This window comes from Accipiter gentilis, chromosome 10 (assembly GCF_929443795.1).
Source record: "Accipiter gentilis chromosome 10, bAccGen1.1, whole genome shotgun sequence".
Taxonomy (NCBI): domain Eukaryota; kingdom Metazoa; phylum Chordata; class Aves; order Accipitriformes; family Accipitridae; genus Astur; species Astur gentilis.
The window spans coordinates 27,888,843-28,119,690 of NC_064889.1; the positions used below are offsets into that span (position 1 = coordinate 27,888,843).

At 45.7% G+C, this 230,848-nt stretch overlaps 2 protein-coding genes across 3 annotated transcripts; both read left to right on the forward strand.

The window, feature by feature from the left end:
• Positions 1-1,054: 1,054 nt before the first annotated feature.
• On the forward strand, positions 1,055-17,928 carry ELAC2 (elaC ribonuclease Z 2). Its single transcript, XM_049812116.1, has 24 exons — positions 1,055-1,383; positions 1,471-1,521; positions 1,606-1,676; positions 2,423-2,487; positions 3,151-3,208; positions 3,735-3,803; positions 4,332-4,487; positions 4,991-5,049; positions 5,845-5,903; positions 5,988-6,060; positions 7,142-7,254; positions 7,881-7,979; positions 8,193-8,331; positions 8,408-8,493; positions 10,457-10,566; positions 11,370-11,466; positions 11,907-12,045; positions 12,624-12,662; positions 12,825-12,934; positions 13,382-13,481; positions 13,563-13,683; positions 13,883-13,961; positions 15,598-15,742; positions 17,052-17,928. The coding sequence occupies exons 1-24, from the start codon at positions 1,055-1,057 to the stop codon at positions 17,292-17,294; spliced, it is 2,610 nt and encodes an 869-aa protein (XP_049668073.1). The 3' UTR covers positions 17,295-17,928.
• Positions 17,929-19,142: 1,214 nt separating this feature from the next.
• On the forward strand, positions 19,143-228,172 carry DNAH9 (dynein axonemal heavy chain 9). Of its 2 annotated transcripts, XM_049812524.1 has the most exons (69): positions 19,143-19,626; positions 22,363-22,559; positions 25,163-25,321; positions 26,101-26,231; positions 28,631-28,842; positions 29,639-29,872; positions 32,677-32,844; positions 35,068-35,184; positions 36,129-36,279; positions 37,661-37,775; positions 39,515-39,583; positions 40,244-40,370; positions 42,905-43,160; positions 44,417-44,658; positions 47,634-47,769; positions 48,853-49,049; positions 49,142-49,566; positions 51,237-51,459; positions 53,788-53,954; positions 54,321-55,191; positions 57,148-57,278; positions 58,414-58,540; positions 61,474-61,626; positions 62,623-62,748; positions 63,424-63,663; positions 64,767-64,927; positions 66,040-66,196; positions 67,037-67,141; positions 70,252-70,409; positions 70,727-70,865; positions 72,113-72,400; positions 72,873-73,083; positions 75,363-75,490; positions 75,984-76,092; positions 76,777-76,924; positions 78,550-78,724; positions 83,028-83,201; positions 83,934-84,141; positions 88,529-88,694; positions 89,573-89,675; positions 90,237-90,476; positions 99,412-99,573; positions 100,385-100,581; positions 103,180-103,342; positions 105,526-105,649; positions 107,689-107,831; positions 110,681-110,842; positions 111,819-112,052; positions 120,008-120,268; positions 126,151-126,576; positions 129,538-129,657; positions 139,473-139,661; positions 140,989-141,224; positions 143,422-143,544; positions 145,610-145,814; positions 150,916-151,080; positions 153,472-153,612; positions 157,483-157,653; positions 160,675-160,797; positions 176,440-176,633; positions 180,828-180,976; positions 184,561-184,688; positions 204,020-204,247; positions 208,018-208,209; positions 208,706-208,897; positions 209,671-209,841; positions 212,381-212,563; positions 220,637-221,026; positions 227,332-228,172. In XM_049812524.1, exons 1-69 carry the CDS (start codon positions 19,267-19,269, stop codon positions 227,557-227,559), a joined length of 13,404 nt encoding a protein of 4,467 aa, XP_049668481.1. In that variant the 5' UTR covers positions 19,143-19,266; the 3' UTR covers positions 227,560-228,172. The 2 variants fall into 2 exon arrangements, with proteins under 2 accessions (XP_049668481.1, XP_049668480.1); XM_049812523.1 differs by lacking the exons at positions 19,143-19,626; positions 22,363-22,559; positions 25,163-25,321; ... (16 more) ...; positions 54,321-55,191; positions 63,424-63,663 and having other exon boundaries at positions 57,237-57,278.
• The last annotated feature ends 2,676 nt before the right edge of the window (positions 228,173-230,848 follow it).

Consider the following 230,848-nt stretch of genomic DNA (forward strand, 5'->3'; position numbering starts at 1 on the left):
AGAGACGGTAAGTGAAGCATAGATTTGAAGGAAGACTGACAGAACAGATGTAAACAGCCACAGCAAGATCTGGAGGTTTGGACAGGTCCCCACTCAAAGCGCTTGCTTGGATCACTGGAAAAGAAAGGGAAGAGCATTGGCACTTAGAATAAAGGGAGACAGTGTTTGGAAAGCAAAGCACTGAGAAAGATAAGGTTTGCCTTTGGAAGTAAGGAAGAAAAGGGATATTGATGATTAGGATTGTTTATGTTGGGGTACTCTGGTTACAGTAAAATATAGTGGTTCTTTTTGAAACAAACAGAAAGCCCGAGAAAACTCAAGAGTGGGTTTAGAGAGCTCAAAAATAAACAGAGCTGTGGCCTGGATTGTCTAGTATTTATAAACAGGCCCTGAACAAGGCTCATATGGAAGAGAAGCTTCCATGTGAGCCATGGGGAAATGGAGGAGACTGGAGAATCGCAGGGTAGTCGGGGTTTGGAGGGACGTCGGTAGGTGCAGCCTCCTGCTCAAAGTTGGGTCAGCTCCGGCGTCGAACCAGGGCGATCAGGGCTTTATCCAGCCTGGTCCTGACAACCTCCGGGAAGAGGGACGGTGCAGCCCTGCCGGGTACCTGACCCGGCGCCTCACCGTCCTCACAGGGAAGACGCTTTCCTTCCACCCGGCTGGCACCTCCCGACACGCTGTGAGGAGCTCGGGCTCCTTGATGGCAAAGCCGACAGGCCCAGGCCCAGGCCCAGGCCCCGGCCCCGCAGGCCCACGGCACGGCACGGCACGGCACGGCACGGCAGCTCCCCGCGGCGGGTCGAGGCCGGGTCCGCCGCGGCCCCGGGGCGGCAGCGGCGGCGGAAGGGGAGGCCGCTGAAAAGGGCGGGGGTTGCTAGGCGCCCGCGTTGCTGGGCTCCGCCCCTCAGCGTGACTGCAGGCAGGGGAGTTCCGGTTGGGTTAAGCCCAGTCGCGTGACAGAGGACGGTGGCCGAGCCGGGCCCGCGAGCGGCGCCTCAGGGGCGGCCCGCTTGGAGAGGCCTCTGGCTTCTCATTGGCTCGCCCGCATCACATGGGGAGGGGAGCCGCCGAAGCCGCCGCGCGCCTATTGGCGGCGGGGAGGGCGAGGGGACGCGCGCGGATGTGGGCCCGAGCGCGGGCGCTGCCGCCGGTTTTCGGCCTTGCGCGGCGGCTGGTGCCGGGCAGGGCCATGGCCGAGGGCTCCTCGGCGGCGCGGCCGGCGCGGCGGCCCAAGGACGTGCCGCGGCACGTGTGGGCCCGCGAGCGGCGGCGGAGCGCGGGCACGGGCCTGGCGGGGCCCAACACCGTCTACGTGCAGGTGGTGGCGGCCGGGAGCCGCGACGCGGGCGCCGCCGTCTACGTCTTCTCCGAGTTCAACCGGTGAGTGTGAGGCCGCGGGGACGCCCCGCTGGGGGGCTGGGGCCGGGGCGCCCCGTCCAGGCCTGCCCTGACGTCCCTTCCCCTCAGGTATCTCTTCAACTGCGGCGAGGGCACGCAGCGGGCCATGCAGGAGCACAAGTAAGTGGGGGGCAACGCGGGGGGGGCCGCCCCGGGGCTGCACCGGTCCTTGCTCACCCCACCCGCCCCCATCTCGCCCCTCAGGCTGAAGATCTCCCACCTGGACAGCATCTTCCTCAGCCGGGTGGCCTGGGCCAACGTCGGTGGGCTGCCAGGTGAGGGGGGGGGGGGCCGGGGGGGCTGGCTGGGTGCCCCGGTGGCAGCCCAGCACGGGTTCCTCTCGCACGGTCCAGCCACAGGCAGCAGCCTGTCTAGGCTAGAGGTGGTTGCTTTGCAAGCTGCCTGATGGGTGGCGCGTGGGGTCTTTTACGGGGCGGTGGAGAGACGGAAAGCACTGTCAGAACGGCTGGATTGCACGTGGGGCTCTGCGGTGCTCTCAGATGCAGTGTGATCTCTGCGACAGTGGATGTCAGCACGTGGTGGAAGAGGCGCAGCCTCCCCAGCGTGCATGCCTTTATCTTCCCAAAATCTTTTAGAGTAGAAGGCGTTACCAGTGTTGCATTACCAGCAGGGAGCTGTTTGTGAGTCAGACTAATTTGAGTTCAAAGGGACCTGCAAAGGTTTCTGGCCCACTCCTGTCCTCAAAGCAGGGTGAGATTACAACAGATTGCGTAGGATCTTGTCCATTAAAATTCCAGAAATCTTCAAGAAAGGAGGAGATTAACAATCTGCCCGGGTAACTTACTCCAAATTGTGAATGTCAAGATTTGTAGATATTTTCTTTATCTGTGGAGATGAGTGACGTGTTGAAACTGCCACAAAGCTGAGGCAAAATTGAATTTGGATCCAAGTTAAGTCGTGGCCTTCATGGAAGAGTCCCAGCACTCCTGGGTGGTGAGAAGGATCTTTCTTGTGTGATCTAGTGGGGCTGTGATAAAGCTGTTTCTCTGCTTTCTTTCAGGTATGATTCTTACATTAAAGGCTATGGGGCTTCAAAGATGTGTTTTCCTAGGGCCACCAAAGCTGGTAAGTAGGGGAAGCTTGCAGAAGGGAGAGCGAACCCTTCAAATGTCAAAGCTTACCTTGGAATTGGGAGAGCTGGTATCAAAGGAGTGAATCATCGTACAGGTGTAAAATGCTGGCCAGAGTTAGTGCCAGCCTGAAGGTTCTTCCAGAAGGGCTGGCTTTAAAAAAACAGTCTCTTCAGATAGAACACACAGGACAGCATCCGACTTCTGCTCCTTAAAACTGTCTTGTCAGCTAATATTCTAGTGAATCATGTTTTGGAAAAAACGCGTCCTCTATTCTTCTGTCTGCTTCCTCCTCATTTTCTTTTAATAGAAACTTGGTCTCTGATCTCCTGCTTAATGTGATACTTGCCAGCCTAATGCCATATCTAGGCTGAAAATGTCCAATCCTCAGCATTGTTTTAGTTCCTTGCAATATCTGCTGACTAATTATATTGATGGAAGGGATCGGGAGAGTGGTTCTGTATTTTCCTTTCTCTCTCTAAATGAATAATGCTCACTGGAGGTGGGGCACCTTCCCAGTGTTTTCTGGCTGGCTGTGTGCTGCCCAGATTTTGCCTGACTTGGCATTGAGCCTCACTGAAAGTAACTGTAACTCCTGAAAGTGGCTTGTAATTGCACTGCCTGGGCGTGGCCTCCTGATACACTGTCTCTTTTCCAGCAAAACTACTTGAAAGCGATTCGACTCTTTCCTGGGCCCCTAAAAAGGATGGATTTAGGTATGTAGGTCAGTGATGTGTAGTGAATATGAACTTGTAATTTCTTTTTGTTTCAGCTGTAGTCAAGGTTTCATTGAACAGGAACGACTTTTGAATAAATGCCTCTGGTTTAGATCCACTCAAAGAAAGTTTTAAACATTTGTTTTGATCTGACACACTGTTCAAATCCATCACAAGAACTGCCTGGAAGAAAAACAGTGTTTCCAGCTCTGTTTCTGGTAGGCCACTGCCAGTCCATCTGATTAGTAAACAGCATTTGGTTTTAAAGCACTGTAAAGGCAGTTTGCTTCCAGACTCTGCCAGCGAACTTGCTTACTGTGGTATCATGGACTACTTTTTGTGGATGATGGGCTTTTAAGAATTTTAATTATTCATTGAGCTTTGCTGTTGGGCAGAGAAAGGGAAGGGGGAAATTCAGCAGGTTTTGTTTAAGAAAGAAAAAAAGATATCTTCCTGATTGAAATTCTTGTAGAGTAGGAATCTCTTCTTATGAGCTTGTTAATGCTGGTTTCTGATCTTTTTCCAGCTGTGCAATTGCACACAGAACCTGAATATAAGGACGAGACGATGACCGTCTACCAAGTACCTCTTACAGGTGAGCATGTGATGCTGTAGTCAGACAGGAGAAGCACTTGTTCAGTAACTATGCTTAAGGTGGTTAAAGGAGAGGCTTCTGTTTGCAAGCCTGAGTAAGGAGAGGTTTATTAATTTGCATGTTTTTTCTCAGGAGGAGGATCTCTTTCAAAGAAACAAGACCTGCTGAGTCAGGGCCTTGGTTTGTTCCTTTAGGTGTGGGTGTATAGAATGACATGTGAAACATCACTGGATTTGGCTTTCTTAGCCAACTGAGTTTTCTTACTGCTGGAAACTGTGATACTTAGAGTACAGGCACAGACTTGACAGAGTTTAGCAGTTTTGAGAGAATCTGAAGGACTTGGATGATGGATGGCAACTGAAATAAGTGACTAGAGTATGCACACGTAAGTCAGACTGGGGGGAAGAGCTCTGTATTCTGGTGCAATTTAAACATGACTGTCATGGAAAAGGGAATGCTACTCATGCTTTTTTTATCTGTCCCTTTTGATTGAGTGATCTTTGTCTGGTTTTATTGGATTTGGGACAGGAAAACCACTAGCTGCTGAAAGTACGTTGCCTCAGAGTCCTGGAGCATCAACCCAAGGTGGAAATAGCCCTAAAGGGGACATAGGGCCTGGATCCCCAAGAGCTGCACAGCAAAGCTTGGAGGAGGGCAAGGAAAAAGAAAGCCCAAAGAAAACAGGTGAAAAAAATGGAATGACCTTTTTAACTTTAACGAAATAACACCAAATTAAGGATTTGTCCTCTGAGCTGTTTGCTCTCTGGATGTGAGGTCTGTGGAGGAGCTTAGCTGAAGGATTACACAGAGCAGAATGAGTTCTGGTACTTTGGAAGCTGACGCAGAACTAATAAGGCCTAGAAACTGGATGTGATTCCTACTTGGGGTGAGATTAGTCCCTGTAGTAGTTTACCCCTGGCTGGAGTGGGTGGGTGCTCCAGCCTTTGTAATTTAATTATGAGTGGATGTTGAGGTTGATTGCTTTTCAGTCTTGGGCTTTATTTTGGTTTCTCATAGCTGAAACCATGGGCTCTCTGGCCTTAGGTGCTTGTAACATTTTGCTGCTGGGCTCCAAGTTGGCTGCATGATATTGTCCCTGTTAATACTTTAGTAAACATTGACATGTTTTGGCTTTAAGAAAAAGGATAGTCAGTGATGATTCTGAGTAGTTCTGCTTTCTTTTACAGATGATGAACAGAAGTGTGCAAGCAGGCATTCTGATCTGGTGATGGCTTTCCTTTGTAAAGTAAGCTTGGACACAAAGATCTCTAAATCAATGTAGAATAGAATACAGAATAGAATAGAGTATTTTAGTTGGAAGGGACCTACACCGATAATCTAGTCCAACTGCCTGTCCAATTTATGGCTGACCAAATGTTAAAGCATGTTATTAAGGGCATTGTCCAAATGCCTCTTAAACACTGACAGGCTTGGGGCATCAACCACCTCTCTAGGAAATCTGTTCCAGGGTTTGACCACCCTCTCTGGAAAGAAATGTTTCCTAATACCATTAGGGCATTTCATCCCTCTAAATAGATTTAATTTCAGATAGCATTTTCAAGCCAGACTTCGAAGCTATTTTGTGATTCTACTTTTCAAAGGTCAGTGTAACTGTAGCGTGAGTAGGAATGTGTGAAAACTAGAGACATTTTTTAGAAGTGTTCTTTATAGAGCAGCCATTTAAGAGTATACAGGTTCTGTTCTTGCTTAATGTTTATGGTAGGGAAGTCTGTCTTGCTTACTTGGCTAAATGTCCTGGTTTCAGCTGGGATAGAGTTAACTGTCTTCCTAGTAGCTGGTTTTGAGTTCAGTACGCAAACACTGACACTAAAGAAGGAACAAGAAGCAGCAGCGTGATCTTGGAAACCAGAAAGTTTAGTAAGAGCTTTTTGGGGGTAAATTAGACTAGTGGCTGTGGAACTGAAAAGGAAAAAAAAAATCCCTTGGCTTGCGGGGAAACACTTAAACTGGAAGTATGTGAATCTTGTTTCCTGGCCCTCTTTATGTGGCTGATAATTCTGTTTTATTTTACTCTGTTCAGATTCACCCAAAGAAGGGAAAATTCCTAGCAGCTAAAGCACAGCAGATGGGCCTGCCAGTGTGAGTACAAGATCCCAACCTGGCGGATGGGGTGGAGGTGTGTTGATGTTGGCAAGCTAAATACTTCTATGGTCTTGTTTTCAGGGGAACTCCAGCCATACTTCCCATAATTACAGCTCTCAAAAATGGGGAGAGCATCACTTTTGAGGGCAGAGAGGTAAGATGTATCTGTACTTTCTGCTGTGGCTTTGCCATCTTCCTTCCTTCCTTCCTTCACTGGGCTCCCAGGGTGACAATTTTTTTGTTTTGCTAGCAATAGGTATTGGGATATGTTGGATTTTTTTGTTTGTTTGTTGGGTTGCGGGTTTTTTTTGTTTTAGTTTTTTTTGTTGGGTTTGTTTTTTTTTTTTTTTTACACCCATCTTGAGGCAAGGGTGGATGATGGTTGTCTGCCTATTCCCTCTCATCCCTGCTAGGAGGTTGGTGTGGGTTTTGCTGTTTTTGAGCTTTGAGTGGCTACTTCTGGTTAGTAAGTGGTCTCTGTTTCAGCCCCAAGTTGTTGCTGAATGTGGCTCCTGTCGGGTGCATGTCTGGGGCTGTTGCAGGGGTATGATTAGGGAAGTATGCTCTGAAATTAATTTGTTTGTGAGTATGGCTGTGTGTCTGCTATTTGTCAGACCTTCTTCACGTCCCCTTCCCAAAGCTGATACAAGTCTAGGAATGAACTAGTGGAGTTAATCGCTGCATGTTTTAAATCTGGGGTTTGAATGCCTATGTAACTATCACTCCATTGTAACTCTGTTTGCACCTCTTGGACCAAAAGAAGTTCAATAGTTCCTGTGTGCAGGTCTTAATCTCTTAAACACTAGTTTGAAGTGAGAGGCAGAGCCAGCTCTGGCCATGTCCTAGATGATCTGTAAGTGAAGATCCTAACCTGGGAGATAGGATTGACATATCTTTGCATCATAAGAATTTCACAAAGCCTTTTTTTCTTAAGCATGCTTTTGCTACCATCTGAATCTGCTGTGGGAATCTAGACGCTGCTAAAATTCCCTTCCTTACATTAGGTTGTGGTTTGCTCTGAGACCAGGGTTGGGATTTGTTGTTACACAGCAAAATGCAAACTTGTGTAATGAGAGCAGAAAAGGAACAAGAACTGCAGTGGCTGGGTTTGCTGAGCATTGAGCCTGCTTGGAGCTGGCTAATACAGCACCTGCCGAAAGAGTCGGACATAATGATGCAAGAAGGGCTGTGTGTGTAGCTTGACTGTGGTGTGGTATTTGTGTATCTGCCTGCAGCTCTTTCCTGAAGAACTGTGTACCCCAGCTGACCCTGGCCCAGTGTTCATTGTGCTGGAGTGTCCTCATGAGGGCTTTGTGGATGCCATCTGTGAAAATGAGACCTTCCAAAGGTAGCAGAACTGGATGACCTGGAGTGTTTGGGGGAAGGCATCTGTGCTGAGCTCTGCCAAAGAGAAGTTCTTGTCCTATCCTAGATGTGTTGTCTCTTGTGACTGATGTCTGAGCTGTTTGGCACTGTTAAGGAGCTAGATACGCGAGAAAGGACTGGTGGTGCATTTTGAGCCTTTTAGGAAAGGCAGGCCTGTGCAGGACCTGTGGGGTTCTCTAGCTGTCACAGGCCTGTCTTCCCTCAAGAGCCTCTGGAGAAGGAAATGTGCACTGGTGTCTTGCTGGGGAGCAATGTAGAGACTACTGCTTCCCTGTGCGGTGGAAGCATGGACTGCATGTAACGGCATGTTAGGCTTCTGAAAGGCTCTGCAGGTGTTGGTGCTCTTGGAGGAGAGAAGCTGCCTTGGGGGTAGGCCTTGGAGCCTGCAAATGGCAGGCTTGACACTCATGGAGCCTTCTGCCTACTGTGATGCGGAGCCTAAAGCTCCTGGGCTGTGCTCTGAAGATCTGTGCTCTGCCTGCTTCAGGGGGGCAATCTCTGGTAGCACCAAGATGGAAGAGGGGAGGGGATGCCAAGGTGATGGAGGACTGAAGCACAAGTATTCTTTCTGTGTTTGAATGTGCCCAGGTACCAGGAGGGACTTCCTGGGAACCAGGTGGCCTTGGTTATTCACATGACTCCAGAGTCAGTGCTTCGAGACAGCCGCTACCAGCAATGGCTGGAAAGGTATGTGATCTTCTGATTACTTGGTTTACTGTCACTGTTGGGCAGCAGTGTGTTCTTACGGTGCAAATGTTTTTCCTGGAGTAGAAATAGCTGTTGGCTGGCAGCAGGGCTCTGCTGGCTCTGATGAGATTTTAGTTAATGGCTTAGGCGTGCATATATGCCCAGCTCTTACATGGGGCTGAAGCTGTTGTGCATTTTATTGTCCCCTTACAGATTTGGACCTGGAACTCAGCACTTGGTGCTCAATGAAAACTCCTCTGCAGTGCACAACCCACGCAGCTACAAGATCCAAACTCAGCTGAACCTCATCCACCCAGAGATCTTTCCTCTGCTCACAACCTACCAGAGCAAGGTAGGCCAGGCCCTGCTTGCCTGTGTACCTCATGCTCCTGAACAAAGAATGTGTTTAATGTCACTTCTCCCTGTAGGAGGAAGAGGCAGTGTGTAGTGTGCCCATTGTGCGAGGAGAGTGCCTCTTGAAATACCACTTCAGACCACAACAGGAGTGGCAGAGGTCAGTGGGAGTCTTCTTTTGACTTACCAGGTTTTGGGTGTTGGCTCAAAGCAGCTTTTCAGTGTGAGTCTGTGCTGAGGGAAGACTGTGCATCAGCATCCTTTGCAGATTCTTGCTGACTGGGGTAGCTGCCAAGCTATCAACTGTGTTTTGGGGGGGGTGTCCCTGTCCCTGAAAGTCTCACACAAGGTGTAGGACACGGATGAGTGAACCACTGAATACACCACCTGGCCAGTGGTTTGGGGTGTTGTTTCTGTCCCTCGCTCTTTTGTGGCCTCGTGCTCCTCTGTCCTTTGTTTTGATCTCGTATGTTGTGTACCCAACCGTAGCTGTGGCAGAGCAGATGGTGGCTGGGAGAGACTTTTTGGGGAGTCAGGTGAAAGTCTTATCAGGCTTTCTGGGTCTTCAAATGGTATCAGAGCCGAAAGCCCTGGGTGGTTAAACAGTTGCAGACTTCTCCACTGGTGCTTGCTTTGTGGGCAAGTGAAGCTGCTCAGTGAAGATCTTGAGGGCAGGGGACCACATGGTGCAAGGGGGTACCAGCTGCCATGGCTCAAATTTGTGGCTCTGTTGGGCAGAATAGGAGGACCCTGATGCCAAGAAGAGTTTAAGTTTCTCAGCTTAAGGCGTTTGAAGGCCTGTAGTACTGCACATGCTCTGATGCAGTACCAGGACACAGGTCCCTTATGCTTTGGAGTGGTGCCTGGAGCCTTTTTAGGTGGTTGTTCCTCTTCCAGCAGTCTCCATGCTGCCTTGCAGTGCCCTCTAGTGTCTGGCAGCTCTCTGGATCTGGACAGTGCAGGGCAGCATAGTGCTGTTCCAGGAGCCAGTTTAGTGGAATGATTATTTCTGTGGTGTGGCTCAGTCCAGCCGGGCCTTTTTGGTGCACACCATGCTTGTGGATGTATCTTCTCTCACCCCTCAAAATGGAACTTGGAAGGAACATTTGACTCTTTGTTGTAAGGCTGTTTTGGCATGGTAATTTGGCACTTTGCTGTAAGAAGTGCTGTCTTTTCAGTTCCTACCCTGCCCCATCTGTTGTGTCCCAATTTCTCAGGACGATGACTCAGGTTTGATGATTCCCAGGTCAGTATTAAGGTGAAGTGACACCAGGAATCCTTTAACTCAACAGAACTCAACTTTTATTAGCTCACAGCAAGAATTGGTATGCTCACCACAAAAATTGGTATGCTCACAACAAAAATTGGCAGGAAACTATGTCAGTAAACTGTGTAACATGTGCTAACCATGCATCACCAAACATATACTACAGGCCTTGCTTATCTGGGAATCAGTTCAGGGAAGACAGTAAGGAGAGCCCTCCAATTGATTCACGAGGTTCAGAGCGGACCCCCTTGCTTTCTAGACTGCTCAGAGAGGAGCCTAGGGGTGGCTGGATCCGCTCTTAGTCCCAGACGTGGTCAGCGGTTTATGTCTAAAGGAATGAGGTTTAAGGATTATGGAAAAGGGAAAGAGAGAGAGAAGAGAAAAATTTCACCGGTCCTGGGTCCAGCGTTGGTTCCGTCACCTGAGGGGTCCAGTCTGCTGAGGGGTCTGGTTCCAGTGGGCTTGTGCACGTGGGGCTTCAGTTTGTGTCCTTTTATCATTCCTGCCCCTCCTTTGGGCAGACATTAGGCTAATTAGGTGTCATGCACAGTTTATGAGCCTTTGGGCTTGGGGGTTGTTTGGGGAGTAACTTCCTCTTCCCTGCATGGTGAGTTGCCCTGTTCAGCATATCAGAATAGCACATCAGAACAGGGAGCTGTGCACCCTCCAGCACACCCTCCCCTTCCTGTTGCTGATGTGTGCTGATCCGCTTCTCTTCACCTGTGGTTCCTTGCTAGGCAGAGTTACTTGTTACGCACAGTTAGTCATTAAGCAGAACTTGTCCCACCACAGTGTTCGAGACATTTAACTCTTTCAGTCTCTCACACCCATACTGATACATGGCCTGTTCTTTCAGAGATGCTGTGACTGTCTGTGATCATGATGCATTTGTTAGTGAAGCCTTGGATCTCCCTGACTTCCAGACTCGTGTGAAGGAGTGCAAAGAGAGCCTCTCTGCTCTACCAGGTAAGGATCAGCAACTTGGATCAGTGTAATGAGAAGTAGGAGGTCTTGGTGACCCACTGCTTTAGAGCCCAGACAAAGCTGTGAACATGCAGTTTTCCTGCTGCCTGTGAGTTGCTCTTAAGTCCTGGAGCTGTGCAGAGGACAGGCTTAGTGCAAACTGAGTTAGCTCATTTCAGTTGGATTTACACAGTGTTGTGCTTCTGGTTTTCTGAAGCTGCTAGGTTTGGGAATTGAGTGTAGTTGGGGTCAATTAGAGACAAAGCAGCTGTGTGTTATTTCTCTGAGTTGATCAGAGCTCTGCTCATGTTGAATGCTGTCATAGCAGCTACAGTGTGAATCCCTATGTCTGGGAGAAGTCTTGGTCTTAGAACCAGCTCCTGGTGGGGCATTTGGCTCTGAATTTCAGTTGTCCTGTTGGCAGTGAGGCTTTCATGGCATGACACAGCACTGCTCACTTGCTGTCTGGATCCTGATTCTGGGGAGAGTCAGGGAACCATAGAGCAGGAGTGAGGTACCTCTTGAACTGCCAGCTCTGTCATAGGCAATGAACAAGAGTCCTTGTTTGCCTGCCTTTGCATATACAGTTATGCATTGCGATGTGTTTTCTTGGTGGTGCTTATTCTGTCTTCTGTCTTCCCTTGTAAACCTTGCTGCTGTAGGAAAGCCAGAGGCTGAGGGAGGCAAAAATGAACGTGCTGAACGTGTAGACTCTGGAGTTACTAGGCTGTTGAACTAAATGGTGTCTGACTGGGCAGTATGTGGATAACATTGACTTACAAATCCTTGTTGTCTGTTTTCTCCAGGTAATGTGGGTGCTTATCCTGAAATTGTGTTCTTGGGAACAGGATCTGCAATTCCAATGAAAATCCGAAATGTCAGTTCTACGCTGGTAAACACCAGGTAAATCCCAGTGTCATGCATTCTGCTTGGAGAGGCTGTGTCTCAAGAGGGTGTTGCCCAAGGGCTGTTTTGACTGGTATGTTGATGACACAGGGAGAGTGCCCCTATTGTGGAGTCTGTAGGACTTCAGTTTCAGGCACCTGTGTCTCCCGTAGGTGGGGAAGACTTGAGAGCCACCTGTAAAGACAAACATTTGATGTCTTCATTCATTTTACCATCTGCCCTAAGGGGGTGTGTTCAGCATCAACACAAGATCAGAATGAGCTATGCAGACAGAACAGTCTTTCTAAAGCCTTGGCCAGTAGGACTGGAGTAGCATTTAGAGATGTAGAGCACTAAGAACTCTCTGCCTTCCAACCCAAAAGATCCTCCTCCCTGAATAGACCCTGGTCAGAGCTCATACAGTGGCTGCTAAATGTCTTTGTCATTTGTCTTGCCAGCTCTACCCGATCCCTGCTCTTAGACTGTGGAGAAGGAACGTTTGGACAGCTCTGTCGCCACTATGGAGACCAAGTTGACCAAGTGCTGTGTAACATAGTAGCTGTGTTTGTGTCTCACATGCATACTGATCATCATTCGGTAGGTTGAGTGTGTTGGAAGAAGGGGTTCTGTGCAGGCATGCTCTGCTGTTTGGGATTCAGTGTAGCAGCAGCTGATGAATGTAGGCTTCCCTGCTGTTAGGGCTGCACTTCCCCTCTGCATCCCCCAGACACTGCTGAATCTGTGTTTCTACTCGCCTCCCTTACTGTTAGGGGTCCCCTGCAGACTTGCTGGGATCATCCAGAGTTGTATTTTTTTTAGTAGTGTCCAACCCAGGTCACAGAAGTACCAGTTCGTCTATTCTAGGACTTATCAGGGCAGGCTCTTTGCTGGTCTGCTGTCTTGTGTCTGGAAACCACTCTGGGCCTAAGATGTTGTGTAGAGACTTTCTGCTCTCTGCCCTTCTTTTGGAAGCAGACACAGCAGCACTGGGAAGGGCTGAAGGGCACGTGTTGTGGGCTGCTGGCCACCAGCTTGGGGCATAAGCAGTGACGGTGTTACAGCAGCTCAGCAAGTTTTCAAAAAATTGCAGCTTGCTGAGCTGCAGTAGCGCTGTTGCCACTTACGCCACAGATATTTCTGACTACAGCTTGCTGTCTTGTTTATTCCCTTTGCAGGGGTTGTTGAACATCCTGATGGAGAGGCGGAGGGCTTTTGTAAGTAGTACTGTTGTTTCACTGCTCCTGAACGTGTCATGGAGTGAGGGTAGGGGAACTTCTGAGTAGTGGAAAAGCACCATCGTTTCCCTAGGTATTTCTTCTCTCTGATTTGGCATATACCTAGTACTGATTTTTTCCCCCCTGCCTCTGCTTTTCCAGGCAGCACTTGGTCAGGCTTTCAGCCCTCTGTTTCTGGTAGCACCTGAACAGATCATGCCTTGGCTACATGAGTACCACAACCACTGTGAAGAGATTCTTGGAGACATCAGGTGAGTGTTCTGTGTGGTATGCAGAGAAATGTCCTTGCTGAGTCCTTATTCAAGGTGAAGTACTGTCATCCATTTCCCCCACCCCTTCGTTAAAGGCAACTCTGACTCCTTCCACTGCGTGTGGAATTAGGATGTGCAGTTTGCAAAAGAGAGGATAGGGTTTGTCACTAGTAGAGGCTTACATGCAGGCTTTCCTTTTCCTTAGGAAAGGGGATTTGGGCAAGTGAAAAAAGATTCCTGGAAGAGAGTATTTGACAGTGGGGAAGAAGTGGTTGGATGAGTTACTGCGGCACTGGATAGTGAAAGCAAAGGGGAAAAACAGATGGGTGCACAAAAATGTCTTGTTTGTAAGATGCTGAACTGAGAAGGAGAAATAGGCCGCTTAAAGATAAGATCAGGTTTTACTTTGTACCTGTCCTTAGTTCTCTCTTCTCCCTTCCCTCACAGAATGATTACTTCCCAGTCTCTTGTGAAAGGCTGTGAGAACATCAAACCTAAAGCCAAATGGTTTGTCAGTTCTCTGTTAGAGAACTACGGCTTGGCTGAGGTAAGCTCGTGAGCTGACAGGGTCAGTTTGCTAAGAGGGGCAAGAGGGGACCTGAGGTGTAACACTTGTATCCTTGTTCAGTTTCAGACTTGTGAAGTCCAGCACTGTAAAAATGCTTTTGCATGTTCAATGATCCACAAATCTGGCTGGAAAGTAGTCTATTCTGGTGACACAATGCCCTGCATGGCCTTAGTACAAATGGGTAGGTGACAAAACCCCCCTGCTTCAAGAATCTCGGGGAGAAATGTCTTGAATTGTTAGTATCCGAAGCAGGCATGCCTGAACCCTTGGTGCTATGCCTGCAACACAGTGAGGGGTTAAGGGGAGGAAATGAGAGTTCATGTAGGCTGTTGAACTAGTCTATATTCAACTGAAGAATGAATATATGATTATTTGCACAGGTAAAAATGCTACCCTGCTGATCCATGAAGCAACATTGGAAGATGGCATGGAAAGAGAAGCTATAGAGAAGACACACAGGTGGGGTGTGTTCTGCTGTCTATCACTATTAGGAAGGCAAAGATGCCGAGCTGGGTTTTGTCCTTGGAGCTGGCAGTGCAGGGCCCAAGTCCTGTAGATGGTTCTGGTGTGCGTAGAGCTTTACAACACTAAAAATGGTGTGTTACTCATTGCACCAGCTCTGTAACCCTCTGTCACGTCCCAATCTCTCAGGGCGACGACTCAGGTTTGCTGATGCCTAGGTCGGGATTAAGGTGAAATGACACCGGGATCCTTTAACTCACAAAACTCAACTTTTATTCGCTCACAATGAGAATTGGCATGCTTACAACAAGAATTGGCAGGAAACTACATCAGTAAATTGTGTAATGTGCTAACCGTACATCACCAAACAAATACTACAGGCCTTGCTTATTTGGGGATCAGTTCAGGGAAGACAATAAGGTGAGCCCTCGCATTGAGTCACGAGGTTCAGAGCAGACCCCCCTCGCTTTCTAGGCTCCTTCTCAGAGAGGAGCCCAGGGGTGGCTGGATCCACTCCTAGTCCCAGACGTGGTCAGCGGTTTATGTCTAAAGGGATGAGGTGTAGGGATTACAGAAAAAGAGAGAGAGACAGAGAAGAGAAGGATTTCACCAGTCCTGGGTCCAGCACTGGTCCAGTCCCCCAAGGGGCCCAGTTCCAGTGGGTGTGTGCACGTGGGGCTTCAGTTTGTGTCCTTTGTCACCTCCTTGCCCCTCCTTCGGGCGGGCACTCAAACTCATTAGGCTAATTGGGTGTCATGGGTGGTTTGTGCTTTGGGAAATGGGTCGGTGGGCTTGGGGGTCGTCTGGGGAGTCGCTTCTCCCTCCCTGCAGGGACGACCGCTCTTTGACCTCTGTGCCATATATGGTGAGCTGCCCCGCTCAGCCTATCAGAACCGCGCGCTCTCCGGCCTGCGGACTTGTGCAGTCGGTTGCTGGGCAGGGTTCGTTGTTCTGCAGAGCAGAACTTGCCCCACCACCGGGTTTGAGACATTAACTCCTTCAGCCTCTGACACCTTCACAGCTCCTCTGAACATCCCCCAAGAGGAATGGGGGAAGGTTTTAAGTATATGGTAGTAACTCTACAAATAGACTAGCCCAAAGGAAAGGCCCTCTGCTTGATCACATTTTAGGGCTAAGCTCAAGAAGTAGAAGAGTCACCTTACCCCTGCAGCCAGCCACGCAATTGAAACTGAGCGTTGCAGCCAGCGATACCGAGTGCTGCCGCTAGCAAAAGTGGGGAGACCCGAGAGGAGCTTCTTGGAATTACATGTGAGTTACAGTGCAAGAGAGTGCACTTGCTGGCACCCCTGGGATGAGTATTTGAATAAGCTCATGTTCCCAGATCGTGGAGCTCTTAAATGCAGAGCTCCAAGTAATTACAGCCATTTTCCTGTACTCAGAGTCATTTGGAAGTCAGCGACTTGCCACCAGTGCAGGTTGTCAGAGGAAGAGTGCCTGGTTGTGCCTGCAAAGAGCAGGGATAGCTTGTGCTCAGCAAGTGTTAGATGGTATCCACTGTTGGTGCTATCTGACCTTAGATGCAAAGCAGCCTGCCCTGCCCAGTTGGAGGGCAGTACTAGCCAGCTTGTGTGTGAGCAGGGTGTGCGGTGCCATGTTCCTCTTCGTTTTGCAGCACAACCTCCCAGGCGATTCAGACTGGGATGAAGATGAATGCAGAGTTCATCATGCTCAATCACTTCAGTCAGAGATATGCCAAGATCCCACTGTTCAGTGAAGACTTCAGTGAGAAGGTTGGAATTGCATTTGATCATATGAGGGTAAGTTGCGAGCTTTGAGCCAGACTGTGGGAAAGGTTTTGGTGTTACTTTGGGATAGCTGGTGTCGTGGTTTAACCCTAGCCAGCAACTAAGAACCATGCAGCCACTCGCTCACTCCCACCCCCACCCAGTGGGATGGCGGAGAGAATCAGGGGAAAAAAAAAAGTAAAACTCATGGGTTGAGATAAGAGCAGTTTAATAGGATGGAAAGAAACACACTAATAATGATAATAACAACAATAATAAAATGACAATAATAATAATAAAAGAATTGGAATATATAAAACAAGTGATGCACAATGCAATTGCTCACTACTTGCTGACTGATGCCCAGTTAATTCCTGAGCAGCGATCCACACCCCCCTAGCCAACTCCTCCCCAGTTTAGATACTAGGCATGATGTCACATGGTGTGGAATACCCTTTTGGCCAGTTGGGGTTAGCTGTCCTGGCTGTGTCCCCTCCCAGCTTCTTGTGCCCCTCCAGCCTTCTTGCTGGCTGGGCATGAGAAGCTGAAAAATCCTTGACTTGGTATAAACACTACTTAGCAACAACTGAAAACATCAGTGTCATCAACATTCTTCTCATACTGAACCCAAAACATAACACTATACCAGCTACTAGAAAGAAAATTAACTCTATCCCAGCTAAAACCAGGACAACTGCTTGTGAATTCTTCACTTGTAATGTATTAATACACCATCTCCTGAAGAGGAGTCTCCTCTGAAACAGCTCCTTTTACTGCTGTCAGCAGACATCACCAATGTGGGGAAAGAGTGGCATGGAGTGAGACAGGTGCTGATGGGTCTTGAGAACAGAAGTCTACTCTTAACATACTGGGTACTTGCCTCATGTCACCTCTATCCTGTGCATGCCACTCCCACCTGAAAACCTAATTTTGCTTCTATTCCCACTCCCTTCTCAATTGGTGTGCTGCTTTAATGGCTTTCTGCAAAAGACCTCCAGAAGCCAAAAGCTGCCGCGATTGGGTTGAACGCAGTCATAGCACTGAGAATAGCTCACTAATTGATCAAAACTTGTATAGTGTCCAGATCATTTCTTGTGAAGAAAAGGTAAATAACTTGGCATAGGGGATCTGTGGACTGACTGCTGTAGGGTCGAAAATAATGACCTGCCTGCTAGTGTCAATCCAGCTGAAAATTGTCAGTGATGTTAGGGCTCCTCAGTGCTGGGTGCTGCACAGAGGAACAGGCAGTGCCCTGCCATCTGAACAGGCAAAAGATGGGGCAGGAGGAAGGGAAACAAAAAGCAATTCTAATGCAGGTGCTCCTGTGCTTGATGTATTTCAGGTACGTTTTGGTGACTTTCTGACCATCCCAAAGCTGATCCCACCTCTGAAGGCTTTGTTTGCGGATGACATAGTAGAAATGGAGGAGCGGAAGGAAAAACGGGAGATGCGGCTTCTGAAGGAGACTGCTATAGTCTTGGACAAACTGACTGGTGGTGAGAACAAGGAAGCACCATGCCAGAAACGGAAACAAGCCAAGAACCATCAGAAACTACAAAACAAGAAGCTTAAAACAGTAAACTGAAAGAAACAAGGTTGAGAATGCTCTGCTCTGTAAGAGGTGCCCTGCTCTCTGCAGGCCTCGGGAGTGCGCAGTGCCGTGGGCACCAAGGAATAAGGGGCTGGCCTCAGCGTCTGGGTTTGCTTGGTCATCAGTGGATCTCCGTGGGCTGAAGCTACCGAGCATGCTGTTAGCAGTGCGAGTCCTTGCGGCAACAGTATCTGCCCATACAGTTCCTGTTCCTGGGTCTCACCAGTCCATGTGTCATTTTTCTTTTAGTCAAAAGTTCTTCTCTCTGAACTGTTTTAATTTTTGGTTTTATGCTACAAGCTATTATTGATAATGTAACAGCAGCAGTTGTGACCTTTGCAAGAGATCAGGTTTGAGAAGCCCTTGAGGAGCCATGGATTTGCCAGAGTAAAGTGGGCAGGCCTCTGGATTATGAGGAATGTAACTAGGTATTAGAACCCAGATCACAGGAGCAAATTTCATATTAAAATGGGACCCAATTAATTTTCAGGTTAAATTAGGGATGTGAATGCTACAGTGTTCCCATTTTATTTTGGTTTTCTCAGCTGATTTTTTTTTTTCCTCATAAGATCAGTTTTCCAAAACCTTTATTTGGAATCTGAATAAACCCCTTGACATTGTACAGGAACCTGTGTTTTGTCTAGATTGCTAATGAGGACTTAGTGAGGGAAAAGAAATACCTGAATTGCTCCAGAGAATTGCCTTGGTTGGCTGTTTCTGCATTACAGCATTGGTGTAAAGACCAAGATCTCACCCTAATGCTGGAGCTTTATGCCTGTTCTAGCTGTGTTCTGTGCCAGAAAAATCATATCTGTGTCTGTTACCCTACAGGCAGGAGCTTCACTTGTCACTTCAAGCTGGTACCAACTGGGGGTGGCTTTTGAATGGCTCCAGAACAGACAACTCCAAATTGCCTCAGGCAGATTCCAGTTGTGGATGCAGGGGATGGGAAAGCTCGCAAAGCAGGCAGGTAGGGGGAAGGTCTGTGCTTAAGAGGAGTGTTTTCCAGGCTTTCTGTGGGTCAGCTTTGCTTCTTCCCTTACCAGTGCTGTAACTGTGCACGCGTTAGGAAGCAGGAGGGGGAGCTTTGCACTGTTTCAATCAAGGAGTTCAGTTTCAGAGGCAACTCAAAGGCACTAGGCCCCCCCCGCACTGCTCAGCAAATGATACCAGCATATATTAAATATTTAAGACTTCATTTTAAGGTGATGGAAAATTAAGGCACAAACTGGCAGGAAAGCATCTTCTGTTCATTAGCTGTGCTTTCATATTATGCTTGTCTAAAGCAGAAACTGGGTAATTGACACAGCTGGGTACTACAGAAGAGGTCTGCTGGGCTTTTAAGAGTAGCAGAGGATGGGGAAGACTAAGCAGGTGCTTGTTATTGCGCAGGTGTAAATAGGATCACATTGGGGTGCCCAGGGGAGGGCACGGTTACTGCTGTGGTACAACAAGCAGCCCCTGCGCTACACCGGCTCCCCCTGCTTCTTTTCAGAGAAGTGAAGAAGGGTCTTCTATTTAGAAAATAATTAACCACTTCTCACATAGAGGTATTAATAAAATGCAAATAGAGCAGTGTTAGGAGACCAGAATGGACAAGACACAGCGCCAGGTGGCTGGTGCAAGTAGGGCGGTGTTGTGGAGCAACGTGATAGGGGCCTGTGCCTGCTGTAGAAAACCGAGGCGGGCCTGGGCTTGCCAGCTTCCCCTCGAGGGGGAGATTGCCTCTGGGGACCCCCAGCTGCGCCGGGGTGCGGAAACACCGGGCTGCGAGGAGGGAAGCCGGCGTGAAACCCCAGCCCGGAGAAGCTGCGTCTCCCGGGCGCGCTGGGGCGGGCGCTGGGGCCTGCCCTCGCCTTCCCGGCAGGAGGCCGGGGCCGGCCCCCGGGAGTGCCGCTCCTGCCCGGGGCCGCGTCCCCCGGGCAACGGCGGCTCCTCCTCGCAAACAGCCACCGGTGCCGGCCGGATGGAGGCGGCGGAGCCGGAGCCCGAGCCCGAACCGGAGCCCGAGCCCGGCGCCGGGCGGCTGGGGCGGTGCGCGGCGCGGGGGCTGGGGGTGCCGGCGGAGCGCTGGGAGCGCTGGGCGGGCGGCGGGGCGGCGGGGCCGCTGCTGCGGGGCTTCCTGAGGGGGGCGGCGGGGCCGGCGCTGCTGGCCTGGCGCGGCCCCGGCGGGGAGCTGGCGCTGGGGCCGCCGCCGCCGCCGCCCGCCGCCGCCCGCCACAAGGCGATCTTCTTCCTCCGGCCGCCCGGCGCCGGCGCTGGGGAGCTGCTCTGCGGGGACCTGCCCGCCGATGCCCTGGGGCACTTCGCCGCCCTCGTGGAGGAGGTAAGGCCCGGGCGGCCCCGCAGTGGCGGCCCCGGGCGCTGGGCGCCGGGGGAGCCCGGGCACCGACGGGTACCCCTGGGGCCGAGCGCCGGGGCCGGGCACTGCCCCTCGCAGGTGGCCGCGGGGAAGACGAAGGCTCCTGGGCCTCCCTCCTGTCTCTGCTGGTGCGTTCGTACCCTCGACTCTGCCCCCGGCAGCACCTCCTGGCCCGCGGGGGTCTTTAGAATTCATTCAAGCCTCCTAAACCCTGATCCGCGTCAGCTCCGGGCCTGTCTAACGGTGGAGTCCTGGTGGGACTGTTCCGCACCCCAGAATGACAGAGGGGCAGGTGCTGGAAGGGGCATCTCCAGGTCATCTGGTCCAACCCCCTGCTCAAGCAGGGCCACCCAGAGCCAGTCGGCCAGGACCGTGTCCAGGTGGCTTTTGAATATCTCCAAGGGGGGAGACTCCACAACCTTGCCGAGCAACCTGTGCCAGTGTTTGGTTACCCTCACAGTGAGAAAGTGTTTCCCGGTGTTCAGAATGAGCCTCCTGTAGCTCAGCGCCCGGTTACCTTGGGTGGGCTGATGTTTTGCCAAAGGTCCCAGTGCTTTCTCTTTTCCTGTGTTAGTAGCCTGAACCAGACAGCATTGTCTAGATTTATTCCTGATGGCCGCTGACCCAGAGAAGTCTCAGCAGTGAGGCTGTAATGAGAAAGTAGAGGAGCTGCTTGATTTGAGAAGCTCTGGTGATGCTGTTGGAATATTAAGATGGTGACCGATAGATTGGATTCCCAAGAGCAGGCTGCCAGACTGGTTATCTTGGTTTTGTGGGATAACACAGGAGCTTTTGTTTTGAGGTGTTTGATGGGCCCTGCGGTCTTGGTAAGTCTGCACAAACAGCGGTTTTTGCATCGTGGCTTTGTTTGTAAATGATGGCAGATACCATATGATAGGCATTGTAAACACCATCTGCTACAGGGAGACTTTGGGGTAGGAACACTTAAGCAGATCCTGTTAGATCTTCTTTTCTGGCTGCCTTCAGCAGCTGGGATTGCACAATCCTGACTGCTTGTTTGCAGGCTTTTTTCTCCCCTCCGCGCAGACAGATGCGGTATTTCTGTAGGGAGCAGATCGTGCCTAGGTTTGGTCCCACTTTCCTCTCAAACTTTACTTTAAGGAAAACAGAGTGGTGGTGCTGGGTCAGGAGGACGGGGTGGGTCTGCAGGAAGGCGAAAAAGGTCTTGGATTTTGTAAGGTTGGGGACATGCATTGTGCTGCCTGCTGCACAAGCACTTCTTGCAGAGTTTGTTATCAGAGGTGTTTAGGACAGTCTTAGAAGAATTTGTCCAGTGAAAGAAATAGTTTGTGTCAAACTTTCTATGGGTCATTTAGGATATCGGGAATAGACACACCAAAACTCTCTCTGTATTCAGTGAGGAAGTGCACAGCTGAGCTGTGGGTCACAGCTGGGGTGACCTTGTCTGCTTGGTACACTTCACTCTTGTGATGGCTGAAGGGAACACACCTCCGCTCTGCAGAGCTGGGGGTTCATTGTGAGTCCAGTTATCGTTTGAACAATCAAAACCAAAATGAACAGTTATCATTTGACTGGTTACAACATTACTAGCATTAGCAGTCCACATGATTTAAGTAATAGAGACAAATCTTGCTAATAATGCAGCTAAAACTGCTGAAGGTGAACTCGGCAGTACCTGCCTGTGTTCCCTGGGGTTGTGGTCCCCGTTCCCACGGCTCCCTGGGCATGAAGATTGCCAATGCCAGTCTTCCTCAGGTCTACAGTGCCAGTCATGGTTACGAAGAATCTGCAGCACCTTGGGACGGCACCATGGTGGTGCTGGGCTGCTTTATTCCTTTTCAATTTTGTGTCTATTTGTAGCTATTTTTATACCTTTAGTCTCCCCTGAGCCTGGTAACACAAAGGGCTGTTGTTTGTCACCAGGGACAACCAGCCAGGCTGTTGCCAAAGGCTGGTCCCAGAGCGGAGTAGGTGACAGACGCTGTGCTGCTGTCACAGCTCAAACAAGCCAAAAGCAGCTCAGGTCCAGGCAAACTCAGCCCAGCCATGAGACCCCACACTGTTGGGTCAGTACAAACCCTGGGAACTTTTACTGATAAAGACAGAAATCATATTTAGTGGGCTGCAACTTTTGAAAATAACCTAAAAAGCTGTGCTCAAGACCTGCAGTACAGTTTGGATGGGGACCTAGGGGACCCTCACCAACAGTAGATCCCAGGATGTACAAGAAGACCTTCCCTTTCAGCGCACTGGGGATTGCCATCAAGGGACAGCCTGTGGGTTCAGCCCAGTCCTGCTAGTCTTGAAAGGCTGCCCGAAGCCTGTGACCCTGCCTCCCTCCCCTGCCCACTGGCAGTGAAATGGGGAGAAAGCACCAGGAGGTGTTGTGAGGGCAAGGGGACAAGAGCCTGTGGAGCTGTCTCTAGTTGCAGGTTTGAGAGGCTGGGAGAGCCTGAGGACAGGGCTGCTTGCTTTGTCTGCTGGTTTCCACCCTTCTCAGCTGCTTGGATTTGGGGAAGAGGGTGTACTAGTATACAAAGTGGGCCTGTAGAGAGGCCCACTCATCATCTGCCCTTGTTTCACATAGGTAGGGAACTGCTTGAGACAGCAATAATATGGGTCTCCAGGCTTGGCGAAGCAAGAAGCTTGGAGCCTGGTGGCCTGTCCATCTCCTGCAGCACTTGTTTCTCCATTGCTGTTTCATGACTCCTGCTGTAGGTGATTGTGCCCATCCTGACGAACCAGAAGAACCATCAGGGCTGGCCACAAGTGGTGTCACAAGACATTATGCGTCATGTCCACAGCCTAAAAAGTACTGTTTTCATGGTTGTTGGCCAAGTAAAGGGCAAGACCTTGCTGCCTCTTCCAGCTGGCTTGGAGAGAATTGAGGACATTGATCTGGAAAACAAGAAATCGTGAGTACCACCCCTGGCTCTCCGCTGGGTTTTCTCCTGCTGATGCATGTGCTGTGTCTTCTAGAGATCCTCCTCCCCAGTCATGGGCACTCTTCTTGCTCCCTGTCATCTGCTGCTCATTCAGACTTCCAAGATGGGTGTATTTTGCTCTACCCGCTCTCTAGTTTATGGGCTCCGTCTTTGGGGACTGTGCAATAGTACAGGCAGGAAAAACTCAGAAAGTGCAAAGGCATGTGGGCACACAGAGAAGCAATGAACTGCTTGGATCAGTGAGAAAAAAACCAAAACAAACCCTGTTGGCAAAACCTCTCCTGTTTTCCTGATGCCACTGAACGGGAAGGCAGGATTCTCTTTCTCTGGCTTCTGTCTATTAAAGCATGCTCCCAAGGTGCACTGTTTAGAAGTTAAATTACTCGCTTGTGAGTGATTCATGCTGTGTGCTTGGTCAGGACTATTCTGCCTCCCTTTAAAACTGGATTTGTCATGCGAAGGTACAGGAAAAACCACCTACAACTTCCTGCAAGCTCCTAAACTGTTCGTGGTCCCATAAAGAGATTTGGAACCTGTTGCATCTGTCCTCCTGGAGAAGTAGGGTGACTTCCCAGACACCTGCTGCATTTCCTTGTGTTTCTCTCAAGAAATAAAGGGATGACTTTGATAATTTTGGTTTTCTCCATTCAGAGTTAGACCTCCCTGGTTGTTGTCATGATTCTGAAGTTCATTTACAGTCCTTGAGGGATAATCCCCAGGAAAGCCACCCCAGATTTTCTGGCTAGTTAGAATCATAGAATGGCATCATAGAATCATTTAGGTTGGAAAACACCCTTAAGATCATCACGTCCAACCGTAAACCTAACACTGCCAAGTCCACCACTAAACCATGTCCCTAAGCACCACATCAACACCTCTTTTAAATACCTCCAGGGATGGTGACTCAACCACTTCCCTGGGCAGCTTGTTCCAATACCTGACAACCCTTTCAGTGAAGAAATTTTTCCTGCTATCCAATCTAAACCTCCCCTGGAACAACCTGAGGCTGTTTCCTCTTGTCCTATCACTTCTTACCTGGGAGAATAGACTGACCCCCACCTTGCTACAACCTCCTTTCAAGTAGTTGTAGAGAGTGATAAGGCCTCCTGTCAGCCTCCTTTTCTCCAGGCTAAACGACCCCAGTTCCCTCAGCTGCTCCTCCTAAGACTTGTGCTCTAGACCCTTCACCAGCTTTCTTGCCCTTCTTTGGACACGCTCCAGCACCTCACTGTCTTTCTTGTAGTGAGGGGCCCCAAAACTTAACACAGTACTCAAGGTGTGGCCTCACCAGTGCCAAGTACAGGGGGATGATCCCTGCCCTAGTCCTGCTGGCCACACTATTTCTGATACAAGGCAGGATGCCGTTGGCCGCCTTGGCCACCTGGGCACACTGCTGGCTCATAGCTGGCTGTCGACCAACACCCCCGGGTCCTTTTCCACTGGGCAGCTTTCCAGCCACTCTTCCCCAAACCTGTAGCGTTGCATGGGGTTGTTGTGACTGAATTGCAGGACCTGGCACTTGGCCTTGTTGAACCTCATAGAATTGGCCTTGACCCATCAATCCAGCTGGTCCGGATCCCTCTATAGAGCCTTCCTACCCTCAAGCAAATCAATGCTCCTGCCCAACTTGGTGTGCCCAAGCACACTTACTGAGGGTGCACTCGATCCCCTTGACCAGATCGCTGGGCAGCCATGGGAGGCTGAGCCCCATGTGCAGCCACTCTTTATCCTGCCAGATGTCCAGCAGTTGAAGAATCCCCATCCTTTGCTAGCTGATACATCTGGCAGGGTGCTCACATTGCAGCTGGGGGGAGCTTCCACCTGGTCCTCCCAAGAAGCCAGGTTGGTGCCCAGAGCTGGGAGTGGAAGGAGTTTGACTGTTGCAGTGCTGTGAGCCTGGCCTAGTCCAAAATAACTGAGCCTGGAAGGTCCACAGAGGCATATGCATTCACCCATTGTGTCATTGTCATGTCTGGGCTGTATGCTTGCACCTGTGGAACCTCAGGAGATGTGTTAGTAAGTGCAGTGGAATCAATCACTCCTTAGACAGGATGTGGTGTGGGTGGGATTGTGTGAGAAGTTACTGCTTCCAAGGCAATGGGGTGACCTGTCCTCAACATGCCAGCCCACTTTGTGTAGTTTCTTTCTGAATTAAGCCAGTTAATGACTGTGGGGAGATAGAATAGATTCAGGGAGAACAGTACAGGGAGAGATAATCTTGCTGGAGGTATGGCTTTCCAGGTTAGACCCTGAACCCAAATGGATCTGATGCGACAGTGACTGGCTGTGCAGCGGTGGCAACTGGCTTTTCATTTCCACCATTCATTCTATGAACAATGTATTGTTGCCTGCACTACTGCAGAGCTTCATCCATTTTCTCTATAGTGTAATTCCTGTATTAAAACAATGGCAAAATCTTACGGGTTTTGATTGTTTTGTGGTTTTGAAACATGAAGCTAGACTGTAGTCTGTAAAAATCCAGCTGCCCACAGGGTCATTTGAAGTAGATCCAATTGGGCAATGCACATCAACAAGTGGAAAGCAATGTTAACCATGTGGTTTCTTTCTTGCAGCCTGGAGCTGATAGATAAATCTCTTGTACATGCCACTGAGACGGCCATCATAGATTGGAGCTACCAGATCCAGGGAGCACTGAAGAAAGAGTCTTCAGAGCCTCTCCTGCAAGGCAGCAACCCTAACCCGAAGGTGGAACTGGAGTTCTGGAAGAACAGGTACCCTGGGCAGCCTGGCCAGGGCATGGTGATTGCTGGCGTTGGTTTTGGGTGGAGGAAGAGTGCTGGTAACAGAGCTGCTACTTCTATGAGTTGAGAAGAGCAGGCTGCCTCGGGTTCATATAAAGATTTGAGCTAAGGAAAATTGCACCCACACATAAAATAATCATGATCTGCAAAGTGTCTGGGAGGTAACTGGGCAGCTGGCTGTCCAGTTTTAACTTAGCCCCAGCACAGGGGCTACACCTCAAGGGAATTTTTTTGGAAATGCTCTTTCTGTCACTGTTCACTAGGAACCAGCCACAAGAGTAAGAGCTGATGGACAACTTCTGTAGGGCCTTCTGGAAATGGTGCACCTCAGCTGCCTGCTGCTGTTCATCTGCTGATGCCAGAGGGGGTTTAGATGCTCAGGAGCCAGGGAGTGGAATTTCCTCCTGCCCTTTGAAAACCTTTGTGCCATGTTGGTTTGGGCTGACTCGGCAGAACCCTGCCTGCTGGAGAGCTGTTGCTAATGCCTGCAGAAACACCTGATGGCTTCTTTCAGCAGTGTCCTGCCAGTGACAGAGCTGCTGTCATGCTGAACCCCAGCAGCATCTCTCTGTCCTGTAGGGTTTGTCCGTGCCTCCTGCAGGAGCTTCCTCCCATTTCCTTTCACTGTTGGGACTCAGTCCGTGTGTAGCTGGAGGAAATCCTGAATCAGGCCCAGCAGAAATGGATGGTGTGGGCGGACAGCTGATGCTTTCCCAATGTGGGCTTGTAATGTGTCTTGGTTGCTGTAGGTGTGATGACCTGCAATGCATTTATGATCAGCTGAGAACAAGAAAGGTGAGGAACATGATACAGGTGCTGGAGAGAGTTGAGAGCAGCTACATCCCGGCCTTCAAAGCTATGCTCATGGATGTTGAAGCAGGTGAGATGCTGGGGCAACTTCACCCTAATGCTGACTTCTGGCCTTTGTTCATAGCCTGGTTTTACTGGTTTCAAGCCCAATGTGGCTGTAATGGCACTGGTCATATGGAGTTTGCTGTGACTGTGGGGACTGCCACCTTGTTTCTGGACCTCCTTCTGGTTCATGGAGTGAAACCGGGCTGCTTGTACTTGATCTGATGCTTTTGTTTCCAGGCTGGGACAAGCATGATCACTGGTCTGTTGAGCCAGACCCTTCCCAAAGGTCGGGGTGAGTGGATTTGGGAATTCACTCTACTGTAATAAAGCATTTGCATTATCCAGCAGGACTCACCCCAGCTTTCACCAGCTCCTCTGGTATCAGTCTGCAGGAATGAGGGTTCAGAATAACAGGACAGATCTGGTAGTTAACTGAAACAGCTTTGCTAGACTGCTATTTCCCAGGCTTTGGCCACTGCAACCCGAGCCTCCTTGCTAAAGGAACAGCAATTTGCACTTTAGGATGGGGACCTTTGAGCATGAGGATTTCAAGGCCTGTGATGAAAGCAGGCAGGTGTTGTCACCTGTGTCACACCACAGGAGAGCAGGGTCCCTGCAGTTGTGCAGAAATCCAGGCAGAGCTGGGCAGAGGCAGAGCTCTGCATCCTGCATTGTAGCAGTGTGGTGGGGAGGTCTGTTACCTGTGGAGGGGCTGCAGCGTGGGAGTGAGAGTGTTGCACAGGGAGCATGGCCTCCTGTCCCACAGTCTGTCCACATCCCCATCCAGTAATGTCCTCCCAGGGTTGCAAGGGCTGGCCAGCTCGCAGCTCTCCTGGCCACCTTGTCGGGGAGATTGTTGCAAGGATGCCAATGGGATGAGTGACCTGTAGGTGGTGGTGTGCAACAGCAGATCTGCCTTCTCCTCTCCCTGATTTTGCCAATCTGGCATAATGCAGTAAGACAACAGAGCTTTGAGCAGAAAAAATGACAAGTTTGCATTTCCCAGTTTAGGGAATTAAAGACTTTTTTTTCATTCATAAGAAGACGTATAAGAAAGGATTATTTTTTGCCTGTAGGTGAAGCAAAAGTCTACCTTAAGAAATGCAGCTCTCTTGAATCAAGCACCATCTTTTTTTCTGGTGAACTTTGCTTAGGGGAGTTCAGTCCAGCCAAAGGAAACACTGCAAATTCCCCTCCATAGTGAAAAACAGTGTAGTCCTGCTGTTCCTTCCCCCGTGGACCCATATAGCTGACCCTCCATGTCCATCTTCAACCCAGCTGCTCCCTGGCAAGACAAAACCATTCAGACTTTGCTAGCTATGTATATGCTGACAGATAATGCTGTTCTTCACCTCTTCACGTGGAAACATTTAATCTTTTAAGGAACTTTGTCACACTCTACACTGTGCAACTTATACGGGCTAGAGAAACATGCCTTATATAAAGAGTTCATTGACTAATTAATGCTTCAAAGGTCTAATAAAAATACAACAAATACTTGGTTTTTTAATCCAGTTACAGCAATACTAACCCTAACTGGATAATTTGGACTAAACCCTAACTGGATAATTTGGACTGTAATTGTTAATTTCTGTTACAACACAGTTCAGATTTGTATGCACCTGCTTTTAAGTCTCTGCCCCTTTCCCTGGTATTGTGTCCTCCCTGCTGATGTGGTGGTGTGGCTGTTGTCTGTCTTTGCTGGGAGGATAATGCTGGTAGTGGGAGTTTCTTCTTCCTTGGTCTTGGGCGTTCAACCACTTCCATCACTTCTCTTCTTGTTGGTCCACAGGTTTAACTGCACAACAATCACCTGGTTTTATTAATGCTTGCACTCTGGGATAATTCTTCAGAGTAAAACCACACAGCTGTACAAAGCTAAACTAAAGCTTTCAACTAGTCAGACGTTAGTTAACTTGCTATTGATAGGTTTGCTGTTACAGCCAGATCAAGTGGGACCATGATCATCTGCCCACTGGGCAAGGGGCTGCTGTAGCCAAACCTGAGCTAAAATGAGCTCAGGCCAAGACCTGTGATGCTATATAGCCTGTGATGCTATATAGCCTGCAATGCTATGTGGCAAGGCCTGTAGTGTGCTCACAGCAGTGGCAGTACTGTATTTTCAGTGCTGCTGGGCATGTTCCCTGCAGTTGTGGACTCAGCTTCTGCACAAAGCCCTGTCCCAGCTCCCTGTCCCTTGCCATCATGTCAGCTTATTTCCTGCTTTGGTTACTGCCGTAGCTGAGCAATGTTCAAGGGTGAGCAATCTTTAGCACACAGGTAGGTGAGTGTGCTTTGTGCTTGTCAGGACTGTTTGTTTTCCCAGGCACCTTTCCATCCGTTGAGGTGAGTCCAGCATCCAACTTGTAACCCAACGCACCACAGCTTGGTGGATCTTACCACGTCTCCCATCTCTTAACACAGCTTTGACTGAAGCTCAGGACATTCACCTGCACCTGACACCCCTCAAGCGCCACTTAGAAGACATAGAGACGGTTGAGTTCAGTGAGGTGAAGCCTTTCCTGGTCCCTCTGCTCCATGTGGTGTGTTTGGTCTGGGTCACCTCCAAGCACTACAATGTGCCTGTGCGGATAGTAGTGCTGCTCCAGGAAATCTGCAACCTACTCATTCAGCAGGTGTGTGGTCATGATGCCTGCGTTTGTCAAGGTGTTGTGGTTTAACCCCAGCCGGCAACTAAGCACCATGCAGCCACTCGCTAACCTCCCTCACAGTGGGATGAGGGAGAGAATCAGAAGGGTAAAAGTGAGAAAACTCATGGATTGAGATAAAGACAGTTTAATAGGTAAAGCAAAAGCCACACATGCAAGCAAAGCAAAACCAGGAATTCATTCAGTACTTCCCATTGGCAGGCAGGTGTTCAGCCATCTCCAGGAAAGCAGGGCTCCATCATGCTTAATGGTTACATGGGAAGACAAAACACTGTAACACTGAATGTCCTCTATTCCTTCTTCCCCCAGCTTTATATACTGAGCATGACGTCATAAGGTCTGGAATGTCCCTGTGGTCAGTTGGGGTCAGCTGTCCCAGCTGTGTCGCCTCCCAACTTCTTGTGCACCCCCAGCCTCCTCACTGGTGGGGTGGGGTGAGAAGCAGAAAAGGCCTTGACTCTGTGTAAGCACTGCTTAGCAGTAATGAAAACATCTTGGCATTATCATTGGATCTGTGTTTTCAGCACAGATCCAAAACATAGCCCCATACTAGCTACTATGAAGAAAATTAACTCTATCCCAGCCAAAACCAGCACACAAAGGAACTTTTTTTAATGAAAGTCCACTCTCTCCTCCTTTCCCCATCCTCCCCTGGCAAAGTGGTTCTCAAGTTGAGAAGTAGGTTCAAACATGTTCAGTGCAAGAAGTCACTGTTTTCTGTGATGGCAGAAGTAACCTCTCAGGTATGATTTTGCTCTTCCAGGCCCTGGTGTACCTGTCTCCAGAAGACCTTCTGAAAGGGGAGATGGAAGAGAGCCTGGGCAAGGTGCAAATGGTGCTTGGCATCCTGAATGCATTCAAAGGGGCATTTGAGGAGAGAAGGGAAAAACTGCACACATATTATGAACCAGGCCAAGAAGTCAGGGAGTGGGACTTCCACGCCATGATGGTGTTTGCGAGGCTGGACAGTTTCCTGAAGAGACTGGAGGTGGTGGAGGTGAGACTGTGGTCTTGAAAAATATTACAAGCCTTCAGGAGAGCTCTGTAGCCATGAACTCACTTGCTGGCATCTTCCCTTTCTATAGCTTCACCTGATGCCAGGGGGTGAGGCTGCTCTTCTTGCTGTTAGGTCTTCTGCTACAGCAAGGCTAGGACCTTTTTTTACCATGTCCTGCTTGGTGCACGAGTAAGATAGCCCGTCGTGTCCTTCTGGTCAGGTTGGTAGGTGTGTCATTGTTCCCAAGAGTCCCTTTGGACTCCTTGCTCCTGTTGGGGCAGGGGAATGGGAATTACTGGGGGCTGTGGTTTGCACAGCTGTAAATAAAGCAATACAATCTCCTAGTCCTCCTGCTGCCATCAGAGACACACCAGAGCTGGGTCCTGTCTGACTTGGAGAGGCCACATGCTCACCTTGTGGCTGGGCACCACATGGCTGTGCCACATGGGCCTGGGAAGGAGTGGGGACATGTTCCTCACCAGGTCATCCCTTCATGTCCCAATGATCTGTCCAAATGGGGTATTGTGGCTTAGGGGTGTCCCTGTTTGCCAAGGCTTGTCACTGTGAGATGGTCATCTGAGGCAGGGACATCTGGTGTCATGAGTCCCATTGTCCCTCAGCTCCCAGCATGGCCGAGGGCTCCTTGAGCCGGAGGGGATGTTATTGTGCAGAGAGCAGGTCTGAATGTGTGGGGACAGCCCTGTGCATATGAGCGGTCTCCTTGTCGGGTGGCTGCGTCTGGAGACCAGACATACAGACATTGTATATACCTCTTATCTCTCACGTGGTTAACAGCACACATTCATCTGTTATCCACACCCTTCTGAAATGAATCTCTGTTTATCATTGCCACGTTCCTGGTGTGTAGAATCAGATGTGCAGTGTACCAGCTGCTGGCAGTTGCCTATTCAAAGGAAGGTCTGCGTTGTTTTTCTCTTTCTCTTGTTTTCTCCAGTGCAACAGAAGGTTTTACTGGTTTAAACACACTGTATAACGTTATGCATTCTTTAATTAACTATGTTGAAAACCACTATGACTGATGTCTATTTCAAAACTATTCATAATGATGGTTTCCAATAGGATTCAGTGTGTAGTTAACCAAATCATGCTGGCTAGTGTAGAGAGGAATATAAGTAGACTTAGGAGTAACTGCAGGTTGTGAGAACAGTATGAGTGACAGTAATTACGCACTATCACTCTGCAAAGGCTCTGGTTACTGATTGCTCATTGCTTGGGTACTATGGATGTAGGCTACAGAAAAAAGCCAGAGGTTTTGAGCTACACATGCTTTTTGGCTGGTGCCTGTGACCTCCTTCCCTGTCTGTCCCACCCTCCCTGTGGTCAGAGGCCTGTGGAGTGAGCTGTAAAATAATAATTAAAAGCATAGTGCACAGCAGCCTGTTAATGAGGAAAGCTTCTGCCTCTCCCCATCCCACTCCCCCTCCCCCTTCTTTTCAAGCAACCTTGCAAGACAAAGCAAGGAGCAGCTGTTATTTCTATGTTATTTTTGCCTTACAAGGTATTTGTTGAAGTGAATGTGCTCTTACTAAATATTGTGTCAGCATTTGTTTTTGAAATTCATAAAAGCTGCAATTGTGCTGATTGCACGGGTAGCCCATGAACACATGGAGAGAGAAGTGGCTCTTTCCCCTGTTTCATCTCACTGTTTTGCATTGCATGTCTGTTGTAAAGCCTGCCACCTGGCTGGGGAGGCTCTCTGCTCGCACCCTCTTCCCTCAGAAATGTGGGAGGTTCTCAAAGCAGTGGTTGTTTAGCTGTCAGGGACCTGTGAGCAGTTGTTCCCGTGGCTGGAAGCTGTTCCTGATAAGCCTGACCATGGCAGGAACTGTAAGAGTGCGGCATCTCTCCATCTCTGCCTGGAGCATCATGGGGTGGCACCGAAGCCTGGTGATGCCTCAGCGCAGCATGGGATGCTATGGGCCACGGGCTGTGTCCTGGGCTGTGACCCATTTGGCAGCCCTTGACTGAGAGGCACTGGCACTGGCTAAGTGCCATCTGTTTGGGGGTGAAGCTCTGTACCTGCTTAGCTCTGCTTTCGGGGTTGTCCCCTGAGCTCAGTGAGAGCAGGACAGCTGCCAGCACATTCTTGTGCTTGAGGTCAGCACATTTCTCCTGGTCCTCTGGGACAACAGATGTTCAGCCACCCCTTGCTTAGCCCTACTGAAAGAGATGGATGAGGTGGGGTGGTGGCAGGGCTGCCCAGTACTGCTGCCATAGCTGGTTGAGAGGGGCATTTTCCTGAGAGGTGGCACCATGGGGGCAGGCCATGCCAGGCTGCAGAGAATGGGAAGGGAAGAACCCATATTCCCATCTCAGCAGAGCAGGCCAGCTGGGCAGGGCCAGTAAGATCCACTTGAATGCATGGAGGTTTGACTGAGCAGGAGCTTTGGACAGTTCAGGTACCTGTGAATATCAGAGGTCTCTTCTTGGTTAATACCTCTGAAATTGGGATTCTTAGGTATGCTGGATGACATATCAGGGTCTCCTATGTTGCTTTGGATCTGTCCTCTAAATACCCTTAAAAGCAATTTTACAGTTGGCATAGTATTTCTGGTGGCATCAGCAGGTCCCACTAGGGAGGGACGTGCTATGAGCAGCCATTGATGCCCAGGGCAGGTAGGATCTGGCTTCCCTTTCCCATTTGTGCCACTCAGCTTGAGCACCAGCAGGGTGCTTGGGGAGGTCCTTTGGCATAACAGCAAGCACAGGTCTGTGTTGTGACAGCTGTTTTCGTCTTCATTTGTCAACATCCTAACCTGTGCGTGCCTCCGTTGACTTTCCAGGATCTCCTGGCAACTGCCCTGGACCTGATGAAGCTGGAGAAGATTGAGTTCAGTGGGATTAAAGGGAAGGCCCTGAGCCAGCAGGTGCTGGACATGTATGAAGAATTCCAAGAGGTGTACAAGGTGTTTGCAGAGCGAACCTATGACTGCCTTGAGCTGACCAACATGGTAGGTGGGACCAGCTTGTGGGAACGCCAGCAACATGTGCATGTTTCCAAAGCAGCAGCTTCCTCTGCGATGAAGCCTTGGCTCATGTGCAGTCCTGCTGACTTCTTCCCAGCTCCTTCCTCCTTTCATTATGATCTGATCTGTCACTGTAGGGAACAAGATGGCGCTGGACTTTCCTGCAGAGATTTGGGAGTTCTTGCAGGTCTATATTTAGCATATCTTGCTAGTGCAGGACCTTAGACCAGTGCAGCTGGGAAACCTGGATTTCCATGCCTTTTACACAAACTTTCCATGGACCTGGTGCTTGCTAGTGTATATGAGCTGTACCAACATCCACATCTCTTTGCTTTCCTGCTTTTGGTGTCTAGCTCGCCTGATGATGGCCAGCTCAGGTAATCTCTGGCGGTGTGTTTGCTCTTGTCTAGATGAATGCATGGCATCTGGTACACCAGAATTTAAGGACTCTGTATTTTATTATCAGTAGTGCTTTAGTTAAAGGAATATTCCCAGCCTTCTGGGTCATGGCTCAATGGCCATCCGGATCACAGATGCTCGCAGTAGCATATGTCGTACAAGCAGGGCAGAGTAAACGTGCCATGGGCCTCCTTATTGTCTATTCAGAAACTCCTGCTCTTGGCTTTGACACCGAGCAGCATGGCCTGGGTGAGCTGTGAAGGAAGGGTGGGAATGACATTTTTGAAGGGGTCTGTGTCCCACAGTTTTGTCTGATCTTAGCAGATCTTTGACTTCTGCTGCTGCTTGTCCTGTTTGCCCTGGGGTCAGTTTGCTGTGTCTGGTGAGTGGGACAGGGTTAGGCCTGTCCACACATCTAGAGGAGGGAGTGCTAAAACTGGAGTGGCCGTAGGGAAGCTCCATGGTGAAGAGCTGCACTGTCACACTGCTCATGGGGCAGCCATTCATGGAAGACATCCAAGTCGAAGGTAATCCTGGGGCAAAGTCCTCCCTCCAGCAGGCTCCTGCCTTGCTCCCTTCAAAAAGGGCCACACTGGGGTGAAGGTTGGCTGGGCTGGCAGTGGGACACTGTCTGGTGTGGTGATGGGTGGCTTGTGCTTTGTTTCCTGTAGTTCCCGGTGCATTTCTGCATTGGGTGGCACGTCTCCGGTGCTGCCTGGGAGGATCTTGCTGGAAGGCTGCTTGCTCCATGTCACCCCTCCTTCAGGAGGGAGGGCACAGAAAGAGTGGTGGCAGTAGCTGGCTTGGTTTCAGTGACCCCATGGCCTTTTGTGTGACTCTGAGTCATGCTTGTTCTTTCAGTGCTTGAGTTTTGCACCCTCTGTTAACTTTTTAGAACCTCTTCTAGCTAAAACATGGCATCTAGTTCTACTGGAGCTCAGCAGTGATAATAGCAAAAGCTGTTGCCTTATGCTTTGTCCTTTCAGAAAAGAGACACATGGCCTAATTTTTAGTGCCTTTGTCCAAGCTAGAACAGAAGGACTGAAGTCTCCCAGTTTGTCAAGTTCAGTCTTTGATTTGGGTCCTTTTACCTGTAGGAAAACAAACCTAGATTTTGTTTATGAACTTCAAAGGATTTATTACAACTGGAGCAAGAAAAGCAGTTCCAGAAGACGATGGAAATTACAGAAGCTGTTGAGGTTGGAAAGGACCTCTGGAGATCACCTAGTCCACCTACCCAGCTCAAAGGAGGCTCAGCTAGAGCAAGACTGTGACCAGTCAGGTTAAATGTCTCCAAGGTTGGATATGTCCAAGGGTGGAGATTCCACAACCTCTCTGGGCAACCTATGCCAGTGTTTTGAAACTGCCTTTATTGTTACTGCACTTACAGCCAGCTCATGATCAAAACCACAGGCTTGATTTGGCTTGAAAGTAGATTGGATTTGGAACTCAGCAGGTGCATCTGTGGGTTTTCTGGATGATGATGTGGTCTTCAGGCCAAGCTGGGGGGGAGAGGGCACGGAAATAGTCCATCTTGCCCTTAGGCTGAAGTTAGTGCTCATTGGACTGTGGAAAGCCCTCAGGACCAAAGGATCCATCTCAGAGGGCCATGATCTCAGCTGTGGGACAGTACAGAAATGTCCTCAGGCTCCATGGGGCTTTGCCATGCTGCAGTGGCTGAAGGTTGGCCAGAGGAGTGGTTTAATTCATGGTGAATAAAAAGAGGACAGATCTCTGGATCAGGAGGCTGCAGGTACCTTCCTGGTGCAGTCTTGCAGCCTCACAGCTTGCTGCTTTGTCTTCCCGCAGGAGTTTGAGCAAGACGCCTTTGATTTCCAGCAGAAAGTAGAAGACATCGACCGGCGGCTGGGCAGTATTTTCATCCAGGCTTTTGATGATGCCTCGGACTTGGAGCACGCCTTCAAGGTTTGTTTGTCACATCCCATCTGTTTTGTAGAAGGGAAATCAGGGCACCTATGATTTGCCTCAGTGTGAATCACACAGAGGAGGCTAGGCAGTGCTGTAGCTACAGGCACACAGGGCTGGTGTTTGCTGATGGGAATAGACAACGGGACAACGAGACTCGTAGCTTTTCAGCTGGTCTTGGTTAGCGATGCTCATGCTTGTGGGTCCCTTGCAAACTGTCAAGCCATGGAGCTGGCAGCAGTGTGTTTGCTGAAAGCTTTGGGAGTATTTCTGCTCTTCCCATTAAGACATAAACAGAATAGACCTTTGTTCAGTTTTACAAAGGGTAGTCAAAGAAATTATTAAAATCAGGCTTTCGGATGCCAGGAGTTTCACTTGTGTGTCTGTCTGTGAGCTGGAGGAAATGATGATTTTTCTAGGATTTTCTGGTTAGAACTGTGGTTAAAAGCGATGCGACTATTGTTAATATCAATTTGTTAATATTGTTAATACATGGATGTATTTTAATTTTGGAAACTCAGGTTTTCTAGAAACAAGGCAGTTTTGTTTACCAATTAATGTGTCTTGCAGAAAAAGTAAATGGTATTTTCTGAAAAATTTCAATATAAGTGTTTGTAGAAAAGACTGTAGAAAGTGTTAGTATTTCTCTTTCTAAGGTTTTTGAAAAAATAGCAAGTTTTGAAGAATTTGGAGAGTAACAGTTGGAATATTGTTCACCCACAGAGAAAGTATGAGCATCTCTGTAACAAAGAGAGGGACTACTTGGAAAAGCAGGGTAAAAGAAAGAAATTTCCCTTTTCCAAAGTTCCCATCAGTGCAGACATCTGGGCTAGTGAGGAAGATGAAGCATCTGGGCTAGTGAAGAAGAGCCCAGTGGGGCTCTCTGCAGAAGTTGGGTTTGTGAATTTTTTCCCCTTTCTTTCCCTCCTTCTTCACCTCCACAGTTGCTGGACATGTTCGGGAGCCTTTTGGAACGACCACTAATTGCTGCAGATGCTGCTGACAAATACTCTGTCCTCATCAGCATGTTCAACAGTGCCTTGGACCATGCTAGGCTGATCTATTCCAGGCACATTCAGGCAGAGCTGGAGCTCGGTGGGTGGCATGTGCTGAGTAAAATTGATTTTACAGGAAATTGGATTTAGATTAATTTTGCGGGGAAAACAATTTGCCTTTTCTAAGGAAACCAAAACTTCCCAAATTGCAAATGTTTTCGGCCTCTATAGCTGCTGGTGGAAATGGAAATGCCTGGGAAAGCTCTGTTCTTAGTATTTAAGCCAATAATCTGTTGCGGGGGGGGAAATATTCTTTTTTAAACATGTATACGTGATATGTGATTGGTCACTTCAGACAGATGCTAAGCTTTTCCCCCAGAAAGGCTATGACAAGGGGTTTCTCTCCACACTTGTGTGCTGCCTCAATGTGCCCTCCCCAGGATCCCCCCCTGTGTACAAGAACATACCACTGGTAGCTGGGGCGCTGGGCTGGGCTCAGGAGCTGCGAGCACGAATCCAGGTGCCATTTGGTCACTTCAGACACATCCCACATCTGTGCATGTCTGTCCAGCTAAGTTGCTTTATGAAATGGAAATGCCTGGGAAAGCTCTGTTCTTAGTATTAAAGCAAATAATCTGTTGTGGGGGAAAATATTATTTTTTAAATGTGTATACGTGATACGTGATTGGGAATGAAGACACATGCTAAGCTTTTCCCCCAGCAAGGCTATCACAAGGGGTTTCTCTCCACACTTGTGTGCTGCCTCGAACATCCCATGGGACTTGCAAACCCACTCATGTGCTCCGCAATATGAATTTATTGCATTTCCCTTGTAATGCTGTAAATGCAAAGTATGCAAGTGGGACTTTGTAACCAAGAGTTTAACCAGCCTTTTCCAGGTTTATTATTTCTCACGAATATTGGCACTGGATGAATGGGTAGACTCGTGTCAGATTATGAGGATTAGAGTGTGTCTTTTTGAAGAGCAACTTGTTTACTTGCCTCAGAAAGACTGTACTGGAACCAGGCAAGTCCATAAGAGGCAGCACTGCTGGAACCAGTGCAGGTTAACAAAGGGAATGGAGAGATTAATGGAGGATGAATCCATCATTTGCTGTGAATTTGGGAGATGTTGTTCTGTGGGTGTGAGATAAGATGGTCAGAACTAGCTCCTGGTCAGAAATCCCTATCTCAGTGTTTGCAGGGAGCAAGGAATGCATCCCAGGTAAAGGATGCCTCTCTATCAGGTCTGTTTCTAATATATGCCAGGCTTCTGCTTTGATCTAAGGTCCTTATTCAAGGTCCTTAGGCACTAGGAGACTTGCCCTGGTCACAGACCTACATCAGTGTAGCAGATGTTGGGTTTTAGGAAGGAAGTTGGGAAATCAGAGCAATTTTGTGCAGATGCATTTCTGTTGGTGTGTCTTTGGGGTTACAAGTGGAGTGTTCAATCAAATGCTGTTTAAATGTGCCCTCCCCAGGATCCCCCCCTGTGCACAAGAACATGCCACCAGTAGCTGGAGCGCTGGGCTGGGCTCAGGAGCTGCGAGCACGAATCCAGGTGCCATTTGGTCACTTCAGACACATCCCACATCTGTGCGTGTCTGTTCCAGCTAAGTTGCTTTATGACCATCTTGATATCTTTTCTCTAATCAATCTGATTGTCTTTCTGTGTTGAACATTATCCAATGGTTATAGCTGAAATAATTCTTAGTCAAAGAGGTGTAAAGTGATTTCACTGGTGCTATTCAGCTTCCCTGCGATCATTTTTCTTTAAGAAACTCATTAATTGGATTTGTTTTGAAGTGGTTAAGAGGCACAGTGGGATAGTACATAGGCTATTCAGCTTTCAGACATAGTCCTAGGTTGCAATTGAAAGAGGTATTGGAACCTTTCCCACTACAGTCCCACTCAGCATGTTCTCCAGGACATCCCTGGGAGCAGCCCAACCCTCAGCTGCAAGCCCCAGTTCTGGCATTATCCAAGCTGTGAATGGCAGAGAGGTCTGGACTTGACTCATCTAAGATGGATTGATGGAGCTTAACTTCCAGGTTGGTGAACAGATGAGGACTTCTCTAGGCACTGACAGAAGACAACTTTCTCAGCATTAGACAAAGGAGCACTCTCCCAAGATCAAGGGAAGAAACTAATGCTGGAATACTTATCACCTGAATGCTTGTTGTTATGGGTGGTCTTGGAGAAGTGTGGCCCCACACTTTGCAGCTGCCATGTCTCATGGCACCATATGAGACAGCATTTAAGAGCCTTGTAAGCAGAGCAGTGTTGGACTTAGGACAACTGAAGGTGTATTCTGCAGCAGTAAAGACATCAGTGCAGTGAAACAAGCTCTTGGACTGTTCCCAGCACAGAGCCCAAGTTACCATGCCTGGTATGAATCTGAATGGCAAATTTGTAAACCATGAAGAAGGACCCAGATCTGCATTTTGCATTGATTTTCTTTCCTCCGTTTAGAGCAGTTAATAACATGCCCTGCAACGGGGCTGATGTGATGCTCGTTCCTACGTGCAACTTGAAAGGGAGAAAGGGATTAAAAAGGAAAAATTAAGATGGTTTTGCTGGGGTTTGCTTAGAGGACTTGTTTACTTCCAGAAGGTTTGATCAGCACTTGCCCAGTGGTGACTGTTCAGGCACTCCCTTTGCTAGCTTTTGTTTAAGTTAATACAGGTTTTGTCAAAATGTCCTCCAAAATCAACAACCATTTTCAGGAAAACTTGGATATTGTAGATGAAACAGTGGGGAAAAGATGGCCTGATAGGAATTACTCTGGCTGGCTGCCTCCCTGGGTTCGGAGGCAGTTGTACAGCCCAGGCAGCGTGGCCAGGGTTCTGCCTCCCACGCTCTGGGATGCCTTTGCTCTTCACTGCCCCTATGGTTTGAGGGGCGCAAGTTTGGCACTGCAGAGAGCTGCATCTACCAGAAGCCACATGCTGCTTCCTTCTGAGCCTCTTTGATCTTAGAAAGTGCTGGCTGATAAGCAGAGATTGCCATGCTTTGTGCGAATACGGAGTGTGAAACTGGAAGGCTTAGGTATGTTAAAGAGACCAGTATTCCTCCAGCAGCACTGAGCCCTTCTTCTCCCCCCAGGATGTGGTTCCCATTTTGCAGGTTGCCATGCAAACACCCGAGAGAGCGCACTGGGGCTTGGATAGCCTTTGTGCAGTGAAATGATTTTTAGGTGATGTGGTGGGGGTGAAATCCAAGGTCCCCACTCAGAGTCTGCCTGCAGACTGGTGGGTGATCTTGGGAAGGGGTAAATACAGACTACAGCCTCACAGAGCTAAATGTAATGCTGAGCTTGTCTGTTGTGCTACCAGCTGCTTGGACTCTGCTGAAGGAAGAAGGGTGATAGAGAAGTATGAAGAAATGATCCAGCTGCTCAACAGGTAAGTGGTGGCTGAGGCAAGGCTGTAACTGTATGAAGAAACATTCTCCTCCTCTAAGCCACCTTCCAGCACACTTGCCAGCTCCGGGCCTGGGAATGTCTCTTTCTAAGCCAGAGGGAATTTTCTGGTGGGAGAGCAGGAATCCTGTTGCTATATACCACAGTCTTTCTGTGGTGTCTCAAAAAGAGAAGTTTGCATGGGAAGAAATGCTGTACAGCCTAGCAGAAACGTTAGAAAGAGCTTCTGTTGGGTGTAGAAGCTGTTGTGGTAGAAAACCTGGGCTGACCAGAAGTCTCAATCCATTTGTGCCCATTCACAGAGTGTATTTACAGTGGCTGTAATGTGTATATTCCACAATTTGGAGTGGGATTCATTGCCCCAGACTTAGTATGTTAATGTTTGGTAAATCTGAACTGGTTGCTCTGGGCTTTCCCTTGGGAAGAGCTACCTCCCCAGGAAGGAGATGTCTCTGCAGGGCCTGCTTTCTGTCAGCAACGAAGGGAGCCGAGACATCTGGCTGCTGGGTACCGAAGTGGAGTTGGAGGGAGCTCTGTTCCTCATTACCAAAACAAAGGCTGAGTAATGCCTTGTTCTGCTGGCTTGGTAGCTACATGGTGGATGTTGGGGTTTCTTTTGTTCTGGTTTTTTTTTCCCTGGCAGGTATCAGGAAAAGCTCTATGTAGGCTGGTCCCAGACAGTCTCTGAAAAATCACAGTACAACCTCACTCAACCGCTCATCCATCGAGATCCAGAAACCAAACTGATCACAGTCAATTTTGATCCCCAGGTAAAAACTGCTGCCATTTAACTTTCCTGCCTGCCTGTGGGCATGTCCCCAAGCTGTGTGCCCCACTGTGCATGGGAGGTCTGGTGGGATTGGTACTAGATCTGTTCTGCTGAGGTCTATGGAGCTCCTTCTGTGGTGGGTAGTATGAATTTACCATCCTCTTTGTGGGGTCTATGTCCTGGGAAAATATCAGGATTACAGTTTAAGCAGAGCAAATTCTAGTTAAAGCCAGTGGCAGAAAGTCCCTGAGCAGCCAGATGTTTAACTGGTGTGAGCATCTCCGGACCAGATTTGATACTGGTGTGGGGAGTGTTGGGGCATCATCTACAGAGGTGGGTTCGTGTTATGTGTACCTGAAATCTGAGCTTCCTGAAAGGGTATAAAAATTCCAGGAAAGGTTTGTTTTGTTACTTCAATGTTGTGGCTGTTGGATTTCCTTTATTGCAGTGCATGAGGCTTACTTCAGATTTAAGATCTTTTCTCTGTCTCCCTAGAGCTCCCCTAAAGCCTGTTTCCAGCACAGGAAGGATTTAGCATCCACCTCATCCTAAGCAGAAGCAGGGGTCCAAGCCAGCAGTGTGCACAGATGGACTTAAATCTTCTGGGGCCTGGTGGGAGCCAGGGTCTGTCAATTGTAAAAGGGCCATTTGCTGGGGAGGTTCTGAATCTCAGGGGCCTGGGAAACGCTGGCATCAAAAACTTCCTCTGTTCCCTGGGACATGCTGCTCTTAAAGGAAAGTGTTTAGGTTTTAGAGCTCATTCAAGCTTTGCCCTCGGTCAAAGGATTTGTCTATGTCCTTGGAAGCTCCTCGCTAAGGGAGGAGCCAAATGGCCCCAGGGGATGTTTTCAACCTTTCACCCTGGTGACAGGATTTGGAGCCTGTGATGTGCTGAGCATGCCTGTTCTCAGCTCCAGTCTTTGAGTGCTTCTGCACTCCTCTTCTCAGCTTTCCATACTGAGGACTGCCTGATGTCCTCAAGTGCCTGCTTAGCAGCCCTTCATGCCCTCCAGAAGAGGTAGGAGCACCTCATGTTGCCTAGAGGGAAGATGTATTTGCAACCCTTCGGCATGGAAGACTGCCAGAGCTCACCTTCCATGGAAGAAAGGGAAAGAGGGGAAGACACCCTTGACCCCATGCTGTGGATGTCCCAGACATTCCAGTGCAAAGAAGGGAGGGGAGCTTGGTTCTATCTTGTTTGCCCTCTTGCTCCCTCAGTCCTCTGGTTTAACCTTTCCTCCCACCCCATCCTCCTCCTTCCACCTTTCCAGAGTGCCCCCTACACCCTTCTTCAGCCCTTCTTTCTTTCCTCTTCTTGTCATTGAGTTCATTGTCACTTTAGTATTGTAGATGCTCAGAGTGTGTTATGACTTATTTTCCTGACTTGCATTGCATGTTCCTCCCCTTTGCTGTCCCTGCAAAGGGAGCATGATTCCAGGTGCCTTGGTCAGTTCTGCTGGATGTTGGATTTTGGCTAATATCAGGCAGTGGTGGAGAGGTTTCACTAACCCCTGTCTGTCACCCAGGGCAGTGACAAAGGCTCCTGGCCATGCGGTCCCCGTGCTTGTGGCTTCACCTGCTTCTGTTCATACTTGGAGCTTTCCAGTTTTCCTATCAAAAATAGGGGCAGGGAACTGGGACCAGAGGGCATGAATGGGATGAGATCAGAGAGAGATTTCTTCCCCACATCTTTACAGGAAGGGATGATACAATCTGCCAGCCTAAGGGGAGGGTGATTTTTAGGGTAAGCTCAGCTGCAGCCAGGAGTGGTCCTGCCTCACCCCTGCCATTGCCCATACAACGTACCGAACTTCTGTCACCCTGCCAATATGTGCAGTTCCAGGAGCATTTTACATCTCACTAGCCACTAAACTAAGCAAATATTTTTAGTCTTAGAAGTGATACATCGCACTGGAAGACCTAGCTGCTACCTTTGTTACAGGGACTCATTTATACTTGGGTTTATAATTTAATAATCCCTCTCAGTCTGGTCCCATCACAACTCAAACACGTACTGCCACTGAGTGCTTTTAGTTGAGCTGGGAGAAGTGTGCAGCAGAAATCTTTGGTGGAAGGTAATCACAGGAGGATTTGAGTCACTGAGTTTGGGGCCATATTTTTTAATTATTTTTTTTTTATGCCAGTCAGCCCAGCAAACCAACAGAACTGGGGCCTTATTATCTTTCACTTAGATAATTGCTAAGCTCTGCTTGCAAGCACGGTATTGCTGAAAGACTCTATTGATGAGGATAGCTGAGAGGACCAGAGATCATCATGGCTTTTAGAGGCTGCCTAGAGTTTGCTGGCTGTGTAGTGAACAGAGCTGTCTGTCTTTGGTTGGGAGGAAAACCAGAGGCAAAGATCAATGAGAGACAGATGGTACGGACTAGGAGGTGTCCAGGCCCTTTTCAGAGCATGCTGTTTTGTGAATAAAACAGCAGGAAACCCCTAAGATGCTCAGAATTGATTGGAGAGTGTCTGCTAGGTAAATGGGGAGGATTGTCTCATGTTCAGCTCTCTGCCTTGTTTCTCCAGCTGGTTTCGGTGCTGAAGGAGGTGAGCTACCTGTCTAGCAGCCAGATGGGAGCCATCCCACTGACAGCAGCAGAAATCTATTCCTCCAAGGAATCATACCGACAGATGGTGGCCAACTTGGAGCTGATGGTGAACAGATACAACAAGGTCCTGAAGACAGTCCTGGAGGTTGAATACCCTCTAATACAGGGGCAGCTGCAGGGTATTGACTTGAAGCTGAAAGAGGCAGAAGAAACACTGAACTGGAAGACGGAAGGTGAGCTAACTCTGTGTTAGGGGGAAAGAGTGTACGCTTGGGTCTCAACAGATTCCCCCGTGTGCCCAACCTCCATCAGCCGGTTCTCAACTGCAGTTCCCAGCAGGGCAGGGGACTCTTCAGCAGAGCCAGCACTGGGGAGATGAAGGGCAGCCCACAACTTGCCTGCTCCTTTCCACGTTCCCCTCATCTGCTGGGGTTGTGGACAAGATCCTGCTCCCTTCAGGTTCAGCCTGGGCTTTTGGGGAGGAGAGGCTGCCCTGTAAGCAGTGCCACCAAGGAGATGGCAAGTCTTGGGTTTACAGGAGCTGGCAAGGCTGGGGTTGAAGCGTCTGCTCACTGCCTGTGCTGGCCTCCCTGTGGCAGCCCAAGTGACCCATTGTGTGGCTGTGTGCCTGTGTCCCCGAGGCACTGCTTTCTCACCCAGTTGTGCAAGGTTTGGGAACCCTTGGCCCAGTCATCTGGTGCTGGGATGGACTTGTCCCAGTGAGAGCCAGGACCACCTTGTTATCTTTTCCAGAAGGATGAAATACTGCAGCTATAGGTGGGTTTTGTGCACTGTGACTTTGGGATGATTTAACCAGTGTTCTTGCTTGATCAGTTTTAACTGCAAAGCACAGCGGAGGAAGACAATTTGTTTCCTCTTGGTGAAAGCAAACTGCTCACAGGTGGAATATATATTTCTGTCATCAAGCTTGTGGTATGCACAGGAACAAGTGTCCTCCCTTGGGAACATGCAAAGCAGAAGTCATGCTGAAAAACTCTTTCTCCATTGCACAGTAAAGATGAAAGGATTTTCCTGCAGATGAATCCTAAGTTCCCTGCATCTAAATGCAGCCCTCAGTGGTATCCGGGGCTGGCGCAGCCTGTGTGTTAGGGCTATGGGTCCCTGCTCTAGTGATGGTGGCAGCGACACTCAGCCTGATTTACTCATCCTCCCCATGCTGCTCTCTCTGGTAGCAGTCAGTGGGAGATCAAACCTGGGTAGAGGGAAGTGGGAACTGTCAGACATCCCCACAGTGGTGGTACTCCTGGCTGAAAGCACAGACTGTGGCTGTCCATACCATGGCTTGTTGGGGTAGGAGGGAGCTAGAAGTGGCTCTGTTGGTCAAGGTGGTAAGTCTTATGTGTTAATGATGGGTGAGAAATACATGAGACCACAGGGAAATAGTCAGAGGCTGGCCTTAAGGAGGGTGCACAAGAGCTCAGCCTAGCAACTCTGAAAACAAATAGTCAATCATCTCATTTTTTACCAGGTGTCTGGGATCACATCTCCATGGTGATGTATGGTGTACATGACCTCGAACAGAGGATACAGAAAGCCAAAAACAATGTTGAGGAGATCCAGACCATCGTGCAGTCATGGGTGTCGCCCATATTTGAGAGGAAAGATTGTAAAAGAGAATCACTGCTAAGCCTAGAGGACTGTCAGGACCGTCTGGAAAGGCGTTACAGCCTTGTCAGAGAGTCAGGGCAGAGGATTCATTTGCTGGTGAAGGTGAGGGGGGACCTTCCCCGGGCATTTGTTGGCTTTTCATAGGCTCTGTGTGTCTCTCTGGTCTGGTGAAAATGCCAGAACTGTTTCACCTTAAAATTAACTCCCTTAACTCATTTGAAAATCTTCCCCAGTGTTAATTAATGATAGCTTTGATGAGTAGCTGGTATGGCTGTGTGGTGGGGGGCTACTGGCTGGGCACCGCTGGGCACCCAGTTCAGAGCAGGAACAGGAGCAGCTACAGCCCAGTGAAGGAGCCTGGCTCCCAGTCCTGGCTGTTGTGGAGCCACTAGAGGGGAGCCGTGCATCAGGCTTTGGGATCCTGCTCAGAGGAAAAATCCCCCTCCGAAATATTAACCTGAAAAAACAGAGAGGCAGCTGGTTGTGACTGACCTTTCTGTTTCAGACTCTTGTCCCTCTGTGGGAACAGGAGGTGACGCTGACAGTCCAGGATGAAGCTGAGTGACAGGAGAATAGCTGTCCGGAACCTCAGTGCTTTCCAGTGGCTTTGTCAGAGCTTAGAGTCCTCTTTGCAGGCCAGGAGAAAGCCCAAAGCTCTGCTCCTAACCTGCCTGCAGCAAGGTGTTAATGCATGTCAGGGGCGACACCTTGGCCTGCAGGGAGATGGATTTTAGATCCAGCCCTCTCCTGAGGGTCACCATCTGGCCTTGGACTCTGGAGAGAACGAGCTGACCCTCTCTGGGACACTGAGTTCTTGTTGCTCACCTTACCTTGCTATCTGCAGCCAGCCCTGGACCTCTAACCCCCTTCTCTGCACACTGAAACCATGGTGAAGATTATACTATGCTCATGTTGTTCTGCTGCCACAACTGTAACAGGCTCAGCCACCTCCAGCTACCACCCAAAAGACCAGGGTACTTGCTACATTGGCCAAGGAGAATATGGGGTTGTTGTCATGGCAGGAGGGCTGGCACCACTGGTGTGGTGGCACTGCCAATGCTGCTCACAGGGGCAGGACCAACTGCAAAGCAGCATGAAGCTCCTGGGGAGGGAAAGGCACCGTGGCTCAAAATGGGGTGTCCCCATGCCTCTGTCCTGTTGTACTGGTCAAACCTGGAAGAGCAGCAGCAGAGGGGCCAAGAGCTGGTCTGCTGGGCTTCCCTTGGTAGTTCAAGTCTTCCTGGGGGCAGGTGAGTCTCGAGGCTGCTGAGAGAAGCACAGTGAGGGTTTGGGTACGTGCACCGACAGGCGAAGGCAGGACAGCTAGATGCTGGCTTTCATTGCTCTTTCACCAGGATGAGGCCTCTGGAGTAAAGGCTCAGTAAAACACTAGTAACAAGGGGACATTATCAAATATAAGGCCAGGGAATGATGAAGAGAGGGGGTGCTTTCAGATAGGCATTCCCACAGAGTTCATTCCTATGAAGTTCCCCTTTTCTCATGTCAGCAAAACGCAGCTGGGGTGAGACTGCAAGGGGCCAGAGCCCTGGCTTGCTCTGTTGAGACTTTAAGCACCCAGCTATCACGTGTCAAGTTGGGGAGCAGCAACTTTGGGTTGACTCGAGCCCAACTGGCAATGCTGCTCTCATGCGTGCCAAGCTGCCATGTCAGCGCTGGGAATGGCACCCTCTCCTGTGCCCCCATACATGAAACGCTGCCAACGTTGACCCCCCAGCAACAGACAGTGTGTGTTGATTTCTGCTCACTGCAAGCTGGACCTTTATTTTGCAACTGTGCCTGTGTTAAGAGACCCTGGCAGGCTTAGGAGAAGGACCACTCAGAGGGGGCAGGGGACAGGATCACAGCACAGCCTGGGAGGCTGCTGGAAGGTGCAGGGAGTGGGTACGCAGCCTGGCCTTGTTGGGATGGAAAGACTAAACCCAGGAAGTGTCTTGAGTCCTGTGTTCAGTTTTGGGCCCCTCACTACAGGAAAGACATTGGGGTGCTGGACCGTGTCCAGAGAAGGGCAAGTTGGTAAGGGGCCTGGAGCACAAGTCTTATGAGGAGCAGCTGAGGGAGCTGGGGCTGTTTAGCTTAGAGAAGAGGAGGCTGAGGGGAGACCTTATCGCTCTTTACAACTACCTGAAGGGGGGTTGTAGTGAGGTGGGTGCTGGTCTCTTGTGTCAGGTGGCTGGAGATAGGACGAGAGGAAATGGCCTCAAGTTGCGGCAAGGGTGATTTAGGTTAGATATCAGGAAAAAATTTATTTACTGAGAGGGTTGTCAGGCATTGGAACAGGCTGCCCAGGAAAGTGGTGGAGTCACCATCCCTGGAGGTATTCAAAAAGTGCGTAGACAGGGTACTCCAGAACATGGTTTAGTGGGTGTGGATGATGGTTGAACTCGATGATCTTGAAGGTCTTTTCCAACCTAAATGATTTTGTGGTTCTATAGGATGGGTCCCTCCTATGACCCAGAAAACCCTGAATTTCCTGACTGGGAACTTCCCTGGAGGAAGGGATCACAATAAGCTGAGCCGGAAGGTTGTTAGCCAAACCTTTGTCTTCTGATCCCAATCTTTATGTGTTTTCACGTGGTTTATTTAAAAACCATTTCTTGGATTTAAAAGTTCTCTGGTCTTGAGATAACCATTTGTAGGACAGAGGTGTAAGCAGTCCACTTTGAAGGGCTCATCCACTCAAGGTAACATTAGGCAGACCACCAGGGCTGGGTCTTCATGCATTGGGATGAGACTTTGAGACCCCTGAGTGCTCCCTGCCCCAGATGTGCAAAGCACCCTTGAGCCCTGTGGCCTCAGAGAAGAGGGAGGAGAACATGTCGTAGAGCTGCTGAGCCTCTTCTGCACTCCATTTTTACCTTGCAATTATTTTGAGTTGTTTTAGACAACAAAGCAGCCCTTGACAGAAGGAGCAAATTGTGGCCATGCCACTAGCAGCAACATCCCTCCATGAGGCTGGTACCCATGTGCTTACTGGCATCAGTCCTTAGCTGTGGGCAGGTCTCTTGTGGGACAGACTCAGTCCCACTGTATTTGAAGGCATCTTCTTTTTCTTCCAGGAAAACCAGAGCCTTTTACTTGCAGACCCAGCATCTGATATCTGGAAGGCCTATGTGGATTATGTGGATGAGATAGTCCTGGACGGATTCTTCGCTGCCATTGAGTGCTCGCTCAAGTACCTCCTGGAGAACACAGGTGACTGCTGGTTCCTCTCCCCTGGTTGTGATGGTTGCTTCAGTCTCACCAAAGGGAGGTTTCTGTTTTGTGCTCTCCCTCATGTCTAAGAGTTGCTCTCTTCTTCCTGGCTTTCTGCTGTGCCTCTTGCACTGTCTACAGCAAGTGCTATGAGAGCTTTCAGACAGGGTGGGTGACTCCATCCCCCAGTCACTGGAGCAAAGCATTGCTCAGGGGAAAGGATAGAGACAACTATGCACCATTTGCAGGGATTAACGGACAGACAAAATTGAGGTGTCATCCCAAGTCTGTGCTTGGGCATCAGCCATCTCCCACCCTCACATGCACAAAGCATCAAGGTGATGCAATTTTTCATTTGTGGGGCGTCTCAAGAGCTGGTTCTGCTGATGAAAGGCATGAAAGAAAAACCTGAGCATTAGTCCAGTGAAGAGATGAGATAGGTTCAGGAGTCACTAAATCAGACCTCCTGGCTAAGGCCACCATAGAGGCTCATTCACACTGTTGAGAGTAACTTGTGTCCAGCTAAATCACATCTCCAGGAATGCTTCCCTCCTGGATGTGGAGGCACACTGAATTGGAGAATTGCATCCAGTTCTTCACCATCTTGTTAAAAACATGCACATAATTTCACATTTGCATTTGGCTTCAGTTTCCAGTTGCTGCTTTTTTTTCGTGCCTTTCTCCACTAAATGAAAGAGCCTCTTGGTTCCTGTTGTTTTTCTCCTCTGCAAGTACTTATGTGCTGTAATTGTTCAGCTCTCAGACTCCCTTTTGATTAGCTAAAGAGCCTAGTCTCTTTAAGGCTTTCCTCCACAGCAAATTTTCTGGTCTTTAATTCACGTGTGTCTCATCTGTTCTCTAGTATCTCCTGTGCGTACCAGAACATCAGCTAGTTTGCCAGCATCCCCTCCATCTTGTGTGCAGACACAATGTCACTGGACCCAGTGAGTAGGTGTCTGTGATCACACCTGCCTGGTGTCCCTGTGGGGCATGTGTGCATCTTGTGGTGGGATGTTAGTGGTGGCTCAAGATCACTTTTCTCCCCTTGAAAAAGATCTTGGCATCTCTGTTCTTCCCTACCAGATCCCAAGGCAGGGCTCGCTCCCCTGTTTGAGGTGCAGCTGGATTTGGTGATCCCAGATTTGATATTTCATCCCTCCTTGGACCCTGGCACAAATGATGGCTTCTATGACATGGTGGAAAGTCTTCTCAATGACATCTACCGGATCTCATCACTGGTGCCCAGGCTGGCCGAGCACAGTGGCTTCCCCCACTACCAGGTCCGTGGCTGTGGAGCTCCCTCATGCTATGTGGCAGTGAGGAGGTACCATGCTGCTCCTGCATCGCTGCGCTCTCTTCTCCTCTCTTCTAGGCCGACATGGAGGACATGGCTGATCTGGCTGACATGCGCCGTGACCTGATGGGACGTGTGCAGGCCGTGATGGTGGCCTGCTGCGATTACCGCAGTGCCTTCGACCACTACTCCTACCTCTATGGGGATGACAGAAAGGAGTTCTGCCGCCAGTTTCTCCTCTATGGGCACATCCTCACTGCTGCAGAAATTGAGGCCCATGGGGAGGATGGGGTCCCTGAGATGCCTCCCACACTGCAGCAGTTCAGAGAGCAGATTGACTCCTATGAGAAGATATATGAGGAGGTGAATTGCATTGAGCCCATCAGCATCTTCCAGAGCTGGATGAAAGTTGATGCTCGGCCTTTCAAGGCATCCTTGCTGAACGTGATTAAAAGGTGGAGCTTGGTGTTCAAGCAGCATCTCATGGACCATGTCACACACAGGTAAGAGCCGTTCCTGCCTCCTCTCCCTGGGACCTGTGCTGAACAAAGGGGGTTTCTCTTGCCTTGGCTGGGCTTTATTGTTTCACATTGATAACCAATAGGTTAATACAGAAGCAAGAGAAGGGGGCCTATACTGCATGCCAACTCCATCACATCCCCTGTATCTTCCATCCCCTGGTGTTTACTGGGAATCGGTACAGCTGAGTGTGTAAAGTGGAAACAGTTATATGGACTTGGTACCATTGACATCCCACAAACCAATGCTCCTGGGACCTGCTGTGTGGTGTTAGATAGGACGTCTGTTTGTCCGTTCATCCTGATCCAACTAATCTAATCTCTGCTAAGGCTCTGTGCTTACTTTGTTGAATTTGATATTAGCCATCAGTAAAGCTGCATTAATGCCATGAGATACTTGCTCTATTTCTAAATGCATTAATGCCATGAGATACTTGCTCTATTTCTAAATGCATCGCTCTTTTGAGTGCATTCTGTAAAAAAAAGTAATTCGGGTTGCCTGGCATGAGCAGTCATGGGGAGGTAGTTTCAAGGTTACAAAAAGGAGGAGTTCTGGATATAAGTTTTGAATTGACATGTATTTCCTGCTCTGAATAGCTGCTCAGTCACCAGGTCTGTGCAGGACGATGTGTCAGGTGATTTATTTGAGTAGTTGCAACTGAAGCATCTTGGATGCTTATGAAGAAGTATTTATAGACATATGTAGTAGTGAAGGCTGCTGCATGAGGTGGATGATATGATCTCTTGTGTTCTTTTCAGCACCATAATTATGTTACATAATTTCTTTGCAAAGAGGTTTTTGTGTAGCTTAGAATGGGCATTTAGAAGTTCCTGACTCAGCAGTTTAGTCTTTATTAGATGAGGTATTTAAGGATACATTTTGGCCAAGCAGCATCCACAGAATTTAAGTGGTCGCTTAAAAAGTAAGTGTTTTGAGAAGAGGAGAATGACTGTGCTCAAAAGCATCAGAGATCCAGGAGACCATCATGCCTCTGCTGACAGTGCCTAGTAGCTGGCAAGATTAAGAACATGGTAAGCAGGTAGGGAAACTACCCCCAAATACTTTCCTTGTATCTAATGATTTATAACTCAAGGACTTTGAGAGGCAGGGGTCATGCATTTGTATTTAAAGACCTGGATGGATTTTTTTTCTCCCACAAACGTTCAGTTGCTTTTCTGAACTGCTGTGAATTTTTATCATCTGCATCCTCCTGCAGCAGGGAGTTACCCTGTGAAATGAGGCAGTGTGTGAAGAAGAATCCCTGTTTGTTGTAGCTTTGCAACCTGCCAGGTTCTTTTGGGGATCTTGAATTCCTGCATTGGAAGAGATGAGATGAAAACTGTCCTTTCAAACTCACTCTCTCCAGACGACTCCTGAGCTCAGAAGTCTCTGTTATACTCCTTCTCAGATACCTTTTCTCCAACCTGAGAAGTCCCAACCTTTTTATCTGTTCTTTGCAGGAAGCTGTACCACGTCTGTGGATTCCTTTGAGCACGAATCATGGTTCTGATGCCCTCAGCATGTTGCCATGCAATGGACAGGGTTAGCCAGGCCTTTCCCCTGTCCATGACAGTCCAGCTGCCTGGCATAAGGCTGATAATTATTTCAATAGGAACTGCTCTCATTTTGTGCTTTCCTGCTTTGTGTTATATAGCTTGGCTGACCTTGACGAGTTCATAAAAACTGCTGATAAAGGTTTGAGCAAAAAGGTTGAAAAAGGCGATTATGATGGCTTGGTGGAGGTTATGGGTCATCTCCTAGCCGTTAAAGAAAGGCATAGTGTTGCTGATGCCATGTTTGAGCCCCTGAAGCAAACCATTGAACTGCTGAAGACATATGAGCAACAGCTGCCAGAGGAAGTCTATAAGCAACTGGAGGTGGGTGGAAACTTGTGGTGGACACACCAATTTGCTGAGTAGCAGATGTCAAAGAGAGTGTGAGCTTGAGAGCATTGCAGGAATATTTAGGACCCCACTCCCTGTCATTAGAGGGCCTCAGTGGATAGTGTTTTGCTATTGCAGGATGTGCCTTAATAGCTCTAAATTTTGGAGTTATATTGAGATTTTTCTTTTAAAGCAGAGATTAAGCCTTTTGTTATGTATGAAAAACATAGAATTGCCTGCTCCAACTCCCAGCGATTACTCTTGAAAAAAATTAATGCATTTTCAAATACATCTGTTAATTAGGTTGAATTATAATTATTTTTAAATAAGCCAGTTCTTGGCAACTGTGGAGATGGGAAGGATAATGTTGGCAGAGGAGTTGCCTTCTCATAGGACTTCAGTCCTTCACTGGGTCTGTAAGACCAACTCTGCTTGACCCAGAGGACATCACTGGGAGCAGGTTATGAAAGTACTTTGGCACCTTTCCACATCTGGCTCTGATGAATCAGGGGGTTTTGGGAAATTTTTTCTGGAAAGGAGACAATGAGATGGAGGTTAGAAAAGACTGTGAGGTGCCCAGCCAGCCTTGGGGAACAGGAGACAAGCACTGGCAGCAGCCAAGATGTTACAGTGGAGAAGCATGTGGCTACCTGCTGATGGATATCCTATAGTCATGGGGTGCTGTGGGCAGAGGGGTCTGTGCAGAACACAAGGTTTAAAGCAGGAGCTTTTGGGGAGATGCTCCTGCCTTATGCACCTGTGCAGCAAAGGCTCCAGTTCTCTGCTGCAGGCTTGGATGGGAGCTGAGTGGGGTTTAGCAATCCCCTAGTTTTCTGCTTGTGCAACCGTGATCTGTGGGTGGTTGGGTCACCAAATCTGGAATAGTTAAGGGTTCTAAAGATACCTAGGTTCCCACAGACTCCCTGAAAACCAGGGCAGCTGCATTACATGGATGCTCTGGCTGCTGCAACAGCTTTAGTCCAGCATAAAACATGGTGCTGTGGGGAACCCAGCTCTGCTAATTCCTCTGCCCAAGACCTGCTTGTTTGGTGCCTGTTTGTACACGTACATTCAAACAACTGATTTCTTTTTCTGATAGAAGAAATGAGGGATGTGGGGCAGCCATTCAGATGCAGGAGATAACAAAACAGTTTTGTTCTTTCTGGCAAGTGACAGCAGCACGTAGTTGAATGATTAATTCACTCCTTTATATGGTGGGAAAACCAGAAATAAGTTCCTCCATGTACTGCTCCCTCCATGGCTGTGAAGATGGATGGGCTGGAGCTGGTAGTTTGTGTGAGAAGGACAAGGAAGCAGCTCCATGTGTGCCCTGCTGTGGTCATGGATAGTGATTTCTATTGAGACTGGAATATAAAGTGTCAGAAAGAGACCCGTCAGGAGGGACTGGCCCTGTTCTGGCCATCTCTGCTGCCTCAGAGCTGCCTCTAGGTTATTTCCCTTCTTTCTATAGTGTTGGTGGGTCTCCATTAATGTCCTCAACTATGTGAACTGGGATGAAAAGAAACCCAAAGTCTTCCCTGTAGGCTTGCACAGTACATGGGGAAGTGGGCTTTCTGAGAGCAAAGTACTGGGACTTGAGGACAGCAGAGCCCTTGGCTGGTGTCAGTGTTTGGGCTGAGGATACAGTCCAAGAAGCCTAGTGAGAAGAAATAAAATCCCTTTTTCAAGAAAATTCCAGGTACAGAGGGTGGATTGTCAGCAGTGCTGCACACTTTCAGCTTGGATGCAGACCTGAGAAAGAAACCAGTCTTATTTACTACCAATATTATATACACAGGGTGAAGGGATTTGCCTCAGAGAGCCTTGTAGAAGCCCTTCTGGTGTAACATCTTCTTCTGCTCTAAGAGCTGACAGGAAGTTTCCCAGGATCTGTTTCTTAATTAGCTCTGGGAAGCCAGACAATCTGATAAGCTTGCATGCACAGCCCATCCTCCTGCCTTCAGCCACTCCCAGCAGGCTCTGGGTCCCACTGGGTTTGGTGTTAGGATCACTGTTCTCTCTCAAGCATGAACTATCCTGGGAACCCAGGATCTAGTCTGGAACCCTTCTTCTGAAGTTACTGAACATGTTTTTACAATCAGAGCAGTCAGTTATAAGGTCTCAGTCTTCATTAGTCTTCAAAATTGTGAATAACTGGTAAGTTTTATCCCAAATTGTGTGTTTAGCCTTTGCATCACAACAAAACTTCCTTACAGTTTTAGACATGGAATCTGTTGCTTTTCCTGTTCTGTGATTATCCATAACAGATCATATGCATTGCATAGCAAATACTGCCTACCAGCATTTAAATTTTGCTTCCAGGAGCTGCCAGAAAAATGGAACAATATAAAGAAGCTGGCGATAGCTGTGAAACAGCATGTGGCTCCTCTGCAGGCAAATGAAATGACGGTTCTGCGCAAGAGCTGTGCGGCATTTGATGTTGAGCAGCACAGATTCAGAGAGCGATTTTGGAAAGAAGCACCGTTCAGGTATGGGCAAATTACAGCATCAGAGAAGCCCTGAGGGAAAAATGCTTTATGGGATCATCTCCGAATGTCCTGAGGACATATGCTCGAGCCCTTGCATACATTTCCTACCTTCTTACAGTGTTGTATCTGTTGTACCTGGGCTGTTTTGTCTGTGGGAACACTGTCCAGTGTTAGCAAGAGATTGCATTTGGATGCTGAGTGCACAATATTGCTTTAAGGTGGCGTCAGTAGTGCCATGTGGCTCTACCATCAATGTGTACTATAGACGTTTCATCTCTGCTTTGTCTCTTACAGGCACTGTTTGTTTTATGTTTTCTTTAGAAGTTGTTACAATATCACTTATGAAGAATAAACATTTCTTTCTAGGTTTGACACTGAAAAGCCTTATCAACTGCTGGATGCAAAGCACATTGAGATTAAACAAATGGAGTCAGCTATGACCTCGATTTATGAATCAGCTGGTCTGTTTGAAGTCATGGTGCCAGATTATAAACAACTGAAGCAGTGCAGAAGGGAGCTGTGTCTTCTCAAAGAGCTTTGGGATATGATCTCCCTTGTGAACACTAGCCTTGATGACTGGCAGACCACCAAATGGGTGGATATTAATGTGGAAAATATGGATCTGGAGTGTAGAAAGTTTGCAAGAGAGATTCGGAATTTGGATAAGGAAATGAGAGCATGGGATGCTTTCACCGGGCTGGACAGCAAGGTGAAGAACATGCTGACAGCTTTGAAAGCTGTGGCAGAACTTCAAAATCCTGCCATTAGAGAAAGACACTGGAATCAATTGATGCAAACAACGGGTGTGAGGTTTGTGATGGACTCGGACACCACGCTGGCTGACCTCCTGAGGCTCAACCTGCATAACTTTGAGGATGAGGTTCGTGGCATTGTGGACAAAGCAGTGCGAGAAATGAGTATGGAGAAAGTCCTGAAGGAACTAAAAATGACTTGGAGCACCATGGAGTTTCAGTATGAGCCTCACCCACGGACGAATGTCCCATTGCTGAAGTCAGATGAAGAACTCATTGAAACTTTAGAAGACAACCAGGTGCAGCTGCAGAATTTAATGACATCCAGATATATTGCTTTCTTCTTGGAGGAAGTGTCTGCATGGCAGAGGAAGCTGTCCACCGTGGACTCCGTCATTTCTCTCTGGTTTGAAGTGCAGCATACATGGTCTCACTTGGAGAGCATATTCATAGGCTCGGAAGATATACGGGCACAGCTTCCCAAGGTATGAAACCCCAAATCCTATTTTTCCTGTTTGGAAAGTGTTGAAGAAGAGCCTCTATTATACAAAAGAGGGTTATCTGTAATGCCAAGTTCTCCAAAGCAGGGCTTTTCTCCCGCTGCCTTGCTTTTTTGGAGGCTCCCTTAGTGCTATAGTAGTTTCCCTAGTGCTATAGTAGTTTCCCTAGTGCTGCCCCAGGATGTTTTTGTACTGTAGGTTGTGCTTGAGCCATGCTGAGAAGCTGATTTTCTCCCCTGCACCACTGCATAGCAAATACAGAGTTCCTGGAGACTGAGCACGAAGCTGCTGGCTTCCTTCAGTGCTGTAGGTGTGTTCCCTCTTTCCTCGGAGGGAAGAGGACCGGGATAATTACTCAGACATTGCAAATCATCAAACCAGAGCTGGACCAGGCAGCTTTGGCAGCATCCCCTTCCCTGCCTTCAGCGCTGGTGAAGGGCGAGAGCAGCTGTTCTCCCACTCCTGCTTCGGAAATGGAACAGAGTTGTCATTGGTGACCTCCTCAGGGGTGTCTTTGAGTCCAGCTTCCAATCTTATTTCGGATTCCTTTGATTATTAAGAAAATCTTCCAAGCTTGTTCCTGGCCCTGCTGGACTACTTGCAGCCGTGCTGAGGAACCTGCCTTTCACTCATGAGTGAACTGCAGTTGACTGTGTCACTGCTGTCCCCATCCATGTGCAGCTTCACTGACAGCACTGCTGGGGTACTGACACCCAAGAGGGGGTGTGCACAGCCCAGTGACACCCAGATGATAGACCACCCTGTCTCCATCCCTTCACTCTGGTCTGCTTGGACTGTTTCTCCCTCTGCTTTGGAAAGCACTGGGCACACCTCACTGGGCAATATATACAGGTGCTAATAACCAGTGCCCTAAAGGCTGTACTGTGTGCCAGCAAGCTGTTAATATCCAACAGCTATCTAATGGCATGTATGAAATCGCATCATGATTTAAATCTGCATCCTACTGGGCAGCTGTCTGCATCTCAATACTTGCCTGGCAGGTGGCACGAATCAGCAGCCTCTTCCTTTCCCTAGAAGAGAAGATGGAGCTCAAAGCCTCTGGAGACTGAACCTCCTTGGGATGCATCCAGGGCTGGGGGAGGATGTGCTGGTAGGGCATGGGATGCACATCAGAAGCTGGCTACACAGCTTGCATGCAGGGAGGGGCTGAACCCTCCAGACAGAGCCTTGCTACTGGGGCTGAACACAAGTTAATGTGGAAGTGTTACTAGGAAAGCTTGGAGCACTTTTATTCAGTGTCCTGGCTCACTCGGGAGGCCTGGCCTGGGAAGAAGGGAGGAGCAGAGACATTTTGAACGTAGCTTTTTTTATTCTTCACTGTTAACTCCAGAAATTCAGGGTCCCTGTAGGTGCAGAGCATTAATTGTCAGCATGCTCCTCTGTTGCCAATGTGGGGCTTCCATGGCCTTACTCAAGGCAAGGAAGGGCTCTCCTCTGCAAGGAAATCATACGCAGTTCAAGGATGGGCACTGGGACTCCTATATTGTAGCAAGAGGGGAAGAGAGAACTCAAATGGAGTCGGTAGCCTTTCCCCCATATGGGAACATCTCCTGCTGCTGTGGCCAGGGAAACTTGGTATTTCATCTGGACATGGGAGAGGAAGAGTTATGAGGAGACATTCAAAGGAGAGGTCAATCCCAAGAAAGTGGTTGGTCCTAGGCATTGGCTTCTGCATGGATCACTTTATCCATGACCCCTTTGGGATACAGTGAGAAGATGGCAAGTGCCCGATTGAAGACTTGTTTCAGGTACATGGCTGGAAGAGCCCTTCAGAAATGGTGAAGGGGTCCCTCTGCACTGGACAGGAGGCTCTCCTCAGACTGTCTTTCTCCTCAATCCAAAGACAGCACCCAGAGGATGGGATCTTTTAGCACAAAATCAGTGTTTTACAGTGAATGTGTTCCTTTTATTGCTTTTTAGGACTCCAAACGCTTTGAAGGGATTGATGTGGATTTTAAAGAACTGGCGTATGAAGCTCAGAAAACCCCAAACGTAATTGAGGCCACCAATAAACCAGGTCTGTCCCAACAACTGGAGGACATTCAGAGTAGGTAGGTAGAACTTCAAAAACCCCAGGATTTTGGCAGAGACTGGGATCAGATGTAATAAGTTTTTGTTTAACCTGTGCTCCAAGGCTTTCTTCCTAGACTGTACATACCTTGCATTCACAAGTTGCAGCACTTCTGACCTTTCTTAAGTCTTATTATTTGTGATCCATCACCCTGAGGCCCCCAAAGTGGAGTCTGGCTTTGCGTATGTGCAAATTCTCCTCCTGAATATTGATTTGCACACATACAAAGCTAAGCATTCAGCTGGTTTTAATAACACATGACCTCACTGCCACCCCAAATACAATGTCTTAAATATCTGTTTAGCAGTCCAAGCAGGGATATCTGCAGCGAGCTGAGCCCATGTTCTTTAATTTAAAAAATTATCTCTGCATGTATACCCTTGACACGTGGTATAACTAGACTCTCTGAGAAAGACCTTAGTGTCTTGAGATGGGTACACTTCTCACTTAACATATGAGCTTGTCTACTTGGAACACACTTAAAAGTTAATATGATAGCTGTTGCATCAGTAATAACTATCCATTTAAAATAAAGATTTATTTTATTTTTTTAATCAGATAAGGCCGATGTTCCTCACAGAGGACATGTTATTTATGAACTTTGTAAGCTCAGCAGCAGTTTAGCATGAAACACTAAAAGATTCATTTTAGATCAGAGCAAACAAGTTTCCTTTCAGTCTTCGCAAACACAGAAAACGGATTAGGTCTGAATCAAACTTTAAAATGTGGCTCATTAGAATAAAAGCAGTTATGGAAACTTTCATCCCAGTGTTAAATCACCTGTGGCAGTTATGAGCTTGTCTAAAACTGTGGGTCAAACTGCAAACCCTTGCTAACCCCTTCTTCCACCTGTGTTTCTGGCTGTTTTTTATGAGGCTTTTCTGACTCTTAGGCTGTTTAACCCTTGGGAGTAGAGAGAGATCTATGAGTTACTATGTGCTATGTTGATCTGTTTGGAAAATGCTGTAGAGGACCAGCCGACAGGCTCAGCTCATGTCTGCCATTTCCCCATGGTAGAGGAGAATCTGCTTGATAACCCAAACTGTGTAGCATGAAACCTGAAAGGATATTTACCCACCTGTCCTGGGCTCCGTTTATTCACTTTGTCTCCCCAGGTTGTCTCTGTGTGAGAAGGCTTTGGCTGAATATTTGGACATGAAGAGGTTGGCCTTTCCCAGATTTTACTTCATTTCTTCTGCAGATTTATTGGATATTCTTTCCAATGGCACCAACCCACAGCTGGTAAGCCTTGTACTGCATCACCTTTGCATTTTCCAGCTGTCAGTAATGTCATGGTGGAAGATGCTGTCTTGGGACTCTCCTGTAGCTTTTCCTTTCTTGAGTGCTTTTTCTCCCACCCTCACTTGGATTAATAATAATTCTTTTACAGCTGGCCTTCATCTGTCATCTTCGAAAGGCAACATGTGCACTGTATGTTGTCTGATCTAACCCTGGTGATACTTGCAGATGGTTCTAAAAGCATAGCACAGGGTAGAGCTGTTTCTGGTGCGATAAACACACTGGTTTTGTTTCTGCTGGGGTACAGTGAGGTTGGAGGAAACCATCTTTTCTTGAGGATCTCAGCCAAAACTTGCTGACCTTGGATCCCCAACCTGGGATGTCACCAAACAGCATCTGCTGTTGAAAGAGCCACAGACTGGGCATTCAAATATGGAAATGTTGACAACTGATGGCTTGGAGAGTTCCCTTCTTTTAGGCAGAAGAGGCATTTGCTAGTCAGCCACTTCTTCTTTCCCCCATACAAAGGCCTTTGGGATGTCCTGATTATAGGGGGATAGAAGAGCACAACCTGAAAGAGGTAAGACAACTGGTAGTCAGACAGTGGCTATGGCCAAGGCAAGCAAGTAGATCTCTTGGGTTGCCATCCACCCCTGTGCAGCTCAGAGGCCAGGCTGGGCATCTCACCTCCTGCCCTGGGCTTCTGTGCCCTCTGACTGAGAAGGTTTCTCCTCTCCAGGCTGGGTTTCTAGGGACAGTGCCTGAATGCCAGGCATGGGGAAATCACACCAAATATACCATTCTGCCTGTTGACTTTGGTGGATTACTGGATCATCCTGTGGAGGAACTTGTAGTAACCTTCCTGTTTTAGGAAATGGCTTCACTGTGCTCTTCCCCCCATGGCCCAGAGGAGCACAGACACTTCCTATCTCCCAGAGTTCAGAGGATTCAGTCCTGAAGATGTTTTTCGATACAGAGCATAGCAGCATTAGGGTTGATTATTAATGCTACAGGTGTTGCTGTCAGGAAACCTTGGCCACTTTGCCTGGCAAAGCTGTGCTCTGGCTGGTGTTGTTTGGGATGCATCATTTATCCTGAGGTTGGTATGTACAACCAATGAAAATGTTCACAGCAAATGGAGAGTGTTGGATAAGGAATGAGTTCCTTATTCCATCTTTCAGTAGCGAGTAATCTCACCCTCTTTAAGCTTTTCATCATTTTCGTCGTTCAAGTGAGCACATGAATGGAGCAGGTTTGCATGTGCATTTGGAAGTGCTGTTGTTTGCCTCTAAACTTTAACACTGGTCATATCTGTTTCTGCTGCTGGGTGATTTCAGCCCGCAGAGTATCATAAATACATAGTTGATTGATACTTAAAATAGAGAGAAAAAAAACCACAGGAAGAAAAGAAAAGAAAAGATACTGTGTTGAAATGCTCTGCGGAGTAAGAAGAAATTCCTGGTGTTTTCTGTTATTCAAAACTATTTGCAGTAAAATCAAAGTAAATGTCAAGTAGGCTCATACATGGATATGGTCTCAGCCTTTCCGCTGTAGTTTCAAAGTCTGATCATTCCTAAAGGAGGATTAAATACACAATGATATTATCTTCTTGAACTGGGTATTGAACTTGTGCAGATTCGGGTGTGCTCAGGGCTCTGGCGGCAGGACTGCACTAAGTGCTGGGGTATGTCCAAAGCCCTGCAGACTGGCCAGGGTCTGGGAATGGACAGTGGGGATTTGTGAGCAGAAACTTCTAGACATAAGAAAAGGTTTATATGGTTTACTTAAGATTTGAAAGGAGATATGCTTACCAGGCGGGGTGCTGAGTGCCTTTTGCTTCTCGGAGGTACTTAGCACCTTCCAGGATTTGGCCCTACTTGAATGTGCATAAGAAGACCACTGAGCTATATCCACCTGCAGGATAGTTTGAGAGAAGGAGTGTTGTAATCCTTTGCAAGTCAGTGAGTCAGAATTAAATGGACAAGTCCACCTGTCTTTCTGTGAAAGCATTAGAGCATCATGCATCATGGGCTGTTCTCATTTCTCATTGCACCCATGGGAGTCTGTCCACCCCCCTGTCTCTGGCTGTCATTGAGAGAGGCAGCTTCTTTCTGGGACTACTTTGTGAGCTGACCCTTGCCATCGGAATGTCAGTCCTGGGAGAAGGCTGCCTTTGTTTGCAGTGGTATGTGACACATGCAGTGATGTATTTGTGTGTTATGTAGTGATCTGGAGCATTGGTGACCTGCTCAGCTCCGAGCAGGAAGGTGCTGATGTTGAGAGCCTGCAGCAGTGATGCTAGCATCTCCCTCCTGGCTTTTCAAACTCAGCTGGGTGTGAACGTGAAAGGACTGAATTATTCTTCTCCTTCTGGAAGAGCGCTTTTGGTCAAGATGGGTGTTTCGTAGGAGGCATGGGCAGTTGAGCTGTTTATCATGGGTCTTGGGCAGAAATAAAGGTCTGTCTTCTCCATGGAGGAGAATTCAGGACTTCTCACTGGCACAGAATTGATTTCTAGTAGTGAAAAAACAGGAAGGTTCATAGTGAAGAAAACTCCACAGTGTGCTGAGAATAGGATGAGGTAGAGCAATGGCTAGAGACCTCTCATCACTACATGTAGAGAAATTTGGGCTAGGAGGTCATACAATGCTTGAATGTTTTCTGTGCTCTTGCTCTGTATGGGAGATTTCCCAATGGAGAAATATGATCTATGAAGGCATGTCTGTTTTCTAAATGATGTAGAAGTAGGTGGAAGTACTGGGAGAGACAGCAAGATGCTTGCGTTGGCAGTATCCTGGCCATGTACGAGAAGGTGTGGTGCTACCAAGATGTTCAAGATCATGCTTTGTCAACACAATTATGCCTCTGACATGTATGGTGATCTCCATTCTGCTTGTCCTGTCTCAGTTGCTTTTTTTATACAATTCCTTTTGCAGGTGCAACGTCATCTTTCCAAACTCTTTGACAATGTGGCCAAGATGAAATTTCAGCTGGACTCTGAGCAAAAGCCAACCAGGGTTGGCCTGGGAATGTACAGTAGAGAGGAAGAATATGTCAGCTTCAGTGAACCCTGTGACTGCAGCGGGCAGGTGAGAGGGAAGACCTTGTTTATCAAAACTGCCCAGTGGAGTCTGCTTTCCTGCCCCTTGTGTGGGCATCTGTTGCTAAGACACCATAGAGCTTCACTACTCTTCCTTTATGCATGAGAAAGGCTGGAAGAGGTAGTGTGTAATTTAATTCCTCCTTACTCCAGAGTCCTTGGTCCCACTCTGGATAGGTCCTTACTAAGGTGGGGCATAGATGTCATAGTCCACTCTGGGAGAGAGAGCTGTGGCCTTTTTCTAACTAGTTTTTTTTATTAGAATTTTTCTCACGTTTTGAAGGTTAGTCTTACAGCTCGTTACAAATATCCTTGGTAAGGGAGGGGATGCAGATTGAAAACAGACTAAGCTCTTCCATAGTACCTCTGTGTGGGTATCTTTTGAAAGAGAAGGCATTTCTTCCTGTTTTCCAAATCTTCCTTCTTTCATAGGATAAGTACAAAATGTAAGACTCAAGCTACTGCTCAGCTTATCTGTCCCTGTAGTTGCACCTTTCTCTATGGACTATTAGAGGAAGCTAAAGTACGTACTACCAGCTACTGAGCTCCCCGGTGATGGAGCTTGCTGCATTTAAACTATCTTCTCAGTGAGGACTTTGGAAATACTAAATTCAGCAGGAATTGTGTTCCCAAGTTTGGCAGCAGCTTCCTCTTGCTGCTGGCAGATTGTGCCCAAGTCCCATGAGTGATTCTGTCATGGTCTGGAGGTGGAACACACTGAACCAAATTACTCATGAGTAGAGAGAGTATGTTTTGGTTTCTCCTGTAGCTGGAGTTCAAGAAAAATATGCCTTGTATTCTTGGTGTCTGGAAATAGTTGCTAATCCTGCAGTACCAGAATTGGCTAAATCCACCCAGTCTGAAGGAGGCTGTGAGGCTTGTTAAGGTCAAGAGTTGAGATGCTTTTCCCATTCCCTATCTTCAGTAATTACCACAGGTGATTAAGAAGAGCAAATATGTTACTGTGATTTAATCTTTTCTCCAGGTTGAGGTCTGGCTGAATCATGTACTAGACAGCATGAGGGCTACTGTGAGAGATGAGATGACAGAAGCCGTCATGGCTTACGAGGAGAAGCCGAGGGAACAATGGCTCTTTGACTATCCTGCCCAGGTATCTGCCTTTGCTCCTCATGTCCACTCAGGCCGGCATGTGGGAAAGGCAGCTCTTGGCTTCCCCTTCAGTTCCCTTCTTTCAGTAATGGCCTATAGCTGTAGATGGGGATGTTTCTGGCCTCCGCTGTGCTGTCCAGGAGGGAGGAAGGATGAGTTGTCCTTTATCCTGGTAATCTCCTGATGGAGTTCCCAGGCTGAGCAACATGCTCTGATTGGGGCTCCAGGGATGATATGCTCTTGGCTGGCTTACAGAGCTTGGGGACTTGGGCAGTTCCTGCTGCACCCCATGGGTGATGGGAAGTCTGTACACCCAGAGGAGAGAGAGGTACAGCAGAAAAACAAAGTGGTGAGGCCTAATGAGAAAAAAGAGCCCCTCAGATGCACCTCTGACAGCCCCATGGGCTGCAGCTCTTCCTCCTCTGTTGTGCCAGGCATGTGAAAGGTGCTGATTTACTAATAAGTAGCGGCTAAATATGTCTACTGCTGATATGATGTTTTAAAGGAATGTCATGGGGCAGATCCCTGTTGTCCTCTCTGCTGTGACTACTGTATGAAAACATACTTAATTTCATGTCACGGATACTTCATCCTTGATCTCCCTGTGGATCAGACACTCTTGAACGTAAAGAAGCTCTGGTGTTTTCCCTGATACTGAGCCATCCCATTTCCCTAGGTGGCTCTTTCCTGCACCCAAATCTGGTGGACAACCGAGGTTGGGATTGCCTTCGCCAGGGTGGAGGAAGGCTACGAGAACGCGATGAAGGAATATCACAAGAAGCAAGTGACCCAGCTGAACACCCTCGTTACCATGCTGATTGGGCAGCTCTCCAAGTGTGACAGGCAGAAAATCATGACTATATGCACCATTGATGTCCATGCTCGGGACGTGGTGGCAAAGATGATAGCGCAGAAGGTTTGTGTTCGCAGCTCAACATGGTCCTGTGCTGGGTGTTGGAGCAGGGGTTACAGGACCGATAGACCAACCACAGGCCATTCAGATCACTGCCTGTCTCAGTGGGAGATAACACAACTAAATTTACTTCTACAATGTTTCCAGTAAGGAGCAGAAAGGCACCTTAAGCCTGCAGTGCTGTCCTGTATCACAGCCAGGCAACACCAAGGGGCTTGTACTTGCCACATTCACACCAGGAGAGACAGTGTGGCCCTGTGTCCTTTTGCCAAGGCACACGTTGGTGGATGATGGCGTTGTGTTGGGAGGCTGCTGGATGAAGTCTCAGTTATGTCTTTAGATAGTAAGAAATAACATTTGGGCTTTTTGTAGCCTCCTTGGTCTGGTGTGGGGCCACAGGGACTGTGTTGGGACTCCTTTGTCCTCCTGCACACCGCTCCCACCCCACTCCCCTGGCCTTGACACTGTGTCAAGTGTCCAGCCCTGCAGGTGGGTGGGAAGGTGCCCTGAGTGTGCTGGATTGTGGCTTTACCTGCATCTGTGTCTTCTTGGAGGCAGCCAGGCTGCTCACAGTGTTTTTGGCTTCAAGGCCCAGCTGGGCTTGGTGGTTCCTTGGCCCAGTTTGTGGTGAAGTAGTCCATCTGCTGGGCCTGCCTGCTGGTTGTGCAGAGCGCTGGCCATGGCTATCCCTGTCCCCCTGTCCCCAGCCTGTTTCCCTGGTGCTGTCTGTGGCCCCTTGCTTGTCTAGACAGTCTCTGCTCCTTCTCTCACTCTGTTTGCATTGTAAGAGCCTCTTCACGGCTTGCTGCTTCTTAAATCTCCTCTTCAGGAGTCTCTTTGTGCTCCTCTTTCTCTTGGGCGTTCACTTTTTCCTCTCTGACCAATGTGGTTACTAATTTGGTTCCTACTGTCTACTGATGGGAGGTGGGGAGGTGACATTTCTCACCACATTATAGGGAGGTGACCTTTCTCACCACACCTGCCTTTACAGTGAGGACCAGTCCATGCCTAATGAAAACTTCACTGCAGTCACCATTTTGTCACCTGAGCTGTGTGTGCCTGGCATCCCTGGCCTTCCTGTGATGGTGCTTGTGGGTGCGTTGCAGGTGGACAATGCCCAGGCGTTCATTTGGCTGTCACAGCTCCGGCACAGATGGTCGGATGAGGAACGGCACTGCTTTGCCAACATCTGTGATGCCCAGTTTCTGTACTCCTATGAATACCTTGGCAATACCCCTCGGCTTGTGATCACTCCACTGACCGACAGGTAAGTCCACGGGAAACATCATCATAGCTGGGCTTTGCCATGCAATTAGAGAAACAGCTGCCAACAAAAGATGGATTTAGTTTGGACACCCACATCCCTCTTGTTCTTCCTCTGTGTCCCAGCAATCCAGTGACAGAGCTCTCTCACCTGGTTTGTGATTTGATGGTGTTACCCTCTGGGGTATCTGTGCCTGAGATCTTGGGGTGAGATTCAGCTCACTGATTAAGACACTCACTTGTGGGTGTCTGCCTGTGCGAAAGATATCCACACCCCAAAGAGTTGGTGAGTGTAGAAAGCTTTCATCCTATCTTAAAGTAGACATCTACCACTTCATTCAGTTGTCTCAATGGGGACACCTGGGGTGACTTGAGATGCTCTGCATTGTCCCACCTGGCTTCCAACTGCCAGTCTAGAAGCGTGCAAGTCTCCTGTGGACCCCTTGTCATATCTTTCCACTCTATGTGACATTTCAGTAACCAGGAGGATCTCAGTTGGCTCTAGTCACCCGTGTTAGTCAGCTGAGCCAAGCCCCCATGCATTATCAGGTTTTGTTGGCCATATTGACTACAGCTCTGTGGCTTATACAGGGAGTATAGACACCCACATGTGGACACCTCCCTGGTGTCCATCATCAGCATGATGGAGAAGCTTTGGGGCTTGCTGCAGCATTGAGTGGGATCATTCATAGGCCATCTAAGCAGGTTTCTGTCAGTTAATGGGGAATGGGATCCTTTGGGCTGGGCACTGGGAGGAGCACTGGGAAGCAAGAGGAAGGTCTTTCAGAAAAATAGACCTTTTCTCGTACTACCTGGGACATATCCAATATCAATGAGTGGTATGAGGATCCAAAGAAAGTACAACCTGGATGTGAAGAGGTTGAGCAGAGCCCAGTGGAAGACAAGTATCTCCTGGAGAAAACACAGCTGGGCAGAAGTGGTAATTAATGCCCAAGAGGACTTTAGCTTAGATATGCACCCTGCTTATGTACAGCTTTTCAGAAGATAGGGTCTCCTGAGTGCATTGCCCTAGTGCCATTTTTCTGCAGCCAAACAGTGACCTGTTGGACCAAGTCTTAGTATCTTTCCTTTTTTCTTCATCCTTCACTGCAAAAGATGTTACATCACCCTGACCCAGTCGCTGCACCTAACCATGAGCGGAGCACCTGCGGGCCCTGCAGGCACTGGCAAGACAGAGACTACAAAAGATTTGGGGCGAGCCCTGGGCATCATGGTGTATGTGTTTAACTGCTCCGAGCAGATGGACTACAAGGTACTACTCCCACCTCGGCTGCAGTGCTGTCGTGTGGGGCTGGGGATGCACGGGGCCCAATGAAACCTGAAGGATGAGAGTAATCCAGCTGAGATCGCTTTGATCCATCACCTCTCCTCAAATCCCTGCTATGTTCCTTTCTGCTAAGCACCTTTTTCTCCTCCTCCCTTTTCTTCTCTAAGACTTGCACAAGGTTCTTCAGGAAGCAGAGACTTGAACTGTGCTCTCTGCCTCATTACGCCTTTCCCTTCCATTCTGGAGTTAGATTCCATGTGAAATGCTTCAAAACTTTTGGCCTGTTCAGTTGAGACCGAGGCTGTGCTGATACTTTGACTCTGGTCATTTCTTGGCGTGCTCGCAGGCTGACAGACCCTGGCATGGGAAGGGACCTGTCCCGGTTTTCTGAGGATCCTCTCCCAGAATAAGGCCAAAATGTGGTGAGCCTTCAGCCACTGCAGAATGCTGAATTGTTAGGCTGAGTCTTGCTCTCTGCTGGTCTGGCACAGTACAGTGATTTTGGTAGCCTCAGATCATATTTTATTCAGCTTATGGGCTCTCCCAGGAAGTGGGGCTGTCAGTAATTCAGCACAGGTGACCTTTAAATGAAACTAATGCACAGATATATCGAGAAAGTGCAATTAGCAAATCAAGTGGCAAACTGTGCAGAGCTATAAATATTATAATTGAGTTGTGCCTGCTGTTTCCATGCACTTTTCTAAATACCCACAATAGACTGTAAATTGCTATAAATAAACAGGCTGGGAAATAAAATCCATTTTTTTCTGGAGTTGATTCCATTTGTGATTTCACTCTTAGTAATTTTTTTTTTATTTTTTTCAGTCTTGTGGGAATATTTACAAAGGCCTTGCCCAGACAGGAGCCTGGGGCTGTTTTGATGAATTTAACAGGATCTCAGTTGAGGTCCTTTCTGTGGTTGCTGTACAGGTAAGTGGAGAAACACACGTAAATAAATACAAACAAGGCAAAACCATGCTGCAGCCTTTAGAGGAAGGATAAATAGGGAAAGTACATGTTTCTGGTTTCAGTTCCCTGTGTAGGCAGGTGAGGGATTATATACCAAGATTAATCACACAAATATCACAGCACTGACAATATGTAGCAGTAATGTGCTGCAAATGTTTTTGTCACTTCTTTCCTTTGCCCAGTTACAACATTTCTGTTGAGGCAATTCTTTACAGCATCTTTTCCCAGATCAGTGTACACTGTGGCTCTGTACCTGTTCCTCCTGAGGAAGACACTCATGTCATTAATATGGTGTGAGATAATTGCAGCATATCATTTTAGGGAGGAGAGCTGCCTTGAATTATGGCTACTCAGCTTGCCATGTAGGGAAAAATTTTCATGGAGGGGAAGGGTGGTGTCTGGGGCAGATCCATGGCCTGCTGGACTGTTGGGTGTTGCTTATTGCCTCCAGTGAGGCACAGGTTATGTGTCATATTCAACAAATAGGAAAACATTCAGAATTAATTTTCTTAATGCTTACCTGTCACCAAGACTGTGCAGTCTTCTTTTCTTCCTTCTCTTTTCATGTGGCTGTAGATTTAATTCCAGTGTCTATAAAGAGAGCTCTGTGAAATAGCTTTGGAGGGTATTCCCAGCCGAGTGGTATAATTCCTAGGAGGAATGCATGCAGCCCTGTGGGTGCAGCACAGTGCTCCTGAAAGCCGGTGTCAGCTGGATGACACTTGATAACTGGAACCTGCAGCAGATCTGCTGCCCTTGCTTACATGCTTGCCTAGGTTACCCTGACAGCCTGGGATTGAACCTAGGAGAGAGCCATTTGAGCTGTGCCCAGCTATACATAGGTGTTTTCCCTGTAGAATGATTTATCATCTCCTCCGTAGTTTAACCGTTAAGTGCATTTTATTGGTGAGTCCCATATGAAGCACAGCAGCAGCCCTTGGAGAAAGGCTGGAAAAGAGACTCCCCTCCCCATCAGGCTAGAGAGTCCTGTTCTCTTGTGCTTATATATAATCTACCTCCTCCTATATATAATTTTCCTTCTCCTTCCCTTCCTCTTACTAGCTCATGAGGAAATCTGGAAATATTTTACACAGGGGAAAGGATTGCAGGAGGGGAGGGGCTCTGTACCCTGCTCATGCCTGCCCAGTGGGTGGTTGAGGGGGCACCCAGGGTAAGTCCTGCGGGTGTGAATCCCTTCTGGCAGGGGCTGAAATCTTGGGCAGCCCAGGTATAACCACAGGGCAGCAGGATGAGAGCAGGCTCTGCTACCGCTTCTGGCCCTTGCTTTGAAGGAGAGCTGTGTCTGGATGTTGTCCAGATCCTAAATCTCATTGGTATCTTCTGAAAATGCCAGGTAAATCCAGCTAGCAGGGGAGTTTGAGTGGAGGGGGGGTGCTCAACTGCACTGTCCAGACTGAGACAACTCTGGCATGGGCAGAACTGAAAGTTTTGAGCCTTGGGAGACTTCAGTGCTGAAAACTGAGGTGCCAAAGTATCTAAGTTCTTCTGGACCGAAGTGTCAGCTGAGTGCAGGTTTTAGAATCCCAGTGTCTGACTGAGGTGCTGAATTCTCCCTAGACCCCGTTTTGGGCTTGGTATTGCAGAACGGAAGATGTAGAACCCAGAAGTTTCTACACTTCTGTAAATGTTTCAGTCAAAGACATTGTTCTGAACCCCTCCATGAACTCCTCACTCTTCTCATCTCTCTCTCACTCATAATTGGTACTTTATGCGATGTCCCAAAGAAGCCCCAGGCGGGTACAGGAGTTTATGTATCGTTCCCTCTCAATTTCTCTTCCGTCAGGTTCTAGTTGAAAGTTGTCATTGAAAAAAAGTCTTTGAGGATCTTAAAATAAAAAGGGAAGCTGAACAAAAGAAGCCCAGATATGACTCAACTGCTAATGATTCCCTCGCTCCTGGCTGGAGCGCAGCATCTGAAGAAAGCAGCACGGCTGTCATTCCATCATCATGTCTCCTGGCTGCTATTAAGAGTGTAACCATGGCGATGTTTAATTGGCTGTCTTAGTCATGCAGCTAATGTCGATATGGTTCCTTACAGAGAAAAATTCGATTAATTGCTTAACTTTAAGATGGCAAACAGCAGTAAGGTTAGAGTAGTGAATATAGAGAGATTTCTCCTTCGCTGAAGTGTTGTTTGCAAGAAGGTGATCTAGCTTTAATAAACTTGCTCTCTTCGGAAGGTGAGGAATGAGAAGAACAAAGCTGCAATCAGGCAAATATAAAAGCCAATACAATATTAGTGAGTGAAGGTGTCAAGGGAGGTCTTACAGCTTCTGCCTTGTGGTTTTGGTTTTAAATTAAGCATCTGATGTCCCAAAATCTTTCATAGCAATATCAAGCGATCAGTTTGCAATTGAGCTGAGGCTAAGTTTATTGGGAAATGCTGCTCCTTTTCTGGGCCTAATCAAGGAACAGAGCAGGCACAGGAGGGTTTGGGGCTGTCATGAAGAGCAGTGGTGTGTGGGGAGAGGTGAAGGTGGGTGGAGGGAATCAGGGGCCTGTATTGGGTCAGACTCTTGGGACTGCATTTGGGTGTTGGCTGTGTTGTGGATGCCTGGACAGCCCTGCATCTCATCTCAGGTATCTAGTCTCCTGCTAGATTGGGAAGTTCAAAGTGATGATTTTGCCTTTGGTGGTGTTTTTGCTGTGAGATGTGGTGAGAAGTGTCCCACAGGTGATGTCAAAAGCCAAGGTGAGATGCAGGCAGCTTTGGAGGCATTTCCTTCTCCTGAGCTGCTCTTCCTCAACATTGTGAGCATTGTCTTACAGAGCAATGGGGCAAATTCTTGCAACTTCTTTGCAGTTTGACTGCCCAGTCTCTTCAGCTCTCTTTTCTGGTTTGTCAGATTTCGATTATGATGGGAGATTGATATTGCCATACAGATTTACTCCAAACAGCGTATAAAGCTTTATATAGTCAATAAAAAAACCCAAACAAAACAGTGATAAGCCCCAGTCAACATGGGGCCAAGTGTAACGAAGGTAGCACTGTTGTCTGGTGTGTTTTCCATAACTGAACACCAATACTATAACACTGTCTTTGTGTCTAGGTGAAGAGTGTGCAGGATGCAATACGGGAAAAGAAGAAATCCTTCAGTTTTCTTGGAGAAGACATTAACTTAGTTCCCTCAGTAGGCATTTTCATCACCATGAACCCTGGTTATGCAGGGCGAACTGAGCTACCTGAGAATTTAAAAGCTCTCTTCAGGTGAGTGCAGGTCAAGGTTTGTGACCTGTATTATAAGACTGGCATAAATTGTCTTTTGGAATATCCAGGCTTGACTATATTTCCTTGGGGAATTCACTTGCATCGGAGTCTTGCAGATAGTTTCAGCCTTGCACAACAAGCCTGGGTCTGGGAATGCACAGTCAGGGCAAAGGAGCTCTGTCCCTTGCGATGGGAAAGGCAGTGTGTGACCTGGCTCACTGGAGAAGACCTGGAAGATAAAGCCACAGATCCACTGCCCCTAAGACCTGTAGTCAAGAAATACTTGTTCTGCAGTCTTTTCTTGCTTGTCTTTTTAGGCCATGTGCAATGGTTGTGCCAGACTTTGAGCTGATCTGTGAAATTATGTTGGTGGCTGAGGGATTCATCGAGGCCCGGGTGTTAGCCAGGAAGTTCATTACCCTGTACCAACTCTGCAAAGAGCTCCTGTCCAAGCAGGTGAGCCTGCTTCTGGGGTTGCAGTTACAATGAAGCCTGTTGATCTCCAAAATCAGCAGGAACATGGCACTCTGCCACTGACTTCATGGCTAAAGCTTCACAGCTTTTATTTAATGACTGCATTTGCACTAGCTGCTGGGAGAAGAGGTGGTTTGTGGTCATCAGGGCAATGAAATTTTCAAAGTGCTTTACTGGAGGACCTGCAGGGACAAAAGCACTTGACCAGCTGCATTAATGGGAGGGATTTTTCAATGGGCTCAAATGACACCATGTTTGGGGTAGTATTGAGTGACCCTTTGCTTTCCAGTCTCTTCGTTCCTATTGATTGTCCTGCCTGCAAGGGGTTTATGATGTGTGTCCCTCTCTGAGTTCAGCCTAACAGTTCGCTGTCGTGTCAGGTGTTGACAAAGTAGGGTCACTTCCAGTACAAAGCTCTAATTAATCAGATTTTTCCTTGTCATCATTTGCATAGATCAAAGCTGGGTCCAGAGAACAATTGAATCAGGACTCCAGATGTAAAACCTGATCTTGGCTGTGCCACCATGAGGCTGGGTGGGAGATGCCTTGTCACAGAAACTTTGTGTGGTGTCTTGGAGGTCTTGGTGGAAGCTGTGGCCTCTCACACAAAGCAGTCAGCTGTTGAGCTGTGCTCTGGAGGGTCTTAACAGAGCAGAAAGATAAAGAGTTGCTTGTTGGCTTGAGAGTTCCTGTCATGCCTCTTTGTGGTTCTTTTTCAGCAATGCCCTTACTGGCCCCTGTTTGGTGGACTGCCTCTGGGACAAAACATGCCTGGTATTCTTGTGATGGGCAGAATAGAGAAACTTGGGTATTTGGGGCCTCATAATGGACTAACAAATCTTTCATCTTGGTATCTCCTGCAGATCCAGGGGTCTGGCTGGCCTTACTTTAGCTGCTTTATGATTTAGGTGAAACAAACTAGTTAGGTGTCCAGAGTGCAAGTCCTACTGCTGTCTTACTGCCAACTCAGAGCCCAGGTAATGGTATGAACAGCTGAATTATTTGACTCTTTAATATTGTCCCTGATGGGAATCTCACCTACTGAAATGGAAATCAGGTAACTCAGGCTGGTGGTGGTCTCTGGCCACAATGCAAATAATAGATTTGGATGTATTTCCATTGCTGACTTATCTGGCAGTTTAGAGCTGCTGGTTCTTACCCCTGCATGGTGGTGTACTGTCTAAGCATAAACTCATCCCTCTTTCTCCCTCCCCTCCCCCCCCATGCAGGATCACTATGACTGGGGCTTGCGTGCAATCAAGTCAGTGCTAGTTGTTGCTGGTTCCCTCAAACGAGATGACCCAGAGCGACCTGAAGATCAGGTTCTGATGCGCTCACTTCGTGACTTTAACATCCCCAAGATTGTGACCGATGATGTGCCAGTGTTTATGGGGCTGATTGGGGATCTTTTCCCTGCACTGGATGTGCCTCGGAAGCGTGACCTGAATTTTGAGTCATTTGTGAGGCAAGCTGTGCTGGACCTCCGGCTGCAGGCTGAGGACAACTTTGTGCTCAAAGTAAGACCAAGCGATCTTCTGTTGTACCTACACCAGCACCAAATCATTTGGGTTTTCTCAACCATCTTTGCTTCTACAAAGAAGGCTCTGCACAATATTGCCCTTGCAGGCAGACCTTGATGGAGGACTGGGTCAGCTCTGCTGGGCCTGATGCAGTTGCACCTGCCCCTAAAGCCAGTACTGACCTGGTTCCTGAGTTTACAAAGGGGCTAACTCTTGTAGGCTCATGAAAGTGTGGCCCCTGGAGAGTAGAGCCTCATTGGCTCATGGCTGTCAGATGTAAATAGTGCTGGAAGTGTGTCTGTGGGCTGATTTCACCCATTGTGATTAGAGTGGGTAGACCAAACCCAATGTCAAATCCATTTGTTTCTGGGTCACATCTTTCTAAAGAAGAGGCCCAATGGGAGCTGTTTTGTAGCTCTGAACTTCAGTTTGGCATCTTTGTCTAAAATTTAGGAGTGTTTTTTCTCAGGTGGTGCAGCTGGAGGAGCTGCTGACAGTCCGGCACTCTGTCTTCGTGGTGGGTAACGCAGGCACGGGCAAGTCTCAGGTGATGAGATCCCTGAACAAGACTTACCAGATAATGAAGCGACGTCCTGTCTGGACAGACCTCAACCCCAAGGCAGTCACCAACGATGAACTTTTTGGCATCATTAACCCAGCAACAAGAGAATGGAAGGATGGTAAATGTCTTTTTATGCCTGAATTTGTAAAGAAAGATATTTTTAATGAACTTCCTGAGCAGCAACAGGATGACTGGTTCTTTGTATGTGGGTCTAAAAGCCTAGGTGCTTGTCTGCTGGTCACAGCCATGTGAGAGTTTGGTGTTGAAAGGATACACAGGAAGTTTTAGCTTTTTTATCTTCAAATGGGAAGTATAGCATAGACTTGCTTTATCCTCTTGCCATAAAAATAATTATCATGTCCATTAATACCAACACTTACAAGTTCCTAAATGGGGCAGGCAGTTTTTTGGGGTTGGCTAGACCGGTGACGGAAGGCAGTTCCCTCCTGCCCTATGGTGTGCACTGAGACCCCCAAAATGTGTCATCCCTAGGTTTCCATAGCTGGTAGCACACATGCAGCAGCCTTAAAGTGAAGTTTTTCCACTTAATATTGCTGCCCCATCTCTGTAGTACACCAGCATTTGCCAGTCTGTTGATCCTGATTGCTCCTGAGGAAAATAAGATGAGCATTTAAAGCTTGCTGAAAGATTACAGAAATCTTGAGTGAAAATGCTCAGTTGTGACTAATACGTAAAGGCAGCTTTGATTTACGTGTGTGGCTGGTTTGGGAGGTGTGGGGGAGGTAAGGGAAGATGTTGCCATAAATCATCTTTGGTCAGAAGTCTGCCAGGATATGAGCTGCCACCCACTTCCCCTGGCCCCTGCCATGGACCCCTCCTGACCCCTTGCTTTGCTCCAGTGCCAGGGTTAATTTCTTTTTAATTGTAATTACAGACCCTAAATCAAAGTGACAGAGGGAAGTGTGGGATACAGCCTGAACTCTGCAGACTGGCTGCAGCAGTGACTGCAGATCAAAGACTGTGGGTGGCACTGAACAGCAGGAGGGACATTTTACAGGTGGCTGTCCAGCAGTTTCTAGCCTGTAATATTTCAAGGGAACTTACAGGACTCCTCCCTGAGGTTTCAAGGCAAATGTTTTCTGCATTAACTGTTGCTGGAAATTTTGTTTCTTGTTGTCAAAGACCAGCAAGGCAGTCTTCACCACAACCTAACAAGAGATGATGTGTTCCCTTACGGATAAGCCCCTTCTTTTCCTCTTCCCGTTTTCATCCTGTCACTCCTTTCATTATCAGGAGTTGAAAAGGTTATACATGTTAGGTGGTAAAAGGCCCCAGAAGGGAATCCTAAAAGTGTCCTTTGTAGAACCAAACTCTTCTTTTAAATCCCAAGACCACTCTGTGGTGTGGATGCACAAAGTTAGGAGAGAGGCACTTTTCTCTCCACTGCTGTCATGGTGTATATGAGCATTGATGCTCAGAGACAGTAGCTATTTCTGATACTAATGATGTTGGAGCAATTTCCAAGGCATGTGTCCAACATGTGAGGAACTGATCCGAGGCAGAGCCAGTGAATTGGGTTTTTTTTGACCTGATCTCAGAATCGGATACCTGTTTCAGGTGAGCTGTCCTGCATTGTTGTGCACAAGCTTTTTCTTCAGTGATATAATGCCACTAGCTGTTTCTGACCTGAATCACAAAGCAATAGCTTGTCCTGGAGAAAAAAAAGTGTGCTTGTCACAATTCACCAGAAGAGAGGCTTTTTTTTAATGTTTGCCTGATGTTTTTTCATGAAGACCAGTGTCTCCCTAGGTATTTTCACATGTAGAGGAGAGCGATAGTTTTGTGGAGTTTTCATTTGCTCTGCAGTACTGCTGCTCTATTCCCAGCCTTCTTGCTCTTCTTAACATTCATTATTTACTCCCCTCGAGACACTGTATCCTCTCTGTCTCCTTGATTTTACTGACATTTTGTTCTGTCATTCAATGTCATTCTGTACTTGTTCTCCCCTCAATCTCACTAAAGCCATGACCCAGCATTTAATGCATCTTGATTTCCCTGATATACTTCGAGCCACAAAAAAAACATTCATAAAAATTTCCAAGGCATATTGAGATGGTTTTCTCTGCATTGTGTAATTCATACCTTCTTTTGCCTCTAAGTATCTGCTCTTCACTTTTCTTATCCCTTATGATTCTCGGTGGGAAGGAAGCTCGTGTGTAGGTCTGCAGTCCTTTTCAGTGGTGGTAACTGATAATGTCTTTTTTCTTCAAAGCAGACTAGACCCATATAGTGTTATATTTATGTACAGATGCATAGAGTTTTGAATGCTTAAGAGGAAAGCATTAATTGGGATAATTTTTAGTAAGTTACTAGAGAAAACTGTTAGAGCAGGTGGCAACTTCAGTGTTCATCAACATATTCCTGTCACCCTCCCAGGACTGTTTTCATCAATAATGCGAGAGCTGGCCAACATCACACATGACGGTCCCAAGTGGATGGTACTAGATGGAGATATTGATCCAATGTGGATTGAATCTCTTAATACTGTGATGGATGATAATAAGGTAATGAATATAAGTTAGAGAAGCAGGTATTCCTTGACTGTGTGTTGATATTCAGCCTAGAAGAAGTGCAGATGCTGAAATAACACCTTCTAGAATAATGCAGTTGTGTTTCTTCAGATATACCAAACAATATTGCATAAAGAAAATGATGCATGGGAGCAATAGCTCAAAGCATGTTTTCATTGGAGTTTCCCTTTCCTGGAGAGTCAGGCTCATGAGTAACCACAAATGCCCTGATCGTAACTTCAGGCTCTTTAAAAATAGAGTGGGGTCATAATCCTGCACCTTTTTTTCCCCACCCTAAGGGACTGTTGTTGATTCTGGGTTGTGGAAGAGAGAAGGATTATTCTGCTACCTTTTAGAAATCAGCTGCTTTGCCTTGAGGAACTGGGCTGATAGCAGCCAAGCTTTTTAGTGCAAAGTTCTGAATGCTTTTCATTCCTATTCCTGGGGGAGGCCTTTGTCTGTCTATCTGTCTGTCTGCCACATACAGGTGCTGACCCTGGCAAGCAACGAGAGAATCCCTCTGAACCCAACGATGCGGCTGCTCTTTGAGATCAGCCACCTGCGGACAGCCACCCCAGCGACTGTGTCCAGAGCGGGTGAGTACTGGCCTGAGCTTCACACTGGGATTTTCCATGGACCAGGTAGGATCTAGTGCCATTAACCAGTCTTTTGTTGGTCAACTTGGTCCCTCTTGAAAGTTCCTAACCTGGGATCACAGCTGCCTTTGGTGGATGGCTTAGGGTAGGTTCCTGAAGCACATGGACAAATGGAGGATTCTGACCCCAGATCCATATGGGGAGCTGTCATCATCTTGGAGATTTACCCAGAGATCTCTGACTGCTAATGGGTGATTGTGGCTTCAGCATCACTGAGAGACTGCTCCTGTTGTGCAAAACCCTGTATGGACTTGATGAGGAGAGGGACAGTCCCTATCCCAAAGAGCTCCTGATCTCCTGGAGGAGTGCATGAAGTATGGGAGGAGTGAATGAAGGTGTCTCCTACTTTTACACATGGGGAAATGGGGCCCAGAGCAATAACATGACTCGTGTTCTGAATTTGAGGCAGGGTCATGAAATGTGTCCTGGTTGCCTGAGTTAAGTCTCTTCACTGTTAAGGTTTCTACTCTACAGTGGGGCAGGAGGAGGGGGTAGGCAATGGGGCACCCAGGTGTATTTCACAGGGTTTTAGCTGTGTGAAAGTAGCTGAGAAATTCTGCTGGACGAAAGGAATAGTCTCTGCTGCGTCCTTACTATATGTTCTCTCTTATCCTGGGCTTAAAGGAATCCTGTATATCAACCCATCAGATCTGGGCTGGAATCCCCCGGTGAGCAGCTGGATTGACAGGCGAGAGATCCAGTCCGAAAGAGCCAACCTGACCATTTTGTTTGATAAGTACCTGCCGATTTGCCTGGACACCCTCAGAACAAGGTACCATCTGAAGAGTGATTGTACCTCCGCTGGCAAGGGCAGGGGGACACTCGCCGCTTTCCAGACCAGCTGTGCTGTGCTGGGGTTGTGCTGCATGTGGCATGGCTGGCTGGTTTCCTCCTCACCCCTGAGAGTCCTAAGCATCATTGGCTTAAGCTCATACAAACAACAGGGAGAGGTGGGGGAGCTGACACTCATGCTCATCCTGTGTTGGTCAGATCTGGTTTTCGTTGGATTTTGATTTGATTGTTCCTGTACTTCTTGTACCAGTTCTGTATCTCTTGGAAAGTAAATCCAGGAGATCCTAAAGAGAAAGTCTTTTCGGTCTCCTGATGTGTCACTCCACAAGTTATTTTTCAGTAGAGCAGATTTCAGACTACTTCTGAAGGGAAGTTTTCTGTATGCAGCGTGGAAGGTGGAGAGAACAGATCCTCTTTCATTCTCTCCCCACTTCTTTTTCTGCCCCTTGGTGATGAGAAGGAAGTTGGTGTTTGTAGGAGAGGGTGGGATTGCTCTACAGACAGTTCTCTCTTGAATTTCTTTCCTGATGCATTTGAACAAAATTAAGTCAGTCTGTGTTGGCATCCAGCATGGGCGTGTTTCATGGATGGATACCAATCCAATGAACATGAAGAAACTGGATATTTGGAAGGGCCCTGGTGCTCCTTGGCTTGAGTTAGCTTCAAAGCAATGCCCACAGAGAAGTCATGTGGTTCTTGCTTATCATCATGGGAGACAGCTCTCTTACTCATACTCATAGACAGTCCTCATGTAGTGAGGACTGGCCAAAGTAGAGTCCCAACAAACCTGAGTAAGGGAGCTTCTCCTATCCTCTGCTTGCTTCCCATAGTTGCACCTTCATTTAAAAAAAAATTTTAAAAAATCAGTGTACAATTGAGCATGAGAGTTGTCAACCACAATGGGGATGTGTCCAAAGGGCCTGCATTAGTGAAAGCAGTGGTCTTTGGAAGTAGGAGTTAAGCATCTTACTAGGGAGCTACTCCCGGGGTGACCAAGCTGGTTATAGCTGTTGGCAGCAAAGTCCATTGGACATTTCCCACTCTATTTACTGAACGTTGTGTCAGACCGTGAAATCCATGGGATTAGCTGCAGGGAGCCCTGAGCTGAGTATTTTGGTAGCTTGCTTAATTCAGAAATTGTAGAATCGACCTTTCAAATAGCTATAATTACTTTATGGAGGACTTCAGTGCTGCTACAATATTAGTTTGGAATTCTGTAAGTGTAGCTTAAATGAATGTAAAATGGCAAGATGAAAGGTTTTATTTTATTACTCCTCTATTTGACCGCTTTTGAACTCATCGTGTTCACAGGAAATCATTGCCTTTAGCAAGACTTCCATTTTACTTCTTTCAAGAGGATCAAAGTTTTAAAATGCTTGAAACTTCTGATTACTGTTATTACTTGTATATGTGCCGGTGCCAGCAGGTCCGAAGGAGAGAATGGGTGTTCTCTTTATTGCTGTACCCAGGAATAAGACACGCACTGCTGACAAGTAAAATGCTAATATTCTGAAAAAGCATTTCTAGGCTTGCCTTCCTGGGTTGTGAGTGACTGTGTTGCTGTACCCAATTATATTTCCCGTGCTTTCAATTTCTGTCCCTTAGATTTAAGAAAATTATTCCCATTCCTGAGCAGAGTATGGTTCAGATGTTGTGCTACCTCCTTGAATGCCTCCTGACAGAGGAGAACACACCTCCCGACTGTCCCAAGGAGCTTTATGAACTTTACTTTGTCTTTGCTGCTGTCTGGGCCTTTGGTGGATCAATGTTTCAAGACCAGGTAAGAAGGAAGATGCCACTTCAGCATCTTTTACACAGGCCTTTTTTTTTCTTTTTTCTTTTTTTTATACTTTCCAAAACATAGTGCTGTATCAGTAGTGCTGTTTTCCTGGGGCTTTTGTATAGGTGATAATAAACTAGAAAGCTGAATGCAACAATTCCTTTTGCGAAAGACCTCATTATCCAGGGTGTAACACCAGAGGAGAATGGCTGAGAGGTCAAGTGATAAAGGTGGAGAGATGTTTGCTTATGCAGACACATTTCACAGGGGGGAGAAACAGGTTAATTTATAGATGCCTGTGGAAGTGCATAATGTGATCAAGTTAAGACTGACATCAAATGAATATATCAGTGGAGCAGTCTTTCAGCCATCCAACTGCACAGATAGACATTGCACTATGTAAGACAAACCAGCCAGTGCTTTGTACCACTGACTTTTATTAAACATAGGTGGATGTCAAGAATTGTCTGTCCTCAATTTCTGGTAGAAGTACATAAGAAAGAGGGGTGGTCAGCAGGTTTGGGATTATGTGCTTCCACTTAAGTGGAAGTAGTCAGTGGCTCTGCTCTTTGAAATAGCCTTTGCTGGGAGCATGCTGATGAGGTTGAGGCTGATGGTTGTAGGCACTCAGCTTGAACTGCCCTCCAGGCATCCAGCTGTTGGGTGGTTTCTGGCGTGAGCTGCTGGTCTCAGTGAAGCTGCTGGTGGATGGATGTCCATATCCAAGACTGTAGTGCTGGAGGGCACAATCGAGACACCAAGATCTTCTTGGGCCAGGAGGATTAATCAGGCTGTGGTTCACTAGTGGTGTCTCTGATGTTCAAAGTACATTCATGTCCAAGAGGCAGAGGAAGACAGGGCACTACCCTCTATGCTGCTTCCCACAGTACATCTATCCTATTATCCTATGGATTAATTGCAGCGGTCAACCTCTGAATTTTCCATTAGACAAGGTGGGTGTGATCTCTTGTATGGTGATATTATTATAAGACTGAGTTTTCTCAAGGTTGGCATTTGATACTGCATGTTTTCAGGCCCCTCTTCAGGTCCTGGCCCCTAAACACGGGAGAAGCACAGACATTTCCAGTTGGGCTGAAACACAGCTTGCTTTGGTGGGAGCTGGAGCATGTGAACAACATGGATCTTGGGAAGGATCTTCCCCAGACATGCGTGGGCGAAGCAGGGTTGTGCCGATGTCTTGTGCACAGGAGAGGAGAAATGGGCATTTCCTTTTGCCACAGTGCCCCGTTCTACCCCGTTTCCTGGCCTCATGGCTCAGCTCGGTGCAGCAGGGCTGTCTCTTGATTTCCAAGTAATTGGAAAAGCTGCTGCTGTTTTACAACTTCCAACTGTTAACAGTAATAATGGACAAGAAGACAGCGGGCTGCGTGTCAAATCCCTGTTGCCAGTGCTGCTGACGTTGGGGCCACCCTTGGCTCCGTTCCATGGCTTTGTGCCCATGCTTGCAGGACAGCTTTCCACCGTCTGTTGGCATTGCTGTTTCCAGATTGACGTCTGTACAAGCTGGAGATTTTTAACATGACTGGTTCAGAGGCAGGCAGGAGAAACCTGAGGCACTTGTAGAGGGGTCTAAAAGCGTGTGTGGCACCTGAAGGCCTAGATTTTGAGTACCAGGTTTTCAGCAAGCGGCACAGGGAGCACTGTGAGTAGTGCAAAGCCTGCGGGTGGAAGCACATTGGGCATCCGCTGGAGCTGCTTGCTCTGGTTCTGCCCCATCCCTGTTAGATGGTTGCATCTCTTGGTCAGAGGATACACCTCATCCTCAGGCCTAAAGCATGTTGTCCTGATGTGTGGGTATACCCACTGACAGGGCACTGCTGTCAAGGCCTCAGAGATCCGTATCTGGTCTCTAGTGGACTTATGTCAATCTCTGTGTTGTCTGGAGTATGTGGGAGGTCTCTCCATGGACCTGACACCAGAGATCCTTCCCCAGCTCAGGTGGTGGCACCGTCATTCTCAGAGGCTGCTCCAGTGCTTACTGGGGTCTCTTTGTGTTCTTTCCATATGCCTCAATGAGAGATCAACATCTGCTTGGTGCTTCATATTTGCTTTATGCCAAGGAGCAGATGCTTTGGGAAGTGATAAACAAAACAGCTCAAGCTCAGCTTGGTGCTCACCTGATGCCATCGTGCCTTGTGGCCATTGAATGACCTGTGTGAGATCAGCTTTCTCAGTCCTTGTGGAGGACTTAACCCTCCATTTCCCATGTGCCAGCAGGGAAATACTCTGCCTTAGTGTTGTCAGTGCTGGGTGACTTAAAATAAACCCCACAATAAAGCCTGGGAAGCACTGCTTGTCCTCGCTTCAGCAGTACAAGCTGCTGTCTAATTATAGGAGCTTACAGCTCCTCAAGCAAGTCGGCTGGAGTGCGGTCGCGCGGCAGATGGGCACTGTGTTCCCTGTGCCATAGCAGAGTCAGTCCCTGGCATCACAGGCTTTTCTGCCTGCTGTCTGCCTGGTTCCCCAGGGAGTGGTGGCCTTGGTGCAGTGTGCTCTTGCTGGGCTGCTGTGCGGGTTGCAGGAGGAGCTGTGCTGCATGGGCACAGCATCCCTCTGGGAGGTTTGACTTTGAGACTGGACTGTGCATTGCTGCTTGTGATGCTCTGTAAATGTCAGAGATGAGAGTGCGAGGATACAGCAGTCCAAGCGAGGGGAAGTCTGATGAAAAATGATCCAATATAAAGTCTGTTTATTGCTCTCCATTGAAGGTGCCCTTCGTGCTGACCTTTTGCTGCTGAAATGTCAGGAAAAACAGTCTGGAAGGCTTCCTGCTACTCTGCGCTTGTTGGTGGGTAGTGGGGCCCCTGTATAAAAACAGATGATAGATTTGCCATTTCCAGGCTCTGAAATTAGCGGAAATCCATATGGGGCTTTTATTAAGGAAGCAGTTTGAGTTCAACACCGTTCTGGCAATAGAGCCAGGGCTGGAGCGGCTCCACTTAACTGCTCAGTTAGGGAGGGCGGGCAGCCCATCACAATGCAGCTGCAGGCCGTTTGCCTGCACAGGGGTAAGGGCACTCTTGTGAGAAAGCTTTTAGCAGTGATGCATGCCCCCTTCTGCTGCAGGCTACTCTGCTGCCAGCACCGAGGAGTTAAAACAACAGGAGAATGAAGAATTACAGTTATTCTGCCTCTCTGAATAGCATGAGACTGCAAAATTGTGGATACTAATAATGTGTTTTTCAAATCCTCTGGTCTTTTGATGGATGGTGGCGCAGGAGACTTTACAGAGGACCCTTGGTTCAGTTCAGCTTCAAACCCAGGTTTCCTGATGGAGGCAGAGCAGTCTATGGGCAATGTGCTGGCGGTCCCACCTGGGCTTCTGGCCTGGGAAAGCATGTCAAATAGCTATGGGGAGGAGAGACCCACAGATGTCCCAAGAAGAAATTCTGCTGTTAAAACTGCCTAAATCATGCATCCGGTATTTCACAGACATCTTTTTAACAGCACTTTTCCCCTCCTTCCCCCACCCACTTCTCCCCAGGGCAGAAGGCTGTAGTCCCTGTTGTCTGCATGGGAAGGTGTTCAGGCAGAGTGACTGGCCCAGTGTCGTACAGGAGACCTGGGGCAGGGGAGGGGACTAAGCATGTTTTGCAAGTCCCTACCCAGCATCTAAAGCAAAACTGTCACCCTAGCTCTTGAAAAAATTCAGATGCTCCAAAATCTCCATGCATAAAAAGATATAATGGGGAAAGACGAGAAAGCGGGTACTTCCAGGGTGATAGGGCAGCGCAGAAACACAGCAGAGCCAAAGGGGCACTGTCCCTCTCTGGTGCTTTGGTACACTGGTGTCTGGAATCCTGCTTCTCCAAAACATTAAGGCTTGAAAAGAGGCCAGAAGACAACAACTAAGTATTAATAGAATGGTGTGATTTATGAGGAAATGCTTTAATATGCATGCTTTGACTAACCATGACCACAGATGTAGACGGATGTTGTGTCCTTGTCTGTTGGAAGAAGCAGGCACCAAGAATCAATCAAGCAGTCTGTTTAGTCATAGGCACGTATTTCTCTTTTTCAAATTGATCCATCTATCTAATCTCAGACATACCAAGAGTGATCAACACAGAGGATGAATTATTTAGGTGAATAAATAGGAGTGATGAGAAGAAATGAAGAAAATGAAAAATTACGCTTAATAATAGGAAAAAGGATAAGTTCGTTATGCTGTAGAATACATTTTAAGGACTAATCCCACTCTGGTGGACTGGGATAGATAACATTCTCCATCACTAATGAATTTCTCCAGATTAGCATATTTTCTCCACTTTTTGTCTTGCAGCTTGTGGACTACAGAGTGGAGTTCAGCAAGTGGTGGGTAGCAGAATTCAAGACTATCAAGTTTCCTTCTCAGGGAACAGTCTTTGACTTCTACATCGATCCAGAAACAAAGAAGTTTGAGCCTTGGTCTAAACTTATTCCCCAGTTTGACTTTGATCCAGAAATGCCGTTACAGGTATGTAAATCTTGCATGCTTTTCGTCTGGGAGGAGTACATGCATTTTGGTGACTGTACGCAGGCATTTCAATGAAGTCTCCTTAAAGGTCAAGCACTTCATGATAAGGATGGCATTCTTAATTAGGAACAACTAAATTACCCATCTTTCTTTACTGTGCTTTGACTGTGAACACACATCCTCCATCCATCTTCCAAATATGAGTGGTATACATGAGGGGCAGGCTCAGAGCCACCCCGGTGACCCAAGAGCTGGTGTGCCCAGGGTGCATTTGGCCCGCAGAGGGAAGCGGGATGTGAGACAATGTAGTGGCAAAGCCCCCGAGACACCATGTCGTCATTCTATGTGGCTGAAAGTAGAGTTGTTTTTGTGATTTGGACAAAAAATGAGTTTCTGCAGGTAGTGAATTGCATTTGCCAGCTACACTTTTCTTTCCTTTTGGAAGTGCCACAGTGATCAGATGACTTGTAAAAATTGCTACCATTTTAGCAAAATGTGTGTTTGTGGGGAGATCCAGATACTGCTCCCATCATCCAGCTGTCAAGGTTTCATCTGTACAGACAGTTTGATTTTAGTGGTTGGCAGCAGGGTATCGTTCCCTTCCTAGTGCAATCTAGAAAATGGGGTTACATTAGTCATTCCTGGCTCTCCCAAATTTACTTGTCCCCAGAAAATGGCTGTGGGGTTGTGGCAGGGATGGGGACATTTACTTGCTTGTTATGCCCCTCTCAGGCTTGCCTGGTGCCCACCACAGAGACAGTCCGTGTGCGGTACTTCATGGATAGGCTCCTGGAGCGCCAGCGCCCGGTGATGCTGGTGGGCAATGCTGGCACAGGGAAGTCTGTACTGGTGGGGGACAAGCTCTCCTCACTGGACACGGATGCATATGTGGTGAAGAAGGTCCCGTTTAACTACTACACCACCTCTGCCATGCTGCAAGGTAAGGCACCGGCTGAGTCACAGGACTTCTGCCTGGCAGGTTACCAAATTCCTGGGATGTTCGGTGGGGTTTGGAGCGGGGTGTGCACCGTGGTGCTCAGAGGAAGGCCTGTGGGCGAGTTGCCCCTGTCATTTGTGGGCACTGCACTGACACCCGCAGACTTTTAAATCCCCCTGTGAAACTCTCAGGTCAGCAGACCCCTGGTTTTGTGGAAGATGGAATTTTCCAACATGAGGGTTTGAATTCTGAACACTACAACTCTGGTTCAGGGCTGTGCCAAAGCACATGCTTAAATCTGCTGCTGTTTTGTACAGCAAACAGCTCGTACTTTACTTGAGGTGTGTCTTTAATATGCCTGAATTTAAGCCCATGCTGAATAGAATGGGTTTCTTGGTTAGGATCCAAACTGTCCTCAGGGTGCAATGATGGGAATTGCATCCCAATTAGCAGCGAGGATGTTGCTAATGGATATGTGCAGGCTGTAAGCCAGGGCTGCTGGTTCCTGGTGCTGTCCTCTGTGTCCTGCTGCAGCCCAATGTGCTGCCATGGAGCAGGTCCTGCATCCCCACCTCCCCAGGGAGCACAGGGCTTGCTGACCCTGGGGGGCTCAGAGGCCATCAGAATTGTTGGCCCTGGGGAAGTCCATAAGAATATTGCTGAGGAGGATTTTGGCACATAAGTGAAAAATGAAGTTTGAGACCAAGATAAGGTCAGGTTTGCGTGTAGTCTCTTCAGAGACAAAGAGAAAGGAGGGAATTCTTGAGAAGTGGCTCATTTTGGAATGGTGTTTTCACTTTGAGTTGACCTAAAGAGAGAAAAAATAATTTTGTACATGTATTTATTAACCAGGAATGAAACAATCTGGTTTGGTTTGAGTTGAATAACAGCTCTGGGTCACCATAAAACAAAATGCTTCCTTTGTGTAGCTTGGTTTGACCCAAATGTGCTGACCCAGCCTTATAGGGGATCGCCATCTGTGAAGCATTGGTGAGACCAAGGATTTCACCTTTACTGTCTGGGTTGTTCCTGGCCAAGTGGTGCTAGGTGGGGACATGCTCACAGCCCAGATTGATGCCCAAGGCAGTGAGTGTCTGGGGCTTCTTCTGTGCTCTGCCAGGCTCCCAACATTGCAAATATGTTAAGAAAGGTGTCCGAGCTTAAAATTGCCCTCTGGGGCTGATCCACTTGCAGAGAGGTAACAGCACAGGCTCAGCTTGTGCTGTGTAACCTGGGGCCATGTTGTGGGCCCACATCAGCTTTTTGGGGCAGATTTGAAGGGTTTCTGGTCTTGCTGGTGCCCACCCTCCCAGGCTTTCCTGCCCATGCCGATCAGCCCCGCAGGGTCGTGCCTGTGCCCACAGTGTGAATGCAAATTATTAGGGTTACATATCCTTCAAGCAAAAAAATGGGTAAAAACTCACCCTTGGGCAGTCTTGCAGCCCTGAGCAGTGTGATGGTTATAGCCTTCCTTTTCCTTTCCCAGGTGTCCCTTTTCCTTTTCTCCCTGTGCAGGGTCTCTGTGAAATGCCCTTGAACTGGTAAATGGGCTGAGCTGCCTGTCTGTCTACCTAGCTGCCTGGGTGGGGGTATGTGTGCTCATTTATCTCCATCTGGATGGGCGAGTGTGTGCAGGTGTTGAGATTTATACAGGCAGACCTGGCAGCACATCCCTATTTACTCTGGCCGTGAGCTATGGGCTGAGACGGCGACTTTCTTCCTCTGCAGAGAGGAGCAAGTCATCTTGCGTGTGGATGAAGATGTGGCTGTGAGATTTGCATTGGGAAGCATGATTTATACTGCTTGGCCTGGTTCCCTACTGCTCATTTTTTTAGAGTTAATTTGTCCCTTTTTGTGTAGTTTGTCAGTTGGCTGCTTTTTTTTCCCCCAGCAGGCACCTCTTTAAATTTGTAAAACATGGATACAAAGCAGTTTTAGATTTTTTTTTCTTCACTTAAAAAAGAGCCTAACCTGAAAGCCAGTAATTTCTTACACAAGGTGCCTGTTGATACAGAGATTTATAAGGTGCAGAGCATGCACCCATTAGTGGAAGTACAGGTATGTGGTTCAAACCATCCTTGTGGGTCCTGTGGCTTACAGAATTGCGATGTGCATAGGGATTAAAAGGAGCCAGACACTCTCTCTACCCAAACCTGGGGCCAGTTTTGGGATTTTCTTTGGTGTATTGTGACTGAATACCACTTTCTGTGGCATTTGTTGCTCTCTCAGCCCATTGCCCTGGACCTTGTGTCTGCTGCTCGCTCTGCTTCATGCCCTCCTGGGCCTCTGCTCCTCCTTCAGATGTAGCTCTGGCTTCTGTCATTCAGCACCTTTCTGCTCCAGATCTGCCTTGAGAAAATTGCAATAAATATTGTTTTTTTGGTTTGGGGTCTTTTTTTCCCCTTCTTGATCAACAGCCAGCAGGCAAGAGGAATCACACTTACTAAGTCTCGTTTGCAGTGACTGTTTCTTTCAGGTGCTAATTTGAGTATGTCAGGATCCCAGAGGCAGAGACATGGACCCTTTATTATTATTGTGAGATACGGCTTTGAATTAAAATGCAACTTTCATGAACATGTCACTTGATCCCCAGTAATTGCATTTCAGTGTGATGAATCTCCTGCATACTTGTTTAACCTCAAAAAGGGCTGATTTTATATGTTAATTAAGGACTAATTAAATTTAAATTAAATGCTTATTTGAAACACTTAATTTAACTTGCTACCAGAAATTTCAAATATTGTGGCTTTATTGAAGGGGGAGAGAGACTCCACTGAGGAAAGATTCATCATTTTTCTTAGCACAATTCATCCCTTTGTGCAGCAACTGTCTATGACGAAATCAGCTGAATTTTGAGTAGTGGGAAAGACAAGCTGTCTGCAATGCACCGAAGCCGTAAAAAAAAATGGTGTTTTAAAAGATTTGTGGTCTGAAAAAAACAGAATATAAATCTTCCTTAATAACTTCTGCACATGATAATGAATGGCTTAAGTGTACATTTTCACAAGGAGATTTTTATAAATATTCTCAGTCCCATTTACATTTACCAGTCTTCCCTAGTTACAAACAATTGCTACTTACCATGCTGCTCTACAGCAGCTTATAGGTCTGTTGACAACCCAAAGCCATGTAAATGAAACAAATTCTGCCTCCATCTTCAGGAAGGCAGTGAGCTCCTGAGACCAAGGATGATCTCCAAGTAAGCACATGGCAGAAAACCCATCCCAGGGTCTGGGCAGAGGAGAGCTGCTTCTGTTTGCTTTTCCACTTACTGAGTCAGTAAAGGTTGCTCAGGCTGCAATCAAAGGAATCAATAACCTATAAAACATTATGTGCAGCAATGTGGGGTGATTTTTATTAAATATCAGCCCAGTATTGTAAATATTACCCACATTTTATAATTTAGAGCAACACGTAACCTCAGCCTTCTGCTAAAACAGATTAAAATCTTCCAAAGCTTTGAAATGAGGAACCTTTCTCTCCATGCTTTCCCTTGCTTATTCATGACCCCACTTAAAACTAGGTGGTAATTTGACAGCTTCTATTGAAATTGAGTCTTGTCACTTATCTGGAAGTTTGGGTAATGCTGGGGAGGGGATCAGAGAACTTGTGGGTATTTGGTGCATTTGAAGAAAAAATATTACTTTGATTGTTCTGACAATGAACAGGAATTTTTCCCCAAAATCACCTGTTTCTTTTTTCTTACAGAGGTAGAAAATGCACTTACATTCAGAAAATCAGCTTTGCTCATGGGCTTCTGTGCCCACAGCATCTTCCCAGCCAACTATTGCCTGTGTTAATGGTGCAGTCACTGTATTGCTGGGCAGGCAGCAGAGTATACTCACTGCTCTGTTGTACGGATCAGAATAACCTCAGCAAGCAAGTTTTAGTTTAAAAAATTATGCAGAAGTGCTTCAGAAGGCTTTATGTTGCATGAAAAGCTTTTGTTTGCTCTGAATTAGAACTGTTTTGTAGCAGACTGTTAGTTTGTCGTATTTTCTTTGAAGGGAGGAATTGAGAGCTTTCTGATTTGGGTTGAGTCAGGCTGAAAAGCTGCCCAGGGGTCCCTGCCAGCCCTGTGCAGGTCTCCCAGCTGCTCTATAAGCTGCAGCTTGGGGACAAGCACCGTCCTGCTGGTGGGCAGCACGCTGTGCCGAGACCAAGTCTTCCTCCCCAAAAAGCAATAAACAGCCCAGATGCCATCTGGAGGGGGTTGGGGGCTTCCCCCTGTGCTGTGAGATGAGCTCTGCCTGTCCTATGGATAGCCCAGCTCCTCCTGGGGCTGCTGTAGCTACACGCAGCACGGCATTAAGCTGGGTTGAGAAATAATTTTTATTTTGCAGCAATGATTCCCCTGGTAGCTTAGCTTTGCACCTCTGCCTCCATACAGGTGTGCTTGAGAAGCCTCTGGATAAAAAGGCTGGCAGAAATTACGGCCCTCCAGGTACCAAGAAGCTTGTGTACTTCATCGATGATCTGAACATGCCTGAAGTGGATGCTTATGGGACGGTGCAGCCCCATACGCTGATCAGGCAGCACCTGGACTACGGCCACTGGTAGGAGGCTGCTCAGGCTTGCTCATCCGAGACCTTTATCTTCAGCTTCAGTGTTGGGGATGGGGTTTGAGGGGAAGTCAAAGTGCAGATCCCTCTTCCCATTCTGCGTTTGTTGTCGCATCCTGCTAGGCTGGGCTGGAGCTTGCTGGGAGGCTCTGGGTGAACCAAGTTTTGTGGACCCTTGGGGTTTCCCCTGTCCCCAGCAAACTCACTTGCTCATACCCTGGTTGAGAGGAGCTTTGCTCTGCGCTTACTGTGGCTTGTGACTGTGGTCCCAGTGCACAGCCTGCAAGGGGAGCCCAATGCTCGGCCTTGATGTCCTGAGATGCTGAGAGTGGAGGAAGGCCATGGATTTGGCCTCAGCTGGTATGAACTGCCCCTTCTGTTAACACCTAATATTGTTTTCACTCAGGCAGCAGCAAACAAGCACTTTCTAGGCAGAGGTAATTTAAAGGAAAAACAGTGACAGTGTTTTGGAAGGAGATCAGTGCATTTTACACTGTAACCAGCAGTGCTGCATGGGACAGGAATATTTGCAGGTCTCCCCATGGGGAATGCAGGGCAGGGACTCAGCAATTTCCAGTCTCCTCAGCAATGGTCATGCCTGAGCTTGACCAAAAGCTTCCTAACTATGGAGACAGTGGAATGGAGGCAGAGATTTTGGGCCGTGGGTGTCGGGGAAGTCAGGCAGAAAGAGGGCTCTGCTGTTTGCACAGGAGTACTGGAGGCATGGGGGGGGGGGGACGCAGCGTGCCGCGTGTCCCCTGCCAGGCACGTCCAGGCTTTCTGCCTGTGCTCTCAGCAGTGCCTGCCAGGGTGTTGCACACTTGGTGCTCCCTCTCGCAGTCACCATGCCACTGCTTTTGTTTCGCCCAAAGGTACGACAGGACCAAGCTGTCACTGAAGGAGATCACGAATGTGCAGTACGTGTCGTGCATGAACCCCACTGCGGGGAGTTTCACCATCAACCCTCGTCTGCAGGTAAAGCCCTGTGCAATGGCAGGCACGTCACTGGTTTTATTTTTGTGTGGAATATTTAAACATGAGGCTAGAAGAAAACATTAATTCCTAATGGTGAAGCAGCAGACTTTCTCCCTTATTCCCTTGTTTGTTTTTCCTCGCACTCTGCTGCTCAGTCAGAGGAAGAAGTCACAAGTTGCCAGCCAGCTTAACACCTACTTTCAGGACAGCCTTCTGGTTCATACAGACAGATTTTGCCTTCATTTAGCTAATATTTACCTCTGAAACATAGTTCATTAAAGCCTCTTGGTTTCTAAAATTTCCTGATGGAGCTGGCAATATATTCTCATTAAAAAGAGGTGTGGGGAGGAAACCTAAACAAAGAAAACCACCACCACCACCACCCCCCCCTAGTTGGAAGGGACTTTGAAAGATCATCAGGTGCAACCTTTCATGGGAAAGGGAACCTAGATGAGATTATTTAGCATTGTGTCCAATCGCATCAAGTCCCCAATGGCATTTTGCTTGAGAGGTGGTTGCCCATCGCTCTGACCTTTCCATGTCTTGTTTTCTCTTCCTTAGCGTCACTTCTGCGTCTTTGCTCTCTCCATCCCTGGTCAGGATGCCTTGTCCAGGATCTACAGCACCATTTTAATGCAGCACCTGACAAGTGGGAGTTTCTCAGGGGCTGTGCAAAAATCAGCTCAGCAGCTGATTGCCCTTGCCCTGGGACTGCATCAGAAAGTAGCTGCTACTTTCCTGCCAACGGCTATCAAGTTCCACTACATTTTCAACCTGAGAGACTTCTCCAATATCTTCCAAGTAAGTGCAGTTGCTGTCCTGTGGCACTTGGAGCTTGTCCTGATGCCATGGTGAGCAAAACACAGTCTCCCACCTAGCAATGACACAGCATGCGTGTCCCCTCAGTAAAGGAGAGGACCTTGGGCCATTCCCTATTTCCTGATTGGTTTTGGATGGATTCCAGAGCCATCACCCATGACTTTGAGCAACATCAGTTAGAAACCTATCTACTTTCCAGCCTCCTGTGGTCAACAGGGAGGGATGAATTGTTCCAGAAGGAGGTGCAGGTTTTGGGTGGGTTGAAATGCCCTCTGGCTGTAGAAGGGACCAACTGAAGGGAGCTTTGGGCTCCTGACTTCAGCACAATTAAGTGACTGTTGGTAAGTGTGGGATTTTCTTTGTGAGCCTCAGTTCCACATGTGTAAAATGTTGGGATTAATGGCACTGCTCCACCACACAGGGAAATTATTTTATTGCACTGAAGCAGGTGGTGGATACTTAGTGGGCTACTGGCCCTGAAGATAGGAGAACAGTAACTAGTTCAACTGCTCTGCCTAGAGCCAGTACAGCTTGTTGGCCTATATTGGCATGTCCTCTTAACTTTTTGATGGTCAGGTACTCAGCATGTGCATGAAGCATGGCACTTAAAGAATTGATAAATAATCAAAACCAGCTTTGACTTAATTGCTGAAACTGAATTACCACTGGAGCCACTTCTGTATCAAGAGGAAATTGTTCAGCTTTAGAAATGTTTTCTTCCAACAGTGGAGAGATCTATTTTTTTCTTTTTTTCCCCAGAAATTTCATGCTTTGGAGCAGTAAGTATTACTGCTGAAAGAGCCTTTCAGAGTTTAAGGCTGATAGATAAAGTTTGAGAAAGTTCTCAGCAGCCAAATCAAGAGATTTGAAACACCATAACCTGTTTTAAACCCCCAGTTTGTAATTGGTTGCTGTCCTTATTAACATCTGTTTTACAAAGTATGTGCTGAAGGTTCAGTGCGTTGTGGTCTGGTCCATCAGACAAGAGTTGAAGTAATGACAGGCAATGGGAAATCCAAGAACAGGACCTTGAAAAAGTTAATAACTCCATTGTATCAAGAAGGAATCAGACCTGTCACTTCTGCTCAGCTAAACATCAGCAGCCTTTGACGTTAGATGTGGGTCATGTTAAATCCTGGCTTCTAGTTAATCTGTGCTTTGACAGACAGAGGGAGAGAAAAGCAGCATTTCAATGGGAAGCTTTAATTTTAACTGTAGTCTGCTTGAAAGGTGCTAAGGTCATGGGGTATTTGAAAATGTCCTGCCAGATCTAGATGCTGGGCTAGAGGGTAGGAGCAGTGACAGGAGCTCAGATGGCTTTTCGTTTATCACATGACTGCAGGAGTGGGGGAGTCTGGCTCCTGGGTCTCATAATGTTTATTTAAATTGTCATTCATTTTTTATTGAAATCCTTTCTTGCCTTTTGCTATTTATTCTTGATTATTTCCTTACCTTAAATATTTGTGGGTTTTTGAGATCTCCTGATTTCCTGTTTAGCTCTGCTGGAACACAATTTTTTTTCTTGAAATTGAGTGTGGAAGAAGCTCTGGACTCTGGGAATGCATTTCCATGTGTTGCATTTGTTACATTTTCATAAATTAATAATTTAGTTCAAGCTCTGTTGTCCAACCCCCTGCACAAGCAGTGCTGATTTCAAAGTTAAGTCAGGCTGATCAGACAAATTTTGAATGTTTCCAAGGCTGGAGTTCCCATAGCCTCCCTGGCCCTTGTTGCACTGCTAAATCTACTATGGTGAAGTTTATATATTTTTATTTCAATTGGAATTTCCTTTGCTGCAATTTGTATTTGTTACCTCTTGTCCTTTTGCTATGCACCTCCAAAAAAAAAATTGGCTCAGTCTTCTCTGTAACTCCCCATTAGGTGGTTGTAGACAGCAGTAAGACTTCACCTTTTCCCTGGGCTGAATAAATCCATTTCTCTCAGCCTTTCCTTACATGTCCTGCGCTCCACCGTTTTACGATCTTGGTGGCCTCCACTGAACTTGCTTCAATATGTCAATGTCTTCTACTGGTGGACCCAAAAGTTGATTGAACCTCACACAGCTTTTCTCCAGCCTGTCAAGGTCCCTCCCTTTGGTGTAATAACCTCTCTGCTTGGTCAGCATCATCTGCAGACCTGCTGAGAATGCACTGCCCAGGTCATGGAGAAAGACATTAAACGGTGTTGCCCTGGTATCAACCCCGGAGGAACTTTGCTGGTAGTTGGTCTCCAGTTAGAGCTTTGAGCCTGGTGGTCCAGCCAGTTCTCACCCCACCTTGCAGTCTACCCATCTGGTCCATGACCCTTCACGTGATGCTATCTGGAAAAAAAAGGAAAGAAAAAAGAAAAAAAAAAAAAAAGAAAGGGCGGAAACACCCCCCTTTCGCCCCCAAAATCAGGGCCATCTGAGTTTCCTCAGCCTGGGGGAAGATGGAGAATTTGGTGGATGTAAGACTTGTAGGTTGGTGCATAACGCCTTTTTCAAATTCCTTTTAATCCTGGACAAGCAATCAAACACCGGGTGCATAATAGCTGCATATATAAAAGGCATTTAGGGATTGCTGTTTTATCAGCTATTCTGTAATTATACAAGCAGCCAATGCTAACTATTAAAGGCACAAACCATATGCAAATTGCAGCTGTGGGGGAGTCAGCCCCTGGACTTGCTGCCACTGTACTGTGATACTGCTGGCTCTGCACAGGTCATTAACAATGGCTCCATTTGCAATCTGTCCAGTGGCTCTGTCATTATCATACTATATTAGATATTAATACTGTACCTAAACATTTAAGTAGGGCCTTACAAATCCAGCTTGATTCCCCTTGTCAAAACTGCCTGACAGCTCTTATGACAAGGATCCCTGTGTTAATTGTCTCATTACGAAACACTCCAAGAACCTGTATCTCAATTGCTGCAGCTAATGAACAATGAATTATTTTGGACTTGGTATGCATGTGAGTTCCTTGCACAGAACAAGGAAGCCTGCTCCAAAACAAGTCAGCAGCAATTGCTTTCAGTGGACAGATACGGGTACTTACTGCTTTCATGTTTTTCTTTCTGCACCCAATACCTCTTGCTGATCAGGCTGATGTCTGTGTTGCTTGGTGCGAGGGTTCAGCTGAAGGTGACTCCAGAAGGTGTTCACTCCAAATGACGGCAAAATGCCAGAGGGATTTGTCTAGACAAATAAAAGTATTGGTGAAACCAAAGGGAAAAAGAGCAAGCTATACACTCGGGGGTAGAAGGCTCGACAGGCAACAGCGGACTGACTTTGTCAAGCACTGTTCTGTTCATGTTTGTCCTGACTAATTGGAATGATCATCTCTGGAGATCTGAGCATCTTCAGTGGGATTCCTTTTTGCCTGGCTAGTCGTGTTCTCTCCCTCAACAGAGAATAATGGGCATTTCTGTATGTAGTTCAAGTTCAGCTCATCCTCACAGAAACATGGAGAAGAGCTCTGAAGGACTGTGTTTCTGAAGCACCTCATTCACTGGAGGTGAAAGGAGTCTGAGGTGACTGTCCTATTGTCAGACATGGGCACTTTGCAGGTCTCGGGTGGGATTTGGCTCCAATTTAAGATGCTCAGATTCAGGTGTGTGAGGATATCTAGGTTCATCCAAGGCTGGGGAGGCCAGAATACTGTCCAGCTCCCCCTGTTAGGGACACAGGTGTGGTTTCACTCTGTTTCCCAAGTGTGGGTGTGTAGTGCTTTTTGAAACATGTCAGGACATCCCACCTGGGCTCCAGTGGCTGTACAAGGACACAGGTGTCTTCCCCTGTTGTATCTGCCTGCTCCCTGTGGCTGTCTTGTCTGAACTGCTTGAGCTGTGTTGCTTTTGAGGCTCTCTTGGCTGTAGAGTAGGGGTCCCCTGAGATGAACCACCTAGTTGTGTTGACTTGGGAAGGTTGTGGGAAATTCCATGCATTCCTCCACATCAATGATTTTATCCACTTTCTCACTTGTTTTTTGTCTCTGGACTTCACCTTTATCAGGACAACACTAAATGCCTCAGCGTTGTACTCAGTGGTGCCACTGCTTCTTCTGGCATTAGCTGGCCAAGGGCCATAGGGCAACACTTTGGTTCAGGTCCTCACCTAGAAATAAGCTGGTCTCTTTTGTGTGGCACCAGGGTAATATGTATATGCCTACTGTGGGAGGGCTGGCTCCACAAAGGGGAACATGAGTCTCCAGGGAGGTAGGAACTGGCAGAAGGGCTGTGGGTGAAGAAGGGGAAGCAAAGAGAGAAGGAAGCAAGCACCAGGAATGGCTTCTCTGATGAACACACAAACACAGGTCACTGCTGGTCTGGATTGAGGGATGCTCCTTCTTGATTTTGAAAGAGAATAACAAGAAGCCTCAAAAATCTGTGATCATCTTCAACCCCTCAGGCTCATGGGCTGGTTTTGAACAGCTACAGAAGGCTCAGCAAGTACTATAAAATCTGGCTGTAATAAACCAGCTTAAATTTGCTGTCACATCTCACCGGAAACATTTGGGAAACTGGAAACCGCAGTCCAGGATGATGGGCAAGAAGGGGCTGGAGTAGGATTAGGCAAGATCTGCAGGAATAGCAGCTCTGGCTCCTTGTCCTTGGACTATATTACTTACTGTTACTGATGTTACTGTTGCAGAGGCAAGGTCACCCTTCAGTTCTTTATAATCCTTTGGGCATATGAGAAGGTGTTATCAGTTACTTTCTCTCTGTAGTGGGTCCCATCTGTGGTTAAAGTCCGACACTACTTTGCCTTGCATTTCTACAGCACCTTGTCATGCCTCTGGGTCCCACCATGCACTGCAGAGTTAAATTGATTGGTACGCTCCAGGCAATTTACCCTTGATTAAAGAAGACAGGTCTCTGCAGTGACAGAGTTGTGGATTATGCTTTTTAAAAATATATTCCCTGCTGTCTCACACCAGAGAAAGCCTTGTTGCTGTCTGTCTTTCCATCTGAAAGAGTTACCATGGTATTATGCTCTAAATTATATCTGTCATCTCTGTAAAATAATAATCATAGACTCAGCAGGGTTGTATTTTGCTTTTTATTCCCATTTCCAACAAGATTTTCAAGCAGCATGTCACATTAAGATCTGCGGCAGTTGAAGAAGAACGGCCTCTATCTCTTCCTGACAGCAAGATGATAGCAGTGGCTCTGGCATGCCTTGCTCCAGCTTCGCTTCGCCTCCACACGGGCTTTAGCAGCCGGCACGCTCCTTTGCACGGGGAGGAATTCTCATATTTACTTGCCAAAGAGCCCTGCAAACTTCAGGCTTGCAAACGCTGAAATGCACCTTGTGTGTTGCCGGCTGGTGTGTGGCTGGAAGGGGGGACAGCAGCGGCTGCGAGACTGGTGCAGGGTCAGCAGCACCTTCGTTTTGTTCCTTGGTCTGGCACGGTTGTTTGGCATCACTTAGCCTTGGGCTTGGTTGGGATCTGGTTACCCGAACCAGTCTGGTTTCAGAACTTCCCCCTCCTTCTGTCTTACCATCTCTGCTCTTTCTCTTCTAACAGAGATCCAGACGCCAGTGGCTGGGTATGGACTGCTCCATCACATGCAGCAGCCACAACACTATGCAGTGCCAGTGGGGTGGCTGGAGCCCCTTGTCAATCCTCCCTGATAAGCATATTTTAAAATTGGTACAATACCTTTAAATAGGACTTTGGTTTCATGGCCCACACGCTGTTGATAGTAGTGCTGTGTTTGTCACCATTTTCACGTCATTGCTGTCCCCAAAGTGCTGAGGCTGCTCCAGGAGCCCCAGGAGTAACATCAGGGAGGAGGAGAGCAGGGTGCTGAGTCCAACAGTGCAGGACAGCTAGAAAGGGGTCACTACGCTGCACAAGTTATTATATTTTAAATGTTCTTTAGACTGCAAAGAAAGAGAAAAAGTAATTTATTTTTCTTACCTTTTTATGCCTGGGAGACTTTCTGTTTTGTCATCTGATCACCCCATCCGTGGGAGCTTGCTAACTCTTCACATTCAGCCCTGCACTTTCCCTCCCCATGCGGGGGAAGCTGTGCTGTACATCCTGATGCTTCCCTCCCGTCCCCTCACAGGGTTACCCACAGCAGCACCAGCAGGAAGCCAGCCTGCTGGCAGGGAGCCTTGCAGGATGCAAAACTTAAGTAGTGGAAATAATTATCAACTTAGCAAGCCTGGTGTCCAGGATTCATATTATGTTGCTTCAGACCTTGATTTCTGGACCTGTCTTATAGTTTTGCAGGTTTTACCAGAATGCCTTGAATGTTTCTGGTGGTGCTTCTTTTTTTTTAAACCCAAACATTCAGCTTCTCTCTACATTTAGTTTTCATTGTGTTCTAGGTAGCAGTATGCAAATTCTTTGACTTTCCATGGTTGTCCTGTATGTGCAGAGGCCTCTTCTGTTTCTATTTTGGCCATCTATGTATGTGCAACATATTTCTATGTAGAGCTGAAGTCTATACCTTTCTTCCACATATGCCCCTAAGAGAATGGTAGGGTGCAAAGAGAAAGAAAAAGTTAAATGTCTCTCTCCAGTGGACCATCTGATCATATGACTTTGAATATCTTCTTTGAAGAGCTACTCTATTACCAAAAATAATTCAGCTGTGTGATGTAGGACTTGAACATACTGTGGACAGTACCAGAGCTATGCATCTTACTATAGAAAAATAAGCAATCCCTTTATTTGTGGGTGGCTTCAAATTAAATCTAGAGCACCTGAACTTATAGATGAAGAAAATGATATTGCATGGAAGCTGGTCTTTCACGGAAGGCTTCTGAGCTTTTGGGGGGAACTGATGGTTGTGGAGGGGGATGCAACTGAAGAGAACTGCCTGGAGTGTGTGGCTGTGCTGGATAGTTTTTGGAGACCATTCCTTGTCAGAGGATAGTGATAACGCAGCGTTCGAGGTAATGCTATGGGTTTGGACTCATTAATGGAGACACAGTGGGAATTGTCCTGCCCTGGGCCAGGGCTACTAATTGCCCAGATGTGCTGATGTATACTTGTCACTGTTTGCAGAGCTCTGATGGGTGGCAGAAATATCTCCTGGACTTCCCTCAGCACAGCTGTAGTGGGTGCAGGGCACAGGAGGTCCTGCTGGGAGGAGACACAAATCCTGACAGGCTGACAGGGTCAAGGGTGCTCTTTACTCTCCTCCTTTTCACGGAAATCATGGGAAAAATCCAAGCAACTGGCTGAGGTCAAGTCCTGCCTTGTCAGAGCCGTGACAGCCCATCTCCGCTAGCATGTTGATGCGTGACGGCAACAAGTCTTGCTGGGGTGATTAGCATATTCCTTGTTTCTGTGCCAAATACGCGTCATCTCCTGGGGTGATTATGAAGCTGCTGAGGAGCCTGTCACTCAGAATTACTCGGTAATAAATCCTGATCTGATGAGTCTCAGCCGGAGGGTGGTGGTTCCCCGCAGCCTAGTGGCGATACCCTTGCACCCCGATGGGCACAGTTGCTCCTCCCAGCAAAGGCCACTTCTGGTGTTTTGCTGTTTTATCGCCAATGTCATGATATTTGATACCATTGTCCAGAGAAGCCTCACTGTGGCAGGGAGAGTTTCCTAAGCAGCTTCTGGCCTTCCTGGTGAGGAGGAGAAGCTGAAAGATTTGGCTGAAGTACAACCTGAGGACTCAACAGCCAGATGGATAAAACTTGCATTGGTGTAGCAAAGGGCAAGGGATTTTTTTTTTTTTTTTTTTTTTTTTTTTATGTTGGCACCACATCCATTGTGGATGCAGTGACCCACGACCACGCATCCTTTGTGCATTCCAGCTGTAGATACTACAGCATCCCCTGGAAGCTCAGCCTCACACATGGAGTAACCCCATTGCTCTTTGGGCATGCAGCTGGTTGTGTTCATGGAAGAGCCTGGTAGCTCTGCTGAGAGGACTGAGGAGGGTCAAGTTTGCAAAGTGAGAAAAGGAGAGATGTTCAGCTGTTAAGTTAATAAACTGATTGCAGATTTGTGAAGGGTGGATTTTCTTCCCTCTGAGGTAGCCTTACGTGTGCTTGTATCAAGAACACAACAATTTTTGTGGCTCGGGGTGTCTTTAGAGTGACTGAGTGATTTTTTTTTAAATTTATTTTTTTAAATCAGTTTAGGACCTGATGGGTTTCACTTTTCTCTCTTCGAGTTGTCAGATCTTCGCACTAATTTTTTTTCTGAAATAAATAAAATAACAATTTGGCACCTGTAATGACAAATGTGAAACCTAAATTATTTGAGCCATGGGCCAGTGAGCTGAGAGGGACTGCTTTACATTGCTTTTAAAACATTTTATATTTTATGTATAAATAATTAGATGTTAGGAATAAAATCTGTCTATTTAATTCATGCCATTGAAAACCCTGTGTGCTGTTAATAGGCTTAGTTATAGGCGACACCTCTTTGAAATATAATTCTTTTATGCATTTTAATAGAGTTCACGGTAAACATACTGTGATGAGCAGACAGCAACTAATATTTCCTGCAGGCAGAATGCACCTAATTAAAATTAATTGATTAAAAAAAAGTCATCACCACTAAAATTTCCAAACTATTTTTTCTTCTTAGCAAAGCACCCATGGTGTGGTGTTGGGATGCAAAAAGCCGCATGTCTGGGCTGGTGCCTGACTCTGCATGCACATTGCTGCTGAGATCAGGACCACCAGCCGAGCCAGGCTGCATTGGGGATGCTGTTTGGGGTATTAAAATGACTATAATGAATATAAACTGCTTTGGGAGACTGGGAGTAACAAAGGGCATGTCCTCCAGGGGCTGTTGAGTAGGGGCTTATTCAGAAGTTCAGTTGCAGGTTGCTATACTAACTCTCCATTTAGAGTGATTCAGCCCTATTCTAGCGTGATAGCCTGGATGCTGAGGGTGAGGTTAGTCCCTTAGGGTCAAGATGGGGTTTACTTACTGTCTCTGCTCTCTACAGGGCCTTCTGTTCTCTACCCCTGAATGTCTGAAGGAACCCCAAGACCTAGTGAAACTCTACCTGCATGAGTCAAACCGCGTGTACCGGGATAAGATGGTTGAAGAAAAGGATTATGGTACCTTTGATAAAATCCAGCTGGAGATGGTGAAGAAATTCTATGATGTAAGTATTGAAGTTTGTAACTGTGATAATAACATACATGCTTACAGGAAAAAAAGTTCCTTGGGAAAGCAAAGTTTGACCCAAGGTCTGACCATCTCTCACTTGCCTGGAGGGCAATGCTCTTGCAGGAGCAAAATCTCTGTCATCCATATCCTGGGCTGCCAGTGTTGTGATATGAGTAAATGATGCACTCCATAAGGGCATTGGGGAGAGGAGATTTGGGCTCTGTGAATAATTAAATTCCTTTATTTAAGTGCTTTGAGTCTCATGTGGCAAAAGCAGGAGAAAGGTCAGATCCCTGGTCTTGATGGGAGCAAAGTGAAATGCAGGCACAAATCCAGAGTGCTTTCCCTTTTTCCAAAATACCTTTCAAATAAAAGCTCTAGACTGGCTTTCCTTTAGGCCTGGCATCACCCAGAAGTGCTGCCATATGAATCACACAAGTATCACTGAAGTGATAAGTAGTGCAGACAGCACTTTTTACTCCAGGTGTTATCATTGTCCATGCAACAGCCTAATGCTATGGCTGTTGCTGCAGGGCTTTTCTTGTGGCCACATTCTCTTACGGTGATGAGTTGAGTTTTTGTGATTTGCAAAAAGTTGTCAGAGCAAGAGAAGCCAGTACTGGGGATTTTTCCTTTCCCCCTCTTTCCCTCTTGTCCCTCTTCCCTCTTTTCCAACAGGCAGGTGCAACTATAGGGGCATAAAAAGGCATTTGCTGGAACACCATACTTTACTTGGAAAGATGGCACAGAGCTGCCATGTTTTTTCCTATACTTGTTATATACTTTTTTTTTTTTTTCTTTGACAGGACATTGAGGAAACTTTAGAGCAGACCAAGCAAATGAATGTTTATTGCCATTTTGCTAAAGGCATCGGTGAACCCAGCTATAGGTCAGTTCCAACCTGGGAGGAGTTGAACCAGATTCTTGTGGAAGCCTTGGATAACTACAATGAAGTCAATGCTGCCATGAGCCTGGTACTATTTGAGGATGCCATGTGCCATGTGTAAGGGGATTTTCTGGCTTTATGGTCTCATCATAACATTTATCTACGCAGATTGCTTCCATGAAGTTTCCTGGAGGATGTAGGTATCGATAGTTATAGCTGATGGAGCTGTACGTGTGCAGAAGCTTCATCTGCCCGTGTGGCATGTCCAGTACAAACACAGCGCTGCTTCTGTAGCTGGTGTTTGGAGGGCACTTTTGAAACCATGAGGATGCCTGGGGCTGTCAGATGGAGGGACTGCATGCTGGTGGTTATTTTAAAGTCTGGTTGCTGTTATGATATCATTGGCCCTTGATGCTCTGCATATGGCATGAACATTTATTGTACATGACAATGTTCAAGTGTTTTATTGTCTTCACTTGACAGCCAGCTGCAGAGCTAGCTATACTGGGATTTCCTTAAATGCTTTCACAACTGGTTTAGAGCCATGTTTACACAGGTTCTTAGTGGGATTTTCAAATATATATAAAGTGAGATTATGTGCATTCAGGCTACTAGTTTAAATGGATTGAGGCATTTAAACTGCTTTGATCCTTTCAAAATCCTGCTTGCATTTAGATGCCCGGAGGTCCAGATGGATTCCCTTTGGAAACTGGACATGTGGGAATATATGAAAATAGCAAGCCTCCAGTCAATAATTACAAAGCTATTTACATGTCTGTGGTATAGATAGTGAGGCGTACCTCCAGCTTTCAAATATGATTTAAACGCTTGTTGGGAACCCCAGCAGAGGCAGACGGTTTTCTGCGTGCTTAAATGCAGATCTGGCCTTAGATCACTTCAGAAGATGGACCTGCCCTGCAAATCATAGTTTTAACTCATTTTGTGTGAAAACATTGTATCAAGAGGTGCAGATTTGTGACTCTAATCAGGAAGCCGCTGTCCTGCTGCACACCAGTGCGGGTGATTTCAGTTCTTGCTGGACCTGGCAGCCTAATGCAGTTACTTTCACGTATATTAAAAAAATACATATAAAGTGCTACTTCTTTTAACTAGCTGTTTAACCATTTCTGTTCTGAGAGCTCAACAACCTGTTACTTTTGCAGTGTAGTGTGCCAGCTATGCTGGGGCACATTTTCCCTTATAGTATGGGCATTTATTTCTTTGTATTAATGAGTCATGTGCAACCTGATGTCCATAGATGTTTCTGCTTGCTTGCATTGCTTGCAGAAAGGTGACAGTAATATTAATCTTGTGTTCCATTTGCACTTTACATAAATTGGGATTTGCAACAAAGCGTGGCACTATCCCTCCAGTTAATATTGTGAATAATGAGGAAGGCAAAGTTTGAGTATTCAGCATGATTTTCACTGGAGCTGGGTGAATTTCATTCATTGCTTTTGGAAATCACATTTTGCTGAAATACACAACTTATTCCATCTCAAACAGGTTATGAATGTCAGCTTGAATTTGCTGAAAATTTTCAGTTGGAAAAAAAAAGGGAAAAAAGGAAAAAAAGAAAATAAAAGAAAAAAAAAAGAAAAGTAAAGGACTTAATTTATGTAAGGAAGTGGGAGATACCTGTCAGTCATCTCCTAATCCAGGGCTCATTGTGCACATTCACAAAGCATGCAGCCCCAGAGAGCACATCAAGGGCAGAGACCACACTGTCATCTTTGGGGAGAGCTAGCCTAGAGAATTGAAAGTGGGAACACTAAAGCTCTCCACACAAACTGGATTGCTTTTCTGGGTATAATTTCACAATCGGTGGTAGTCTGTGCATAGATCATAAAGTACTTGAGTTGTAATAAAGCAATACTGTATTTCTCGCAGTCTCATTTGAAAAATTAATTAGATTAGTCTAGGAGAATACTCAGTTAGGGGAGCTGAATAAAGGCAATGCTGTGAAGAGGGGAATGGTGCTTGTATTTAAGACAGGGCAGTGAGGTTTTCACAGGTAGGATCCTCTAAATCTCCCTCACTTGGGATTTTAACACATGGGGATGTCAGCAACTGCTTAAAGAGAATAAATTGGAGGCAGACAGAGATAACCATGCAACTCTCAGACAGGACAAGTGAACAGACCTGGAAAACAATAGCAAGTTCATTTTAAGAGTGAGAAAATCTCACTCTTAAGTAGTGGTGGTTTGGATAAATAAGAAACAGGGACTATGTTTTCCAGAGAGGTTTTATGCTGTTCTAGACATACATGAATATGCTTTAATGCATAGCAGGACTCTTCACCTGAACATGAACCCCAAATGCTTTGTGAAGAGGAACTTTTACTGGCAAGGTGTATCAGGACCTTGAATTTTGTTCTCAGTTTTTGCATGTTGATGTAATGTGCTTTTTCCCTTCTCCTCTCTGCAAAGATGTCCAGGCCTTCACCTTAAAATAGTTGGGTCCAGCAGGACTTGGCAGGTGGAAAAGAAACTGGACACAGTCTGAATTACCACCAAACTATTTTTTTATCAGCTACGTCCTTTGTATAGGTCTCAGCGGAGATGGGGATTGATTGCTGACATGTTTCTTAGATTGACATTTTTCATCCCATTCAGAATACAATTACTTAGCAAATAAAATATGTATTGAAAAGCACCAGGCAGAGAAAAATAAAAATACTCTTATTAATGAGAGATTTTGTATGCTTCAATTTAGTTGCCGCATCAACCGTATCCTGGAGTCCCCCAGAGGAAACGCTCTCCTGGTTGGCGTGGGTGGAAGCGGCAAGCAGAGCCTGACCAGACTGGCAGCCTTCATTAGCTCTCTGGAGGTTTTCCAGATCACTTTGAGAAAAGGGTATGGGATCTCTGACCTGAAGGTAGGTGACTTTTAAAGCTGAGGTGGAGGGGAAGGACCTAAAAAGCAGAAGTTGCCCTGAAAACTTTGTCTTGTTGCAAATTGAGTGACACTGTTGTGAAGATACTAAAAAGCTCCAGACACGATATGGGACTGTGGGGAGGAGCAATGCTTCTCGAAAGATCGTGCTGAAGCATGTCTGCACAGGAGTGCAGGCAGACATGACATCTTCTGCCAGTCCTCTGAGCTGGCCAGGCCTGAGAGCATTCCAACCCAAGGCTTAGTGTCAACATTGGGCTGAGCTAATGAACACAGCAGTGTGGACATCCACTTCATACTTGTTCAAGAAACCATAAAGGACCAGAAAATTTCTATTTTATTATTATTTCTAATTAAACCAAGATATGGTAATTAGCTCATCCGTGAGGTGCCTGTTGTGGAGTAATTTGGAGGTGGAAAAGGAGCAGGAGAGAGTAGGAGGAGAGTTCTCAAATCGTATCCAGTTCTTCCTCTGCCATTTTGTATAATGGAGGGACTGAGTTGAGGGTAGATGGTTCACTAGAGACAACATGTTCCTGTGCTTATATTTCTGCACAGGCTAGTGAGCTCAGGAGTTAAAAATTAACATTTTAAAATATCACTGCAATGGTTTAAAAGCATTTTAACTGCTGGCAGAATGATTCTCATTAAAAACCATAATCACGTGTAAAAATCACAATCATGTTAACTTCACTTTCTTCTGTCTGGGAGACACGATGGCCAATGAATCCTGGGTTCCTTCCCCATCAGTGGCACCATCTGGTGACCTGTGGTGGTGTACAAGTTGTTTTCATCATGTCGCACAAGGCTGTCCCACCATCTGTTGGGTATTTTCAGCTCTCCTCTGTGTTTTTCAGGCCCACTTGTAGGATTTTCTAGCTCCTACCTGCCTATTTATTGAAGAAGCCTGCACTCCCATCTAGGAATGTAGTTTGATACCAGCATTAATAAACTTGTTTTCAAAGCATCTCTTTGCTTCTCTGTCTATGGAAGAGGAAGACAATTTGATGTTCCCTTCACTCTGTATTCATTTTCAAATAATTTATGAAATATGGAGTAATTTTTTTTCTCAGATATAGAAGAGCAAGATGGTGACAGATTACCCTGTCTCTCATTGGCCCCTCCTGCTGTTATAATTGATCTAATCCAAATTTCCAGTGATGAAAGTAACAAATGATTCTTTTGGAAGAAGCATGTGAGTTTGCTGAATTTCTAAGTTTCTGAAATGTTGGTCAGTGCTTTCCTTCAGGGTCCCCTGCATGTCTTGTATCCTGCCTGGAGGGACAGGAGGGGAAGGATGGAGTTTGAGCTGGACAATGGTGTTTTTCCCATCTCATGAACAACTTGGATTTCAGAAAGATGGTGTCCTTCATTAGGGGGACACTGTCCCCTTTGAAACAAAACAGCTTTTCCATGTGATCAGGCTGTCAGCATCACTGCACTGAGTGGGAGACTGAAGAGCGAGTCCCTGCTTGGACTGTGGAAGAGAAGGAAGAAATACACAAATGAAAAAATCCATGTTCGCATAAGGCATCCTCCTCCCTTCCTCACAAACAAAAAAAATGTGTTGCAGCTCCTCAGTTTTAAAAAAAAAATAAATAAAAAATTATTCACGTATACTTATGAAACCAGAGAAATCTACAGCATGGGGATACCAAAGACCAACATTTCCAGGCACTGCTGTCTCTCCCAGTCCCTATGGTCCTTCAGCCTCCCTGTGTATGTGACTTACTGTACCCACAGCCTGGGGCAGGGTAAGACTTTATGAACTCCCCTTGCAGTCTCCACAACCAGGGATTGCATGGATGTCTTCAGCCACATCCATTGACCTCTAAATGTTTCAGCCACAGGCATTTCCCTTTGTCTAGTGGTGCTGGCCAGGGCTTTCTTCTCATTTTTGTATTATACAGACCTGGGCATAATGTCAAGTCTTACTTGGTAATGTCTTACAATCATGGTAGTGATAGACTCTCCCATATAACCTGGAAGGCTCAGCCTTGAAGATGGAGAGTGGCCAAAGTGCAGTTTCATGCTAATTAATTGCAATTGCTTTGTTCTCAGTTAATGGGAAGATTCTGAAATATCCTGCTGGTAGGTGTGGCACCTGGCCCATGCTATGCAGAATGTAGGTGCACCCCTTAAGTCCACTTGCTTTTCAACCTCCAGGCAGACCTGGCAAACCAGTACCTGAAAGCCGGTGTGAAGAACATAGGCACCGTGTTCTTGATGACTGATGCACAAGTGGCAGATGAGCAGTTCTTGGTGCTGGTGAATGACTTCTTAGCATCAGGTACATCTCTTGTTGCTTTGATTTCTCCTCTCCACCTTTTCAATGTAGTTTTGCTCATGGTACCATCTGTAGTTCCAGAATATACAGAAGGGCAATATATGAAGTAAGCTAGAATATACATGGGTTAAGCTCTAGAGTTAAAAGCACTGCTAAGGTCTTCTTGGTGAGGATGCACTCCATCGTCTGGTAGATTTTTTTCTTTCTCTGACGTCCTTCATGGTATACTGCATATGGTTGTTAAGTGATGTGTCTGTTGTGATATTACAGCTGAGGATACAGCCGAAGGAATGTATTGACAGATGAGGAGTTGGACCTATGGATCCCATGGATCCACACTCTAGTTGCCTAATAAAATAAGGTTGCTCCTGGCTAGAATATTTGAGTGGAGTATCTGCAAGTTGGTGGATGATGCAAAGCCTCCAGATGACCATGTCTGTGTGTATCAGCTAGCTGCTTATCCCATCCCAGTCCTTTTCCTCTCTATGTTTCCAGATGCATTTACGTTTTTGAGTTAAATGCTGAAACAATTGCAGAATAATCAGTCTACATGCCAATGCTCTCTTCCCTGCAGAACATGGCACAAGTATGTGTGGATGAGCACTCTCTGTGTCGGTTACGCTGCAGCTACAGTGCACATAGGAGTGTGCAACTGTGTCAGTGTGACTGCACTAAGTAACCCAGAGTGGGCATATTTCCCAGGCTCCCTGGTAAATCACTGCCACTAACTGCGTGCCACTTGTTGCCTTATTTATGAGTCAGGAGTGGGAAGATACCAGCTGGTTCAGGTGACCTCCATGGATGGTGAGGGGTGGAGAGTTGACAGCACAGTGGAGCGACAGTTTGTGAGTTGACATATGGGGCTATAAATTGGCCAGATGGTTTCAGCAGCAAACAAGCACTGCCTGTGATGAATTTTTAACCAGGAGTAAGGACAGGGGTTGTTGTGGAGGGCTGTGGGTATCTCCCACCACCTCTTACGCATGGCATAGAGAACACAAAAATTTCATGACTTGAGGTGAAGCTCTGCAGCGTCCTGCAGCAAGGGGCAGGCCAAGCAGCCTGGCTTTGGGTTGTCCAGGTCATCTTACGGTGACTTTGAAATGCGTTATGTTTTCCTGTGGTTGCTATGTGGGGAAGTGGGAACAGATCAGAGGTCCTCCCTCAGGGTCCAGGGAGGCAGCGCAGAATTGCAGCTGGGCTGAGGAAGGGACCATGCAAAGACTGTGACTTCCCATGATGTGAGTTAGTGCTACCCAGTGGGTGCGGACTGATGGGTCTGGCCGCTCTCTGCTATCTGCATACTTGTTTTTCCTGCTTGTTTCACTTCTTATCATCACTAAGAAGCTAGAACGAATTATGTATTTTAGTTTTTCTTATAAATGAACAGATTTCTGATTAGTGTATTTTCCTAAGTGATTAGGGCTCATATTGACAGTATCTCACTCAATAATGATGATTTCAATCAAATCAGAAGCTAGAAAGGAAGTGAATAGGTGATAAATTAAGGAACCACTAAAAAAATATTTGGTCGGGTACATTTTTGGCAATCAGTTGCATAACTATTAACTTTTAAACATTTTTAAAAGATATCTAACTTTTAAAATGTTTTGGTGATCTGGGAGTTATTTGATCACTGCTGGAAATGGCATTGAACACCTGCAGAAATTGTACACATAACTAATTCATTTGCAAAACTAAAATGATTTCATTAGCATGTATAGTATATTAGGTATTTTATTTTTTTTTTTTGTAATCTAATTAGCACTGTAGATCTGAAAAAAATGGACTTTCTGTACTTTGACTCTATTCTATATTTGTTTACCTTAAGCTTTTGTAAGAAAGTTTGCTCTCACAAGTGTTTATTTTTTAACAGAATGACCTTCTGTGCCACTTATCTGCTGCTGGGGCCCGTGGGCACCTGGCGCAATGATTTATCTGGAGGAAGGGGCTTCCCTGAGCCCCTGAAGGGGGAGGCAGCCTCGCTCTAAGACTGCAACAAAATCCAGAATAGTAAACCAAAACGTGCCCTCTTTTTTTAGGTGAAATCCCTGATCTCTTCCCTGATGATGAAGTTGAAAACATCATCAACAGTGTGAGGAATGAAGTCAAAGGCCGGGGACTGGTGGACTCCAGGGAGACTTGCTGGAAGTTTTTTATAGAGCGTGTTCGACGACAGCTGAAGGTGAGACAGGCTGGGGGAGTTCAGGTCCTCACCACTGACCCTGGTGCAGGGGCACAGGGTAGAGATGCTTTGGGCTACCTTGTCAGACTGCGGCCTGAAAGGCTTTGCTGCCTATGCATGATGTGAACTGTGATTCTCTCAGCAAGTAGTGCTAAAGTGTAGGAAATGCTGTCTGTTTTCACCACTTCTTGGGGTTTAGAAAGCACTATGGGAGCTGAAAATTTTCTTTCAGGAGCTGAGCAGGACCAGCCTTTCCATTTTCAAAGCCATGCACAGGGGTTTAACTGGGGTGCATCAGGACTAAGTCTTGGTGCTTGGAAAAATTGCACAGGGGATCAGTCTTCATGTTGTTGATAATCTATAGCCAGAAGACCTAAAAAAACATTATCTTATAAACAGAGTGCTGGGAACTGAGTGGGACACAACATACTTACAGGCTTTCTTCCACTGCAGTCCATATTCCAGCATACAAAGGCCTTATAAATATGTCCTAAGATCCCAATACAGTTTCAGGACTTCCCAGATATGCCCAACACATGGAGAAAGTACAGTGCAAGAAGGAGCTGGACCCTTCCAGAAGGTATTTACCCATCTGCAGGACTGTACAGTGTTGCAGTCCCAGAGCAGGGAGGTAGGGTGGGAATGAGTGAAGGCTTGATCTTTGCTTAATGAAAACATATCCTCCTTCTTACTCACTGCTTTGTGTCAGTGGAATATGTTCACTGAGCTAGGGTGGCCTGTTCCCTTTTTGATGTAGGTAGGTACATGTTTAGGATAGGGAACAGCCAGAGAATTGATTTTTGAGTTAAAATCTGGGGACCATGCCACAGGAGATCATGCCCAAAGAGAGGGAATCCAGTTCTCCTCTCTCTCCCTCTCCCAGTGTAGAGGGGAACTTCTGATGAGTGCTGATGCTGTTTTGTAGCTCTTCTAGCACCTTGGACGTCTTCTGCCTGGTGTCCCTCCCTAGATATATTCCTGTTAGCTATTGAGGTACACTGGAAGGGCAGCACGAATGTGATTTACTTGAAGCTGATCCCTTTTCCTTGTCTGCCCTTCTCCTTAATGGCGTGTTAGAGCAGATGGATGGGGTCAGCCAGGAAGCACTGTTTATTCTCCCCAGCGTTTTGTGACAGCATCATGCGCTGCACAGAAAGCTGATAAATCTGTTGCTGGTCCAGGGCATGCTGGACCTCTGGGAGCAGCACAGGAGTGGGGCTTGGCCCAGCGGAGCATGAGCACCAACATACCTTCTGCCTCAGGGTAGAGTAGAGAGTAGTGTAGGTGCAGAAGAGGGCTTTTGTACATGGGTAGCTTCCCAAAGCTTGTCTGACCCTGTGAGAGCAACATAGAGGTGCCCAAGTCTCATGGTTGAAGGTGTAGGAAGGATTTCTATGTGTCTGTCCCCTGCGTGTGAGCATGCAGTGGCCATGTCAGAGGAGCAGCAGCTCTGAGTTCAGCTGCCTCTTCTGAAATGGAAGCGAAAGTGGTTTTGTTACAGGCTGGCTTTTGCAGCTTCTAAAAGACAGATCTTAGATCATCGTGGAGGTGGCGACACCTTATAGAGACAGACGTCTGAGCGCAGACGTCTGACAGCACCCTGCCCCATGGTGCTTGCAAGGCTGTGCGGGTACCAGCCAGGGCTAACAAGTGGAAGAGGGATGATGTATTGAGTGAGATATGCTGCTTCCCAAACCAGCCCTTGCTCAGATATTGCTACTTCATTGCATGGTGGGAACTTGCCCGTGTCCTCCTTTGCGCCTGATGAGCAGAGCTGGTAAATCCATCTGCAGTGGACTTACAGGAAAAGGGCTGCAATGAATGGTGGTGGCAGGTTTTGGCCCTTAGGTCTTATTTTGCTGTGAAAGCTGGTGGTGGGGCAGCAAAGAGGAAAGTTACTTCGCCTTGGCCTGACTTTACACCCTGTGTGAGGTGTTTCCTTCTGGAAAAGGGAGAGCTCCTGAGAGGAGCTGAGCAGGCTGGCTGTGGGGGGAAGGAGGCTCCAGCCTGCAGGGAAAGGCAGGTGGATGAGGGAAGGTCACTGAAGACTGGAGGAAGGAGAAATGCTGCAGGTCTGGAGGGTGCTGAGCAGGGGAGTAACAGCCCCTTGACCAGGCCCCAGAGTAATATGAAGAGAGATTTCCCAGAAACCCACGAACACTGTATAATTTGCTGCAACTCAGAACCTTTTAGCAGCTGTTGGACTAAGAAAAAAGCCTGAAAGGCAAAGGACCTGCTCCGCAAAAATGTAGCGAGCAGGGAAAACGCATTCACAAATGCTTCTATTTCCATTCAGCTTTGTTTTCTGATTTCTCTATTTTTAAAAAAATTCTCATTCTGGTAAAAGCAGGTTTTGAGTTTGAGCCACCTCAACCCTTTTCAATGGTGGCTTTCAGGGAGAAAATCCAGGCAGTCCTGTGGTCCTGCCAGGAGAATTTAGATCCATTCACTTTAATTCCTGGTTGCACCACTTGAATCTGGATGCCAGTTCCCTGCCAGGTGAAGCTTTGTGTCACTGCTAGAGCAGGGAAGAGTGGTTATATTAAACCCCAGCTGCAGCCTTGGAAGTGTGCCAGGCTTCTGCTTCTGACCATAGCAATGCTTAACACCATTGCTTGTTTTTATTGGAGAGAAAAAAAAAGTGTTTATTGCTAGATTATGCCTTTTCCAGGCCAGGCTTGCTGGCCTGAAGTGCAAGGACTCAAGGATAGAGGTTGCTGTACCCTTAGCTGGTGGTGTGAGATCTTCCATTGGAAGTGGTTGGTAGAGTCCGGGCTGGGCTGCGTGTCTAGAGCTGGTGCCTGCTCCCGGCCATACCTTCCCACCTTCTCCTTCCTTGGACTCTACAGGTTGCATTGTGCTTTTCGCCTGTTGGTAGCAAGCTGCGCATCCGCAGCAGGAGGTTCCCCGCCATCATCAGCTGTGCGGCCATAGACTGGTTCCAGGAGTGGCCACAGGAGGCCCTCGAGTCCGTCAGCCTCCGCTTTCTACGAGAAACAGAGACCGTGGAGGTGAGCACCTCACCCACAGGCATCTGTGGGTGTGTGAACTTGCCTGGGTTTGAGTTCCTCTGCGGGGTGCAGGCGGTGGCCACCCCTGGCTGCGCGGTGCTGGTGGCAGCCAGGTGTGACCTCGTCCCTCTGTTCAGTGCAAGCAGTGACTCACACAATGAGGACAGTATCGCAGAGAGGGTTTGCTCACCTTTATTGCCCTCCAACACTTATCCAGGACATCTGAGAGACTGTTCGGAGAAGAATTACTGGTAGCGCTGTAGCGCATTAAACTTAATCGAATCATGCTTGAAATACAGTCCAGGCTTTTCAGAGAGGGGCATGGATCTTAGCAGAAGTACGGCCATGGGCACCACGATCATGTGTGTTTGTACACTGATAGCATTGCCAGTGAAATGACTGCTTTGCTAGTAAGAGACGCAGCTTACAAATCGGTGCAGAAAATAACCTAATACTTATGATTATTGCAGGGAACATATGCTTTTCTCTCCGTATGCGTGTCTGAGCGTCTGTAATTCTCAAGGGCAAAAATATGTCAAGTTCTCATTGATGACAGCCTGCTACTAGACTAAAAGAGATTTATTTCTGTTTATTTAGCTTTTCTGGGCAGGATTTTGGAAGAATAAAGTCTACAAAGTTTCTTTTTATGAGTGTGCACTTTCCCCATTTGTACAGAAGAAAAGCTCAAATTTATACTTAAAAGGCTGTTATTTTTTAGAGCTGAATGCTAGAAAAATTGCTTGGAATAAGATAAAGTATGAGATAAAAAGATATAAAAAGTGGTATAAAGTACACAAGCAGGCAAAGTTATTTTAGAGATAACAAATGAAAAGGGATCAACTTAGATGTTACATCCTCGATTTTGCTGCAGCAGAATAAAAAGTTAATAAATTCCTTTATATACAACACAGGTCTGTGTAATATATAGTTGTTCTGGTTAAAATAGTTTCTCCTTGTCTTCTCATCTTACCTTTAGGGTTCAGTGAAAGATTCAATAAGCAAATTCATGGCCTATGTCCACAAAAGTGTCAACGAGATATCCCGATTGTATCTGAGCAATGAGCGACGGTACAACTACACCACTCCGAAGTCGTTCCTTGAGCAAATAAAACTCTATCAGAATTTGCTGTTGAAAAAGGGCAAGGATTTAAAAGCAAAAATGGAGCGGCTGGAGAATGGCCTGGAGAAGCTCAACAGCACATCTGCACAGGTAAGCAAACCTTTTGGGGTTAAAAGCTGATGGTTTTCCTTTTTTCTCTGTTAGAGACATCTTTGCATCCTGGCTCAAAGGAAAACTTTACAGGCTGAAACTGTACAGGGTGTAAAATTTGTGCTAGATCCTGGCTCTAGTCTGGCTTGAACTGGGTTCCTGAAGGAGCAGAAGTGATGTTCTGTAGCAGAAAGGAGAAGGGAAGAGATGTGTGTCCAGTCTCTGCTGTTTGGGTGGTAACCATGAAAGATCACAGTAAGTAAAATGAGATGGGGATCCAGCTGGCTGTGTACATCTTCTTTTAATGGTTGAATTTCAGCTCTGGTGACAAAATAGCTTACAAAATACAGGAAGATCAATGTTTTTTGTAGTTGCATCCAGGAAATCTACAATAACTTCAGCAAGAATCCTCTCTTTCAAACTAAATAGACATCCTTTTCAAATAAGGCTGATGTTCATTTCTCCTTGCATTAAACTATCAATTTTTAAGGAAAACTAATGCATGTCTGAAATGTGGGTTAGCCGTCCCAAAATCCCCCTGTTAAAGAGCAACACTGTCAGTCCTCTGTGGTAATGACTAGATGTTGTTCTGAGTATTTCACAAACATCTCTGCAGTGACACAAACTGCCTTTCAGAGCATTGCTGTCTACATCTGTTGCTAAACTCCCATTTTTCAATCCATTTCATATTCTATTAACTCTTACAAATGCTCACTTACAAGCTTCTACTGTGGCAAATGGGCCACTCCTGAAGCTGCTCCAAAGAAATGCAGAGCCTTGATGTGAATGAAGGACTAGCAGGTTCAACTCCTTCCATATATATGCTCTGGGTAATGCTGGTGGCATAAATCATGTCTGTCACGCTCAATAGGATACGTGCCTTACTGGAGGGTGATGTATGGGCTTTATTAGTGCCTCTCAACTCTGATAGTCTACATCTCGCTTCAAACAGTTGCTTTCTTCATGGTGCAGGACAGGTCTTGAGGACACGGGAGGGGAGTGGACATGTTTCATGTCCCCTTTGCAGGTTTTAGCATCTCCTTTGTAAGGATGTAGGTGAGGTTGAACAGCCAGTAGCAGAGAGCACCCATCACAACCAGTGACTCCAACCAGAGCAATAAGTATGAGCCCTCACTGCAAAGCAGATCTTACACCTACCTTACCTATAGAGTCAAATAATTTTGCTGACCTGTGGGGTGCTGCTGTTTTTGATGATGCCCCAGTGGTGGACAAGATGGATTAGGTCTATTTTTTGTTGGGAGCAACTAATATGAAACTAAACTTTTGAGAGGAAACAAGTCCCTGTAGTGTTGGTCAAACACGGGGGCCCTTCTGTATTCTTCTGGAATATCTTCATATGGGTGTTATGTTGGCAAGGCCTCTCTGATGAGCCACAAAACAGGTGCTCAGCAGTGTTGGAGGACTGGGGAGGAGATGGGAAGCCACAGCACCTGTGGGTCTCGTAGGTTTTGTTATTTCAAGAAGTATAGAAGAACGCAAAGTTTGTATCTGTTTAGAGTAAGTCTGGGGCGAGAAGCGCCTGTTTGTGAAGTTGATTAAGATGCAGAGCAGTGAGGACAAATATGTCAAATCTGAATCTAAAATTAGCACTGGGTGCCTAAAATTAAACACCTAAATTATCAGATGTGTGCAATAGTCAAAACTGCTGTTGATTTGAAACCAGAGAGTGGATATTTAGCAGGACTGGAAATCATACCAGAATGTTCAATCTTGAATATGGATTTTAAAGTCTGAACTTTACATTCACCCATGGAAATGGTTGGTATTGGTGCTGAGGAAGTGACAAGTCTTCTGTGTCACTCAGATGTGTGATCTCCAGGTTGTGTTCATGGTGCATGGAAACAATTTACTGTGGCTTTTTTCATTTCCAAAGCAAAGGAGGAGGATTTTGATACCTGGGTATGACCTGGTTGTGCCTTAGGTCTGAAGACTAGTGCTCCCATCATCAGCATTATCCAGATTCCTGCTGCTTGGATGCTGTGACAAGTTAATTATGAGATTTTTGTATTTCTATAGACTGTTCAGTGTGGCCTCAGCATGAGGGGGCTGTTGTGCAAGTGGTTGCAGGGTACTTTTTGACTTAGCCATTCCACTTTCAAAATAACTTCTCCTCCTCCTTTTACTCTTCTCCCCCAACCTGCTCTTTTTTCTTTTCTTTTGAGATTTGAACATCTTAATACCATTGACTTACTTTTCTTCTAAAGAAGTGTTTTGCTTTAGCTTACATGCCTAACCATGTTTCCCTGAAGACAGTGGCTGTCGTCAGTATTCAGAAAAGCAGAAGCCGGCTTCCAGTTATTAGGACATAACAGACTTGGGAAGATGTGTGGGATGAGTCATTTGTTTTTCAGAGTGATGTTCACTGTGAAGAGGTCAGCGCTCTGTTCAGAGCCTATTGCTGAGTAATTTTTAGGATGGCTTTGGTTAATATTGCATCACTGGATTCCAGATTCAAGTCTTGCTTGCTCTATCAATTAATCGCCGACCTTTGTGATGTATTTTGTGTTCTTGAAACAAGGCAGGGACAATCAGATAAAATGAGTCTTCTGGGAGCCTACCCTCCAGGTTTTCTATTCTTTAATAATTCTTCTCATGCTGTCCTGGTGGTAGACAAGCACTTCTTCCTTTCCTGTTGGAGTCACAGTACATTACCCTTGAATCTCTCGTTTACTTTGCTCTTTCCCTTTCTACCTCACATTACTAATTGCTTTTCAGATTGTTCTGGACTCAGGAAGCTGCTCACAGGTTTTTCACATTTCTTAGCACTGTTTGGGACCAATTACTGCCCTTTTTGTGGCCTGTAATGATATTCCGTGGGCTAAGGCATGCGCTGGATCTGTCAGCTCACACCTTGATCTGGTTATTATCCTGGTGTTGCCTATGGGAAGGAGGTTAATAGCATTCTCTCTTCTCTTTGGGATGACAGTCTGCTGTGATTTTTCCATGCCACCTCAGTCTCTCTTTGTACTGTTATTCTGTTGTAGTTCTTGCTTTCTTCTGCTTACCAGCTACGTTACCCAGAAGATATCTCCTGCTTTTACCAGTTTTGGCAGACACTGGAAAAGTCAGTGGTGTTTTTCTCACCTCCCCTGAACGTGGTAATGAGTTTTCTGTGGTGTGTCTGGATAGTAATTTATAAAGCACATGTCTGTGGCTGCTCCACTCCAATGTCCTGGCAAGCACCAAGCAGGACAGGTCACTGCAGCACCCTGAACTCCTCTGTTAGCTGTGAGAGCTCATGCCTTTGAAGAGGTGTGAATCTCCAATCCCATGCTCTTGTTTTGGACATAAAACTGTCTCTTCCTGCCCCTCCATGTGGAGCTGCTTCTCTTCATCTTTTTTTAGTAAATCCCTGTGGCCCTGGTGGCCTTGTTGTTCATGCCTGTGTCCACGTGTCAAGTGCCCCTGCTGCATGTATGTGTGCCCTGTGCCATTTAGTGCCTTCCTGAACTCTGTCTTGCAGACTGGTGGGTTTCTGGTATTCAACCTTCCCCTCACATTGAGTGTTCTGGTTTCCTTTACACTGAGGTGTAGTGGGTTGACCTTGGCTGAACACCAGGTGCCCACCAAGCCATTCTATCACTCCTCCTCCTCAGGAGGATGGGGTGGGGAGAAAATAAGATGGAAAAGAACTCGTGGGTTGAGATAAGTACAGGGAGAACATTCACCAATTACTGTCGCGGGAAAAACAGACTTGACTTGGGGAAATTAATTTCATTTATTGCCAATCAAACCAGAGCAGTGTAATGAGATATAAACCCAAATCTTAAAACACTTTCCCCCCCACCCCTCCCTTCTTCTCAGGCTCAACTTCACTCCCAATTTCTCTACCTCCTTCCCACAAGTGGTGAGTGTTGTGGTCAGTTCACCACACATTGTCTCTGCTGCTCCTTCCTCCTCACACTCTTCCCCTGCTCCTGCATGGGGTCCCTCCTACAGGAGGCAGTCCTTCACGAACTTCTTCAACGTGAGTCCCTTCCACGGGCTGCAGTCCTTCAGGAACAGACTGCTCCAGCATGGGTCTCCTGCGGGTTCACAAGTCCTGCCAGAAAACCTGCTCCAAGGTGGGCTCCTCTCTCCAGGGGGCCACAGGTCCTGCTAGGAGCCTGCTCCAGCACGGGCTTCCCACGCACGGGTTCACAGCCTCCTTTGGGCATTCACCTGCTCCAGCGTGGGATCCTCCCTGGGCTGCAGGTGGATATCTGCTCCACTGTGGACCTCCATGGGCTGAAGGGGACAGCCTGCCTCACCATGGTCTTCCCCACGGGCTGCAGGGGAATCTCTGCTCCGGAACCTGAAGCACCGCCTTTCCCTCCTTCTTCACTGACCTTGGTGTCTGCAGGTTTGTTTCTCTTACATGTTCTTACTCTTCTCTCCGGCTGCAGTTTCTGTGCCCCAGCAACTTTTTTCCCTTCTTAAATCTGTTATCCCAGAGGTGCTACCACTGTCGCTGATGGGCTTGGCCTTTGCCAGTGGCGGGTCCATCTTGGAGCCGGCTGGCATTGGATCTGTCAGACATAGGGGAATCTTCTGTCAGCTTGTCACAGAAGCTACCCCTGTATCCTCCCCCGCTACTAAACCCTTGTCGTGCAAACCCAATACATGAGGCCAAATCAATAGGGCTTCCTGGCTTCAGTCTCCAGAACGTTGTCACCTCTTATTTGTCTCCATCAGTCTTCATCTGCACCATCTGAGCACCAACTCCAAGGAACAGGCATTGTATGACATGATATTTTCTGCACGGTTCTCCTTTTGCATCATGGTGTTTTGCCTGGGATGTTGTTGCATCATGGTGTTACCTGGGATATTGTTGGTAGCCCTGACCAGGAGTGCTGTGGAGCTGACCCAAGAATGACCAGGGAAGAGCAACCTGGAAATACGCTTAAAGGGTGGTGGATGGCCCTGCTCCTGTTGTGAATGTTTTATAACACTGCTGGTTTGCACAGGGTGGATTAGGAGTATGGGGGGTGTCAGTGCAAGGAGGGAGACTGTGTGTGACTGTTGGAGAAGTTCTGGGCTGTGACAGGACAGAAGATGAAAGCGGTGGTAGGAAGGTTTTCTGCACACCCTGAGATAATACATGTTAGTGGTTGTTGGGCTTGGCCATCTCTGGGTTTTGCAATTGCAAAATATGCAATATTTTTAATGGCAATATGAATGAAATATGACAAACATCTGAGTTTTTCAAAGAAACAGAAAATAGCTCTGTGTACAAGCTGCCATCCTTTTCAGATGGAAGGTCCTTTTTGGTGTGAGAGAGGGGAAGTTTGAGTATCTTCTGTTACTGTGACATAGAAAGAGGAGAACTTTTCATGCCTTTATTCCTAACATTGCTCTGCCAGGGGTGGCTCCACAGGCCATTGATGGGAGCACATTTGAGATTTCTGCTGAGCCTGTGCCTCCTGAAGGTGGTGGCATGAGGTCTCCCTCCTTACTCCTGTCTCATCAGGTGTTTTTATGTCTGAGCATCAGGATGTGTGGGAAGGGAGGAGAGATGGATGTGACAGACTGGTTTTGCTGTGGATGCAAATATAGCATTAAGGGAAACTTGTTTGCTGTGCTGAGGGGGTGAAACTGGAAGAGTAAAGTTCATAAATGTACATTCCCAGTGCCACCCCCAGGACATCACTAATGATAGTGAGTTTGGTTATTTAGGCATAGCTCTTGTTTCTCTCTTTCCACTGCACAAACACTATTAAATTGTCCCTGCTCAACTGCATTTGAGCTTTAGCCTCATTGGGGAAACACAATTGTTTCCTTTCATGTTCCAAAATCCTGCTGTAGGTAAGGGAGGCTGGAGGTCATCATATGTCCCCTAGATGTGGTGTGGTCTGTTGGCAGAGGGTCCAGCAGAGCCGCAGGATACATATCACAGCTCCAACTTGCATCGTTTCCACTTGGAATTTAACATGTAATCCAAGCCCAGCTGGGCAGGAGGCTTCATAGTAACATACACTTCTGGGCTTCCAGATATTTCATTCAGGCAAAGCCCTCACTGAATTTCTTGCTTTTTTTAAATCCTGACAATGTTACAGCAAGTCATTTACCCTTCCATTATTGCATGTGCTTGGCTGAAAGCAGGTTTTGTCAGGGCATTTTCTGTTCTCACAGGCTGCGCTGGGGGCTGAGTTTACATCTGCTCATTTTGTAGCACTGTTGAGTGCTAGTGGGTTTTAATCCCTTGCTTGTTTTGTCATGGCTGTGTAAACCCCTAAAGCTCCCATTTGTATGTGTATCCAGCACATGATTACTGATTTTGGGGCAGAAGGTCACAAGCCATATCTGCCATCAGTGAAGCCTCCCACTTCAATTTCCTGCAATCCCTGAAGACGTGGAGCCGAACAAGAAGCTGCTGCTGAGTTTGCCGACTGAAGGGATTATGTGCTCCTGCGAGCCAGAGTCGTTTGGATTTACAGTCGTGTCTTTGTCCTGGTGAAAACAGCATTATAGTGCCAGGCAGCAGGGGATGACAATGGATGAAGTGCACAAAGAGACTCCTAAGAAACCACTCTCCACTTGAAGCTGATGCTGAAAATCAATAGCTTCAGTTTATAAGATTGCAAAATGTGCTCTCTCTTCTGGTATAAAAATGGAATTATCATCAAAAGCAAGTGCCTGACTTCCCTTCTAGTAAGTATTTTTATATAGGTAAAGGCGTACCCCAGGAGCTCTAAGCAGTCCTTTATGAACCTGATGGCAGGACAGTGAAAAACTCCATGGTCTGCACAGAGCCTGTGTAAATTCATTGAAACGGGTGCTTTTAGAAGGAGACTTTCTGTCTTAAGTGAGAGCCATTGTGAGCTCCCCCACCATGCAAATGCTTCAGCCTGTTGCTGGAGAGGGCTCCTACCTTGCTGGGTGTGAGCAGATGCTTGGTGGGGCAGTGTGTGAGGAGCTGCCACCACTGCCATGCCTCTTGGCTACCAGCTAGATGGGAGAACCCTTCTCAAGCTCATTTGACATCACATTTTAAAGCCCCTTGAACCTTGGACCTCTGACAAGGGCTGTACCTGTCAGCAGATCCCAGCTGTAATCCTTCTGCTGTGAAAAATGCCCCTCCCACCACAAGTCCGTAGGACCTGATGGTTGCAAGGGAACTGATGGGGTGTTGCCTCTGCCTTGTGTGCGTGGGGCACGGGATGGAGAGGTGAGTGAGTCGCAGGGTGCACCTGGGTGAGCAGGCGGCTTGGGGAGTGCTGGTTCCTGGTGCACAGGTCCTCCTCAAAACCTGCATGTGGTAAAATACCATGTGCTCTGTTCTGCTGGTGTCAAGGTTGAGAAGTGAAAGAAGGTGTAGCTGAATTGTAGCACATCTCATCTCCACCGCAAAACACACATGCGCAGCACATGCATGCCTCCTTTACCAGTGATGTGATGTAACATCAGATTTCATGATCAAAGCTGGATGTATTTGCCTTTATAATGAGACAAGCTTCCTGCAAATGCCTGGTCCATGGTGAGGATCCTGGATTGTATAAAAATAATCCCAAGAATACCTGAAATGAAAGCTTCCACCTACTTCCCATTGGATCCAGCTCAAAGCAATGTTTGTGTTGCCCTGGCACCTCTGTCCAGTTTCCAAGCAGAGGCCGTGAGCAGGGGTGGGACAACCTCCTTAGCAGCTCATCCTGCTGGTGCTGGATTCTCCCCTGCTGGGTTCCTCGCTGCTAGCTGACTGCTCTGGTGTGTGGACCATGTACATGGGCTCTCCAGTTGTGACCCAAGCAACCATGAGCAGAGGACAGCAGCAGTATCCTGCTAACAGCTAGATATATTGCTTTTCTGTGCTGCCAGGACATTGCTTGCTTTACACACAGGCCCTCCATGCTTTTGGGTGCTGCTCAGCCCCACTCGAGTGTGAGTCTGTGCTGCTGGGCAGGTCAGAGAACAGGTTCGTGACTGTCCATGCTCCCACATGTGTTTCTTCCCTCTAGGTGGATGAGCTGAAGACCAAGCTGGCAGCCCAAGAAGTGGAGCTGAAGCAGAAGAATGATGATGCTGACAAGCTGATCCAGGTGGTGGGGGTGGAGACAGAGAAAGTGAGCAAGGAAAAGGCAATTGCTGATGAGGAGGAGCAGAAAGTGGCACTTATCACCCAGGAGGTCGAGCAGAAACAGAAGGACTGTGAGGAGGACCTGGCCAAAGCTGAGCCTGCCCTTGCAGCTGCCCAGGCTGCTCTGAACACCCTCAACAAGGTAGGGTGAAGATTCCTATGGGAATCCAGTATCTCCCCTCTGCATTGTGGGGCGCAGTGTCATCTGATGGCCCACGTTCTTGGGCATTGTATTGACCCTCCTCCAGCTTCTTCCCAGCTGGTGTATACTTGGTCCCTGGCGTAACTTGGAGCAGCAACAAGGCTGCACCAAGTTATCCTTTACTCATGGAACTGGAGGTGGGTGCTTCATTTGCACCTCTTCTCCACTGATGGCTGGCTCCACTGCTCATCCTGCCCCACAAGGAAGGGGAGGTCACCTTACTGTCACCCTCCTTCAGGACCTAGGGAAGAGTGTCTCAGAAGGATCACCACTTCTGTACCTCTGTCTTGCTGTCTGGGCACTGTCTCTGGCTCAGACCTGTCTGCTAGCGTGGAGGAGGACACGCAGGATGGAGGGCTGGGCTCAGAGCACGGGCACAGGCCAGATCTTGCTCCAGACTTTTCTGAGGTTGTTACCCTTGAGCTGTGGGGAATGAAAATGTAGGAGGGGAGACAGGAGAGGCTGTCAGTGCTCTCAGGATGACTGTCAGCTGTCCTGAGCGTCCTGTGGCAAGGAAGACTGTGCCTTTAGCTAGTCACAGCAGAGGTGCAGGAGGTGTTGCAGGACAGGTGGGGTGAAACCCGAACACCCCTTTATTTCGGTGAGAGACAGTATCAATGCTGTTTGCTTGGGGTATTCCTGTGCAAGTGCACAATCAGCACAGCAGAAGCTGAGAGCACTCCAAAATACCGACAAGGCAGATTTTACTCCCTGCTACACTGTGAACCTTTCTTCCCAGAAGTATAGCTGGTGCTGAGAACGTTGCACAGACAGATCTTGTGTGAGCCCCATAGACCTGTGTTGGTGGGTGTGGGGCTGGCAGTTTGTGGCTGCAGCTGGCAGTGAGCATGGGAATCCTCTGAGTTCCCACTTAACCCATCTCCTGCTTTGGAAAGGGGTCTGTAATGGGAAACCTCACATCCCCCTCTGAGTTTGTGGCACAGTGGGGCAAGTGTCTTCCTTCAGCCCACAGCAAACACCTTGCTTGGCCAAGGGGGAAGGCAAGGTGGGGGAAGAAAGATCAGAGATCCAGAGGTGCAATGGGGAGAGTTGGTGACTTCTTGAGCTCCTCTGGGCGTCTTTCCCTCGTGAGTTCCCTGCTGTTGTAGGGACAAAATGTGGTGGTCTGAGGGTTTGGACTGATCTTCTCCAGCTGTATTGGGGTGGGATTTGCCTTGTCCTCTCTTTGTCCAAGATGTTCCTCAGGCCTTGTTGAGTGTGATGCTCAACGTCTGATACATACAGCTTGGCTCCACAGGTGCACTCATAGGGTGGCTGTTGGTTTGACACAATAAGTGATGGCACAGAAGTCTCATTCCATGTTTGAGCTTATCCAGTACCAGGGCTTCTTGGGTGGGCAGAGGACCTGTTCTTCAGAAGGGTCTGTGGGCCAGGTAGTACACTGTTGTGGATGATGGGTAGTTGGGTATCGAATGTGGGGTGACCTCTTGGTAGAGCCATATGTTGCTGCAGACAAGGTGACTTGGAAGGAAGATGCGACTGGGGAAATGTATGACCTGGAGATAAGGACTGCTCTGACTGCAGGACACTAAATGGTTTAGGGAAGGCTTTTGGTACCTTGGAAAGTTTTTCCTCCAATGGCACTCCAGGAGTTCCCATTTGGAGCCTGGCACTTTGAGATGTGCCCCAGAGACACATACCTACAATTTATCTTGGTCTGCAGTTCACACAACATCCTGGAGCAGCAACCTCTGGCTTCACCCAGGGCAGAGCAGTGGCCACGCAGCAGGTGCAGCTAGAAAATCAGAGTTATTCCCACAATCACAGCAAGGCATGGCTCAATCATGCCTCAAACCACGGCTCAATCATAGCCCTGTTGAGGGAGAGGAAAGCAACTCTGAGTCATCAGGAATGGGTTTTCTGTTTGATTAGCTTTCAGGAAATGTGGCTTTGCTGCAGAGATGTGTTGCTTTGTCTCTTGTTCCTGGAAGAGAAAGGACTGTACAAAGGGAAAATATTTGTCTCTTCATTAGTTTTTGTTTCATGCTGGAGTTGCGGAATATCTCATTAGGCAAAGATTAGGGAGGTGCTGGGATTTTCTCTAGGGACCTGTAAAGCAGCAATAGCAGAGCACTGGAAGGCATGATCTCCCTTACCTTCTGATCAGAAATGCATCAGAGAGCTTGACCTGCTTGCTGACATGAATAATCAGCAGTATTTATGTGTGTATATATAGTTTCTCCCCAATTATCTAAGCCATCTTATTTGGACAGCACTGTCATATGCAACATTAATAGGGAAAACAGTGAGAAAAACTGCTGAGTAGAATGCAGTAATAAATATATATAGTCAGCTACCAAGGAGGTCAGTAAGTATGTGGATACATGGACATTTCTGTGCTGGTGTCACCTGCTAGTTTAAAGAAGAGCAGCCATGTCCATTTGGACTTGGATCTATTGCAGATAGGCTGGATGGAGAAGGAAGCAACAGGGGATGCTTTTACATTAATCCCAGGTGAAGGATGAGTGAGGCTTGTTAGCAGACAGCTGGTTGCCCTTGGTGGGATGAGTTTGCCCGACTCACCTGGATGGGACAGCTGCTCTAAAGCCATGTGCCTCTGCCATTGCTGTGTGGGAACTGGGCTGGCACCCAGGCTGTCTGTGGCATTACATGGGGGTGATCTGAGGTCTATGCAAGAGAATGGGCCAGGGAGGCTTTTTGTCGGTTCCGTGCTTAACAGGGCACTAACTCAAGGGATCAGCCTTTCCTGGCAGGCCAGAGATCCCTCATGAGGTTTGCAGCTGGAGGAGGGAAGGAGAGCAGCACAGAGAAGCGCAAGTGGAGCGGAGGAGCATTAGGCAGCCATAGGTAGACCTATTGCTCCCAGAGGGATGAAGCCATCAGGGCAAAGCAGAGCAGGGGTAGCAGTTAGCAAGGTGTTAACCTCTGACATGGGCATCTGCAGCAGCAGCAGCTCATTTGAATTCCCCAGGGCTGCGTGGCAGGTGACTGGAGCAACGGGGGGCACTCCGCTGCTGGAGGCACTGCCATGTCACCGTGTGCTTGCTTGCACAGCCCCACAAGTTTCCAGGCGGATGGTTTCCCATCCCCTCCTCCCTTGCTACTGGCTGCAAAGCAGTCTTGTGTGCGGTAAAGAATGCCATAGCCCCATTAAACCAAAGTTGCTGTTCATCATTCATTACTGTCATCACAGCGGCTGCTCCTCATGAGACACTTCCCAAGCAATGGTAGTTATGAGTAACAAGTGCATGTTATTTTTTTTGGTACTCAAATTATTCCAGCAAAACTGAAAATACTTCATCTGATCAGTGTGTGATCAGTCGCAGCCTGGCTCAGCCCAGCTTCAGCTGGGCAGTGGCCACAATGGGGGAAGCTGCTGCAGCCACTTGTTCCCTGCTTCAGTGTTAATGCCTTGTGCAGGGTTTGGTGGCAGTGCGAGTGCCCGCAGCAAATTGAGAGGCTATTTAAGGTGTTAAAAATTAATTACATAGAATTACATAGAAATAATTTCATAGAAAAAAGAGATAATTACATATAATTATATATATAATGGTAATTATTATACGGACCATGATGAATGATGTGGGTCATGATAGACCCAGCACAGAATACCTGCAAAGTAAAAAATGCAAACCCAGACCTGATTGTGAGTTTGAAAACTCAGAAAAACAGGGTTTAGGGACAAAAATGCCATTTTTGCCTCTTACAGTGCAGTTTGTCTGCTCATCCTGTGAGTGTACCTGGCCTCTTTCTCAGCAGCCACATCCCCTGGGCCCTAAGGACTCCAGGACATGAGGCTCAGTGGGTCTGATGTTTCAGCATCCTCATCTTTTTGTGGGGGGTGGGAACAGGAAGATCATGGCACATGGAATCTGGGACTGCCTTCCCCTGCCAGTGGATCTCTGCTTGGCACAAAGCGCTTTCTAAGAGGAGGCAGCAGCTGTCCTGTGGAGATGGCTGGGCAGTCTGTGTCCCCTTGGAAAGGAGGATGGTGCTTGACCAGTGCTGCTCAGTCTCTGCACAAGTTACAGTGAGCAGAAGACAGTGACAGTATCAAAAGAAATGAAATTCCCATGCAATTACCTACAAATGATATCCCCTGGAGATGGTCCAGAGGCATTTGAGGATGCCATAGTGGCTGGTGTTCCTGAGGCACGTGGCAGTGTCCTGACTGGTTTCCGTCCCAGGGATACTCAGAAAGATTTGTTAAAATGCAACCAATTGATGCCATCAGGGAAAAGGGCAGAGCTCCTTTTACGTGGTACCCAAGTTCATCAGCTTGACACTCACCATGGACCTGGCTTACCCTCTTCCAGTGATGCCAGAGACTCTCGCAGTAAGGAAGGAAAGTGACCACCCTGCGCTGCTGAGATCTTCCTCAGTCTGGCTGGGACAGCATCATCCTCCCTCCCATTCAGGGTAGTAGTGTCACTGTTCCTGTCGTGTCATGGAAGGGCTCACCTCCCAAGGAAAAAGCAATGGTACCAGCTCAGCATCCCATTTCTACTGAGATGCAGGCTATTAAACACAGGCTGCTTTGCCAGAGGCCTCCCAGCCCCCCTGAGCACCAGCGCCCTGCACACACGGGGCTGGGGAGAGGCCATGTAGTACAAGCTGTGCAGGGCGCTTGCGATGGAGGAGGGCACGTTGAGGTACTCGTCTGTGCTCATGGTTGGCTCCATGTCATTGAGCATTTTAATTAGAGACGTTTTATGCTGGAAATGCACACAGCTCCCAAAGGCCTGTCTCTATCAGCTCGATCATTAACAAAAGCTAAAAAGCAAGCAAAGACACATTTAGGAATAGGTTCATAGCAGGTACCTTTATCCAAAAAATGGGTACTCAAAAGTATCAGACTATCCCACATTGCTTCCAAAGACAGAAACTGATAGAAGCAAGATAGCAGAGAATATACATTAAGAGCTATTCAGAACTGATAGAAACAGGAACTGAGAGAAGTTCATAGATTTTTCTCAAAGTGGTGTTAAAACAGCCCTTATCCTTGTTTTGACAACAGCGTGTCATCTGAGAGCAGCTGATTTACCTGCGCTGTTTTTTCCTATGCAAAAGCTAACTTGCATGTGTGTGGTGAGAGGATTTTAGGTGTCAGCAGATCAAACCCTCAGCACCGTGTTGTTGCAAGTGTGTTAGGAAATGCATGCTTTTTCCACAATTCAGCTTTTTTTGCTTAGGTTAAGATTCATCCCACTTAATATTAGGGTCTCACCAAAACCACCTGTGTTGGTAATGGAGGAGGTGGGAACTCTCCCTTGGACAAGGGTGTGCCCAGAGATGAGCTGATTCTTGTGGGGGACTGCCTGTTCACCCCAATGACTGCTCTCCTGCTGAATGTGCTTGCTTTAAGTGCCTAAATTTGGGCTGGACGATGGCCCCATGGAAACATGGGTGCAGGAAGTAATTCAAACAAGACCTTAATGCATGGGTGTCTGTCACAGGGAGTAGTTGAACATGAAGGGAAGATCTGCAAGGCAGTTTTAGAGGGACTGGATGCTATTTATAGAGGTTATTATTTGGAAAGGTTTCCTTTTTCCTTATCCTGATCTTTTGAGAGGGCAGCAGGGCTGGCAGCAGGGAAAGCATGGGACTCTGGGGAGGAACACTGCGCTGTGCTGGCCCTGGGTGGGATATAAGGAGCTGGATGCAGGGAATTGAGCACATGTGCTGTAAACATGCATAGCAGTGATTTAAAGGCAGTGATGTTCAGGCCAAGAGAAACCTAATTTATCAGATTGATAGCTTGGGAGCCTGACTCTATTAGTGGAAAAGTAAAAAGAAAGCCCATTCATTTTTGTCTAACAACCTTGTTTTCCCCTTTTCAGAAGAATCTGACAGAGCTGAGGTCCTTCGGGTCGCCGCCTTCAGCCGTCAGCAATGTCACTGCGGCCGTGATGGTGCTGATGGCCCCAGGAGGAAAGATTCCCAAGGACAGGAGCTGGAAAGCAGCAAAAACTGCCATGGCCAGGGTGGATGGCTTCCTGGACTCCTTGATCAAGTTTGACAAGGAGAACATCCACGAGAACTGCCTCAAAGCCCTTCAGCCCTACTTACAAGATCCCAAGTTTAGACCCGAATTTGTGACCACCAAGTCCTATGCCGCGGCTGGCCTCTGCTCCTGGGTGGTAAACATCGTGCGTTTCCACGAGGTGTACTGCGATGTGGAGCCAAAGCGGCAGGCTCTGAGCAAAGCCAACGCAGAGCTGGCGGCTGCCCAGGAAAAGCTGGCCAGCATCAAGGCCAAAATTGCCGTAAGTGCTTATCCTTCGGTGGGACCCATCATGCTAGTCGCTGCTTGGGAGAAATCCTCAGCTTTGGAGAAAGTTGCTTTTCTGCACTCATGTATTTTTAATGGAGGGGTGGGAATCCAAAGATTGGGTAGATTGTAGTCTTTTCTATCCCTTTTATTGCTGCTTTCTACATTTCATCTGTTCTTCTCCAGCCTTGCTTACAGCTTAGGAGGAAGGCTAATTATTAATTCTTATTATTCCTACCTAATTTTTAAAATGTAATTTACCTCGACTCATGGGTTCTCAGAAAACTCATTATCTCAAACCAGTATGTTCCTGGTATGCTGCACAGAGGCAGGGAAGAGGAACCGGAGGCTGATTCAGAGTGCTGGTAGCACAGAGCTGGGCTGGCTCCCCACGCTGAGTCCCTGGCGATGGGCATGTTTTGCAGGATGACGACTGCTCTAGTAGGAGCCTAATAATTTGTCATGGCACGGCTCCCTGTCAGCATATCTTATGCATTATCCTTATTTAGATTTTTGCTACTTAAAAAAAAAAAGAAATTAAAAAGATCACTGAATAGAAGAAATTACACTGTGATTAGGAGTGCATTTCTATGGAGAGTAGCTTCTAGCCTTTCTCCTTTTCCTTTGGAAAATTGTCTCTGCGTTGAAAGACATACTGCTTTTCTTCCCCCCTCCCTCCCTGGCCAATACCTGCTAACAAATACCTGCTAGCAAAGTGTGGAAAGCAGCTCAGGGGGACCCCACCAGCCCGTTCCTCAGACAGCAGCACAGCATCCCATCACTTGCTGTTCTCCAGGTCCCTCCCGATGCTTGCACTCCCAAACCTGCCTTTTTTTTAAGGTGCTGGGGATGTGGGATTCCTCTTCATGAGTGGCTGTGGCTCTGATCCTCTGTGGCTGTGCTTTTGTACTGACACCACAGTTTGTGCAAAATTGCCATTAATAATCAAGGTGTGTTGGCAGCCAGGCTGACAGTTTTGTCTTTAAATATGTGATTTTTGAGATGCGCACCTGGAGAGGGGCAGCACATTCCCTCCAGCTGAGCTCATCTGAGTATTCATCTCTTCCACCAGCACATCTTCATGTTAGAAATACATAACTCTCTTGATGCGTCCTAGGGCTTATTATTCTTAAAATGCTTACTACACTTCTTAACTAAAAATATAAAAAAAATCTCCAGAGCTCTCCAGCAGCCGCTTCCTGCTGCAGATGAGAGAAGGGTGGGTACAGCATCTGAAGCAGGGATGGATTTAGAGGTCTTTAGCCTCTAATCCTCCCATCTCAGATGTGAAATATGGTGCTGGGGAATTTTTTTCATCCCTTTATGCTTCTTGTTTCCAAAGCTTTTAATGCCTGAGCTTTTCTTTTTTCTTTCTCTTTTTTTAAAAGAAGTGAGATTTTGTTAAAGAAAATGGTAGTCTTTGGGGAGATTACCGGTACTCCACTGTCATGCGCTTAGAAAACTGACTGGTTTAGGTGAGTTTTCCCCTCTGCAGATGGGTAGTGATACACTGCTCAGCATGGGGGTGGATGTGGAGGTATATCCTTGCTTATGAAGCTGGGATATCTTGGATACCTTCACTGATGTGAGGCTGATTAATACCTGCTCACAGCCAGGCCCTAAGCTGTCACATACCCATTTTCAGTAATAAATGAGACTATTCTGATTGTCAAAATCACTAAGTACCTTTCCCTCTCCTTTGTCTGCCTGGGAAATATGGTTGCTACGAATCCGGGGAGGGTAGATGTAAAAGAAAGATGTATACTCACAGTTGCACACAGAAAAATTTGTGTGTTATTGTAGAGTGTGTCTGGTGGGGTACTACAGGATCTGTTCTTCATAGCTCGTAGATACTCATTTATCAGATCATGCTTGTATAATGGGATTTTATATATATGAGCATATATACGCACATACAGTCATATGAATGCAGAGACAGAAACTTTTTGTGTTAGTATTCCAAGGCAGGCCAAGCAGAGACTGCTTTGTGTTTTCCAGTATCCAGGAGAGCTGCATATATCCCTAATATAATCCTTTTTCATTTTCAGGTCTGTTTCTAGTGTGTAGCTTAGCGTTAAAGTGATTTACAAGCAGTTTAGCCTTAAGCAGTTTGCATTGGGTGCAGATAAAATCAATTATTACTTCTACTTCTCTTATCAGAAGTGAAGTGCTCCAAGTGCCTGTGGGAGCCCTTGATTTGTTTTAGACCAGAGTGTGAACAGCTCTGTCCAAGCAAAGTGCTCTTTTCCTTTTTCTCCAGGTGGTCTTTCTGCCCCTTCTGAGCCCGAAGCATTTTGCAGCTGACCTGCATGTGGGATCATCCCACCTAGTGCTGGTTGGGCTCCTCTGCAGGAGTGTCCCATGGCACACGCTCAGGCAGCTTTAGGAGAAAAACAATTTTATTGACTTGTTTGTTGTATTCCCTTCTAGAAACAGGGTGCGGGAGGTATGGCTTGGAGATTGTCCAAGCATAGCTCCAGCTGCTTTAGGAGCCCCTTGGGGATTTGAGCACAACTGGGTGAATCAGCAGACCCTCAGTGACTGGACTGAGACCAAGAGGGCTGCAGCATCAGGAAATACAAAATTCTGTTTTCTTAGCTGCCCTGCTTATTTCTCAGCCATAGCACCTGTCATTGGTACTTGGCCCTAAGGACCCCCTTTCCCAGTTTGAATTCACACCAGGGCAGACGCCCAAACAAATTAATTTTCTGTGTTCTTTGCCTCTGCCTTGTGCCAAGGATGTGAGTTACAAGCATGTAAAATAGCACAGCACATCACTGCTCCGCACAGGCTCCTGATGCCGCAATACTGTGTAGGGGCTGCATCCTGGGTGCCAACCTGGGCCGCGTGAGTTGTGGTGGAGCTGGGCCAGCCCTGCTCGCAGGGTGAATCATCTCTGGAGAAGGGTTTTCCTTAAAAATGTGCTGTTATTTTCTTCTTTTTTTTCCCTGTGCAGCGCCTCAATGAGAACCTGGGAAAGCTGACAGCCAAGTTTGAGAAGGCCACTTCAGACAAACTCAAATGTCAGCAAGAAGCTGAAGCTACAGCTTGTACCATTGCTCTTGCAAATCGACTGGTGAGTGTCAGCAGATGCAACTCTGATGGCATGAATGGGAGGTATCAGGTGCTGCTGAGATGCGAACCATGTGCACACAGTACATTACATCCTCTAATTTTTTTGGAATACATTTCCTGCACTGCAGCAAGTTTCAGTAATGAAAATGATTTTGCATTGGCTGTTTTTATACATCAGAGTAGGCACTGCTCATATTTAAAGAGACTGGCTATACTCTCTTTACAGCTCTCATCTCCTTTTTGTTACTTAAATGTATGATCAAGTACTGATAGGCCAAAATTATATGACTCAAAAATCATATCGTAAAAACAAAGGCGGGAATATGCCAGTAGCTTTGCAAGTTTTGAAATGACAAAAAGTTAATAGTGAAAAGCTCTAAAAAAGCAGTACATGTCCCTCTTATCAGTCCATCGGTATGCATCACAGTCTGTTGTATCTTCAAAATACGCAGCTTCCTAGTCCTCTGCAGGGGCAATGCCCTTGTCACTGCTTCACAGATAAGAGACTGAGAGATAATGTCTTCTGTTCACACTGTCCTATAAGCTGGAGCCCCAACTCACATCATATGCTGCAATTGCCCTTAAAACTTTGGTTTTTGGCTTCTGCACTGGCTATTAGCTTGGAGCAAGCCAGTTCTTCCTCCAAGCAAGGAAAGAGGGCTGCAGGAGACTGTCCTGTGCTTGAGCTCTGCCCTGGCAGGCAGTGGGGATGGAGCTGGTCCTGGCAGCTGGCTCTGCTGACTTGAGCTCACCCTCTAGCACACGAAGGCAGCAGTGATAGTTGTCTCGGTGGAGAGCCCAAATCGTTTTATGCTTTTAAAACATCTGACTCTGGCTGCGGGGAAGATGCAGGTAGCGGTTTGGACTTCTCTGAGTACAGACTTAGGCAGTGCACACCCACATTGCTTCTGCTGCAGCTTTTGGTGCACAAAGTGCCTGTCCAGCCCTCTTTTGTGTGTGGGATGTGTGCGCAGCTCAGCACATGGCTCCTGCCTGAGACCTGACAAAACTCACTGAAATGCATGGCCCCTTCCTTGTGACCATACAGCCTGGTCTTGTAGCAGCACTGACAGAAAAGCTGCTGTGCTGCCCTTCCTCCCAGGAGCAGCAGAGATGTCATAGAGAAGAAAAAGATAGCCAAATGGTTAAACTTTTTGCTTGGGACATGGAGAGTTGTGCTCAGTTCTGTATTTTTCTCCATTTCCTACTCTCAAACCTTCTTAGGTGACCTTCAGCAAATTGCTTTAGAGTGGATTTTTTCAGAGCTGTTTATATTTCAGGTGGGTTTTCATGGCACATGAAAAAGGCTGCACTTAGTGGGGCATCGAATTGCTCCTGAGAACTGCACAGTCTACCTGCTGCATGCTTAGGTACTGGGAAACTTCTAAAAAAACCTTTCATCTTTAATCTTTGCATGCCTCCTTTGGAAAACAGGAGTGCAGCACCACTTTGCAGGCAAATGCGGTCAGGACTGTGATATATTCAGATACAAGGGGTCAAAGACAAACTGATTTAGATCTCTCTTATGCAACCACCGCAAGATTTTTATGCTTTCATGTTCTTCAGGTTAAATCTCACTGAATGCTTCCAAAACCTTTAATTAAGACAGGAAAGTAGCTTTTTCATTTGAAAGAACCATTTATGTTTCTGGGGAGATTTTGCAGGATGAGTATTTCCCTGTGTCTTTCCACAGCCTAACAAAATCCTGTTTAACATGTGATGAGGGGGTAGATTGTGGCTTACATAGGAGTCAGTAAACACAAAATACAAGAAGAAAAAGTTTCATGAAAAAGAAACATAAAAATGATGGATTTAGTTCTTTTCATATAAGCATACGTGTAAGTGTATGCTTTACACTGAATACAGCTTAATTTCACCTCAATTAGTACCACTGTAACAAACAGAACATGATTTCTTAAAGGTGCATGCTTAGCCTGTGATTTATTGGCTTAAAATGTGAATCTTCATTCAGGTACAACTGTGATATTGTGATAAGGAAAAATTGTGGAATTCGGGTTTGTTCAGGTTTTTTGGCATAGCTATATTAACAAAATGTTCTTGTAAAACAAAACGAGCAAATATTTTAACAGGATGGATTGTCACCTGTGATGTATGTTCCTATGTGATTTTTCAAGTTTAATAACTTCCTTTAAAAGAAATTATTTTGATTCTGAAATCAAGATAAGACATAGGAATCAAGTTTGAGAAAAACTTTGGTTGCAGTTGCATTTTTTGCAATGTTGTATGCATTAGTCCGTGGCCTGACAGCACTGAGTTTGTGTCACAGGCAGTATAATCTCAGTGAAGCAACAGGAATATATTTGCTTTTAAGCATGTTCTTTACCTTACTCATTCACTGGGACTGCTCACAGGCTCAGGGTCAGCACCTGCTTAAAAGCAGTACTTGTTCACGTCCTTGTCTGAGCCCACGTGCTGGACTATATCCTTAACTGTTAAATACCTTAGCATGTTTTTCATTGTTTAGGCACAGTCTTGGTGATTTATTCTGTATAGCATTTTAGCTGCCTTGACATCAAAGCCTTGCTGTTTCTTTCCTCTTGAAATGCTTTGGATGCACTGGTGACTGGTTTTGGAAAGAAATCTTTCCCTGTCCAGGCTTCAGGAGAACCACAGCAGCAAACTTTGAAATCCTGAAGCCATTAAAGCAATTAGGAAGTGGTTATACACAAACTGCTTCTCCCACCCCGCTCTTATTTGGTGTTGTGTGAATGGGAGAAACCATGCGTGGCTCTATCCAGTCACCAGTGGCTGACATTGGCCACTCCTCTAGTTATTTCCCTCTCTTATATACACTTAAAATGAGAATCTTTAGGTGACTGGGTTTCAAGTCTCTCATTGAAGCAAACTGAAAATGGTAAAAGTAAAAAGGAGGATGCATTAGTGTGCAGCCTGGCGTATGCATCGAGAACTGGGTGGAGGAGGGTAGTTTGATTTTTTTGGGGTAGATAAAGGACATCATGCAGGTATAGGCTTTCTACTTTGAATATGACTGTTATTTTTCAGCCCTGCCAGTCCTGGCTGAGGTTTATAAGCCATTTTCATTTAGATTGAATTTGGACATCTGTTCAAATAGGGTGCATTACCATAGTGGGGACCATGATTAGATAAGTCCTCCTGTGCTTGCAAAGGTGATGTCCAGGGAGGCTGGAAAGCGGTTTTGCTCTGTGTTTGAAAGCATCGACAGCTTCCCCAAGCTACGCCTGTCTATGTGCATAGATGAGACAGGCTACACATTGTTTTCTCCGTAGTCTGCCAATGTTGTTGCCTTCTACCTCCTGTCTGCTGCCAGGATACGCTCTCTCCCAGGTTGTAACACCCTTTCCTTACATCATTAGAGAAAAAGCAGAGACACATGGAAGCAAATCTCTATTCCTGCATCTAGGATCACACAAAACTGAAGCATCATACAACTGGCACAGTCGTTGCAGTGGTGAGGAAGATGAGTGCCGGGCGATGCCCTGGATTCTGCTAGAATAAAAGCAATGTGGTTTTTATTGATCTCTAGCTGGTAAACATCATGTGCCGCACTTGTGCTGGGTAAAATTTTCAGCCTGATACTCACAGAAATTGATAACAGATAAGAGGCTGAGAGCTTGGGAAAGCCAGTGTCAACCCTGGGCTTTTATAAAGCAATGAAGGATCGAGTAGGATTGTTTGCATTCTGGTTTTGTCTATGGCTTGCTGAGAGATGAATATACACATGTACACACAAACACACAAAACACTGTTGAGAGTCTCCTGTTGCTCCAAACAATGTGCAGTCTAAAAAAGAATGCAACAGCAAACAAGGGAAGAAAACCAGATATCTGTCCCGTTCACTGTCTGCTGCTGCCACATCTCCAAATGCAAAGGTTCGGAAAGAGGTTTGAGTGACGCTTGGAGCTCTCCTAATGCTGCAAATAGGGTCATAAATTATCTTTCTGCTGCTCCCTCACTCCCAGCCCTCTTAACCCTACCCAACTGTGCCAGAAAACCACTGGAAAAGATGTAAAGACATAGCAGCCCCCTTAGTAGTGCATGAGCCACCTGGACAATGCTTCCCACAGAGACCCTCCGTGGCTGTTGTCTTGGGACTGGAGTGTAGATGGAGGGACTGTCACATTCAGCTTTCCAGCCCAAGGCTTGGAGTGGTGACTAGTTTGCTGGAAGGGTTTAATCTCTTGCTGCCACACTGAGGGCTCCAACTTCCCACTTGCATGGAACTTTTTGCAACGCAGCCAGAAACGCGTTGCATAGACAACTGCAGGCGTGTGCCGTCCTGCTCCTGGAGTCAGTTAAGCCTTGGGACCTGCAGCAGGCAGCATTAGCCACTGATGGGCAAAGTCATCCAGACTAAATCCAGAAACTCTGTCGCTCATTTCACATGGGAGACAAGCTCAGGCTCATCTGTCTCACAGGTCTCTGCTTACTGTGGATCGTATGGAAAACAGTAGAAATGATTAGGATCAGGGATGATTTAAAAGTCTGAGCAAGGCCAGGGTTACTTCTGCTGGTGGAAATTATTAGAGTTCAATGCAACTTGTTGGGAGAGGAGGAATGAAGCACTCAGTCCCCGGGAAATCAGCTATCTGCCTGTGGCTGAGATAGGAGCTGCAGCAATTGTATTGTGGTTTAACAGAGAATCCATTCACTTAGAGGAGTTTTTATTTAGAAGGGAAATCTTAGCGTGCTTGCTATAAGATGGAGAGAAATACTGGAGGAGCGGGGACACCGCATCCCAGGCCATGTTGGTCACATCTCCTCCCCGCCCCATGGCCTGGGAACAATGTGAATTGAGACACTTTGGGGTTCCTTGAAGTGCTGTGCATCTGCAGGACAGAGCTGCTGTGGTGAGGAGCTGCTAGTAGGCATCATAGCTGAGGGAGCACTGAACACAGTCAGCTGTAAATGCAGACAAGAATAAGTTATGTCAGTGCTAGTTCCACTAGCTGTTTTTAAAGGCCTGGTTAGAAAGCACACAGCTTGCTACTACTGCTGTCAAAAATGGATCACTTTTGCAGTGACTATTTGCATGCCAACTTACTGTTGTGCAATGCACACTGTCTCCTGTGTCATCTCTGGCTTTGATCTAGGAATAGATCCTGACAGCCCTTACTGATGTGCAATTTATTTGACATCCAAGATGTGTCACCTATGTGACTGGGCAGAAATAAATTCCCAGACTTTGAAATAAACACATTTGAGGTTGTATGAAGAATACACCTAACTGAACACAGATAGTGTTGCTTTGGCTTGAAAAATGAACTGGGGGATGAAGGCAAGCTTAACTTTTACAGTGCATTAAGGAAGATGCTCTAGGATCCAAGGGATAGGGACCAGGGAGTGTCTAGGGATCTGTGCACCAGAAAAGGGAGGATGGCTGATGGGTGGTATTTGTGAGTGGATATGTGCTAATGTGGCAGATGAAATGTAGTGATGACAAATGCAAAATAATGCATGCAGGGAAAATGAACTGTAATCATGCATTTACATTGATAGGTCCTAATTGCACTATTATCACTCACAGAAGAGCTCTTGGAGTCGTTGCAGAGAGTTCTCAGAAACAGCAGCGTGGTACTCGACTGGAGGAAGAAAGGCAAATTGAATATTAGTAATTGGTAGGAAAAAATCAGGAAGCAGAAGTTAAACAAATGTTGTATCAGATCTATCAGTGCCTACGTCTTGCATGCTGAAGAGAGTCAGGTTACCCCATCTCAAAATGCTGTAGGTGACCTAGAAAAGCTACAACAAAGTATATAACCACTTCCATATGTGAAGAAAGGAAATAGATTAGGACTTTCATTTTGGAAAAGAGACTGTGTACGGAAGATAGATGTGACAGAAGCCTATAAAATCATGAATGGTATGCAGGTGGTGAATAGGGAATGATTGTTCACTATCCCTCATTATCAAAGAGCTAAAGGTAATCAAATGAGATGGCTTTTGATTTGCTACTTGCTAAATAAAAAGAATTCCAATGACTTCTAGTATCTGAGGTGGAAGACACCTGGGATTTCTTTAAGATACTAAAACTGCAAGTAGTGTGTGACCCAAGCAAAGGGGAAGAAAAGACCCATAGGACATAAGTGGATAAAAAATAACCTCAAGAAATTAATTAGGGCTATGTAGACACTCTACAAGTATTAGGAAAATCAGATCAATAAAGACATCTTGGTGTTAGAGGCTATGGGAGTAGTATGAGAATTGATCTCAAGGAGGCTGGAGGGAAGACCTATAGGTACTTCATCTATAAAAACTGCAAAGGAAAGATAGAGGAAGTGGACATCTATGCACTGTTACTGGAGTTGAGATCAAAGATAATTTAGGTATGATCCTTAAAAGTAAGCAATAACTTAAAAGTAGTGCTTTGCTTCTTTTTCAACAAGTAGGATCACGTAAGAACAGATATGCAGGCTGAGACCAGGGTCTGTCCAGCTTCAGCTGGACTCAGCAAATGTCCAGAACAGAAGAGGAACAGAGCAGGTATATCCCATGCTGCTTGATCCCTGATATTTTCCAGCCTTTGTATGCTCCACTTCAATAAATGTGGCTATAAGACAGACCTATAAGACAGAACACAAAAATGGGAATTCCCACAGTTAAAGAGGAAGCATGACTATAGTTGAAATAACTGGATGGTCTGGATATGGGAACCAGAGGAAGAGGATGAAATTCAGTAAAACAAGATGCCGACATGTAATTATGGATTTATAACAGATTGTTTCACTCTAAACCAAGATCACATTGCCAAGGCTACACATCATGTAGCCCTAAGAAAGGCAGATGTGGTCCTAATCATATCAAGTGTATGCTTTCTAGCAAGGCTAAGGGAACATCAGCATCCACTGAGATCAGGAAAAGGCACTGGGGAAACCTTCTCTACAGCTTTGTGAGTAGAACGGTGGTTCACGTTCTACTCACGTGAGAAAGAGTAACTCAGCTGGAACAGGTTTAGGGGCAGCTCTTAGGTTAAGTGGGGCAAAGAAAAACCTGTGGCCTCTCTTTCTGCTCCTGGAAGGAGACAGACAGCCCAGAAGGCAGTTTTCACTGATTTAAAGGGGCAGATTTATCAAGGCAGAAAGGCCATCAGAGGTATTTTTGCAGGTGTCTGTTAGTTCTTGTGTTCATCAGAATAATCATAAATGATCTGGATGAGAAGGTGTGTAAACAGGTCACACAGTTTCTCAATAATATGTATACAGTAATGATGGAGACTGTCTGTAAAGAACTGTAAAAATTATACCAAGTGATAGAGGTATGAAATGCCAGGTAGATAAATCTAAAGTAATGTATATTGGAAAAATTATTTTTTACTTTACATGCCCTGTAAGTGATGCTGAGCTAGTTATTATCATTCAGGAATGAAATGATGGAGTTAAGATTTCTGTGAGTATGTGAGCTCTGTGCTCCCACAGGCAAACAACCCCTCAACAAACCCAAAACTCAAGCCAAAATTGAATGTTAGGGTTTATTAGGAAAAGAAGAGAGAACAAACCAGAGAAAAATCACAATCTCTCTATATAAATACATTCTAAATAAATCTTGAATGTGCAGCTGTGCCTCTGCCCCCTCTGCTGTACCTCAAAGGATGTAGTAGAGTGGAAAATGGCACAGAGAAGGTAACAATAAAAAGAAACTGGATAATAAAGATTACATAATTCAGTAAAGATAAAGATTGCAAGGACAATCAAAAGGCTTCTTCTGTGTGAGGAATTATTGAATAGGCTAAAGCTCTTCAACCTCAAAAGGAGACAGAGAGCGGGTATCAAGGACTTGAAATCATGAGTGGTATGGAGAAGGTGATACGAGCATGATTATTTGCTGTTTTTCTACTGTGCAAACCTGTTTTAGCAATTGAAAAGTTCAGGCAGCACATCAAAGGATGTACTTTTTTTTACAGAAAGTGTAGCTAAACTGTGTATCTCCTGGCCACAGGATGCTGTAGATGCCAAAAGGTTGGTTGGTATCCACGGCAGCCTAGACTCAGTGATGGAGGAAAAAAATAATCAGTGGCTGTTAAGCACAAAGATACAAGCTCTGTTTCAGAAGGTCCTTATACCTCCAGTTGTGGGATGCTGGGAGATTATGTCAGGAACTATTCCCAGGTGCTCATTTGTATAGTCTTCCCAAGTCGTCTGCTAATGGGTGCTGTCATCAGACAAGATGCTGAAGGAGGTGGACCTTGAGTTGGCTCAGAAGAGCTGTTTCTGTGGTTGTGTATTTCAGAGGCGAACTAGATCAACTTTTTTTGCTTAGCCAAGCAGAGCACATTCCCTAGAAAATACTGGCTGTTTATGAAAGCATCTGGAGGTACACATGAGGGTGAAAGGAGAGGTGTTTGAGCTGGATGACAGTGTCTGCATGAGAACCCATGGCCTAAACTGGCCAGGAGTAAATTTGTGTTGGAAATCAGAAAGTGGCTCCTAACCCTCAGAAGGTAGCAAGATTCTGCTGGAAATAGGACTTGGTCAAGTTGGAACTTGTGATGGTGGAATTCAATGAGAATCTGGAGGTGGGGCCTTCCCATCCTGGGGACCTGCCTTCTGCATATCAGTTTAAGATGGCAAAATAACCCAGTTTAGGGGAGTAAGTTATTCAAGGTGTTCATAAGGTTTATCATAGGGCTTTGTGTTAGAGCTGGTCCTATTTAACAGTGACCTCGAAGAAGGAGACAGTGTCATATTAGTCACGTTTGCAGCACCCCGTATTCAGGGAGGTTTGCAAAAGAGAAGGATATAGAGGAATTTTTAATAAAAATGAGAAATATGAGAAATAACTCTAAGCTCATGTGGACTGTATACTGAAGAAGAAATATAGGAAGTGCTGGTTGGCCCTGGTAACAAAGGTCTGTGAGTAGAGGGGATCTGTACGTTACAGGGATGTTTCCAGAGCACCTTGATCACAGGAGAGAGATTGTGAATTTGACCATAAAGTTTGGCATTCTCAATCTCAAATCCATGTGGCCAACTTAAAACTGTTTTGGGTTTTTCTGGCTTGTGAACCTGAAGGATGCATTCCATTAATATTTCCAAGCTGTGTTTCTCAGTTAATAGAGCTAAAGTTTTCTCCTAAAAATATATATATATATGTGTAATAAAAGGGAGGGGTGGGTGGTCAGGATATCTCTTATAATCACAAGACATCAGGAATGAGGGACCAATGGTACCCTGAAAAGTACCAATGGTCAAGGAAGTTGTCCATGCTTGTAGAGATATCTTATTTTACAAAGAGACGCCGTACCCTCTTCAAAGCTGGTAAGCCCCCAGTTGGACTGTTTGTGCATTGGATGCTCATGAAAAATGTCTATGAGGAAGTGTTTTCTGGACAGAGCCTTAAGGGAAAGAAAAATGTAGACCCAAGGGAATTGTGATCAAAATCCCATCTACCTGGGGTAATAATAAATTGTGTGAAATAGCTGAAGGTTGTAGCTGTTGGAGAGGAGTGCTCTGAGAGAGGATGTGTGAGAGTAACGATGTGTGAGTCTGTGGCATAAGGCAATTAACAACTGATGGGCTGCCTCAGTGATCCCTATGCAGATACCTTTATGTGAATTCCTGCTGGGGAAGTGATGGATCCTCCCTTGATGATTCTAGAGGAGTTGTGGAGCAGACAGCTTGGATTTGACTGCAGGACCGGTCTTTCACTGAATGGGATGGGAAGGCATTTAGCAAAGTAACTCTTGAATATTGCCATCCCCAGGTTTTAAACTTTAGCAAGTGACAGTTGACATGAGGAACAAGGTATTGGACATGGCCAGATCCTGAGGTATTGCTTAAAGAACCACTGAAATGATCAGTTTGACTTGGGAAATTGTAGGTTGGGGGACTCGCCTCTGAGAATGTGAGATGGGCTGAAGCTGTGAAGGACTTCAAACAGCAACAGAGCACCTTGTGTGGAGACGTCCTGCTGATTACGGCCTTCGTCTCCTACCTGGGCTACTTCACCAAGAAATACCGTCAAGACCTCCTGGATGGAATCTGGAAGCCGTATTTGCACCAGCTAAAAGTAAGCCCTGATTTCTCTGAAAAGCTGTTGTTACTGGAATTAACATGGCCATAAATTTTGATGTCCACAGGGGATCCCCAAGTGAGGGGATCCCCCAAATAAGGGGCATCCCTGTGTCCCCACTGAGTTGGATTGAGATGCAAGACGTAGCCACACTTGATTTACTCCTCTCTGGGGAAGATGTTGCATTGTCCTTGCTCTGTGCAAGTGAACCGATTCCTGCATGTACAGAGGAAAATCCCCAATGCAGCAACCCAAACATGGAGCCCAGTACCAATGCTGTGCTGTTTTAACCAGGTGTCAGGGATGGCCTAGAAAGAGGGAGGTAGTATGGTGAAGGAACTGCTTGGAGCAGGCATGGCTCACTGCCAGTTTCCTAGTAGGCTTGGAAAAACTCCATATGGTTCTTCGTGCTGGACACAAGCTCTGTTCACGCTGGCCATGCCTCTCAGCTGGGTTTACCCACGCCTTGCTGTTTGGAGACCATCGTGCTTCAAACTTGTTTAATATTTCACTAATTTTTAAGAGGTCCTCTCATACATCAGTAAATGCAAGCTCTCAGTCTCCTGCGGGATTGAGCTTTTGCACATCAGTGCAGTAACTGGATGTTATAAATCCTGGTGAAATGCCAAGAAGCTTTCAAATAAGGTTTCAACAGGGCAGTGATGCCCGAATAAAAAAGCTGAGAAAATCAGCAAGTTCCTTAGAATGAGAGACGAAAAGCTTCATTCTGCATTTCTTAATACTAAGCCAAAAATTTAGTTAAGAACGGCAATATTGTTCTAAAAATGACCTGACTCTGTGCTTAGAAATTTCAAGGAAGTGCCTGTATTTCTAATGGAGAATTAAAGGCCCATTCTGCTCACAAAACTGGCACAAATAACTTTCTGGTTCTCACACCCAGAAATGGCCTCCCATGTCAGAGGAGTGTTTCTGGAGCTGCTAATGCTGTTTTGCAACATAACAGCAGGCTTACGAGGGTGTTAATTATATTCTTCCAAGCTCTCATCTCAGAGAGCTTGTACACAGCAGAGCGTGATCTGAGTCTGCTTCGCTGGGCTGTGGCCCTTTGGTGTGCTTAGTGCTCTGCAGGCAAAAATCTTTGGGTTGCTTGCATAATTTGTGTTCATTTGCAACAGGATTGGGAAACGATACTAGATCAAAACTATCCTGTAGAATGGGAAGCCACTGATAAATATGACTTATCAGTTTTTAATTAAGCTAACTTTTCTTGAAATATTTTTCTTACTCATCTCTGGAATATGTTGCAAGTCGTGCTCGCTGCTTTTTGCTGATACATTAGGAAGCATTTCTCCTCTCCTCCCAGGTGCCAATCCCTGTAACTCCATCCCTCGATCCTCTGACCATGCTGACAGATGACGCTGATATAGCGGCTTGGCAGAACGAGGGCCTGCCAGCTGATCGGATGTCCACTGAAAATGCCACCATCCTGACCAACTGTGAGCGCTGGCCCCTCATGGTAGATCCCCAGCTGCAGGGTATCAAATGGATCAAGACGAAGTATGGAGAAGACCTCCGAGTGATCCGAATTGGGCAGAAGGGGTAAACATCAGCCTTATCACATAATAATACCTTTTAATGGTTATCTGCCTGTCATATTTGATGAACAGTGTATATTTAACTCTGCAGCCATCTGAGCCAATTACATTGAGGAAAACCCTCAAATGTATTTGCGCATCAGCTGCTTATTCATTACCAAAATGATAGAGATTTCTCATTAAATAGAGGGTTTGTTTAGTGCTTGTCTCAGTTACCATAGAAACTCCTCTGAAACTGCGAATGGAGAGAGCTGTGTGCTGGAGGCTGAGCTACATGTAAGGCTATGGCATCCTCCATCGGGCTCATCCTGTGTGTCATGTCCTGACTCAGTTTCACCCAGGAGGGTGAGTAGGGCTTCCTACATCTTGGAAGAAGAGAGAGGGCCTGGGTGCGGAGGGTGAAGCTGCCATGAGGGTCACCATGCCCTGAAGACCAGCTGGGTTAACTCTGCTCCCACGCTGGCACCAGCTAGGAGGTTCTCATTGCAGCATCCCTGCATTGATCTGGCTAAATCTTTTATGGGAAGGCTTTTCTGCTCCTGGCTTTTACCTCCAGTCAGTGCACAGGCCAGTCTTCTGCTACCTCGGTTTGCCCCTATTTCTACTCACTAGTGAGGAGTCCCATCTGGGATGGAACAGACCCAGAGGCAAATCCCTACTTGGGTATGAGTGCTGAGATTATTTTTTTTTAATACAGAGCAAAGCATTAGCGACAGGCGAGAGTGACCCCAGCTTGGTGCTTGCAAATTCTTGTAGCTTTGGAGATGTCTTGGGGTTGCCCAAGTTGTTTTGCTGGTGCCTCCTCTGCTTTTCTCAAAGAAAATAACAAGAATTTAATAGATTTGATCTTGTGTGGGATGAAAATACAGCTCATTATTCATTAGAGCAAATTTCTATTTCCTGGCCAACCTGGTCACCATGCCTTGCAGTTATACAAAGCAGTCTGTGAAAAAGTAAGGATTCCAGAGGAGGCACCTAAACAAAAATCTCCAGAATGGAACAAGAATAGACCCTGTAACATTCATATGCTGCCATTACAGCTTGCTGTGCAAACACAGCATCTCTTTTTCCCCTCCCTCCCCAGCCATACACCAGTCTGGCAGATACCCTAAGAGGGGAATTTAGTGTGTTGCTGTGATCTCAGGGCCGTTGGCTAAAAGCATCATTCACTGCCCCATTATAGTAAACACGGGAGTGTTTCATCATCTGGGAAATGGTGCTTCTTTGCTTTCAACTGCTTTAAGAGTTTTAAACCCACATCCCTCTCTCCTTCAGGAAAGGGCCATTTGAGCAGCTTTGGAGGCAGCTGCTGTCATTCTCTCTGACTGTTTCTTTGTATAAAATATTCCTAGACTCAGAAAAATGGGGGCTGCTGATCAAGGATGGGGTTTGCATTATGTCAACCTGTTCCTTTAAAGGTTAGACCTAAAAGTCACTCTGAAATTCTTGTCTTCGATTTTTCTGTTGTCTCTTTGGGTCCCAAACTCTCTAGCTTAGACAAGGAGCCTAAATTTTAGCTAGTGGAGTGAGCTGGAGCGATTCAGTGCAGCAGTGCTGGTGCAACAGCACCCGGAGCATCCTCACTGTCTGCCCAGGGCCCTTCTCTCCTCTTTCCAGAGAAGTTATGTGAAGTGCAGAGCAGCCCTGAAGGAGAGAGCACAAGCACTTGACCCGGCCCTTCTCAAAAAGCATCCCAATGCAGACCATCCCCATTTTACAGTTAGGCACTGGGCAAAGGGTTCCAATTCCCTCATGAGGAAAGCAGCTGTCCTAAATGTGACACTAAACCCTGGGCAGAATGGAGCTGAAACATGCTCTTTGTCCTTGCTTTTATGCAAGATTAACTGCACCAGTGGGTTCTGGGGGAAACAAAGTATTTGCTAAAAATAACTCCAAGCTGTCCCATCTTTGTTCACTGATGCTCGTGCTCTTTTCTTGGGAAAGAGGACGCAGTTGTTATTGCTTGCCCTTGCGAGGTATGAGACCTGATTCTCTTTGTTGGACAGCCAAGAGTCTGCCAGTGCCACTTTCTGCACTGAATGTTGACACCATCTTACCCCTCTTTCTCCCTCACAACTGCTGGCATGTGTATGTAGCTGCCATCACAGTGTGGAACACCCCTCTGTCCCACATGCATCCTCCTTGCTGCAAAGCATCATATCCAGCCTTGCTGTGATGGGTACCAATGCTGTTCCCCACAGGTATTTGGACACGATGGAACGAGCCCTGGCTGCAGGAGAACTGGTTTTGATTGAAAACCTGGAGGAATCCTTGGATCCAGTTTTGGGGCCCTTACTGGGGCGAGAAACAATCAAGAAAGGAAGGTGAGCTTCAGGGACACTTAATGGCATGTGTGAATGGTTTCTTTGTGCTGTTGTGCTTTTTGTTCCTGGCCTCAAATTGTGTGTGTTCATATACAGCAGCACTAACATCCTGCCTTCGGAAGTGAGGGCATTTTTAAATCAGGCAATCATAGGTAATTCAGTCATAGGATGGCTTTGAAATAAACCTAGATTTTTCATTTTGTTGGACGGTGTCATTCAAACCTCATGTAAAAGAGACCTGTAATTCTCCTTTTGTATAGTGACCTTGGTGTCTGTAATTGGCTATCCTGACACTGAATTATTACCAAAATAGCTATTGCTGTTGTGAAGAAAAAGTAACCTTGAATTTTAGCAAACACTGTGCACCGCTTAGGAATGCAGCTACAGGTTTAAGCACTAAGTATATATAAGTGTTTCTTAATGAGATAAGTTTTTTGTGGCAGCTGCTGGTCACCTTCCAGCTGAGAAGAGGTTGGTGAGAGGGGCAGCAAAGGAGTTCACTTTTTCCTTCTTTCTATATGTAAAGTAAAATAAGCACATTTTAATGTGTGCTCAAATAATGGCAACAAATAAAACCTCGTGTTCAGTGCTGAACTTGATTCAGGGACTCTTTTGATGTTGTTTTTGCTGGCTTTTGCAGAGTGGTGTCATCTGCCTTTAGGAGGATGCGTGTCGTTCGGGCTTTTAAAAGTCTCTGTTGCCAACAGCTTTGTCACTTGCAGGAGCCCGGCATGGGCTGACCTCTGTGCCTGCTGCAGTGTCTCACAGCAGGGTCCTACTCTTGGCTTTGTGCAGGAAATAACAAAAAGCCTGTTAAGCTCTGCCTTTCACATTCCTTAAGTTCTTTGAGGATGGTTTCCTGAGGTGCCTAAAATATCCTAGGATGATGCAAACTGCTGGGAAAGGCAAGCTGTGTGGAAAGTTTGCAGGGGAAAAGGGTGGCTGATGGTGGGTTCAGCTGCAGGACAGAGGGAAAGGATCATTTCAGAGGGAATGACGGTCCCAGTGAAGGGGATTGCAATGTTTGAAAGCAGAGATGGGGGTACAGCAGAAGTGGTGGGACTCCTGAGCCCCCCTACAGTGAAAAACCCAGACATCCCCTTTTGGGATTGTGTGTCTCTACTCTCAGAACTCCCTATGAATTCAGTTGTTTCCTAAGAAAGGGAAAATAAGTCACAAATCAAATAAAATTCCACGGGTTTCATGTTTTCCAGGACATGAGCCCAGACTCCACAGACAGATGCTGGTAGTCCCAGAGCAAGAAGGTGTTTTGAAGTTGGGGCTCTCGGCAGTATTTCTGGGTGCTGCTGTGAGCTGTGTGATTTCTCTCTGCCTCAGTTTCACAGCTGTAAAAACAATTGAGGTGGCCAAGAGGACACCTAGTGAGCTGATGTTTGACTGGAAAGTGTATTCAAATTCCTGTGGTAACACCACTGTTCCCTTAACAGTCCAACTGCATCCCAGAAAGCATTTCCAGTTTCTCTTTTCCTCTGGCTCCCATGGGCTTTGTTAAACTTGGTTTCAGAGCATGTTGACTCTTGAGGTGTCTGTAAGTTTTAGACTTGATGTCAGAAATGCAGAACAGGAGAAGGCTGGGTTTCCTGAGTGGTGTTACCTCCCAGGCAACCAGCTGCTCTCCTAATCTGGCTTCACTGTTCAAGCTCAGTGCAACCACAGAGTTGGCCTTATCTGAATAGGCAATTTTAGCTGTGGCTAAGTAAAATCTCAATGCTGAGAGGCTTTTCCTCCATGTAACTCCAACTTTAGGTAGAATACAGCCTCTGTTAAAATCGAGGGTTCATGGTTGAACTGGCCATCCTGCTGCTGGAAACCATGACCCTTCTCAAGTAGGATCCAAAATTTGGGAGCAACTGTCTGGGGTTTTTATCCTAAAGCAGAAGTGATTCAGGTGTGTCCAACTTTAAGTACTTTTTTGCTTTAATAGTGATTTCTTTGTGAAGAGTGCAAAGTCCCATGCTGGTAGATTGACTGATACCACCATTTGTCTTTGGGTGAAATGTCCTGGAAGAGACGTGCACTCATGCTCCTTTTGCTCTAATTTCAGGTACATTAAGATTGGGGATAAGGAGTGTGACTTCAACCCTGCTTTCCGTCTCATCCTCCACACAAAGCTGGCAAACCCTCATTTCCAACCCGAGCTGCAGGCACAGTGCACCCTTATCAACTTCACTGTCACACGAGACGGCTTGGAGGACCAGCTGCTTGCAGCGGTGGTCAACATGGAGAGGCCTGACTTGGAAGAGCTTAAGGTCAGTAGCTGAGAGTTTACACTGGAAGCAAGTATACATAATAATAATAATAACATTAATAATTATAATAAATAATAATCATTATTGTTATTTAAAACAAATAGCATTTCATATGCAAGGTTGCAGGGATTGCTGAGCTCATCATAAAATCAGGTGATTTCCCTTGACCGACAAACATTGAGGAATTTTTTTCTTCAGTCTTCTGTTTTCTTGGTGTTTTGGGAACACATAAATGGCAATTTCAAGTTTTTCTCCAAATATTTGGGAGATTTCTTTTCCTACTCCTCTTGGAAATGGAAACTGAGATTCTCATTATATCGTTTTTTTCTGGACTTCACAGATTTAATTTTAGAGGTAGGATTAATCTCACTCAATTTTAGGCATTTATGGTATAAGATTCCCACTGTAAATATTGTGAGGCTGGTAATGAAATTTTTCTGTTCTGGTTCTTCCTCCCACTTGATTGTAACAGGCCAAAATGTTCTCTCTCTCTCTCTCTCTCTCTCTGTGTCTTTTAATAAGCATGGCTTCAGTTTGAAGATAATTTTTAACGGAAAATCCTTTGTTCTAATGGCACATTTACCAATGCAACAAATATGTATAATACTAAATATTTACTGAGAATGGGAACAAATTTACTGCACATGTTCAGTCAGGCCAGGCCAGTTTTGTAATAAACTTTTCATTTAATGAGGTTCTAAAGTACGTTAGCTGTGCAGCCTTAATGATGCATCTAGTTTTAACCAGACTCGTGCTAACGAGCCAAAAGATGGCATCAAAAATACATAATGAACTGATTTAATGTGTAAGCCATGGCTATCTCACTGGGACTGTGAGAGACCCAAAGCCTCTTGATCAGGCACCCGTAGCACACGCTCAGCACTGGGTTGCAAATACTACAAACAGCAGCTTTCCTTTGCTGATTTGCACTGAAGGGAGCTGGGGGGGCTGACAACGATTAGCATACTGGTGTCATTAACTGCTGTTATGTTAAGGACCGTTTCTCTTAGCCTCGGCAGCATTGCTGTTAATGGTTGCTGTCACAATGAGAAAGGCAAATTCAATATCATGTGCAGTCAACAAATCTACAATTAGGCTCTGAAAATTAGTAACTCAAAACCAACAGCACTTCCCTCCCATGCTGTAAAAGAACTGCATATTAGAAAACAGTGAAAATTACATGAATTGGGGATCGCATGTTTTGAAGTCCCTGTTTCTTCAGGATGTGTGTGTTGTGGGAGAAGGAGGTTGGGCACAGGACCAGGGAAATGTGTCCCTGGGTGCCAGCTGTGCCACCAGCTGTGGGGGATGTGGGGCTGTAATCTTGCTTCAGAACGCACTAAGCAGATACAGATTGGTGTAGGATGTAATTTTCTTGTCGTTTAAGAATATTTAAGACTTTTTTTTTTCTCCATAGCACCACAGCAAGGTAATATCAGAGCCCACTGTCTTTTCTCTCCCTCTCATCTACTTTCGTCCTGCTACAGTCCTGATGCCCCAGCAAGTATCAGGGAGGAGAAAACCAGCCTGGTATTCAAGATGTTCTGCTGAATGGGGAACAGTCAGTCAAAAAAAATCTCTTCCATGCTGGGATAAAAGCAGACACTTCTCTCCTTAGACATGGTGAGGGGGGCTGGCAATGGCTGCAGGTGCACTGACCTCTGCGGATGACTGCTGGCCAGGCGCCCAGTACCTTCTTCTGCCCCTGGTCTATTTACTGATGTGAAAAAGGCCACTAAGGCTGTTGTCTGATAGCTGTGGGGAGCTCCTTGAAGACACAGATTTGAGTCTTTGGGTTCCCCAAAGGTGAGGCTACTTCTCTAGGTGTGTTTTAATCCATCCTCTCTACCCTGGGACAAAAGGGACAAGAGTTCGGTGTCTCAGGAAGGTTTAGGGCTCTGGCTCATGAGCAGATGGAGGTGACTGCTACTGTACTGCACAATAGTTACTGAGCTCAAAATCTTTTTATGGGCAAAGATAGAGCCTAGAATTTGTTGTTAGTAACCTAATCAAAATTCATCAAACAGCTATTATTAATCCAATTACAATAACAGTAACATTTTCTAAATGTTTTCTCAACACAGTCTGTTTCCATAATCTTTTTCTTCATTGATTCCCAGTTATTCAGTCTTTCTGTTCCTCCTTATCTTTGAAGCTATCTTTATCTGATTCACAGGATTCCACTCCTGTTACAATGGGTATTCAGAGTCTGAGACCACATTTGCACTCTACCATATTTTGGTTCTAGAGACAGATCAATCTGTCCAGAATAACTACTTACTCTGACTCTAAATTAAAGCCAGGCTAAAACAGGTTAAGGCAGTAGTGACCCGGCTGTGAGACAATCACAGCTAAGAGAAGCTGAAACCAGTTTAGGCCAAGGCAAGCAAAGCCAAGTCCTGAGACCTTCCCTCTCAGGTCAATACAAAACTTCTGGCATTTACTAGTCTCATTTGCAATTTCCTTTTGCAAGGATGACTGTGGTCCATGTGCTGGTGGAGCTGCCTGTGGTCCACGTAGTCTCCCACCTTCACCACATGTCACTGTTTGGACTAAAATGTCTCATATGGCATTTGCGTCAAATTCATTGTCTGTTTAGTGCTGAGAACAGCTGTAGGAAGGATATTTTGGCAGTTGTGTCCCAAGCTATAGGTGGATAAGCCGTGAGTTAGGGTCCTGCCTTGCTGATTCAGTAGGTAAAGCGTGTGTGAAAGTCCCTGCACATTTAGTCTGTGACGGACAGTGTTGAAGTTCTTCTTCAGTAAAGAAGGTGCTTTGCAGGACTGCACTGAAAATATAGGGATTATTTTTTTCTCTGGTTTGTGATATTAAAATAATACAATAAAAGCAGCAGAAAGGACAAGGGGAGGAAGGTGGCTGCTGTGGCTGAGCTAGGAAGGGGTTGGTAGTGAATCCTGCAAAACTGGCCTGTAGCTCTGGTGAACTTTTTTTGTTTGTTTGTTTTCATGGAATGAAATTTTGAAGGCTCTTGGAATAACCCGTTTCCCAGAAGCAGCACTGTTATATATCAACTGTGAAATAACAGATAATGAGCTCCACTGCAAAAATAAGAAATGATGACCTTGCTACTGCTGAAAACAATAGCATGATAAAGCTGCAACAGATGGAGGCTGTTGTGGGGAATACAGCATTGTATGCACTTCTAAGGGTGCGCTTCAGAAATTGCGTGGTGATTATAAGCTATTGGAGCAAAAATCACACACATCCTCATTAATAACTCCAGGGCTTACAGTCCATGGTCTGGAATAATAGCTTGCAAAATGTCGTTTTTCAAGGCATGCTATGCTTGAATGACAGGAATGCACAAAATTAGCCATGTTAGTTTTCTGTTTCAAGACTTGTAAAATATTTACCACCATGGGCAAACTCCTCTGTGTAATGCCTACAGAAGAGGCCTTTAAAACCAGCCATTTATAGCTGAAATACCAATAAAAGGCATGCTTCGGTGCACACTCTGCTGAATACTTGGGTTGACATTAACATAGAATGAGTGTGTGTGCAGCAAGTATATGAAATTTCAGCCCAAATATTGAAAGATGACTTATTAATGAAAGAGTTAGTTAATCTGCTTGAAAACCTCTGATAACAGAGCAAATACTGCTGGCTCCCTTATGTGTTGTGGGATTCAAAGAGACATAGGGTCACATTTCCCATTTCTGAGGCTCTTCCAGACCCTGTAGGTGGTTGGAAGGTGTGGGTATGTTTTCCAAAAGCTCTTTTTGGAGCATTAAATCATTTGGTGTATGACATTGAATCTGTCATGTGCCAGTCACCGTGGCCCAGAACTTGTCTCAATTCCACATGCACCACGTCTGCTACTTCATGGAGCTGGCTATTTTTGCAGGGCTATAAAACCCGCTTTTGCAAGTTTCTTGAATTTCTTGGTTGTGTCACTTAAATACACTCTGAGGATTTAAAGCTGTGTGTCACACAGTAGTGTTTTATGTACCAGGGTGTTAGCAATTGACTTCATTTATGTAGAGAATAGTCACCAGGCTTATATCTTAGCAGCATCCAAATCAGATGGACAGCTTTCGCACAGGATATTTTCTGTGATAACGCTAAAAATAAGCATTCACAATAGGACCATGTCGTGGAATAATGTAATATACCTGAAATCCAGCAAAAATGCCATTTCCCTCAGCAAACATAGAATAGGGCAATCACATTTCATGGGAGAAAGCCTATTCTGGAGGATCAGTTCAAAAAGGAGGTGGATGAGAGTCTTTGTTTCCACCATGAACAGCGTTAATGACTGTTATTTCTGCAGAAGAGAGGGAAATGGAACAAGTGTCTGGGGAAAATGGAGTGGATATTTCACATAAATTGGAAGAATTTCCACTATAATTCAGAAGATCTGCCCTTGAGGCAAGATGGTTGTTACTGGTCTGTACCTGCTAGGCTGTCTTTGTACTGGGTTTGCAAATCCTTTGTCAGGGGGACTTTGTCTTTGCATGTACAGCTTCTAGCATGGTAAGCCACTGGTCCCAGTGAGATCTCGAGGCCAGAATACAAACAGGAGCAGCAATCAAGTGAGGCTGTGATTTTGCCCTCAGTTCTGAGCCTGAGATGCGTTGTACTCATCTCTGGACCCAAGTGACCTTGCTGCTGGTTTTGCCATCAGGTTTTAACTGTGTGGTCCTCGTTGCTGGTGTGACTGGTGTTGGTGTGTAATGGCAAGTGCAGGGGTTCCCCAGGAGTGGTGAGAAGCAGCAGGGGCTATCCAGGCTGACTTCAGCCCAATAGATACTTCTAAGACAGAGGTGCAGGATATATATTTGAGATGGGGGATGAAGGTCTTTTCCTCCTGATTAATTTCCAGAATTTTAATACGTTCCTAGTGAAAGGGCTTAGTTCTCGTGGTGCTTTCTGTGCTGTTCAGGGCTTCTCTGAGTTGATGGCTTGTTGGATATGGAGTGATCAAAGAATTCTGCCCATGCCCAGGAGTCGCAGAGAGCAGGAGTAAGCAATATTGGACTATGGCAATTGTCAATTAGAAGCCTGTTCCCATATCAAGGTGGTTAATCTTTATTTTACTATGTGTTTTGTGGCTAAAACTTTATGAATTTATTATTTGCAGTCAAATCTCACAAAGCAACAGAATGGATTCAAAATCACCTTGAAAACGTTAGAGGACAACTTGCTCTCCCGGCTGTCATCAGCATCTGGGAACTTCCTGGGAGACACAGCGTTGGTGGAGAACTTGGAGATCACTAAACAGACGGCCGCAGAAATTGAAGAGAAGGTACAAAGATAGTGAGAGCCTAGAGAAAAGCATGTGTGTGATGTTATCTTTTAAGGATTTCTGGGTGGAACATAACTTCTTTACTCTGCCCGTGTCTGCCCCTTCTGCTGAGTACAGAATAGAAAGTGGTATAAATTGAAGTGCTCTCCATTCTGGACAGCTTCAGGCCATTTAGTTCTTTGGAGCTTTTGCATGTTAAATGGCCTATTTAAGACCAAGAGAAAACGTCAGTGCCTGATGTAAAGACAATAAAATTTACACACTGTATCAAGGCAGCTTTAAACTGTTCCAGCATAATCTTGAATACATCACACTTCCTCAATTAAACTGGATTTTAGTACTGACCAGGGACTGGAATCTGTTGAGTTTGCGATCTTGAGTAAATCTGCAAGAACTTGGGTATTTCATACCCTTCCATTCCTTAGAGTATAAATCAGCGTTTGTATTAGCTGTGCAGTGTCAGCATTGCCACCTACCTAGTTCACCTTGCTAGCTAAATGGGGTTGGTTAAATGCACACTCTGCCACTGAGGGAATCTGAGAAGTGTGGTTGTCATACCAGGATTGCTATAGGACTCCTGTATAGCCATTCTCAACTGCTTCCTTCTGCAGTCCTGCCATCTTCACAGCCCACACTTGTCCTCCTCTAGCTCACTGGCTCATGCTGCCTGGATAAGTTACCCACGTGCTGGGGTTGGGCTGGAACTGCCTCTCACTTCCCAGTGCTGTAGCCCCAGCAACCAAGAAACTAAGTGATCATCCACATTGAAAATAGAAATTATTTCTGCTAGCCATATGTGGTACATCAGATGCATTCAGGTCCCTAAGGAGGGTTTGCTTGAACCCCCAGAGAGGTTGTTGAAGGGATGTTTTCACCTGGCAAGCTTGGCATCTCCCTCTTGAAGTAGGTGTTCCTGAGGTACTTCAATTTCTAAACAACTTGTGGTCGTAAAGCTGGTCACTGCCAGCTCTGTGGCAATAGGGATGAATTTTGGAGTTTGCACATGGTTTTTATGAGTTTGGTACCCACGTGGAAAGCTGTCTCAGGGCCCTGTTACAGGCTTCTCAAGTCAACCCTTACTCTGTTTTTTGTCTGTCTACCCAAAGAAAAATGTTCAGCCAACATTTTCCTTCCTATGGAATTCCTCCCTGTTTGATTTATGGAAAGCAACTGTCTTCCCCACCTCTGGCTTTTATTTTACTAGATTTATTAATTGTTTTGGGAATGGGATATCTAAAAGTTAGTTGCCTAAGTCTAAGCTAGACTCTGGGCTCCCTTTGTAGTCAGTGGAGAGACATGGGTACTGCCAAAAGGGAGACTCATCTGATCTAGACAGGTGATTCATGGCCTATGCAGATTCTTGTTTCTGCAATAGATGGTGAAGCTGCTCTTTGGGGTCGCAGATATTACAGTCCATCATTGCTCATAGGGATGTGCAAACAGACTAGTCCCACAGATCCCAACATACTTTGGGTGCACACAACAGATTAAGGTTCAGTCTGTGCTTTGTTGGGAAAGTTTGATGTGTCCCAGCCAGATGTGCTCACACAGCTCAGGTCATGACAGAGGGAGACCCAGTGGCGTGCATTTCGGTGGGGGCTGTGGTATGCCCTCATGGCTTGTACAATGTGTGCTGAGCCCTTTTCTGCCACATCCCCGTTGCATGGTTTGCTGAGCTAGCTGGATCAGCACTGGCTCAGCAGCATGTGGCTGTGTTGCAAGACACTTATGACTGTATGTAGCCAGAACCTAAATTAATGCCCAAGAGGCTTGAGGATGTCACTTCATGCTGCTGAAGTGGAATGAAAGAATGAACAGAACCGAGACAATAATGGGGTGATGTATCTGCCAAAAGGATTTTCACCATGTCCATCACAGCCAGACACCTGGCCAGCAAGGTAGGGGTGTGTTAAATGCTTGTGAGGAAAGACAGCAAAGAGGTGTTATAAATTAGCAGGTTTCAGCCTTGCGGAATGCTGCCTCAAGATCAGCACTAAGTCTGTTCAACCCTGTGTTATTAATGACCTGCACAGGAAGGGGGGTAATTAGAAGGAGAAACTCATTGATGAGAAAAAACAATTCCAGTTAGTAAAGAGCAGGGATTCTAGTGAGAAGCCTGGAGGGGCCTCAGGAAAACAGAGGATTGGGCAACAGGGCGGTAAATGCAGTTAAATGGAGAATGTGCCAGAGGAAGGGGGTGGTGGGAGCAGGTGGCTCAAGCCTGGCTGCACCATGGTTCAGAGGGCAGAGGCTGGTCCCTGCAGTGGTCGCGTGCAGGTTGCCCACTGCTTGGCCTGACGTCTTTGTGGCAGATGTCAACGCTCCCCTGGGCTGCGTACTTAATTTGCAAAGATGTTTTCACAGTAATTTTGTTCTGTGTTTTCCTCCCAGGTCCAGGAGTCTAAGGTGACAGAAACCAAGATTAACGAGGCCAGAGAGCACTACAGGCCCGCTGCCGCACGGGCCTCTCTGCTGTACTTCATCATGAACGACCTCCATGCCATCCATCCCATGTACCAGTTCTCTCTGAAGGTACTGTCCCCATGAACCGTGGGCCGTGCCCATGGCTGCCAGAGGCAGTACCGCTGCTTCTCTCTCTTACTGAGGTTCAAAGTCATCATCTTGGGCCTCTTGGGGGTATTTGAACTCCCAGAAAAAAAGGTGATCTAACTGAAAACATTCTGCTGATCTGGTTTTATGGAGAAGTTTCCTGTAATTTATTCCTTTATATGTCTTCTTAACATACATTACTCTTAAGTTGTGTTGGGATAGTGTTTAGTGCTCATTGGGAAAGAGTGAGCAGAGTGCGTTCATTGCTGCCCTCGATGGAAGGAGCAGAGTTTCAGCAGTACCTGCACAGATGCAGTGAGGAGTGGTCTGAATGCCAAAAGAAAAGGTCCCTCTGTGTTGCGCACTGATTGTGGGCCAGGGTCCCTACTCAGCTCTGAATTTGTCAGTCAGCCCACTGCAGGTGGTCAGATTGGGATCAGGTTAGATGGGCCTTAATTAGCTTTTCTTTCTTTTGCTTGGTTTCTTTCTAAGCAGTTGAAGTCTTCTGGAAACACACAGTCTGACTTAGCAATGCATTAACATCCTTTATTACTAAAAATCCAGGAAATCTCTTTGCAAAGCACAACCTTACAAGCCATTTGTTCTTTCTTCTATATTCACAGCCTTGGTGTGGCAGAACAAGGTGACCAATGGATTTAAAAATATCATATGGGGAAAGAGCCAACAAAGTACTTTTTTCTATGTATTTTATATATTTCTATGTATTTTGTATATTTATGCACAGAGATTTTACATGGCATTTGGAGTCACTTTTTCCATTAGTTAATATTTTCTTTATATTTACATTGTTTCTGTATCTGTGATGTCATCAGGGCCCTAATGCCTGTGCAGCTATTTCATAAGTTAACAGGAATTGCCACAGCCCTTAACAATTATCCAAGACCTTGATGTTGCAACAGTCCTGACTTCCCAAATGACACAGTATTAAAACATCGCATCACTCTCTAAACACAGTCCTGTCCCACTGAGACCACATCACCAGGGATTTATTGCCACCTTCTGTACAAAAGGCATGTAATTCCCTACTTCCATCTCTACAACAGACGAAGGGTCCCAAGCAGCTGGGCTTTCAGGAGCTTGGATGCTTCCTACATTACAGTTACAAAAGCCTTTCAGGTAGTCCACAGCATGGTGTGAAATCTTACTTTGGGTTAGTGTCTGTGTATGATTGGTGTGAAGGAATAGGTAGTATGTGCATGACATGAATGTTCACTGCCTTCTGGTATGGGCCTGCACACATGCTTATCTGCCATCTGGGAGTCCTCTGGAGGGCTGTGTTTCTGCTCTTCTCAGAACATTGTGTAGCCATCAGACAGACAAGCAAGCCTACAGCCTAAAATGTCCTTTGACTAGAAGTCCAGATGGGATTTACGGGTATGTTACCACCTTGTAGTGTGGCCGCTGACAGTCTCAGCTACAGGCATGCTCATGATGGCAGTATGAACACCCCAGTGGGGACCATGCTGAGAGAGAGACCACTTCTTGCCCTGTGCTCCTAAAATAAATGTAGAAGAGACATAGCCAAAGTGTCTGTGCTCCAAAGGCCTTGCTACGTTTCTGTCTTGTCTAAATAGACTACCGTTCCCTGCATAGCAAGTGTAGCTCTGTAGTACATGGACATGTTACATGCAGAACTAGGAGTGATGTCCGTCCTTTGGAGAACATTCCCACCAGGAGCTGTTCTCACCAGAACACTGGGAGAACATTTTCAGTGTGACAGGTGATTTCAATATAATTATTACTACTGATAGTGATGGGGCTGAACCATCCCACTTGCCACGTGGTAGCAGAGCCCCACGGGAAGCCAGTAGCTTTTGTGGGAATCAGTATGGCTGTGTTTTCCAAGTTTCTTCACTATCTTTGAGACACCAGTGCTTCTCTTTTATGGCAGGTGTGAATAGACTGAGACTCCACTTGCCACAACAGGAGCTAGATCTTTAGAACAAAATATATGACCAGTAGTGAATTCATAGTTCACATTTTTGCTTGATGTTTGGGCATCACTTGATCAGTTGTTTTCTGTTCCTCAGCTGGTAGGAAGTGGTCCCCTCTATCTTTGAAGCTGCTTAGGCAGGGGTCTCCTCTTTGTGTGCTCTGCATGTGCTGCCCTTGACACTGGGAAGTCTGGGTCCCTGAGCAGCTTCTAAGGACCTGCTGCAGTAAAAATGAAAGTACAGACAGTCCCTTGCCTTGGCAGAGTAGTCTCAACAGATCTGGCCAGTAGACACCCAAGGGCCTTTCAGGGTATTTATCAAAGAGTTTGGGGTTCAATGTTTTAATAAATGGAAGACTTTTTTATCACAGGACAAAGGTATTTTGAGGGATGGAGGGTTAAATGAGATGGCATCCTAGTCTAGAACTTCTTCCAAATTATTTCATACCTTGACAAGTGACCTGGAAAAAGTAATTGAAAAGAAAATACAATATTTTGCGCCTCATCCACAAAGAAGCTTTTCTTTTTGATATCTACGACTCACATGTTGAAATAATTTTACCAGGAAAATGTACAGAATATCTTTTGTACAAGGGTGCCCTTTGAAAGATTCATTCTTTACACATACATAATAGATACAGGAGTTTCTGAGGTTTCACCTTTAATCTATGTCTTCTGTATTTTGTTTGGTTTATGTTTTCCAGTTAACACTAGCAATGTGTATAAATACATAGGAAATTATTGGGTGAAATGTTTTTATCTAATAAATTTTGATGACAGATCATAAAACATTGTGTAAAGATGCACAGAGATGATTTTAAAATACTTACCACACAGCTAGAAGCCCATTATAAATTAGAGCACACAAGATTTATATGCTACTCTGCAGCATGTTTTAACACAATTTAAAGAAATGTTAAGCAGGAAAATGCATTCTGCAATTATTTAATAATGCAGTAGGTATCAATGTTACTTTAATTTGTTGAGGCATCATTCTTCCTTTGTAGAACCTTAAAAATAATGCTGCCAACACAGTCATGCCTTGTCCAGTTGGTGCTATTAATTTGTATTGGCCTGGTTATTTCCTATTACTTGGGTCCTGGTGTATGGAGCCTTTGCATTGCTAATCAGGATGTAGGCTTTTTTTTTCTTTTTCTTTTTTCCAGTTGCATTTGATAATTTGCTAATGGGTTTTCTTTGGACAGCTCTGAAAGTTTTTTGTCTTTTTTCATTTAGATCAGAAATGTTACAAGAATCCTTAGTATCTTACATGAGAGTCATTCTCGATTCATGCACTCATCCCCATGGGGACTTTACTGATTGGTTAATCCCACTTCCACAAGGCAGAGTCCTACCTGCCCTTCTCATCTAGACCTTTGCTGAATCCGGAGGGTAAAATACTCACGGGACCCTTTTTTGTATTTAGGGGGATTGCTTTTTTCTAAGTTGAAACATTTGTGAAATGGGAGGTATGCTTTCCTCTGGGAATACTACTGTCTTTTGGCTCAACATTTGCAGAGAAATTGGATTGTGTAATCCCTATGAGAGGGCACATTTGGTCAGAGAAATGTTTCCTATATCCATTGTGTCTTAATTCAGTCAGCCTGCACTACTTTCTCAAGCCCAAGAGAGTGCAGTGTCACAGGGAATGTCATCACTGCCTGGCTGTATGTTCCTGAAAAAGCAGCTAAAGGCAGATACAGTGTCTGGTCTCTAGATGTGGTCCCCTGCCTCCTGGAGCTGGTGGGCCACGCTGCTGGGTGGATGGGAATGCTTTGTTTGTGGCCCCACAGATACAGTATCTGAGTTGGCTTCACTTATTGCAATGCTCCAGATGATACGCAGGAGCATGTAAAAGGCATCTAGAAACCACCGGTGTCCTGTGTCTCCCCACCTAGGCGTTCAGCATCGTGTTTCAGAAAGCCATTGAGAGGGCACCTCCAGATGAGAGCCTCACAGTGCGCGTGCTGAATCTCATCGACAGCATTACCTTCTCCCTGTTCCAGTACACAACCCGGGGGCTGTTTGAGTGTGATAAATTGACCTACACCGCTCAAGTTACCTTCCAGGTAAACATCACCATTTCATGCAATTTGTATGCAATGATTTATTTTACAGGCAAAGATATTGGCATGCAGAGAAAGCTCAAACTGTCACAGCTGTGGCCTTCAGCATCAGAGCAGCAAATACAAGGGCTGGGGAACTGATTTCTTCTCTGCCTCTCTTGCTGATAACAGTCACAGATGCTGTGTTTGATTTGCATTATGCTGACAAATGGTTGGGAGTAATACCTGCTTGCAGGACCTGAAAAAAAGGGCAAAGCAAGCTGGTCTTGAAGGCTTATTGGTTTTATCCAACAGAAATGCTTGCTACGTAGCTGCTATCTTTTGTCTAGTACGTTAGTATAATTTTAGTCTACAATCTGAGCAAGGAGACCTTTGTATATCCCTATGCTGAGATAAAATTCAATCAATAAATAGTGCTTGGCATGATGTTGCGAAGTTGTTATTAAGTTTGTGCAGTGAATGACTGTGTAAATGCCCTGACATGTAGAATGCAGATATGAACCAAGTTTGAACTGCTGAAATATTGTGCAGGTCTAGTTAACCTTGATCCATTGATTGCCATGATTTTTTTAATTTTACATAACAAAATACTATGTGTAAAAGGGAAAGTAAGTGTATATATATACACACATATATATACATAAAATGGACTCTATCAATATATAGCATTAATAAATTGTCTGTGTTTAAAAAGTCAGCTTATATTGTGCAATGTCAGCCTTAATTCTGACCCCAAAGATACCTACATTTTCTAATATATAAAGTATTTAAATAGCACATATTGTAACTACACTGAGCATTAAAAATAGTTCGTGGGTCACTTTAACCTGTCAGGAAAACCATCATCCAAGATTTCAGTGTGTGGAGGCAGTTGAGTGATGAGGCACAGGATTCTCCCATATGAAAAAGCAGTTGGCTCTTGAATCGAGTACCTCATTGCCGTCATTGGTGGAAGAGATGCCAGGCACACTTCAGATGCCACTGCCCAGTAGGCAATAATGAGATACAGTCTAGATAATCTGTGACAAGGAAATGACAAACTCACCACTCCAGCACTGTTCTTTTTCCACCCAGGGTTTTGGAATTTGTCTCTGAGATTTCAGAAGTCTGGCAGTGCACTTGGAGCAGTGTCTCCAGCTGGGCTCATGAGCATGTATGGCTTTCCAGAATTAACTTGAACATTGCTCTGGCAGTTTTACTCCATGTATTCCTGAAAATCACCATTGATGGTAAAACCATTGGTAATAGCTGAATGGCCCAGGTGCTCTTCAGTGTTTGAGACCTCAGGGACCTGCTTATTCTCTTGGTGCATGTACTATAACGGTTTTGGGGGTTTTTTTTGTTTGTTTGTTTTCCAAAACACTCTCAGTATGTCTCCACTTACTTTCAAAATTGAACAAGATGATTGAGATGGACAAGATCTTGGTAGCAAGCCCTACTGTTGCGTTAAAGCGTAATGAAGTTTGGCAGAAAATAAACCCCCTTGCATTCCAGCTTGTCCTCAGATATCAGAGGAGCTGGGGTGGCTAGGCTTACATTCTGAGTGATGCCCAATTCAGCACTCTAAGTCTGGTCATGTCCAATATATTGAACTATCATGATTACGGATGCACTAATAGTGCACTGTACTTTCGATTTAGTCATGTTCAACAAACTAGAATGGCCAGACTTAAGGAGTTTGGTCATGTTCAATGAACTAGCATGGCTAGATTTTAATGAACAGTACAGTTTATTAAAGCAACAAGAGTACAGGTTCTTTTGGCTTGCCAGTGATAAGTACACTGTCTGCAAAGCACGTGCAAATAATAATACAGTCAACTACAAGCACACTACATTAAGGAAAAAGTCTATAGAGATTTCTAAGTTTCCCAGGGAAGCATTTGGTATAACCAAGTGTTTGAATCGTAGCCAATAGGCGTCCCTATGACGGGGAAAAGAGATTCAGCCCATCAACTGATCCCAGAAGTCAGTGATGTCCCCCCGACTTGTCTATGGTGGTATGTCCCCTGACATTCCTCCTCTCTTAAGCCCTTTTATACTATTTTATTTTTAAGTGGAGCTTGAGTGACTCTAGTCATACCTTTATTATGATTGGTGTAAAATCTCCTTGCTTTACTTTTAAAGGTATATGCTAGAGAAAATTCAGAGCACATGCTCAGTGAGGGGTCGTCACACCTTCGAGGTGGGTAGCTTTTAGGATGGAGGTGTGTTTTGGTATTATAATGAGATTATAATGAGCAAAGGTCCATGTCAGTACTCCAGAATGGGGGACTTATGATATAAATCAGAAGTAGGGCAGTAGGTTGACAGAAAACCCATTATTTTACCTCCTTATTTCAGTGGATTCAATGCAGAGACCTTCCATTCTTGTTCTTATGGTTCCAGTTCCCCATCCCTGCAGTAATATCACAGAGTCTGGCCACGGTGTCTCCACTCCACCCTCCGTGTTGTTTCTCAGAGTCAGCATACCAAGCTTCCCTGGTGTTGCTAACATCTAAGGTTGCAGGTTATGTTGCTTAGGGTATTATTATGGAACAGATTCTGTGTATGTCCACCACATTCCACCCCCACCTTCCCTTAAGAGGGGGACATGTCAGTAAGTCACCTCCAGCAATCATTCCACACCTAGGGATGCATGCTCTGGTTCCTTTCAAGAAAGTTATCTGTTCTCTAGCTGCAGATACCAAGCACAGGGACCTGCAGCATGCCCTGCAGCCTGTGTCTTTGCTGGCAAGGACTTCTCCTTAGTGTGTTATCTATGAACCTGGATCATAGCCCTTGGTACATAGTTTTCCCAAACTTTGGTCCTCTTATGTTGCCAATCTCCATACTCATTCTTGGTCTTCATTTGGGGAGACCCAAAGCACCTACATGGTATGTTTCATAACACCCCTCCAACATGGGGCACACTATTTTTTAGCCACACATTTGGCAGCTACATGAGTTGAATAATTAATCTGCTAGAGTATATTGCTGCTCTGTATCCTGGCTGCTCAAGGATATTTTGTTTGTTTGGAATTACAGATACTTCTGATGAGTAAAGAAATCAACACAGTAGAACTGGATTTCCTACTAAGATACCCAGCACAGACCAGAGTCACAAGCCCTGTGGAGTTCCTGTCTAATCACTCCTGGGGAGGAATCAAGGTATCTGCTTCACTTGAACTGTGTGAAATCAGCATCCCTTATCTCCTCTAAAAGTCTTTCAGCAACCTTCAGGTTGGTCCTTATAGCATTTGGTGAACAAAGTTCTGACCATACATGAGAAGTAGCACAAAAATGCCAGAGAAATGGAGAGTTCTGTAGGTAAAAGACTGACTTTGTGGGCTTTTCATGACTGTACCCCTGATGATCTGTGTGTCCCCAAGAAGGTGATTTTTCCCTCTGAGATTTAGGCTTCTCTCTGTATAAGACAGGAATGAGAATATCCTCTGGTTTTTGTTGTTATAGATTGTAAAGGACATGGAGATCTTCACTGTATTTAGGAAGAGGTGGGAATTCAAGGTAGATATGACCATCTGCAGGGGTGTGCTGAGGACAGAGTAGTGACAGCTGACAGACCTTCATAAAAATACTGTCATGGCAATAAGAAGGTCTTACAGCTGCTATGTGTTTGGAGTGAGAGGTGAGGAAGAACATCCCAAAGGGATGTGAGTTATCCCATCTTTGCTCCTATTTGTCAAGAAATGTGAATTGTGCTGGATTTGAACCTGACTCAGTAGGGTGTGATTTGTTTTCTGGAAGGGGTCATAATGTTCTTCAAGTTAGGCATGCTCATTCACACCTTGTTGGATCTGAGATTGTATCTTTTGTTTTATTGTGGCTTCTGATCAGTCTCTGGCACCTGCTGTGATTTAAGAATCAGTTTCATTTATAACATGCTGCCTTGATGGGACATTTCTCTGGTACTGTAAAGTAGGGAGTGAAGACATCCTGGTTTCATTAGGATAGTTCTCAAATTTTCCCCTGGGACATTAGGTTTTCCCTTTCTCTCTCTTCCACCATGCTGCACAGAGAATGTATCTGTTTCTTGGAGGATGACCAGATAAAATATCTGCATCCAGGCCCAAGTCATCTCTGATATTCTTCTCCTGTATGTGTTGTTTTGTGGGGCTTTCCAGAGTTTTGCAGGAGCCCTAGCTTATGGTACCACATGCCTTTCTAGGCAAGCACATGCTAGGCTGTGTTTCACTTGGCAAACACTGTCTTTTAAGGTAACACAGAGTTAGAGCTCTAAGTTGCAGAATGCAGTTCAGAAGTCAAATAAAGTTTCTAACCCAGGTCACCCATAGCAATTTTAAATGGTAACATGGAACAATTCATGCCAGATGTATCTGCCCTGACCAGGAGTTATCATCTCTGTCTCTTCACTGGCTGCGAGGATGGGGCCTCTGCCTCATTCTGCACACCCACACGACAGAGCTCATGTTGAAAATGTCATAATTCCATTTTCAGCCATAAAATAAGCTTGGAACTTCTCGCTAAACTAGCCCTGTTCATCCTCTAAAAGGCATATTTCCATAATAATGGGGGAATTAAAAAAAAATTCTACACCCTTTCTTTAATCATCTTTCGTTCAGTGGTGGTGTTTTGCTGTTAAACAGCAGCAGTTTTATTTTTGCTTCTCCTTTGAAGACAAATTAAATGGACACTTAGGGTCAACACATGTAATCAGGGGAACTCAGCCATGAAGCCTATGAAACACATGTTTTGCAACAGCATATTTTGTCTTTGGGCTGTGCAGTCTGTATAGATTGTAGATGTACATACAAATTATTGCTTGAAATCTTAGGCTTTCTCAACTCTGCTCTGTCCCTGCCCGTGTTCAGCATGGGGATATATAGGGTGAATGGTTCATTTCAGTTCTTCTGGAGTCCTTCTGGGTTGGCATTCTTCACTGTTTGGAAGCATTCTGCACTGCAAAGCTTCTTTCTACTTAAGTCCTCTAAGTTTCCTTTGGAAAGTGAACTACCTTCCACCATAGGTTTCAGAGGTTTCAGGCTCTGACTCTCATTTTGGAGAGACTTTTATGCATCTTGGGAAACATATTACTCTTGTAGTGCCCAAGGATGTCTTTGCTAGTCCTGCCTGCACGTAGTACATTCTCCAAGCAGACACCTTCTAACTTTGCAGTGAGTTTTCTTTGGGAGATAATCCCTTCTGTGCTGGCCAGTTCCATTCCATGTGGGTGAAATGGCCTTTCATGTTCCCTGTGTGCTTCATCATGATTGTTGCAACTGCCTCACTGCTGTGATGAAGTTGGTACAGTTGCCAGCTCAGGGTCATAAACACCAAAAGGAACATCAACTCCCAGTCATTCATTCTTCAGGCTTTATTCTTGCATCACTATTTGACTTATTCAGGAGAACAGGCATTTCTCTGCATAGAGTGTCAAAGTACATAGCATACTGTGTCAGAGCCCGCTTTGAGACCAGCAGTAAGGAACTTCTACTCATCAGAGCTCAAACCCTGTCAGTGGCAATGTTGAACAAGGTCTTCATCCCTTCCATCAGCTATGTGCCCCAGCTTCATCCCTACCAGCAGCCTGCACTCCGTCATCCCTTGGCCATCCAAAACTGATGCAGTGTTGGGTATCTATCATGTAGTCATTGTGTGTGTAGAGTAGCTGGAGACTTATCCTGAGGTAGGCAGGAATTGAGAGGGGACTGTCACCTGAAGTTGCTTTGCAATAACTGCTTCTCTTTGAGATGAGCCCTTCCCAATCAGCTTCCTCTCTCCCACTGAGTGTCTGGGTGTTTGTGGTTGAGATGGAAACTATGTGATGCCAAGAAATGCTTCTCTGCATCTAGCCTTTTGCTGAGCTGTGAGGTGGCAGAATGTAGATGTATTCAAGTGTGCTCCACGCATCAGATGTCTTCAGCCTCAGCGTGCATCCACTGTCCCCATGAACTGCACATCTCGAAGAATTGCAGTCACTGGTCAATAATCTGTGTTAATTTTATGTATTTCAGGATTTTCAGATAGTGAATTCTATATTATCAGATACTGAATACTTTACAGATTGTCTTTTGTGATGATTGTAGTATTGATTTTGCTATAAATAATACAGCTGGCATCAACTTTATTAGTGTTTATGTTCTATTAATGTGTGTTGGTTTATTAGTCTTTGAGTTTTTGGCAACTCCAGTTACTTGAGGCATGGTTTTAGTACAATCACATTTTGTCACAGACTGCTATAATTAGGTTAATTAGTCATGGCTTCTACACAGCTTATTAACAGGCTAAAATCTCTTTTTCTTTCATCAGGAAGATTAAGTGCTGTAATAAATTGTTTCTTCAACAAAGCTTGAGCAAAGTACATTTCAGATTCATATTTCAAATTTGAAATGGAATTTAGCATTCTGCTAATTTTTCACAGAAACACTGAAAATGCTCCTGCCCAAAGTGCTCCTCTTGCCAGGGGTTTCAGGCCAAGACAGTAGTGCCAAAAGAAATCAATATTGATATTTGTGGCCCATTCTGTGCCTCCCATTTTGGGCCCATTAACTTCAAAGGAAACCTCATTAAATGTTGAGGACTCTGGGCATGCAATCAGCCTCGTGTGATTTGGCTTATTATTTATTGTTATTGTTTGATTAACAGTTAGATTGTTATTGTTTTATTAATAGAGACATTAATAGTAGATATAGGCTATTAGTCCTTTGCAGTTGTGCGGCTGTTTTCAGCTCATGATGCTGGAGCATCTGACACACGTTTATGATTTAGTCTTCCAGCTTCTTTTAAGTTCAATAAAAAGTTTCACAGAGCTTTTCGCTGTAACCTGTGTGCCAGGCTAGCTCAATATTTACCACTGAGTGAAGAAACCCACATACCTGTCCAGAAGGGCACAGTTTGTAGAGAAGGGTAATATCTTTTATTAGATCTGCTGATAGACTTGGAAAAAATAGGGAAGTTTCAGGCTCTTTAGTGCTTCTTTAAGCCTGAAACAGGAATTGAATTCAAACTAAGTACAGGTTGAGAAAAACTGCTCTGAGCTTAACTTGATTCTGTTCATCGGTCAGCCTATATGCGAGAAAAAGTAGTACCTGTGGAGCCCCTGTGGAGGCACATTAGTTAGCTCTGGAGCAAAGGGAGATGTTAGCAAAGGAGACAGCCATTAGCCTCAGTGCAAATACTGCCTCTGGGTCATTGAAGGGTTAGTTAAGAGCAAGAAGGGGAGAAAATTGTATCATTTAATGAAAGTAGTGCCTTTGCTGAGTCCCTGGCTCTGGTGTTCAATAGAGTTGGTTGTTTCAGTTCTAAGGCCTGTCTTTTGCAGGTACTTAATAGTGATCTCTTGAGAAGTCAAAAGTATTCTTTCACTCTTAATGAGGTTTTCTGTCTTTTTTCAATTTCCTTTATTACATAGTATGTTATACTTTCCTCACCATCTGTGTTCCCAGTACCTAGCTTGAAAGTTTTTCTTTCTGTTGATACTTCTGAAGAAGTTTTTTGTGTGCATGCAAGGCTGTCCATTTCTCCCAACTTGGCTGTTGGTTACCTTACCAATAAATGTGTGGACACACCTTGGACCACAAAGGTACAATGATGCTACTGCTTGAACTGCACAGGACATCAGGCCACAGCCATGTGCAAATGGCCATTTTGATATTCTTGTGTGACTGAACTTAACATAGAATCAGTGTAGAGATTGTCCTCTGTAGGATTTTTCCCCAATTTTTTTCTTCTTTCCTTCACTGGAAGGTCTCCAGTGTCATAAGATGAAGGTGTTGATACCTACATGGGCGGTGAGTTCTCTCTGAATTGATGCACTGTGGTCCCTTCAACCCTGTGTAAAGCCCAGTCTGCTTGTTGAGCTGTTCTTCGGTTATCCACAGGTCTAGGACAGACAGCTCATGTCACAGTTCTGCTCTGAGCATGGATATAGAAATGACATCATTGGGTTTTATGGTTGTTGAGTCTTCCAGACTATGTCTAGACTAACAAGTAAAATGGGCCAGCAGTTGTTTTCTGGCCCTGGCAGCACCTGAATCCATACAGTGGAACTCCCCTCACCTCCCAGACAAGGAAGACCTCATATGTTTTTTACTGTGGGCAGTCCCTGGAGTGTCCTACACTCTGGGCTGTGTCCAGGCATTTCCTGAGAGCAAGCGAGTTCACCAAAGTCAAATGTGAGCCAGCAAGGTACTAGAAAACTGTGTGGCTTGTGGTGACCTTGTGCCTGGACCTCTTCTGTAGCCACAGATTCAGGAGCAGATCAGCAGGCAAGAAAAAAGTATGTGTCTCACTGCGTAGGTATGCTGGGGTCTGAGACAGGCAGATAGAAACTCCTTCTCCCCATAGTCAGACAACCTTGCTTTGGAACAGCTTTATAAGATGCATGAGCGTGGTTTTAGACCTGAGCTAATACAATCTGCCTATCAGTAGCGCTTATTAGCTTAGGTAAAGCCTCACACAAGGCATAGTTATGCATCTTCTGTTCCGTGCCCAGTGCCAAAAGACCATGCTTGTGTTTCTTAGGGGTTCCGCAGAGCAGTTTGTATTTGCCTAGGAAAGATCATAGGAACATACCCACTGTCAACCTGGGCTCTCCTTGAGCTTCACCACTACTAATAAAGCCAGTGGTTGCCTTTATGGTCTTCATTTTCATGGTTGCCTTGGCCAAACCCAGCCTGTTTTAGAAGATGAGGGTTGTTGTCAGGCCACTGAGACTAGCTGAAGGTTGGGTGAATGGATTTCCCTGTGACCCCAGTGATCTCTGCTGTGAAATTCTCCCATGCTCCAACTCCCTCCATGCTGTGCTCTTCCTGGGGAGCTGTGTCCATGTTGGCTCATTGTGTGCCTCCTGCAGAACTGCAGTCCCTGATTAACCGTGTATGCATCTGGCTCTCACCACGGCAGCCTGTTCCCACAGGCAGCTCTGGATCTCCTCTGCACAGATACGCATTTCCCAAGTCTGATTTTCTTTGTGATATTTTCTGCAGCGCCTCTTCATTGCTGGATGCAGATGTGTCCCATAGGATAAGTGAAGCTAGTTAATATACAGCAAGAATACACCTGGCCAACTTGGATTACTTCTTCATCCAAATCATTTCCCTCATCTTTTTCTGAAGGGGAGAATTTTCATTATGTAGATATGAAAACGCTACTGAAAGGGCATTGTTTAATAAATGTGATGTTGAATAATGAGCTCTAAATACTGAATTCAGCTTTCGAGGAGGAGAACAGCAGTAGACAAAGTAGTATATTAACTCCATATTTATAATTTTGCAGAATGCAGATGATAAGATTGTGTGTGTGGCTTTTGAGATAAAATACCAAATCATATATTTCACATTTAAGAAAACTGGATTTTTTTGACAAAAGAACAGAAATCTCTCTTCCAACTTTCACTTTTTGTACTTTCTAGACACTGAAATTTTTCATTCTTGTCAAAGATTCATTGTGACACAATCTGCTGCCTACATTGTGCTCTTTGCGCATAAGCAAGGTCCTTTGATCAGGATGGTCAGATATGAAAGGCTTGCAGCTCACAGCTTTCCATGTGCATTCAGAATTATTATTATGCCAGAAAATCATAGTCTTAATTAAATATCTTCCATTAACTCAGTTCTTCAGATGTACAGCCTTTTAGTGCATCTTTGATAGAAAACATTGATTATGACACTTCAATGTGCATTGATCTGCTGTCATCTAGAAGTTTCCTAAGCACATTTATTTGTCCTTACCAGCACTTAAGTCCCAGAGGAATGTTCCCAGTGTCTCACATAAATACAACTTGAGAACGTTTTACCTTTTTTCTTCCTTTTCTTTTTTAACCCGCTGGGTTTATCTGATGTTTATCTGAAATACAGCAGAGATTTTGATCACATCAAATATTTAAAGACATACTTTGTTGGTTTGATTGCAGAGTGGAAATTGAGTTTTTCTGGATGCCTCTACAGCAGTATAAGCCTTTGTCCTTCATTCTCAATCCACCCATGACACAAAGCCTGCTGTCAGCTGGTCATTTTGAATGTAAAAGTTCTTTCACCTCTAAATGGAAGAGAAGGGAAATAATTGCTTTATTAGAGATATCTTTTAGATATCAAATGTATCCTTTTTAGACATTGTATATCTTTTGAAGTCCTATTGATCTGCTTAAAAAATAGAAAAAAACCCAGTTGCAGTGCACTTCTGAAAATATGCCAGTGGACTGTGGACCCAGGAGTGACCACAGAAAGGTCTGATGGCTGAGCTGTACTAGCAACTAAGGGCGTGCAAGCGGTCATCCTATTCTGGACATGATGTGCTATACCTAGATGTGTAAGATGCTTTTGGAAAGGCAATGAAAGCAAATGGTTTGGATTTGGCTCTTCTTTATTAGTTCTTCCTTTTAACCCCAGATCTGCCACAAAGGACCTGTTGGAGCTCCTTGTTTTGTGGTAGAGCTCATAAACTTTTCCTTTGCATGGCAGTTTGGTTCACATGAACAGCTGTGAAGACTGCAGATTAAGTGCTCAGCTAAATTTCAACTGGGAACAATCTCTGGAACCCTGATGGTAACACCAAGGCTTTACCTGTGTTGCGGCACATGAGATAGCCTTTTCTGGAAGCACTCGTGGTCTCTGTATCATCCCCAATGTGTGATCACAGCGCATCAGTGGACCACAGTATCACCAGTACCTGAATAGGAGCATCCCTGTGCAATGAATATAGACTGACAGAGCCATGGGGACATGCTTTTCACTCAGAGTTGGTCAAGCCTCTGCTGTAATCTGGTTTGATCTTTGAGTATTGCATTTTAAGAAGGATGCAGACCACCTGGAGAAAGGGTAGAGGAGAGCAGTGAGAAGTTTCAGATACCTGAAAACATGACTGTGAAAAGAGACTGAAGAGAGGGAGAAGGGGAAGGGTTATGTCTGAGGGCCTCAAGACTGAGGGGACAGGAGGATACAATCTTCAAAAAGTATCCTCCAAAAGCAAAAAAGCAATCAGTTTTCTGTATCACTAAAGGATAGAGCAAGGTGAATCTCAAAGTACTGCAAGAAAGATTCACACCAAACATTTGGAAAGTCTTTGTGGTAGATGTCCGGGTTTCAGCTGGGATAGAGTTAACTGTCTTCCTAGTAGCTGGTACAGTGCTATGTTTTGAGTTCAGTATGCGAAGAATGTTGATAACACTGATGTTTTCAGTTGTTGCGAAGTAGTATTTAGTCTAAAGTCAAGGATTTTTCAGCTTCTGATGCCCAGCCAGTGAGAAAGCTGGAGGGGCACAAGAAGTTGGCACAGGACACAGCCAGGGCACCTGACCCAAACTGGCCAACAGGCTATTCCATACCATGGGATGTCATATCTAGTATATAAACTGGGGGAAGTGGGGGCTGGGGGATCACCGCTCGGGGACTAACTGGGCGTCAATCAGCAGGTCGTGGGCAATTGCACTGTGCATCATTTGTATATTCCAGTCCTTTTATTATTACTATTGTAATTTTATTAGTGTTATCATTATCATTATTAGTTTCTTCTGTTCTGTTCTATTAAACCATTCTTATCTCAGCCCACGAGTTTTACTTCTTTTCCCAATTTTCTCCCCCATCCCACTGGGTGGGGGGGAGTGAGTGAGTGGCTGCATGATGCTTAGTTGCTGGCTGGGGTTAAACCTCGACAGTAGAGAATAGTGAAGGACTGGCACAGATTGCTTGCAGTTCCCATTACTGTGGTTGTTCAAGCAGGTCAGGTGAGCATGTATGGGGAGTATGTCAGGGGCCTGAGAGCACCAGCTCTCAGAGAAGAAGCTCTGTAGCTTATTTCCTCTTCTAGTCTGGTTGCCTGTTCTCAAGGCCAGTTCTGCTATGGTGTCACCATGAAACCTTGGGTGAGATCATCGCTGTGAAAAGAGCTGTGAGAAACCTTATCAAAGGATGAGTCCATACGTATGTGTGTATATATATGTATATCAGGACACAGAACCACGGACTCTGAGAGCCTTCCAGCAGGTGACATGCTGGAACAGATGCTTCAGATGAGCTCTTCCAGTCCATGAGACTTATTTTCCCTTTCAGTTTTGCTGTGCATTGGCCCATGGTGCTGGCCCTTCTGTGATTTATAGCAGCCAAATCCAGGGAACTTTTCAGAAATACACAAGTACCACCTTTCAGCTGTCATCAGGGACCCAGGGCCAGCTTCTGGTCCTGGGTGCGTGTCCTTAATTTGCTGGAGAGCATCAAAGAGAGAAGAGGAAAGATGGAGAGTATGGCTTGGCAGAACAGCCTGACTTTGCAAGGCCCATTTTCAAAACCACTTAAACAACCTTTGCAGAAAATGCAAGTAAAATGTCAATATGAACCTAGCTGTGAAAAATCTCGGGCAAAATTATGAAAATTTGGTGGGTGGTTATAAGCAAGTAGAATACAAAGATTATGACTAAATCTCATTTCTGTTGCTGACCTATCCTATCCAGTAGAGCTCTCTGTAAGAACATACTAGTGGGAAGGACTTGAGTGCTGATGCCATTGCCTTCTGATTTATGATACAGGTTTCACTGGCAGTTTTCCAAGAAGAGGTAGCAATATCCAACCCTTCGCTCCTCAGACCATTTCTGTCATCCAACCGCAAGGTGTCTGCATTTTGTGATGCTCTAGGAAGGATGGTACAGATAAACAGAAGGATGTTTTTGTATAGTGTCATGTCATGGCACTACATACTTTTTATCCCCAGTATAATTTAGACATGTGGAAAAAGCAAGGAGGAGTTTGAATGAAGACAGGGGCATACAGTGCAGTGAGCTTGTCAGTAAGCTTTTATGAAAGAAATAAGAGGATTAAAAATAACATGTTTGTGTTGAAAGGTGATTGAAGTTTGGCAAACCCATCATATCTTTATTTTTACCGTTGGTAGAGATTTTTCTTATGAGTTGAATAATTTAATTAGTGCAGCTAAACAGAAAATAACACCTTCAGTGAATGAATAATACAAATCAAAACCTTGGGAAAAGGTTTATGGGAACGATGGCAAATAATCCATCATTTTCTACATTAATCCTTACAGTTAACAGTAGTATTCAAATGGAGTAATCATCTGCCTATACCTCTACTTCTTGAATGATCCAATATATCAATTCAAGCCAGATGCAGGTTTGACTTTACCATTCCTCCAGGAGCTGTCTTTCTCCAACTGTGGGGATGCTGGTTTTCCTAGTGACATTTAGGCCACCTGCAGAAAATGAATGAAAGAAATTATGAATATTTGCAGAAACCTATATAAGCAGAACTCGCAGTGCACATGGACAGTGCAAGACCTTTAGAAGGTACTTTGAAAATGCATGTTTGTTCCCAAGCATCAGGCATTCATACAGGTGCTCTGCTTTAATCCTGTTGCAAAAGTTCACACACAAGCTGCTTCAAACTCTACAAGCCCATGTACAGACAGACAACTGGGAAGCTGAGTTGCAGTGGGAGTTTCCCAGACCTCCCTGGGAACCTGTGTCCTTCAGGTTGGTGAATCACAGCTCCAAAATGCGCAGCCAAGCCACAGTGACAGCTGCACAGTTCAAATGCTTTGAATTACTGGAGTGTTTCTAGACTTTGAATCCAATCCTGGTGCTGGTATTGAAAAAACGCAGCTGAACCTGGAGAGCTTTGCCGCACGCCTCACCTGACGTCTAAAAATGGTTCCCCTTCAACTATCATTAGCTTACGAGCTTGGCTTGCTAAAAGCCAGTCTTTTGCACAGTATGTGCACATCACTGCTGGGGACCATCCCTGCCCACTGAAACTCTTGCAGCTTCTGCAAATGACATCGCCGTTCCAGAAGATAGTCTCAGGGTCAGTTGCACAACTGCTGAGCACTGTGAACTTTTTATTTGTGGAGCCTGCTCTGCGCCATTCCAGAAGATAGTCTCAGGGTCAGTTGCACAACTGCTGAGCACTGTGAACTTTTTATTTGTGGAGCCTGCTCTGCTTAAAAACTGTATAACGTAATCCATAAAAAGACATCTCCTTAATTTTGCAAATGACATCGTCACCAATTGTTAGGATTTAATAATCTCACATATTATTAAAACTGCAAGAATATTAAATATAATTTCTTTCCAGTGTTGTCAAGTTGTGTGATTTTTATAGAGAGACATTTGATCTTCAGTGTGTTCCTTATAGACCTCTTTTTTTTATGTAGAGGTGGGTTGTTTTTTTTAAAAGCAAGATATATAAAATGCTAAGACTGAAAGTGTGAATCAGGTATAACCTGAAGACTCAAAAAGTAAAGATAGCTTTTTAAAAAATAAACCTCACTTTTTAAATTATGATTTCATTATGTTTTTTTTAAAACCAGTCCCATGGCTGCTGGGGAACTTGGTAAATAGGTGTTAGAAGCTCACTCTGGCAGCACTGGTTTTACTTGCACTGTATCATTTTCCACACTATGTCAGCACAGAGCATGGTAATGAGATGCTGTTTTGACTTCCCTTGCCCCAGAGCCGTTCTTGAGTCAGATGACTCTGGGGCAGGGTCTTTTGAATTATGGAAATAGTTTAAAATACTAAACAATCTTTTTTTAAAGGAATAATTTCCTTTAGAGCTGAGGGGAAGAAAACATGGAGATAATCTCTTTTAGTTTTAGATTTTATAAAAACTTATGAAGCAATGGCCAAACTTGAGGCCAGTTTCGACCAGATGGTGTCCTTAGAATAACTGCCTTTAGTGATAAGAGCAAGTGTTTTCTCTAATAAATTTACAAAAGCTTGTTGTAGTGTTTCTGGCACTAGGAGATAAATTGCATGCAATAGCAATGACACCAGACCTTTGAAGTTGTTCTTTTCACTAAAGACTCAGCCCATCCTCTGGAGGCAGCAAGCAGTGAGGGGAAACTGAGTGTGTCATCTCCTTGTCATGCACATCAACCTGGGACTTGCAATGGCAACGAGGATTTCTTTCTCAAAGCCAATGGCTGATACATGTTGTATTTCCTACAGCTGTGGGGGAAAAGAGAGTACTTTGCATTTGTGAATGTGTGAAATTCACAGATCTGCTGACATATCAGCTCCAGTTTAAAGCTGGTTCTGACTTAGAAGAGAAACTGTCAAAGAAAACTAAAGTGATAAAGCAAGTTGTCTGTGATTCAGTGAATGAAAAATCATTTTCTCTGAGAAAACAATGATCCTTGCCTTGACATGGTGTGAAGAGACCTGTTTTGCTGGCAAAGTCTCATTTTGAGATATAAACTCAAGACCCTCCTGTCTGTTTCCAGCCATCAGAGATGATTATAGTGTGGGTTGCAAAGATAGGAACTGGAGTCTTCCAGCCCTTTTGATCATGTTTTATTTTGATCAATGTTTTTTGTCTCTCTCAATTTCCATGACAACTCTAATTGACAAATGCATTCTTTATTATGTTGACAAAAATAGCCATGCTGCACAGGTTGATGTGTAGTACCCATCTGCTGTCCCAATGTACCATTCCTGCTTTTACTCCTGCTGCTTGGAAACAGTGATGTATTACTGTTGGTGTAAGTTTCTTGGAAAAATTCACAGCAGAGTTATTGAAAAGCAATTAATATTCACAGAAAGATTACTGATTGAGATAGCTTTCACTGCACCAGCTTTTAAATAGCAGCATCTCTTATTAATACCATCACTCCTAATAAATGTAATTAAAATTGTTGACTAATGAAAATTTTAGAGTTAATTTATATAATACAGACTTTATACTTGCAATTAGAGCTTTCTTGATTCTGCAACATGTTGTTCAGGGAGAGACAGACTATCATCTCTGATTACATGTCTGTCATTTAGTAAGAAGAAAGAAATTTTTCAGAGTCTTCCTTGTTAACATCAACAAAGAGACTTCAGCCAAAGTTCTGAAGCGGTATTTTAAGTAAGTCACTTCAGAAGTCAACAGTGTTAAGATGTTTTGTATAAGCACTTGCACTGATGAATCCACTGGATTCAACATTTGCTGTTGTGTTGTGTTTAGCTATGAGAGGTGCATCAAATAAATTTATTGCTGCAAGGACAGGGTTTTGGCAGATAAGAATACATGGTATTGTTCCTGTCAATGTCAGTTTCTCATGTTCTGTGCTCTGGTTTCTAGTTTTCCACAGAAAGCAGGGTATGGCACTGAATTTGGAGAAAGTACTTCTGTCGCTGACATTTCTCCATGTTAGTGCTAATCCACACATGGAAACAACATCTGTTGAATCACTACTTTGCTCACACTCCTTTTCATGAAATTCTCAGGATCTCTGGGAGTTTGGCATGGAGATGGTCAGCGCCAAACTGAGTCAGTCCATGCTGTAGCTCTCAAGTGGTATTGCAAGCACTCTGCTCTTAGCTGTGCCTTTTGTGGAGGTATAGATGAAATTGTGACTTCAGGCAAGGCTTGATTTGTTGCAGAACATTTATAGTAACATCTACAAGCACTTCTCTGCCTATAGCTCTAATTTGGCCCTAGAGCACATGACCTATGAGGAAAGGTGGAGGGATTTGTCCAGCTACAAGATGACAGAGCCAAACTCTCCTTGTTATTGGCATGTGATGTAATAAGGATCAACTGTGACAAATTGCAGGTAGGGAGGTTCAGCTTGAACGTATTACAAAAAAATCTTCTTTACCAGAAGGATAGTGCAGCTCTACATCAGGGCACCCAGAGAGGCTGAGAGAGCTTCATTTTAGAGGTCAACATTTTGGCAGACAAAGACATGGCTGACCTGATCCAGTGCTGGCTGTAGTCCTAGCCCTGGCACAAGGTTGGACTAGACACCTCCAGAAGTTTCTTCCAACCATCGCTTCTGTGATGCTGTGAGTGTATATTCAACAAATGTCCTGGGTCAATGGCACCCACTGGGAACAGCTTTACAACCTCTTTCTCTCTGTCACCTATAGGCATTCCCACTGCTACAAATGTGAACTCATTTGTTATAAGAAGCCCCTTTTTCTGATGCCTGCCTTCCCTTTGTTAGCTCTCTGTGTTGAAATATGGCTTCTAACTAAACTCAATCTATTAGAAAGACCGAAGTTTTACTCTGCTCTTGTCTTCTCATTGGGAAGCCTTTCCGGAGTTTTTAGAGCAGAGTGACCTTTAGTGTCTTCTGCCTCATTTGCAACAGCATCATATCCAAGGCAATCTCCCAGCACTTCTGTCAGGGCACTTGCATGACTTACAAAGCCCCATGGCAAGTGCGTATTTTTTCAGTTGATCTGGACAAGGTGTGACATCAGCATTTTTCAAGGAGCTTTCTCAGTTGCTTTCCATAGTGGAGCTGTATGGGATGTGAGCTGGAGCATTAATGGTGCGGAACACCTCTGCACATCAAGAAGCTTCGGCTTCACTATGAGTGTGCCCTTCTGTTTCTATAGAAAATAGCTCATTCACTGTCTTTTATACTTTACTAGTCTTTCCCACTTCATGTTCAACTGCTTACAGCTTCAGATTATGCAAAATGCTCTGAAGATGTTTGTTTCAGCGAGAATTTTGCTTGAAATCCAGAAGAACCTTACAAGCTGCACAATACGTTTTGCCACCACTTGTATGAACGATAATTTTGATTCTTTACTTCTCTGCATAACATTTATAGTTGCCACTTTCTAGCTACAAAATCTAGCTACATTTTCATTGTAATTATCATTTAGTTACTGCCTTGCTCAGCTGCTCTTTGGGGTATTCTTCAGCTACCTGTTTCAGCTACAGACTTGTAGCACCAAGTTGTTAATCTTTGTGTGTATTTGACAAGTATAAATCTAAGTGATTTGGTTTTTTTCCAATGGCACAGTATGGTATGCATTCTTCTACAAAGAAAGCATCCACCCATTTACAGTTTGCATTATGTTTATTGAGATTTGTGGCTCCGTGGTCACTACAATTGCATGATTGAGTCCCAGTGTTGTGGTTTTCACGGAGCGTGTGCATCAGACTATGCAGATAAAGAGGTATATGCCTGGGGGAACAGGGAGAGAAAAATAACTGCTTGTGTATAAAGATGAAGATAATTAATATTGCAACTGTGAAACCCCTTAAAAAACAGTTTTGGTGAGCGTGGCATGCCTGAGTCTCTGTTTAGCTTTGGATACTGAGCACCCTGGATGCAAAAGCACATTTTTCCATCAGTTGCTGTGATTTTTTTGCTGCACAATTGTCTTTGTCTCTGTTGAAGCAGTAAGGAGACTGTTTGCAGACTTGCAGCTCACGGGAATGCCAGCTATGTGCTCTCCTGTCAGACATGGGCTCAAAATTTCCAGCTGCTATCCAAAACACATTTCTGGGATAACTGACAGTAGCAAGTGCTTGTCACCTGAGATTTTTCAGTTCTGGTCTCAAAACAGGAGAGCAGATTTCTTCTCACTTTGGGTTATAGAGACCTGCATTGTGAATGATGCCAAAGTCTTTCATCCTTTCCTGTATTGTCTCTTCCAAACTCCCATGTGTCTGCAACTGTGCTGCAGGGGAGAAGGCCTGGATGCCGTGTGCAGCTTCACTGGCTGGCAAAGGGCGTTGCAGTGATGTGGGTGAGAGCATCAGGGAAGGCTGTGTTAGGTGCAGCATGATTTTAGGACTGACATTCTGTGGGCAGAAGTTCAGAAGACCTTCCACACGTATAAAACTGTCCTCAGTCATACTTTCCTGTGGCCTCGCGAATGGGCCGTGTTGATTCCTGTTCCTGTGACAATTTGCTGACAACAGAGTTGGGAAAAGGAGAATGGACAGAGTCTGATCTGGGTGGGTTTCTGGCTGTGGCTCCCAGGTTCCAGCTATGACCTGTCTGGTGGAGCGAAACATGAGCAGTCAGTGATGTTAGAAAAATGGTTCAGAGCCATGTAGGATTGTTCTTCTGAAGACCTTCCTTGAATTTTTCCAGGCTCTCTCATCCATGGAGGAATTCAGGAACCTAGATCGGGATATTGAGGGGTCTGCAAAACGGTGGAAGAAATTTGTTGAATCTGAGTGTCCTGAAAAGGAGAAGTTCCCTCAGGAATGGAAGAACAAGTCAGCTCTGCAGCGCCTGTGCATAATGAGAGCCATCCGACCCGATCGCATGACCTACGCTGTCAGGTGGGGACACTTCTTTACTATCTCTGTAACTCTCTTGCTTAACAGGCAACTTTGGGTCTGTGTTTTCTAGGGAATAGGAGTAATTCAGAAATATGTTTAGATTTATTTATTATAGAATGTGAGATCTGCAAAATGGATTCCTATAAAGGACTCTGCTGAATGAGTCATCTCTGAACTCTGTAAGACAGAGTAACACATTTCATTTAACCGGAATTTCTTGCTTAGGGAGATCTAACCCCATTGTCACCAGTAGTGATGGAGAAGTATAACTAGCACTGGGTGAGGAGCAGACATGCCAAGTCAGAAATGAGCATGATCATACAGGTGTTACACATCTGCTAGAGTCTTTTAATGATCAGTAGAACTTCTAGAGTTCATTAAGGTTGATTTTAGTTACTAGATCATTTATGGCTGTTACTTAGGCACAAGAATAAAGTGTAGAAGTAAAGGAAAGTCTTATAGAAGTTTTCTCTTTTTTTTTTTTTTCCTTGTAAAATGAAAAATTTATGTGATGCTAGTTCTGAAAGTTGTAGTTGTAAATTATGTAGTGAAGGTAACTAGGCAAGTCTAAACTTTATGGAAGTATGCAAAAGCAATATGCTTGTTCCAGGAGAAACTAAAGGTCTTTCACTCCATTAGGACTTGTTTTTACCTTCTCTGTCCTAGTAGTCTATGATTTGACATTTCTGCAATGTCTCTCATGCTACTGCCTCTCAAATAGTTTATATTGCTCCACCATCTGGCATGTGCGTGTATATGGGTGCATGTAGCAGATCGTATTACTCAGTGTATGAACTAGATTTCTGTTTGTGCTTTAAAAGTCACAGAAGAATGCAGATAAGACTGAGTAAAGTCTCCCTATGGTCAATGTTATTATCTTTTATTAAATTAAACACTATAATTTATCATAATCATACTATTCTAAACCATCTTCTTTTTAATTTCTGACTCTTTTAGGGCTGGATTCTCCATGTGTTCTCTCAGCTGAAAAGATTGTTTTTCCTGTTGTTTTTTAGTTTGAGTAAAATAAACTCTTGTCTTTCTAAATTTTTAAGTGCATAATTAATTTAAGCAAGTTTAATTAATTTCCTTCAGTCAAAATGGTGGTACTCACATAGCTTAAAAATAACTGGAACATAAAGTTTCAACACCTTTCATATTCCTCTTTTATGAAAAGGTAAGGGAATCCAAGTTCAAAAGCTTGGCTGGATATTTTTAGGGTCTGGGCATGTCAAGCTTTTCTATTTGCACAGCAGTATTTAAATTTTTGTTTTGTTTTTCTTCTTATCTAGAAGTAGGTTAGAACATAAACATGTGCAAACAGTAACAGTTCACAGTGCCTTCCCCAATACTTTGTTTGTACATGTTTGTGACTAAAATTCTTCTTGAAATACAGGATAGTTAGACACTAGGCCCAAAAGGCTTAAGAAGAGCTTATGTTTAGGGAAATCTCATACCCCAAAAGCAAATCTGAAATTATTAGTGATAACAATGACAGTCAAAATGTTTGACTACCTGGTTCGTCCTTGATAGCATCATACTCTTCAGACCTTTCTTCAGCAAGCAGTCTGGCTAAGACAGATACTGTTCCCTTAGTGAAGAAATTTGTTGTTCCTAAGACATCCATCTCTATGGAAAAAGTCTCTTCATCTGTCCTTCTCATGTCAGTTAGTGAAGAAGGAAGGAAAGGTGGTCTTTGGATTGAGCTTAATGCAGTCAGCATTCCTGATAGCCACCACACAGAAGGCTAATGGTCATCTGGTGTCTCGTTTTCCTAAGCACGGTCAAAACTGTATTGTGTCTGTGACCCTTCAAAAAGTGGGGGATCTTGTAGAGCACTGGTGAGCTGCATACTCCAGCCATGAGGACTTCAGCTTCAACATCCCTACTTTAGCCAGTAGTGTTTCAAGATCATGTGTGTGTTAACAAATTCATCGAATTTTAGATACCTGCAATGTCATTGGATCCCTCAAGTTATTTTGCAGTTCTCAACGTGCAGATCTCTTCCTTCTGTATATCAGTTAAATATGCTAACATTGAATACCTTACTGATGGTCAATGGACATCACTACTAGTCCTAATCTTTCTGTCTCTCTGAGAGTCTTGACAAGCACTCAAGTGCATTTTGGGAGTCAAGGAGTAAGTTGGTAGCCTAAACACAGGTGTCTAGGGGTATTTTAGATGCCCTAGAATATCCCTACCTCATTTCCAGCTACTGTTCAGAAAGGGGCAGGACCCTTTATGTCCCATGTCATTATGTGCCAGCTCCAAAAGATCGTCAAGGAAGCTCCTCGGTATCTAAAATGATCCACTCCTGTACAGGCTTCTTGCATTTCCCTGTCTTGGAAGTTAGGTTTTTCAGACACTCTTCATAGCAGATCCCTGGGGATATTTGCACAGGCTGTTTTATTCCGTAGGCCTAAGAGGCCATCAGAAGAAACCACTCTTATCCTGACTCATTTCTTAGAGCTTAGATGGGGGTGGTGCTCTATTGTCCATCACCAAGAACCATAATTTCCTCAAGAGGTATTTTCAGGTGTAAATACCTATTTCATCCTTCAGTCTTATTGAAGAACATCACCAAGGAGCTTCTTGCAACACCTTGTGCTTCCATGCTTCCTCATCCATGATGAGGTCAGATCAGTCCAGCAGCTACTAGCAAGGTATAACTTGGTCATGGTGAAGTCCTTCCAAAAGCAATGGTACTACTGCCTTGAGGGATAGGCCTTTGAAACAAGACAGAATGACTAAGGACTCTGATAGCTGGCACCTCCAGCCATGGTTATGAAACTTATATGGACTCTTCAGATAAAGGATCTTAAGCAGCTGTGGCTTTATATAACCTAGATAAGCTGTAAACCAGTCATTTGTCTTGCAGGGTATTTTTGCTTTTTGTTCTGGCACCATTTCTCAAATCCTACTGCTTATACTGTGAACCACCCCTATGAATACCTTGTTTGAAAGACACCAAGTGTAGGTACTCTTCCAGTCCTGTCTCTGAAGGCAGGCCTTCCTTTCCTGCATGTGTGGTCCATTTCAAAGTCTCCAAGTCACATTAGTTGTGTTTCTGAATCTCCAAGGCATCATTTCATAGAGCTGAGACTTGATGTAAACCAAGAATGTTGTGACCTCATATCTGATGGACTTCTTTAAACTTTGTGGACTGAAGCTTTCCAGCAACTCTTTACCAAATCTTGACCCAGAACAGAAAAATCTACTTGAAATAGGCACCAAAGTGGAAGCTTTGTCTTTTGCAATCCTTTAGGCATTTCTATTCCAACTGCCTTTCACTAGTCCTTGAAGGAGATTCTCAGCTGTCTCAGAAAGAATCTGGCTGCCTTATTCTGGTAGTACGTACTGGGTGAAAACTGGCTGATGTTTTTCTTACCTGTGTTACTGAGGTTTTCAAAAGGCCTGAGTCATGCCTCTATGCTAGAAGAGTAACTGCTTATTCCTGAGGTTTGAATATAACATTCCTACCTTTGAATCAATATCCACTGTATCCTCTTTTTCTAAATTAGTGATTTTGGAAGCTCATGCTGGGGAAATTCAGCCTGGACATTCTTCATGCCCTGTATTCTGTTCAGGCAGCAGCTGTGGAGCTGAATTTTTTCCTGTTCTCTCAGTTGTATTTTCCTTGTGACTCTCATGCAAAGGCTAAGCTACATGTACTAGATATTCTTAGAGCTCTTCCCTTTTATCTTTCCAGAACAAAGCAATTTTGTAAATCATTTGGACCTTTTGTGACTTTTGGTGATAAATCTAGAGGAATGCTGTTTCCTCTCAAAGGCTGTATGGATTACAAAGTACACGGCAGTTTTCTGTACATTAACTTATTTCTTCTCTTCTGAGAAACCTTTGTTAGAATCAAGCCAGTACTTGTATTGAAATTCTGAATACAGCATTGGGCTGGTAGGTCCCACTGTTTTCCCTTCTTATTTCCTTTTGTTTGTCAGATATTGGTGTGCCATGTGTCCTTTTACTCCTGTAAAAAGTGCTAAACATTGTTATTGAGTGATAACTCTAGAAGCCTAGCCTGCAGATCCTGTCTAAAATTATTTCATGCCCATTTTTTTCATTTAGTTTCTAATTTGTTTGAATCAGCAGAATCAAAACTAATTAAGTGATTATTTGCAGGGGAATCTGTCTTTTCTGAACAATAGTAGACAGGCAAAACTTTTTTCTTTCTGGCAGAGATTTTGTAGAAGAAAAGCTTGGCAGTAAATATGTGGTAGGGAGATCCCTGGATTTCGCAACAACCTTTGAGGAATCAGGACCTGCAACCCCAGTGTTTTTTATCCTGTCCCCAGGAGTCGACCCACTGAAGGATGTGGAGAAACAAGGTAAATAAATTATGTCTCTAGGCTTACCACAGCATTACTTTTTATCTTCTGCATAATTATCTTGGCATGACATTCTTATTCTGCTTTTTTTTTTTTTTCCTCATCTCTTTGTAGATAATGGAGTAATCTGTTAAAAATAGATAATTGTGAGAGAATGTGATTAGGTTTTTTTGTTTTGTTTTGTTTTTCTTCTTTTTTTTTTTTTTATTAAAGGATTTTGGATTTTCATCTAAAGTTTAAATTAAAGTTGTCTCTTTCCTGCATTGCCTGGATTCCCAGTGTGGTTCACACTGCAACAATTTCTGAGCTGGTCTTGTACACAACCTATAATTTACATCAGAGATGTCTAATATGCTGTCAGATGGGTTGCTTTTTGCCAGGAAAGGTTGGACCAGATGATCCTTGAGGTCCCTTCCAACCTGGTATTCTGTATGATTCTATGATAGCTAAAAATAAGTGACAGCTCTCTCTAACAGTCTGCTGGTTAGTGGCAGAGTTTCCAGTTTTTAATCCCATCCTTCCTGAGTTGATTTTAGTGTGGATGGTCAGATGTAGTGCTGTCAGCTGGCTTCAGAACCAAAGGGGCTTCACTAAGGTGCCTTATTTGAGAAGGCAGTGATTTCCGTTGTGCACCGACTGCTGTAGTCAGTGCCTGTGCTCTAAAGCTGGCAATGTGCAGAATTTGCTCTGGGTCTCAAATCCACTGTGGAAGGATTGCCATTTTCAGCCTTACCGTAGCAATTACAGTAGGTCTGGAAATGGGGTCACTTCTGACTGTTGAACAGAGGTAACTGTGGTCACGTCTTTCAAGACTGTTACAGTGGAGGGGCTCCATCCCTCTGGAGCAGAGGAGTCAGATACCTTTGGGTACTGCTTTAGGGCTGCTCCTGATTGCCATTCTGCTCATCAGATGTCTTTTCTCTTTCTCCAGCAATGCGCTCGGCATATCCCCAAGACCATGACTTGTGGTCAAGCCCCGATGCTCCCAGCGATGTCGAGTATAGTATATTTAAACTGTATTAATTATATATCAGACTACCCTAGTACTGCTGCTGGCTGGTTTTTAGCAGGCAGGTCTCCAGACTAAACATCAGCAGGGCTGGCAGCCCCAGCAGAGAAACCAGTAACACTGAACTAAGCCATCATCTAGGCGAGTGCTGGAAGAACGCTGACCTGTGGATTTCTTTTCCTCTCTATGATGCACCTTCTGGGTCATCCCAAAACAATGTTTGAGTCAGTCTTCACTCACATTCCCACAAGCAGCTTTCAGAGATGTTAAAGCCCAGAGCAGCCTGAGCCACAGGCCAGATCACAGTGCTCTGTCATGGGGTGTTCCTGGGCTTTGCATTGTGCTTCATGCTCTTTCTGCCCTGATACCAGGTCTCATTATTGTGAATTGAAGGGGACCCCCCCTGAGGAAGGTCCTATCATGTGCCTGGATTCCATTTGGAGCCACGTCAGTGATCCTGGGCTCACTGTGTTCTTTTCTTGTATGGGGAAATGAAGCACTAAAATCCAACCATGAATGGTTTAATTGGAATTGTAAAGATGAGTGTAGTTGAACACCTGGGGTTAGTCAGCCAGAAAAGTTACAGCAAGTAAAAGTGAAAAAAATCTAATGAAGTAAAACCATTGTTTCAGTGCAGCTGCACTGGCCTTAAAGTCTGCCTCACTGGGGTTTGGACTGGATTCATTATTTGGTATTTTCTCTGCCCTTCATTAGGTTTTATTAAAGCACAAGTCTGGCTAGATAATTCTTGTGAATGGCAGATAGCTTCTTCCAGATGCTGCCCACCCATGGGACCTTTCCTTGGCAACATGGGGAGGCCCCTGCAGCAAATACTGGTGGGCTTGGAAAGCTTCCCCACCTCCCTGGGGCAGCCTGGCTGCACCGCGCCCTCTCCTCTCCAAGCCAGCAAGGAAGGAGGAAGGCTGGCATCGTCTCTGGTGAGGCAGCCAGCGCAGGCTCACTGTGTACCCTTCTGCAGTCCTGTTCCTATCCTTGAAGTAGAAATAACAACCGATACTAATTTTATTATTAATCACCTGGTTTGGGGTAGCAGCCTGCCTTCTGTAAATTGGCCCCATCCCTTCTTAAGAGGATGGGTCTTGAAGGCAGAGGAGAGATTAGCAGCTCTCAAAGTTGTCATCCACCAGAGATGGTGAGAAAGAAAACTGGAAACTCTCAAATACGGGGAGGGCAGTATCCCAGGGGGTTGCTGTAGTAAGGCTAAGCAGAGAGCTTGAGCAACTGGAAGAGTTTGGATGTTTGTTTTACTTACGGCATCTGTTTCCAATCTTGTACCAAGAGCTGAATCCTAAGTCTTGCAAGACAAATCTTTTCCTTGTTTTACTATAAAAATTGTCTGCTTGTAGCAGAAATCAGGAATTAAGGGTGCACCATCTGCGCGAAGGCAAATCTGCATGCAGAGATAAGTGTAAGCAATCCCAAGGGATCAGCACATGGGGACACATGTACTGACTCCCTGGCTGAGCCAAACGCATCCTACTACGATGCGGGGAGCCAGTGTGAATGTTTGTCGCACTGCTTCCCTCTGACAGCACAAATTGGTGCTCATCTTCTGGGGAGCACGCAGCAGAGAGACCTTGCTCCAGGCAGTTGCTTCTCCTGTGAGATGAGAAGCAACTGGAGTCCTCCATCTTTGGATGACAGACAGATTCAGAAAAATAAACAGGAGATCTTTAGCCGTGATCAGTTAAAGGGTCTGAGGTACTGGGGTGCTACAGAGAACTCAGGGGAGTCTGAAGGAGTATCACAGACTAAATGAAGAAACACTAAATAGATACCATCCTTCCTCCGGAGCAGGATAGGAAATTACATGGGGTTTGGGATTCCCACCCTGCACTGTGCAGACAGGGTTGTCAAAGGGACTGTAGGAGATGGTCTGCAGTAGCTCCTGGAGAACCCCTTCCTGTGGGCCTTTCTGCAGTCCACCGACCGTGGGCCTTCACACACATGGGATGCTTCCTACAATGGTGGTGCACCCAGAGGCACCTCCACACCTGCCAAAGCCCATGATGATCCAGGAGAAATCTGCAGGCTGACTGCTCTCTTGATCCAAGAAATCTGGGAGGCCTTGGTCGAGGCTGCAGAAGGCTCACACAGATTTCATTTCAGCTGCCCTCTCAAAACTGAATACGTTCCTAAGATTACTGCTGCTTCTAGCATGCATCGCAGGGTGCATTTCCCCACCGAACAATGTCTTGTTCAAAGCCTATTTAATCAGCAGGAAATTATTTTAATTTCCTATCACTGTAAAATATGTTTTTACACAAGGTTGCAGGGGAATACTGTTCTTTAAACAAGAGGCACTTTGTAATAATGTACCTTTGTGTTGATGCTGCTCTGTAATTAAAAGTAGTTTGGAAGAAGCCACTGCTGTTTTCAGTGCTTTGGCAAGGAGTGTGCGAGAGACAAGATAACTATTATAAGAAGTGCGATAGCTCTTCTGTGAGGGTTTTTGATAAGACTGAACTCTGCCTCACTGCTGCTGTGTGAGCTCAGCTGTGCTGCCTGCTGTTCCAGGTAAAAGTGCTGAACATTGCTCTTTTTTTTCTTTTAGGGAAGAAACTTGGTTATACATTTAACAACAGGAATTTCCACAATGTTTCCCTTGGACAAGGTCAAGAGGTAGTTGCTGAACAAGCTCTAGATCTGGCTGCGAAGGAGGGTCACTGGGTCATCCTTCAGGTACGGTGCCTTTGGAAGCATCCTGCCGTTCTCCCAGGTTACCTGATGCTGATCACCTTAGCAAGGGCAGTCTGTTGTTCTTACGTGGTGGGAGATGGGACAAGGTGTCATATGTGTGTCCAAAGCAGCCACCTTCTTGCTGCTATCTCTTACTTTTATTGGGCATTGTCTTTTTGGTTTTCTTGCTCTTTGAGCCTTCTGTAGGGTGTGTAGTTGTAGGGAGTCCTCTGAGGGAAGGTTGGGCTACACTTTCCCGTGCTTTTATTTGCTTCATGAATAAATAAAGAGCTTTGCTCTTAAGAGCTGTTAGACCAGTTCTCTTACTACCTCTCAAAATTTACCGTGTATTTAAATGAGCAATAAGAACACGCACACCACCTTAGGAAAGGCAGAGGCAGTGGCGCCGATTCCTTTATGCATCCCAAAATTGGTAAATGTTTGAAGCTCTTATCACAACTCGGCAAAATGTTTCAGAGCCTTTTCGGCTGTGAAGGGAGCTCTGTCTTTGTCAAGTGCTCTCTGGAGCCACTTACTCAGTGAGTGCTTGGGTTTGCTAATATGCAGTCAGTGATGCCAGCTCGCATTACAGGTCTTGGGAACCCCTCTGATTTCCTTGATGTGGATTTTATAAATGTTTATTATCACTGAATTGTTTGGTAAAATTAGATTAAGACAAAGCCTTGTGTCCTCATCTGAGACTACAGGCCTGATTTGGGATTTAAATTAAATGCCATTGATATTTTGATCTTAATTTTTGCTTTTTTTGAAAGCTACCTCTAAGGTACAGTGCTGAGTTTTTCAAGAGCTTTTAATACAGATGACTGCAATACCGGCATCTGCCTTTGAGACGGTGAAGAAAAAAATGTGCAGCTTTTTGAGACATTGCAGTCAGTAATGCAAAGCAAAGGGTTCTTTTCTACAATGATAGTTAGATCCTGTAAAGGATCTGTTAGCAATGTCAGCTTCCACATCTGTTGCTTCAGTGCTAGCAGATGAGTGCTGTGGGTCTGAAGTATTTTATTTCATCCATTCGCATCTTCTCTGGTGGGCAGAGAAATCAGTAAGGGGTATCTTCTGATTTAAGAGCTGCAGAAATCAGATTTATATGTAAGAATGATATTGATGGTTGGGCTAACTGGTTTTCCAGCAACACTTGCCAAGTGTGACTATCTCTGGTGGCACAGAGCAGACAGTTTACCTCGTGAGCTTAGAGAGGAGCTTAATTCATCTGGCCGCTAGCAGGTTTTGATGCAAACTGCATGGGGCAAACTCAGCAGTCACAGCATTGGCCGTTAGGACAGGTTGCCTGGTGCCAGTATTGGACTTCCTCAGGGTCAGTCAGTCATCTGGGATCTTCTCTGTTGTAGTCTCGAAACTGATAAAACTTTATACATGTATATATTCTAGTTCTGTGTTGTGCTTTGGAATAAAGCAATGTAGGCAAGACTGATTCAACACAGAGATCAGAGCTCTTTCTTCCTTTGTTTTTACGGTCATAGACCTTCTGAGCAGTGCAGGTAGTGAGAGCCCCGCTAGGAGCTGGAGTAATACCTTGGTGGCACTTCACTTTTGGGACAAACTTTGAAACACCAGCAGGTGTTTGAGGCAGGCAGTACCATTTCTCTCCAGCTTCTGTATTTGGTGTCTCACTCAGGCACTTGGAGTAACAACAAAGCAATGGAACTTAACTGTCACTCAGATTGGCCAAGCTGCTCAGCTCCAGAACATGTCTCTATATCTCACTTTGTGTTCCCATCTCCTTCCAAGGGCTGGAGCTTCATGTAAAATGAGAAAGAGGGAGAGCAGCCTGAGGGGTAGATATGTGTCTCCTACATTGACAGACAAGACTCCCCTAGTCAAAATAAAACTCTTCTATGGTCAGCAGACATCCACCTGAAATTAAATCACCCTCTGGACAAACTGTTTTTTATAAGGTTAGAAAAACTATTTTCACAAGGCTGAAACTCTGACCTTTCCAACTACTGGTAAAATCAGTATCCAAAATCATCACAGCAGGAGTCAGTGGGTAAGAGTCCCACAAAGGATTCTCCTGTCATTTCAGTCATAGGTGGATCATAGCAAATATTTGCTACATGGTAGTTTATTTGGCAAGATCTTTCCTGCAAGGCTTTTGATAAATACCTTGCAAAGGGTTTCAGGAGTGTTGTAGATCAGCTGCACAGGATCTGGAATGACACAGACAACTCAATTTACAAAAGTGTCCTAGGATTTGTGAATCACTGCATTAATAATAAAAGAGAGGACAGAGCAGATCTCAAGAGGCAGTCAGGGTAATTTTGCCCAGGTTAATTAAACTCATTTGGAGGCTGTATCCTACCCACTGGACAGTTATAGTCAGGCTTCCCATTTACTTTTCAGCAGACAAAAAGCAACTGTTAGGTTCACTTCTGTATTTTGCTGTCCACTGAACAACTCAGCTCACGTGGAGTAGACCTCCCCTTCCATCCACTGAATTTGCTGTCTGATATCAACTCATACACACGTTCTCCAAGACAAATTCTTGATATGATCACCAAGTTGCTCTTATGCATGTAGTTCATTACTGGTCCGTGACTGGAACCAGAAATAATGATAGTCAAGTAGTTTGAACAATAACGAGTTGAGGAATTAGGTTTGTGGGAACTGCTTGTTAAGGGATACTGAAACAGTTGGGAAGTCCTTATTGGATTACAGAAGCAGGACCACTGGTGTGTTGGGAAGGGCTGCTGTCCTGGGACCAATTCCTTCTTAATTATATTGACCAGCCAGTGTTGCCTTCTGATATCATAGGAAGCAAAATTAAAAAAACAACATCCATGTCTCCCCTGGGAACTTGAAAGTTTGTCAACTCACTCTGAAAATGGAGATTTTAATGAATTACTAATCTTATAAGAGAGAACAACAGAAAGCCACCCAATCATTCATTCCCATGGAAAGCAAATCACTCTCACACTGGCAGAGCCTGACCAGTGCAGCTGCCTGCCCCTCTCTCATCAGTGTTGTACATATCTTGTACCTTCAGCTTTGCTGAGATCCTACCCCTTGCCATCACAGTACCCACACTGGTACTATTTGATGACACAGATGATGAGAGAATGAAATCCACAGATAAAATTATTCTCTACAAATAGGAACCCCCTACGGCAAAAGTGCAGTTGTCTGAAGAACTTGTTACTTGAGGGCTGCAGACGCAAACCCCAGCGCAAGCCCAGCAGCTGCTCTTTTCTAAATTGTTGGCATTAGAGAACTGAGGCTGATCATTGAGCTCCACAAAAATCCATTTGATATCAGTTTCAGCCTCTGGGTCTCCTTAGAAACAATTCATAGGTTTGGAGGGTTTTAAACCAGATTTTTCTGGCTGTAATAAGGGCACAGAACATTAGTACACCATCTAACCCCTTGGGGTTGAGCTTCCAACATCATGTGTCAAATGTAGTTTGAAGTGTTAGTAATGACTGGTGGAAAGGGGTCTGCTGTGGAGGTAGGACAATAATGAAACAACATCTTGAAAGACTGAAGAAAGTTTTACATAGATTTAGATTTTTGTATTATCACAAAATCACAATTTTCTCAAGACCCTTTTTGTTGCCAGGAGTATTTAGACCTGTCTTTTAGGTAAGCCCTTTTTGTAACTGTGTTGTTCATGGTCTGTAGTAGAAGATTTAAGGAAAAGGCTGCACAAATGCTTGGTGGTAGCTGTAATGCAGCTTACAGAGCAGGTCAAATCAATGCTCATTCTTTTGGTGACCCTCAACAGCATGTTTCCTGGTAGAACTCTTCATAGGGGCTGTGAAGCTGCTACACCATACCTGGTTAACACATTGATTGATCATTACAAGATAGAAGCAGCAGAAAGAGTGGATATTGAAGCTGTAAGAGCAATTTTAAAGTCTGTATTCAGACAGGGTGGCATCAATCATGTCTGTACCAATGGGCTAGGAGGGCTGAGGCGTGCAAAGGGACCTGAGGAAGGTGCATGGCTGTGGACTCACTGCACTCCTGAAAGTGCCTAAGTCCCATGAATGGGAGTCAGGTACATGAAACATCTCCAGGAATCACAGCTCCAATATAACCAGTTTCCCTCTTCTGCACCAGTCGGTGTTTCTTGTATTTTGGTGCTTTTTCATTTTTATTTTTTGAATCTTTATTTTTGCCCTCATTAACTTCCACTTCTTAGCAAAAAGGTTTTTTGGGGGAGAAAACAGCAAGTTTTTGGGTTTTTTTTATGCTGCAAATATCAGTGCAGAGTGTTTGATTATTCCAGAATATCTTAAAGAAAAGAAACAGGAAACAGAAAAAAAGGCAGTTACAGAAGCCAGCCCTTGGCATGTAGGTTTCGGCTTTGACACATTGACATCTTCTGCCCAAGAAAAGATGCGCCAGAAACCTCTTGGCCAGCTTTATTGTGCTCTACGTGGGCCATAGCTCTATGCTGGTCCCCAGCAGGCAGTAGCCTGCAAAGCTTTGGTCTCTGGTTAGGTCACACCCAAATGGCTGTTAACAAAGGTTCAACTGGTCTTCATTTCCATGAGAAAGAAATTGAGACAAAGAGAAGAACCAGAAGTTTCTTTTACAGTAGGTTTTTTCAAATATGCAATCCCACTGCTTTGGCACTCTGAAAATCCACAAAAAAAATCAGAAAAAATTCAGATGGAAACAAATGCACATATTAGTAGCTCATCCCCCCTCACCTTAATATTTCTTTCAGGTTATAAGAAAAATTTTAATAGTTTTTTGTATTCTCATTGATAAGTTTGGGAGAAATGCAGGTTCTGTCAAGCCACAAGCTGTGGGATGCTCTGCAGGTCATTAAATCAGAAAACAAATTTCCTTTTCAAGAGTTTTCAAATGCTGTATATTCCTTTTGCCCCAAGCAAACAAACGTTCTTTTTTTTCAAGATGTGAAATGGAGTTATATTTGAGTATTTGGCTGATGGAAAGTAGCTCATTTCGCAAAGGCTTGTGCTATCTCATTTGAAAGGGAATAAGCAGCTCTGGCAGGGAATGAAAAGCACTTCCCATAGGTTCACACAAGCACTTTTCTGAGAGGCAGGTGGGAAGAGCACAACATTGGCGTTCTTACAAGGAGTGTCTCTAGCAGTTTAAGTGCAGAAACCTGGAGGTCCTAGGCATTGCACAAAAGGCACATTCAAGCAGGAGGAGATTTGGCAGTTGGGCTGAACATTTATTTAAAGTCTGTTCTCTCTCTTGGGTTTCTCAGAAAGATGGGAGGGGTGCCCAGCAGCTGCAGCACTGTGACACCCTGAGAGAAGCATGATCTGTGCAGATCCCAACTAAATCATACTGTCGTGTGATGCCAGCATCTCAGCGCTGCAGCACTGCCTCTTGGGGCTCTCCAGGGTGGATGGCCATCACCTCTTGGGCCTTCTGTTGGTTCCTCTGTGTTGCCCACCTCCCCAGCTGTCTCTGTGGGGCTGGACTGATGGAGAAGTTGTCCAAACTAGGACGTTATTCTAGGACAGGATGGTGGGGGAACACAGGGCTGCAGGATCTTGGTGTTACACACACACAAAGTTTCACGCAGACACCAGGCACCACCTTCCTCTCCATAGCCTTCCATTCATTTGAAAGAGTAGTGTTTGATTTTAAAGTGGAGATGGACCTAACTACCAGTTTGTTGCTCGTGGAAAGTTCTGTAGCCTGGAAGGTAGGAAGCAGCTAGGTACCACAGCTAGGAGATGGTCTGAGAGTGCAGCAGGGCTCTGCCCTCTGCAGCTGACATTGGATGGAAGCTTCCTGTGATGAAGATCTTTCCACCTTGTGTAAAAATCCCCACATATAGTTGAATAATCTCTCATCTCTCATTTTGAAGCTGTGTTGGAAGATGCATCCCAGCAGGTGCAGCAGACAGGGCTGTGCCCTTCCAGTCACAGCATCTTCCCAAGTTGCTCATTGTGATTCCCTGGTCCCTTCCTGGAATATTTTGGCTGTGAAAGTCTCAGTGCTGGCTCTCTTCCAAGGTTGAAAGACATGCTGTCCTTGAGGGCTGGCTGTTTGAAACTCCCACACAAGCAAACTTTTCTTGAAAACAACATTTATTAAAAATAGGAGGAAAATCAGATCAAAGAGCATGATGTGCTTAACTCAGAGGGCCAGATAATCTGTATCCTAGCATATTAAAACTCTGGCAGAAGAAACTGCAAGTCCATTGCAAGTCTTTGTAATGAATCTGTCAAATCAGAGGGTGCCATCTGACTAGCAATTAACAAATTCTTTAGCATCTGTATTTAAAACAGTGGGAAATTATTGGAGCAAATGAATTAGTCTAAACTCAACAGTATGCAAAGTTTCAGAACAGACTTTGAAGGACAAACTTAAGCAAACAATTGTACCTAAACGTATCAAATGTAATAAGAATTTGCTAAAGATGGATGAGGTCTATTTGATACTTTGCACTGTGAAGGTAACTGAAGTTTTAGAGGAAATACAGCAGCTCTAATTGATGTGGACTGTAGTAGAGCTGCAGAGGCAGCGCCACACAGGAATGTGCTAGGGAAGCTGCAGAAGTTGAATGTTGCTAGCAGAACTCCTGAGGAACAGTCATGGGGCTAGTCTTACTTCAGGCATGACCTTGTCTTAAAAAAATGAGTATGTGTTAATGGCTTTGCACTGACACATTATTAAGAGAGGTGTCGTTGATAGAGAAGAAGATCGAAATGTGATACAGGAACACTGGAGCAGCCTGTAGGTCTAGAGTTGTCGTAATGGGATGAAATTTAATAGAACAGTGCAAGGTCATGTACTCAGGACTATTAACAAAGAGAAAAAGAGCTGCTTCAGGTAGGAGATATTCTTGCAATGAAAACAGCAGGTATGAACTGGAGGTGGAACGTTCTTTGGCTGGCTGAGCAGTGAAGGCCCACCACAGCCTCCCCAGAGTTGTGGTGGCAAAGCCCTAAATGTTTTTAAGAGGGTGTTTAATAAATTTATGGGTGGGTCTTGGCATGTCTGTTATGTCTTATTTCCTGTCTTTCCTGCTGTCCTGATTTTGTAGGCACTTCACATCGTAGTATCTGCTGCTTTAACTGAATGAAAATAGGTAATAGCAATGTGGGAATTTGTGGGAGATCATGCAAACATTAGGCAAGGTGAGAACAGAATAAACCCAATATATATGATGTACCTGTTGTAATCTGGTTTCCTGTGATTAGCTGTGGGCACTGAAAGAATGATTAATCTCACTTCCAGTCCTAGGTAGGAAGTGTCTCTGCTGAAGGATATTCTGTTCTTCTCTCTGGGCACACTATAGGAAGCAGAGATAACCAACTGAGTCTATAATGTTTTGACAGATGAAGCTTGGGGGTATCCATGTGGAGAGCCAGTCTTCTCACACATTCCTGTTTGCCTTGGTAGGGGTCACATCCAACTGCACCAAGGGCAGCTTCAGCATCTCACACACAGCATGGGGAACAAACAGGAGGAATTACAGATCCGTGTGCAGTCATAGGACTACAGTCTCATTGGGATCCCAGAGATGTGCTGGGATAGCTCATGTGACTGAGTGCTGCCATGCATGTAGAGCAGCAGGAATGGGAATGGGTGAGGAGCCAACTGAGAACTTATGGGGCAGGATCAGTTGGCAGATCAATCTGGCTGAGGTTGTGGTGGGTTTCTGCTACAGACCACCTGATCAGGAAGAAGAAGTAGATGAGGCTGCGTTCAGACAACTGGAGGAAGCTTCACTTTCACAGGCCATGTTCCTCATGGTGGGATTTCAACCACCCTAATATCTGCTGGTGGGCTAACACAGCAGGGCACAGGCAATCCAGAAGGTTTCTGGAGGGCATTGATGACAAAGTCCTGGCACAGGTGATTGAGGAACTGATGAGGGGAGGTTCTCTGCTGGACCTGTTGCGCACAAACAAGGAAAATTGGTCAATGATGTGTAGGTCAGGAGCAGCCTTGGCTACAGTGACCATGAGATGATGGAGTTTAGGATCCTGAGAGAAGGGAATAAAGCAAAAAGGAAGATCACAAACCTGGATTTCAGGAGAGCAGACTTTGGCCATTTCAGGGATCTGCTTGGAAGAATCCTGTGGACTATGGCCCTGGAAATAAGAGGGGTCCAGGAGAGCTCACTGATATCCAGGAATCACCTCCTCTAAGCTCAAGAATGGTTTATCATCACCATGAAGTCCAGCTGGAGGCCATTTACTAGTGGTATACCCCAGGGGGTGGTACTGGGTCCTATACTGTTAAACACCTTTGTTAATGACCTAGATGATGGGACAAAGTGCACCCTCAGCAAGTTTGCAGATAATGTGAAAGTGTTGAGAAGTGATTGATAGACTAGATGGGTGTCCTGCCATTCAGAGGGATGCGGACAGGCTGGAGAATTGGTCTGGCAGGAACTTCATGATATCCAATAAAAAGAAAAGTCGAGTCCTGCACCTGAGGAGGAATAACCCCCTGCACCAGTATGCTCTGGGGACCAACTGCCTGGAAAGCAGCTTTGCAGGAAAAGAATTTGGGAGTCCTGGTGCACAACAAGCTGAGCATGAGCCAGCAGTGTGCCCTTGCAGCATAAACTGTGTGTGCTTCTTTTCCCTCTCTGGGCCTACTTGAAAGCTTTTTGCTAAGACAGTGACCATCATAATCAGCAAATTATGTTTATCAGCCTAATAGCAAAGAAACAGTGAAATTTGTTTACATATTTACAGAGGTATGTCTGAATGAACTGATGCAGGGAAAAGTTCAGACATTAGATATTTCAAATTTAATTGTAGTCTTCATCCATTAGCCAAAATGTCACTTCCATCTCTTTGCGATCAAGTTAATTTAATTCATGAGCATCTTTCCATTTTCATAGGTTGTTGCTTCACTGAGTCAGGTTCGTGTACTAAATTGAATAACAGTGAGCTCCTAGAGCAAAACTGTATGAGATTCAGACACTGGCAGAGCCCTTCTTATTGCATCGTAAATACAATGGAGCCTTTTTCTGTGCACTTCACAACTAGTCCTAGCAACAAGCAAGAGAGATATATTGTCCTGTATGAGATATATTGTCCATTCAAGGCACATATAAGCATTTGGCACTGACCCTCTGCTCCAGTAAAGAGACTAATTTTCCTTCCAGCCACAGTATCTTTTCCTTCCTAGATGTATACAAAAGGAGAAATACCCACTCTACCTCCAGTTCTCCTTCATGATTTTGGGACAAATACTCAGATGGAGAAAGGTATTGGATTTTAGACAGCTGTTTTCCTTCCCATTTCATGTCACAACAGCCATTCCCAAGTTTTTCCAATTGCAAATCCACTTACAGACCAGCAAGTAATCCAAATATTGATCTGAGATGGAATTAAGTTTCTGTTGGGCTTTCAATACCTTTGTAACTACTGCAGTCCCAGTTTTGTTGTATAGCTGCTCTGGAAACCTCTGTCTCAGGACATATTTTGGGTTAAAACACAAATGTAATGGAGTTCTCTTGAAAATAAAGTTTATTTTCCTCCATTTCTTGAGATTAATCAGATTAATCAAGCAATTGTCCTTTGCTGTGCATTTCACCTGCTCATCACTACCTACCTTTACATCTTATGAAGTGCAATTTGATAAGTTCTAACATTGTCTTTAAAATTTTGGGGAGGTCAGGTCAGTCCAGATTTTCTGTAGTTCATGCTCATTTTCTGTCCGGCCTGGTAAATCCCAGCAGTTTCCCATACCACAAATGGCTGCTTTTGGGCTGAGGTCCAGATCTCAACTCTGGACTCTGGGGTTCAAGCAAAGGATGAAACACTGGATTGGTTGGAGAAGAGATGAAGACAAACTCAGATGCCTTCCTAAGCCTTAAATTGTGTCATATTCTGTATAAATACAGTGGATCCATTTGATGCCTGTTTTTCTGTTGTATTTGATCAAAAGAAAAAAGAGGCCAGAGAGAGACCCAAGGTAGCAGTTGCCATTGCAGAAATGGTTTCAGTGCATCTCTTCAGAAGAGGCAATATCCTGCCTTCATCTCTCCCTTGATTGCCCTCTCCTGGCTGACCACGGACTGCTGAGTCCACTGACCTTCTGTTTCTCCAGGGTACTACCAGCCTCTCATTAGACCCGCACCATGCTCTATTCACTCATTCAGTCCCCATTTAGTCTTCTTGCATTTCTCTTTGTATCTGAATTTTTCCTTCCTCTCTGCCATCATCCTGAGGCAATGTCTGTACTTGTCAGTTAAACAGTACCAGGAGACATTTGTGGGACTGGACCTCAGCTGTCTTGTCCTCTCTCCTCGTCAGCATAGATTCTGCTTCTGGTGTTGGATGAAGAGGTCTGGCTCTCCCCTTGGCAGTTCAGGAGTGAGGATAAGCCAAAGATCATTCACAATAGACATCTCATATATCACCCATCATATTTTTGAGCATAAACCAGGTCAATAGTGTAGAAAGGGGCAATTGTGAACGAATTAGCCCAGGAATAGTCTTAGGCATGTTTTCTTTACTATCATCAACATTAAAGCATGTCTGTGCTAAAAGAACATGCAAAACATATTGTACTAATGTGAAAAATTGTCTTAAAAACAGATGTTTGCTGATATCCTGGAAGTGCTGTGAAGATTTCAGACCAGCCCTCTTTTGTCTTTTTTCTTCTGTTCCCTTTCTGCACTTGCATCTGCCTTCCATGTACCTTGACCAGTGAAAGGGTCATAGAACAGCCTATTTTTGCTCAGCTTTTAGTGGAAGAGGGCTAGGTTCTCATTTGGAGGAGGGACTGCAGCAGATGTGGGTATATACAAATCCTGAGAGCAGCAAAGTTGCTACAGCACAGCTTTAGTATGAGGCCAGTGGTGGCCCTGCCAAGAACCTGGGTGCTAATAGAGGTGTAAAGCCCCCTCTGATGCTTTTACTGACTTGACTCAGCATTGCCAGTATTTATATAGCTAGGCCAGTGCTGCTTCTATGTCTATACTGGTGAAATCACATTGCAAATTGTGGAGACACATCCACAGAGGATAGGAATAGATGCACAGTTTTTAGTGCAGCAAAGGGCAGAGTGGTGCCACCATGTTCTTAATTGCTTAATGGCTAAGGTGGGAGCAGAGAAGTGACACTGTTTGTAGATGACAGAGCTACTTAGTTTAACAGAGCCCAAGTAAGTTGATGGGGAGCCTCATAGGGCCCAGCAATACAAGAGGAACAGGCAGCGTGTTCAGAGGTGAGTCTGAAGGATAACAAATTAATTGCACTTGCTCTTTCGTGCTGTAATCCTCCGCCTTGATTGTGTGTGGAGAGGCTTAATGGGGGTTAAGGATTTCAGGGAGTGCTCAGTTAGTACTGGCTGCAAGGATCAAACGCGTTCTTCCCTATCAAGTGTGACCATGGTGTGAGGTCTGAAAAAGCCTCAGGGTGATACTGCTGAAGTCCAGGCACTTCACAGAGGTGAGAATGTGGTGCAGCCCTCACTGTCTGCCAAGTGGGGCACCTTTGGTAAGTTGGCTGCCATAATTTCTCAGCTAGGGGAAGGCACATGCCAGAGACAGGGTAAAACTTGTCTGGTGCTTCCAGAGCTCTGATTCTGCCTCTCTCCACATAAAGCAACAGCAAGCTTGTTGCTCAGAAGTAGCTTGGTCTCATAGACGTATGAGCAGGTGTTAGTGGTAGGGTCTGTGCTTATCCATTTTGGTTTCTGAGTCCTGTAACAGTATTCTCGTGATCATAGGCCTGCCTGTGGAAGGATAGAGCTGTTCCTGAGCATGTGTGGCATCGTCTCATGTGATGAAGCCTCACACTACCATTGACAGTAAGCATGGCCAAGGGAAGAGACTCTCTGCAGTGCCTCTTCCCTGTCCTTTTTTTTTATACCCCAATATGGTGCCGTGAGTATTGAAGTGTTGGGTTATATCTGGACTGTAAAGCCTAGCTTTCAGATTTACTGTAAAAGCAGTGACTATTTTCTGAGAGCATCTTGCAAGAGAATAAGACTTTGTAAAAACAACTAATTCTCGTTGCTCCAGGAGGTGATCTGTGATACAGTGTGAAGGAGAAAGCCACTTTCAGAAATGTGAAGGGTCTCCAGTTGCTGTCAGCAAAGGGAATGCATTGTGGAGTGTGTGCTGGTTTATATATACATGGTGCTATTTCTGATGGTTACCATAGCAACACTTGAGTCCTGTGATATATGTTCTGCCTTGTTAAGTACAAACGCACAGAGGTGCTGGGAAGCGACTTCCCAAAGAAAAGCCTCTGGTCTCCCACGTTCCTGCATGTGCACCCTAGCCCAGCTCTTGCCGCAGATCCTCATCCTCTGGTACCTGCTCTCAGTCATGCACACTCCATAACGCAAAGTGGGAAAACAACAAAGGGCAAGGTACTGTGGTAATGGTCAGTGTGCATGGAAGGATGTTTCAGATTTCTTTTTTGCCTTCTTTTCAGCAGTTTTCTTTTTAGCATGAATTGGCCCCCACCCTCCTTTCATAAAGCAAGGTAATGAATTTGAGACTATTGCCTATTTCTGTCTGCAGCACAGGCCTAGATATGAGCTGTGAAAAAACAGAGATGCTAGGGAGTTGTCTTTTACCCTTGCACAATAGCTCTTTCACAGACTTCAAAATCTGGCTAAGAAAAAATGTAATAAAACAATGAATTACCTTGCTGTGTCCTAGGTAAATGTGTCTTCAGGGGGGTCTTATGGAATGAGGAGCATGTAAAACTGGTGGAGTGTAAACTGTACAGTGTGGTTTAGGGAGATAGTATTGGGAGTGCATGAAGCCCTGAGCCAAAGGAAGGTGGACAGGCTGGACTATCCCCTCTTTCTCCTGAATAAGGTCTACAAGTAGCCCATGAAATTGGTGAAAGGCAGGTTTCAAAACAAGCAAGAGGAGGTGGTTCTTTGATCAATATGTAGCTCAGCAGTGATTGGTGTTAATGCAGCATTGTCTGTGTTATGTCATTATTGATAATTGACATATCATTCAATTATTATGACCACATAAGTTGTCATTAGTCATGTTCTGTCAAGTTGTGTTATCTGACTGCTCAGAATTAATTTGCAAAATTTCCTTCAAACCTGCGAATCCCCTCCACAGCATCTCTGTTTTTTGCAGACATACTCATTTGATCAAGTTATGAATTATTAGTACCAACCCATGTTTTGCTGCATATATTCCTCTTTTCTATCCCTTCTATCACAAAAAGATAGTATATAAATGCACTCAGTTATCATTAGATTAGAAGTACTCACTAAGTCGGCTGTTAGAAAGCAGTGATACTGACAAATAGTGATCATTGGTGTTGTGTTGACACAAACAAAGCAATTATTTTTCAGCCATCTAACACCACAAAAGCAGATGTAGGAAGAAACTACCAATTAAAGGTGAAAATACTTAAGGTCAGGTGTGTAGTCTATTGTTAAACAGATACTTAATGCAGTTTTTCTTTTGCTATTTTGTTGAGCTCTTTATATTACTATATCTCTGTGGCTGTTTGAAACACTTTAGTTACAGGTTTCAGTCCACTCCCACTTTATTATTGGACTTGTGTTTTCAGAATGAGTTGGCTGCCTGGACCCTGGGGATTACCTCATCTCTTGAAATCCTAAATGCATCAGGCAAGCACTGGTGTATCAGCAGTCAGATATAATTGCATTTTGTCTACTGCTCTTCACACGGTCATTGTTTATGACAAAACAACGCTTCCCCAGAACATGATTCCTTTGTTCAGGCATCTCCTCCTTGTCTCCCCCCACCACCCAAACTCCATTTCATCCATGTAACATGAGCACAGCCCTAAATCCTTTCAGGGAAGGAGACTGAATTTATGCAGTTCTAAATAAAAATGTTGTTCCCAGCCATGTGAATTAGCTTTAGGGCAACAGGACTGGAGGGTGCAAGGTGTCCATGGCTTCCCCAAACAGTAATTCTGTTGACTCATGTTTCTGAAGCGGCTGCCATCTCAGAGATGGAGGCTTGACCTCTGGCAGGAGTCATCTAGCAATTTATTTGACTTAGGGCATCAAGACAGCCCCATAAAATCTTGTGGAGAAGAGGGCAATATTGAAGTTAGCAAGGAGCAAAGAATGTGGTATTTACATCTAAAACACAGAGGTCTTGGGCAAGGAGACAGAAGCACAGGAGCTTTTCCTAGTTCTTGGTACACTTTGTACCCAGCCCTACAGAGGGCAAGAAAATGGAAATAGTTAAGTGCATATTTTCAAAAGATGTTACAGTCTTGAAAATGCAGTTGCGCACTTGCTGGGTTATTTTCTGATACTCCTGAAGCCAGTGAGACTAAGTATCTCCCATATTACTAGAAGGCTTCTGAAAGCACCACGCATCCCTTTTAACTTCAGGTGCCTGTGATAGAAACAGCTCCATCTGACCCAGTCACCACAGCACCCTTTTCCAGGCCAGGGGGAGAGCTGGGCGCTCTCACCAGAGTAATCCATCAGATGTACTGCACTCGTCCGTTTTAGGATAAGATAACCTACCTGTCCCATGACTCTCCAGTGGGATGACTAGTTCAGCCGCAGACATCTCTGCTCAGACATACCCATATCCAGTACCCTTGAAAACTGGTACAGATCCACAGGCATAAAGCCATTGTGAAGGGAACTTGTACTGAAATTGTGCTTGTGCAACCAAGAACAGACTAGAGCTCTTGCTTTGTGACACTTGAGAGGGGAGTTACTCTCTTCGCTGGGTAAAAAACTGGCTGGATGGATGAGCCCAGAGGGTTGTGGTGAATGGAGTTAAATCCAGTTGGCGGCGGGTCACAAGTGGTGTTCCCCAGGGCTCAGTATTGGGGCCAGTTCTGTTTAATATCTTTATCAATGATCTGGACGAGGGGATCAAGTGCACCCTCAGTAAGTGAGCAGGTGACACCAAGTTGGGAGGGAGGGTTGATCTGCCTGAGGGTAGGAAGGCTCTACTAGAGGGATCTGGACCAGCTGGATTGATGGGCTGAGGCCAATTGTATGAGGTTCAACAAGGCCGAGTGCTGGGTCCTGCACTTGGGTCACAACAACTCCATGCAGCGCTACAGGCCTGGGGAAGAGTGGCTGGAAAGCTGCCCGGCAGAAAAAGACCTGGGGGTGCTGGTTGACAGTCGGCTGAATATGAGCCAGCAGTGTGCCCAGGTGGCCAAGAAGGCCAACGGCATCCTGGCCTGTATCAGAAATAGTGTGGCCAGCAGGAGCAGGGAGGTGGTTGTTCCCCTGTACTGGGCACTGGTGAGGCCGCCCCTCGAGTCCTGTGTTCAGTTTTGGGCCCCTCACGACAGGAAAGACATGGAGGTGCTGGAGCATGTCCAGAGAAGGGCAGCAAAGCTGGTGAGGGGCCTGGAGCACAAGTCTTATGAGGAGCAGCTGAGGGAGCTGGGGCTGTTTAGTCTGGAGAAGAGGAGGCTGAGGGGAGACCTTATCGCTCTCTGCAACTACCTGAAAGGGGGGTTGTAGTGAGGTGGGTGCTGGTCTCTTCTGCCAGGTGGCTGGAGCTAGGACGAGAGGAAATGGCCTCCAGTTGCCGCAGGGGAGGTTTAGGTTGGATATCAGGAAAAATTTCTTCACTGGAAGGGTTGTCAGGCATTGGAACATGCTGCCCAGGGAAGTGGTTGAGTCACCATCCCTGGAGGTATTCAAAAAGCGCATAGACAAGGCACTTCAGGACATGGTTTAGTGGGCATGGTTGACGGTTGTACTTGATGATCTTGAAGGTCTTTTCCAACTTAAAAGATTCTATGACTCCATGATTCTATGAAGGAGGTAGACGTGCCTGCTAGACAAGCTGCTTGTAGGGACTGGGTGGCATTGCTTGCAGAGCCAAGACTCAGATCTACATACATCACCATCTCTATTAGGAATCTGGAAGTCAGCCTTCACCATGATAACTACACATATAAATAGGGGGAAAAAAAGTATAGTGAAGATACCAAATGTAAGCATACCAATCCTTAGCAGGATTCCTCTACAAAAGTGAGAGGTGACACTGATTTTTGCACCCAGGACTTGGCAAGGACATGGCAGTGTGCAAGGACAGTCACTAATGTGCTAAGGGGGCTGTTTCTGGATGTGACTGAGCTGTTAGTCTCTTCTCTCCTGAGGCACCCCAGCTCTTCTGGAGAGATGCATTACCATCTGGTCCTTCATGATTCTTGGTCTGAGTGCTGACCCATCCCCCAGCATTTGCAAGTACTGCAAATAATCTGTGACAGCAGCCACCACTCTGTCCCAACCTGGCTAAAGGACTTCATCTTTTCCTTTTCCACAACTGTTCATCCTCTTCTTCAGTCCTGGATGGGATATCTCCATAAGTAGCTCACGAGAGGCACCTGAAACCTTCAACAGAGAAGCCAGAAGAGAGTTTCTGTGTTCTCATGAGGCAGCTGCCTTGATGTTCCTATGTGGCAACAGTCTATAAAAGCACCATACTGGGGCAGACCAAAGTGTTGCCAGCCCAGCTCCCTGCCTGTGAGAAGGCACATTCAGAATCTGAGGGAAAGGGTGTATAAACATTGCCAGTGTGCAGTGATGTTTCCATGGATCTAAGCTCAGCTTCATTCTGCAATTCTCTCAACTTCCACAGAAACCTGAGACAATAAATTCACAGTTTAGTTATGTGTTGTATGAAAACGTACTTCCACTTACCCTTTTTAAACTTGCAGTCTGCTCTATTCATCCCTCCATTCTTGTTCTTCACTCACCCCCTCCACCCTGATCTCCTCTCTCCCCAAACTGGCGAGTCCATATCAGTTTAGTGTCTCCTTGTGTGGAAGCTATATCCTTTTGGGGATAGAGAAGTGAGAACTGGGTATTATTTTCAAGATGAAGGCCCACCATTGGTTTACAGAGTGGCATAATAATGTTCGCAGTTTTATTCTCGGTTCTTTTGCTGACATTTGATTGCTTTCACATTATTAAGCATTGAACTGTTATTTGCAGGAAATAACCCAAAGGACTCTGGGATCTCTTCCCTGAGTGGTAATGGCGAATTCTGAACCCATTATTGTTTATATCTATAGCTAGGGTTGTTTTTCTGTGTGCATTACTTTGCATCTATCAACACTGAATTTCTTCTGCCATATCATTGCCAGTCACTTAGAATGATGGCACGCTTTTGCAGTTCTTTACCACCAGGTTTTATTTTCAGTACTTGAAATTACTTTGTCTTATGACTAATTTTGTCAGCTCACTAATCATTTGCTCTTTCAAGTAGTTTTTTAATACAGTGAGCAGCTCAAACTCCATCGGTAGATTCCCACCCCCTGTTTCCTGTGTCTTAACCGGTTGGTAGCCTATGATACTTCCCTCTTACCTGCAATAATACTGGCAACTGAAAGATAAATAGCTGATACTGATGAAAATCCAAGCATGGAGATATACTGGCCCGTGAAGGCAACTCCACTATCCAGGGCAATGCCTGAAGCTGGTGTGGTGAGCTGCCTGCTGGAGCTCACCTTTCTAGCAACTGCAAAAGGAGTTTGTGGTGAAAAGCTCAGATTTGGATATCCCCCTATTAGCTATCTAAAATAGGTTGGAAATTTTAGATTCCTGGTTTTCTCTGACTCATACTGTTTGTGCGTTAATTCATGGTTTATTAGAGCACCTGCCAGTTTGCCTAGTGCATACCAAGGAGTAATGCAGCACTTCCATATCTGAGTTTCTTTAGGGTGGATACCATCTGGTCCTAGTAAATTGTTATTATTAGTTTATCGTTTTTTCCAAAAAACTCATCTGCTGCTTCACTTTAAGAGTCTTTCCAATGATTAAGGGATTGGAGCATCTGTCATATGAGGAGAGGCTGAGAGACCTGGGATTATTTAACCTCAAAAAGCAATGGCTTAGAGGGATGTTTAAATACCTCATGGGAGGTGGAATACAGAGGATGGAGCCAGGCTCTTCATAGTGGTGCCCAATGAAAGAGCAAGAGGCAATGGGCACAAATCCAAATACAGATTTCCCTTAAACATTATTACTTTATTTTTATTTTAATTTTATTTTTTATTGTGAGGATGGTTGAACACTGGCACAAGTTACCCAGACAGGTTGTGGAGGCTTCAGCCTTGGAGATAGCCAAAAACCCAACTGAATGCAGTTAGCAACCTGCTCTAGCCGACCCTGCTTTGAGCAGGAGGATTGGATGGATGATCTCCAGGGGTGTCTTCAGCCTCAGCATTTGAGTGATACCACCATGTAACAGTGAGACCCTCCCCAAGCTCTGCAGTGAATATTCCTGCAAATACGAGCTGTTTTGCGGTGGCCTTGCCTTTCTGGGGCACTCCCTGTACACCTTGATCATGTTTTAGTTTTATAGGCTCTCTGGTAGGTTTCTGGTTTCTGGAAAAGGCTTTATTATTAGTTTTTATGGGTTTCAGAATATTGCTTCTTAAAACATTTTTTGGCCTTACCATGACTGGATTTTGTGCTGTTTTCTGTTTTTCTCTTTTGGACACAATTTCCACTTTCTGAAGAATGTCATTTTACTCCTAATAGTCTTCATTACTCAGCTATTTAACCATGAGAGCTCCTTTCTGGTCCTTTTTATAGGTGATATATATTTATTCTAAGCCTCTAATGTGGTTCCTTTATGTAATTTCCTTGCCACCTCCAAGCAGTTTATCTTTCTGGTGTCTGTTTTTAATTTAAGTTTAGTGAGTTCCTTGTCCTGTCTTTGGATAGGATAAATCACGTTCCAGAGTGCCTGTTAACACAGTCAGCTTGGATTACACACCTAACTTTAAAATGAGGGTAGTTTTAGCCTATGAATCCATGCTGTGTGTGACCTGCCCCATTTGGAATATTAGAAAAAAGCTGTTTTCTTGCCTGGAAACTGCAACACTGTATAGGACTCTAGCTGCAAAACTGAGGCTTCTCTTCATCCATTTCACCATGTCCGCATAATACTGCTTAATTTTCTGAGAGATATGTCTAATTAGTTGCATGAATAAATAAATATTTTATGTTAAATGTCTTTGTAAAACCACCTGCTTGACTTTTTTTCCCAGTAGCTGATATTGAGGGTCCTCACTGTTATTCTGTTAAAAATGAACATTTTCACTTAAGCTTGGTAGATCTGGGGAAATAACTCTACTTTGTCAGCCATATATTACTATAACAAGAAGGAGAGTATCATCACTGAGAACCCAAACAACCCAATAGCAGCTTGCTTCATTGCTGGTGATTTATATTGATTATTTTGAATTTAAAAGTGTACTTGATGTAACTGAGTATTTGGGGCTATGAATTGCACACAGGCACTGCTGGGACAAGTACCAAATTCTAGAGCCTTGGCAGGTGCCATTCATTGCTGTGATGGACTTGTTGCCTGCTCAGCGTGGGTGTAAATGGCAAGGGGACTGACAAAGTCTTGTTCCCTTTGTCCCTGCCAGAACATCCACCTGGTGGCCAAGTGGCTGAGTTCTCTGGAGAAGAAGCTGGAGCAGCACAGCGAGGGCAGCCACCAGGATTTCCGTGTCTTCATTAGTGCAGAGCCGGCACCCTCCCCTGACAGCCACATCATTCCCCAGGGCATCCTGGAGAACTCCATCAAAATCACTAACGAGGCCCCGACTGGGATGCATGCAAACCTCCACAAAGCCCTCGATAACTTCAACCAGGTAGGACCTCAGCGGGGCTCGCACCAGCAACTGGCCATCAGGTCAGCTTGGAGCTGCTGGAGCCCCTTGTAGAGTGTGATGTGTGTGGGCATTGCCACTCCCAGGCAGAAAATGTGTGAGTCCCTTTGCATCAGGTAGTCTCTGGATCCAACAGCCCCCTCCTCTCTTCTCCACGAGCTGGGCACAGATCTTTTCCCAAGCACTGATTTTCCCAAGAGAGGACTCAGGTAATCCTGAGAGGCCTCTTTCTTGCAGAAGATCACAGGATACCAGACTTCTGCCCGGTTTAATAATATTCTCACCAATGTATGATCCTTAGAAAGGCTGTTTTGTTACAGGATCAAACGTCTGAATGCAGCATTTGGGAGACTTTTGTCATGTTTCAACTTGATTTCTGGGTCTAACTCCTTTTTGGGCTGGCAAGTGACATTTTACATCTAACACCCAAAGACATGGAGGGGCAAGCAGGTTAAATTTTGCTTTTCTGCCCTTCTGTTTGATCAGAGTTAGAGGTTCAGAACTGCTGATATGGTCACATCCCACATCACTCTTCAGAGCAGCATAGGGGGACTTGGTGTTGTGTGCCCAAAGGCCATTCAGCTCAAAACCTTGCTGACATCAGAAATGTTGCAAATGAGAGCTGAAATCTCCCTGCAGGGAGGACTTGCTTTGCCAGACAAGAGTGAAAAGTAAGCCATCTTGAGAATTGCTGGCCCACAAGAAGAATAGCCAATGGCAGGTTGCTTGTTGCTTTTATTGCATGGTGACCACATACACACACTCCTGTTACAGCAAGCACCGTCACAACTTTGTTGCTGGAACTGGAGCCGAGTCTCTTGTGCAGGGGACACAAAAGTGAAGTGTGTGGAAATGATGGGAAATATCCTTTTCTTGATGCTGCAGATGGCGTGGATCGATGTTAGAGTTGTCGTAATGCAGTGATTACATGAGCCTGCTTTGTGGCCTCACTTGGCAGCTCTGGGCAGGAGGTTGCCAACAGCATCGGGGCATGGATCAAGTGCCAGCGGCTCCCCAGGGAACAGCCTGTGTGTCGAGGCATGCTGGCGCCTGGCGTGTCTCACTGCTGGAGGCAGCCATGCTTCTGCTGACCCCGTTTTCCACATGACACAAAAGGCTAAGGGCTAACTGCTCGCATTTATGATGATACCTTTCCTAGAGACACAGACCATTGCATTCTGCTGCCCTGAACACTCATTACCTTCATTCACACATTGCCATTATCTTGGCACGCTGAGCTCTCACAGCAAGACCCTGGCTGTTAAACATAGAGCAACCAGCAGGGCCTGAAGGTACTTTCACCCCTCGGACTGCCTTTTTGGATCACTAGTGCTGAAGTTACTATGGCCTCTCCATTCTGCTGATGACTGTGCCAGGAACACATAGGGCAAACATTGCAGGACTGCTTTCTTATCTCTCCATACAGCCTCATGTCATTTGGGACTAGGCAAGAGCAACCATAGCCTGTTCTGGACCCCAGGCACTGGTCCACGGGACAGAGAAATGGGGGCAGTTCACAAGCATTTTTGCACTTAGATGTTGGTATGGAGGGAATCTCAAGTGCAGGAGCTACCATTGCTGAGCAGGTGAGGCGGGGAAGCACCATGCAAGGATTAATGCGAGTAGTCAGGGAAGATTATTCCATTTTTATCTACTGTCATTCATCATCTTGAACTCCATGAAACGTCCTGGAGAGCAAGGGAGGGGAGAACCCTCACCCCAAGTAACATTTTCATTCCGCCTCTGTTCATTTCGATCAGATAGTAATTAGCATTTTCTAAATTGCTGGAGTGTTATAAAACATCTCTTATCAGAAATCCTGGAGCGAGTGGGTGGGGCCCCTTTACACCTCATTTCCCTGCTTTATACAGAATGGGTGTTCAAATTTAGCTTTCAGCTGAAAGCTACAAAGAAGGCCCATTATTCTGTGTATGGAATATTGTTCTTTGTAGCTGAAGAAAAATGCACAACTAAATAGAGAGGCCGAATGAGACTGAGCTGGATTCTTACTCAGTGTTCATTCAGCCAAGCTCCCTTTGAAGTCCAGGGATGTTTTCTAAAATGAGAAAGGTGTTCAGCACATATTTGAACCAGTTCTTCATCAGGTTGCTGATAGTGAAGGGAGCTTAGAGTGCTGTCTAATCAAGGGGAAAACAGGGTTTGGGATGTTCTTGATCATCTTAGGCAGTTAGTCAACGTCTTGCACACTTTAGAGTAATGGATTTCTCCTTTTCAGCACAGACCCTGAGCTCTGTTATGCTCCCCAGCTGATTAGAGGTATAACACTGTATTTTTTTAAAATAAAGATAATGAAGGGAAGTCACTTTGTAGTCTTTGTCACATAGCAGAGTGGACTTAAAGGGGCTGTCCCTGGGGAGGGAAGATGGAGGAGCTGGTGTAGCTACCCCGTCCTTGCTCAGCTGCTTGCTCAGCTGTGCAAGTCAGAGCCACCGTACCCTGGATATGCTATTCCCAGGGAGGGTTTGCAGGGACATGGGTGAATGTTCAGGCAAGCCCTCCCAACATGTTCATCTCCCATGTCTGGGCAGATCTGTACTGTTGGCTGTGGGAGATCCCATCAGGTTCCTACCATGGGGCAGGGGATCCACTGCCCAGCCACACCGCTCTTGCCAATGCAGAGCGAGGGCCAGAGCTGTGCAAGCCTCCACCTGGCTTCAGCCACAGAAAGGGGTTTCAGTTTCCCCCATAAGAGCTGAACTTCAGCCTCATGCCATGCACACAGCTCCAGCCCTTCATCCCTTCTGCTGTTCTGCTCTCCTGTAATGTTGGTGTTCATGCTGCTGGAAGCAGGCATGGCTGCCCAGGCTTCCCCTTGGTGCCCGCCTGCTGAGACACCACTCCCAGCACCATTAAGAGTTCTTTAGAGACTGGTTCCCTTTATTCATTCTTATTGACTGACTCAGGCTCACACTCCTCCACCTCCGATATCACGATTCTGCCTATTTGTTTGTAGATTTTCAAACTTTAAGCGTCACCTGGAAGTTGGGAAAGGAAGCATCCATTGCTGTTCTGACTTTAAAGGGCTGCATTAGATTTTTTTTGCAAGTGTTTGATCTCCCTTGCTTGGATTTTTAGCATTTTCTTGCATCCCTGCTTTGGAATGCTGAGCAAGATTGTGCAGTCTGTGAATACGCTGCTGTAGCACAGGGCTGGGCTGGCTTTGTGCAGAGGCTCGCAGCAGCGGGAGCACAGCCTTTCTGGGATAACTCCCTGCCACTTCAGCCCTGCAGCTCAAAGAAATGCTGCCCCAAGGAAACCTTTGGTACTCAAGGGGCAGGATGCACTTTAGTTCTTCCAGGCACAATCCTCCTCAGCAGGAGCCTTGCTTAGGGACACAGTCCCACTCCCACTGCTGGCACACTTGCCCTGTGTGGTGCCTCTCTCCATCTGTGTGGTGTGGGATGTGGGGCATGTGCAGGTGATGGGGCATTGGGTGAGTGCACATGTCTTTCCCTTCTTGGCTGTCAGTATGTGTTCCTGTGCAAAGCCACAGTTGAGTTGGAAAAGAAATTATCAATTTGGAAAATATGCATCAGAATTTGCCAGTAAATTTGCAATGCAAAGCCACTAATTTAGAAAATTAGCAAATGTATATATTATGCAAAAATTAACTGATTGGGCAAATCAATTCACACCTGTCCAAAGTCCAGTGTATCTGTGAGGCCCTGAGAGTCGCTGAGACTGAGGGCAGTGTGGACTTACACAGCCCTGCCTCTCTGCCTGTATTGCAGGATACCCTGGAGATGTGCACTCGGGAGAATGAGTTCAAGAGCATCCTCTTTGCCCTCTGCTATTTCCATGCTGTGGTGGCAGAAAGGCGCAAGTTTGGCCCCCAAGGCTGGAACCGTTCTTACCCCTTTAACACTGGAGACCTCACTATCTCTGTGAGCGTGCTGTATAATTACCTGGATGCCAGTTCAAAGGTATGTGAATCAAAGGTGGGCTGTTTGTTGGCTTTTAACCACCAGTGATGGACTGGCTTGTGCTGAAACTCCTGGGAAGTCTCCTTAAATGCCATTTCCTTGGTAACTTTGTGTTTATAACTTCACAGTTCTGTATACCTTTGTGGTGAGGTGGGAAGCTTCAGTGCCACTCACATCTGTAGCAGCTTACAAATCATAGCAAATAGTGCCTGTGGTCTCTATTCATTGAAAATACGCAGTGGTCTTTGGTTTAATGGAGCTTAGAATAAATTCGCCTTTCAGTGGGCAACTGCATGAAATCTATGCTGTGATCCAGTTTTCCTTGGACAGGATTTAACTACTACCTAATGTTTGTTTACTCAGAAAACTGAAATAGTGAAGTGGAAGCACTCACTGTGCAGATCAGTGCTTAGTACTGTAGCCTGCAGCTCAGTGACACAGCTGGTGGAGCTCTGGCTGTCTGAACTCCTTCATGCCCTCCTGGTTCATTCTTCAGGTCCCATATGATGATTTACGCTACCTCTTTGGTGAGATTATGTACGGAGGTCACATTACAGATGACTGGGACAGGCGGCTTTGCAAAACCTATTTGGAAGAATTTATTAAGCCAGAAATGCTGGAAGGAGAACTCCTCCTTGCTCCAGGATTCCCCCTACCAGGGAATATGGACTATAATGGCTATCATCAGGTAAGCTCTTTGTTTTCTGGCATTATTTATACACATAAATGTAATGTCTTCCAAAACTGCCTTATAATCTGTCTTAGGAGGCAGTGAATAGGATTGTGGTGTTTCAACACACCTCCTATTATTTCCCATTATGTTCTGTTTCTGTAGATGTTTCAGGATTCCCTTGGATGAACCAAGTCTAATGGTAATTTGCTACTTCATCACAGGCTCATTCTGTTCATGCATGAATAGAACAACTGTATTGGTTCTTGAGACTTGAGCGGGGCTCCTGGAAAATTACATCCGCATACTGTTTGCTAAAATGGCCCCTTCAAGCTCCGTTTATCATCAGTTTCAATGAGAAACACTGAAGGGTCTTGTTGATCTACTTACTGATCTCATCTGTTCTTTGTACACAAATGCAGTAGCAGAGATAGGCATATTAGGCTGTTTTTGTTCATAAAACTTAACTACTGGAAGCTAAATTCCCACAAGAGATTTCAGGATATTGATGCTGAAATGCACAGTGGATAATTGCTAGAGAAGGTCCAGGCCTGAGATATGTAGCGAAGCCAAACTTTAGCAATTACTAAATTTTCACAGCAGGAGTAGAAGCAGTTCTGTAAACAATTGTACACTCCTTTCTCCCATCAATTTGCTGGTGTTTCAGCCACAAGCAGAGTTATATCAGCCTGGGCTTACTTACTTGGATGGGTCATAATTCCAGCACTGTGAACTCTGCAGGCAAAATGCCCTGGAGGCTATCTAACCTGAACCTGAATTTCTCTGTACAGTACATAGATGATGCCTTGCCTCCAGAGTCTCCTTATCTGTATGGCCTCCATCCCAATGCTGAGATTGGCTTCCTTACCCAGACCTCAGAGAAGCTCTTTCGCATTGTGTTGGAGTTGCAGCCCTGGGACACCAGCGTGGGCGAAGGAGGAGTGGTGACCAGGGAAGAAACGGTGAGAATGGTAGAGGAAGAAGCTGCTGTATTTTGATACCTGTCTCATTCATAAGTAGTCCTGTCTACCTCAGGTTTGTCTTACAACTGCTTATTATAATGTGTTCTGTCTTTGCTGGATACAAACCGAGTGTCTAAAACTGCTAGCCTCATATTATGCAGAACATCACCATGCTGGGATGTAATTGGAGTATTGTCAGTAATAGGACAGTGGCTTTTAATTACCCCCTGAACTGCAGTGCCTTCATTATCATCCTGTGAAGATGTTGCAAATAAACCTTCTGTGGCCTCCACTGTCTCTGAGCCCCTGGTCCCTGTGCACCATCCTGTGACTGGCATAAGAATGGGCTCCCTGAGCACACCTTCTGCCAGGTACAATGTGCCACCCAGAGCTCATCCCACCTCTTACTGCTGTCATCAGGTCCCACCCTGCTCCAGAGCTCTCGGGGGCCTTGTAATTCCATGTAATTCAGTTCCACCTGAACTCCTTTGCTATGCCTATGTACGGGGCTGATCTCAGCCCTTCCTCTTGAAACTCACAGCTCATTAAAATCTGGCCCAAGCATTCCTAACAGGATCTGAAACCAGCCAAAACTTGCTCAGTTTTTTATTTCTGCAGTCTTAAGGTCCCAGCTCTGTGTTTCAAGCTTTGCAAATTAATGAATGGCTAATAGAAAGCTTATATGAAGTCTGTGGTTTCACACATGCTTCCTTTGGCTTGGTGTGGAGCTGGGGAACTTACTACCTGCACCTAAGGGGCTCTTAGAAGTGCTCAGCATGTTCAATTATCAGTTCATACTGGAATTTGAGGTGAGGAGAGTAATCCAGAGGTAGCAAAGCCAGAGGAGATGCTCAAAGATAGCAAATGTGACTACTTCTTCTCCCCTCCCAGTCCTTTTGCTATTGAGATACAATTAAACTCCTTGGCCAGGGAACCAAAAGTATCAGTGAGTGATCCAGCAGTGGTATCACAGGGCATGGCTACCCTGCAAACTCCTGGTGACAGTCAAGAAGACTGTCACAGGAGCACAGAAATCCTCATGGCTTTTGTGATCTCTCTGAGAAGAAAAGCTGCCTGAAAGCAACCTGAGTGTGGCCCCGCTGCACCGTGTTGTGCTGAGGGGGATGCTCCCACAGCTGATTTCTTCTGGAGGTGATGTCTCTCATTATCTGAGCTATAACTGGCACTGGCTGTATCCCTTTCACTTGGTCCTTGAATAAGAGTGAGTTAAGAGTTGCCTCTTAGCTCCTCCATTTGAGGATTTCCAGCCCCTGGTTTGGCTGAGGTGATTTTAGGGAGCTTGCAGGGAAACTGCGAGCCCATCATTTTCCTGAGGCTCTGACAACTCCAGTTACTCCCACAGGTTTCTGAGGCCACATTACAGAAAACGAGCTGTAATTGTTGTGAAAAAATCACAGCCAAAGGGATTTGCAGGGGAATTTCAGATTAGAGGATATTTCTATACTGCACCTGAGGTGCAGCTGAAGAGCTTTTCCAGCCGAGCTTTAGCTTTAGCCACCTAGCTGGTTGCAATAACAGCCTACACATCATCACCTCTTCGTAATGTCTGGTGTGAGTGTAAAGGGTTTAGAGGAGCAGCAATGAGAGGAAATTGGAGCATGGAGTCCAAAATATGAACATCGGTGGGCATGGCAATAAAATTACCCTGAGCTGCCTTTGCCACTGGCTGGCAGCTGTCACTGGCACCCACACACCAGGTTTTGCACATCAGATCATGGAATTGTAACTGTGTGTTATGCATTCCTGAAAAATCCCCAAGAAGCAGAAGTCTTGCTCAGATTCTAGAACAGGAGAAAAGCACTGTGTGAGAGACTTCCATACCAAGCTGCCTAATGGTCCACATAAACCTGAGAGATACAGCTGATCCCATGAAGATTAGGGGCTTCATGCCTCACTGTCAGCCAGACAGGTTTTTGTTGGTTTTATTTATTTTTTAGATACTAGACATCCTGTTGCATTGGAGTTTTCCCTGTTTAGTATTTAGAGATACAAAGCACTGTTTCCAAATCAAGCTGCGACGGTGACCAGAAAATAATTTTGTTTCATTGTGCTTTTCTTCCATGGCTTTATTAGTTCAGAATGCTAAATTCAACTTGAAATTAAATTTTGTATAATCACCTCTGTCTATCAATACACCACACAAACCCACTTCATAAGCTCAGTTGTCCTGAGGCTCAGCTGAGGTTATAGCCCCACCTGTCTTCCTGCATTGAATCTGACCTTAGGAGAAGTAAGAATACAGGCTTGTGACCCAAGAAGAAAGGAGACTGCTACATGTCATAGTGACATTCTTAAACCATCATTTTGAAAGCTTCTCATCTGACATTAACTTTTGTAAGCATTTGAATTTTAATAGGATGGGACAAGCTCTTTGAAAGGTGCCATGCCCAGTGCAGCTGACACTGATTGTTTCAGTGTGGCAGATGGAGTTTTCATACTGCATTCAGGCAGCTGTCAGCTGAGGAAGCTCAGTGGGTCATTCACTAACATCCCTCTGTCTTTTCCCTTTGGCACACAGGTGAAAGCTCTCCTGGAAGAGATGTTAGAGAAATTGATGGATGAGTTTAACATTGCAGAACTGATGGCAAAGGTGGAGGAGAGGACGCCGTACGTTGTTGTTGCCTTCCAGGAATGTGAGCGCATGAACACCCTCACCAATGAAATAAAGCGATCTCTCAAGGAACTGGATCTGGGGCTGAAGGTAGGAGCTCTGGGTGCTGGTGAGCACAGTGTGGTAGAGTCTTGATGAATGGAAAAGGTGTTCAGGGAATAAAAGGGGTCACACTCTGTATTCAGCACTGCTGTCTGCAAAACCAACTGGACTCCACGGGGAAGCGTTCACAGATGGATTTCAGATGGCAGTTGTCTGCAGGCCATGAGTGCAGGCACTGAGAGAGGTTAAAGATACACATAGCAATGACTGCTTTTTGGGAACAGAGGCCAGGCACTTCTGTCCACTTGATATTGTAGCACAGCAGCAATAGGTCACTCAGAAACTGAGATGTGGCCTATTTAAAGGTAAGCCAAAAAATCACACCTTTTCACAAAATGCCCAGGTACTGGGGGGAACTTGTAACAAAGTGTCATTAAAGGCACAAGCTGAGCTGAAATCAAAGGAAGGATTGGTCATGTGTAAGGACACAAAATGTTCAGGGCTATAAGAGAAAAAGACTAAAAACTCAGAGTTTTGAAAGAGATACAATTCCCCTTGCTGGGAATGAGTCATTTGCTAATGGAAGAGGATCAGGAGCAGACCTTCCCTATGGAGATACCGTCCATGATCGCTCCACCCACAGTTGCTTCTCCACACTGGTAAGAAACTAGGCTCTGCTCCAGGAAGGTGATGTCTGTGTCTTTCTGGGTGGTGGCTTTGGCCCTTGCTTATGGAAAACAGTGAGGAGCTCTGAGGCTGGCAGGACACACCAAGGTAGGATGCAAATTTCTGGGTTCAGCAGGATGTGCCAGAGGGCTGTGCTCTGAGGCTGCATCCACTGGTAGGGGCAGTCATCTGCTGCATCCCCTCCCAGGCAGTTGGTGGGACAAAATATAAAAGGCTACTGACTGCCCATTAGGGGATAAACCAGCATAGATCAGACTGCAAGTGAGTGAGGACCTGCCTAGCCAGCCCTGGTGCACTGTAGGAACACTTCTCCTTCACCATGTCATCCCAAAAGACTCTTCACCACAAAGTTGCTTCCTGGATGATTTCATGGTGTGAGGCAGCAATTAAGGGCATCAGTTGCTGGTCGTTCCATATTCCATCATTTCCTGAATGGCAGGTTGTCATCCCATTTTGCCAAACACTCAGCTCACAGAAATACTTTACATAGCGTGGGAACTATCACACTTGAAAGAACTGCAACTAATTTATAAGACCCCATTATCAGAAAGAGCTGACAGGTGAGCAAGGAGGACCCGTCTTGAGATTGAATGGCAATCCCAGCCCTCTTGTGAGGGCAGCTTTGAAGAGCAATCTTCAAAGGACATATCTGCAGCGTGCATGCAAAAGTGCTAGGGTTGGCTCTGGCATTTTAGGTAGCTGCAGCTCTGCAGGGATGGGACTAGGCTGCTTTTAAATCCCAGCTGTGTTGTGCTGTAGATGGTGAACCCAGCAGCTTGGGTCCATGCTAGCTCAGACACTTCTGCATTGCATTCACTGCTGATGCTATTGTCTTGATTAAAGAAAGAGACATATCATATACACTTCATGGTGGTCCAGTACATACAATCAATTTTAAAAGAGGCTGATATTTATGTAGTCAATTATTATACACAGATTTCCTTTATTTTCTAGCATAAGGCAGTAGAATTGAAAATTCTGTTTCCTGAGACAGGTAAACAGAAGTGATTTAACATTTCAATGCTGGAGCACCAAACAAGATATAATTGTAACTGGGACAATGTGTAGCAATTAGATTTAATGTGGAGAAGAATAAGCTATTTAATATTGGTAGGGGGAATGAGTGGATGCATGGGCTTAAATAAACCACAGACAAAACAAACCACAGAAATCAGGCAATAATAGAGGATGAAAATTTCTCCCTAAAACCCTGCCACAAATCACAGCAAGGAAGTGAGATGGTATCTGCAGAAAAGGCACCTCTAATAACTACATAGGTTGGTCCCAACAGCCTCAGTACCTATGGTGTGATTCTGAGACACCACAGGGCCAGGACTTAAGGACTACTGAAGAGCAGATGAGTAACCGTATCTATTTGTGTTAGCATTTCTTCATCTTGTGCATGCTGAAGAGGCAAATTTGAAGGGTCTGAGATACCACCAGTGGGCAATACTTCCGTGCCTGCAAGCAAGGCTTACATGTGGGTCCCTGCAGAGCTGAGTTAGATGTCATCCGTGACCTGTGCTGCTGCCCAGCATCCCCCAAGAGGCCCTTCCCATGCCTTGGGTACCATATAATGGCCAGGGGATGCTTGGCCCTGCTGTTGACTCTGTCTGTAGGCAGTGTCACTGTCCTGACTTGACAGCTAGGTCTCACACTCAGTTTGGGAGAGACATCATTCTTTAATTGTTCCTTCTGAGAGCAGCTCTTATGAGACCTGTTAATGCTTGTTAATCTCTGGGATTGGGGATCTTTACTGGCAGCACTCAGAGGAGGAGAGTTTACATAACAGGAACCACAGATCTCAGAAGAGAATAAATAAAACACAGGGGAAGCAAGTCTTATTGTTTTTAACTGACTATCTGCTTAAAAGAAGGCGATTTAGAAATGTCATGCCTAATTTGAATTTTTTGAATAATTCATTGTGTCTTTGTAGCAGAAAGTGATTGTTTGGTCCAAAAATAGGAGACATCCCATTAAGAGGAAGAGAAATTGCAATAGACTGGTAGCCATCAAAAATAACTGGCATGTTGCATTTCAAAGCCCTTTGTTCTGGATGACTTCGGTGAGACCAGAGGCTGGGCTGAAACACTTGCATGTTAATGTTGTACCCAGTATAATTTTTCCAAGCAGATTTTCTATTTTGCAACTTCAGTGAAGGATAAGCCTCCAAAATGAGGATAATAAATATTATAAAAGAATGAAGTAAGACCAAATTTTTTAAGGCTAGCTGGGTATTTCACTGTATCAAGTGAAAATAACCTTAACTGAGAAAACAATTTGTGACAATAGTCTGCTCATCTTGAGGGAATGTCTGCAGGCTGATTAAGATTTCCTTCAAGGGTGTCTTTAATGAAAATTACTCCCAGCGTTTTGGAAAAAAAAAAAAAGCAACTTGAATCATTCCTGATGCACTTTAGTATTCAGCATCTGAAATGCAAATTTATGCATAATTGTGTTTGGACAACTATATGAGATAGCTGCTATAGATGCTTTGAACCCTCACAGGAGATTCCAACAAGTATGCTTGAGTGCGCAGGCTTTAAAAATTGCTTTTCTTTAAGCCTTCCTGAGAATTACATTTGCTAATTCATTTGTTTCATGAAAGTAAAACTAGACAGGATATACGATCATGAGGGTTATGTCTTTAAATCAATTTGACTGCTTGCACACATTTTGCAATATTTTTACCACTTTAAAACCTTTCCAGGAGTGCAAAATACTTCTGACTGTCACTATTAGAAGGCCCAGTGGTTCTCAGTGTCCTGCTGTGACCAGCACAGTACTTTGCCCCTCAGACTTTTTTTTCTTCCTGCATGGTTTTGCCATGGCTTTAGCTAGAGACCAGCCTATTGAGTAGGTCCTCTCAGTGTCTTAGTTCTCCTGAGATGGGAGACGGTGACCCGTGGGATATGAACGCACAAGCAACCACAGTGGTACTTCAGAGTTTGTGTGCCAACAGAAGTTATTAAATAACACAGCCATGGAAACTGCCCCCTGATGAGGTCAAATAATTTTGACAGCCCTGTGAAGCTCATCACCAGCCCCTCTGATTAGACCCCCTATGCTTTTCTGTTGTGTGAACTTTAACTGTGGGTCAGTAAATTGTCTTAAAGTGTGTTATACTTAAAGTGAAACAGCTCAGATGCCTAAGAGGAAATATACAGGGCATGCACTGCCTTTGTATTTCTTTTCCACTTCATGGCAAATACCAAAATGAGACATGTCTCATTTGAGTTTGACCCTTGTACTTGGAATTACCCAGGACTTTAAAGACGTTTTACTCGGTAACACATCATTTTGAGATTCCTTACAAATGTCAAATCATTGAACAGAAACAATGAGATGATTTACTGGCAGAGACTTACCTGATTCCTGCTCACATGAACTGACAGAAGGTGATGTGTATTTTGAAGGGTGGTTACAGTTGTTCCTCATGCTTTAGGACTAACTGCAGATAGTCCTGCTTCTACCTTTTCATTTAAACTTATTTGTTGCTTTCAGCTACAAGAATGTTAAAACAAAGGCCATCTTAAAACCTTTGTACACATGATTTTCTCCATCCACCAAAAATCTGTTCTCCGTGGGGAAACCCAGCAGGTTCAGATGCTTGCTGCCTTTAAAAGCTTACTACTTTTAACAAGTCATCTTTAGAGCAGAGGTTTAACAGTGCCTTGTACCAGTCCATCCTGTTGAGAGATGAACATTTCCCAGGGGGAGGGGATTGCTGCATAGTAAAACACAGATCTCTGGGGGTGGCAACTCTGAATAGAGATCCCAGGGCTACAGAAGCTTCCAGGCATGGGGGCAGTACAAAAGTGCTCTCAGCTCTGATTTGAATTGATGGGTGCTGGGGAGACACATCCCCTTGAAATACTGCCCTTGCTTATTGCCAGACAAAATTAATTTTATCGTGGATGCTTAGAAACTTTCACAGGACCGAAAAAAAAAAAAGAAAGGGAAAAAAAAAAGATAAGGGTTGTAAGTCAAATGCTAAAAAGGCAGAAGTGCTAGAGTGGACATTTCCAGTGCTTCAGTTCAGCTGACATGCTTCCTTCCTTTGATAAGACACAGTGTATGGGGCAGATGTGCATTCAAGCCCTTTGTTTAAGCTGTCATCCAGCAGCTTTGAGTGTTGCATTTGCAACAGCGTGGTTATCTCAGAGGAGTTCTGATGGCGAGATGTCTTCCAAGCTTGGAAGTCTCTGGTCTCTTTGCAGTGTACTTCCTTTGAGAAAATGCTTGCTAACCTAAGAGCGCCAGCGTACTTGTTTGTCCTAAGTCTTGATCACTCAGCACTGAGCCTGCTTCCACTTGTTAGTGCCAGATGCAGTATGGCCCATCCACAAAGGCACTTTCTGCTGTTCTCCCATGCTCTGGTTGGGTGTCTAGCTGTGATCTTGTCCTACTGTAGCCTGTCAGTGTGATATGCAGATCAGAGCTTTGCGGGGCATGGTCAGCATAGGAATAAACTGCAAAGATTTTTAACTATTGCACTCTGACAAGCATTGCTAAACCTGTGTTGGGGCTGCTTTAAGCAGATTTCAACTTTTGCTAAAGCTTCATAGATTTTTGTGGCCCCAGTAAAGGGCACCTCTGCTGACCTCATGGCTGGAGGCATTGAAGTCCTGTGAAAGAACAGTTGGAATTTTTTAATGTGAATAGACTGACCCAATTCCCTCACCCTTGTTCTCAGCAATGGCTCGACTGATTTCAGTTAATCTTTCCAAAAACGCTCAGCCTGAGGCAAAGAGAAATTGTAAGTCAGATAAATTTTGGCAAAATGATAAGGGGACAAAAGTATTTATAATGGAAACCAGTGATCAACATTAACTATAATTCTCCAGACTGCCATGGTGTGTTGTACCCCTCTAGCTCAGCATGGGGCATGAAAAGATTTAAATTGTGAAGGGCATTATGTACCGGTAGAAGCTGAGCCTGCATTTGCAAGTTTTTGTTTTTGCAGACTGCTTGTCTTGAGTGTCACAGAATCACAGATTAGTTGTTCTGGAGATCATCCAGTCCAACCCCATGCTTAAAGCAAGGTCAGGTAGAGCAGGTTGCCTAAGACTATGCCCTGTTGGGTTTTGAAAACTTCCAAGGATTGAGAGTCCACAGCCTCTCTGGGTAACCTGTTCCAGTGTTCAACCACCCTCACAGTAAAAAAGTTTGTACTTGTATTTCAATATAATATCCTGTATTTCAAGTTGTTCCCATTGCCTCTTGTCCTGCCACTTGACACCACTGACAAGTGTCTGACTCCATCTTCTTTACTTCCTATCATCAGGTATTTATAGATATTGAAAAAAAACCCCCAGAGCCATCTCCTCTTGAGGCTGAATAATCCCAGCACTGGACCCAGCATGCCAGACGTGGCCTCACCAGTGCTGAGCAGAGTGCTGCCATTAACCTGCTGGCAATGCTCCTCCTAATGCAGCCCAGGACACTGGTGCCCGCCTTTGCTGCAGGAGCACACTGCTGACTTGTGGTCAGCTTCTTGTCCACCAAGACTCCCAGGTCCTTTCCTGCAACTGCTTTCCAGGCAGTTGGTCCCCGGTGTGTACTGGTGCATGGGATTATTCCTCCTCAGGTGCAAGACGTGGCATTTCCCTCTGTTGAACTTCATGAGGTTCCTCTCAGCTCAATTCTCCAGCCTGTTCAGGTCCCTCTTAATGGCAACACATGCATCTTTGGGTATCATTGGTGATCCTGTGGAAAAGTGTAAGGGGATAATAGTCTGAGGGCCGGACAAACCTCAGCAGTCTTTCCACTGTGTCCTGGGTCCAAGCTCCTGGCATGCAGTAAATGTCCCCAGACAGCAAGACAGGTAGATGGGGGCCTCTGTCCTCTGCAGCAGGGAGTCACCTACTACTGTCACTTACTGATCTCTCCTCTGCTGCTGCATGACTTGGGCTCCATTGGCATGGATGCTTTGATAGACAGAGTTCCCAACCTCTCATCTCCTAGCTGGGCACTGAACCTGTTCTGGAGCTGCAAAGCTGCAGGGCGAACAGAAGCCTTGTTCCTGTGGCTGGAAGTCACAACTTCCAGCCTTTACCATCGTGGGAGTCTCCCTTTCCCAAGCAGATAGGTACAGACTCTGCCTGCCTTCCTTCGATACTGTTGGGAGTTGAGGCTCCTCTGGTATCTTCAGGGTCTCAGAGAAGATCCAGTTGGTCTCTTTATCATCTCTGATGCTAAACAGTTTGCTGGCCTCCTCCTGCAGATCCGTTCCTTAGTGGCACAGGTCCTCCACCAACGCACATCTCCTATAGGCAAGGAGGCAGTCTCCCGGCCCCAGGCTCCATGAGAGGGTCTAGGCACTGCCTGCAGTCCCAGACATGATGAACTGCAGCCTCTGTCAGGAGTTTGGTCTGAGCTGAGGCCTCTGCTGTGCCAGGGCCAGTTGCTCCAGATGGTGCTGGGGACAATGCCCAGTGGCATGTCACCACCATTGCTAAGCGAGTGTATGCTGCCCTCAGGAGAGTTTGTGAGCCCCATCTTTGTGCTCCTCTGTGCAATGTGCTGCACAAACTGCTGCATCTCTTAATGGCATCTCTTAGCTGCCCTTTCAGCATTGGTAACATCCAGGCATCTCTCACTTAATGTAATTTCAGCTGGGTACAGCAAGAATTTTCTTAATTTTAGACTAACAGACAGTGGGCACCCTCTTTAGAGTACCAGAATTTCAAGAGGGATGCTGTTATTGCTGTGCAGAACCCTTTTTTGGCCATGCAGTGATGTTCCAGCTCTTCTCCTGCCTGGGCAAAACTGATACAGGTTTCTAAAAGCATTAAAAATAATTAATTGCTGGAAAAAGAAAAAGTCAAACCTCTCTCTATATCTCACTTGGCTGAACCATATCTTAATTTGTTGTGTGTTTCCCTGCTGTGAAAGAAACTGTGATTACATTTGCAGACAACATGTGAAGTCAAAATGAAAGACTTGCACTGCAAAGCAATAAAGGAGGAACGGAGTGAGAGGAAGTGGAGGAGAGGAGGGGGATAGGACTTGACATAACTAACATTTGGCCAGTTTAGGAGTAGATCATCAGAGACTCCAGTATCCTGCCCTGGCAGTGTGAGTGAGAACAGCTTTGCACCTCTGAAAGTCTGCCCTATAAAGATCTTCAGTCAATGAAAGAAAACAAAAACAACACTGGGACAACTGAGGGACACTCATGCTCACTGTCACTCTGTTAACAACATTTCCTTCAAGTAGTATTTCTACAGTAGGGAAGATGAGGATGCAGGAATATGCAAAAGAAGGTGTTCATGAAAACCCAAAACTCATTAAGAAATTCACAGTATGTGAACACTAGTGACTGTGTAGAGTGTCATGCTCTTCCACACTTTCTAGCTCAGCTTCTGCTTTCGAGCAGGCTTTGTTCAGGTTAAACAGTAGTCAGTGCTAATTATACCCTTTCTCACTCAGGGAGAACTGACCATGACAAGTGACATGGAGAACTTGCAGAATGCCCTCTTCTTGGATATGGTGCCTGAGTCCTGGATAAAGAAGGCTTACCCTTCCACGGCCAGCCTGGGCACATGGTTTGCTGACCTCCTTACTCGCATCAAGGAGCTGGAGGCCTGGACAGGAGACTTTTCCTTACCCTCCACAGTGTGGCTTGCTGGGTTCTTCAATCCCCAGTCTTTCCTGACAGCCATCATGCAGTCCACAGCCCGAAAGAATGAGTGGCCTTTGGACAAGATGACCCTGCAGTGTGATGTGATGAAAAAGAACAGGGAAGATTTTGCCAGTCCTCCTCGGGAAGGAGCATATGTCCACGGTTTGTTCATGGAGGGTGCTCGCTGGGATGCACAGGTGAGCTCACCAAGGCTCTTGTGTTGCAAGAGAAGCCATGGATGTTATGCCCTTATTGCTTGGTACTTTACTCTGGGGAACTTCTCAGCCCAGATAGGTGCTCATCTAAAATAGTCATTTGAGCTGCCTCTTCAGGAATGGGAAAGATGTGAAAGATGGGCCTCTCCTCTGCAGCCTAGAGTGCGTATCCAAGGTGGTCAGATGAAGCATCCTTTGGAGTTTTCTGTTCCATGGTTGTGAAGGGAATTTGGGGTGGCCAACTTGGACTGATATATCTACTTTTTACAAGGTGAATCTAAACCTCAGTGTACACTGACTAAACTGTGGTCAGTACTCATGGTGTTACTGCAGACAGAAAACAAGGGGTGCTCTCAGGGCTGTGTTGTCCCTGCACCTTTGCATGGTTGTGATTTCACTGCTGCCTCCAAAAGTGATGTGGCAGACTTCTGCAGTGTCACTACTCTGTTGCCTGTTTAGCAGCAGTGGGGAGAAAGGAGAGGACTCTGACTTCCTACATCTTCATGTCCCTAGAGCTGAATGGTTGGGATGTGTGAAATCCAGACCACTGTCCTTCCACCGTCAGGTGCTGCAGAATGTCATCTGCATATATAGGGTTTGTGACCGAGAATTAATCACATCCTTTAGCCATCCCCTTAGGATGCCAAATAAAGCTTGCATGAAGGTCTCATCTGTATGGTCAATGCGGACTCAGGCTGATGACTTAGCATGGGGAGGTGCGGGGTAGCCTAATCGTGGACAAACAGGACAGTGTGAGTGGTCCTTGATCTTCTTTCCCCTTCTGGATGTGGCCCAATGCTGTTCAGTTGTAGCACAGCGAGCCTCTGGGCAGCCAAGGTAAGAACCATACCCACCAACTGGGCAGCTGAAGGGAAGTTTGTACACTTGCTGTTTCCTGCCCGTATAGCTGTCAGTGCTCCTCTTGCAGTGCACCTCTCAGAGCAGCCCAATTTTCCCTGTCATTCCTTCTGACAGTTGTCAGCTGTTGGGAGCGCAGTCTGCAGAGCGAGAGCCATTAGGCTGACAAATCCCCACTGGGCTTGGTCCTCCGAGTTGCCTGGCCCATGGTACCATGACTCCCAATTTGTGCTGCATGTGAGAATTAAATGACAGTGATTCATGCAGCTCTTACTCTGGGCAGCCAGTGCAATGCTCCTGCTGCCAGTGATCTGTGAGAGAGTGAAGGCTGATCAAAGTGGGTCACCCAGAACTTAATTATCTGTGTCAAGTTTACCCTCTCACAAGAAGAGGCTTTTATTTCAGAGGCAGCTCTTCAAAGCCCTAACCTTGAAGATCCTCCTTTATCTGTTGTGGGTCTTGGTGGTATGATGCTGAGGAGAAAGGCCATGCCTGTTATATACCGTATCCTAGCCTGACCTTGCAATTCAGATCTAATACTCTCCACTTATTTTTCAGCTCCATCTCTGCAATAGTTTTCCATGAAGGATAGGAAATTAGGCAAAGCTTTGAACTCACTGGATGACGGCATCCAGTGCATTTTATGCAGGCTGTTTTCTCTCTGGAAATGGGTTGACTTGTGCATTGGGTCTGGAGAGCCAGAGGCAGTCAGAAACATTGGCAAAGGCCCTGTCAGAAGATTGCAGTAAAGATCATAGAATCATAGAACCATTTAGGTTGGAAAAGACCTTCAAAATCATCAAGTCCAACTGTCAACCATGCCCACTAAACCATGTTCTGGAGTACCCCGTCTACTCGCTTTTTGAATACCTCCAGGGATGTTGACTCAACCACTTCCCTGGGCAGCCTGTTCCAATGCCTGACAACCCTCCCAGTAGAGAAGTTTTTCCTAATATCTAACCTAAATCTCCCTTGCCGCAACTGGAGGCCATCTCCTCTCGTCCTAGCTCCAGCCACCTGACAGATGAGACCAGCACCCACCTCACTACAACCCCCCTTCAGGTAGTTGTAGAGAGTGATAAGGTCTCCCCTCAGCCTCCTCTTCTCCCCCAGCTCCCTCAGCCGCTCCTCATAAGACTTGTGCTCCAGGCCCCTCACCAACTTGATTCCCTTCTCTGGACACACTCCAACACCTCAATGTCTTTCCTGTCGTGAGGGGCCCAAAACTGAACACAGGACTCGAGGGGCGGCCTCACCAGTGCCCAGTACAGGAGAACGATCACGTCCCTGCTCCTGCCGGCCACACTATTAATATCTCACATGGGTATAAGGTCAGATCTCCTTCCTCCATGGTTTTGACTCTGCTAATAGCAGAAGTTCACAGTAGAAGAGAGACCAGCCCAGTCCATTTCCCAAGCCCTGGTCCTACAGTTCCCTGCTTATGCCCTTGTCCAAGCTTTTGGTGTGGCTGCCATACAAACCCCCTTGCAGCTCTTGAACATCACAACAACTTACTACAGGGAGCACTGGGTTTCAGTTACCCTCAAAATTTGACATTTTAAGCTGATACAAATCAGCCGGACACAACAGTGCAGAGAAATTTTAAAAAAATTCCTGGTCTTGCATATTGAATCCTCCATTAAAAACAAATTCCAGTGACTGCTGTTATGTTTTCCTTTACCATCATTACCACCATTAGTAGAAAATATAATCGTCAAAATGGCTGAGTTCTGCCTGGGTTTTACCCATCCCCAAGTGGTAGTGGAAGTGAAGAGCGAGAAGTTTAGGTGGTGCAAAGCTTGAAATCTTTTGGGAAACACGTGGCTTCTCCCCTCTGCCTCCCTCCAATAACTGGTATGGGTGATTGCATTCAGCAATGAGATTTGTCTTCAGAGACCATCCAGACTTTAGTAAATGTGTTTTTGTGGTTACATTTTCCTTGTGATTGAAAGATACTGAGCAATTACATTTATAGAACCATTCATAATCTCTGAGTATCATGCTTCAATTTATTTCAGAAAGGAAAAGAATATTTTCATGTATTGGTGCTCACACTGAAATATCATTTCCACCTAGTGGAACTATTCATTTTACCTGTAATCCAGTGAGCACCAGTATATATTAATGGATGCAGCATTTTTTAAAAAGGTGCACAGTTCTTTTGGGTTGTGTACTCCTTCCAAATTAATCCTCTGATAAGAATGGCAGGTCCTGTTTAGAAGAACTCCTCTGGGGAACACCTCCACTTTAAAAATAATATTTCACATTTAGATTGTGCCTCCAAAAAAGGAAAAAGTCCCTCTATGTTCTGCTACTCACATTTTTCTATTTATTTAAACATTTATGTTTGCCCTTGGGTGTCTTAAATTTATAAAACATTCATTACAAAACAACAGGCAGCTATTAGATGAAATGAAACCAAGCAGGTTATTTTGGGTCCAAATGATCTGTTGCTGTAGCACTGTTAAAGTCAGTGAGACTCAGTGAGAGAGAGTTTAACTGGTGACACTGCGAGACATTTTTTCTCAAGCCATGGGAGATTGCTGACTGATTCCTGGCTTTCTTGCTCCCAGCAATGGAGAGTTTGATGCCAAGTATGTGCTCTGCTACTCATCAAGGGTACTGGAGCATGACAGGACAAGAAGAGAGGTGGGGTTTGCACTACATGTGCCACACAAAGCTTTGCCAGGTGTAGACAGCACACCACCTTGTCCGTGGAAGAGATGCACAGTCTGTGCACAGTGTGCTTAGTGGTTTAACACTGAAGGTATTGTGCCTCCTTCAAGTCACACCAGCTATGTTTTCTGTGTACTTTTTAAAATGAGTCCTATGTAAAGCATCAGTTTTAAACCAGTAGAGAGGCTTAGAAGGACAGATGTCTGTTGCAAGGAACAGTCACATTTATTTGATGGTTCAAGTAGCTCAATATCTTTGGGAACAGTTGCACACCATTCATTTTTATCTGAGATGATACTCCCAGCAGTGGATGCAGATGAAAACAACATCAGTGTGCAACCCAGCCCTGACACAGCCCAGTTGTGGTGCTACAGTCCGAAACATCGCAGCTTACCACGTTCTTCTGCAGAGGCACCAGGTACATCAAATCTCATGCATCAGACACTGATATTTTTCCCAGAGAGGTGAGCTGGGACATCATGTGAAGCCTTTTCCTGTAGATGTCAACTGTCAGTAATGCCCATGTATTTGTGAGCTATGAGAGCCACAGCAGGATGTGGCTCAAGCTGAGGTCTCCAGTGATAAACTAAGAATGCAGCCGTGGAAGGGATAATTGCAAATTGTGCTGTGAACAGCCAGTCTCTTATTTACAGTTGTTTTGAAAAATTAATAACTTGGCAAACCCTTTTCCATCTGTATCTCAACTCTTAAACTACTCAGTGATAAAAATTGTTCTCTCATTTGGCTTTACTGGACAGCACATCATTAGGTCTTCTTCACCGCATGCTCCATGGATGGCTCTTTTTCTCATTCCCCATGTGCAATTGAAGCCACTAGGCCCAGCAATCTCAGGACCACCTTGAAGTGATGTTCCCTGCTGGCTACACTGCTGGTCAGATCACCAGCCCCTCTTCCCTGCAAACAGAGGCAACTCTATTTGAAAGACAACTGAGCCATGCTGAAGGTCTTTAAGCCAACTGATCCTAAATCAGCTGTGGTGCAGGTGCGCCTGTGCTAGTAACACCTCAAAATGCAGTTGAGTGGGAGGGGATATTGGCTTACTGCACATGTATTTGGGCCCATCTCTTAGCTCCCTGGCTTGTGACAGCTGTTTTGTGTCTTTGGACCCATCAATATGTGGCAGTGTAACATGTCTGCTTTTCAATTGCCTGTTGAGAAGCCAGGACAAGAAGTGAAGACTTCTTTAGGATCTGAGGCCTGAGCATTCCAAGCACAGAACAGTGGCTCTTTACAAGGTGTGCTGTGCCAGTAGTTAGGGAAAATTGCTTTCAGAGTAGAATTAATTTCTGATGATGGGAGTGATAAAAAATGCAAATGCAAATCAGCCCAGACATAACAAAATTATATGTTCCGTAGAGATACCTCAGCAAGATTTCAACTCTTGTTAATCCAGAAATAGGTTGAATATATCTTGGAAATTTGATTTGAAGAATTGTCAGCAGTAGACAAAGAGATCTGATCAAAATCCAGCCTCAGAAATGAAAGTTGTGGATTTAAAAAGAATGCATAATAATGTTTGATAAATAGCTTCTTTGCAAGGTATTGTAAGAATTATTTAATGTTTGTTCAGCACGTTGGAAACATAAAATCCTAAATCAGAGCTGGATTTATCATAGCTTAGTATAACAGATGGCATTAGTACAATTAAACTAAGGTGTGTTGCAAGAGGGATTATTTTTCCTCACTCATTTGCAGAACTAAATAAACTACTAGAGAGGTTGAATCTCATCCCACAACTCTGATCAAGAGCATTTGAAATAATAATGATACATGAAGCTAAGCTGCAGCGAGAGGCAGTTTCCTGAGCACTGAGAAGTTTTATTTCCATTTCTGTATTTGTTTTCATTTGGTCTCTCTAGCCTCCATTAAACAATTTTGCAGGCTTTCCTGGAAATTGATTGATGTGTAGGGCATTTTATTGTCAGAAAGTGAAGCAGAAGTTGCCAGAGAGACCCAAGTTAGAGAAACAATCCACTGATTTCATGCCCTGGCAGCATACTATCTTTCTCCTGGGTCGGGCAGCCTGCTGAATGACAACATTGCTTTGAAGAAGATAATGTGGACTTGTTATTTAATGGTAATATTCCCACAGGAACAGTTCTTCTGAATCTCCCTTGCTGGCGTGAGCACCTGTGAGAGTGAAAACAAGCCTGTGGTGCCTTTTGGGACTACAAAAAACTCTGTGTGCATTCATTGCCCAGCCAAGTGTATCCCAGGTTGTGCTCAAATCCTGTTGCTGTGGTGGGACACTTACTTGGTGCCTCTTAGACTCTTCTCAAGTGAGCGTTGTTCTCCATCCCAAGCAAGCCCTGTTCAGGCATCCATAATTGGCCCTAGCACAAACAACGCTTCCCACGAGGTGGTTCTGGTCTGGCAAAACCTTGACTAAAGGAGCTGCACGAGGATGATGTGGCTGGACGTAGCCAGGAACATTGTTCCCCCGCGATGTCCTGCTCAGGTGTGTGTGGGTTTGAGCATCTGATGAGAGCAGGCATCTGTACCCTTGGAATAAGCTATGCTTGAGGGAGGCTTCTGATGAAACAGGGTAGGTGTTTGATCCAGACCCTCCTTACCTCAAATAGACTCATCCACCCCCTTGATCTCAGGAAAGATGTTTGCACTTCCCCAATAAGCCCAGCTTCTGTAAACATTACAGAGGATCGTGTGTGTCGGCGTATAGCTGATGGATATCTTGGAAATCTAACTAAGACTTTGTCTTCTTTCCTTTGTAGACTGGGATAATCACAGATGCCAGGCTCAAGGAACTAACCCCGGCCATGCCTGTCATTTTCATCAAAGCCATTCCTGCTGACAAACAAGATATCCGTAGTATGTACCCGTGTCCTGTATACAAAACACGCCAAAGAGGGCCAACTTATGTGTGGACTTTTAACCTTAAAACTAGAGAAAATCCTTCCAAGTGGGTGCTTGCTGGTGTGGCATTGCTGCTACAGATCTAGACTCACCAGCAGAGCACCTAATTTTCAAATCCCTAACGATGTCTTTCTCAGACAATTTAAAAAATAATATCCTGAGATTGAACCCAAGCTCCATCTCTCTGAGTACTGGGCACATAGCCTAAATAGAGCCTGCAAGGAGGTAACAAAGGTTCAGAGGGACACACGGACCATATTCTTGGCTGCTGTAAATCAATACCCGGTAATTCTACACAGCACTGGAAGATCCCAACCTACAGCCAGATCTTCCACACCCAGAGAGTGCTAAGCTCAAATCTGAATTAAATGTTTATTTCTCTTTCATGATCCAAAGTAGTTTTAAAGTCAGTGGCCTTCTCCAAAATCCTTAGATAGTTCAGTGCCCTGCAAAATTATTCAGACATTATTCTTTTCTATACATGAGTGTTTGTCATATGCATAGTGTCGAAAGTTGGGAGATCAGCAGGTGTTGTGGATATAAACTGTTTCTTGCTAATAATACTATTAAGTTTAGAAACATTGAAAATGGTGTTAATATCCAATGTGCTTAATGTAATCAACAGAGATTAATGTAATGGCACAGGGATTATTTAAGAAGAATATGTCATAATGATAGAAATTTACTAATAAAATTCATTATTCCTGGACTAGTCTCTAAAAATTGCCTGGAGGCCTGTATCACACGTTTACTCACTGTATGAAGAATGCATGCAGGGTCAGGTGGGACAAAAGCAGCCGTTTGGCTAGTTGCATTTATAATTATGAATGGAGTGGGTGAGAACTGATGTGTTTCTAGAGCAGAAAGCACAGAGAGAGATGACTGGGGTGTGCATTATCTTAATGAGCCAGACACACAGAGCATTGCTCTGGACTGCAGAAGCTGAGCACTTTGGAACTAGGAAATGTGAGAAGTTAGGTTGATTGCCTGGGGAAATGGAACTGTGCCGTGCACTCCGTGCAGTCCGCAGTGCTTTGTTGCACAGTACAGGTCTAATATTTGCTGGTTTTCTTCCTCATTTGGTACACAGTATCCTCCCGCCCCTCACCATGCAAGTAGCCATGGGTTTTTCATCTGTGGGGTTCACTGCCATCTCCAAGCTCACTGCAGGTATCAGCTTGTGTGTCAGCAGGGAGGCTGTGTAGGAGGGAAGGGGAAGAGGGCAGATGTGCAGAGGATTTGGTCTCAGTAGAATTAGCACCAATGAGCACCCCCAAACTTTCCCACCCTAACCCAATGCCAGGTTACAATCTCATGGCCAGACTCAAGTCTCCAGCAGGGACTGTGACCCTCCTTTGGGAACACTACAAACCTTGTTACTCAGATGAATCCCCAAAGTCAGTGAGCACCTCGACAAACACTGCCTCATCTTGAGAGGTCCCCACTCACCAGAGTTGGCCCTGAGTGGGCTCAGGTGTTTAACACCAACTGGGGAAAGGGAAGGATCACCAGCCAACTGTGTTCCCACTGCCTAGGTGGTGGCACTGAAACTTCCAGGATCCTGTTTCCAGGCAGCCATGGGGTTCATAGGGTGGGAGTCCGCAGCCTGGAGAGACCTGCAGGTCTGAGTGAGTCATCTCGAGTTGCTCTAATACTCCATGAGGGACTTGGTCCTCCCACCTCATCCTTCAGTGGTTATCAAAGAAAGGTCAGATCTGGCTCTCATTTCCCTGCACTCACTGTGAAGAAATGGAGTGAGATGCTGACACCAAGATGTTTAACTTCCAGACTTCTTAAATAATTTGAGCTGGGCTTGATCAGCCTGTTGTATGCTACTTCAACCATGGGAGAAAGATCTACCTGCTGGTTAGAAATTATGCTTTCCAGCTGAGTTTGGAGCTTGGCATCACAGAAGTCCTTGTGCACCAGTAGGCAGAAAAGAGTAGTGGGTTGGCAAGGGCTGTGCATCCCGTGTACCATGTCTTCTGGGTCACCCAGCAATGTATTTGCACCTGGGACAAGCAGCAGCAGTACAAGATTGTCTATTGGCCTGAAATGCAGCTGTGGTGCACGTGCAGTGCTAGGGATGGTGGAGCGGATCTTGGGAGGAGGATGGGGAAGAGGGTCATGTACAAACCACAAAGGGTATCTGGGGATTACTTTCTGTATCTTGCTGAGCTCACTCTGACCTGCCATATGTCACCAAGCCCACCCTGCCCATTTCAGGAATGCTGTGAAAGGCTCCTCCAAAATCTGGGCCAAGCCCATTGCTGTGTCTCAATGAGCAGGAGCCCGCCAGCATCACTTGAGAGCTCTACAGAGAAAGCTTTCCTGAGAGGCCTATAAATCAGAGGTTTCAACAGACTATTTGTTCCTCAGCCAGAGCATCCTAAAGAGGTGGGTACCTGTGAAATCTCCTAACAAAGAGAAAGCCAAAATCCAGGAAGTAACAAGTGCTGATGTCCCCCTCTGAGCTCTACTGTGCTCCCTGTGTTGCAGTACCTGGAAGCATGGGTGTGTTGCACGGTCCTCCCATGCCCTGAGAAAGTCCCAGGATGCACCACAGTCACTCCCTTTCTGTCACTATATGCCTTATACTACCACTCTTCCCTGGACTGCTGGGAGATGTTCCTGTGTTCAGGGCAGCTCTGCACAGCCCTATGTGCCATTCATTTATGGCTTTAGCTATTAAACTGTCTTTATCTCAGCCTGTGAGTTTTCGCACTTTTACCTGTCTGACTCTCTCCCCCATCCCACTGGGAGGGAGGGAGCAAGTGGATGTGTGGTTCTTGGCTGCCTACTGGGGTTAAAACAATGACAGTGATTCTGTGGGTGGTGTTTCGTTTCTCAGAGCCTCATATCAAACTGAACAGCTTTATGGGTGGCCTCAGCGCACAGTGGTGGGAACATAGTCATGTCCTTGCCAGCCCAGCGTATGAACTTTCCACAGTGTATTGTCCTCCTACCCAGAGTAATGTAGGAGGGTAAAGTCCTCAGGCTTTGCAGGAGTTCCACAGTAACTCTCTTGGTCTGAGCAACACAGCAGCTGTCTTTCTGCAGGAATGAGGAGATGCAAAATCCTTGTCTTGTCTTTGCAGTCCTGGAGAACAACGACCTTCTGGATGAAGGTGAGGTGGGAAAAGTTTCTGGTAAGAACTTTGTTTAATTGCCAAGCAGTGTCTCCAAGGCACAGCCCCAAAAAATTAATGGTGAAGAAGCTAGTTATGGCTTAGCAAAAGATATCTGCAACTATCATCTAATGCAAGGGAGAGAGCTGTCTTAAGCTTCCTATTTTGAAATGCCTCTTAACCTATAAATGAGGTAACAGATTCCATAGACTACCCCACATAATGAGTTATCTGGCTAGAAGAGGTC

What these genes read in the sequence shown, in the direction of transcription:
- ELAC2 (XM_049812116.1), top strand. Translation starts at nt 1,055, where the DNA reads ATGGGGAGGGGAGCCGCCGAAGCCGCCGCGCGCCTATTGGCGGCGGGG. An exon ending in TCCTAGGGCCACCAAAGCTG is followed by an intron (nt 2,488 to 3,150) that starts GTAAGTAGGGGA and finishes TCTCTTTTCCAG; the next exon opens with CAAAACTACTTGAAAGCGAT. An exon ending in TGATGGCTTTCCTTTGTAAA is followed by an intron (nt 5,050 to 5,844) that starts GTAAGCTTGGAC and finishes TACTCTGTTCAG; the next exon opens with ATTCACCCAAAGAAGGGAAA.
- DNAH9 (XM_049812524.1), top strand. Translation starts at nt 19,267, where the DNA reads ATGGAGGCGGCGGAGCCGGAGCCCGAGCCCGAACCGGAGCCCGAGCCC. An exon ending in GCCTTGAGCTGACCAACATG is followed by an intron (nt 32,845 to 35,067) that starts GTAGGTGGGACC and finishes GTCTTCCCGCAG; the next exon opens with GAGTTTGAGCAAGACGCCTT. An exon ending in ATCACTCCACTGACCGACAG is followed by an intron (nt 64,928 to 66,039) that starts GTAAGTCCACGG and finishes TCACTGCAAAAG; the next exon opens with ATGTTACATCACCCTGACCC.